Genomic DNA, 288,358 nt, shown 5'->3' on the forward strand with positions numbered 1-288,358 from the left:
CAGGACAGTTGCCCTGACAAGGGCTTCCACTTGGTATGAGACACTTAAAGCCTTTAGTTGTCATGAAATCTGTATCTTCAGTGTGTGCTTCAGATGAATCATATAAGTTAAACCTTATCCAGCAAAGTGCCATCTGCAGATAACTTCAGGAAAGCTATAGGAGAGCTGGGTCAGGTGTAGAAGGGTTTCACACTGAGATAGTGGAGTATATTTTCCTCTAAATGTACCTTATAAGCAAGATGGATGGGGCAACGGGGAATGTGCAATGGCTGTTCAATCTTTTTTCCTCTCCGTTTCAAGAAGAGCCAGAAGCTCTAGCTTCCTGTGGTTAAGAGGGGAAGTGGCTGTCCCTTTCCCCTATGGAGGTGATGGGGCCCGAGGAGCGACACTCGGCAGTCGGTTCTACCTCCCCTACCATCATGTTAATGAGGTCAAGTGATGAATTGCAGAGCCAAACTACAGGGGCAAAATGAATGAGGACCAGATTGAAGAGAGCAAAAAGCCAACGGCCAGGACAAGCTGGACTTTTTTGAAAACTAGTGTTAATTCATTAAAATGTCACTTGTTCAGCCTTACCATCAACTCTGAGCAGTTATAAAATTAATTAAAGAAAATAAAACATCTAACCAACAACCTCATTATTTTAGAAACATGCAAACCTAGCAAAAATGCATTAGCAATAGCACTTGACAATTAGAAATCTACAGTGCCTCTGATGCTTTTTGCATTCATTTAGTCGTTTGTTGTGTACAATGTGCGAAAGTGTTGAATAATAAGCGTCCTGTCAGTCAGCCCCAGTCTGTCATATTAAGTAGCTAGTATGATAGTTTTCAACATATTTAGAATGTGCACACATTACATTTGTATTACTAATATTATCTCATTTTTCCATTCTTCTAAATTCTTCCAATGTTTTTGTTGTTGTTGTTTTGTGCACATTATTCAGTTAGGGCCCCCAAAGTTGTGTGCCCAGGGGCCTCATAATGCAGTCTTGTATGCACCAACTAATATGACAGATATCAAAATGGCTAACATCAAGGATATAGATAGAAAATAAGACAATAACTGACAGGAAGACATTATTAGATAAGAAAAGGAAAAGGTATATGAGGTGAAGCAAGACACCCAGAGGCAATTAAATATAATTCCATTGTGGTCTTTATGATCAAAATCTTGTTGTTTTCATTTACAAAGCTGAAGATGAGTCATATTGCATTTTCCTATAGACTGTCAGAAAACCCTCCAAACAATAAATGCTGAATGACACAAAGAAAATATAGTTTTCTCTAGTTGTAAAAATCTAAGACATCAAGGGAAAAATCCTGAGGGCATTTTTTTAAATATATCAACAAAAATGGTGCTGGTATCACTGCATATCCTTCAGGGCCATCAGGACTTAAAATTGCCTCTGCATGCCTTAGGATCAAAACTCGTCCAAGTCTGTGAGCTGACAATTACTGTCAACTAATAAAGCAGTTAGTCTCTGCAAATATATATATATATATATTAAACAGTTTTGGTGAAAAGGATGAGGATGAAAGAGGAAGGGAAGAGATGGTATTTTGTTTGAATAAGAAATAAATGTATGAAATCCAAATTTTATTTATATGTATATATATATATATATATAAATATATATATATATCGCCATTATTTGTTGCGTTGTGACTGGCATGTGTGAAGATATTCAAACCCTGTATATATATATATATATATATATTGTAATGTATGATCAGTTTTGGTTTCATTTTCTCTGTTCTATGTTCCCGTTTTGCCTGGGTTCTTTGTCATCGTTAGATTCCCTGGTTGTTAATTTGATTACGTTCTTCTGGAATTTAGCCCTGTGTTTCCTCAGTTCCTTTGTCTGGTCTCATCAATGTTAAGTTGTTGTGTTCAGTGTTGGGGTAGTTACTCAAAAAAAGTAATTAGTTACTAGTTACTAGTTACTTCTGTAAATTGTAATGAGATTACTTTACTAGTTACTGCATTTGAAAAGTAACTTCACTACTTATTACTTTACTTTCCCATTTCTTAATTTACCCTGTAGATAAGGACAAACATCATAGCCCTATCATCACTTAGCCTGTCCGCATAGTGTTTATAAATGTAGCCTATACAAAATGGCATGTAAAACCATATGAAAGAACAATATCCATTTCTGCACAAAGAAATATGCCTCACTGTAAAATCCACAAACAACTGAATAAAGGACAAATGTCCGCGGTGGTAGAAACATAATCAGGGCTGGACTGGGACAAAAAAATCGGCCCTGGCATTTTGGCCATAATAATAATAGCACACAAATAGACATATATTGTAAAACAAATGCACTGAAAAATAAAGGAAACTTTCACAATTAGTTTTGTACTAATTTCTATACTTGAAATCGATATAAGCACATGATCTTTTATTTTGACGGAAACTGCATCGAGCTTTTATTTTGGCGGAAAACATGGTTTACAAACGCGTCTCATTAAATTTATAGTAAATTACGGTAATCGTCAACTATGCAGATGCATAGACAGTATATAAACTGGACACATGGCGACCCCATTGGATTCAACGGAGGAAAGTGAAGTCAATTAGAAGCACTCACTTCCTGATGGCTGAGCGTACTGCGCAGACTCAAACTGAGCTTGACGACGTAGATGTGACGTGAGCAACCCGTCTGTCTTAGTAGCTGTGCCAAGAGAAATCTGAATCATTCCCTTCCAAAACTTGCAGAGACGGAGAGTGTGAGTAGGAGGTGTCCATGAGATAGGAGCAGGAGAAACTTTTGCTAAGTATTCTGATTAATTACTTTGCCATTTTGCCTCCACATCCCCCCAATTGCGCGTGAGCTTCTCCTCCTGTCCATACGGTAATCTCTCTACTGTGCGACAGAGAGTCGCGTGGGTATGACGCAATCATTAGCCTATTTTTACAAAAACTGCTTCTACGGGGCCATAACGTAAGATACAAGGTAATGGAGCCTTTTATACATTTTTGTGTTTCTTTAGAAATAAATAATGAACAAATGGAGTCTTTAAACGCCTCAGATGTAAAGTTATTCGCTGTCAAAGTGACGCCAAAATGAATGGGAGTCAATGGGATGCTAACAGCAGGTGATGGTCTGCTAGCCAATGGCGGCGCCCCGGGGAAGCTTCAACATAATATGAAACGCTGCCCCCCTGTGCAGATGTGGAAATAATGCGTTACTGGGTAATGGGTTCCTACACTCATGACATAGCCTAGGTGTTTTGAGAGTAACTGTTAGTTCTGCTTACCGCAGGCTCTACACTCTCTCATCTCTGTCCTGATCCTCCTCACTATCCTCATCATCAGCCACGGGAGCTGATGAAGGTCATGCTGCTGCAGAAAACATTTTGACACATTTTACAGCGTCTGCTTGAAGGGCCTGTGTCTATTTTTCACGCTATTTCTCTGCACATTCCTTGCGACAAAAAAACAGAAAAAGAAAAAAAGTATGAGATGTCGGCCCAAAAGGCACGTCAGCCCACTGGGAATCTCACGGTAGTCCCGATGGCCAGTACTTGCTGCCTGGGCATAGAGTGCATTTCACGCGAATATTTTTGTCCTTTCGAGCAATAAACTGAAAGTAATGTGAATATCGCCACTGGCCGAAACCCCCCTGTCTCCGTCTCCATTTCCCGCTCCCCTTCGCACCAGCAGCTACGTCACTCAAATCGATCTCTATGACAACGGTGCAAGCACACACACACACACACACACATACAGGCACGACGCACCACTTAAACAGATCAGAGCTTTACACGCAGGCAAACACGGCTTGGGTAACGCAGGAAAGCGCGTTCCTATGGTTTAGTAAAGTAGTGTAGTTACTGATATTTTTAGTGTAATGCGTTACTTTATTTCGTTACCCAAAAAAGTAATATCATTACTGTAATCCGTTACTTTGTAACTCGTTACCCCCAACACTGGTTGTGTTGTTATTCTCCTGCAATCTCCTGAGTCTTCTGTTGTTGGATTATAATAATAATAACCGTCGTGCGGTTGAGGAGAGATTCCATGATATGATTGTAAAGTGCTTTGGGTGTACAGTAGTACAGATGAAAGCGCTATATAAATGACTCATTCATTCATTCATTCATTCAGTACAGCCTCTGTGACAGACATGAAACATTGATTTGAATCAAAATAATTGTATAACTATCTTAAAGCTTCTGCTAAGAAAAAATTATGTGTATTATTTTAAAGCTTCTGCTAAGAAAAATTGGCCATTTAAAAAAAAAGTCAATTCCTTGCATGTATGTCTATTTATGATGTCATCATCATAATATTACAGTAATATTACCGTTCTCTAAGTCATTTTCACTACAACCGATAAAAACAGCAAACTCAAATATTTCCTTCTTAATAGGTGACACGTCTTCTCTTCTCTGGTGACATGTTTATCAGCACGAGGGTGAGACAACCTCTCACTCACATGACAGTGGAGCAATAACAAATGACAACAATCCAATCAATTCCCATTGGACAAAATTAAATCCCGCCCAGATATACATCACAATAGGGAAGAAAAAACATTCACAACTTCCGTTTCATCTCAACTTTAAGAAGAAAATAGACCTGTCCAAATACCCACACTTGCGGTCTTGGCCACTTGAGAGCGCTTGCACACAACAGGAAGTGTTCCCAATTCTTAAAGACACCAAACCTCAGTGCCATTAAAGAGAGAGTTTACCCAAAAAATTCTGTCATCATTTACTCACCCTTCAAGTTGTACCAAACCTGAATGAATTTCTTACTTCTGTTAAACAACTTGAAGGGTGAGTAAATGATGACAGAATTTTCATTTTTGGGTGAACTATCCCTTTAACACACACTAAACCATTGAATACAGCTTCAGAGTGTATTTTGTACAACATTTGCAACTGCTTTTTATCACTTAAAGGTATAGCGGAGGATTTTTTACTTCCGGGTGGATCACCTATACTATTGGTCCTCCTAATTGTCAATCATTCTGGTGAATCAATCAAACTTATTCAAAAAGTGGAGAGGGCGGGTCTTATCTAAAATTTGGAAAGATCCTCCACTATACCTTTAATTATAAGGACCACAATTACAAAATTGTGTCGCCTGTTACATAGGGACTACTGAACAAACCTTTAGAAGTTTATTTTATTGATTTTTATGGAAAGAATTGAACATCAAAATAAAGTCTGTAAATACTTGCGTTTTTACTACGCTATATAAGTGTCTGCGTGCCATCGGATAATCAAAAGTTCCACACACTTGAACACTTGGACCAAAATGCAGGAACATAAAATACAGTAGGTAGACAAGTGATCAAGTGCAAAGACTTTGGTGTTATCTGATGTATGGCACTACTTTGTTTACATAATCGATCATTGGAGTCACTAGTACTCTTACATATTTCTAGTATTCATAAGATATACAAGAAATTAAAGTTTATGTTGTGATCCTGACACAATAATGTTTTACACAAAGGCACTCTTTATTCAAGAATACCTTAATCTCATAAACAATATTTTCCTCTATAGTGGGAAAAATGTGGTAAGATAGCTTTACACACTAGCCTTAGTGAATAATGTGTGACACTCTGATAAGTTAAGCACTACATGGAAGACTGACAGCCTCTCATTACTCACCTTCCTTTAACCTCGATCTTTTCTTAAAATGCAACGTGATACTGGCAGGCATCAACGAGGATAAGACAAGGTTTCTCATCCAGTGCTTTACAATATACCTAAATAAAACCTTTTCGGTCTCTCAGTCAAGCCAGATCGCTTGAAGGCATGCTGTTTTGTTTAACAAGTAAATCTAATCTTATTGACAAGAATAAATGCTTATCTATAGTTCACAAATAAAAAAATAATATTTTTAGCAGGTTAATGCATTTAGTCGGGAAAACAAGGGAAAAGTTTTGATGACTCATCCTGCATTCCATTATTTTGTCCAATCAAATGCTCTCTAGAATGAGAATGCCCCACCCCCTAATTGTTTTTAATATTGGTAAATGCTCATATGCATCACTTTATCAGAAAAAAGTTAATTAAATTCAGTAGAGGCTATACTCACACTCATTTCAGTTTCTCATTTACTCATGAATGTAGTGTTTATGTGTATATGACTGGTGTCCCATCTCCCCCGAGCTTTTTAATTACAAACAGCAGAACCATAACTATCTCAGTTCAAATGATAGAGATTCACACCTTAATTAGGTTACTTTTTAGGGAATGAAGAACAAACTGCTTTCATAGGTTGCATATTTCCTCATATATTTTTTTGCACATGAGCTGAAGCAACTGAACTCTGCAGTTGTGGTGTTGCATACAGTAAGCAAGATAAGCCCTTATTTACATAATTGCTATTTTGTCATTAGTCATCCCTAAAATAACCAATCGGTGAGCTGAATTTTGAGTGATTTGGTCACAAAAATATTTAACTGGTTTTGCAGAGTCTTGCAGCTTTTGAAATACGGTATAACAAAAAGATCTCTAATAGGATTAGCGTGTTTACATTTATATTCAAATCCCTCTGACAGTGCCTTGTTGAAGCTATATAGACAAAAAAAAAAAACTTCACTCTGGTTGTGGTGAATGCTAATTCATTAACCACACTTTTTTAAAGGATTTTTTTAACCTTTGATGAGTAAAGATGCATTCACAAGAAAGATGACTAAAGTTTTGTCATCTGCCGCTTTAAATGCTCGAGCTCTAAAAAGTAGGATGGATTCTGATTGGCTGCCATTGTTTTATAGTTCTCAAGCCAGAAAAATAATTGTTCTGAAAGTGATTAAAAGATATTGTTTCTCTGTGCTGTTATCGTTATAGTTGTGGTATTGACTCTTTATTCTTTTATATTTAGGACGATTTTTAAAAACATCTTTATGTTTATCTAGTTATCGCCCTTGGTGTGAAAGGGCCTTTGATTGGTGTTTTTATGGACAGTGATGGATGATAATGATAATAGACTGCTGCATAAATCACATGAGTATCTTTTCATAAATAAGGTCTGGTTCAAGATATTCAGATAGCTTCTTGCAGAGTTTTTCCTGAGGAAATTCCAATTTCGAGAAGCACTACCACTCGACAAAAACAATCTGGCCTCTCATGTGCTTTCCTATCAGGTACTATTGGCTGATAGTGATGAAAAGGATCTGTTTGTTTTTTCTTTTGCTATCTGTCTAAGGAAATAAATCAAGTCCTGAGGCCACTTTTAAATTTGATACTGCCATTGCCGTGAGACAGAACTTATTGAGCATTCATAACTGCTGGAATTTTCCAACAATACTAATCTGCAGGAGCTCTACCATTGCTCCTTACTAATCACCAGCTTTAATCTGTTTGTGATTGCAATTTATGGTATGTTATTAAAGTTGGCATAAAACAGAAGTTTTCTTGCCTATTGTGATGTATATCCAAGTGACGTATATCAGAATATCTCAAACAAGAAAAATATGTAGGGTGGGACTTGATTTTGTCCATTGGGAATTGATTGGATTGTTGGATCATTGTGGTTTGCTATTACTGTGATGTCATGTGAGTGACAGGTTGCCCCGCCCTCATGCCAGTAAACATCATCAGATCAAAGAAGAGATGTTCTTACAAGAGAAAGTTGAAATTATTTTGATTAAAGCTTACAAGGGTACATGGATAAAAAAAAAAGAGCATAGATCATTCGTTTATAATAAATACTGAAATATTCCATTGAAGGGAAAAAAAAGTCAATTTCGATTTCATGGTGACTTTAATATTGATTGCTAACTTTTGACATTAAAAACATAAGAATATGTTTTAATAAAGAAACTAAGCTTTAAATATCTCTTCAGGAAAACCCCACATTCAATGTCAACCCTTTTTTCCTTTTTTCTGAGCTTCAGCATATTACTCTGAAGATTAATACGTTCAGTGTCAGAGTTTGCTTCTCAGAGCTGTGTTTTAATGGAGTGGCCCATCATTAGCTCTGTTAAAGCAGCCGCTACTGAGTGAGGGGACTGTTAGGGCAGGGCAGACTGCTTTTTTACTGTCAACATCAATACACTCATAGTTGTCAGACAGCCTATTTGGGTCGAAGGCACACTTTCTAGCACATAATATGTGCCTAAATCCAAATCGTGAAAAACTGTGCAAGCAATTTCTGAGTTCTTAAACTTTTTTTGATCATTGAAAAGGGGCAATTTCTTCTAATAACTCAATTTGTGACTGTGGCTGTCTGTGTATACACAAAAAACCTTTGATTTAGTGCTGACTTTCATGTTCTATAAAGATTAGCTGTCTGCAGTGTACTTCACATTGGCATGCTTAACCCTCTAGTCCTGCTCGTGTCAAAAATGGCTGGGTTTTTGTTCGTTTTTTTTCAATGAAATTAATGTAGTCTACTATAATGTTTTTGAATTTTGTTTTTCATTCATTTTTTAGGTTATTTTACTAAATTATATTTACTGAATAATTATAATCCATTTATTACCCTGTAGACCTTAGACTTAAACTAGCGTAAATCTTGAATGCTTTGGAGCACTTTAGAGTTTGGTCTCTGTTTAAAGAAGACACTTAGCAGATTATAGCTAAAATGAAAAAAACGTTTTAAAAAAGTGAAACTTAAAAAAATTGTTATAGAAGTTTCAGTTTATTACTATGAAAAGTTGTTGTATGAATAAATTTTGTATGAAATATATATTTTCCAGAATATAATTTACTCTAAAACTGCGAGAAAATCAAAGGAATAAATCTAAACAAATTGTGCTCCAAATTTGAGGTTGATATCTCAAGAAATGAGCTTTCGGTAAGATTTTGTTTTGGCTCAGTACTAAGTTTTCAATTTGATGAAATTCATCTTCCATTCATTTCCAATGGAGTCATTTTTGACCACGAACAATACAAGTGTGACATGTTTTTGCCATGTTTTGTGCCATTCCGATGAAGTAAAAAAATCTAAAAAACCAAAACGTAAAATTTTCCAGTAAAAAAATGACCGAACAGCAGCAGAGGGTTAAGGCAGACTTTAACATATTTACAGGATAAAAATCACTTCAGATGCTTGTAACTTTGAAGACGAATTTAATCAGATGCTTGTAAGATGCTTGTAAATTTGAAGACAAGTTTAATCAAATACAGCAATGAAAAAATTGCTGTCTTGTCTGTGTGTAATGGCACTTTCCGGTAGCCTACTTTCTGGTATGAAATGGAAAGAGGTTGCCAAAATATTGTGAAGACCATGCACGCAACAATTTTAGGCAACAAAAATGAGTTTGGCATTCATTGCATATTGCTTTCTTTATAATGGGAGCAGCAAGAATAATAGGATTTACCTGTATGCTATCTATTAATGAAATAAGAGTTGTTCTTACCTATTGGAAAATAGATTTATTGTCATGCTTTTTATAAAACTGTTGGGTTCAGACAAAATTAGATAGATAGATAGATAGATAGATAGATAGATAGATAGATAGATAGATAGATAGATAGATAGATAGATAGATAGATAGATAGATAGATAGATAGATAGATAGATAGATAGTCTCTTTTAAGGTATCTTTTATCAGCAGTAAATATGTGTAATGTAGTCTTTTATTCTTTTCAAAGATCATTTGATGAAGACGATTCATTATTCCACACACATTACTCTACGAACCATTGTCACGTGAATAAACTCATGTAAACATAATTGCTTAACACTGCGCACAATTTATTCAAAGCAGCGCGAGTGATTCCACCATATTTACATCGCGTCAAGTTTATTGATGAATGAAGTTAACATTTTTAAAGCCAGATAAACAGAGTGATTTTTCCTGGAAGAAACTGACAGGCTCACACGAGCCACGTATAAACCCTCGAATGAATTTACAGTGTCTGCATGCTTCGCTACTTCACTCCAAATGTCCGCAGGCTGCAGATGCTCTTCGCCAATCCAGCACTGCAGGTGCAGTTAATACTGAAGATGCTGATAGTAGTTCTGGCTAGTCCTTTTCTTTGCTTGTTTCTTTTCCTCATACAGGTTTTTTCTGCCTATCCCTCTAAATTTTTTTTGCTCTAGTGGTGCCGTGTGAGGTGTTGGATTCATTGGATCCCGCAGTCTGACCGGCTTTGCGGTGCTTCTTTAAGAGAATCATCTACATTATCTTTAGTGGATAGCCTATGACGAACAGTTCCGTGTGCTGCCGCATCATGTTGACATAACTCTGTTGAAGAACTGAAAATAATGAATGGCCGGAGAGGAGCGATGATACGAATTAACTCTTTGATGTGAAGGGAAGCTGGAACGGGATTGTGTACTGCATTTAGGCTACTGCTGAGGAAACACTGGAATGAGGCTCTAAACACGTTTCTTGCCGCTGCGAGTTTGCTTGTTGAAGTTGGCTTTGCTCAACAATGGAAAAATGAATTGGAATGGATACTCTGATAAATGTTCCTTAGAGATGGAAGGAAGATTTTCCAGCCTTTTATGAATCTTTTCGTGGTGACTCTGGAAAGGTGGAGCGATCAGGAAAAGCTAATGACGGACCTATTAATCCATCAAAAGCACCAGAGGGGTTTGGAAACGTTTGGATGGAAATGTTTACATCTTTTTCTGTTTTTATACGAAACTACTAATGCATAGTTGTGGATCTCTGCTGGAATCTCCATTGTCATTATTAATATAGTGAAATGAATTCAGGGCTTTTGACAATATGCTGTGATTTTATTTTTATTTTTTATTTTTTGGGGGAAATATCCATCTTTTCTTCTTAAAGTATTCCGATCTAAATGGAATTAGTTGAGAAAGCCCTTTGTGAAAGGAATAGACATGGTACATGGGAACAGGTTCCTTCACGGTGAGTCTAGCTGCCAGTTAACTTCACTCTTCCCTCTCTTTCATTTTACGCATGCGGTCTACTTGAATTTACCGGTGTGTCCTTTATTCCTTTAGGAACTTTGTGTGTGATTGTCAACTGATTAAAATCATTTAATGTGTTTAGAGTTAAATTAAGCGATACAACTGCATATGCACCATGACATTAGCCTATATCATATTCTCCCAGTTACATGTTGTTCCCTGCTGGGAAATCCAGCTTAAGATGGTAGTTGGTTTCTAGCTGGTTTAAGATGATCATTAGCTGGTGCAAGCTGGTTATTAGCTGGTTCTTGCTGGTGATTTGCTGGTCCATAAGCTGGTGAACCATTTTGGACCAGCAAACATACCATCTTTAAGTGGTCATACCAGCTTAAAGTTGTTAGGCTGGTTTTTACTTGGTTCTTATCATCTAGCTTGCCCAAGATGATCATTAATGGTCTAAGCTAGTTGTTAGCTATAGTTGAAGTTTGAAGAACATCTAGGAAAAAAACTAAGCGGCTACTCGCTGGACATACTATGTTAATGTGTACCTTTAATCAGTAGATAGTCAACTAGCCAGCTAACATATTCCAAAACAATTAGCTTAAGCTGAAGTTTAAAAAAATATTTCCCCAAATTTACAGTACATCCATAGCAAGTTAATTAATCTGGAAAATGAATGGAAAATAAAGACCTAAATAAATACATAAATAAATGTAATTCTTTATTTTGCGTTTATTTTGTATTGTGTTAAACACTAATAGAAATAAGTGTAACTTTTAACTTTTTCAAGGTATAGACCAAATTCCTTAGGGATAAGGTTTCAGATCCCTGATTTTCAACCATTCCTTGAAGTATTTCTGTTTTGTGATTTAGTGCAGTAGGAACAACATCCTTCAGTCCAGCTGCATGTTCATAATGAGTCCACGTGATTCTATGCTGTTTTGATCTTAAATCTTTTGTCACAGTTGTTGCAGGTCTTCTCATGCTTGGGTTGTCTGGGGCAACAAAGAAGGAAGCAGGTAATGATGTTTTGTCACAGAATACCCACCCACTTTCTATCTCCATGTTTCCTGGCAATCTCTGACATTTGACTGCTTTCTCTCAGTGAAAAACAATTCAGGAGTGCAGCCGGCAGGGCAGTGTGGAACCTGGGTGAAAGAACCAGAGGGAGGCCTCTTCACCTCACCCAATTACCCAAACAAATATCCCCCAGAGCGAGAATGCATCTACATCATTGAAGGTATAAAAAAAAAAAAATACTTGTTCAAATAGTAAATGCAGCTCACAAGCAAATCTTTCATGTGACACTGGGATGGAGGGGGTTGTTTTAAACTGTTCAGGAGTGCAGTTGCACTCACAGTGAAGGATGCAGGAGCAATCAGTTGATTGTTAATCCAATGCAGCACCATGATACTAATAAACAGAACACTAGTGTTTCATTTGCATTTATAACAGAAGGATCTATAGATCAACAATCTCTCAATATCTGAAAGCCAGTTTGATTATCGCAATTAGATTTCAGTAAAAAATTTCTTTCAGTCACATCTGTTGGACTGCTGCAGTGCTGCTGCGAGCTGATAATCAAATTGAACTAAGAAGCTAGTAGCAATTGTCTTGCAATCTGATGGTTTATACATGATGATCTTTTACTGTCATAATAAGATTACAAATGTTATGAGATATTATTAGTAAATACCACTGTTAAACCCATGTGGTCTTCAATCTTTAGTGCTAATTTCTTTCGATTAAGTGTGATGTTATTGTGCTTTTTCTACCAGTAGCAATGTGGTTGCAGTCCATGTACCTTTGATCTCAGAAACGTCCTTTGTATACTAATAATGGCAGACATACCCAACCCAATCTCATTAGAAAACGTAATTATTCAACGAGGTTGCTATTTCTTTTGAATTTGTATGATGTCATTCGTACGTAAGTGAACAGTTTTTAGAAAGAATGCAAGCATGAAGGTCCACCCCTAAACCATAACCTAACCATCAGTGGGGCATAAGCAGATTGTACATAAAAAAGGTATGAATGAGATTATACAAAATACGAATTAGCCACCAATTTGCCAAAACATAAAATAGTTATGTATTGCCATGACAGTATGTTTTACATATGACATCAGCCATCATAAATTACAGCTGTCAGTCTTCATGATTTCTTTTCACTCTTTGCAGCTCCCCCGAGACAATGCATTGATCTTTTCTTTGATGAAAAGTATTCAATAGAGCCTTCATGGGAATGTAAATTTGACCATATTGAAGTCCGGGACGGGCCCTTTGGCTTTTCTCCAATAATTGGACGCTACTGTGGGCAGCAGAACCCTCCATACATCAGATCGAGCAGCCGCTACCTATGGATAAAATTTGTTGCGGATGGTGAATTGGAAGCCATGGGATTTTCTGCGAGCTACAATTTCACAGCAGGTAGGCCTACGTTCTGTTTTATGCTCCTTTATGCAGTGTCAGTAATGTTTACGATTGTGAAAGACTTATTACACCAGTGAGTTTTTGGCATTCTTTGATGGTCTTTAAGAGTTCTGGAACCGGTTTTGAGTGACCTCAGTACCCTCGGGTTATTGTTATCCTCTGCATGTCGACTTGAATTCCTGATGCAATCAGTAACTATACTGTACTCTTCAAAATCCAAGCCTCTGATTCATATAGCAATAATTGTGGGTCCATGTTGGTTCTGTCAATGATCCTAATCTGCAGTTGAGCTTATTAGTCATTCTATTGCAATAAAGAACAGCATGTTCTAATTAATCTAAAACCATTTTAACTTGTTTACCTTGATCAGCTCTTAGTACCACAATGAATGCTGACAATCCTTCAGATGCTCAAGATTGCCAATAAGATGCTAAGTGGTAACAACTACATCATTACGCATATAATTGATTTCACGCTCTCTCAAAATAATCCTTTGAAAATATGTAGCAGATTGCAAAATGGTTGATTTTTATCAGACATCTCATTCTCAGTGTGTTAAAATTCACTGCTTTCTGATCATTTGCTTTGATTTAAAATTGAAGCTCTAAAGTGAGTCTGAACTGCACGTAATACTGTACCTGAGTTCAAGTGAGAGATGTTTGCGTAAATGGTGTGCAAATTGAACAGTGATAGATATTGTGTGGAGAATGCTAAAAGCAATATTTGAATAAAGCTGCAACTAAAGTTGTAAATGCGGAAGAATTTCACAGAGCGGTCGAGCTTTAAAGGGCCTTGCTGATGAATTACACAGCTGTACTAGAGAAAGTAGCACACAATTGAAGGCAGCACTGATTTAGAGTCGTATCTGAGAAATGAGTTTTGAGCTGAGAATTTTTCCATCCTATTGTTAGTCAAGAGGAAATTCTTTCACCAAGTTTGGAGAAACTGTTCAGCATGAATGGATTCAGACTCTCGCTTCGCAACTTGCCAGGGAAGAAACACAGCTTCCTCTAGTCTTGATAAGGAATATCAGTGGCATATAATTTACATAATTAAGGAGATAAAAGTCCCTGAATTCACTTCCCTTGATGTTCCCCCAAAAAAAGTGGAGAGCGCATCTGCTCTGCTGCAGCCAATGGTAACACATGCTAATGCAGAAGGTACAACAGATGAATGAAAAGCAGAGAATGAGGAAGGATAGAAATCGCATGTATTCATCTTCCTTGGTGTTTTTCACATTTTATCGCTATAGAAAGAAACATTACTGTATTTAGCTCAAAATTTATGCTTCTTATCACAAAACGGCCACTCAAAGATGTGCCAATCTGCAGTGTGAAAGAGGGGGAGCTTAATCTAGTGTATTTTCGTCATACTGGGGCTCTGGCAACAAAACTTCTGAAATTCTCTGCATCAGACCTCATTAAGACTGCACTTGCTTGATTCATATCAAATCAGTTTAAGTGCAGCTGACTTACAGATCGATCTGATCTCCAGACTTTTCTCCTTACTGTAGTAGAGCTATGTGATCAACTTGAAATGAAATCAGTTTAAAAGTGTGATTCGAAACTGTGAATCATTGTTTAAAGTTGTCATGAAATCAAAATTGACCCTCTTTACTTTGTTTGAGCACATTACTAGTCATGTGGTGAACAATTAATCCGTGCAAGTTAATACACAGAAAAATGTTTGTTGTGGTAATCTTTAATCAAAATATAAAAATATGATTCCGCTCTAGAATGGCGTTCCTTCTTTTGGATATGTCAGTTGAAAACGCTTAACCCCTCCCCTCCAACCATCAGTCTGAAATGAGCGAGGGATGGAGAGGAGGTGCGCTAAAGTAAAATCCCGCCCTCTATTCAATGTTCTGTTTCACTTGGAAATATGTCACAACACTGAAGTAAAGTCGGTTGCAACTTCCGGTTCATGGGGACTTTAAAAATTACTGGAATACTTAAATGTATTCATGCAGACAAAAACACTGTACTAAACAAGACTAAATACTCTTCCTGGTATCATATATTATTCAGTGCAGAACCTTTAGTGCGACCAGTGAAGTCCTGAGCTAATGATTTTATGAGTTGGTTCTTTTGAATAAAAAAAAATACAGCACGACCAATGAAGTCCAGTTCAGAATTATTTTAATGACTCTTATGAGCTGGTTAATAGATTAAAATAGTGAATCGGTTCCATAAAATGGATCCAAAACAAACATTCTGATTCTCAAAAGAATGACACTTTTGAGCCAATTTTTTTTAGTGAATCAAAAAAATTAAAGGTTGATCAATGTATTCTAACTGATCTGACTCACTTACTGAACAGCAAAACATAAATTTTGACTCCATGAACCAAGAACTAATACTATGCTATGTTGTTCTTAAAGGGGATAGATGAAAATTCAGTCGTTATATTTACTCACCCTGGTGTTGTTTTAATGCCATATTTTTCTTTATTTTTCAGACCACAAAAAGAGACATTTAAAAAAAAAAAAATGTCCTGCTCATGCTCATCCATATAATGGCAGTGAATAGGAACCAGATTCAAGCTTTAAAGAAAAGTTGCAAAATATCACAGACTGACACACAAGCGCACCATTTCGAGAAATCAAGAGAAACAAGAGAAAAAACATGGGTCACGAAACATGGGTCCTAAAAACATTATGCACATACTTTCTTCTTTGATGTAAAGATCTCTTTTTTGTTACAGTTGTCGTAACAGCAAAGCGAATTCTTGCAGTCACATAAGTCAGCTGTCATTTCAACGGTCATCTAACAAGAGTTTTGTGCACTGTTTTGATTAATCTTAATTTCTGTAAATGGTGTGCTTGTGTGCATTTCCTGGGAGAACTGGAGTGAACTGCTGCGCTAATACGGTCTCATGAACACACAGTCATGAGCTGTGCACAGCTGAACAAAGGTTGAGTTTCCCTAAATAATAATATATATATATATATATATATTTTATTTTTTTACCAAACCCATACACTCAGAATTCTTGGAAATACAGTTATATGGAATCATTCTGATCCGTTTGCATCTTTTTCTTCAAAGCTTGAAGCTAGTCCTTATTCACTGCCATTTTATGGATGATTGTGAGCAGGACATTTATTTTTTTTATCCTTTTGTGGTCTGTAAAAGAAAGTATTTGAGTAAATAATGACTCAATTTTTATTTTTGGGTAAACTATCCCATTAAAGGGATAGTTCACCAAAAAATGAAAATTAGCCCATGATTTACTCACCCTGAAGCCATCCCAGGTGTATATGACATTCTTCTTTCAGACGAATACAATCGGAGTTATATTAAAACATGTCCTGGCTCAAGCTTGATAATGGGAGTGAATTGCTGTATGACTTTGGAAGTCCATTAAAGCGCACCTGTGTGCTATTCACTTTCACTCAGTTGCTAAAATATGTTACTTTGCACACTCTTCATATCACAGTCCTGCAAAGAGGACAGAAAATTCACTCATATTTGCTGTCCTGCGGCAAAACATGAGAGCAGTTGCATTTTAGACCAAACATATAATGGTGAGTGAGTGCGACCTGGACACATCAGTGAATGGTGAGATATTTTGCTAAATAAAATGATCCTGCCAGAAGAATTGCTTGATACAGTAACTTGATTATGTTTTGTTCTGTCTGTTTAATCTCAGTGAGCTTTTATGAGGGTTTGCGCATGCACTGTACGGTGAATTTAGCGTTTTCTGACTTTCAGTGTGGATGACAAACTGATGAAAGCGCTTGAAAACGCTAGTGTGGACGGAGAGAGCGTTTTAAAACGAAAACTCTGTTTTCAAATCTATCTGGATTAATGTAGACATAGCCAACACTATCTCACGACCAATTCGTACGAATTCGTACAAATGATAAAAAGGTGGCTAATTCGTACGACCTCACTCGTACGAATTTGTACGATTTGTCTAAACCCACGTGATGGGTAGGTTTAGGGGCGGGGTCAGGGGTAGGTCAATTGTAAAATATGTACAATTTAGCAAAAATCGTACTAATTCGTACGAGTGAAGTCGTATGAATTCGTACGAATTAGCCACCTCGTAGAATTTGTACGTTTTGCCTTGAGATCAGGTTGACATAGCATAGGATTAATGTTTCCAATTCTAAGAATTCACCAATTTAATTCAAATAATTGCAAACCTAAATTCCGCATGATTTCCATCCCTAATAAAAAATTGGTTATACTCGGATTGAAAGCAATTAATTCCAAATTGTCACTCTAAAATAATAAGGTAAAATGATTCGTTAGAAGGTGTGGGAATGCTGTAGACTGATGTAAATCTTGAACCTGGGCAACAATCATCCAGTTGTAGGTTAAGATATTCGAACATCACATGGCTTTAATGCTTGAGTTTCCCAATTTGGTTATAAATTAATTAAAGGTGTTTTCACTCAAGGTTAGTTTCATCTGAAATTGCAGATGCATGGCATAATCCATTGCTGGATGATTTCCAAAGTAGTCATTTAAATAGTAGAATGATGTGCACACTGTGTGTAATTACTTCCTGATATCGTGTGAAAATAAAAATGGTTGTGTGCAGTCACTCACAGCATTCAGATGCAATTATTATGCAGACAGTGTATGAGTTCATTCCAGTTGTCAGATCTTGCTGTCTGTAGACAGACTGTGCATTGTGATGTCACTTCCTCTCGTAACCCTACTATACATCTAACTGGATTAAGCAGTACATGCAGGACACTTTGTGGTTGTTGTCATTTGTCTCTTACCTTCCCTTTGTCCACCTGTCCTTCTCTCCGTCTCTTCTTCTCACTATCTAGAAAACTCACACGCTCATTCTCCTGAGTCTCACTTCCTTGTCTCCTGGGCTTGACTGACCTTATTACCCCTCCTCTTTTCTAAGAGATAAAGCTGTGTTACCAGACAAGATCTGGCTGTGTTAAATAACAGGGAAAGCTGCTTCCCTCATGTGTCTTTCCCCAGGCCACTGGCTGTTTGAAGCCTTTGTCCCTGCTGTAAACAGACGCAGCAGTAAGAAAAGCAAGATTGACTAAAAAAGCATTTCAGGGACCGCTTTTTTGATCCAGTGGCCATTTAATAACCTTGTTTGGGAAAGCCTCATGTGGCCTTTTCCTCTTTTCATTTTCAATAGCTTTGTCGAATACACGGAAAGTGGAAGTTGAATGCAGGAGCTGAGAGCGGTCCCTTAGATCCAAATGTCGAAACACAGTCAGGACCAATTAGGAAATATAGCTCTGTGCCTTCTGATGTTTTGTGTTGTATGTTTTTTGCTGTCACATAATAAGGTAACCTGCCAGGTAAAACGATGGATACTGAAGGCATAGTTCACCCTAAAATGAAAATTCTCTCATTAACTCACTCTCATTGTCATCCAAACGTGTGCTTTTTTAGATTTTGAGAAACACAAAATTTTATATTATATTATATATTATATTATCATTTTATATATATTATTGTATACAATATAATGAAAGTCAGTGGGGTCTGAGGAAAGAAAGTCATAACATTGTTGCTATTGTTAACTAAGACTATTAAAATAATTTTGTTAATCGGAATATCTGAAATAAAATAGAATATAAATATTAGATGAAAAATTTGATCTTAAGTCATAAAAGTACTAAACTAGTACAAAAATAAATGAAAGCTAAATATATATATATATACATATATATATATATATATCTTCAAAATATCTTCTTTCGTTTGGGTGTGGGAGACTAGTCAACTACTGTAAATGATGCTGCTAGTCGACATTGGACCTACTTACTTGTCCTGCAATGCCTATAGATTCAGTCAATTTTAATAAATGTGTCTATATTGGTTAACATTGATTAAGTGATGCTTAAGTTTAATGTACAATGATCATAATGCAAGGCAAGTACATTGCATATATAAATACATTGTGTATATTTTTTAGTGACATTCAGTATGAGATTTGACTGTTTGATTCATAGATCAAGTAGGCTATTTCGAATGAATGGCATATACAGATTTCTTGACTGTCCTTTGGGGATTTCTTGGACTAATCAACTTAGTCAGTTACAAATTTCTGTTCAAAAATTTATGAAATTAGCAATGGTGTACATATTTGGAACATCACGAAGATGAGTAAGTTTTGGTTGAGCTATCCCTTTAAATGGGTCATTTATATGGGTTTATGAATATAACAAGTTGGTTTATAATACCTGGAAAAAGTCTTTGGTTTGGAATGGAAGGGGTGCGACACCAGAAAGCTGTTTTTGTTCAGGGCTTTATTCAAATTGAATGTAAACATTGTTTACTAAACAACCCCAGATTGATGGGGATTTGGCCTTCTGTAGATATGCATTATCAGTGTATAAAATCCAGGATTTGACACAAATTATGATTGCAGATCCCGGTCATCATTATCGCCTCTGCTCTAATAAGACCCGATTGCCCTGCTGCTGGAGCGGCTTGAATTTCACTGCACTGAGGCGTTGCATGAGCCCTGAAGTCATAAACAGCTCATTTTAACTTTTTATCCGTATTTATTTCTTTTCTTTTCACAAAAGTTGGCATGTTGCAATATACATTTAGTACTGTGTAAGCTATTCAACAGTGTATAGTGGTGGTGGTCTGCTACTTTTCCTGCAGGTTATATTGATACTGATAAACCAGTAGGTGGTGACTAGTGACTGTCTTAATAAAATAATCACGTAATCATTGATTCAAATGATTTGTTCAAATCACTGATTCTGTTAGCTGCAGGTGCCATCATGTACCAACTGATGGCAGCCTAGTCCCTCACTGTTTCCATAGACTCCCGGGCTTATTCCTGGACTTCATTTCCCAGAACCCACTGCTCATTATTAATTTATCTGTTTCAGCTGTGTCTTGTTTCATTTGATCATCACCCTGTCTATTTAAATGCCTTTTGCCTTCATTCAGTATGAAGTCTTGTTTGTTTGATTGTTTGTTTTGGTTCACACTGTCTGTTAGCAATTTGAGCAGTTCCTGGTTTCTTTATATTTTCCAGAGTTTGGGATTTCTTGTTCGTCTGCCTCAGTGGATTTTATTTGTGTTCGGTTTTACATCATTACAGTCATTACATGTGCTTGACCCTCTGCCTGGTATGGACTATGACCTTGGATTATATTTGTTAAAGGCACACTATGCAGTTTCCATTTTTCTCAAACAGCGACCCCTAGAGTCACTGTGGAGTACTTTTATTTAAAGTTACTGTCGTAAAAACCACTCACGCAGAGCAGTCTCTGCACTCTTCTGACCGCGCTTTCTTCGTTTTCTTCGTCGACTCTGCCATGATTCACGTCTGAAATGCGTGCTAGTGTCTTCCATAGAGGCTGCTTCATATGCTGTTGATGTATGTGACGTCATGCCGTAAAGCAAGTCGTGATTCTCGTGAGATTTGTCGGGGTGCCACCTCTCAAACTTGCATTGCTGGTTTTGCCAGCGGCGTCCCCTCCGCTTTGCTATCGGGATGATTCGCCCTACTACGAGTTTGTTTACCATCAAAATGATTTTGAAGCTGTTATATTAAGGTACAAATCTTGCATAGTGTGACTTTAATAAACTGCGTTTGGATTCTCACTCTCTCTGCTGAATGCTGCACCACAACCAAATCATTACAGATTCATTCAAGAATAAAGCAAGCATGAGTATTTATTTGTGGGTTGATTCATTCACTCAGCCAAAGGGTTCAAAACACAGATTCATTCAGAAAATATAAACAATACTGTTGTCTGTTGCTCTGAGATGCTGCAATGTGCCTAAAATAAAGTAAGTTACTCAATATTAACTTCTTGTTTATTGAACTGTGTATAAAAGGAATATCACACTCGCAGCCACGCTATTGTTTCATTTCATTTTGTTGACATATTACATTGAACTTTTAACAAGAATCAGATAAAAATAAATTTTTCATAACCTTAGCATTTGTGTCTTTCTGTCTGTATTTGAGTCACTCAAATATGATTTGCATTCACTACACTCATAACTGCATACTTCTTGGTAATAACAAATAATATTCAACTCTCTTTGCACACGTAGAGGATGTAGAAAAAACAGAAATAACTAATCCCAAGTCCAATAATTCTGATTAGGCCGTGATATAGTGGAGATATTAAATCTTCTAATTTGTGGACTCGAAATCGTATCGAATTTAAATCATTCTAACGACATCTGAGATTAGAAAAGGGAGCTGGATATATGACTCCTCTGTGCACAAGGACTATATTATTGAGGCGTGATGGATTCAAACCGAAAAAATTGAAAATTGAACTCAGGGAATGAATTTGGGGACATTCAGGTGGCCACATTTCACCATCTACTTTATTTTATCAGGCCCGATAAAGTGTAGGGATGGAGAACTCCTCTGTGCAATCGACATTTCAGGCTCTGGAAGGTTGAATAGATTTACTGAAGTCCTTGACATAGCAAAATTCCATCTCGAGGCACAATAATCAGTCATTATTATTTCAGGATGGTTCACATCCTCCCCTCAATTAAAGTTGAGTGTAAGTAATGGTAATTAGCCGAGAGACTTAACAAATGAAGGCAGAGTAACAAATTAATGTAGATTTTGCATTACTGGTAGTAGCTGGAGGAAGGTAAACAAAGTATCAGTTCTAATTTTGATTGCACAACTTTTATAGCATGCCTCTTTTGCTCGAGTCAAAGGACAATTTAATGTAAATTCTCAAAAATGTCCCAGAATTGCAGAAAATGTACACGAGTCAAATGCTTTTCCCTCATTGCGTGGGACATGTGAATCGTGCAATTTAATATGGCAGCATTTATTACCCATTAGGTTGTCTTGGAAGCTTGGGGTGGAAAATTGCATGCTTTGTGTTTCGCTTCAGATGTTACAACGAGGAGAAAACTGAAAGAGGCACACGTAATGCTGCTCCCTTCAGAAAATGGATTCTGTTCTGGGTGGTTGAGTATAAGGAGTAAAAAACATGGGTTTCCGCTGTGAAAGAACCTATAGTCAGCACAGCATAAATTTCATTTGAGGAGTGCAAACACAGTGAAGAATCTGAATGAGAAAATCTTGTATATGAAATCATGTATCTTTGAAAACATCACCCTGAACAATAGAAAGCAATTTGGCTGTGCTTTGATGATCTTCGCCTGCTCATGTGTGCATTTTAATATCTATACATTTATTATAAAGTACTTGGATACTGCTTTTATATGATGAGTGTGTTTTTAAGTTCAGAATTAAAATCAATTTGAATATTTTGGGTGGTCGTATAGTCTAAAATATCAGGGTGTTCTAATATCAGTATCACTAATATCACTAGAACAATTGTTCTAATATCATAATGAAGAAAACAAATATTAAAATAAAGTTATTGAAGTGCATTTAGCATGATATTTTATTTCATAGCAAAAAATATTTTAACAAAAATGTTTCACTGCTTATTAATATTTAAAAAAACAAACAAATCAGACCCTCATCGATTTGTGTAAAGGTAATTAAGTCTCAATAAATATTGCATAAATATCTCATAGTTTTAACTTTTTATGGCAAGGTGAGGTCAGTTCAGGTCGAAAATTCCTGTGGCAAGACTCCCCAAAAATGGACATATAATAATTAAGAATACTTAATAATTCATGAAATTCATGTTTTAAAATTACTTTTGTAACTTAAAAAAATATAAAGTTATGTCACAAAACTCTAGTTGGCGGAGGCTGATAGGTCCTTAACTCAATCGTCTTTCAATCACATAATTCTCTATAGGGCACAGCCGATTGGTCCCTGCTGTATCAGTAGCCAATGAGCTCACTGTTCAATCTTTAAATACTCGGTCAGCACTTTCAGAAACCCTCCACCTTCCCCAACTCCACCTGATCTGCAATGGGTAATTAATGCACACTATATTGTCTTACATATCTATTACCATGCCAAACACTGTGACACTGAGGGCCCTATTTTAACGATCTAAGCGCATGGTCTAAAGCGCACGGCGCAAGTTCACTTAGGGCGTGTCTGAATCCACTTTTGCTAGTTTAACGACGGGAAAAATGGTCGGCGCGCCCGGCACATGGTTTAAAAGAGTTGTCCCTATTCACTTAATGGTGTGTTTTGGGTGTAACGTGCAATAAACCAATCAGAGTCTCATCTCCCATTCCCTTTAAAAGCCAGCTTGCACCATGGCGGATTGCTATTTACATGGCGGAATTTGCAAGCAGAAAGACTGAACGCTTCTCCAGAGAGGAAACGGATCTGCTCGTGCGTGAGGTTAAAGCGCGCAAGCAGACCATCTACGGGACAAGCCGGATTTCACCATATCTTTATGTACACAATATTAATCTTTTACATTGTAATCCTTTTATTTTTAATATTTGGCATGTTTGTGTGCTGCTGTCCGTCCCTGTGTGTGTGTAAAAAGCGGGCTTTGTGCACCCACCTAATAGGCGCATATTACTAATGCACCCTTTAAATAAAAAAATAAAAAAATAATGCGCCATTGACTTTAGACCAGGTTTCAGTTGGTCAATGGCGCAGTCTATTTTAGTTGCCTCAAAATAGCAACGCTCCAACAATGCGCCTGAACAGTCAGAACAACACGCCCATGGGCGAACAGATGGGCGCAAATGCATTTGCTATTAAAACAACGCAAAACTGCATCAGGCTGAAACTAGCAAAAATCCTTTACTTCGTCAAGTAAATTCATGACCAATAAAATGAGACGAGATCTCTCTCTCTCTCTCTCTCTCTGTCTCTAGCTCCTCCTGTCACTCACTCTCTCACCATCTGACTGCAAGCACAGTTAGTCCACATATTGATTTTGGGGGTAATTGGCTTTGGTAGAGAGAGAGAGAGAGAGAGAGAGAGAGAAAGAGATAGAGAGAGAGAGAGAGAGAGAGAGAGAGAGAGAGAGAGAGAGAGAGAGAGAGAGAGAGAGAGAGAGAGAGAAAAAAAACAGGTCAGGAAAGGGAGATAAAAATGTTGGCGGCTAAATAACGTTGTACTATTGGTTTCTTTGAGTTTTGGTTGGTGGCTGCGATAAACACAGTAGATCTCCCTTAAGTGAAAGGTAGAGTTCGATAAGCCTGTGCACATTCTGTGCTTGCAAACGAGGCCAGTGCTTCTGGAGCGACCTCTGTACTGCAGCTAGTGTGTAATGTAACACAGTCCATTGAGCTCTACAGAGCACAAACACATTATTTCCACATTAGCCTATATTATGTTATGTTTAAAAATCCACATTGAACATAAAACCTGACAAAATTACTGTTATTCATGATACAATTTATGAAGACAAGCATTTTCTAAATTGCAAAAAAAAAAAAAAAAAAAAAGTACTGCTCTTTAAAACCAATTCAATGCTTCATTAACCAGTCTAGAATGCACCTGGCTCCCCGTTACTGAAACGATGCAAACAGCCAAATTAGTCTGGAGGAGACAAACAACAAGAGCAGGAGCCCCACGTTCTTTTCCACCTTGTCCGTGTGTGCTTGTGCCAAACAGCTCAGTCTGATAGCATTACTTTAGCAAATTAGATCTGCTCCAGGCATCTCCACATTCGACTGTGTGGCATATTTGGATATTTCATGACAAGACAGGATGAGGATTTTGAATAGCCCCAAGATAAACAAGAAAAAACTGTTTTCTTTCCTATGTTGACATATTTCATACAGGAAGTTGAGATGGGGCATTTTAAAGGCTTGTTCCTTTGATAGTCACCATGAAATAAAAATTGACAGTTCTTATTTTTTATGGAATATTGCTGTTTTGTTATAAATGATTTATCTGTGTATACTGTATATATTGTGCCCTCTTAATTTTTTATCAAAATAACTTCCCCTCCCTGTTGCAATGACATCTCTTCCCTGATGATGTGTTTACTTGCGTGAAGACGGGACAACCTGTCACTCACATGAGATCACAGTAATAGCAAACCACAACCATCCCACCATCCAATCAATTCCCAGTGGACAAAACCAAGACCCGTCCTACATTTTCTTTCTCATTCAAAAAGCCGGTTTACTCAAATATATATCACAGAAGGGGAAAAGACCATCGCAACTTCCATTTCATGCAGACTTAATAATAAATAAATAATACAAAAATAAAATGTGATATTAGCAGCATTTGATTGGACTAAGATTTTACAAGTACACAAGTACAGGATGACATCATTAATCATTTTCATTTCATTTCATTCATTTTCATTTTATTTATTTATAAAGCACAAATAAACACAACAGATGTTGACCACTGTGCTGTACAAGTTAATAAATATAAAACAAAACCACACACAATACATTAATAACAGACAATAAAACACTATAGTTAGGGTTTAGCGAGATCAAAATTATGAGTGATATGCAAGAGTAAATAGATAAGACTGTAGTTTAGATTTAAATTCATAAACAGACGTAGCAGACCTCACAGATAAGGGAAGACTGTTCCACATCCTAGGACCGGCCACTGAAAAAGCACGATCGCCTCGCAACTTCAGTCTTGATCTTGGATACGACAGTATAATGCTGTCTGAGGATCGCAAGCATCTTGTTGACTTTTTCACATTTATAAGATCTGACAAATAGGATGGTGCCAGACCAATCAAAGCCTTAAAAACTAACAACAAAATTTTAAATTCAACTCTATAACACACTGGCAACCAATTTAAAAATGATAGTATCGGAGTAATGTGTTCTCGTCTACGAACCCCAGTTAAAAACCTGGCAGCGGCGTTTTGGACCATCTGAAGCCGTGACATGGAGGATTTGGGTAATCCCATATACAGAGAATTACAATAGTCCAAACGAGATAAAACAAAAACATATGTGACAGTTTTAAGATCGTTAAAAGATAAAAAGGTTTTGACTTTGGACAGCAGTTTAATATGGAAAAAACAAGACTTTACCACAGAATTTTTATGTTGGTCAAACTTGAGAGATGAATCAAAAAGAACTCCTAAATTTTTCACAGTGGGTTTGATATAAGAGTTTAAATAATCATAATCAGTATTCGGGTTTGCTTTCCCCACAGAGGGGCCAAAAACAATTACTTCAGTCTTACTCTCATTTAAGTGCAAGAAATTCAAAGACATCCAAGATCGTACATCAGTTAAACAGGCAAGCAAAGTTTCTAGGCCTTGCTTGTCATTATGTTTCAAAGGGAGATAGATTTGGGTGTCGTCTGCATAAAAATGAAAGGACACTCCATGCTTCTTAAGAATTGAGCCTAGTGGTAACATATATAGTGAAAATAAAATGGGAGCCAGAATAGAGCCTTGAGGAACACCACAGGCAACTCGTGCTACAGATGATACAGCGCGACCAATACCCACTGAAAAGGTTCTATTACTAAGATAAGATCTGAACCAGCTAAGGGCAGTTCCTTGAATGCCCACACACTTTTCAAGACGCGTTAAAAGAATTTCATGATCAACTGTATCAAATGCTGCGCTCAAATCTAATAGCACCAAGATTGCTGAGTTCCCGGAATCAACAAATAATAAAATATCGTTTAAAACTCTTAGAAGTGCTGACTCAGTACTATGTTTTTTCCTAAATCCAGATTGGAATTTTTCTGCAATATTGTTTGTTTCTAGAAAGCTCTGCAATTGCACAGATACAGCATTCTCTAAGATTTTTGCCATGAAAGGTATTTTTTGGTCTGTTTTCTCAGAAGAGGAAGATTGAAATGAATATATAGTTTTATCAACTTTTAGGAGTACAGTAGTATATATCTATATTATATATAATAATAAAGTAAAAAAAAAAAAAAGTGACTGATCAAACACTCAATTATTTGTTAAATTGAATTAATAATCTCACAGACAAATAATCAAGATAAAACTGAAGGAATTTAGAGAGAGTTCACTTTCACCTCATTCCTATTGAAATGTAAATGTAAATGAAAATGTAACCTAATTGGTATCATGCTTCATATTAAAATGATCCTCGTTTAATTCTCTTCCCATAGGTGTATATCACCTCCACATAATGTACATTATATGATTGTTATGTTAACTCTGTCCCCGCCAACATTTTTGATCATTTTCACAAAAGTTTAATGGCCAAAAAGTTTTTGTTTAGCAAAAAGCTGAGAAAATCACGTTTTTGTCAAAGATTACTTCTGGATGGGATTCAGATCAATGATTAAAACATAGATGGGGTAGATCGAGTCCATCAACACCCCCAAAGCTTGCACAGTCCTATAGCTCGTCCTGGGTTGACATTTCCTTCAGTAACATAAGGCAGTTTTGATTTATATGCTGTTTAATGATGATGATTGTGTTAATTTACATGCATATGCTTGCTAATGCATATTGCATTAGAGTATAAAGGGACACAAAATTGCCAGTCTACTCAGCTTCCAAACAAAGGAACTTTTCCCACCTGAAATGACACCCTTTCCATTGGTCAAGCCAAACTCGAGAGGTGTGAACTCTGTGTATGTAAAAAGGGCATTATCTCAGTGAACCCCTCTCTTCTTGTTGCTGTTCATGCGGAAAAGACTGGAGACATCCAGTCCGACCGTGAAGCAGCGGGACCTCACTTTGCCCTAGAGCGCAGCTGACACAGCTGAAGGGCCTCAAAGTTACAACCAGCCATGTTTTAACTTTCCACCCAGTAGAGAGGAATCTCCCAACCACAACCGAGTCAAACCAATGCTGCCTTTATGCGCTATCGGAATTATTGTATTTACCACTGGAAAGCTCTGTGATAATTTCGACAAGCAACTTCCAGAGCTGGGCGTGCTATAAACTTTAAACATAGTGGAGGGGTGAATGATTGCTGCTGTGATGTGATATATCTAACTGCAGAATCACATGCCACAGCAGTCTAAGGAAAACGTACTTGACGGTCAAGTAACCCGCCCCAACCACTAACCCTACCCTTAACTATAACTATAAGCTCAACCTTAACGAATGCGAACCCCACCCAACCACTAAACCTACCCTTAATAATGCTAAAAGCTCCCCCCAACAACGATGTGAGACTGCTGGCTTGGCGCTGTTCTCCTCAATCTGCTGATTCTGCAGTTCTGCAGTTGGTTATTATTGGCTGTGGCTGGTATTCTTTATTAGTTTATTTTTTCCAGAACAGCTACATCGCCTTGTCTTATTGTTAAAATAGTGCATATTTACATCTGAAGCATATTGTATGTTTTATATATAGGCTAGTGAAAATAGTGTGTATTTGACCCAAATTCTAGAATCATCAGCAAGCCGACTATCTAGATGGCACAGGGAAAGTGGTTGTCAATGAATGGGATGCTAAATATCATTTTGGTTTTAATTAAGATTTTCCCAATAAATAGACAAGAATAAACCTAGTGTCCTCCACTATTCCTGTTCTTTCCGATAACAAAGCACTTAGATGCGACAAGCTCGTAATCACGGCTTTATAAGTGGGAAGTTGTGAAATTTCCAATAGCAGGTGAAGGCAGCATATTATCACTGACGTTCGTAATTCTTCAATCAATCCGGAAGAATCTGATCGCAACTTCACCACCATTGAACTATTGAACCATCAAGACTTTTTACCTGAGACTGCATGTGGACGCTCGTTCAATACATTTTCTGACAGTTGATAGACGATTAATACTGAGTGTTCGCTGGATGAACAGGTTCAATGATTGTAATATTAATTCCGTTACATCAAGTTAAAAACTGATCCAAATATTTTTAAATAATTATAACACGTTATACTTATAGTTATAATTATAGTATAACATTAACAAGTTATACTAATTAATTATACATATTTCCCTTTTGAGCTAATTTGCTGCACACACACACACACAAACACACATAAACGTTCTGACAGAATGTTGATTTTTTTCAGCGTACTGTTACTTTGCAAGGATTTTGCCAAATCCAAAGCTGCAGAAATTATGAGTACATATTTCTTTCCTATCTTTGTTCTGCTGTTTGCTCCATTTACTGTCTCTCCTTCTCTTTTTCTGTCTTTTTTTATGGTGTTGTACTTTCAGGCCCAGCAGCTGGAAAGCCCATGCTCAATTTAACCACATACAACATTCATCTCTTTACCCGTCCATTCATAATGGCTTGCCTACAGTGTGCTTTATTATTATTCCCTTGCTAATCCTTACACCCATTTAACCGTAAAGAGGAACTTATACTGCGTGGCCGTGAGTACAGGAGGTTAATGGGATATCCCAGAACATGCTGTAGGAACGCTCTAGCATGTTAGAAGGTGAAGGATTTAGGTGAGATTTACAGTGTTGCCTCTGACCCACATAGTTCGATCAAAATCTCTAAAATTGCTGTATATAATTCTTATTCTGCCATCATGGCTTTGTCAGTGGCATGGTGAAAGCAAGTTCAAAGAGCTTTCAAAAGACCGTTCGCAAAGACCCGCCCCCTTTAGTTACTGTTGCTATGTCCGACAATTAAGCCACGCCACACCATGTTCCCATGCAGTGAAAAATACATTGTGAGCAAAGAGGACACTGACAACGCGCTGAAAGACTGGACAGAGCAGGTTACTTTTGATATGAATTCAAATTTGGCCATTTATTAAAGAAATTGAAACAATAAATACCATTTAATTGGCTCTAATGTCTCATGACAGGTCTCTGTAGCGCCTCAGTTAAAGCTGCTTGTGAACCGATCATCTCTTCCTTCTAGTTAATTTATAGCATCAAATAAACATGAATGAACATCAGAGGGAATGTTGTTTCAACCGCGGAAAGACATCAGTACACATCGTTTTTCAAGTTCAAATCCACCAACTTTAATCTACTATCTCTCCTGACTGCTTTGTCGGACAAAAATGGCGGATTCAGGGGATGGCGGATTATGATTGGTCAGATCGCCTGTCAATCAAACTCCCTGCAAAGGGTGAATTGGTTGGTAATTGACCCTTCGCTAAGCCACGCCCGAAAACCGCCACAGGCCAATTGTGGCTTAGCAACCGTAACTAGGCGCGGGAGGTCTGGCAAGCTTTCGAGCGAGAGGGAAACATGCTGCGTTGTGCGTATGGATTGTGCAAATCTGATACCCGGTATCCTAAAATTTTGGACGGGGTGGTGGATTTTGTTCCCTTCCCGAAACCTAAAACCCAAGGGGAGAAATGCCGGGCGTCATCTTCATTTATAGCGTTTTTAACAATGTTGATTGTTCCAAAGCAGCTTTACATTGATAATAGGAAATTAAAAGTAAAGTGTTTTGGCTTTATAGCAGCTCTAGAATAAAGTTATTGTCCAGCTCGTGGATCAAGCAGTGTGATTAAAGGCAAGACGGAGGCTCACTGACATTTAACGGTACCAAAAAATATATTTCAGCATTTTGTTAATCGACGGCGGCCAAACTAGTAAAGTTACCCCAATCCGATCGCGACTCTCCCGGTGTTAGTTCTAGTAAAAGTAAAAGGTAGTTAGTAAAAGGAGGGAACATCAGGGGGCTTGCCGGAGATCTCCAAGGAAAAGTTTGGTATGCAAACTTAATCAGTTCATAACAGCAGTCACTATGTGACCCACGACGTGTGAGCAGTAACGTTAGCCTGGCGCACTACAAATATAAGCGGGAGAATGTTATCATTGCAAAGTGGTCAGGCTAATGTCTTGTGTTTATTCCACGATACATATGGATAAGATGTTTGATTTATAAATATTAGAATATTTTCACATTTCACTTACCCTGCTGTGCATGCACATAGCTGTTCCTCAATTTGTGTGTTTCCCATTTGAATGGTCAGCGTATGAGGCGGCTGCTGCTTGCGCTGAGACCTAACGTTATAGACTTTAGCTTCAATTTTGATGAAATTATTCTCTAATCGTTTGCATATTATGTCGTGGATATAGCCCTCGAATGCATACTGCAGTCTTGTTCTCTCAAATGTTCACCTGTCCGCTAAAAATTACTAATTATCTCCTTAGGAATGTCTGAAACCAGTGCATACATACTGTAATAGACGTGCCAGGCGCAAAAGCTTGACAAGCGTAGCAACAGTAACTAAGGAGGGCGGGGCTTAGAGAAGGGTCAATTGGTTTAAATTTTTTATTTTTATTTTTCACACTTACTTGACAGATACGTGATACCATGGATAATTGATTACAAAATGGCTAAGTGATAGGCAAAATAATTTATTGATTTTGGTGCAAGTTAAAAACAAACAAAAAAGTTATTTAATTATTTTCGTCTGCATTCGTCAGTAAGTCTTGTAATTAATATAAGTAAAGTAAAAAAAAGTAGCATACACTCCCCTTCAAAGGTTTGGAGTTTTTTTTTAAAAAAATTATACTTTTATTCAGCAAGGATGCATTAAGTTGATCAAAAGTAGCAGTAAAGACATTTATAATGATACAACAGATTTCTACTTCAAAAAAATGTTGTTCTTTTTAAATTTCTACTCATCATAAACTCCTGGAAAAATATCACAGTTTCCACAAAAATATTTAGCAGCAAAACTGTTTGAGAAATGTTTCTTGGGCAGTAAATCAGCATATTAGAATGATTTCTGAAGGATCATGTGACTCGAGTAATGGCTGCTAAAAAAAAAAAATCAGCTTAACCATCACATGAATAAATTACATTTTAAAATATATATTAACATATAAAAGTTATTTTATATTGTAATAATATTTAAAAATACTACAGTTTGTACTGTATTTTTTTATCAAATAAATCCAGCCTTTGTGAGCATAAGAGATTTCTTTCAAAAACATTAACAGATATCTAAGTCTCTTAAATTGCATTTTTAATGTTTTTCATGTATTAAAAGTTAGGACAAAAATCTGTGTTATTGGTCCACCTACTGTATACACTAATATATGTTAGATATCTCCGTCGAGCTTCAAGATCAAATGATCAGATTTTTGTTTAAGGCAGTTTATCGCTTTCTGTCAGATTTTTATAGCGCAGTGTCACAGGGTTGAAAATGCCATTCGCTTTTTTTATCAAAGCTCTCTCTTTTCAGCATTCATGAGGCCAAGTTCCCCATGAATGTCTGGACTCGTCCGCATCTCATTCATAGGCATGATGGCACTCGGCCCGGTGAGGTCAGGGCCCCACTAAATATTATCCCACGCGACCTGCTCTCCCCTTCAGCTATGAGGAACAGTCAGCTTTTAGCATTTTATCGGGCTCTAAGGCTTCCAACTAAAGGTTGACATCTTTTGATACTCTTATGTGCTACGCAAGGTGCGCCAACAAGTATTGAATCCACTGCAGCACTTTTTACTGCTGCTTACTTTATTAATTGATCTTACAGCACCTTTTGTTCTTGGAGGGGTTTCAGAGTGTGACATTTTCACCATTTTGTGTGGAAGTTTGTGTGTTTGATTAAGGCTAGCAGCATTTGTTTACGCAAGCACAAATTGTTAGTTATGCGGCCATTTACCGATTTCTCCTTGGCCGCTGACGGTTAAGCGTGCAAGTCCAGAAAGTCAATTATACGAAGCTTTCCCAGTGGGAATATTAACTTCCTAGAGCGGAACATCGTGGCTGCAGATCATGTGAGCTCATCGTCTCTGGCACACAAACACTAAACAAGCCACTGAACAATATGGCTCCACTGACTTTTTATTTTCTGTTTGCCAAGCTCAATTAATCACACCAGTCGCATGGAAATCCTCCTCTCCTCTCTTATTATATCCAGTCTCTGAAAATGCAGAGCTGTTCGGAGAGAAAAATGGGGAGATAGGGGTGGGGGGGGGGGGAGAAAGTACCGTGGCTCTGTAGAGGAGAGAAGTGTCTGATAACAGTTCCGTGCTAGTGTGCTTCCCTACGGCCCTGTTCCCTCTGAATATTCATGGGGCTTGGCAAGAAAGCCTGCACCATTTGTAAAAGGACAACTATCTGTTTTCAACTCTGACTGTAAAATGGGCCAGTGTGCCTTTACTGTGATGACAGCTGAATTTTCCAACACAGGCTCATTGAAAAAAATGTACATCTATACTTTACTTTTTTTTTGCAAAACTCAAATCACTGCAGTTTCCAGCTGTAAAACAGCAACCATTTTCATTCCTTTTCACATAAAAGTATGATTACAGGGGCAGATTAAAATACACTAATAATGAACACATTAATAAACACTAATATTAATAAACCAAATTAATGAACATTTACCATGTTATGGTCTCATAACATTTTTACCATAGTGCATAATTTCAAAACGTATACATTTTTATGTTTACATCACATAACCAGCTCCATATATGTGGCTTTCTGTCATAGTAAACTGCACTTGTGATTTGGAGCGCTTGGGTACATGACACACGTGCTGTGACACACGAGTCACGATAAAAGAGCTGAAAGACTTGTAGAAGCTAGCTAAAATGGCATGGTTGCTTCAGAAAATTTGTTTTTATTTGCTTTTTGTTAACAATATCGGGTATGTTTAGGGGTTTAGTATAGGTGGTACGTTATTTTCAAACGTGATTAAGCATTAACCTTTTAGTGCCTCTCACCGGACATTTCAATTCAGAACTGCTGTGATATGAACTAACGTAATAAATTGTTGCCAGATTCACGTTAATCTGTTTCAGATCAAACTGAACGCTTTTAGTGCCACTCACTGCATTTTCGCTTCTAAATTTTGGTTTGAAAGCGTCACGAAATGTGCAGAAATGTATGCACAGGTACTTTTTTACAATGAGCCTAGGTTGCAATTTTCAGAAGTCATTACTCCAGTCTTCAGTGTCACATGATCCTTCAGTACGTATTTTTGTAACATTGTAAATGATAGCATGTTTGATTCTCATTCAGCTTTAAATCATTATAATTAGACACAATTAATAATAAGCAGATTAGCAAAACTGGAGGTCAATAAATAATAATAAATCCAATAATTTAACTTTATAAATGTGACGGAAGTAAATGTTTCACTGAGAAAAGAAATGCAACCCATTGGTTTATTTTATCCAGAATTGATTGGTTCCTGAAAAATGCCTATGGAATGTCAGACTGGAGCCAGACTGAATGGCTACTTTTACATGCAACCAAATAATCCATTAGTAATTGGATTGACGGCTCAATCGGACTGAAAAGCCTTCATGTGAACACTTTAGTTGAGCCGATCGAGCTCGATCTGAATGACATTTGGATTGAAAGGGGTGGTTTATTCCTTTTCTAATGAGAGGACATGTAAACACTTGATCAGATTGAAAACTGAAGCTGGAAAGGACTGCGCATGTGCAATGACGTAGAAATGGCGTAATTACATATGATGGATATGAGGACCCGAAATAGATGAAAAGTCTGCTCTTTAAAACAAAGAAAAGAAGCAATGTAGGAGAATAGTATGCACAAACAGTGGGAAACTCTGTATATTTGTGCAGTGTGCACATGTCAAAAAATCATAATAAACGCGCACATCAACCCAATCACTTTATTTAGCATTCATGTAAACACTACATTCAGATTCATCAATTGGAATGAATTCATTCCGATTTAAACAAAAGGTGTGCATGTGAACATAGCCAGTGAGTTTGCTAAAACAATGTCAAAGTAAATGAGTTTGTTAAAACTATGTCAAAGTAGCTATTTGGCTAACAGCCCACACAAGTGACATCAGCCGAAAAGAAAAGTTGTTTCAAAAGGAAGAGCAATTCATTACTTTTGAAAACCAAACAATAATTTTCTTTGGATGCACTGATGAATCATTCACAACAAGACCAGTGCATTAAGAAAGTAAATAGGATTAAATGTCATGCTGTATATATACATTTTGAAAACAGATGCTTTAGTTTCTTGTAGGTATCACACTGATGGTAGTTTGCATGTTTTAGGAAACAAGCTAACACATTGGGGGCTTTCTTCAGATTCTTATTTTACAAGACATGTAAGGCTGTTTCAAAATTCAGTCAACGTCAATCTGGTTGTGGACTTGCTCTAGGGAGCAGGATTGAATTGTTCACATGAACAGTTTGACTGGGGGCGCAGCCAGAAACACCGAGCAAGCTCCTACCCTGTCATCTGAGAAAGAGAGAGAGGACTGTGCAGTGGATTTAAGTTCAGGCTTGGTAAACCCGCGGCTAGCCCTTAGATACATAGCCTCTAGCGTACCGCTGAACTGAGGAATAGACCTGCTGTTCCAACTGAACCTCCCAGCATGCATCAAACGACTGCTGGTTCGATATGTATTATTATGAGGCACGTTTTTCGGAGTTTGCATGAGCATGTGGGCTCTTTATGCCATTGTATTTTTTGTTGCATTTGGAGAAGCTGATTTGTGCGTCATGAACCATAAATGGACATATTGATATAAAATGCAGGATGACTAATTTACAGTTTTTCTGAATTGCTTAAACACATTTCTTGAAACCATCACTTACTTTTTCAAAACCTTAAACATAAAACCAAATTTTGAAACCACATTCAGAGAACCTCTGACTCTTCTGGTAAAAACAAACAATTGCCTCAAAACCACTTTATCTGTGCTCAAAATCAAACAATGCTTTCAGATTTCATATTCATATTTTAGACACTACAGATCATTCATTAGACACTACATCAAAAAAATGGAGAACACAGAACCCAAAGCATGCAGTCACAGAAAAAAAGTATATTGTAACAAAGAAACCAAATTTTGCAGTTACGTAAAAAAAAATGACAACTTACATTACAGTTTTTGCCTATTGCTTACACACTTTTTACAGAATTTGGCTCATTATGTCAAAACTCTACACACAAGCCAATCAGATATAGCACTTGGAGATTAACAACTCACATCTATGCTAAAATGAAACACTGCAATCAAAACTTAACACTTCTTTCTAAAAATGAAATTCTTGCAACAAAACCATACACACAAGCACCATTTGAATTACTCTTTCATATCACCAGCAACACACTGATGGGCTTTATATAAAACACTGCAGTCTTTGTGTTTCTATTTTTATTGCTTATGGATCCCGCCTTCTGTTCGGATATGGCCACAACACCTCGTCAACATCACAGGCGATATCCTCGCGGGCTAGGCATCGGGGAAAATAACGCCTTGTGTGCCGAATCCACCCTTGGATTGATCCCACCTCAATGTCTCCACATGCCTCTTCCATTGCTTGCAGAAGAGTCATGCGGGCATGTGGTTGCCGATCATATACTTTCTACCGCCACGCTGAAAAGAATTCCTCAATTGCATTTAGAAAGGGTCTGTAAGGGGGCAGGTATAAAAGTGTGAAATGGTTATGGTTGTTGAACCAATCTCGGACCAGAGCAGCCCGGTGGAAACTAACATTATCCCAGATGACAACAAACCTGGGCTGCTCTGGACTGTCCTGCACAACTGCATGTAGTGCATCTACAAATGCAATGATCTCTCCTGATTTGTAGGAACTGGCATGGTGATGCAGGACTCTTTGGACACTAATTGCAGCACACAAGGTGATATTTCCCCCACGCTGCCCTGGAACATTTACAACAGCCCTTTGTCTAACTACGTTACGGCCCCGACGCCTGGTTTTGGCCAGATTGAAGCCTGCCTCATCCACGTAGATGAACTCATGTGGCAGTTCGGCGGCATCAAAATCCAGAACTGTCTGTAACAGAAAATATTGAATAGTGTTCCTGAAAACACATACAGTAACTACAATGTCTATATTTTCACACATTTTCACACAGGTGGCAGCATAAACCCTCATTCCCACATCACAATATATAGTATGTAAAGAAAAGTGACACATACCTGCACATAATCATGGAGCAGATCCTTGACCCTGACACTGTTCCTCTCCACCCTGTACAGCTGCTTCATTCTGAAGTTATGTTTCTGTAGGATGCGACTTAGTGTAGAAATGCTGACCCTGTTGATATTGTTGAATACATTTCTATTTGCAATTATGCATTGTAGCAACTCACAAAGTCGGATTGCATTATTTTCTCGCACCATTTCAATGATGGCAAGCTCTTGTTGTTGAGTGAAGAGCCGTTCCCTTGCCACCACAAGATATCATTGGTTAGGTTCTTTTTCACATACTGTACTTTCAAACTGTACACAGTACTGTAACATCACAATGGTATTCCTTTACATATACTTCACAGCACTACCCATTTTTGTATAGTACAGTTAGAACAGTAATACTGTAATATGATACAGAATCATGTGACACATACAGTAGGTACAGTCTGGAATAGAAACTTGAAGATATACCTGTTCTCCAGTCGGAATTAGGGCTGTAACTTTACGTTCGAAAATCGATTGCACAATCGTTCAGACCAACCAACACAAGTTTCGAAAACGAAAATAGGGAATCGATTTTAACAGCCTTCTCTCGGAGCGCGTCCAGCTCGTCACGATACGCCCGCAGCGAACGTGCGTCACACAGCAACTGCAGGCTCTGACAAACACGCATAACAGTAAATTATACAACAGTATTCAGACAGACTCATGCAAACAGATACAGATTTGGGCTACGGTCTACAATCGCCTACGCAGGCGAAATTTGTCTGACATTTCTAATCGTAAACACAGCCATGTTGAAGCCTGCAGTAATGTTTTTCATTGATGTTATGGCAGTCCACTCTGCTTATTTTTTTTCGAGAATGTTGCACTCCTGTTTGTCATTGTGCACGAAACTGCACGCCAACAAATCATCCGAAATATTGCTGACTTGTGCGCGTCTCAAGCACCCTCTTTATGTTCGTTCTAATGCCTGTTAGTTGTCCGTGGATTTGCCTGTATTTGGCATTTAAAATGGAAACATCTTTAGATTGTACAATCGATTCAATGAACAATTATGTCTCAAAAATCGAACAGGATTTTTTCACAAAAGTGACAGCCCTAGTCGGAATGTCCTTATTATCAGTGCTACTGTGTAGCGACTGAGGTTAGGGTGGACTCTTTGGCCAGCCTCCCTCATGGACAGGCCATGATTTATCACATGGTCCACCAGAGTAGCCCTGATGTCATCTGATACACGTCTCTGCACTGGTCCTCGTCTTTGTCCTCGTCCGACTCCTCTCTCTCTTTCTCCTCCTCTTACTCTGACTCTCATTCCCTCCATGCTTGCAAAGTTCTCAAAATGGCTTACCTGAGGCCTATTTGTAGTGCTAAGGCTCAGACCGATTGGTGTTCTGTTTTCTGTGCAAGTGTTTTCAGGTGTGTATGTAAGTGCCTACAATTGCCAGATGAGTTTTGCATTTTGAACAGAGTGTTTTCCCAATGATAACAAGTGATTTCGTTTTTGAACAAAGTGTCTAATGTAAGAAAACGTGTGTAGTGTTTCGCAATAAGTGTGTTACAGAATTGCAAACAAAGTGCAAAGTTGACAATGTGTTTAATCTATGTGTGGCAACTTCAACTAGTGGTACACTACAAGGTTTAGTCAATTCTTCTTAACCTGCATGTTAGCATGGATAAACAGACCACAGAATATGGTGGGCTGCTACAAAGTTATCGACTACGCCACCCCGGGGCCTATTTCCAGGGAACCGCCCTTAACATAAGAGCAAGGCTCACAGGTTTGTTGCGGCTGAGTCAGGTATCAGACATGGGTCGAGTACAAAAATAGAAAACTTTTATTCTCAATAAGGATATCCAATTTTATTTAACATACCAAAAAAAACACAGACAAGTCAAAGACATCAAATTCTCACACACAGACGTTATCACTTCAGAATTGGGTACTGGCACTCCTTGACAGAAAGGACACAGCAATCATACGTGCACACTCACACCATGGCACGACACACCTCACTGCGAGCACAGCATTCAGGCAAAGAACCCACCACCACAACACAGGGACCGCTTATCCTCTGCAGCTGGCCGCCCCCAATTCTGAAGGAAAATACAGAATAACAAAAAAAAAACACACGCTAAACCAATTAAAACACAGTAACAGGGCTATATGTGTCTTACAACAGTATTAAAAGTTCACAATGTCAGTTCGGCCCATCTGATCGAGGTCAGGTAACGACAAATTTCTTGACTGATGGAAAAATTAAAAAAACAATCAAGTTTACAAAAAAAGAAACACATAAAAGAATAGAATCACTATAATCACAAAAAAAAAAAAAAAAAAAAAATATATATATATATATATATATATATATATATATACAAAAACAAAATACACAAAAGACAACAAAAGCCTGCAAACCTACTGGTGACAGTTAAGTGGCTGATCTTCTGTTGCACGCTGCTTAAAGCTTAATTCAAGTTTATTACTCACAACACATTTATACTCGATGGTGCAGGCACCACGCCACAGGCCCCAAATCAACGGTCCAGCTGATCCTGCATGTTAAACACTGCAAATGCAAACAGTTAGGAAGGGAGCAGGCACCGTACACCTACACACAAGCGAAAACAAACGAGTTCATAACGCTTGTCTGCCGGTCTAATCCAGCAGCGAATCGTACTATCCAGTCTCCCACAACTCGCAGGAACAGGATCACAGTCACAGTAAAACGGTCCGATGACATATGGCGAAAATAAAGTGAAGCATACAGCTAAACAGGCATCCAGACAGAAGTTTAGAGACGAACCAAAGCCCACTGTAATGTCCCTTGCACGTTGGCCCACACCCTAAACATAAAATACAGCACACACATAAGATATGAATTTAACCAACCAGGCTACTAACAATCATATGGTTATAAGCCCAGTCAAAACATACCTGTAATGCGTCTCACATGGCACCGAAACTGTTGCGTATTAAAGGTCCCGTATTATGCCCCTTTTCACAAGATGTAAAATAAGTCTCTGATGTCCCCAGAGTGTGTATGTGAAGTTTCAGCTCAAAATACCCAACAGATCATTTTTTACAGCATGTTTAAATTGTCATTTTTTGGGGCTCAGAAAAACATGCTGTTTTAGTGTGTGCCCTTTAAATGCAAATAAGCTGCTGCTGGACGACCCAGGGGGTGGAGCTTCATGAGCTCGCGCTCAGTCTCTCAGGACAATTTCATCTCACGGAATGATGATAATATCAGAAACTCTCAGTAACGGTGTTCATTTCGAGTCGGACAATAATGCCTACAGAGTCAGAGTGCTGTATAGAGATGGAACAGGTATAGTTTAGTAGTTTAATTACGGTTATTATAACGTATTTGTCATCTGCTTGTATGTATCCATTATTAATAGCCTACAAGTCTGCTGTTTCGGACCAGGTCCGAATGTTGATCAAACATATACTGATGAGTTTAATAAAGTTTATTGTACATCACACAAAAGATGAAGCGTCAGTTTTACTTCAGAAAATCACCGTAAGAGCTGAGTAAACACAGTAAGTTATAAGAAATGCCAAGTAGATAAACGAATTTCGGTAGAGTTGAGGAAGCATTTCTGTGGGCGGAGGTTAGTCAAAAAACTGTTCTACTCACGTCATTAAAGAAGGAAGTAGAGGGATGTAGTCCAAACGGGCCGTTCGATGTAGGCGACTTCTGTTAAATAAAATATCTCGCTTGGCATTGAACTTTGAGCTTTATAATTTTACAGATATTATTTATACTCTAACAACAACATTACACACTAACTAAAGTTTGAAACATGGGATCACGAAGAACGGGACCTTTAAACGCATATCCATTGGAACGGATAGAATTGAAGGCATCCCGTAAAGCTCCTCAGTCCACCTTTTGACAACAACAGACTCATGAAACCTTGCACGACAAACCAACAAATGAACAGACCACGATACGATCACGGCCAACAGCTCTTACCTCGTGGACATTCACACGTGCCGTCAGCAGCACGGTGACTCGCTCTCTGATAAATCGAAGACGCACACACACATAGCGTCACTATGGCCACTTTTATATACCACCTAATGAGCACAATTAAAAACACCCCCTTTCTTAAGGGATTACGTCAGAGGTAGACAGTACTGCTACAGTCTACCCCCCCGTTTATCATCGTCGTCCCGACGGTGAAACATCTACAGGGTAGTACCCCACAAGACCTTAATTTCACGGCCTAAACAAAGCCATGACGGCATTAGCCCCACATGCCGGAGAGTCCAGCTCCCCCAACACCGCCAGGCCCTACAGTTCACAAAAAATGCACATTAAAATGCAGATCTTTACCAATTCATACTTTGACAGTGAAATAAGTCTCTAACGCTGTAGGACTGGAATATCTGTCGGGGGGGATTTCATGAGAGAGAAGGTTGGTACCACAGGCCCCCTTAGTGTGTCGAGAATACACTTTGGTACTCCCAAAGGAGAGCCCCAACCTACTCCTATTCCTCACCTGATAACCCCCCTAGATCAACCGACTCGATCTGCTCTGACACTGACGCGGCGGAAAACGTCACAGGAGGCTACCCAAGCGGTCACTGACGGGACTTCCGTCAGTCCAATGGGTAGACCCACCAAATATACTCCCCTCAATTTTCTTATGACTATAGTGGGGTAAAACTCAACATCGACGATGCCGACATTAACTATGGGCACCAGAACTGTACCCAATCCAAAAAGGCTCAAATAACACTGTTTTGCCCGCAGTCGAGAACGAACGCGCTGTGGTCGCAAATTTCCAAAGTGCCGTCCTAAAATGTGACTAAATGCTCTTACCTTCACATTACTGCCGCACTCCGGTGGACATAAGGAAACTAAGCAGGATGTCAACTCGTCACCATTAAAAACCTGGGAACCACATGCATTCTCTACCGAAGAATTAGGGCCGGACAAAGGGACAACAAGAGGACATGGCGGAGGGTGAGGGGGACAACGTTCCTGGTCACGCTCTCGTACAAAATGGCCCCATTGACACCTTCTCCAGATCAATTGAGTTATACAAGACGCATGATCATGATCAGGTATTTTGGTTACAGGCCATAGTTTGGGGTGGGCAGATCTATCTGCTGTTGCGGCTAACACCGCAACTCTCGCAGCTCACTTAGTTCGGACACTTGACACCCCCCCTCTCCCTAGTATGGTTACACTGTGTTTAAGGTATGCTACAAGAAGTTTAGGTATTGAGGCTTTGGTCTAAGCATTCGGTTTTAGTGTGTAAGCAATGGGCAAAAACTGTAGCATGGTGAATAAATTGTATACTGTATGCACTGCAAGTGTAGTATTGTACCGAATATTGTGTAGTATTGAATGTCTGTATACTTGCACTTGCATACTGTGAAAATACAGTGACCCAACTGCAAAAGCCAAAAAAGGTTACAGTAAAAAACTCTAAATGAAAAGTATGTTGAAGTACATTTAGAAGAGTTGTGCAATTGCAGAATCAAGGTCAGTGAGAGAGATTGATTCTACTTCTGCATCATGTCATCATGTTGGGTCCGGCCGGAGGACTGTCCACATCACAGGCAATGTCATCTCTGCAGGCGAAGGGAAAAACCCTAAAGCCAGATCCAGCCTTGTTAAGATTCTCCACACCTGCTCTTCCTCGTCCTCGTCCTCTTCCTCCTTGTTCGCCACCTCTTCCACATGCTCTTCCTCCTCTCCCTCATATATTGCTTCCATCCATTGTTGGTATCAACGTTCAGTGCAACATTTTGAGTCAATTTTGGGATTCTGAACTGACTTGTGTTATGTACACTTGGTTTGACCATAATCAGAAATAAGTGTGAACAATTTTGAATCGGTGTGTATAAACGATGACAACTGAGTTGTAGTTGTGTTTAACTTTTGCCTGCCTGTGTTTAGCATTTTGAAACTTAATTGTATTACAGTGCGAAATGTGTTTTAGTGAGTGAAAATGTGTTTAGAGTTTTGAAAAAAGAGTGCATGAGATTCGCAAACGATGTTTTAACTACCTGAACTTGTTTAATGTTTTACAGGAAGAGTGATTAATTCGACTAATTGGTTTTGGCTATTGAGAATTTGGTTCAGAGAATGGGGTTTAGTGTTTTAGCATTTCAGAAAAACTGTAATGGTAATGAAGTCTTTTCGGTTTTGTGCAGGTAAAAGATCCTTTACTACCAGCATAGATTTTCCAGCTGACATCATTACGGCGTATAAGTGATGTCGTTTGCTCTCTCGGCGGATGTTGATTGCTTTGTGCATCAATCTTTCTTGAGCCCACGCCCCTTTTGATTGATTACACACTGGAGGGGAGAATGTGATTGGATCGAGCTCTTCAACCCACAATGAGTAATTCTATAATGTGATCTCATTAGTATTCATAGGCATATATGTGAAGTGTGGCTTTAGCACACGTACACCGATGTCAACATATGGACGACTTCTAAAACATATCCTTAGCTTGTATAGTAAACAAGCTTGTATTCGTTTGTATTGTTGTATAGTAAACTATACTAGATATTTTTGTATTTTTTATTTACTATTGTAGTATTTATTAATATTTTGAATTAGCTTCTATTTTTATACTTTCAGTTTTCAATTTTTATGTGCTTTCTTAATATTTCTATTTAGCTTTACTTTTTGGTTTTTGTCATTTTAGTACTTAAACTTATTTAATTTCAGTTACTGCAGTTGCCAAGGCCACATTTCAAATTTTCTATTAAGTTTAAGTTTTTCATCTGATTTATTAGTTTATTTATTTTTATTAGTTTATTTCAGATTTATTTCAATAAAAATAATAAAAAAACATTTCTAATAGTTCTATTTCGTAATACCAAGATTGCTTAGACTTGAGATGTCTATAATTTTTTTGAGTATTCAATTAATGATTCTTTTAGTATATTTAAGCGAAAATTATTTAGAAAACATGGAAATTCCATTGGCAAAATGATTAGATTGTTTCAAAAATAAATACATAATAAGTATTCTTACAAAAAGATTACGTCTTACATGACGTCACCGTTTTCACAAATTTGCATTTTCGATATGATGAGACACTCACGGAGGGTCGTAAGTACACAATTTCACACGAAAAGCATCCCGCTCAGTCTAAAATATAAACACTTATAACGGGCTTAACATAGTAATTCGGGATAATTCAGGATTGATGGTGTATTGACTCATTATTTAAATTGTGTTATTTTATACAAAAAAAAAAAAGTTACGTAGTGCAGCTTTAACTACTGTATATATTAAACAATAATGGTAACAAAATAAAAATGTGGACACGTATCATTTATTAGTATTTATAAAATACTACTTTTATAAAAATAATATTTTTAGGTACTCATCATCATATATGAACAACCATGTTAGTAACTACACTGATTTAAGTCTCAAATTCAGACTTCATAAAATAACTGACTCAGAATCATTCTATGAGAATCAGATTGCGCTAGTGGCATTTATGGTTTTCATTCACTCCACAGATATGAGTGATTTGTTCAAAAAATGCACTGTATGCTTTTGATTCACTAAAAAGAACTGACTTAAAGGAGCATTGCGTAGGTTCTGAAATTTCTAACGGTTACTGACACCAGTGGCCGTTAGAGGAACTTCAGCCAGTCTCATGCTCGTTCTCGGTGCGCACACGCTCGTACGAGCACGACCACATCAACCTGGGTTGCCGCAGCAACCACTGACGGCTCATCGAGATTCACCAGCATAATGTTTGAGGTAAGAAAACACCATTTGAAAACACTACCGATTGCCGCTGCTTACTAATAATGGCTGCCGTGCCGTACAGATGTAAGCCCAAGTAGACGAGAACGCGCATGACGTCACATTTTGTGAATTATCGCGCCGATTCGGGCCCGACTCCTCCACACACAATTGAGCCTACAGGCTGATAGAGGCAACCGTGGTGGACAGTCAAGGTGTCATTCTTTTTATTACATCATGGTTGGCTCATACATGTACAAATGAAAACTCTATCTTAAAGATTTTTTTAAGTAAAAACCTACACATAGCCCCTTTAAACATTTCAGACTTTTTTAGAGCCATTAATTCAGAAAGTTTTGGCCAATCTGTTTTGTACATCTCTAAAGTTGTTCATGCGTAAAAGTGTTTCCATGTTTTATGCTGTCTATAGTAGTGTTGCACGGTGTACCGATACTTCAAAAGTATCGCGATACTCGGAAATTAAAAACGTCACGATACCTAAATTTATCAGTATCGATACTTAAAAAAAAAAAAAAACGCCTCCCTATGGACGTCTGTGTTTTTTTCCTGACGCACACAGCAAAGAACCTGCCGCTGTCAGTGCCATGTGACAAAACACTACAGCAAGATGGTTGCATGTGCAAGCACAAGTGGTCCACGACTCGTAGAAAAAGATGACGCGAGGAGTGACATATGGAAGTACGTTGCCTACCTTGCTCTGTATCGATTAGTATCGATACTTCTAAGAATGACCGCGTTCCAGATTTGTAAGGCCGGCGACACACTGGCTGCGTGTCGTGTCCGTTTTTATTTCGGCTCCCATGTTAACTGCCTGCGTGACACACGCGTCTGGGCGCAGCTCGAGACGCGCGGAAACGCGTGCATGGTAGAAATATAACCGACGCCTATTTTTCACGCGACACGCACGCGTGTTGGAAGCGTTTCCAGGCTAAATAGAATAGGAAAAGACGTTTCTATGTCATTTTGACACAAATACATATTAATGAATGACATTTTGATGTTTGAAAGTTTTGACATAAATACAATAAATGTAATTTAAAAAAATATGATCGATTTTCAAATATTGCACCTCTCAATACAGAACGAATTATTCTGTAGCCTATTTTGCCGTCAACACTGCCGACGTTGTCTTTGCTGCTATATATTTATGTTTAACATGAAGTATAGGCCTTCCACAACTCTCTCCCCACATGTCAAATATATCACCAATGAGGCTTATCATATGTTACCAATATTAAACATTGTTTAATATAATCGCTGTTCATATTTTTATTCAAAGTTCAGAATCAAGATAAAGCTCTTATGTTTCTTATGATAAATAAGATAATGCTGCTAAATTTATAAAATATTTCATATTTTGTTCAAATGTTTAATATATCTGCTGTTCACATGTTCATTTATTAGTGTGTTATATGATTAGATTGTTGTCCCGGTTTTAAAATAAAGCACAGCAATGATATTTGAGAGTGTTTCTCCCTTTTCAGGAAAAGTATCGAAAAAGTATCGAAATCGCAATACTTGACTTGGTATCGGTATCGAAACAATAATTTTGGTATCGTGACAACACTAGTCTATAGGTGAATATTATGCATTTCAGTGTCTATCTAAACATGCAAAAAATGTGTGCACTTTTAAGTATAAATATCTATGGTATGAATCTAAATGAAATCACACTGAGCACTATGTGTTACGTCAGAAACGAGGACACAATATGCAAGTAAAAAGCTCTTTATTAATAATCAGTAATGATGATGATGATGAATAATCCGGGTGATACAGGCGGTGGCGCAGGGACTTCGATGGTCAGACACGGAGTGATGGATGAAGTGCAGCGTGCTCTGATGAGTGATGACGGGATCCAGACAACACAGAGACTTCATGCAACGAACTGACAAAGGAGATGAGAAAGTGGTGAGCATTTATAGGAGATGAGATGAGTGGCAGCTGGTGATGATGAGTGATTGCAGCTGGATACTGATCAACAGTAACGATCCGGACACACCCACTCACACACATGTAAACAACAAAGCACGAGACTAGAGAGAGACATTGGATCTATGAACTGGGGGCGTTACCCCTTCTAAGGCCTTCTTGACCTTCGATTCGACCTCCCATACGAGTGTGGAGATGAATAGAGTCTCCGGTAAAATGCACTCGGGAGTAGACGGGCGTTCGGAACGATAAAAAATGTGCGATAAAGAATCGGGTTTGATGTTTTTAGAACCCGGGCGGTACGAGAGAGTAAAATCAAAACGATTTTTTGGACAAAAAGTGTCCACCGAGCCTGCCTGGAGTTCAATCTTTTAGCAGTCCGAATGTATTCTAAGTTCTTGTGATCGGTCCAAACGATAAAAGGTACCCCCGACCCTTCTAACCAGTGCCGCCACTCTTCCAATGCTAACTTGACTGCCAACAACTCTCTGTTCCCAATGTCATAATTGCGTTCGGCAGGAGATAGACGATGAGACAAAAACGCGCAAGGATGCATCTTGTCGTCTGAGAGAGAGCGCTGGCATAACACTGCTCCTACCCCCACCTCTGACGCATCGACCTCCACCACGAACTGACGTGATGGATCAGGGGTTGTCAGAATGGGGGCTGAAACGAAGCAACCCTTCAGTTTGGCAAACGCAGCCTCGGCTGCGTCTGACCACCTGAACGTCGTTCTGGGGGAGGTCAAGGCGGTCAGAGGTGCGGCTAGTTGGCTGAAGTTGCGAATAAAACGCCGGTAGAATTTGGCGAACCCCAGAAATCTCAGTAGGGCCTTACGAGACTCTGGACTTGGCCACTCTACCACAGCCTTGATCTTCTCAGGATCCATGCGCATACCCTCAACCGACACGATGTACCCTAGGAATGGAACAGACTGTGCATGAAAATCGCATTTCTCCGCCTTGACAAAAAGCCCATTCTCTAGCAGCCTCTGAAGCACTCGGACGTGCTGCACGTGTTCCTGGAGAGAAGAAGAAAAAAATCAGTATGTCGTCCAGGTAGACATAAATGAACTGATCTATCATATCTCGCAGCACGTCATTGACGAGTGCCTGGAAGACCGCTGGACTGTTGGAAAGCCCGAAAGGCATAACCAAGTATTCAAAGTGTCCCCTGGGGGTGTTAAACGCGGTCTTCCACTCATCCCCCTCCCTGATGCGGACCAAATGATAAGCATTACGTAAATCCAATTTTGTGAAGATGGATGCTCCCTGCAACCTCTCGAAGGCTGAAGACATCAACGGCAAAGGATAAGTATTCTTTACTGTGATGTTGTTCAACCCCCGGTAGTCAATACAAGGTCGCAGAGATCCGTCCTTCTTCCCCACAAAAAAGAACCCCGCCCCCGCTGGAGAAGAGGAAGGGCGGATGAACCCCGTTGCTAGAGAATCAGAAATATATTTCTCCATAGCCTCCCTCTCTGGTGTCGAGAGTGAATATAACTTGCCCTTGGGCGGAGCCGTACCTGGTAATAAGTCTATGGCACAGTCATAGGGACGATGCGGAGGGAGAGAAGCAGCCCGAGACTTACTGAACACCTCCTTCAGGTCCAGGTACTCCGCGAGCACGTTAGACAGATCCACTGCCTCCTCCTGCAACACAGGGACAGAAACAGACGGACAGGCAGACAATAGACAAGACTTATGACACTGATTACTCCACGAAGACACAGACTTGAGCTGCCAGTCCACTTTAGGGTTGTGACGGGTGAGCCAAGGGTGACCAAGGACAATGGGTGCAAGGGGAGTGTCCAGGATATAGAAAGAGATGATCTCGGTGTGATTGCCTGATGTGATGAGGGTGATGTCTTCTGTGGCAAAAGTGATGGTGGGAAGTTCTTGTCCATTAAGTGCATGTACAGCAATCTGATGTGTGAGGGGTTTGAGGGGAATCTTGAATTGACGTGCGAATGAGTGATCCATGAAATTACCTTCTGCCCCGGAGTCCAAGAGTGCTTGACAGTCGTGAGTGAGTGTTGACCATCTCAGTCTTACCGGAAGGAGGGTAGATGTTGATGAGGTCTTCTCGGCGGAGATCCCACCCGATAGTAGCCTCATACTTACTATCGGGCTTGGCCTTTTACCGGACAGTTGTAAGCATAGTGTCCGGCTCCTCCACAGTATAGGCAAAGGCCCTGGGACCTCCGCCTTTCCCTCTCCTCCCGGGAAAGCCGAGCTTGACCCACCTGCATGGGCTCGTGATCATCGACGGGGCTGACCACGTCCCCGCCTCCAAATCGTGGCCCCTCGGCACCTGCCAGAGGGCGTCTACTCGTGGCGTGACCTCCAACTCGGGATAGTCAAGCATCAACCCTGAGGGCTTAAAGCGATGAGTTCATTAAGAGATTGAGGCAGGTCCAAAGCATAGATCTCTCTCTGGACGCGGTCAGCCAGCCCATGCAGGAACATGTCCCACTGCGCCTCCTCGTTCCATTTGCTCTCCGCTGCTAGGGTCCGGAACTCGATCGAAAAGTCCGACACTGATCTCTCTCCTTGACGTAAATCAGCCAGCAATCTTGCAGCTTCTCTTCCGCCGACCGCCCGGTCGAAAACTCTTTTCATCTCAGCGGAGAGCTCCTGGAACGAGGCGCAGCACGGATCCTCATTCTCCCACACCGCCGTTCCCCATAACGCCGCTTTCCCAGTCAGGAGGGTGAGTACGAAGGCGACCTTGGATCGCTCGGTCTGGAAAGTCTTGGGTTGGAGAGAAAAATGCATGGAACACCGGGTTAGAAAAGCTCTGCAAAATTTTGGATCACCTGAATAGGGCTCTGGGGCTGGTAGGCGTGGCTCCGACTGGGATGGGCTCTCCGATGGTGTGGGGGGAACGGCCGGTGTGGGCGGCGCAGTGGGAGCTTGTAGCTGTTGGATCTGCCGGGTGAGCTCGGACACCTGCGCCACTAACGCCTGAACAGCGCGACCAGTATCGTTTAAATTCTTCTCTTGAATGTCCAGACGAGCCATACTGTTACTCAAACAGTCCTCCATGGTCGGCGCTGATGTACTTGCTGTATCCATCCTTGGTCAGATCGTTCTGTTACGTCAGAAACGAGGACACAATATGCAAGTAAAAAGCTCTTTATTAATAATCAGTAATGATGATGATGATGAATAATCCGGGTGATACAGGCGGTGGCGCAGGGACTTCGATGGTCAGACACGGAGTGATGGATGAAGTGCAGCGTGCTCTGATGAGTGATGACGGGATCCAGACATGAAACGTAATCCAACAAGACGCGAAACCGGAACACAGGAACTCAAGACGGGACACGAGGCACGGGAACAGGATCAGACAACACAGAGACTTCATGCAACAATCTGACAAAGGAGATGAGAAAGTGGTGAGCATTTATAGGAGATGAGATGAGTGGCAGCTGGTGATGATGAGTGATTGCAGCTGGATACTGATCAACAGTAACGATCCGGACACACCCACTCACACACTCACACACATGTAAACAACAAAGCACGAGACTAGAGAGAGACATTGGATCTATGAACCGTGACAGTATGACCCTCTCTATTTAAAAATAACATATTTTAATCCTTCTGTTCTTTCAGCTTTCAGCTTACTGTTTTGTTCATTCATTTTTCTCCTGGAATTAAAAAAAAAGCTGAGCTTTACACATTTACTCTGTAAAATGACCCACCTGCTTGGAGGCTAATTGCATTAGAAATATAAGCGGTATTATGTGGCTATCATTTATGATATGGCTGAAAATAGAACCACTAGGTGACTATTAGTACTAATTATGATACATTTGCAATCTTTCTGTATAAGTGAACACTGTGTTCTAGCATGGCTGGCTCTCAGATGGATGGTGCTATATTCTTATTTACTTTAAAAAATCTGTTAATTGCAGTTAAAGACTGATTTTATGTGAAGCTTTAAAAATATATCGTGTGATAGAATAAAGATTGTTTGTGACTGATGACTTTGTTCTTCTTTTAAGCATCTTTGTCATCTCAAGGAGTTAAATGTGCTGAAAAACAACCGCTCAAGCAGAAGACGACATTCATCTGAATGTCTCCCAAGGATGTGCTGATCAAATTAAAGATTGTAAACCATAAAGAACTGGAACTCCCTTGTCACAGTCTCACTGCAGCAGGGTTTATTCTGGAAACATTACCATGTATGAGCCCATATGAATTTATTCATAAACACTAATGGTTCTTGTTTGGGTTGTTTTATATGGTGTAGGACCAACAGTGCATTGTGAGTATACAGTTGCAGAAGAAAGTCTGTGAATCTTTTGGATTAACTACACTACTGTTTAAAAGGTTTTTTAAGGAAATTAATACTTTCATTCAACAAAGATGCATTTAATTGATCAGAAGTGACTGTAAAGACATAAATGTATCAAGGTTTCCACAAAAATAATAAGCATCACAACTGTTTATAATAATATGAATCTGCATATTAGAATGATTTCTGAAAGATCATGTGAACATTATGCATGCTGAAAATTCAGCTTTGCCATCAAAGGAATAGATTACATTTCAAAAAATATTAAAACAGTTATTTTTAATTGTTATATTACAGTTTCACTATACTTGATCCAATAAATACATTATTGAGAGCAAAAGTATGGAAGCTTGTTTCTGCCACAGAATATAACATTTTAAAAGATAATTGCGACTTTATATCTCACAATTGTGAGTTTACATCTCGCAATTCTAAAAAAATAAAGTCAGAATTTCATGAATTTAAAGTCACAATTGAGTGTTATAAAGTCATCATTGTGAGATTTAAACTCGCAATTCTGACTTTATAAAACGCAATTGCGAGTTTATATCTATGAGATCTTTTCTCAGAACTGTGAGATTTAAACTCGCAATTGCGAGTTATAAAGTCCAATTCTAAGGGAAAAAAAAGACTGACTTTTTTCCTCAGAATTGCGAGTTTATATCTCACAATTCTGACTTTATAACACACAATTGCAACTTTATATCATGCAATTCTGACTTTATAATTTGGGTAAATGTGTAAGCTAGATTTATGCCTGTTTTTTCACATCTTCATGGACACAACAATGATTTTGTGTGTTAATATTTTTCCTTGTAATAATGTAGCCTATGATTTGCAAAAATGAGAACTGCTGCTTCTGTGTAAATGAGAGAATCAAAGTGTATGCGCGTTGTGCACACGCTACATTATGGCCAAGCATGCGCCCTATAACACAATTGCGACTTTATATCAAACAATTCTTAACTCGCAATTGTGACTTAATAACATGCAATTCTGAGAAAAAAAGTCAGAATTGTGAGATAAAAAACTCGCAATTACCTTTTTTTATTTTTTATTCTGTGGCGGAAACAAGCTTCCATACAAACTTTTTGTCCACGCCAAAAATTTGAATTGTAGTTTGCATAATAAATACATTCTGGGCCCTATCTTGCACCAAGCGCAATTGACTTTGTACACCGACGCATGTATCATTCCTATTTTGCACCCGCGCACAGTAGACTTTTCCCTCCACAGACGCACGTCGGTAAGTTAGGAAATGAACTTGCGCTCCCGGGGACGGTTCAGCGCAAAGAGGAGGCGTGTTCCAGCGCAAACGTTCCCTGGTGCTATTTTGCAGGTTTAGAAAACAATTCCGCCACTGACCAGGAAAACCTAGTCTAAAGTCAGTGGCGCGTTGCGCATGTTATTCATATGCTATTTTAAGGGCGCATGCTTGGCCATAATCAATGTAGCGTGTGCACAACGCTCATACACTTTGCTTATCTTAATATCTACACACAGACGTAGCAGTTCTCATTTTTATAAAACCATACATTATTACGAGGAAAAATATTAACACACGAGGGAAATCATTGTTGTGTCCATGAAGATGTGAAAAAATAGGCATAAATCTAGCTTTTACCCAAATTATTATACGCCTGTTTAACCGAAGCTAATTTGGGTGGGTTTCTCCCATTCCCAATGTCACTTCTCTCTCTTTTACGGCCCTGACGAGAACATCGGTCTCCTCGGCTGTGAACCGTTCCTGGCGCACGCCTGGCAAATCCGCCGTTACAATAGCAATCCGCCATGGAACAAGCGTGCCTGCTCTTAAAGGGAATGTGAGATGACGCTCTGATTGGTTTATTTCACGTTACACCCCAAACCACACCTATGAGTAATGAAGCTACTTCAGACCAACCCATTTTAGATTTGCGTCGGGCGCAAGAGTCATTTATCCCGCCGGTATAATAGCAACAGCGCCCAAGACCCGCCCACAAAGTTACTTGCGTTTCGCGCTTGATACTTGCGTTTCAGATCGTTAAAATAGGGCCCTCTGTATTAAAGCGTAACTCTCGCCAAAATGCAACCTAGGGTCTTTTTGTTAATCTACCCAAGGTGAACTTTCGTTTAAAAGCATAATTAGAATGGAAACGCCACTTTTAAATTTTGACCGTTTTCGGTCAAATTGCCTTTTGAATGGGAGTGCATGGGGAACTTCTATGATAGCATCAAAAATCGTTAGGTTTTAAAAAGCATAATATTTTTAAAAGGCTAAGAAGGCTCGACACAACATGAAACTTTACTCAAAGTATCACCAGGGGTGAACTCGAGCATGAACTCGAGCATTGAGAACATTGTTTGTGTACACAAAGTTTACTAAAAAGAAAGATTTTGAACAACTCACTGTAGGTGTTGTTTCCGTCCGCCGGCATTTTGACAGTCAAAAATAGTCGATCTCCGAATGTGAATGAACTGACTCTGAATTTTAGTATTGCTTCTCATATGAGAATCCTTTTTCAAATACAAGGTCAATATTGATTTTCACTAACGACAAAACAACAATTTATCCGTGAATTTATATGGAACTAAGCTTCAGGAGCTTTCCATCTTTACTCTCCTCTCTATTACGTTGCATTCGGAGATCGACTATTTTTGACTGTCAAAATGCCGGCAAACACAGCTACAGTGAGTTGTTCAAAATCTTTATTTTTAGTTAACTCTGTGTACACAAGCAATGTTCTCAATGTTGTGTCGAGCCTTCTTAGTGTTTTAAAATTAGCGCTTTTTGATGCTATCATAGAAGTGCCCCAATCACTCCCATTCAAAAGGCAATTTGACCGAAAATGAAAATACGGTCAAACTTAAAAGTGGTGTTTCCATTCTAATTATGCTTTTAAACGAAAGTGTGCCTTGGGTAGATTAACAAAAAGACCCTAGGTTGCATTTTGGCGAGAGTTACGCTTTAAATTTGATCCTAAGTCACAAACAAACATATGTTCATGTCTTTACATGTTATGTAGACATTCATAGTCATTAATTCTATTTAATAACTGCTTGACCATCCTGTGGCAGCAATAACCTCCACTAAACATTTCTTGTAATTATGATTTTTATGACATTTAAGCAGAAGGACATTTAAGCAGAATCCAAAGGATTTACGTGCTTTATACTGCAGTTTTTCCTAAGGAACTCATAAAATCAGAATATGAGGTTTGACCCAAACATTTAACCCAACTAATTACACTGTGCAGAATCATTACCTATTTTCAATCTTTGAAGACAGGGGTCTATTGATTGTCCTGGCACATGCCTGGGTGAGTTTCTAAGCTGTAATTATTAGCCATTCTTTAGCTTCTTTATGATTTCATTACAGGCATGAGAAACTCTTTTTGATCTCTTTCCGTATATCTTTTAATCCCAGCCAATGCACTGATTACTGCTTCCTTAGTAACACGTGCCTCTCAGACAAAAAGCCAATATTAGAAAATTAAAACATGATTTGAAAGGGATGTTGTTATCGCTCCTTCCCAGAGACGCTTTAATGTAGTTCAATTGATGCATCACATTTTCCATTAACTTTTGCTCCTGAGGTTGGTTATAAATACTCTTTTTCATTTAGATAGAACAAAAGTCTGAGTAAGTTGTGCTTTATATGTTGCTGGGTCATCCCTAGGTTTTGTGACAAATATTCATTCATCCACTCACTCATTCCTTTTTATCAATGGAAATCCAGTCCATAAACTTTGAAGAAATGTTCCTCCTCTTTACTGGATTTTGCCTTTGCAGGACAGTTCTCTCCTCTTTCCTGTTTGCCAAAGCCAGTTATAGAGTCACATAAGGAGGCGGGGGTCGTGTTGTATGACCAGCATGGCTTGACGCAGTCCCTCTGATCTGAACAGTGCTGGCTTAATTTAGTGTGCAAACAATACCGTGTTTCCCTTTGAGGTAGCATGAGTGGAGACTGACACTAATGGAGCATATCAAAGTCACCCTGAATACTCAAACGGTCTGGGCTAGTTAATGTGCACATCAAAGGCCAGTCAGTGTGCTGTCAGTTGGTCTGGGCGCACATCACAGATATTCGTGGGATAGGCAGAATTGATGTAATTGGACTCCAACTTTAGAGTTGGTGAGTATTGTGCTTGAAAGGTTAATGATGTATGCAGAAGGTGTCTGCATCGTCACTCTTATACAGAATGAGTTAAAAAGCAGGATACACCCAGCACAGTGAAATGCAGAGTGACCCAAAAGGAATCATAATGATAATGATATAAATAATTATATATTAAAAAAATTTGAGTAAAGTATGAATTTGTTGTATAATATAAATTAGTATACGTCACATTTATTATTATTTATGCTATTATTATTATTATAAAATAATAATAAATTAAATTATACATTCAATTTAATACATTGTATCATTATTAATATTTTATACGTTATACATTTAAATTATGGTGTTATAATTTACATTTATAAATGTATTATTATTATTATTATTATTATAACACAACAAAAAAGGCCCAGTAGTTAATGTTAGAGAATGCATTAACTTACATTAACTAACAATGAGCAATACATTTATTACAGTAGGCTATTTATTATTTTATTTTTTTATATTAGTTAATAAAAATACAACTGTTCATTGTTCATGTTAGCTCAGGTCCATTTAATAATATTAACGCAACTTTTGATTTTATTAATATATTATTAAATGTTCAAATTAACTTAAATTAAACTTAAATTAACTTTAATGAACTAAATTTAATAAATGCTTGTTGTAAATGGAACCTTATTGTAAACTGTTACGTTGTAATACCCATGTCGTTATACACATCTGTGTCCTCATAAAACAAATATACAAGAACATACACACATGTTGGGTTTTCATCTTTTGTGGGGACATTCCATAGACATGATTTTATACTGTACAAACTGTATATTATATCCCCTAACCATAATCCTACCCATCACAGAAAACTTTCTGCATTTTTATATTTTCAAAGATCATGATAAGCTGTTTTCCTATAAATATATACAAATGTACTGGTATTATTATCCTTGTGGGGACAAAACATATACCAGGTACACACACACACACACACTGCTGCTATGATGATAAGCTGTGACTTCGAACCTCATACTGTTTACAGACTCTATATAGTGTCTGCCAGCTTATCATGTGGTTGTATGGTGCATGTGTGCAAATACAGAGGTAAATGTTTAAGTGTTGACACTGAGGTGTTTACATATAAACAAAGGTAGAAAGTGCACAATATAAGGTTGAGAAATAACAATGTGTTCAATACAATGTGACAAGCATATTTAATAGAACGGAGGACAACAGAATTACTTTTATTATTACTTTAATTTGTTCGTGTTTATTGCATGAAGATGAATTAGTTCAAAGTTCCTTAAAATGACAACATTAATGTCATTAAAAAGAGGGAAAGCTTTTAATTTTAGATCTAGAAATCTCTTTTTATGACCAAATTATAACAAAATATTTAATTAGCAGTTGTTTTTATCAGTGCTTAGTATTTTGTGACCTAATTTAACTCTTTTAATAAATATATTAAAAAGCATCTCATTCTTTTTATTGCAAATCCCTGTGGTGGAGAATAATTAGCAAATTAGACATTGCAATGCTTGATTTTGCTTGCACTTAACTAAATAAGCTCACAAATACACACCATAGGGGTGAACATAGGCTTTTTGGCATATAAATAAAATAAATACCTTAATACATTATTTTATTGCATATATATTGTGTGTGTTTGTTTGTTTTGTTTTGTTGAAGTACAGTTTTCTGGATGGTAAAATATTATATCATTATATATGAATTATATCAGTAGCACACACCTCATTCTCATTCTCTCTCTTCCTGTCACTCTCTTCATTAGAGGCACTGGTATTGATCCCAGCACCCGCTATTTGTCGTTCTTCAGTAGATTTCGTGTTTCTCCACTCATCCTTTCTCCCTGCATGGCTTTTCGTGTGGTAGCTGAATCTGTCCATGTCCTTCTTTATCACCTCGCTGTCTCTCTACTTCTCTCTTCGTTCCCTTCTTTCTGTCTTCATGACATGTCTCACTTCACCCACGGATTCTCAGTCTCACTCTCCTTAGCAATTATCACACAGGCATGTGAGACCGGTACCTGGGTCACACTGGTTAATGCTGAGGTGATACATGAACAAATGCAGTGGAATCGATAACTGGAAAAGGGGTAAAATTGGTGGGAACTGCTATGCTGGTATTGAGGGAATGTTAAGTGGTGTCTGAAATGAGCTGAGGGATCATTTACACAGAGGACACCTTGTTAAATCCTGAAATGAAGCTGCTCGGATGGTTTTACCTAATCTCATCAGCGGCTCCAATGGAGGGTAGATAAAGCGCAAAATCCAGAACAACTGATGAGATTTTAACTTGATGTTTATTGATGTGGACCAATCAGTGTAAAACATACCACTCTGAGTATAAAGTTCTGGTGGAGATTTTTTTGGAAATATTTGGACTGTCTAGGGATTGTTGAGAAAGAGCATGTAAAACTGAGTACTAGGGATCATTATTTTTTAATGATAATTGCTTTTTGATACCTAATGAAAACTTGGAAGTGGCTAAAGACGAGAATTTTGCTGTATTTCAGTGGAATGAGGTCATTTTATGACATGTAATTAGTTTTTATTGGCCCATATAATCTGCAATCGAATGTCTTTACTTTTTATCTTGCTGAATACACTCTAAAAAAAATATCATAGGTTAAAAACAACCCAATTTGAGTCACTTTGGCAACCTAGTGCTGGGTCAAAAAGTTATGTTTTTAACATTACTATACTACTGGGTTAAAATTAACCCAAAATGGGTTGTAAATTACAGGTTAGAGTTATCATCAAAAAGTGAAAATTTGGCCAAAATTGGTAAAAATAATAACAACATGGACATGTGAATGAGAAAAAGTGCAGACAAGAATGGCAAATCAACAGTTATACAGGTTAATTAAAGCTGTAGTCTACGATGTTGAAAATCGGTTGGGAAGTTTTAAAAAACTCATCCCGCCCCTCCACACACACCCCCCTCCCCTCTGTGCTACCTGATCCCTCCCACCGGGAAACGACCTGAACAACGTCACTCAGTCAAGCTGTGATCACCGGTAGTAAACATCGGCGCATCTTGTTCAAATTCCGATCGGCTCGAACAGAAACCCGCTAGGCCTACTGAAATATATTCAAGCACTTCAAGAAATATAATTACTTTGACCCGTGATAGGCGATGCTAAACGGCTAACATTCCAATGCCGACCGGCAGCATAAGCATGTTGTCAGACTGATAAAAAGCTATTTATGTAACACCTCACACCATAAAAGTATAAATAAATGCTTACCTGCTCAACAAAAAGTCAGCCGTGTCAGCGTCGGTTTTTTCGGTTTGTTTTTTCTCCATTGCTGAGCTGATGCTACTTTGCTAGCTACCATAGACTGTCAGCTGCTTACCCGCGAAATTTCATGTCGCAGGAGGGGGGCGGGGCGGGGTGGGGTGCGGTGGGGTGGAGACGCGAGCGTCAAGTGGAGCGGGGGATTGGATGAGAGCAGTTGACCAATGTAAGCTGTCCGACCGGACAGCTTACATTGGTCAACTTCTCTGCAGCTGTACATCCAATAGAGTGAATGGATTTTTTTCGTTCTTTTTTCTCTTCATATTGTTAGGATTGTACTGTAGAACCATAACCAGCATCTAAACGAGGTTATTAATAATGAACAATCTTTGAAATCGTAGACCATAGATTTAAATGGCTTTTTAAGTTGAATTGAACATTGTTTGTTAAATGTCGAATAACTTGCGTTTCAGACCTAATTTGACCAGTTATTTATTTTTTTCAATTGCCAGAATGTCAGGCTTTGAGTGCCGCCAAAGAACACTCAGACTGAAAGCCTCAGCCTGTAATAAACACTGAAAGACGGGAATAAACTGTGTGCTAATGAATCGGCATGCAGGATTTTACCTTCTACGTTTAAAGCATTTTTAATCATTCCTCATAAACGCCATCCCCATTCACCAGTCACTTGCGTGAGTGATTTGGTTGTGAGAGAAAACACTCCAGTTTTAAAAGAACACGCTTCTCATTGTAGTCAGTTATAAAGTTCTCTTTCCTATCCACTTCGATTAGTTCTCTACTATTTTCCACACATCCGCGAACACGGATAGGCAAAGTGGTTTCGGCACTCAGTGAACCGTTGCATCTTGCCAAACTTTGACCCAACTTGGGTCAAATCAACCCAACTTCTTTACCCAACAGTCTCAACCCAGCATTTGGGTTGAAAAAATAACCCTGTGTTTTTAGAGTGTAGCTTATATTCACTGACGTCATTTAGCATATTTCATTTAGCTGGATTTTTATTTAAAGTGTAAAAACTGACAATCAATTTTAATAGCTAAATCTCTCAACATTTGCCAGTTTTCCTCCTTTAAGTTTAATTGTTGAAAGTAAAATTTGCCAAGAACAATAGACTTTCCAGTTCAGCTTGTTTTGTCATATTCTTTTTAGAATATTTGGCATCAGCTTTGAATAAAACTGAAGAAAATAAATCAGGAACTGAATAAAACAGGTTGTTAAATGATGAGCTGATCAACAATGATTAATGCGAGAGTAAGTTTGGCAGGCAGATGCGAATGATTGCAACATTTCTAAAATACACAAATAAAATATATACATGTATTATTTTTTAACATAAATATAATGGTTACTCTAGCAAAAGATGATCAGCTCAGTCAAAACTATAAACAGTAACATTGTTTTCAGAAATGATTTAAACATCAATATCAATCACACATTGATTTGCTATTTTTTGGCATAATGCAGCCATTCCTGCTAAAGGGCTGAAATTAAGTTGTGACATGTTTAATTTAATAACCTCATCTCTGCATCTGTCATGTTTTGTAGGTCAGTGGATTATGACATGTTCCTTGAGGTTCACTTATATTGTTAAGGTAGCCAAATGCCTCGTCACCTTATTAACGACGTACATGCATGGATGAACAAGATTCCCACTGTCCCTTCCTGCTACATGTATCTAGAGAAACCACAGCCAAGGGAACGAGCTTAGCAGAATCCGCAGGGAAAGAACCTGTTGAGCTTGATTCTATAGTCTGGCACTGTGAAGAGACATGAGGGGTGTAGAATAATACACCCACTGCTGGGGAAATACCACTACTCTTATCGTTTCCTCACTTACCCGGCGGGCTCTCGCTTCTGGAGTCAATCGCGAGTGGGCCGGTCACCCGGTCCTCCACGCGACCTGCCCCAGGAACAGTGCCAGGTGAGGAGTTTGACTGGGGTGGTACACCTGTCAAACGGTTACGCAAGTGTCCTAAGGCGAGCTCAGGGAGGACAGAAACAGCCCACGGAGCAGAAGGGCAAAAGCTCGCTAGATCTTGATTTTCAGTATGAGTACGGACCGTGAAAGCAGGGTCTCACGATCCTTCTGGCTTTGTGGGTTTTAATAACGTTTTTTCTGAACGTTTCTCTTGCTTTTCAGTAAGAGTCCACATTTATGATTGGCTAACATCATAGCGAGTGGGTTTCTATAGTTTCCTAAGCTATTGCACATGAGTAAGTGTTTTGAAAGCAGTATCCATATAAAACCGTCATGTACAGACAAAGCATTATAAAATCATTTTCTTACGGTCTGTAATGCAGCTGCTGTCAGATCCAGCCCAGACAGCAACATAGTGGAACACGTGGATTCCATCTGGGCCGGATCTGGGCCGACACTATTTTGCTTACTGGGAGTACAGTTGGATGCTTCATCTTTCAACAAAAGTTTATTTGCAAACTCTCCATTACACTGTGTCTTGTTTACAATTCAAAATGCTCAGAACAAACATATAATTCTCTGACGCCATCCAGACAGCCATCCATTTGTTTTCGATGCTGGGATCCTTCTGAAGTCTATACAAAGATGCAAACGAGCTGTTTAAATTGGACAAAGCATACGTTATTTCAGTCTTCAATTTGTCCTGTCGACAGACTTAAGCACGTGTAGCATCTGTGTATACTGTATTCAGTGTAGACAGCGTCAGTGATTCTAATGAATTCTATTTGCTTTTGACGCGACACGACACACATCCAGTGTAGGCAAATGTCAGCCGTTAAGTGGCTGAAATCCCACAATATCAAAATGTTAAAGGGGTGGTTGAATATGATTTAACTTTTTTAACTTTAGTTAGTGTGTAATATTGCTGTTGGAGCATAAACAACATCTGCAAAGTTCCAACGCTCAAAGTTCAAAGCAAAGGGAGATATTTTCTTTTAAAAAGAAATAACTTTTTAAGGACTACAACAAACGGCTGGTAGGGACTACACGACATTCCTCCCGGCTTAGTGACATCACTAACCCTAAAATTTACATAAACCCCCGGAACACGATTTATAGATTATCATGACAGAATATGCTAATCAATGACTAGAAGATAACTACACATCAGCTACATAAATTCGTCAACTAACCATTCAGAAATGTCCTGTTGCATTCTACATGTTGTCACTTCTTCTTGAGTCTCTCCATCACTGGCTCCGTTGACATCATCTGACTCCAGTTTGAACATTAAAGGCTAAAAGTTTTTGAAATTTTCAGTGCATATCTGTGTGAGGTAATAGCTCCGCCCTCTGTGCCAGGAGCAGCAGCTCATTTGCATTTAAAGGGACAGACACAAAACGAGGCGTTTTTGCTCACCCTCAAAAAGTGACAACTTTAACATGCTATATAAAAATATCTGTGGGGTATTTTGAGCTGAAACTTCACATACACACTCTGGGGACATCAAAGACTTATTTTACATCTTGTGAAAAGGGCATTATACCACCCCTTTAAATAAATGCTTTGTTTATAATGAGGAGGATGTTTTAAGATATGAAACTTGCAAAATGTATTATTGGAACAAAGACCTCTTATATGTCAAAACATCAAGGCAAATTTAATTTCTCATGTCATGCTCTCTTTAATGTAATTACAGCAAATTAATTGTGACTAGAATTTAAGTCTTTGAATAGTGTTTATGTTTTTGCTCTGCATATTTTGCAAACTGTTTCATAAAGTAGTGAAAAGGTGAATTGTTATGCAGTATAAGTATATATTATAATAATAGTTTTGTATGTCAGGTGCCTCCGATGGCAAATGTATGCAGTATGTGGAGGTATCCCATTTGTTTATTTTTGGGAATAGTGCCGCGCTTACAAACATAAACACTGGGCTCAAAGAGGCGGAGCTGGCTGTCAGGATACACACAGGAAACTGACAGGTATTTACAGAATGTGTACTAATAACATCATCATGTCTGTCTGCTGCAGAATGGGGTGTAGCAGTACTTAACTTCAAAAGCTAGGGGACTTATCTAGGAATTGTTCCAACAGACCGTTTTTCAAAGCCAGGAGAGCTGACAGGCTCGGAGAGAATATCCAACACTGCCTGCCTGTGTGTGTGCACGTGGTTTGGCGTAAAATACACACACACACCTGCTGTGTGCGAGGCCTCTGAGATTATTAACAAAAGTCAGCAGCTTTAAGAAAATGTGGCAGTAATGTATTGAATGCACACAAATTTTAAGCATTTTGTATAAACATTAAAAGAGAGACCTAAAATCTTGTCATTTCCTCATCCTCGTGTCATTCCAAACCCATGGAAGCTTGTTTCTGCCATGAAATAAAAGATAAAAAAATGTAATTGTGACTTTTTATCTCACAATTATGACTTTTTTCTCGCTATTGGGAGTTTATATCTCACAATTCTGAAAAATAAAGTCCAAAACAGCTAGACACAACCTCGCAATTGCGAATTATAAAGTCTGAATTGCGAGATATAAACGCAATTGTAAGAAGAAAAAAAAGGCTTTCAGAATTGTGAGATTAAACGTTGCAATTATCTTTTTTTATTCCGTGGCGTAAACAAGATTCCATACAAGCCTGTCTATCACAAAAGCCAAAATTTTGAGTATTATACTGGTCGCTCTTTTCCAAACTTTGTATGCCAAAGTGAAGTCACATGATAGCTTTGTGTGAGGAACAGACCTAAAATTAAGTCATGAGAAGCAAATCAATATCTGATTTTGAAAAATCTTTCTTTTGAGTCAGATCTTTGCAATGAATCAGTTGATCCAGTTCACAAAACCGGTCTAAATGATTAGGTTGTGAATGACTGATTTGCTCACTGGAGTGTTGGATTATCACTGAATGACTTGAATATTAGTCTGTTTCTGCTGTCTAGTGGTTGCCATGGCTGATATATCGGCTGATTTTTGGCTTTTTTTGTTTTTGTTTTAATTATCGACATTAGCAAGGGCCGGCCCAGGCTCTGTTGGTGCCATAGGTGAGATTTTAGAGAGCACCCCAACAAGCCTTTATTCTTTTTTCTGCTCATCCTCTTTGCACCTCTTCCTGCCTTGTGCACCTGATAATTTTCTTTTTTCACTTCTTGTTTTTATTCTCTCCAAAGGATAAGTTGCCAAGTAACACCAGCTGTGTGTTAGTTACTTGAGTTACACAGGGCTTTTATGTGTTTTTGGCAGAATTGAAAGAACTGATTCACCTGTCCTGCTCTTGAGGTCTAGATGGTCTAACAGAAAAACTTAAACTTGAACATTTGGAGTTGCAATTACCATTGACATGCAGCAAACTATGAGGCAGATATTGAGGTTTTAACATGGGAGAGAAGGCAGATCTCATTCACACTGTAAATGTCACATAGCTTTCGGATTATCCCCACTGCACATATCAGATTTAGCACGATTGATTAATCAGATTTGCTCAGAATATATTAAATAGGTCTATTTTTTTTCTGTCACAGGGTCCTTGTTGTTTGTGTTGTGATGGAAATGCAGTGTGTGTATGACTCGGTGATGTGTCATCCATTCACTGAAGAGCAACTCTTCTGTTCTCAGCACTCAAGCACTGTAAAACAATTGGACAATGCACGAGTGCATTAAACTAACATATGCCAATGTTTGGAAAATCATTAATGTGAGCCTTTAGTCATTCAGAGAGAGCCATAAACTCCCACATGCAAACTCTCACTATTCACTTTTAACTCAGCACTTATAGACAAAACACTATAGCAGACACTCTCTTCTGTTATATCTTACACTCCATACACACACACACACACACAGACACACACACACATACATACATACATACATACACATACACATACACTAACTAACTAAATGTTTATATCAACTTAAAGGGATAGTTCACCCAAAAGTGAAAATTCTGTCATCATTGACTCACCCTCATGTCATTCCAAACCCATAAGACAAAACACTAATTAAGATATTTTTATTTAAACCTGAGAGGTTTCTGTCCCTCCATTGAAAGTCCAGGTAACAAAAATGTCTTGTGAAGAGATACGATCGCTTATACAGTATGATGACCAGATTTAATTTTAGGCTTTTATTCACATTTAAACACATACATAGAGCGCATCACATATGGTAAACACAGAAGCTCATGTGTGTGTAACGTGCTAAAACCAACCACGTTTCAGCTTCTGTTTCCCTATGTATACGTGTCAATCATTGTTTAGATGTAAATAAAAGCCTGCATTAAATCTGTTCACAATAAGGCGATTGTCTCTTCACCAGACTTGAATTAAACCACTTGATTCATATGGATTAGTTTTAGGATGCCTTTAAGACCTTTTTGGTTCTTCTAAATTTTGGTTACCTTGACTTTCAATGGAGGGACAGAAACCTCTCAGGTTTCATTAAAAATATCTTAATTTGTGTTTTGAAGATTAACCAAAGTCTTATGGCTTTGGAACAAGTGTGAGTAAATGATGACAGAATAAAAAATTTTGGGTGAACTAACCCTTTAAGCATATGAGAGTAGGCTAACATTTAGCTTTTTCCAATAACAAGCTATTTTTAGCATTAAAAGTGATTCATTTTAGAGAATCAAGACTTTTTAGACTTTTCAGTAAATCAATCAGATTTTACTGTTTTGTGAAATAATTTGTTTAAAATGTATGATATTCATATGCTTAGTATATTAGAAAATGTTATGCATTCCTATAATGGGAAAGCTGAATTTTCAAGCAGCCATTACTCCCGTCTTCAGTGTCACCCAAACTTGTATATGGTGCATATAGTCACTTTATGTTTCACAGCTTTATGTTCTTTTTCTAAACTACAAATTACTAATAAAATACTTTCCCCACAAGAGGAACTCCGCTGTAGTTTAAATTATGAGTAGCTCAGGTCTTGGCAAGCTACCATTTCAAAGCAGGTTCTCCAACACTTCACACAACCAACCCACACCACCATCGTACGACCACATACACACATACCACCCTCCCAGACACTCTCAAGTGGCACCTTGGAATGAGGGACTGGGGAACATATGCTCCCCTGCTGATAAACAAGGTGCTCCCTAGTTGGCTGCAATCTGAGGCAGATTGGACTCCAGTTAAAAGAGCATGCTGGCATGTAAATGAACCAGAGGGGGAGGCCATGATCTGTGGCATCCTCCCTACTGGCACTCGGTAATGAGGCAGCAGTAGTGACAGGACAAACCCTGCAGAGTGACTATACCACATACAAGTGCCCATCACAAACCCGTATGGTTATGTCCCGTGCCCACTCCACAGCTGAGGTCAACTCAATGTCATTATGCGCTGGATTTAACTAGTTAAATAAATTAAATGTTTCTAAACATTGGATAATGCCTGCTGAAATGTAATTCGTAAGGAATAATCCACAAACTGCATTCAAATTGTGTGATGCACACCTAGACGTGTATTATCCCGCTTATACTGTACCATGGTTACTGAAACACTGACAATTTAAAGCTGTCATTGATGTTTACCGTATAAAATGTGTAATGTGTATAATGTGTATAATATTCGTCAGTTAAAGGGATACTCCACTTTTTTTGGAAATAGGCTCATTTTACAACTCCCCCAGAGTTAAACAGTTGAGTCTTACCATTTTCGAATCCATTCAGCCGAACTCCGGGTCTGGTGGTACCACTTTTAGCATAGCTTAGCATAGATCATTGATTCGGACAAGACCATTAGCATCTCTCTCAAAAAAATGACCAAAGAGTTTCGATATTTTTCTTATTTAAAACTTGATTCTTCTGTAGTTACGTCGTGTACTAAGACCGACGGGAAATGTAAAGTTCCGATTTTCTAGGCCGATATGGCTAGGAACCACTCTCATTCCTGCGTAATAATCAAGAAACTTTGCTGCCGTACCATGAGTGCAGCAGGCGTAATGATATGACGCAGCACCTGAAAATAGTCCCCAGCTCAGTAACTTCCAACGTGACCGGGACTAAGTTTGTGTAGTTTCAGCCGGCAAGCAGGTTGTCAGGTTGGTTATGTTGACGGAAGTTAGCCTATTTTCAGGCGCTGCGTCATATCATTACGCCTGCTGCACCCATGGTACGGCAGCAAAGTTTCTTGATTATTATGCAGGGATGGGAGTATAGTTCCTAGCCATATCAGCCTAGAAAATCTAAACTTTACATTTCCCGTCGGTCTTAGTACACGATGTAACTACAGAAGAGTCAAGTTTTAAATAGGAAAAATATCGAAACTCTTTGGTCATTTTTTTGAGAGAGATGCTAATGGTCCTGTCCGATTCAATGATCTATGCTAAGCTATGCTAAAAGTGGTACCGCCAGACCCGGAGATCGGCTGAATAAATTCGAAAACGGTAAAACTCAACTGTTTAACTCTGGGGGAGTTGGAAAATGAGCCTATTTCCAAAAAAAGTGGAGTATCCCTTTAAGGCTCATTAGATCTAGCACTCTGCCTGATTTAAATCAGACACAAATATTTATTTGAATTTATTTTAATGAATTATTAAGAGAGAGAGATGTGCATGTAAATTACTTGCGTCTGTGCAGCGTCTCGCTCTAATAACAGTGAATATGTGAGTTTAATTACTTCAAAAACAATGATGTTACCCCCTCGTTGCTGAGTAATATAATTAAGTGATTTATTAATAAGTTATAATGAAGCTAATTTATTAATAAATGTCATGGCGCAGCGTTGATATGTGTGTACGCAGCGCAATCTCCCATTTCTCTGTGTGTGTGAGTGAGTGAGTGTGTGTGTGTATGGGAGATTCAATGAAGGCAGCAAATTATTATAGAGCGGTCATTAAACTGACTATGTGCATCACACGTTTTGGACGCACACTTTACAGCCAATCAGAATAGAGTACTCAGACAAATCATGGTATAAACAAGAATACATAATTATTTATATTAAGTGATCAAACATTTTTATTTTACTTTTGTTATTTTAAAATATGTACTCAATGACACTTTTTAAGTCATAAGTTATTATATTGATTCCCCTAAGCCATTAGCTGAAAGTATCATGTTTCTTATAATTAAAGAAGCATTTTATGTTGTAAAACATGCATTAATTATAAGATTTCTTCTGAGAGTGGTTCTATTAAATGTTAACGAATGAGAACCCTGCTAGACTGCTATGTCCAGCACTGTAAATTGAATAAATTTTCTTTATAACAAAATGGGTTTTGATGTTTTAATCAGTGTTAAGATGTAGCAGCACTGCATAGATAATTGCAAAGGAACTTCCCCGATTACTTTAATCTCTCCAGCCTACATCCATTGTGATCTGGAATTAGGTGAACACCAGAGGCAGGAACTGAAGGATTTGTGTTGCAGCCAGAGGAATGGGTGCGATCACGCACTGTACTGTGCCTTGAAGGTCCTCTATATAGCTGGACTTAATCTAGCATGTGGATCAATAAATGCATACTAAGAGGTGTGTAGCACTGTTCTACAGCATATAAACATATAATATAATATATATAATATTATATATAATATATTTGCATGCCGAGATTATTTTAAAGAAAAGATAAGATTATAGATATAAGATTATAATCGTTTTAAACTTTTCTATTATTTCTTATTACTTTTCACTAATTTGTGCTTGATTAACACTGATGTTTTACTTGCTAAGAAAATATTAAACGTATTAAATGTGTGAAAATCTAGGATCAATTCTGCATTAAACTTTTTTCTAAGAATATAGACAAGCATATTTTAGATTAATTTGCTTATTTATTTAGTTTAATTTAGTTTTAGTTATTTAGTTATGATGGAAATGAGCCAGCCCAACGCACTAATTTCTTCTACAAAAAGTGAAAATATTTATATATATATTAATTTATGTAAGCTATTAAAATGTAATAATTTATGGAAAATAGAGCATGTGGTATTTTGTTTATTAAAGTAAAATTAAATCTTTCCTTATTTGTTTCATCTTTTTTTTTAAACAACAGTTTTGAATTAGAAATGCCAATGTAAATGATTGTGTTTTTGTTATTTTGCTTTTTATTTTTGTCAAAATCAGATTTTTATCATGTATTTCAGATGTGCCAGTGGTTGGCATGTGTCGTTGACGCTAATGAGACAATGTGAGTCGGCTTTTCTCAGTCATGTTCCCTTTTCTCTGTCTCTGACAGCTCCAAAACCAACCCCCTATAACTGGGTACACTGCAGGATTTTCAAAGTCGTCGGATAACTGTTCTTCTTGCACTACACGACTGTCTGGGGTGCTGTCGTATGCACATTACACATCAGATCAGCGAAAGGGCACATGACACAACATTTCAATAGGAAGAATCGCCAACAGCTCTGTCTGGTCTACAAACTATGTTTCACACCAAACACACATGAGAAGTGATACAGGAAATAACGTGTGAGACAGGAGTTTTTGCTTGAGACCAGATTTCTGCTTGTTAAAATGATGCACACAAGAAGCTTGTAATCCAAGTTGTCTGTGTGCCGATTTGCAGTGAAAAAAAGAAGAATATGAAGGAGATAATGGTTGCTTGTAGAAGCGTTGCTTGCTGATCGATGTTCTGTTGCAGGTCTATGACTCCTCCCCCTGTCTATGACTCCTCCCCCTAAACGTTCCCTTACCCTGTATCATGAGCTCTTATTGGCTGTAGGTCATCATTGCCGATGTAATTTCCAGTCAACATACATTTCACAATGCATGATATTTCCATGTCCAGATATTCAGCATGCTAAATATTTCACGGGCATCTGCGACAAATAAGCACTTCTCTCAGACTGCGTCTTTGATCACTCACGTGAACGAGTACCATTTGCCTCCAATTTTGGGCTTTTGTCTGCGATTTCCACAAAACGGCGAGTTAAAATTGGGGCTAAATCGTGCAGTGTGTACCCGGCGTAAGAGCCACTGAATGACTTTTTACTCATGAGTCAAAGAGACTTTACTTACAGTCCTGTTTCATCTGTAAAAGGTTTATTTTCCAATTAATCAAAGTTCAAAGTTTTTACCACTTGACCATATATCATTAATAGGGTGTTGTATCTGATCACCCTGATATATGCCGTCTTAATTATGATTTGGCAAAAAAAAAAAAAGTATTTCTGTTTTATTCCCCTAAGTTCAGTGCAAAGCTTCAATGCGTTCATACTGTATAATCAAAGCTGTCAACATTATTATTTTTTTTTCTTATGGTCAGGGATTGTTAAATGCAGGGACATGACCTTTTATTTTAGTTTAGTTTAGTTTAGTTTAGTTTAGTTTAGTTTAGTTTAGTTTAGTAATCATGCAACGCAATTATCAAAAGTACAAAAAAAATGGAGGGTTTTGAAAGTTCCATTTAAAGTCCCCATGAACCGGAAGTATCAACTGATTTTACTTCAGTGCTGTGATGTATTTCCAAGTGAAACAGAACACTGAATAGAGGGCGGGATTTTACTTTAGCGCACCTCCTCTCCATCCCTCGCTCATTGTAGACTGACGATTGAGAGTGGTTAAGCGTTTTCAACCCAAGCCGTCAAACTGACGTCATCGGGAAAGAAACGCCATTCCAGACCGGAAGCAGCTTTTCAGATTTTGATTAAAGATTACCACGACAAACAATTTTTTTCTGTGTATTAACAGATTAATTGTTCACCCTAAGACCAGTAATGTGTGCTAACAAAGTAAATAGGGCAAATTTTGATTTCATGAGGACTTTAGGACTCACTTGGCTCACATGTGAGTGAGTGATAAGGGAAAGGAAGAGAGGGAGAGGAGGACAGAAGAGGGGAGGAAGTGATGTGATTGCAACACACTGCTCCCCAAGGTCGCCTATAATGGATGACTGCCCACTCAAGCCTCTTACTCTGCATTCAATCAGACCACCAATCAATTATGAGCATAGCACAAATGCCTGCTTGGCCTTTATCACAATACAGTCAGAGCTGCAGCACCTCTGCTCCAGGGAAGAGAATCAGCGCACGGCTTGAGTTACTGTTGTCTTTGACTCTCTGATGCTTCCTGATTTGGGCTTTTTTTTTACGAGAGCATCTGCTTCAGGAACAGTTTGAACTTTGGATGGTAGCTGTGTGGCTTTATGGAGGGCTGCTTGATTGCTTTTACATGTGCCAAATGTTTGTGCAAGCCAGACTACATTTCCATCGCTTTTATACCTCTTTCCGTCTGAAAAAGAGCAGCTTTGAGTCGGTTAATTTAAAGGTCCACTTCCAGTTTTTTTCCAAATGACTTCAATCCGGAAACATCAACTGGAACTGGAACGTGACTTTTCTTTGGACTAAACAACCCGAACACAAAGGGGGACCTCCTCATTTCCACACGCCACTGATCTTGACATATGGGGGCTGTGGTTCCCAACAGGGACGCGGGTTCAAGTCCCAATCCGACTCCCCCTCTCTCCTCAGTGATTGCATTTCACTCTCAACTATACGATTTAAAAAAAGGGCAAAATTCTTTGCTTTAAAAGATATTTGTGCTTTCCAAGTTCAAGTGCTCTTGTCGGTTTGAGATTATAGGGCTCTTTTCTTTTCTTTTCTAATAAAATCCTGTGCTTGATTCTTAGGCTCTATAGGGTTTAAATGGAAGTCTTTTATAATACTAAAAGATGGAATTATCTCCTAAGGGTGTATTGGATTTATGTTATTTGCAGTATGGTTGTGATTCAGGATTTTAAACGCTTTTTGACTGGCCATTGTGCAACACAACTCAACACAAACCCTGCTTTAGTGCAATTAGCTGTGAAACCAATACAAAAAATCACACTTCATTTGGTGAATTCATGTGACAACTATCATACTTTAAAAAAAGTAATCGGTTCCACTTTATATTAAGTGGCTTTAAGTACTATGTACTTACATAGAAAAATAAGTAGAATGTACTTATTGTGTTCTTGTTGTATTGTAAAACACTTTTGCTGCTTTTGAGGTGTGATACGGGTAAGGTTAGGGACAGGTGTGGTGGTATGGGTAGGTTTAAGGGTGGGTTAATGTGTAAGGGAAGGGTCAACAGTGTAATTATAAATGTAATTACATAAATTAACTACAGCTGTAATTACATGCAGGTATTTTTTAAATATAAGTACAATGTAAAAACATGTATGTACACAATAAGTCCATTGTATCAAATTATTAATTTCCATGTTAGTATATAGTAGTTAAAACCACTTAATATAAAGTGGGACCAAGTAATCTAATTATATAACTTGCATCACTTGTAATTTAATTAATTTAAAATTACTAAGTCATTAAATCGTTTAAATATCTGATTGGACTATTACCTCATTTCATTCTGTGGTAAAGCTGCAGATGCAATAAAACTGCAGAACTACAGAAATGTGAAGCTTTTTGTCACGTTACACAATTTTACTGGTATTCAAACAAAATGAGCACAACCGTGTAGGATGAGACTAACAGCTATTATTTACGCATTCCCTGAGGAAATCCACTGAAATTATTTCCTTCGCTTCTGCTTCTAATGTGTCAGGCTCTCAAAATGAGCTATTGTTCTGTCTTCTTTAATGATAAGATGATAAGAGGAGACGGCTCTGAGAAATGTGACGTGAGTGAGATGGATATCTTGTTGATTTCACCACCTCACTCTCCTTGGCTTTGTTCACATTGCACAGAAATCCAATTAATTTTTCACATCTTTATTACCGACTGTCATTTTGTAAGTTCTGTAATCAGATTTGTTTGTTTAAGCAGCGTTGTCGATATCCGGTATACAATATCTACATAGGTTGCTATAGTGATGGCTGAAGCATCGTCATCTCCCCTGCAGTGCTAAACTCATAAGGAGCATCAGCAACACGAACATCTGAGGGATTACTGTATTTACACAGTCACATATGCTGTGCCTGAAACTGTTTGCTTGTTCGGTGCTTAGTAAATTCCACAGGTGAGCGTCAATGATTGAATTCAACCACTGCTGCAGACATTATTGCTTATATATAGGTTACATATACAGGTTAGCAACAGAAAACACTTCCAATCTCATTACAAAAATCTGATTTTACTCATATTTCAAAACATACATGGATGTGATTTCATGTATGGTGTTTTTTTTTCTGTTCAGACTACATTTTGTTCTACTAAACCATTTCTCGTGCATTTTTTTTTTTGTCCATGTAGAAATCCACATTTTAAAGAGAACATTTTTATGTTCTTATGTGTTCTTTCTGTCAGTTATTACTATATTATTATTTTTTATAATATATTATAACTTTTATGTGATTTAATATATATATATATATACTCACCATTTTATTAGGTACTCCTGTTCGATTGCTCGTTAAAACGTCTAATCAGCCAATCACATCGCAGAAACTCAATGCATTTAGGCATGTAGACATGGTCAAGACGATTTGCTAAGTTCAAACTGAGCATCAGAATGGGGAAGAAAGGTGTTTTAAGTGACTTTGAACGTAACATGGTTGTTGGTGCCAAGACGGACTGGTCTGAGTATTTCAGAAACTCTTGATCTGCTGGGATTTTCACACACAACCATCTCTAGGGTTTACAAAGAATGGTCAGAAAATTCTTCACTGGATATTTTCTCAGAAAAGAGAAAATATCCAGTGAGCGGCAGTTCTGTGTGCAAAAAATGCCTTGTTGATACCAGAGGTCAGAGGAGAATGGCCAGACTTGTTCGAGCTAGAATTCAAATAACCACTTGTTACAACCGAGGTCTGCCGAAGAACATCTCTGAACTCGTTGAATCTTGAAGCAGAGATGAGCTACAGCAGCAGAAGACACACCGGGTGCCGCTCCTGTCAGCTAAGATCAGGAAATTGAGGCTACAATTCACACAGGCTCAACAAAATTGGACAAATAAGATTGCTAAAACGTTGCCTTTTCTGATGAGTCTCGATTTCTGCTGCAACATTCAGATGCTAGGGTCAGAATTTGGCGTAAACAACATGAAAGCATGGATCCATCCTGCCTTGTATCAACGGTTCAGGTTGGTGCTGGTATTTTCTTGGCACACTTTGGGCCCTTTAGTACCAAGTGAGCATAGTTTAAACCACCGTGTGTCTATCTTCTGATGGCTACTTCCAGCAGGATAACAAACTAAAATCATCTCAAACCGGTTTCTTGAATATGACAATGATGTGCAGCCGACCAATCTGCAGCAACTGCGTGATGCTATCATATCAATATGGACCAAAATCCCTAAAGAATGTTTACAGCACCTTGTTGAATCTATGCCACAAAGAATTAAGGCAGCTCTGAAGGCAAAAGGGGATCCAACCCGGTACTAGCCAGGTGTAAGGTAGACCAGATCTAATTATTATAGTCAAAACCTTGTGGTATAAGTATGCCAAACTTCCAGTTGTATGCCAAAGAGACTTCTTGAAACAGAAACGTCTTCCCTAAATAAAATAGATCAAATTAATAAAACAGTGGGCAGAGTTTTTCATAGTGTATCCAGATTGCGATTGACTTATCCTCTGTGCACTGGCTCCTCCGTGCTGAGCCACGAATCCTGCTCTGGACGTCAAAGTTTATTGATAAATCTGTCTGCAGTCCACATGTGGGAATGTGGGAAAGCCGCTCTTTTGATCTGAATCAAACTTTTCAGAAGTGAAGACCTGCACCAGGCCTGTGCATTGAACTTTTGATCAACACTGTCTAGAAAAACTGTGAGAAACTGTGAGCTCCTCTTCTCTCTCTAAATAGTGAATTATCTTTTTCATCACGTTCCTATTCGGTAAGTTACTGCCCAGGGATCATACTCTTTTGTCTGAATGATATATTGACTTTTTAGCAGTGCCTGTTAAGTTCAGCATTAAGGGAGATTCAAGGATTAGGATTTTTCAAAAGAGAAGATCATTTACTCATGTCATGTCTCATGTTTTATTTTCCATGCATTTACAGTGGATGCAGCATCAAAAGAACACAAAAGAGTCATTAAAAACAGCACAACTTCTGCGTATTCTTTAAAGTTATATGATTGCTTTGAATGAGAAACCATCAAAAATGTATATAAAGATTCCTTAAAAAACTTGATGAAAAAAAAACAATTTAAACATGATTGTTTTGATAATTGAAATGAAGTTAAACTGAAATAAATAAAAATTAAAATATTAGATGGAAAAATAAAATAAAATAAGTTTAAGTACTTAAGGTACTAAAATTGCTAAAACTAATACTGAAAAAGAAAATAAACCTAAATAGAAATATAAAAAAAGAACATAATCTTTTGCTAATTCAAAAGATTAAATAATACTCTAAAAGTATATGAATAATACTAAAATAACACTGCTGCTACTGAATCGAGTTAGTGAATTGGATCAAGAACCAAGCATTTGATTTGAGAACAAATCATTCAGCAACTAAACCTAAACCAAACCCTAATCCTAACCCTAGAAGTACATGCAGTAAATTATTATTACTCAGTACTTAAATTAAATGTTTAATTACATTGAAAACCTTAAAATAATGTGTAACCTGATTCTTTTACCAATTGGTTTAGGATACATCTCTAATGAACTCTCATGAATGTGTCAATGAGGGTCACAAAGCTATCGTATGGCTTCAGAACACTTGGAATATACCACCAAGAATCATACAGTCCATTTTTTATATATTTTTATGGTGCTTTTGCATCCTTTATGGAGCTGGAAAGCTTCAGTCCCTTCTTTGCAATTGCAGAGAAAAGGGCAACATTCTTCTGCATGCTTGGAAATGTCTTTTGTGTTGCATGGAAGATAGAAAGTCATATGCGTTCGGAATGAAATGAGGGTGAGTAATAAAAAAACCAACATTTATTTTTAATGCATGTGTTTGTGTTTGTGTTCGTATGCAGGAGTATTTTGCAATGACAATTTATGAGGAGGTTCATGAGAGGTTTTATTAAAGCGCTGTGATATTCCTTCCATTATTTAATGATGAGCAGCATGACACCACCTGGTCACGGTCCATTACTCCAGTTATTGAGCTTCATCAAATTGTTTGAAAAGAAAAACATAAGCTGACATTCTGTTCAGAGATGGGTGAGAGTAGCGTGTAATTGTGTTTTAAAGCAAATAGATTGAAAACATAAGCCTGCTTCTATAAATAGTTTTTATAGTGCAGCACTTTATTTATTTTGACAGTAGGTTTAGTGAAGCATAATTGGGCTTTTTGTGTTTTAACTTGACAGTGTCTAAAAAGACGCCTTAAGATTACTGCTTTTATATAGATTCAACATTGCCAGCGGTTGACGTCAAGAGTGTATCTTTATCATTCTGGGATGGTGATATTTGTGTTTAATTGAGGCAGGCCTATTTTTATAGGTTAATGCATCCAGTGAAATAAGTATCTGCATGTCTAGCACACCGTGTACAAATTAAAGACAGCAATTCATTTATTGATCTTATCTGGAACTGTTCGCTGCACATTTACCCACACCATTCTGCGAACTCAGTTCTGATGCATTGACTCGCTAAATTGGTAAGATTAAATGTTTTAATTAGAGTTGGAGAGTGGGCAGGGAGGAAGAGGGAATGATGCACTTAATTGTCTGTTATAAGTATTTTTGGCCACTATAGAAAGACAACAGAAAGCTGGTTTGTCTAATTCGTTGGAGCTGAAGCTGAAGCTGAAGCTGATTTCAATAATGCCACTTCATGGCATTTAAATAAAGGAAGTTTGAGTGGCAAAGAGCTCTTTTCACTGTTTTCCCAATGATTCATAACCATGAATAGCGTAATCTCTCCCCGCTGAATCCGCCAGCAGTGCTTCTCACCAGCTTCTCACCATCAGTACCTTTTTGCTTTGTTTTACAGAGAAATATCATAACGTTCTTGAAAGATGAATGTACTTGCAAAGAAAAACTGAAAAAGACATTAAGGCTTGTTTTCAGAGAATGTTTATTAAAAAATATATATATTTTTCTACCCTATTTTTCTATCCTGTTGACCAATTTCCATAGATGATAACTTAACTGTAATGTAAAATTGATGTATTATAACCTATATGATGTAAAGAAATGAAATATATACATATATTAACAAGAGAAAAAAATATTCACACACACACACACAAAGAGAGAGAGAGAGAGAGAGAGAGAGAGAGAGAGAGAGAGACATGTTGTGTTTTCATGTTTAATGGGGACTTTCCATAGACATAATGATTTTTATACTGTACAAATTGTATATTATATCCCATTACACTAACCCTACCCCTAAACTTACCCAATTTTTTTTAAACTTCTGCATTTTTACATTTTCAATGTAATTTGGGATATTGACATCTTTCTGGAGACATTTTGTCCCCCTAATTTAGGGTTTAGCAAGACCACACACACACACACACATATATATATATATAAATATTCTGAAAAACTATATGATATATCATATAGTTTTTCAGAATATTTATATATAGTTGATTTCTGCTGTTCATCATTATTTTTGTACTTTAGTTATTTATGATCTACATTGTGGTGTTTTATATTTTTATTGATAATATTTAAATTTAAGTTTTAGTTTTAAATTTTAATTTTAGTTTATACATTTAGTTTAAATCTATACGTTTAAATGCCATTTAATGCAGTCACCCTAATAGAGATTCTCAGCTGACTGTATAGATTTTTATACATAACACAAAACAATCTCTGTGCTGAGAGAGCTTGTCACCTTTTGGTGGTCTAAGGAATCTTTCTGACCATTTTGACGATTTCCGAGAACGTGTGGCTTCATGCAGCTCGTCTATGCAGGAATCCATGAACCGATGTAACCCGCTCGGCAGCACAGCGGAGTTAAGTAAGTCATGCGGTGTCCTCTCTGAAGACAAACACACGCTCTGAGAGAAAGCCTTCTGTTTACCAGAGCCAAGCGCGGCAGTCTTCCAGAGCAGATTAAAACCTCTTGCACAAACACTCAATTAATCAAGTCCGTTTTAAATTCCACACATCAATCCGCAAAAGAGAGTCCGTCGGACATTAGCACAGAAGTTACGGTGCTAAGGGATTCTGGTACTTTAATATCAACAAACTCTTACTAAAAGACGTCAGCAGCTCCCGTAAAGCTGAATCTTTATACTCCCTTTCAACTTTTCAAACAAAAGCATTTGGGATTCATTTTTAAGGATTAGAGGTGTTAAGCCTGTCTGTTCTGCATTTGAAGTGTGTTCATTTGTTTGTTGTTGCTGTCAGATGAGCTCTGTATCAATAGAATGCAAATATCTAGATGAATGCATCAACTGCGTGTTGCCATATTTGAAGTGAGCGAATCAGCGAAAATGAAAACCCTCTGTGGAGTACAAAGTCTCGAAATGGAATCTGATGTTCTAATTACCTCTTTTCGGAATCAAATTTGAGATTTGTCTCTGTCCCAGACCTCTACTATTACTAGAATGAAAGAGCTCTACTGTATCGTGCTGATTTATTAAATGAATAGCTCAATGTGAGCAGTGTTTATAGCAGCTATTGGAAAGCATTTATTTAAACAAAATGTCAGCATGTGTACAACTGCCTCGTCAGAGTTTCATTCCGAGCAATGTGAAAGGTGGACGGCATCGATCGGTATAAGACACAATATGTGTCCTCAGCTACACTCCAGGAAATAGGAATGCCAAACTGTGGCCCCTCCAGCACTTTCCTGCTAAATTAACAGCTTGATCAATGACAGGGAGGACACCTATTCTCTTCTGATGAGGAGTCACTCTGTCGAAAGCAATAAAGCTGAGCCCCAGTGAGATGTGGAATAAAATGAGCCGAGAACGCTCCAGCTTCTGCTGCATGCGGTTTTAATGCAGTGAAAGACACTTGTTATGGTTCTTGTGAATGTAGCAGTGCGGTTTTGGTGTAATTTAGTAGCTATGTGGATTTGGAAGTTGCTGTCTTAAAGGTGTCCTATTATGATTTTGTCGAATCGATTAAACGCATCTAACATAAAAAGTTTTTGTTTACATAATAAATGTGTGTGTATATATTATTATATTTATATATTATAAATACATGTATGTCTGTATGTGTATATACTGTAGATACACATATATTTATACATACTGTATATGTGTGGATATGTAATATACACAGACACACACATAAAATATATATAAATATACTCATATGTATACACACACATACACTCACCTAAAGGATTATTAGGAACACCTGTTCAATTTCTCATTAATGCAATTATCTAATCAACCAATCACATGGCAGTTGCTTCAATGCATTTAGGGGTGTGGTCCTGGTCAAGACAATCTCCTGAACTCCAAACTGAATGTCAGAATGGGAAAGAAAGATGATTTAAGCAGTTTTGAGCATGGCATGGTTGTTGGTGTCAGACGGGCTGGTCTGAGTATTTCACAATCTGCTCAGTTACTGGAATTTTCACGCACAACCATTTCTAGGGTTTACAAAGAATGGTGTGAAAAGGGAAAAACATCCAGTATGCGGCAGTCCTGTGGGCGAAAATGCCTTGTTGATGCTAGAGGTCAGAGGAGAATGGGCCGACTGATTCAAGCTGATAGAAGAGCAACTTTGACTGAAATAACCACTCGTTACAACCGAGGTATGCAGCAAAGCATTTGTGAAGCCACAACACGCACAACCTTGAGGCGGATGGGCTACAACAGCAGAAGACCCCACCGGGTACCACTCATCTCCACTACAAATAGGAAAAAGAGGCTACAATTTGCACAAGCTCACCAAAATTGGACAGTTGAAGACTGGAAAAATGTTGCCTGGTCTGATGAGTCTCGATTTCTGTTGAGACATTCAGATGGTAGAGTCAGAATTTGGCGTAAACAGAATGAGAACATGGATCCATCATGCCTTGTTACCACTGTGCAGGCTGGTGGTGGTGGTGTAATGGTGTGGGGGATGTTTTCTTGGCACACTTTAGGCCCCTTAGTGCCAATTGGGCATCGTTTAAATGCCACGGCCTACCTAAGCATTGTTTCTGACCATGTCCATCCCTTTATGACCACCATGTACCCATCCTCTGATGGCTACTTCCAGCAGGATAATGCACCATGTCACAAAGCTCAAATCATTTCAAATTGGTTTCTTGAACATGACAATGAGTTCACTGTACTAAAATGGCCCCCACAGTCACCAGATCTCAACCCAATAGAGCATCTTTGGGATGTGGTGGAACGGGAGCTTCGTGCCCTGGATGTGCATCCCACAAATCTCCATCAACTGCAAGATGCTATCCTATCAATATGGGCCAACATTTCTAAAGAATGCTTTCAGCACCTTGTTGAATCAATGCCACGTAGAATTAAGGCAGTTCTGAAGGCGAAAGGGGGTCAAACACAGTATTAGTATGGTGTTCCTAATAATCCTTTAGGTGAGTGTATATTATGTAAACAAAAACATTTATGTTAGATGTGATTAATTGCGATTAATCGATTGGACACAACTACTTTTTTACATTTTCAACTTTATTTAGAGTAATGTTGCTGTTTGAGTTGTGTTGGTAGTGTTGAAACTCAAGATTATGGTAAGGGCAATTACATTTCTGAATCACGCTAGAAGTGGTTGACCAATCACAACACACTTGTCGAGCCGACCAATCAGAGCATGCTTTTCAGAAGGAGGGGCTTCATAGAGAACTAAACAGGGGTGTGTTTCCCGAACAACGACATAACTCGCTGCTTAACTACCATTTTATGATGCATCGTTGAAGAAATCAACTAGCTAGTCACGACTGTTTCCCGAAACCGTATTGTCGCAAATAGGTCGTTCAACCACGTTGGTTTATGACGTCACGCACGTGGTGGAGTAATAACTTATTTTAATGAATCTGTTTGAGATTTAACGAATTAACGCTAGGTGTTTTGCTATAAATTACAGACATGGCATCTGAGGACTATTTGTCATTTTTCTCAGTTATTTTGCTTTATTTCCAGATTCAATCATAGGCTCGTTCTTGCATAGTAGAGCACGTTCGCACATGCGCAAAACGGTGCTTTAAATCTCTTGACAAACTAAAAGACGTAAATGACATTTGTATGTATTCTAAATAAAAGACACAGGTTGTACTGAATGTCAGCTTGTTTTTTTGCTCAAGATAAGGATTTATTAAGTCCACATGTCATGCAAACTAGAAACTATGCTTCTAACCACAGGTCGAGAGCTGTCGTTCCAAGTACACAACTTTGCGATGCTGTTTGCGAATGTTCGTTAGAACGATGGTTTCGGGAAACACTGACTCGTTGAAATATGCTGATAACGATGGAACTTGCGAACATAGTTGGCTAACGATGCTTTTGGGAAACACACCCTAGAGCGATACTGACAGACTGGGAAGAGAGGTGCTGCAATGATCCAAAATATGTGAAAAGTATTGTGTATGTGTATTGTGTAAGTATGTGTTTTGAACATTTAGACATGAAAACCTAGTAGACCCCAAAAACAAAATCAAGACTTTGAAAAAGTGCATATAGGTCCCCCTTTAGTTTAAACATGTGATCTTACTTTAGTTGAAAGCATGATTGACTTTGGTAGAAGACGAGCAGGAAATATATCACACAATCCAAACTGCAATTCTTTGCTAAAGACAGTCTGGTAGAGCTTGGTACAGCTTTTACATTATGATGAACCCTGAAGTAAATATCATCTCTAATGACTGTTTAGAACTGTTTTGCATCATTACACTTTGTCTCTCTATCTCTCTCTTTCTCTCTCTCTCTCTAGCAAAGTGGATTATTTTTCCTAATGTGCTTCATATACTGTCTGATACTAAATCACACTAACCTTTTTTTCCACATGCATTAGTAATACTTTGCACAGTATGCAAATTTTGCAGTATGTAAAGCTAAAATCTGCAGTATTAAGACACAAGGTAGAATGTGCACTCAACCTGACCTTTGACATCTCCTCATTATTTGATCAAACTGCTCCTTGATCAAGTTTATAGGATAAAATTGAATTAAAAATGCAAAATGGCCCATTTGCTACTAAATGAAATGTTTATTATTGCATACTGTTTCACTTACTATTTATACACATTATCGTTTAAAGTTTGGAGTTGGTAAGATTTGTAATGTTTTTGAAAGTCTCTTATGCTCATCAAGGCTACTTTTTTTTATTAAAACAGTAATATCGTCAAATATTAGTACAATTTAAAAGAACTGTTTATATATATATATATATATATATATATATATATATTAAAATGTAATTTATTACTGTGATGGCAAAGATGAATTTCAGAGGCAGTGTCACATGATCCTTCAGAAATCCTTCTAATATACTGATTACTAATATACTGATCAAAAAACATTTCTTATGATACATTTATTTTCAGGATTTCAGGATTAATAGAAAGTTGATAAGAACAGCATTTATTTGAAATATAAATATTATGTAACACTAAATACATGTCTTTGCTGTCACTTTTAATCAATTTAATGCCTCCTTGCAGTGTAAGAGTAATAATAATAAAAAAACTTTTGAATGGTAGTGTACTGCATATATAGCATATTTTATTATAGGCATAAATAATGGAATATAGTAATCAAAATACAATATATACAGTGCAGTTTGCATTACATTTTGTACATTTTTGGCTATGTTTGGAATGGAATATATCACCTTATGTTTTTTAAAAATAGTAAATGTAACATTAGGCAACTATTCCTTTGTTGTCACATGACCTCATGATCATTGCATATGAGTTATCATTCCATCATCTTAATGAAATTTTATATACACTTTTTATTTTATTCTGACTTTAAAAAAAATTACTTTTGGCAGTCCGATCAAATAATGAATCGGTGCAGACCTTCTCTCACGGCCCTCGGCCTCGTCCTGCTCGCCACACTGGGAAATGGAAATGGAAGGCAATTTCAATGCGGAATGTGTTCTTGCATGCATTGTACTCTGTTGTACAATGCATATTTTGGCAATTGTTGTAGATTGCCAGGGCATGCTGAAAATGTCCATGCTATGCACAGTATACATGCTATAAACTGCAGGAAGAATGAGAATAATATGCCAGCATGCATGTGTGTGTGTGTGTGTGTGTGTGAGAGAGAGAGAGAGAGAGAGAGAGAGAGAGAGAGAGAGAGAGAGAGAGAGAGAGAGAGAGAGACGCATGTGTTTATGTGTGCATGCTTACATTTATGTGGCAGGTTGCAGCATTTGCCATCAGGCAACACTGATAAGGCAGAGGAGCCCGAGTCTGGCAGAGCCAAGAGGATGTGGTACCGCCTCCAGCTGTGGATTGGCTGATTAATTGGATTCTTTCATTAGTTCGATCTACCAATTTGGAAGATACTTTGGACTTTGGAAGATATTAATCAGTTGCTTATTTAAATGCCACCTGGAAAAAGCAGAATGGGAAATGGGGTCTTTTCAGTAGCTACTCCACAATTGGATAATCTGGATAGGTTTATAACCGCTATTATGAGCACACTGAAATTAAAAGCAATTTATACACTCTTGTACGTGTCCTTTTGGGTACGAGCTGGTGTTTGAATGTCTGCCAATTATCCAACGGCTGTTTCTTTAAAGACAGCAAGATGCTGCGCTGATGCACTCTAGAATTCTTTTTTCGAAGGAATTGAAGTCAAACACAAGTTAGCAATGCACATGTCTTGACATTATGTTGACTGAGCATTACGCATGTGTATTCTTACGAGACTTCCTCACACAGTTTACGGATATCTCGGCAGGCACAATTTTCAAGGCTGAAGAAATATAAATCTCCTTTAGGTTGTTATGGGTAAATACTGTAATCTTCAAAAGATTATAGTCTAAGCCATGGGTTTACAAAACCAAGGCTGCACACAAGCACTGGGGGAATCTGGAAGTTTTCTGGTGTAATCTGGAAGTATGCATACACATACAGTATACACACGCACACACACACACACACACACACACACTCCCATTGATGACAGACGAGGCAAGAAATGCTATATAATAGTGTTTCCTCTTAGCCAGATTATGCCTTCTTAGGATACGGAGGACGTTGTTTACAGAGGTCATGGTTTCAGTGTTGGAGGATTTACAGCTTCCATATTGTCCTCTCACAGTGCTTTATAACTGTGAAAAAAATCTGCGGATTTATGTTGGGTGTGAGAATTCCCTAGTAAATCAGGACAATGTGTGTGAGTGTGTGTGCTCATGGGTAAAAGTTCAAGTGTAGCATTTTGGGATATTTTTCCTCTGCATTTATGTTTTATAAAGTAAATTCAAGTAGTTGTTTTTCATTTACAGTTTTGATAAACCATTCCTATCATTCCATTATCTGATGCATTTGGTATCATAAATCCTTCTGAAAGCACCTGAACACTGATAACTTTCTCTTTTTTGCTCTGATGTTGGTTAGTTCCCTTTCGTAGCGGAAATTCGAAACTGCATCTGGTATTGACGCTATGGGGAATTGGTCTGGTATTGACTGCCTATAATCATTGGTAGACGGCAGTCCATGATGTCACACATGGAGCACCCGTGAGTGTAAAGGAGCACCTGAGTTACACAGCATCAACTTTTTATCTTCAGGAGTCGCTTGTTTGTATGTGCATGTAAGATAAGTGTCTGTTGGAGCTTTCGTCTCTCGAGGGAGCTGGATGAGCTCATTACATTTTTGTGGTAAGAACTTGAAGGAGAAAAATTTAGAGTTTGCATGGAGCACGTTTAGCTCCCGAGGGAGTTGAAGGCACTCATGGCTATAAATTTGAAGTTAGAGGCTCTGTTATTTCTTGATTCTCTCTAGAAGGATAATAATCTTGCCGTCTACCAATGATTATTGGCTTTTTAGACGTGCCTCAACGTTTCCCCATAGCGTCAATACTAGATGCAGTGTCTCTTTCCCCTTCTCATGGAACCAGGGTTACAGTCGTAACCTGTGATGTTTTGTTTATTTCCAAAAATCTTTCTATAGCAGAGATCAATGATAAGCGGTGCATGGACCAGAATCATTGATCATAAATGAATGCAGTTGTAAACAGTTTCCTTCTCTGTAGGGGAAACCGAGCATCTGATGCAACATACCTTTAAAATAAGTCATATACCTAAATATGATTCACAGTGTATTTATATAGGAATCCTAATTGCAGGTTATGGTGAATCAGTTCAATGTGTCTGCCGCTTGTTGAGTGACAGAGTGTACAGCAGATTGAGTCTGCTGACTGTCATGACAATGACAAGTGTAGAGGAAAGTTTTTGTATAGCCTCTGCACATTGTAGTGAAATGTGTTTGGAGTCATATACTGCACTGTGCTTGGTGTATATAAAGAAATGAATACTCTATATTCAGACATCAATACTCTTATTCAGCCAGAATGAATTAAATTCATCAGTAAAGACATTTGTAATGTTACAAAAGATTTTTATTTCAAATACATGTTTTATATTGAACTTTCTATTCATCAAAGAATCCTGAAAAAATTAAAGTTTTCCACAAAAATATGTAGCAGCACAACTGTTTTCAACATTGATGATAAGGGTAAGAAATGTTTTTTGAGCACAGAATGACAGGAATAAATTACATATAATATATAATAAGTAGCAAACATATTTGTAACAACATAATTTGTAACAGTATTTAACAATATGACAAATTTTCCTGTATTGCTGATCAAATAAATGCAGCCTTGGTGAACATACGAGACTTTGAAAAATATTTAACAAATCTTGCCGACCTTTTTCAATAATGTGTTTAGCTATGAAATGTATATTAGCAATTATAAAACAGTTAGTTCCAATCCTTGATTCTGATTGGTCAATAGCTGTGCTTTATTCACGATAAAACACGGCTATGACCACTTCACCCAATGGTTCTATGTATCACTACAACACCCCTAGCAACCACTCTTAGCAACTTAAACACATGTGTGATCTCATTGATATTGTTCATTTAATTTAAGCTATACATGAATATCAGTCACGTGACCTCTTACGTCATCCGCTCTTTTTCCAGTTGACTGCCGCCATCTTGAGTACCTACCGAGTACTGTCTATGGTACCGACAAGCATTAACTAGCTAGCTTGCTACTATTTACAGCTTCGTACGGATACAGTAAATGGCTACGAAAGACAACATTTCGCACCTCGACTGCCATGAAAAGAAACGCTACTTTCAAAAAATCATATCGTTAGGGTGTGATCCCTAACTTTACGCGATACCTGGCTGATACGTAACGTTACTTACAGTCTCTGTCCGCTGCTACCGAACTACCAATCCTGGCATTCAATGATATTATATGTTGATCCGACTATTTTAAGTGTGTATTTAAATGGTCCAGGGGCAGAACTTTTGCCAAGCGTGTCAGAGGTTCTGGGTTCTAATCCGCACTCGTATAGGTTTTTTTTTTTCTCATCAAAACTGTGAATTTGTGTTCAGTTTGTTTTGTAATTTCACCAGAACGAATAGAGAGTCTCTCCACATTGAAGCGCGCGTCAGAGTGACAGTAAGTTATCCGTGCCACTGATCGCAACGGCAACGAGCACTTTGATCACTTGATTTCAGAAACAACACATTTCAGCGCTAGATCGCCTCTTATTTAACAAACGAACGAAATGAATGCTCTGCTAGTTAACTGGAGATGTTTTGTTTATTTGTATTGGTACATTCGTGCCGCGAGCTGTTTCAAAAGTGGTGGGGATATGTCCCACTCGCCCCACCCGCAAATTACGGCGTCTTTTTTCGCCTGTAAAAGTATATTTTGGGGTCTCCTTTTTTGTTGTTGCACCCCACCGCACAACATATTGAAGATATAGCTATTTAGTTCCTTTGCGACTGACGTGAATCAGGTACCCAAAATGGCGGCAGACAAGTTTTAGAAGTGAGTGACGTCAGTGAGGAGACTTTAGTGACATCATCTGATATTCATCTATAGTGGAGTATTGTGAGAGATCGAGAAAGCGAGTGTAAAGTTACCTGCATTCACAGTAGACATTGCATTTTCCTTCAGGTCAGTCCTTTTATTCATGATAAAATAATCCGTTTGAATGTCCGCTGCAATATCTTGTCCTTTTAACAGTTCCCTTTCAAGGCGGTCACTTCAACATTACGTCAAAGACGTATATGGGAACTCCCTTCCTCCTCATTTTCACTGAAATCTTATAGGCTAACGCCAGCTGGAGACAGCTGGCCAATTGACGCGAAACATGCAAATGCTGACCGGTCCGCGGGCAGTATAAATAGCATGGGCGCGACAATTACGTCAGAATCTCTTTCTTCACGCTAGAAGTCTTATCTGAAGTCATCGTGGAAGTTGCAATAGAGGTTACTCACCATGTTTCCTCCCCGCATCCGATGGCTGCTAACTTACATGCCAGATATGTGCGGGTCCTATCGACTCGCTCTACCCTAACAAGTTCAACCGAGGCCGCACTCACGGACGACGGGCATGTGCCGGACAGTGCGCGGCCTCAGGGGAATAAACCCGGGCATCCGCGGGGATGAGGCCCACTGCCGCCAGCAGGCTGCTGGTGGGCCCTCTCCCGCCCTAGGACGAGTACGCTGCCCGTCGCCACTCCGGTCCTCTTCGCGGGCTCGCTAGAAGGACTCGACGCGATAGCCCCTGTTGATAGGAATACTTCAGCCCGGTATCTCAGCCAGGCTACTTCAAGAAGACTCCGTCTTCCACGGCGTCCTTTGGTAGTCGTGCGCAAGACGCGCGTCTAGAGAGACGAGGCAAAGGCCATGGCTCCGTGTCTAAAAGGGAAAAAAAGTACGGATGCTATAGATCTCTAGCAGAGAGGTCTCTAGCCGCCTCGCTCTGACAATGGAAGTGCACAGCCGCAATCCGGTGAGTGTTGTTGCGCAGTCGTTACCGCTTATGCTGTTGACGCTGGGCCTACGTAACATTACATTTTGATGTGCTTACAGCTGATGTTGCCCTGTATCCTTCAGTGCAACTGGCCATGCTGATTTAACTACATATTCACAGTCGTTGTCGCTACGCCACTGACGCTGTGTTTATGTTCACACTGCTCACTGTTATGTGCTATGATTTGTGCCGTTATATTGCCCTGTATCCTTCAGTGCAACTGGCCATTCAACTACGTATTCACAGTTGTTGTCGCTACGCCACTGACGCTGTGTTTATGTACTCACTGCACACTATATGTGCTATGATTTGTGCCGTTATATTTTGCCCTGTATCCTTCAGTGCAAATGGCTATTCTGATTACAACATTCACAGTTGTTGTGCTGCCACTGACGCTGTGTTTATGTACACTGATATGTGTGTGTTATGCTTATGCCGCGATATTGCCCTGTATCCTTCAGTGCAATTGGCTATTCTGATTACTACGAAGACACAGTTGTTGTGTGATGCAACTGACTCTGTGTTACCTACACGCGTCACACTGTTGTGTTAGGATTTATGCCACTATATATTGCCCTGTATTTTTCAGCGCAAATGGCTATTCTGATTGCTACACAGCACGTAATACCACGTATTCAGTTGTTGCGCGATGCATCTGACGCTGTGTTTAAGTACACACTACACACTGATATGTGTTATGAATTTGCCGTATATTGCCCTGTATCCATCAGTGCAATGGCGATTCTGACCACTACGTATTCACAGTTGTTGCGCGATGCAACTGACGCTGTGTTTATGTGTACACTACACACTATATGTGCTATGAATTTTGCCGTTGTATATTGCCCTGTATCCTTCAGTGCAATGGCTATTCTGATTACTACACAGTACTTATTCACAGTTGTGGCGCGATACAACTGACGCTGTATTTACGTACACATTACACACTGATATGTGTTATGAATTTGCCGTATGTTGCCCTGTATCCTTCAGTGCAATGGCTATTCTGATTACTACACAGTACGTATTCACAGTTGTTGCGTGATGCAACTGACGCTGTGTTATGTACACACCGCACTCTGTTACGTGTAATGATTTATGCCATTATATATTGCCCTGTATCATTCAGTGCAATGGCTATTCTGATTACTACTCAGTACGTATTCACAGTTGTTGCGCGATGCAACTACGCTGTGTTTACGTACACACTACACACTGATATGTGTTACGAATTTTGCCGTTGTATATTGCCCTGTATCCTTCAGTGCAAATGGCTATTCTGACTACTACGTATTCACAGTTGTTGCGCGATGCAACTGACGCTGTGTTGTACACACCGCACTCTATGTGTAATGATTTATGCCATTAGCCTATATATTGCCCTGTATCATTCAGTGCAATGGCTATTCTGATTATTACACAGTGCGTATTCAGTTGTTGCGCGATGCGACTGACGCGGTGTTTACGTACACACTACACACTCATATGTGTTATGATTTTTGCCGTGATATATTGCCCTGTATCCTAAAGTGCATATGGCTATTCTGATTACTACGTATTCACAGTTGCTGTGCGACGCAACTGACGCTGTGTACACACTACGCACTGATATGTGTTACAATTATGCCGTTATATATTGCCCTGTTCCTTCAGTGCAACTGGCTACTCTGATTACTGTGTATTCACAGTTGTTGTGGGCTGCCACTGACGCTGTGTTATGTACATTGATATGTGTCTATGATTTATGCCGTTATATATTGCCCTGTATCCTCAGTGCAATCGGCTATTCTGATTAACGACGTCGATGTCGCTATGCCTCTGACGCTGTGCTTGTACAGCATCAATGTAACTATGCTATCACGTTGCCCTGTATCCTTCAGTGCAACTAGCTATCCTATCTAACTGTGCATAGTCACAGTCGTCGCCACGGCGACTTGCGCTGCATCTGTGTACACACTGAAGCGTTATGCTGTTATGTTGCCCTCAACGTAACTGACCATTGTGTTTGAACTGCGCTTGTTCATGCAGTTCGGTCGCTTCGATGACTAGCGCTGCATTATACACACAGATGTTCTAAATGTGCACACTGATGTGTTATGCTGTTATGTTGCCCTCTATCCTTCAGTGCAACAACCAGCTGTCCTATCTAACTATGCATATTCACAGTTCTGTCGCTACGGCGACTACACTGCACTTATGTACGTACAAGGACGTGTTTTTGCTATTTTGTTGCCCTGTTCCTTCAGTGCAAAACTAGCTATCTTAATCTAACCGTGCATATTCACAGTTTCTGGATATATGTACGTGCACGGATGTGTTAGGCTGTAATGCTGCCCTGTTTCCTTCAGTGCAGCTAGCCATCCTGATCTAACTGTGCATCTCAGCTATGGTGACTTACGCTGCGTTATGTACATACATGGATGCACTATTCTTACGCACTTGTGTTATGCTGTCATGTTGCCCTGTATCTAGTGCAACTAGCTATCCCAGTCGAACTGTGCATATTCACAGTCTCTGTCGATACGGCGACCTGCGCTGCATTATTGCACATGGATGTGTTCATGCTGCGGTGTTGCCCCGTATCCTTCAGTGCCTATACTGAGCTACTGCGTATAGTTGGCGCTACAGCGACCGATGCTGTTACGTACATGTGCTACGCTGTTATGTTGCCCCGTTTCCTTCACTGCAACTGGCTTTTCTGTACTAACTCGTATACTCACAGTTCTAGCTACGGCTACGACTGTGTTTGTGTACTTCTGAGGTGCTATGCTATTATGGGGCTATTATCTAACTGCGTATATTCACAGTTGTTGTCGCTACGGCCACTGGCACTGTGTTTATGTACATTCAGTTATGTGTTAAATTGCACTTCTGTACATCGGCTATAGAACATCGGACTATGTTCTACAAGGGAGTGTCAGTTTCCTCGTGACCCCCTTGCTGGCCTATCATCCCCGGTTCACGGACCTGAGAGAGTTATGGGGCCCCCCCCATGACAATCCCCCTCAGTAAGGTCCTGCTTCTACAGGCGATCGGCACGATTGGCACCCCAGCCCCAAGCTGTGGAACCTTCTTGTGTGTCCGCTGTTGGGTCCTTCGTTTGAGCAAGACACTTCACACTAATAAGTGCTGAGAGATCTCCTTGAGAAGGACCTTTCCACCTGTTCTCGCCCCAGCGAAGCACTTGGAGACCTACGCTCATTCTATTGAATGATGTTACATTGTCTCGGACCTAGTGACTGCAGCGTCACTCTCCGTCCGATACCAAACTGCGTTCCGAAGACGCTTACACCGTTCAGAGCACAGATTTATCCTTGCCCGCCTTCTGCTGAAGCTGTCAGCCTCACATGATGCTGATGCTCAGAGTGCTGTTAGCCTTGTAAGGGCTTTGCGGATGTACGTGGACCACCAGGCAGCAGTCTGACTAGCTGTTTGTGTGCTTGGTGGATGGTACTAGGGACTGAGACTTTCTCACTGAATTCGACGCTTTTCATGTGATTTAATGCCTATGGGATATAGGTATGCTGGCTGTCTTCTCAGAACACGTTCGCCAGGGGTTCAAGTTTTATGCACTGCCTATAGCGTCGTGGGTTCGGTGAGTTTTATTAATGTACTCATGAACTGTTTCCACCAGCTGTGCAGTAGTCTGCATTATGCAGAGTTACCATTGCTGCTAACTCTGTGTTATGACTATAATGTTACATAGCTGTTTCCGCATTACACAGTAGTTTTCAATTTCTGTTAACTCTGTGTATGGCTATAAGGTTATGCAGCTGTCACCGCTATTGCCGTCGACACTGTGTTAACTCTTGTGCTTGAGTGCTTATGGTGTTGTGCTGCCCTCCAGTGCAGCCTTCGCTTCATTGCATTGGATATGCAACTTGGTAGGTCGGAACAGACGTTTCTTGGTCTAGTTTCGCCATCAGTTCGAGTGCTCCTAGCGGCGCTGCTGGCTTAGAACTGTTGTCTCTCGTGGGAGTGTAGCTTGACCCCGTTTAGGGCTTATCTTCACTGCTCTCACGGCGGGATTCTATACAGTTCCCATATACGTCTTTGACGTAATGTTGAAGTGACCGCCTTGAAAGGGAACGTCTCCGGTTACTATCGTAACCTCGGTTCCCTGAGAGGCGGGAACGAGACATTACGTCAGCCGCCGTGCTCGCCGTTTGATCAGCTGTGCTAGCGTTCAGTCTTGATTCTGACGTAATTGTCGCGCCCATGCTATTTATACTGCCCGCGGACCGGTCAGCATTTGCATGTTTCGCGTCAATTGGCCAGCTGTCTCCAGCTGGCGTTAGCCTATAAGATTTCAGTGAAAATGAGGAGGAAGGGAGTTCCCATATACGTCTTTGACGTAATGTCTCGTTCCCGCCTCTCAGGGAACCGAGGTTACGATAGTAACCAGAGACGTTAACCGTTAAGGGGTTTTCCCGTGCCTATAGAGCTCCGGACGTCACGTGACCTATTCTGTTTACACAGCCATTTTGGCAGTAAAGAGGCCGTACGAAACGAGCGTGAACGGATGACGGCAGCATGAGTTTTAAGGCAACAACAGAGTTCACTGCGCACTTTAATTAAAAAGATATAGACCTGTACATAGCAAAACTTAATAGATTAAACATAACAGATCCCTGTAATGCCCCCGGGGTGCTTTTCATGTGTATTAATAAAGGAAGTAACTTATAACGTTAGCTTTCCTGAACTGCAGTATCCTGATATAACGTTATATAACTAACGTTACTTCATTAACTTTCCCTCGTCCTATTCCGGAGACTCTTTAAAGGCCTACAAAAGCCTGGAGGGTACAAATGGATGCAATCAAACTTTATCAATATTCAATTTTGGAGTATACCAGCTTAAACCTGCTCTGTCGTCATTGGAAAGGCAAGTCAACTGTGTTGTTATCGACGCTAGCTGTCCTTGTTTGTTGGTAGCAAGGACAGCAATATCACTGTGAGAACAGTAGACTCAGTATGAAATCTTAATCCTTTAATCCCAATTTTTTCCCAGACATGAAAATATCCGAATGATGTGTCATTAGTTGCCCATTGAAATATTATGTTTTTTTAAATGTTTATGGACAGTGTGTGAAAATTTGTCTTCATGTCCAATCTTAAACCGGTGGGATAATGTATCGTATATATATATATAAACTGATATTAGTTTACACATTAGCACCGGTCACAATTGTGACTGAACATAAAACACATTTTTTCACACACTTTCCATAAGCATTTAAAATGCTTTTAAATGCTTTCCTCCACCTGTTCTGGAATCCAGGCACACAGCAGCTGTCCACCATGTTGAAATAGTAATTGTTTTGAATTATTATTCGACCCGACCGCTATCGATAACGCAAAAGCCGCTCTGGCGCTCTCCTGGTTGACTGCCAAAATGGCGGAGTTTAGATTGCATGACGTCAGCCTCCGGAGCTCTATAACGTAGTCATCTGTCAGTTGCGTCTTCCTTCTCCGTGAAAACAAGTTTGAGTCTTTGCCGCCATCTATTGGCGAAATAATGTATGTAACTTCTGTTGCTGTTTACGGTCAGGGACTATTTTTTCCAGCGGAAGGAATGCTTTTAGTGACTCCGCTTTGCGTCGTGCCTAACAACGCCCTTCAGCCGTTACTTATTCACGATACAGCACAGCCTCTCGTACCTTATTGCTTACATATATTAGCATACTTCAAAGAGTGGTATTTCTGATCTCATCATGATATTGTCAGTCTTAACATTCGGGCGTGCGTTTCCCAAAAGCATTGTTAGTCAACTATGGTCGCAAGGTCAGTCGTTTTCAACATAGTTCAATGAGTTGGTGTTTCCTGAAACCATAGTTCCAACGAAAATTCACAAACAGCCTTGCAAAGTTGTGTGGTTGGAATGACAGCCCTCAACCTGTGGTTAGAATTATAGCTTCTTGTTTGTATGACACGTTTTGCAGGACATGCACACATGCTTTAGTACACAAGAAGGAGTCTATGATTGAATCTGGAAATAAAGCAAAATAATTGAGAAAAATGAGAATTAGTCCTCAGATGCCATGTCTGTGATTTATAGCAAAAGATCTTGGAACTCAAATGGATTAATTAAAAGAAGTTATTACTCCACCACCTGCGTGACATCATTAACCAACATAATCGAAAGACTAATTTTATGACAATACTGCTTCGGGAAACAGTTGATTTCTTCAAATGATGCATCGTACTATAGTTAACCAGTGAGTTACGTCGTTGTACGGGAAATGCACCCCATTTGTCATGTTGTCATTTTGGAAATAAAATAATTGTTACTTTTCCCTTTTTTATATATTTTCATTATTTATTTAAATTATTTTAATTTGTGTGCGCACACACACGTTGGGTTTCCATGTTATATGGGGACTTTCCATAGACATAATGATTTTTATACTGTACAAAGTGTATATTCTATCCCCTAACCCTACCTCTAAAAACAACCCTTACAGAAAACTTTCTGCATTTTTACATTTTCAAGAAAACATCATTCTGTATGATTTATAAGCTGTTTTCCTTATAGGGATTAAAAAATGTCCCCAGATGGTCAAAGATTTCTGCTGTTAGCCTACTTTCTTTGGGGACATTTTTTTCATTTCATAGCCATGCAATATATTTTATTATAGTTATTTTGAGACAATTGATTGTTCAGACCTTTGCTGTGAAATAATATTTAATAATAAATCTAGAAATGGCGCTGTTTTTGTATTGTGCTTTTGTTACCCAAGTCTTTTCATTTTTTAAAGGCGGTATCTGAGATAACAAATACAATCAGACACCTACCTGCTATGAAGATGTTGAAGTGGTAACGTTGAATTACCACGCAAAAGAAAGCCTATATCCTTTTTACATATTCATTGTAATTTCATATCTCCTATCTCAGATTTAGAGATATGAGTGTCTTTTCCTTCACTCTTCTTGATGATAGATGCCTTTAGATAACCTTTAGAGGAATCCTGTATATTACACGTGACTATGGCTGAAGACTGATCCCATGGGGTCTGCTGGACCTTGTGGGTTAAGTGATGCCACATCCAAATCATAAATCAGTCCAGCAACCAGCTCTCTTGACCTGAAGGTCATTGTTTCATTAACTTCCTGCCACTCTGAATTTTCCATCCATATCTACCCCCACAAATACAGAAGTTGTTGCTTCAGCGATGGTCCTACCTACACACACACACACACACACACACACATTTACTTTATTGCTTATGCCTTATTGATTCTTGAAGTGGTAATATTCTAACTGATCTACTACAGTGTTTATAAATCTTGGCTGTTTGGAAGCAGCCACATTCTCTCTCATGTTGATTGACAGCCCATTGCCCCTGGTTTACCCTCAAATAGGCGTCAGATCTCTGGCAAAGGGAATTGAACGGACAGAAGGGTGTTTTCAACTTTACAGCAGCCCATCCACAGGGAAGAGCAGCTTTCCCTTCGGCTCACGCCGCTTACGCTGTGGGTGGGTAAACAGTGTCGGTGCTGCTCTTTCACGAGATGATCAGATAAAGAATAAGGAGGATGACAGACAAGTACAATCAGATAACACCCCTACACTCAAGCAGCCTTTCTTTACTCCCTCGCTAAAAGAAAGGATCCACATCTTCTGTGGAAAACGAAATAAAGGGTGGCAGCTACCTTTGATTACACTGTGAGCAGGAGAGTAACAGTCAGTTTCTACAACAAAACAAGGGTGTGGTTTATTTCCGCAGTGTTGTTCTAACTGATCGCTGTGTTGTTACAGGGAAAATGTTTCAGAGGATTTGTCTAGGAATGCTTAGAAAGAGTGGCTAGTTTAAGTCTGAAGACACTGGCCTTCTACTGTAGCATTAGTCCAACTTGTTCATTTTGAATGGTATGAGGCTTGTGGAAGCGCACACTTGTCATATGTTGCAGGTGATACATAATTTGACAAAAATAAGATTTCTTAAAATGTCAATCAAAACAAAAAAACAAAAAATCCATTAAGTCTAATGAAAAAAATCTAATCACTACTGGAGAATAAATATGTGGTTATTAGGTGTCTTTACCTTCTATGTACTTAAAATTTATTTTTATTTTTTTAATTGTTAGTGCAATGTGCATATTGTGTTCATGTATTGCTGAACACTTTTGCTGCTATTGAGATGGGATACGGGGGACAGGTTTGGTGTTGTGATTAGGTTTACGGGTGGATTACGGGAAAGGGAAGGGTCAACAGTGTAATTATGGATGTAATTATAGATATTGATTACAGCTGTAATTACATGCAGGTTTTTAAACAATATAATTACAATGTAAAACATATATGTACACAGTAAGTGTATTGTATCAAATTATTAACTTAAATAAACTTAATGTATAGACTGTAGAAGTTAAAGGCAACTTTATCCAGTATGCATGCCTAATTCTAAGTCTTCGCTTGCATTTAAAAAAAAAAAGAAAAGAAAATTAACTCTTTCCCAGCAAGCGGTTTTTATTTGTTTGTTTTTTGGGTTTTTTACGTTGCCAGTCACCGCCAGCATTTTTGACCATTTTCAAAACAATTTCATGGCCCCCGTTTTTTTTTAATTTTTTTTTATGAATATCTAAACATGCAATATATCAAAAGAAAGAACAGAACCTCTACTTTTAGACAGAATATATATATTTTTTTTTTCTAGCTTAATACATTATTTTTTTATAAACACTTGAATGTGGGTAGGTTTCATAAAAAAAAACAATAAAAAAAATTAAAAAAACATGAGAAACACAGGTCCATCAACACTTGACCAAAAAGCTGACTTTCAACTTTGTAGGTTTGATACACTCATGTGTAAAACACATTTTGTTTTTGTTAAATGTTGATATGCTTAATATTAATTATCATATGCCATTTTAGAGTAAAATTAAATGGAATGAATATGACATGACAAAATATTAAATAAATTTGAAGGATGTTGGAAGACAAACTAAACAATGACTAAAAAACTGTGCAAAAATGAACATTGTTTATAGGAGTGGATTGAATACTGTTTATATGAAGTAGTCAATCTCTTTTCCAGTTTTTGCTAAAGATAGTAAATAACACCTGTAACCATAGTTACAGTGACTAGGGTATACTCTATGATCATAAAATCACATAACAACAGAAAGTCTTATCTTAATTACCGAAATGCTATTTAATGAGCGACTACAAAGAAGGCCAGAGTTCATCCATCCAATCTGAATTAACCAACAGTGGCTTCAAACTGTTAATTTTATTTTGAATAAGTACTGTATAGAGAAGCAACATAACTGTATAGAGGGTAACATTATCGATCAAAAAACTATCCCTTTAAGGCAGTCATTTCGGTTATAGAATTGACTCCCTGTGTATTTTGCATGTGTGAATATGTATATACTGTACACTGATTGAGAGCAATAAGTCAAGTTTTGAATGTAAGTGGCAGAACCCAGTTCCAGTTTCAACACTGTTCTGTTCTTTAATCTGCCATTTTATCTTATTTCTGCCAATTAATCTCTTTTGATATGGCGATTCTCTCTCACACACACTCGCTCTTTCTTCCAATACCCTATTTCTGTAATGTAATCTTTCTTATTATTTCTTTTCTCCTCAAGGCCTGATCTGAATCCTCAGTGTAGATGTTGAGCAACATGTGTAATGTGTGAAATGTTAAACAAAGATGGGTTGCACAGAACCTTCATGAAAAATTTGCTTGTTAACTACCTTGACCCCAAATTAATAAAGACAATGTGGGCAACACTGGCACACAAAGATTAGCCAATCACAACAGAGATCAAGGTGGTAATGCAACTAAATTAGAACTGTTTTTGCTGTAAGAAACCTTGACTTACATTATAAGTGGACTTGTAATAAAAAAGAAAAAAAGAAAGTGTAGCTTAAATGTCTTGCTGCATATCCTACAGTCTCATATTGCCAGGAACCACATGTCCGTGTTCCAAAATAGGAGTGAATATGTCATAATAGTGATGGGTGTCCTCTGCGATCACACACAGTGACCTACATAAGTGCTCACAGGAGGGTGAAATGAGAATGAGAGAAATAAATCAGGATTTTCACCAGATCAATCCACAAATCAATCAGTCTCTCATATAAAGATAACTGAGGTACAATCCAATCCTCTCTTAATGGGTGCAGACTTTTCTGTGCGTTTGTATGTGTATATGTATTGATACTTTGCAGTCACGTGACTACCACGGATACCTGGCGGGCAACAAACGGGTATTTTCAACGTTGAGTCCTGTAGTTCCAGGACTTTCTAGTAGCTATCAAGTCTGTTAGCGAGCTACCTGCATAACTATAGACTAGGATTAACTCCAAGGTAGCTAAATTGTGTAAAGCAGACAAGTTTTTTTAAGATAATCGAGCAGTAATAATTCCTCCGTAAATAATCTAGCTCTACTGTTGGGTCATCTCTGGTTCTCATTGAAAATCATAGATATCGCAAACCTCAAAACAACCTATCACACACTTCTGTTATTGTTAGCAAAAGACGACAGCTGTTACTGTGCGTTCACACCGCCACCGGCGAGAGCGTCAGTGCCCGGAAATCATTCATTTTCAATGAACGGTGTGAACGTACAGTTAGTCTAGTTTAGACTCCTAACACAAACAGCTGACTCGCCGAACCAGCTGGTGAATACTGGTGGTGTTGATTGACAAAACTACAGTAACTTAAAGACACGATTAATTACATGATCATACACCCATTGTATTCAAACAAATGTTGAAATTACCTTTGATGGTAATGCACAGACGTGTGTATACTGTGAAGGTTGCTTATCTCATCTGCGGTTAGTGCATCCAATTGCACAACAACTATCTGGCATGTCGTTTACACCTCAAAACACCAACTTTTGTATAGTAAAACTGGCGACCCTTGATTAGTTTACTGGGTTTCGTTGATGGAGAACGACGTTCTTGCCTGCCAGCCAGTACTTATGACGTCACGTGCAAAGTATCAATACATGTGTGTCTTTTCTAAGAGAAGTCATCTTCAATGAGATTCGCTTCTGTAAATGCCATCGTCTCTGTCCATGTATGAATATCAGAGTGAACGGTGGGATCACAGAGCGAAATATCACCCATACTAAATATAAGCCGATCTAATCACAGAGGGGTGAGAGTAATTAAACTGCCCACCTATTAGTTCTGCATAGCAAAATGCCGCTTCTGATAGACTATGCTCATTTATGTTAGGATAAAGAGTAGGGCTGTATTGATCTAAACATTTCCCTTTGTCTTTACATTGTTTCTACAATGTTCATGAAGGTTACTTTGTCACGTTTGAATTATTATTTTTTTAGCTCCAGCCTATTATTATGAAACAAATTCTACCCTTAATTGCACTTAAAAACAAAACTAACAGTGATTGGTTGCTTTACATGTCAATTGGATGGTTTAAGTGGGCGGTTCTTGATCAGAATAAGATGCAGTGAAGACCACTTTTTTAAAAACGGTTGGCTATATGAGACTATATTGTTGGATATACAATAATGTCTTGCACATTAGACATTCTGCTCTTAACCACTATTGTTAGACTGAGTGTGATATTTGCAATAAATGTGGTTCTTCAGAGACTTGAATAGGCTTTACTTTTTTAAATTAACTTTTTTAAATTGAAAACAAAGAAATTCAACTAAGAGAAGAATTGAGTCCACTAGGAACTGAGGAGATTTCACTGAATGCACGGTTACATAATGATGCTCCACAGCAGGTTAAAGTCTAAATTGTTCTTTAACGTTTAATGTTATTTAAGAACAACAGGTTGGATCAATACAATTTAGATTATGGCTTTCCATTATTATTTGTTTAGACTGAAGTATTTTTTTTTTAAAGTGGTGCAGGGAGAACGTATTTTTTCAGGCCAACCCGAAAGCTTACATCACCCTGGTTCTCTCAAGAAAAACTCAATAGGATTTTCCAATTAAGATTCGTGCACGTTTTGTTAATCAAGATCATATTCACAAATAAACTGAATTTTGAAGCCTAAATACAGTCACCATATGTAAAAGCTATAAGTTAGGCTATAAACAAACTATACCACAGATGCATGTCTTAAACATCACCATGATTAAGCTTCCAACAACTCTTTCAATCTTTATTTAATATCTACAAATTGGAAAGTTTGAGTTAGAATAGTTTGCAAGAGTGTGAGTTAGTGTTGTTGTATTCAAGACCGGTCTTGGTCTTGAGAGCATTATTGATCACATGGAAACCCAGACACATATTCAGACACACTCTCACCCAAGTGTTGGGGACATTTAGTTTTCAAAAGCATATAAATGCCAATTGAAAAAGAAATGTTAGTTATGATTAATTTAAATTCCTTCACATTTGTATAAAACTTGAGCTTCCGTTAACCACTAACTTTGTTTCAGGTATTTAACCAAAAACCAAAAACACTGTTTTCTCTATAGGTGGTTTCAAAGCCCCTCCATTACAGACAGATTGCCAAACATGTCTAAATTTTTTCACAAGCCTATAGAGCAGTGAAATGAAAAATATACTGGAAGATATTGCAAAATGAGCGGTCTAATCTCTGTTTATTGAATGCTTCCTTCCTGTTCATTCCACTTTCCTTCCTGTTCAAACTGCAACTCTGCATCATTTTTGAAACGTCAACTGCGAGATTTCAAAAACTATTAAACAGTTCACATATCTTATTGATCAATCTCAACGTACACATTGATTGTACATTAAATGGTTCAGTTGATATATATAACCCAGCACAATATTTATCAGTCATCTGAATTATATTTTATATCCTATTTTCTTGCTTCTTCTTTTTTTCAGATCCTGACTTTAAAGACGTAGGAGTCCCCAAACCTCTTCCCTGTGGGTATTATTCATTCATTTATAAGCACCCTACATATGAATATGTCTATGGATTTTCATTTTCCGTAATCTGTCTTCTTACGTCTCCTCCACTACAGTTTGTGAGTTTGAGATGGGAGGACCTGAAGGCATCATTGAATCGCAGCAGATCACCAAAGACGGCAAAGCCTTGCAGACAGAGGCAGTGGACTGCAAGTGGTACATCCGTGCCCCTCCTCGTTCCAAGGTCAGTCCCCCGCAGTCAGGCCCTGTCCAAACTTACCCTGCTCTCGTCTAATAACTCTCCAGTTGTTTCCCTGTTGTCGTTGTGTTACCCAGCCTGCCACATTTCTGACACATGACACCTTGTATCTGCCTCAAGCTGTGCAGTAACCGCCTAGCACTTCAACATTTGGATCCCTGTTTTGCAGTCGTTTGCATTATGCGGCCATTGTGAAAACATCTCGGGGCGGATTTGTATGCGGTTAGGTGGAATTCTTTTGAGGATACAAATGTGGCAGTTCTTGGGCGCATGACATACAGCAGAATGAGCTCTCGCAGGGCTGCCGTTGTTTTGTTTCTATGGCAGATAAGAATCAAAGGAAAACTGTTCATGTGGAAAAAGTCAGGTAGTCCAGTTTATTTGGGGGCAGATTTGGTTTTATAATTGGGGCACTGTTGTCAGTGGGGCAGTTTACAGCTGCCCTTGTCTCACTACGCTCTTTATTGGCATCCATAGAACCTTTCCATTGCACAAAACCTTCTTTATTTTTTAAATGATCTTTACAATACAAAAAATGGTTCTTTTAAGAACTGTTCACTGAATGGCATCACTGTGAAAACCATTTTGGAACCATTATTTTTAAGGGTATCAAAATACTCATTGATGCTTTAGTTTAGCCTGTCTGTTTCCATTTTTATGTTACAGTAACAGTGCGAAAGATTGGACTGCTCTTTTTTCCCCTTTTATTATGTTGTTTTCTTATCCAAATGGGTAAAAAATAAATGCTTCCTTATTAGGATAATTTATTACTGGATTAATGTATTGTGATTGGTTAATTGCATAATTCTGCAGTCTCATATTCTTTTAGATAAAAAAAAAAAAATTTGAGAAATCTTTTATAATATTCCAAACTGCACAATTGACCATTGTCCCAGTTAACCAATCAAAAGTTTGGGATTTAAAGGTCTCTTATGCTCACCAATGCTGCATTTATTTGATAAAAAATCAATATTAAATAAAATAAATAAAAGTAGCAATATTGTGAATATTATTACAATTTAAAAGAACTGTTTTCTAAATGTTTTAATATTTACATTTTTTCAACAGCCATTACTCTAGTCTTCAGTGTCACTTGATCCTTCAGAAATCATTCTAATTTACTGTTCAATAAGCATTTCTAATTATTATCAGTGTTCCTATTATTATAAGCAGTTGTGTGGTGTGTTCTGCTTAATATTCTTGTCACTTTTGATCAATTTAACCTGTCCTTGCTGAATTAAAATATACATTTATTTAAAAATGTACAGTATATATATGCCCTGCATATTAAGCGGGAAAAGGAGAAAGTATATTATCATCAATAAAACTAAACACACTTCAGCTGGAACAGAAGGGTTTGCCCTGAGTCGTCAAGTTACCAGTGAAACTGATCAGTAGCATATGACTAAACACAATAAATTGTCTCCATTTCCTGTATATCTTTAGATAGCGGTGTTGACTGGAGAGCAAAATGTGTATTTTGCCATGGCTCGGTGATAATATTTGTGTTTAACATGATTTATTGTTTCAGAAATTGATTTTTGTGGATCTGATGTCCTTCCAGAGGCACAAATCAAAAGCATATGCCCTTGTCCGTTTCACACAGATATTCAAGCATTTTTATCATCCACCAGCACTGCTCAAGGGAGACTACAAATTTCAGCGCTATTACTCATTATTGTATTTGTATGAATCTGTACACAATGCTTATTATGAAGACTTTGCCTTTTTTCTCCAGTTACTTCACAGAGTGTTGATAAACCAGTATTTATTCAGCAGACTGTGAGAAGAGGTAGTATAATGTTAGGTTTTTTCATCAAAAATTCCTGGGAAAAAAAAATCCAGAAAAAAAAATCCAGCAGCAAAACTGTTTTCAAAATTGATAATAATAAGAAATGTTTCTTGAGCAGCAAATCAGCATATTAGAATGATTTCTGAAGGATCATGTGACACTGAAGACTGGAGTAATGATGCTGAAAATACAACTTTCCATCACAGTAATAAATTATATTTTATAATATATTAAAATAGTAAACAGTTATTTTAAATAAAAACAATTTGATCAAATAAATGCAGTTTTTGGTGTGTGTGTGTGTGTGTGTGTGTGTGTGTGTGTGTGTGTGTGTGTGTGTGTGTGTGTGTGTGTGTGTGTGTGTGTGTGTGTGTGTAAAAAACGTCTTTTCAAAACATTAAAAATCTTCCCAACCCCAAACTGTTAAATGGTATGGTTTATGTTTGTATAATATATAAATATTTTATGTATTTTTGCAAAAAAAAAATTCAGGTAAAATGTATTTTTAATGTATTATATAAATGATTAATTCATGGCTATTGACATTGACATTTCACATGACATTTCACAACCCTGTCATACAAAATTCAAATGATCTGATATTTTTAAAAACAAATTGACCTTGACACGCAGTCAAGGGGTCAGTATTTTTCAAATGTTTATAACATTTCAGCAAAACTTCTTATTGTATGCCTTTTACCTAAAAACAAACTGACTTGCCTTAAAAGGACTTTTGTCCTCCTGTTCCTAACGTCTCTCGAAATGTGCATATAACTTCACGTCATCTCCATACAAGTTGTCCATTTCATTGGAATCATTTTCTGTGTTTGTCTGCCTCTGAAATCTCTCAGGAATGATTGTTTGGAACACAGATGGCAGCCAGGGAAAGCGTTGTGTCTTCCTCTAGACACCAGCTACTGTTCCTCAAATGACTATCCTCCCCACATCTCTCGCAGGCTTTCATATATCTCATCCAATTAAGTCCACAACTGTTAAACCTCCCAGACATGTACTGTACATCTCATCTTTTAGTTTCTTATTTGATTTACTGACTGATAGGAAAAGAAAAAGGGGTGGGGTGTATTACATCATCATGTGTTCGCAGCAATTCATCCACACATGCATTTCTGGGCTGCAGCCGGTCCTCTGATTGTCCTCTCCGCTCCGGTGGGAACGTCAGCAGATGCAGACTAATAAGTCAGCGTAGAGGGGGATGTGAACAGCACCTCAAACACATTCACATGCCCTGAAGAAACTGCAGTCCCCAACTGGCCAGAGGTTGGTGTCTCGATGTCAGGCAGCCCTGGCTAAAAAATTTTTCCAGAGGAGCGATAGGAGAACAAAGCTGAGTTATTGAGATACAATTATTCTACTGGGTAATTAGACTGTAGGCTACTCAAGCATTCAAGCCTGCTTCTGTGTCTGGAGAGGGCTTGTTTCAGATGGAGGGGGTGCAGGAGGTTTTAATTCATATAGTCTTTTTTTTATTGATTCACAGATCATTTTTATAGATTTACTTTTTAAAGGCTACAGCTTTGCGTTTTCTCAAGAAATGTGAGTGGTGTGTTCTCATGCAATACTCACAATACAATGTTGAAGCTGACCAGACACCATTACCAGTATATATATATATATGTGTGTATATATATATATATATATATTAGGGGTGTAACGGTACGCAAAAATCACGGTTCGGTACGTACCTCGGTTTTAAAGTCACAGTTCGGTTTATTTTCGGTACAGTAAGGGAAAGAAATGCAAACATTAAACTGCAGGTTGTTTATTACTATAAACTTTTTTTAATACTTTACTTTAAACACTTTTTAATAAAATATAATAAAATATATATAAAATAAAAAAAAAAGAATAAGAAATAAAATACTGCTGCAAAGTTCTCCACTAAATAAACTACTATACTCTCAGTCTCAAACCAATATCACATAATAAAATATAATGAAAAATATAAATAAATAACTATGATTACAGTGTAGCATTACCAATCCCAGCTTGTAGGCCTGCTCATATTTAAAAATTAAGGCTGGGAATCGATTAAAAAAAATGAACTAATTAATTGCACAATTTGCTGTAATTAATTGCATTTCCTCCAAGCTTGTAATCATCAATAATTAAACTTAGAATCACCTAATTAAATGAAACACCGGGAAAAAAAGGAACAGAAAATAGCCCTATATTAAAATTATATTAAACATAGATATATCAATGTATTATTATTTTTCAATAATCAATCAACATAATCAATTTAAGATTTTTTTTTTTTTTTTTTTACTAATTATCAAAATAAAATATAGCCCTACAAAGCTATTATTACCAGAGCATGTGATCAGAACAGGTCATTTTACCATTGTTGCCCAGCATGACTATACCAGCTCAGCAAACAGAAGTCTACTACTGAGAAATTTCACCTTATTTGAGCGGACTTATTTCGCGCGGAACGGAGAGTGCGGCCCTGTCCCAAATGGCGCACTTCATGCAGACTTTCGGTCTCGTGGACTTGAATTGCGCGTGCTCGCTGAGTCTACGAGTCCGTAGGCCATCCCATTCAGCATTTTACCGCTCTGAAGTGTGCTCAGCAGCGCCCCCTTTGTACCCTTGAAGCGGTCTTCCGCGAAGCCCGCATAGAAGCAGGCTTCACGCACTTTAACTACCCAGGAATCCTTGCGAAAGGCCAATCAGACAACAAATGGGAGGAGATTTCACTCACGGATAATTGTTGACATGGCTGAGAAGAAAATATTACGGTTTTTATGACCTAAATGTACATTTTACCAGTTGTTACCTACAGTTTATACAAACATTATGGTCATCGACCAGTGGTTGATGTCTCAAACATAATAATAGCGCGTTTAATAATACGGTCGCATTATGATTCATTAAATAAATAGAACCGAATGTCAGGGCTTTACTGAGTCATATGTAAACATAGTATGAATATTGAAACCTGTAAATTGAAAAATTATGTTTAAATTATGTTTTAAAATTGTAATCTTAGTTCAAATGGAACATTATGTAGCCTATTATTATGTACAACTGTATACATCATTTAAATAAGCATGATATATCTATTGTTTAATGCCCAGGTGATATGCACAATATAAAAATATAGAACTGTAAAATTAGGATGTGTAGTTGACATGCAGATAAGACGTCGGAGCGCAAAAATGTGATTTCTCCTGTCCAACAACAACCAGGCCGTTATTTCCGGCGTGCCGATCGAGTCTGTCCCAAAAATACCTCTCAATGCGCCCTCGTGGACTCGCGCCAAGGGCCCTATAGGTCTGCACTACATGACGTCACCAAAGTGTGGACTCTGAGGAAGTCCACAAGTCCGGAGTGTGCCATTTGGGACAGGGCCTGCGGCGGCGCACACGGAGCGGAAAAGCCCCACTCATGAAAGCTGCGCGAGAATGAGACCCGATCGCCATATTTTCGGTCTATGGGTCTGCATTGGCCATGATGATAGCTAGCGAGAGGCTGGGCTAAAGCGTGCCGTGTATGTTGTTGTACAGTGCGCAGTGTGTGAATTTTTTTTTTTTTTTTTTGGCCTGCAGTCGATTTCATTGGTTTAGGTTACAGTGACGACGGGGGGTAATACCAGAGAATGTCTAATAAGGCGAGAAGTTTCACTCTCAGTACACTTCCGGCTTTTGAACTGGTTGCAGTTCCACTCTGATTCCATATGAGGGCGCTCACAGGACGAGTGCAGAATGAATGGAGGTCTATGGCGCTATACACATCAAAATCCACTTTTCTCAGGATATAATTTTTTGTCTAGTAATTTGAATGTTGTATTCGAAAGGAGATGCAAAGAAATTACACAATACTGGGTGTTAGATTTTTTAGAGTCACTTATTTGCTTTAAAAAGTCTTTTAAAGTGTCAATGACGTCATACACATCGTACGACCAGAGATACTGCTTTACGGCAATCCTTCAGTCACTATGGTGCTTTCGCGCTCTGCACTTTCTTTTCACTGGAGGCATCGACAACACAGCTGACACACGTGCTAGAAGAGTTTTTGTTTTGTTTGTTTCTGGTCCCGCTTCGGATGCCACGATGCCATCAAGCAGCATCTCTGGTCGTAATCAGTCCTTCACTGACCAATCAGCGTTCATTAGCAGAATGCTAGCGTGTTATGGGCAACAACAACTCAACCTGTAAGAAATCAAAAGGACTCAAGTACTCGTTCATTCAACTTTCGACCTATAACCCATGTTGAACTTGCAAAACCTACAATCAAATCTGAGATTTCTCAATGGCAATCAGGTGAAAGAGACAAATTTAGCCGTCTAGCCCCATAGACTCCCATTCATTCTGCACTCATGGTATATTTGAGCGGGGGTATATATATATACCGGGGGCAAATATATATTTGGGGGGTATATATGCTGTATATATACAGTCAAACCAAAATGTATTCAGACACCTTCAATATTTCTCACATTGTCACAGTTTATTTGCTATAGTTTAGAAAATGGTAATAAAATATGACAAGAACTCAGAGTTATAAAATCAGTTGATGTTTCACTGGTTTTGGCCATCTAGTTTTGACCGTTAGGGGGCTGTTTACATGACACCATTTTCAACTAGAAACGTAAAACTTTTTATGCGTTTTGGCCGTTTGTTTACACGACAACGGCGTTTTGGGTGCCTGGAAATGCAAAGTTTTGAAAACGGGTTTCAAAGTGCAAGTTTTTGAAAACGGTCTCCGTGTAAACAACAAAAACGCGAACCTCTGAAGACGATGACGTCATGCACATGCGTATTACGTGTTCAGTCTATTGTAGGTCATCGACCTCCGTGAAGTTGGCACCCCATAAAACGAAATCATTTCCAAAACTATGCCATTCGTTTGTGCTGCGTTTGTGCTGATTTGTGCCGCAAAAACCAACGTTTGTGCTGGTTTCGTGTTTGAGATATTGAACATTATTTTTTGGGTTGCGTGACGTCACTCTCCACCCCATGTCCTTCAAATCGCTCCAAACCGGTGTCATTCGTTTGTGCTCGGTTTGTGCTGGTTTGTGCCGTTAAAACAAACACTGTATCTGTTTTCCTTTCGCAGATATAACAAATTTAATTCGGGAGCTGTGACGTCACTCTCCACCCCACCTCATCTAAATCGCTCCAAACCGGTGTCGTTCGTTTGTGCTCGATTTGTGCTTGTTTGTGCCGTTAAAACAAACACTGTATCTGTTTTCCTTTCGCAGATATAACAAATTTAATTCGGGAGCTGTGACGTCACTCTCCACCCCACCTCATCTAAATCGCTCCAAACCGGTGTCGTTCGTTTGTGCTCGATTTGTGCTGGTTTGTGCCGTTAAAACAAACACTGTATCTGTTTTCCTTTCGCAGATATAACAAATTTAATTCGGGAGCTGTGACGTCACTCTCCACCCCACCTCATCTAAATCGCTCCAAACCGGTGTCGGTCGTTTGTGCTCGATTTGTGCTGGTTTGTGCCGTTGAAAGAAACAGTGCAACTACGATCCCCTCTTAAACATAAAAAAATAAACTTTTTAAGTACAGTTACATAACTGTCCACCCCATATGGTCCAAATCGTTTCAAAACTGTGCCGCTCGTTTGTGCTCGATTTGTGCCGGTTTGTGCCGTTACGATGAACATTGTATCTTTTTCCCCTCCTTAGAAATAACACATTGGATTCGGGACAGTGACGTCACTCTCCACCCCATGCCGTCCAAATCGCCCCAAACCGGTGCTTTTTGTTTGTGCTCGATTTGTGCTGTTTTGTGCCGTAGAAAGAACCATCATAAATTATTCCATTCTTTAGACATCACAAAATCTTTGGAGGAGTAGTAACGTCACGCAAGCAAGCCGCGCTCTCCATCCATCTCGTCTACAAACCTGTCCGGTTCGTTTGTGCTTGCACAGGGCCGCAGCTGTCAGCGTTCTTCTTTAGATATGGGAATGTTTTATTTTAGATTTATTTTATTTTGTGCTATTGACATTTGGTCTTTATATAATCACCAATGCACTACGATATGTAATGTATAGGCTACTGTCACTACTCTGGCTGTAAGCTACGTGTGACTGATGCTTAATTTTGTATTAAAATAAATTAAAATAACCAATAAAAAAAAATTATTTAAAAAATTGTGTAGTGTCTTAAGTTTTCTGAATTAGGCCTACTTTTGACAGCTTACAGTGCCTGTTTGTGCTGTAAAAAGTTTCGTTTGTGCTGCTTCGGTTTTTTAGACATTAAAATCTATTATAATCTTTTATGCTGCATCGGGTTTTAAAATATTAATCACTGAATGTTTGGTCGATTCAAAACGAAAGATTTCGGTTTTTTAGACATTAAAATTATATTTTTAGGTCATTCTGAGGTCACTCAGGTTTCACGGTTTCCACAAACAAAAACATAAATAAAAAAAACAAGCAATGTGTATTAAACATTGATAAAATATAAGAGCCTTTCTTAACTGAGCAGTGAGCACCAATAATAATTGAGCACAAAATCAACATCTTACGATTTCTAAAGAATAATGTGACATTGAAAACTGGAGTAATGATACAGAAAATTCAGCTTTGACATTACAGAAATAAATGTCTTTCGTTTTGAATCGACCAAACATTCAGTGATTAATATTTTAAAACCCGATGCAGCATAAAAGATTATAATAGATTTTAATGTCTAAAAAACCGAAGCAGCACAAACGAAACTTTTTACAGCACAAACAGGCACTGTAAGCTGTCAAAAGTAGGCCTAATTCAGAAAACTTAAGACACTACACAATTTTTTAAATAATTTTTTTTTATTGGTTATTTTAATTTATTTTAATACAAAATTAAGCATCAGTCACACGTAGCTTACAGCCAGAGTAGTGACAGTAGCCTATACATTACATATCGTAGTGCATTGGTGATTATATAAAGACCAAATGTCAATAGCACAAAATAAAATAAATCTAAAATAAAACATTCCCATATCTAAAGAAGAACGCTGACAGCTGCGGCCCTGTGCAAGCACAAACGAACCGGACAGGTTTGTAGACGAGATGGATGGAGAGCGCGGCTTGCTTGCGTGACGTTACTACTCCTCCAAAGATTTTGTGATGTCTAAAGAATGGAATAATTTATGATGGTTCTTTCTACGGCACAAAACAGCACAAATCGAGCACAAACAAAAAGCACCGGTTTGGGGCGATTTGGACGGCATGGGGTGGAGAGTGACGTCACTGTCCCGAATCCAATGTGTTATTTCTAAGGAGGGGAAAAAGATACAATGTTCATCGTAACGGCACAAACCGGCACAAATCGAGCACAAACGAGCGGCACAGTTTTGAAACGATTTGGACCATATGGGGTGGACAGTTATGTAACTGTACTTAAAAAGTTTATTTTTTTATGTTTAAGAGGGGATCGTAGTTGCACTGTTTCTTTCAACGGCACAAACCAGCACAAATCGAGCACAAACGAACGACACCGGTTTGGAGCGATTTAGATGAGGTGGGGTGGAGAGTGACGTCACAGCTCCCGAATTAAATTTGTTATATCTGCGAAAGGAAAACAGATACAGTGTTTGTTTTAACGGCACAAACAAGCACAAATCGAGCACAAACGAACGACACCGGTTTGGAGCGATTTAGATGAGGTGGGGTGGAGAGTGACGTCACAGCTCCCGAATTAAATTTGTTATATCTGCGAAAGGAAAACAGATACAGTGTTTGTTTTAACGGCACAAACCAGCACAAACCGAGCACAAACGAATGACACCGGTTTGGAGCGATTTGAAGGACATGGGGTGGAGAGTGACGTCACGCAACCCAAAAAATAATGTTCAATATCTCAAACACGAAACCAGCACAAACGTTGGTTTTTGCGGCACAAATCAGCACAAACGCAGCACAAACGAATGGCATAGTTTTGGAAATGATTTCGTTTTATGGGGTGCCTGCATCTAATGGCCTGGCAGCAGAATACAGCGTTTTTAGTCTTTTCCGCGGATCCGTGTGAATGGGGATCATTTTGACAATTGGGTCGTCTGTACGCGGAAAAACTCAAAGGAAAAACTTCTCCGTTTTAAGCATATCATTGTCATGTAAATGTACTCTTAGACTGTCTCACAAATGAATTAGGTTGAATAGCTGTCAGCTGTTAAATTTAAGTGCACAATTAGATAATATCAATTTAGGTCAACCAATTACCAAGCAATGCGTAATTTTGTTCAGTCTGTGGTGTTAAAAGGTCGCATTAGCAATTTAAGAAAAAACACTTAAGCAAAACATGGCCAGGTCAAAGTGTCTGAATAAGTTTTGGTCCCACATTTTTATACATTTTACTGGTAGTCCACTGTATGAAGAATCTTTGGGTATAATATGTCACAGTTTACTTTATTTTGCTATCCTCGCTTACATAAATTAACTATAGTGTCCTGCACCCACTAGTAAAAAAATATCAAAAATTATATCTGGTGTCTGATTAAATGTTGTTTTGACTGTATATATTGGTCATAAATTGATCATTGTGTTTGTTTGTTTGTTTTTTTGTCATAAAGAAACCATATGTCTGATCACTTAAAAGCACACTTTTCCTCGTTCAGCACAAGTACACATTATTCAGTTAGTAGCACAGATGGTGTCGGATGAGTTTTGTGTCAAACGTTTGGGGTTGAAAAGATAAAAATTAAAAGCAAGCACCACTAATTAGGGTGCAATGATAAGACTACTGTGACTGATCTGAGGACCGCCCAAATCTTTTGATTAAATATTTGCTTTTATCACATTATACATTCCTCTACCTTAGGGTTTATAAGGCACTGCTAGTGATTGGCTATTCAGTAGTCAGTGGATGCACTTTCAGCATCAGTGTCTGGATTTTTCTTTCAGCTGCCCTAAGGTTGTTAGATTATTAGGAGAGTAATATCCAGTCAGGTTCCCTAATGCTTCATTTACTGATCTAGGCAACTTTCTGAAATCAATTCAGTCTTATTTCTGTCTCACACATTGATGATATTCCTCCTAGTGAATTGTGACTAAAAAGTGCTAACAAGCTGGTACATATGGTAGTGAGTCTCCTTTCATCTTCATGTGATTCTCTGAGGATATTGGAAACCCTCATTCTTTATGTTTCATTTGTCCAGATGTGAGTGAGTGGGGTTTATGTACAGTATGGCTATAAGTGACGCCCCCATGCTTTTTTGCTGATGATGAGAGATTGTACACACCGCAGCATTCCAGAAAGACTACGGTGTCACTAGTTCATTACTTATATTGTAGCTGTGAGCATATTGTGGGTGGCAAGGACAAACCAACCAATGTCACTGGCATGACACATCGATATATAGTCCCCCTATAAAAGTGTAAAATGTGTTGAATGAAATGCTATAACAGTGAGAAGATTTACTGAGCTGTTGAGTAACACATGAGCTTTTACCCGGTGCATGAACTGGGGTGCTTCATTTACTTGTCATAATGGAACACCAAGTGCTCATTAAATGTAAAATCACCTCGCTTTATAGTGCAAACTCCACCTGCTGAAAGGAGAACATTCTGTACTAATATTTGGACGGCTTGATTCTACTTGATGTTACTTGGATTGGTGAGGGTTATTCTAGCAGTGTATTTGGAATAGTACTGTATACCTAAAATTAAAACTCTGTCATTTACTCTCCCTCATGTTGTTCCAAAACTGTTTGACTGACTTTCTGTGAAACACAAAGAGAAATTTTGAAGAATGTTGTGCTCTCTTTTTTCGATGCAATTACAATGAATGGGAATGAGAGATTTAAAGCTACAAAAAGGATGCAAAACCATCATAAAAGTATCAGAAAAGTTAGCCGTTTGGATCTTCTGAAGACATATGATAGCCCTGTATGGAAGAGACAGAAATTTAACCCCATTTTTTACTGATAGACTTTTCCTTCAGTGACCTGTTAACCATTGTGACCAAATCAGTGAGTTGAGAACAGAATCCAATTGATTTGTGAATGATTCATTCAGACTGGTTTTGTGAACAGTCAACTGATTCACTGAGAAGATCTAAATAAAAGAATGATTAAAAAAAATGTCTACAACTTGATGGATTCTATCTACTATCATGAACTGTGGTCACACAAAGTTATTGTATACCTTAATGTCAGGATGTAACGGAAGTAGCGACTGATCTTTTCTTTCGTACTGTAACACACATCCAAGTGAAAGATTATTAAAAAAGAAAAAAAAAAATGTTTTTTTACAACATATGTTTTTACGTTGCTTAAACTCATCAAAATATGTTATATATGCAATGTTATACAAGATTCAACTCAATTTATTAAGTCACTTTAATGTAATTTAAGTTGAAATAACTTAAACATCCAAGTTGATTGTACTTAAAATTTAAGGCAGCAACTTTTATTTTTTACAGTGCATCGGTTGTTGATTTGGATGAATGCAGATCTGAATGTGAGCTTGCAGTCAATTGTAAGAAAGGGACGGGGTTTAAGTGGACTAGATGATTGGATGATATTTTGATAAAAAATAATAATATTTTTAAATGTTAAACATATGCATGGGTAAATCATTCACAATTAGATCAATAATATGCATTTAGAAAACAGATATGATCATTTTCTATTTCATGCTGTCTTGTAGTAATAGTAGTAATAGCATTGGAAAATGACACAAATCATATGAAACACTTTTATGAAACTATTTTGGATATTCATCAAAAATTCACCTTTTATGTTCCACTGAAGAAAGAAAATCAAATGCAGGTTTGGAAAGACATGAGGGTGAGTAAATGATGACAGAATTTTCTAATATTTCAAACAGTGAAAATGGGAGTCTGGTTGAGGAGAGGTGTGAAGTAAGCTTGATTAGGGTCAGATTGGGCGAGAGGAGAACAGATGGTTCGTTCTAACACCTCCCTGGTTTTTAGAGAGCCCAAAGGAGCTGGCATGAGTGGATGTGCAGGTTATTGCCGTTCTTCGAGAGCTCATCATTGCAACTTTTTGAAACCTCTCAATTTTGTGTTCAAGTTGAATTTCAAACGTAACCTTCTGTGTTCTCGTTTTTGATCTGTGCAATCATCATCAATCTGAGGCTTTTCTGACCACAGAGATCTGTTGTTAAAGCAAACACAGTTTACCAGGTGATCGAGATTGATATGACATCTGGGATGGATGTGTTGAAACTGCCGAAATAAAAAGATTATTTCGACAGAAGTGTCCATTTCCTGTGTGGAAATCCCAGTGTGTTAGAAGTAATAGATTTCCAATGGGTGTAAGTCTGTGTTTTTGCTCTGTTCCCCTCTCTCTTAGATCTACTTGCGTTTCCTAGACTACGAGATGCAGAACTCCAATGAGTGTAAACGTAATTTTGTGGCGGTGTACGACGGCAGCAGCTCGGTGGAAGACTTGAGGAATAAGTTTTGCAGCACGGTGGCCAACGACGTCATGCTGGTGACCGCGCTGGGAGTGGTTCGCATGTGGGCCGACGAGGGCAGCCGAAAGAGCCGCTTCCGTATCCTCTTCACTACCTTCCAAGAGCGTAAGCCTTACACACACACACATTCACTGCACTTACAGCTCTCCATTCCAACCCTCGTGTGTGTTTACTGTATTTATTATTTAGGCCTACACTGAATGAATCTTCAAAAGTTTGGAGCCTGTAAAAGAAAATATGTTTTTGAAAGTCTTTATGCAAAACTTTGGTATAACAGTAATATTGTTAAATATGCTGATTTGGTGCTCAAGAAATGTTTCTTATTACTGTCAGCATTGATAACAGTTGTGCTGCTTAATATTTTTGAAAACCATGATACATTTTTTTCAGGATTCTTTGATGAATAGAAAGTTCAAAAGAAAATCGGTAACACTTTACAATAAGATTCATTAGTTAACATTAGTTCATGTATTAACTAACAAGAACTAACAATGAGCAGAACATTTGTTACTGTATTAGTTAATCTTTGTTAATGTTCATAAATAAAAAAATACAGCTGTACATTGTTTGTACATGTTAGTTCACAGTGCATTAACTAATGTTAACAAATACAACCTTTGATTTTAATAATGTATTAGTAAACGTTGAAATTAATATTAACTAAGATTAATAAATGCTGTAGAAGTATTGTTCATTCTTAGTTCATGTTAACTAAGGTATTTAACTAATGTTAACTAATTAACCTTATTGTAAAGTGTTACCAGAAAATCATTTATTTTAAATCTTTTGTAACTTAATAAATGTCTTTACTGTCACTATTGAGCCAATTAATGCATCCTTTCTAAATAACATAAATAAAGATAAAAAATCTTACTGACTCCAAACTTTTAAATAGTATGTTTTGTATTTTATGCAGTGTAACATAATTTCCACAGCTAAATTCACAGAACTGAAATGTAGCACAAATCTCATTGTCACAATGAAAATCATCAAATTAAACATACAAAAAGGCAATAGAACACTCTATAATTTGCACAGACTGGTCAACTTTAATGCTCTGCCATGACGCTTTAAGCTTGACGTCGACTAGTCACTGATCATGGCCTATAGAGGGCGCAACAGGATAAGAAATCTTTAAAGTCCACTTTTATGCTCTGTTTCCAACAGTTAACCCTTAAAGGGGTGGTTGATTATGATTTCACTTTTCTAACTTTAGTTAGTGTGTAATATTGCTGTTGGAGTATAAACAACATCTGCAAAGTTACAATGCTCAAAGTTCAAAGCAAAGGGAGACATTTTCTTTTAAAGAAATTGCTTTTTAAGGACTACAACAAACGGCTGGTAGGGACTACATGACATTCCTCCCGGGTTAGTGACATCACAAACCCTAAAATTTACATAAACCCCGCCCCGGAACACTATTTATAGATTATGATGATAGAATATGCTAATCAATGACTAGAAGATAACTACACATAAGCTACATAAATTCATCAACTAACCATTCAGAAATGTTGCCTACATGTTGTCACTTCTTGAGTCTCTCCATCATTGTCTGACTCCGGTTTGAACATAAAAGGCTAAAAGTTTTTGAAATTTTCAGTGTATGCCTGTGTGAGGTAAAAGGACACAAACAAGCAGAAATCTGTGAGGAATACAATGACCCAATGACAAAATAACTAATAAAAGTAAGCTGTTTTTTAGGAGCAATAACTTTGTGGGCAGCGCTGTGTCATAGTTGTGCACAAGGCGACCCGTGTTCGAGTCTCAGCTCGAAGTTCAGGCTTATTTGTTCATTAATGACATCATCAGTGACTAGTCGGCGTAGAATCTGAAGTCGTTCAACCCCTAATATTCTGTATATATATACTGTATATTCCCTTTGGTTTTGGGTTGAAATAAGACCTTAACATTTCTTGACAATTTTCATGAAACCCATCTCGCCTCACAGCAAGTATGGGTTTTACACCCTTGTGTACATGTTTGTAAAAAATTTGACAAGCACTGACATATAATACTTCTGTATTTATTCCCTGTTTTATGAACACACACTTAGCAAAAATGCTGTCCCACTCTCATTTTCACCAGCACATTCATACCTGACAGAACGCTAAACCGAGCAGGACTTGGGAAATGAAAATAGCTCATCCATGTGTCCAAGAAACACGGGCCATTTATTTTAGCTGGTCATCATGTCCTGCCAGAGATTTGAGCCACAAACACACAATAAATCTCTCATAACCCTGCTGAACATACCAGCAAACTGGTTTATACTGATGTTTATACTGGTGCTGGTATACTTTTTGCTGGTTAGAAGGTGGTGGACCCCCACAGCCATGTTGTTCATCAACAAAAATTGTAGGCTAGTTTAAAGGGATAGTTCACCTAAAAATCAAAATTCTGTAATAATTTACTCGCCATCATGTCATTCCAAACCGGTAAGACTGTCTTTCTTCAGCAGAACACAAAAGAAGATATTTTGAAGAATGTTGGTAACCAAACCATTTTGGTTACCATTGACTTCTGTTGTAAGCACAAAGAACGCTTCTCAAATTATCTTCTTTTATGTTCCACAGAAGAAAGAAATTCACACAGGTTTTGGAATTACATGATGGTAAGTAAATGATGACAGAGTTTGTATCTATCCCTTTAACTCACACAGACAGTCTTTTCTAATAAAGCAAGGACACAAGGTGTAATACATTCTCGTCCGAAATGAGGCACATAAACTATTTGATATTTAAATTGTACATTACATTGCATTACACTGTAGCCCTGTAAAAACAGTTGCATACCTTCCCATGCTGAATATAATGATCACTTCCCCTGTTCCCTCTGCTAAGTAGCCTTTATAAAACCACGGGCTACATGGGAGACCACAGATGCATAAAATAACAGGATTATTCATTTAAGGGATAAGCTGTTCCTGCTGGGACAGAGCGTTTTATAGGAAACATGGGTTCTGCGGTGGTGCCCCGCCACCCGGGCGTCTTTGAATCGGTGGTCCTGCGCAGTTACAGTCACATCTCTCCGGGTGGCAGCGCTAGCAGCTTCAGAAACTATAAAGCGTAATGGGGGAGGAGAGAGAGAGAGAAAAGAAGGTACTTGAAGGATGGGTCCTCTAAAAGAGGATGAAGTATTGTGGGACAGAAGAGGAGCGATAAAGATTGAGTATCTGGCTATGAGAGGAAGTGCTGAGAGAGAGAAAGTGAATATAGGGTGATAAAATGTGAGTTTAATGTTTAGCTGGTAGCACACTCATCATTGTTGCACATTGCCGGCATCAAACGGCTTTCTTTGTAATGGTCTCAACACCGTTCCTGTGACGTCCCATCGCCATTTGTCTTGTCCCAGTGGTCCCTAAAAACGACCCCAGCCTAAGCATGCTGTGCCGATGCTGATGGGTAAAAGATTAAAAGGAAATGATGCCAACATCCTCATTGTGCACAGAAAAAGCAGTGTATATATACTGTAGCAGTATAATTTATATATAAGTATATATATATAAACAAATGCTAAATAGAATAAAATTATTAAATTTTTTGTAACTTTCCCAGCACTAAAAATACATAATATACTGCTTTTCATTTTGTAGTGTATTTCATATTGTACTGCTATTCCCATAGTTCAGTTTTTTTTTTTTGTACTCATAATGCACTAGGATTTAGAGGTCAACTGATGTGCATTCACTGACACTCTACCCATAATTCAATGCACAGAGGAATGTAAAGCCCCAAACAAGCCACAATTATACATATTGGTTAAGGCAGTTAGGGCTATGGGGTGCTGGGATTCCACAAAAAAATTAGTAAAATAAATACATTTTATATATAATTTATTGTATATAAATTATATACTCAATATATATATATATATATATATATATATATATATATATTTATATTTATATTGTGTGTGTGTGTGTGTGTGTGTGTGTGTGTGTGTGTGTGTGTGTAAAAAATAAATAAATAAAAAACATATATATAGTGCTGTCAAATTAATTATTTGATTAATCATGATTAATTGCATCTAACATAACATTTTGTATATATATATATATATATATATATATATATATATATATATATATATATATATATATATGATAATTTTAATCTATTTACAACATTTGTTTTTAACAGTAAGAACAATAACTTTTCAGATTTTATTAAAATATTTATTTTAATAAAATACAATAAATATCTTTACATGCATTCAAATAAATATATATATATATGTGTGTGTGTGTGTGTGTGTGTGTGTGTGTGTGTGTGTGTGTTTTCTTTTTACTATCACAATATTTCTTTGTCACGCAATATAAAAGTTCCTTTTAAAATATATAGCCTTCTTTATATTTTAGCAAAGTTGTTCCTTGCAAGGCGATCGTCTTATTTGAGGGTCCTTCCTTGGCATCAACAAGTTTAAAAACCCCTGGCGCTGAAAATAGTAAATGAGCAATTCCAGACAGCAGCATATAGCAGCACAGCTTCCACTCCTTCTGATTGATTGCGGGGCTTTAATGGACATTTCTGTGCGTTTAAAGAGAGAGGCGGATATCCTGAAGCATGCGGGAGAAGAATGGTTGAGGGAATGAGTCTGTGGTTTTGGTTCTGAGGCCCTTGAGGGTGCAGAAAACACATAGTGCTCTTTCTGAGATAGAAAGATGCAGCTGTGCGTCTGCGTCAGTCTTGGTGAATGGCGATAGGTGGATTTGTGTAGGAGCCCAGTGTCTTTTGTGCAGCCCTATCCAGTGAATGAACACAGGATGTGCGGTTGCCCGGGTAACACCCCTGCATAACTTGCCCAGGCACTTACTTATGCACTCGCTTTCTCCCTCTGGTTTGCTATCCTCAGCAGCTGAACGGGGGAAACCACCATCCACTGAAAATAGTCTTGCCCGGCATACCTTTAAATAAGTGAAACTGTATGTGTTTGCTCTACTACAGAAGCAAAGTATGTTTTTAGATGAGTGACTGAGTGGTTTCAACTTTTTTTACAACCAGATTCTTGCATATATGACTAATTCAACATATTTGAGAGCCTTTCAATCTGATAACACACTGAATGAATGAAAAATGATGTTGGATTCACTCAGAAATTGCTAGAAAATTTCACAAGTAATTAAGAAACGACAAGTAACATTGAATTGAACATGACATATTGAAGTTGCAAGACGGAAAAAGTATTTTGCTTCTAAAACATACTTCAGTAATCTTTGTTTTATTTAGAACTTCAATATATATCGTTCAATATATATATATATATATATATATATTGTGCAGGACCTTTATTTTTAAGCAAGTCAAGGCCTGTCCGCATTGTTATTTTGTAAGATTGTGTAATTCATGCACTGGTTTATGTGTAAACAGCCACTTTACATTAATGTTTCATTTGTTAACATACAGTACATTAGTTAACATGAACTACCAATGAACAAACGCCTATCATTTATCGCACTGTGAACTAACATGAACAAACAATGAAGAATTGTATTTTTTATGATCTATAACATTAACATATTAATAAATGCTTTAAAAATATATTGCTAAATTATGGTTCATTTTAGCCAATGCATTAACTGATCTTAACAATTGAGATCGCATTGTAAAGTATTATCACTTTTATTGTAAGGTCTCTGGAAAATAATTTCTATGGAGGTTGAAGCGCCTTTTAAAGGGATAGTTTACCCAAAAATTTAATTTCTGTCATCATTTACTCACCCTCAAGTTGTTCCAAACCTGTATGAATTTCTTTCTGCTGAACACAAGATATTTTAAAGAATATGGGTAGCCAAACAGTGGATGGGACCCCATTGACTTCCACAGGGATTTTCTCATGGAAGTCAATGGGGTCCCATCCAAGAAAGGAAGTCCAGTCTCTTTCAGTGCCTTATTTAGGAGAAATACAGGGCTGCAGCGCCACCTTGTGGTGGGAAGTGGAACTGTATCAGAGGCAAGAGTCGTGAGGAGGACACTTCTGGAATGATGAGTCATCCTAATTTACCTTGTTATTTCTCACCTGGGAACAGGTCGAGAATACTGTCATTAATAAATCCTCAAGGTACATTCAGTCAACCTTGAAGCTGCTATTTTAAGTTTTTTTTTTTGTACGAACTAGGTGATCTATGTCCTGCAAAATGTTAAGTGAGGCATGTGGGAACTGGCCTCACATTGGTGGGCGTGTTGCACGCGAGGTGATTGAGACCGAAGCCCCGCCCCTTCTGCAAGTCACCTTGGCTTTAATTGAGCCTTCAGATAGTGATGTTGTAAATGTTATGAGAGGTTGTCTTCATGCGTACTTACTCATTTATCATTTTATAATTTCAGCTGAGACGTTCATTCTTTTTTTCAGCTCAAATGGAGACTGCTTGAACACTCTCCCTATATTTTTCACACAAATAATGGATTCATCTCCTTTGATCTTGAATGATATTAGTGCTTTTGGAAATATTAAAGTACTTGCAGTTTGTGTCTGCATTAGTTATCATCACCACATCTTGGCAAGTAGAAACATGTGAAATTATTGAATACATTTTTATCTATAATAGGCCTAATTTAAATAGAATTTCATTCACTGTATATGCATATATCGACTCTTTCTTGAGGTAAAACCAGAATAATATTAATAGAAATATTACAAAATATCTGTGCATGCTTCTACAGACATGGACTTGTTTCCATGCATATTTGAAGAGCTGTATTAAAATTCATGCATAGCAGAAGGCAACAGAATTTGATTTGGTTGGTTTGAGTAATGGGTTTCTAAATTTGAACTGTATTGATGCACAGACACAGTCAGATAGACATCCAGTGTGATTTGTGAGATAAGATTATAGACAGCGTCTTATTAGCAGGAAGAAATGACGTGTAATATGACATTAGCATTATCCATTTTTCCCTCTCATCAGCTCCCTGTGAGGCAGATACTTTCTTTTGCCACAGTAACATGTGTATCAACAACACGCTGGTGTGCAACGGAGTCCAGAACTGCGTCTACCCTTGGGACGAGAACCACTGCAAAGGTAAATTGTACTTTTTTTAAAATATCCTCTCAAATCTTGAGTGGTTTACGAGTCGCCCTCGTTTTTCTCTAAATGATGATCAATACTTGAGGAGAAGAATTGTCTTAAAATTTGTCCCCTTTTTGTTCATGTTATATAGCTAGTCAATCAAATATATCTTCACGAACCCACAGCTGTTAAAAAAATACCTTGTTATAAAGCCTTCAAAATTCGGCACTAGGGTTCATTGATTGATTTTGCACTGTAATGCTGCTGCTGGGAAAAATGAGCAGGCCACTAGAAATTCATTTGTATATGTGAATGACTGTGGCTCTGGCTGGATTTGAATAAGTGCAGTTAGGCTATATCGTGCTTATATTTCACATAAGCTGTCCAAGCTAAATTAACTGAAAGTTGATAAAATGCTGCTGGGATCCTCCATAGAGAATTGTTTTTGCTCAGCTTGTTTTCCACAGTACTAGAGAAATATTGGAGAAATTGTTTTAAAAAAGACCTAAAACTTTGACATTTTGTCTAAAACATCTTTGACATCATACACAATTTATCAGTTATTACCAATTAAATGTAGTATTTAATTGATGTAATACTCAAGTTAGTTGGATAATTTTCATATTGGGGGTCCACTGAAGTTTTTTTTTAAAAAACTTTACAAAGTGTATTTTTTAGGGTTCTCCTTGTTATCTTCAGATATTAAAGGTGAACTAAGTAACTTTTTTACCTTAACTGAACAGCTTCGGAGTCACTGGAATGGTTATATTACTTATTTCGGGTTGAATGGTGGTCGTTTCGCACCCCCCTGGTGCCCATGAGCGGAAAATTCGCACTTGCAACTTTGAGCCGGCGGGCCGCCGGCCGCCGCGTCAGGAAGTATCGCGTGATATCAGGTCTCGCGATGTAACGAATTGCTTTACGGCCAAAAGAAATCTGCTAAAATGCTGTCATTATTGCGCTCCCTCACGCTGTTCGAACCCGAATGAAGAAGACGTTTTAAAGAATGTCCCATCTGCTTTGATGTCGTTGATCTACTAGCCTCTGGTGTCTGAGAATCGCCAACGAGTTTTTACAACAGTGTTGTCAAATATCTATTCCGAAGCTGTAGGGGGAGCTCTAGAAAGAAACCTGCAAGCAAAAAGCGAGAATACAGCGAAGAAATCCCGAAATTACTGAGCCCTGCTTTAATTAAATGTGTTTAACACATTTCTTTAACACATTTACTAAAGTTTTTTTGCTTTCTAAATTCAATTGTAAATCATGATATTAATCGCAATTATTGTATTTAGCCTTAGTTTTAAACAGTAATAAAAAGAAAAGTTAAAAATAATACAAAATAAAATATTACAAAATAGTTACTTTTTTGTTTTATGTTATTTATTAAATATAATGTAATTTAAATCAACTTTGTAATACAATGCTTATTATTTTCCCCAGACCAAGATGAATAGTAAAAACAAAAAGTATTGAAAGAAAAAGTAAAAAAGTAAACAAAAAATAAATATAAAAAAAAAAAATAATATTAAAATTGTATATATACAAAGACCATGCAGATAATATTGAAATAATTTATTTTGGTTTTGGTACAATGACATTATAAAAGACAAATTATTTCATTTTGAAAAATATCATAATGCCTTAGTTTGGGGGTTGTCTGCACATCTGAATGCAAATGCTTCTCTCCTCTGAACCAAAGCCAGCGCAGATGTTATACGCTCACTGTGCTACATAAATGTCAACGCTCTCCCATTATAATGATTTACTACTTCTGTGTGCTGTTTGTAATCTCTTTGATACAACTGTTTCAACAGAAGGTAACCCACGGTGACATTGCATGCCTGCAGTAATCATTTATTATGCTTCTTGTTGTGTTTTGCAGAAAAGAGGAAAGCCAACATCCTGGACAACCTCAATAACACCAACGGCACCATCATTGGCGTGACGTGCTGCATCGTACTGATCCTTCTTGTCATATCTGTGATCGTTCAAATCAAGCAGCCACGGAAGAAGTACATCCTGAGGCGGGAGGACTTTGACCCCACCATGTTCCAAGAGGTGTTCCAGGAGCCACCGCATTATGAACTGTGCACTCTCCGCAGCGCGGCGGCCACATCCGCGGACCTGGCCGAGCTGGCCGAGGACTTTGAGAGCTACCACAAGCTGCGGAGCGCCTCCTCGCGCTGTGTCCACGAGCATCACTGCGGTTCCACGCAGTTGTCCAGCAACAAGGGCAGCCGCACCAACCTGAGCGCCCGCGAGGCGGCGGCGGCCATCCTGACGGACCTCCCACCACAACCCATGCGGCCGCTTCCTCCCCAAACCAACCGCAGGAACATTCTGGTAATGAGACACACCTACTCACAAGATGCCGCAGATGCCTGTGACCTAGATGATGACCTGGAGGAAGTGCCCACCACTAGCCACAGGCTGTCCAGACACGAGAAAGCAGTGCAGCGGTCAGTATCCATTGATTTTTGATGATACAAATTCATCATAATGCACATTTTGGAAGGATTTACTCCCACTTTCATTTTTATTCCTCTTTAGCTCCTCTAATCAGCTTCTCATTGTTTGTTTGATTTAGCTATCTTATCTTTTTCTTTTTTGTTTGTTTTTTTGTTTGTTTTTTGCTTTGATATTCTCTTTTTTGTCACTGAGACAGCATCACAGTCAGAGCTGAGTTTGTAAAAGCTGTAGAAATGCAGAAGATGCATTAAGTAAATGCCTGCAGTAAGACTGACACTTCTAAATTTTAATGTTCAGCTAAAGACATGCTATATTAAGATGGAACTGAGAAATAAACAACCTTTTTTGGGTCCGTTTTCAGGGAGAATATATGTGAAATTATCCAAAAGGGTTTCTGTTTTAACAAGCTTCCCTGTCGCAGTGGAACTGCGTCATGGAGTTGATGCTATGGGAACGCTCCTCGTGAGCCGGTGTCTGAAGCACATGTGTTACAGAACGATTTTGATTGGATAGCGCAGCCAGGTGACGTCACAGGTGCGCTGGCAGAGTATACAAGGGCGTCTAGATAGAATGTCATCAGCTTCTTTGTCTCCTAGCTCTTCAGCTCTCAGGCCAGATCCGGAAGCCCACTCGGCGGCTTCTTCCGATCTGACGGAGAGCATGCTATTGGCCTGATCTAGTTCTGAGGAACTAGATGTAATGGGAGTTGAGGCAGATGTTTTGAGTGAGTCTGTTTCCTCCCTCACCCCCACACACGAGGAGCTGGTCGACGTAATGACCTGACCCGAAGGCTGAATGAACGATTCTTTGGGGTCATAAGCATCCCGCTCCAGTAAGCCTTCATTTCCTCCCCAATCTCCACACTGAGGTAGCGAGATCGTGGGGGAAACCGTTTTCGGCTCGTAATGAACAGTTATGCCAACGTTAAGGGGCTCGATGAACATGGATTGGGATGCCCCAGGTTGAGGAGTCGCTTGTGAGCTATCTTGTCCCCGTGCGGGAGCCTTGCCATCGAAGCCATGATAAAGCCATTCCCATATATGGATGGGCAGGACAGTAAGGAGAATTCCACTTCTGCGTCACTCCTTCATTTGACGCCCCTCCAGTTTATACCTGGAGGTTATAAGTGGGGACATAGCAGGGGACTATGTTAGGATGTTTTCGGTTCACAAGGAGTATTGGGACAGAGTATACAAGTAGACTCTGTTGTTTGATGGAACTGTAGGAATACGCTCCACTCTCTCAGTGGCTACTCCGGTAGGAGAGGTAATATTCGGACGACTTTCAGTCAACTAGTTCTCTTATTCTTACTAGTTCACGCAGCAAAAGAATACTGTTGTCTGTCCTGTATTTGAGTCCTTAATACGGTTACGTTCACACAGAGTTCAGTTATTTAGTTATTAGAGTGACAACTGCATTCTATAACAGAACTCACCTGTAAATTTTCAGGATTTACAACATGTTCTCGGAAAACCTGCGCTGTATGAATGCAGCCAGACTGGACAACTAGTCGTCTGTCACGTCATACAGTGTGAGAGAGCCGCTCTGGAATACAGACAGTATTCCAGACGCTATTGTAAGTTGCTGTAAGAGGTTGGGCAGTCACGCCCCCTCTGATGATCGATGATAGAGAGCAAGGGGGTGAAGTTGGATGTGATGCTCCATCCTGATGCTCTTTCACTAGATCTCCCTGAAGAACATTGGCATGTTTCTTGTGTAGAGCAGGAAGTTGAGATAATGGTGTTCTCTCCTGAGGCCTCTACTGGTCTTTTGGAATGGATACTTAATAATTCTTCTCTGGGAGGAGATGGTCCCTCTGGAACTATGGCTGAGGGTCCAGGTTGCAGTTCTCTAGTCTGCCCCTCCTCTTTGGTTGCAGACGCAGTAAGGCTGCGATCTACCTAGTCAGTTCTACCCCGGCATAGATCATATAATATGGGTGATATTGAGCTGCGGATATTGCCTCAGGCTGTAAGTTCTGGGTCACTAGGTGCGCTAAATGGCAATCGTTGGCTACGGCTTAGTTTGCTGATGATTTAACTGCACAGTGAGCAGGCATTTGGGCAGTATGGTATAGTGGGTATTCCGTTCCTATAGTGTGAACTCCATTACGCAGTGTAGAGTTCCACTTTGGAAGGGAATGTCTCAGGTTACGACTGTAACCATGGTTCCCTGAGAAGGGGAATGAGACACTGCGTGGTGTTGCCATACTTTCGGTATGCCTGTATGGCTTCCTTCAGAAAAATGAGGTTGATAAAGTTTTTTCTTGGCACCTATATATACTCAGCTGGCATGCCTGTGACGTCACCTGACTCAAAATTGCTACGTAACACACACATGCATCAGACTCCGGCTCACGAGAAGTGTTACCATAACATCAACTTAATTGCGCAGTGTCTCGTTGTGGTTATAGTTGTAAACTGAGACTTTATGTAGACTATTGTTCAGAAGTTTGGGGCCAGTAATATATATATTTTTAAAAGTTTTTCAGCAAGGATTCTTTCATTTGATCAAAAGTGACAGTAAAGACATTGTAATGTTATTTCTATTTCAAATATATGCTGTTCTTTATATTTAACAAAGAATCCTGAAATTAAATGTATCACATTTCCACATAATTATTAAGCAGCACAACTGTTTTCAACATTGATCATAATAAAAAATGTTTCTTGAGCACCAAATTAGCTTATTAGAATGATTTTTGAAGGATCATGTGACACTGAAGACTGGAGTAATGATGCTGAAAATTCAGTTTTGCCATCACAGGAATAAATTAAATTTTAAAATATATTAAAATAGAAAAATACTATTATATATTATAAGTATAAGTAATATTTTTATTTTTTTTATATTTTTGATCAAATGCAAAATTGCCTTGGTGAGCATAAGACACTTCTTTCAAAAACAATAAAAAAAATATATTTCCGACCCCAAACTTTTGAACAGTAGTGTGTATTCTTGACTTAATGAACATGACAGGGTTTATGAAACAATTTTAAGAACTAGACCCCAAACAAATGAAATGTGCATTATAATTCCTTATGCAAAAAATATCATTAAACATACAAGCAATGATATTCCAGGTTCTGCCTCATTGGGTCTCTAAACAAACATGAATCTGAGTACAACACAACTAGGGTGTAACAGACAATCTGAAGGTAAGACTCTTTAAACACACTCAATTTTATGTATTTAAATGTTTGTCTAGTCAGTGTCTATGAGTCAGTGTCGTGTTTTTTTGTGGGTTTTTTTCTTTCTTGTACTATTTATTTTGTGTTTTGTCATAACCCTTCATCATTTCCATTGAGATAGGACATATGACCATCTTGCTTATTGATGAGGTCCTTTTATATGTTGCTTGTCATGTTTTCTTTCTTTTATTTGTTTTGGCAAATTCAAGTACTCCTGACAAGGTGTCAAAAAGTATGGGTCAGCTGAAGCACATCACTTTGTTGAGAGTCATCCATGATTGTCTTGCATACACTTTGAGCCATTATTCAACCCCACTGAGAGGAAATTGCAGTTTGTGAACAAAAATAGAAAAAAATACTTTAAAGAAAATTAAAAACAAACAAAAACCTGCCATTATTTACTCACCCTTACTTTTTTCAAGTGAAACACACAAAGGTGAGTTTAAAAATAATAATAATATGCTGGTTTGGCAAATAATGTATAATTTACCAGTATTAATTTAGTATAAATTATATACTATTATCGGGTAATACTTTACAAGTTTGTTAACTATATTAGTTAACATGAACTAAGAACAACATGAATTTTGCATGTGCAAAAACACGTGAAACATACTTTGCACTTGGAAAACATGTGGTAGATGCACTGTGAACTAACACGAATATGATTTTTTTTTAACTAACATTAACATAGATTAATAAATGCTGTAAAAATAAATTGCTCATTCGTATTGCATTAACTAATGTTAACAAATTAGACTTAAAGTTTTACCTATTATAGTATATTTATTATTTTGAATTAGCTTTTATTTTACATTTTTGTTTTCATTTAAATTTTTAGTTTAAGTTCTAATAATTTTGTTGTGGTTTTGTTTTATAATAATTATAATATTTTTTTATTATTATTTTTAAATATTTCTATATAGCTTTAATTATTATTTAAGTTATTTAATTTTAGTACTAAAAAAATTATTTACAGTAGCCTATGTTTGTTGGTGTCAGCAAGCGGTTGAAACAAACACAGAAAATAAAGGATGAATCTATTTGCAAGCAGTTCTATAATCAAATCAGACTCAAAATTACACTTCTTCAGGATATCAGGAAACAAGAAATCAGATTTATGCCAATACATTTTTTAAGTAAAAAAAAAAAAAAAAAAAACTCACCTTTTTGTATTACACAGAAGAAAGGAAGTTTGAAACAACATGAGGGTGGGGAAATATCCATTTAAAAAAATGTCTTTAATTTATGATAGCTTTAAATTAAAGAAACACACATTTGTGTACACTTTCAAAACACTATTTTACCAATAAATGCATTTTACTTATAATGTGATATACTTTGATGTGTTAAATACATTAAGTTTTTGACAAAAAGCAGCATTTCTTCATATTAATGGTGATTTTGTTGTTTGTGCTTTGCAAATGATTGTGTGTGTGTCGTACTGTGTAATGTGCAATGCTGTGTTTTTCTCATCTTCCATCATGCATTGTCTCCATCGTGTAGACTTCTTGAAAATAGTGCAATCCTGGATCAGTACGAACGGGCTTCAATGAAATATGAAAATGTGGACCGGAGATATACACCAGCATGATAATAACATGGACATTTTAAAGACAAATTTATCAAAACAACCTGCAGATGTAAAGGAGGACATGGATTCAGTAACAAAGGAAGTGACTGTGTTGAAATCGCTTTAACATGTAGCTCCTAATTTACTCGCATAAGCGTTTTTTTTTTTTTTTTTAAGGTTACTTATTTAGGATTGCAGAACATTACATGAAAGTTTGTTCATTTACATGAATAAATGTGAATCAGTGCTTTCAGGACTGTTGTAGTGCATGCATTTTATTGTCATGTTTTGCCACCAAACGTCTTTATATTTGTTAAAATGCTTTTAAGACATTGGGTATTTGTGACTTTTAGCAAACACTTTCTATCCACATAATTGTCTGAAAGACACTTTAATGTTAAGATTTGCATGCATATTTCCTTTATCATTTTTAAGAGAGTGACTGTGCATTTAGGTACAGCATCAAACCCAAGACTAATTTATTGTTGATAGGTTTAATTACAAAATATATATATTAAAGCAAATGGAATGACACTATACCCTTCCCCTCCCCTATAGTTTACTGCTATACTTACTAACTGCATGCTAAAATCATCAGAGTTATAAGATCTAAAGTATGATTCAATATGGGATCTTTCATTTACATAAATACTTTTTTTTTACTACTGTAAACATTTTCAGTTGCTGATGTTTAGGAGAAATGAAGGATGACAGTAAGTTAACATTTGCTACATTTTAGTAGCACACAAACTTTGTATGTTAACTGTGTTCAAACTTTTGTAGATGCCGAATCATCAATACAAAGCTCTGTCAAAGAACAATAAACTATTATTATAAATAATGACATTAGTAATTATAAATCTTAAGTTTATTTATCATACTTTTGTTTATGTGATCCATTAACCTGCAGTGAATATCAGATGTGAGATGAAAAGAGCATTATAAAACCCCAAGACCTCAAAACATCTCATTCTCTCTCTCTCTCTCTCTCTCTCTCTCTCTCTCTCTCTCTCTCTCTCTCTCTCTCTCTCTCTCTCTCTCTCTCTCACACACACACACTATGGTAAATGTCCCTGATTTTATTTTTAGTCATCACACTAATTAAAATGAATTGTCAGTGTTTCTGTATGTCTGTTCATTGTCATTACATGTTTGTTGTAGAATTTAAACTATATAAAGGAAAAAAAAAATGCTATTGAGGAATGAATGAATTTACATTATGGATGAATTTCCACTTTCTTATATGTAGACAAAATGTCATCTGAAGTGGAAGGCACAAAGGTTTGTTTTAACTTTTTACTTCTATAAGTTATATACTTTCGTGTTTATTTGTTTTAAATGGCATTTTATGTGTGGCATAAATATAACTTTTTACATTGTGTACAAATGAATAGGCTTGCAGCCTCACTATAATGCACTTTAAATGCAACATGACAAATTAATATTTCAGTTAATGGATTTGACTTTTTAGGATGCATTGAATTGATCAAAAGTGACAGTAAAGAAATTTATGTTACAAAATATTTCTATTTCAAATAAACTGTTTAAGCTTTCTATCAATCAAAAAAATCAACAAAAAATATTAAGCAACTGTTTTCAACATTAATAATAAGAAGAAATATAACATATTAGAATGGTCATGTGACACTGAAGACTGGAGTGATGATGCTGAAAATACAGCCTGCCATCACATGAATAAATTAAATTTTAAACAATATTAAAAAAGTGTTCTTTTAAATTGTGATTACTGTTTTTATTGTATTTTTGATCAAATAAATGCAGCCTTGGTGAGCATGAGATACTTTTTTCAAAAATACTGAAAAATATTACCGACCCCAATCAACGGTGGTGTATATGTTACCGGCAAAGTGTGAAATCCCGGTATTGTATAGAATGCCTGCAATGTATAGAATTCCTGATGTTTTTTGCAAAAAATACATCACCTAATTCTATACATTCTATAGAATGCCGGATTACACACTTTGCCGGTAACATATATATTCTTTTAAACATGAATGTTAATGATCTGAAGTTTAATAGTATGTTCATTTCTTTACAGGCTATCACATCATATCCTTTACTGACATCTTGTGGAAGCAGCCTCTAAGAACTTGAAGGGGTGCAACATAGTGACAAGTTTGCTTTTTTGTCATTTTTTTAGAATTTGATGGGGAATATCGTGACGACTTGTGTTCTAAAGCTGATACTGTGAAGCTCTAGGGGACTAACAACTATTTTTCAGACACTGGACTGAAACAGAATCCACAAACTGATGTACATTTTTCATTCAGTGGAATATGAATCAGACATGTTTTTGTTTCCTCTGATTTGATGATTGTAATGTTCAGATTATTTTTCAATACAAACTGTAATGTCCTGAGTATAGGTGCATAACCTTTTTACTTTGCAGAAAGCATAGGTCAAGACCTTTAAAATATTGCCAAACCATATTAAGATACTTGAACCGACTGATAAACAGGTAGTTTGTAATCCTCCAGGATTATCAGGAGTGATTTTACTGTGACTATTGCCTAGTTAGATGTATCTGACTAGCATCTCAGATGTTTAAACACAAGACTTGTTCTCTTAATGTTCAACATTAAGGTCAGTTATGGTCATGTCTATGCATACAGTAAAATATACTAAGTGTGCCGAGCAAGATTTTCAAAGAATTGGTATCAAGTTGCTTACTGATAAGAAATGTCCGAATATTTCCCTTACGATTTGAGAAACAGAAACCTATTAATTTGACACAACGCATTTAGTTAATATGTTTGATTGATGCTGGACAGATTGTTTTAAATAAAGTGAAACAAAAGTGTTGTTTTGGACAAACATTGCATGGAACTTTATTATGAATGACTGAATTATGTATGACTGAATCAACTATTAGTTGATTTTATATAAAAGGTTTTTAGAAGAGAGGTTTGAGCCATGTGTTAAATAGTTGTGATGTATACACTGATTACAAATAAGAAAACAAATATGAACATGAATAAACTATTTAATTTATTCACTTTAATTTACCCCCAAAATAAATGAAATGTTCATCATTATTAAAGCTTTGCCATTGAGACAAATAATGTTTCATAAACTTTATAATGTTGCCCTAGTTGTATTTCAGTATTTCCAATATACTTTAGAAACTTTCAGATGTTCAGATTATATTGTAAAACCTGAATAAAACTGGGTCTAGTCTTGTTTTTGTATTTAAAAAAAGATATGAAATAACAAATGGTGAATTGAGGGTTTTTGGGACATACGGTCAAATGGGACAGTATACAGTTTATTTTCTCACCTAATGAGTGAAAATAAAAACTCTTTTGCTGAACCAGCTGTGAGACCACATCAAAATTGGATGCCCTCATTAGTGTGACATCATGTATGTGGGCGGGGCATACATCAAACAGGAAGTTGACCCTGAAAATGACATAAGCTTTTGCTTGTTTTCATAATAAGGTCTTTTTTTTTTTTACTTAATTACACTTTTCAAGGACTTCAAGCCTTCTTACCTCAATAAGCCTTACATGCAAATTTATAAACATTGAGAAATTAAGTTGAACAGAAATTAACTCTTATGACAAACAGAAAAAGGAAATCTTTCATATGAAATTATATCAAAGTACGAACTAACTTGTGTAATAAATATGCTTACACTAGACTAAATCAATGAGTGCAACCAAATGTTACCAAATGTTTTTTTTGGTTCAGTTTACATAAAATGTCACGCATCCTTTCATTATAATATAAACTGTTCAAATGGATAGGCAACATCTTCAGTATTACAGAAATGTATGGTCTGTTGGGCTCATGTTTTTAATCTATGGCAAACCTTACACAAGGTGGAAATTCAAAAACTGTCCCAGCCTTAAAGGGATAGTTCACCCAAAAATGAAAATTCTGTCATCATTTAGGCTATCAGCCTCAAGTTGTTCCAAACCTGTATGAATTTCTTTCTTCTGTTTTGATATTTTGAAGAATGTTGGTAAACAGTTTCTGGTGCCAATTGACTTCCATGGTATTTTTATACCATGTATGGAAGTCAATAGGGACCAGAAACGGTTTGGTTACCATTACCAATGTTCTTCAAAATATATCATTTATGTTCAACAGAATAAAGAAATGCATACAGGTTTAGAAAAACTTGAGGGTGAATAAATGATGACAGAATTTTCATTTTTGGGTGAACAATCCCATGGATCCCATGGACAGGATTCGGTTAGAAGAACTACAAACACGAGTAAAAAGTGTTAAAAAACTACAGACATGGAGGACGCGCGAGTCCGGCGGTTATTATGTAGAGAGGTTGAGATAAAGGGGTTTGAGTGATTAATTATCAGTATCTAACCTGACGAAAATTGATTTATTCAGTGTTGTCTACATTATATTGCATCTGCAGCAGCATTGTGAACTTTTGTAAAGATACGTTTAGCCATTAACTTTTAAATGCATCATTATATTCAAATTGAAAACACATTAGGAGAGTAACGTTATCCGCATGAAAGATCCACGACTGACAGATGAACGTGCAACTACATTTCTCTCCGAAACGGTAGGAAATTAAATTAGACTGAATGGAGGATTGTAACTGTGACAAGATGATTGATAGGGCAGTTTACGGTGACAGGATGCACGCGACAGATCTGTCCGTTAAGACGAAGTAGGCTAGTATGTCCCAAAGCTTGCCTACTCTTTTGCTACACACTCAAAAGTATGTACTTTTTCTTCACAAAAAGAGTACATACTTTTAGGGCGTAGTATAAGTAGGGGAATTGGGAATTACGACATGGCGTGAACATGTCCAGTGATGAAATTGTCCGACGCCTCTTCACGTGAATTGGTACTTTTATTTTGAAAATTAAGACAGAAAGCGTGAAGCCAAGGACTAATGCCATCTAGTTCTACTTCAATAAACGATCAGGAGACGTGTGAAAGTCATCATTAAAACATGTTAAAGTGATGCACGGTGTATCTTTTAGATTAACTGCTTAGACCGGTCATTTATACTATCAGGAATTATGATGTATTCTTTCTTCAGAATCGGAAGGACGACAAGATGTGTGCAGCACATATTAAAACGTGTGCATGCCAGACTACCACAACAGATATCAGCTTTACAGACACAAACGAATCTATGTTCTGGGTTAAACTGGACATTTTACCACACTCGCTCGCTTCATACAGGAGTTCGGTTTTGTAGTAGAAACGATGGACAGAAGGACACTGACAAGGTGTCAGTTTCCAGAAGTTCATACACACCTCCAAGCTCGTCTGCTGCACAGAAAGGTATACGTGCATTACAGAGAATTACCGTATTAACCATCTTTTCTGTCAATATATATGGTTAGAAATTGATATTGCCAACCAGTCACTAGAAAAAGTAGGTTAAAATGAAGCAAAGATTCTCAAAACAAAGCTAGTTTTTAAAGAGATCCCAGCTATATAAATCTACTACAGTAAATATGATATTTTGGCAGGAAGTGGTTGATTTTTTAAAGGGATTTAGTGTCATGATTTATTATAGCTAGTTAGTAAGCGCATGTCTGATTCTATGTGTCTTTCCCCAACAGTTAAACAAGCCGGCAAAGATTTCACTTATTTGATTGTGGTGCTCATTGGACTCGGTGTAACAGGTGACATGTTTGATTTGATACAAACCAGGGCTGGATTGTGGACCATCATTGTACCATACACACACACACACACACACACTCCTGGCCAAAAATAATGTACCAAGCCAAAAATGGCGAAAAATTTTGTGGTCTTAATAGTGGTCAGGAAATTAGCAAGAATTGTACAAAATCTGTAGATCAAGTAACTTAGCACAGAATAGCCTTCCCCGTTAACTTGCATACAGGTTTTTACAGGAAAAAGAGTCAGTGTTGTTCCACTCAATGTGAGACCAAATATTCATTATAGGGGTCAAATCTGGGCTCTGACTCTAACTTTTCATTTGTGGGAAGCAAGACATTCTGCAATATACACCAAAGCATTAAATTACTTTTCACAGTAAAGTAGCTCACCAATACGAGCAGCTAAAAAGGCTCCCGACACAATGACTCCTCTTCCTCAATGCTCTACTGTGGTAGAGATGCATTTATTATTATATTTCTCACCAGATTTTCGAAGACACCGCTCTGGAGCATCATTATGCAACTTCATTCTGTCTTTGATGTTTTACTGAGACAATAATGGCTTTTTAAGTAGTGCATTTGCTTAAATTTAGCAAATTTCCTGACCAATTATTTGTGGTGAAGACAATTAAAAGTGGAGTGTTTAGCCACTTTGGGCTTGGCACTTTTCTTTTTCTTTTTTTGCCCAGGTGTGTGTGTGTACACTATATATCATTTTAAGTTTTGTAAATGTAAGTTTTTAATCTAATATTTATATTTAATTTAGCTTTATTTCAATTACCAAAAACCTTTTTTAAATGTTTTAGTTAACAATAATAACACTGATCCAAAGACGTGTGCCCATGATCCGGCTCTCTCAAACATCTAGTTAATGATGCCATTGTTATCAAAGATCAATTAAAGATCCCATGCTCAGACATTTCCATGCATGTTTATATGTTCAACAGTATAATAAATGATCTGATTGTCATCCTTATTAGGTGGACTGCTGTATGTGGTCTTTCAAGAGCTGTTTTCCTCTTCAAGTCCAAGCAAAATTTATGGAAAAGCTTTTGAGAAGTGCAGAACTCACCCAGAGGTCAGCAAATGGTGATTAATTTGTAATGAGCAACGGAGATAAACAAACCAACTATGTTAAACGTGTGAATAAACTGGGTATTTGCTGTATGTGAAGGTAATCGGAGCTTTTGGGGAGCCTATCAAAGGCTTTGGAGAGACCAGTCGGCGTGGCAGAAGGCAACAAGTCAGGTACATTTTTTTATCTAAATAAATAAAAACTTTTGTTACACCTCACACATGCTTTTAAGATTTTTCTTTAGTCATGTAGAGTACATGAAGGATGGAATCAAGTACATGCGGCTGAAATTTTACGTTGAGGGATCTGAACCAGGATTACGGGGAACTGTTCATTCAGAATCAAAGGAGGTACAATACATCTCAATGAAAAAAAAACAACAATTGTTTTAGTTTTGTGCAAAAATAGTGTTGACAAATAAATAACAAACTGCTTCTTCTGTCTGACAGAATCCTAAGACTGGAAAGTATGAATTCCGGTATATTTTTGTAGAGATCGACACGTATCCCAAGAGGACAGTCGTCATTGAAGACAACAGATTCAATGAGTTTTAAGTGTTAAACACATGTTAGGAATTTCAATGGTAGACATTAATTTAAAAGCTCTGAATGGAAACTGAAGAACCTGAATTTATGTCGCTACTCGGATTAATCAAGCTTGGATTTGGCATGCTTGAATTTGGTTGTGTTGAGCATCACAAGATAATTTAGACTAGTGGAAGTGGAAGAGCTAGATATTTGGAGAGGACAGTGCTTGTACTGAAACATCTTATATTTTGTACAAGGATATGCATGATTGTTTTATATAATACGTGGTTTGAAATAAAGATAAATGATTAACGTAGAAAAGCAGTTTTTAATTAATGTAACTTGAATACAGGTTAATAAAGCAATTTGATACCTTTATTGCAAATGGTCTGTTATTCTTCCTTTGCCTGAAGCATTTAAAATATAAATTAATCTTATTCAGATTTCTTAAATTTTCTGAAATGTATAAAGGTTTTTTGTTGTCATTGTTTTATAGAACAGAGGAATAAATACCAACAAAAATATGTAACCAACAAATAACTTCAAATAAAGTCAAATGTGTTTTTTTATGTCCAATTTTTATATTGCAGTAGATCTCTGATGGACCAGTGAGAAAATATTCAAGAACGTCATTCAGTAACTTATTGTGCCCGGTAGATGGCGCTTTAGTACTTTTTTTTTTTTTTTTTACCGTTCATTTCACAATCTTCCGGTACAAAACAGAGCTGGAGAAAAATATATAATATTACATATAAATAATATATATATATATATATATATATATATATATATATATGAATGGTTCAAAATTAGTAAATAGTGCTTTGGTCCTTAGTAACATTTCGACTATTTAAATTACATGTGACAATTATTGTCTATTATTATTATTATTATTATTATTATTATTATTATTTACAATAAAAACGTAAAATAAACTTTAAGGGACTTTTAATTTGACGTTCTTCTGCCATGAATCCACGGAAGTACGGACGCCTTTCGAGACAACACAAGAACTACAACAAAACCCCCTTCGTTTGCTCATGGAAAAAACACAGCGCTCAACATTTCTCGGAAGCCCTTGAGTGTCTGTAGTATTAGCATTTACCAACACACACACACACAGAGAGAGAGGAGCCACACTTGGCCTACAGGCTGCTAGTGAACCCGAGCTCTTTGGGAAAAAAAACATACACCTAGGTGACCGTGTTTGTGTTTTATAAAGGTAAATTAATTTAACTAACGTTATATTAGCCCGTTAGCAAAGAGACTTCCTCTTGTGTGAGTGTCTATGAAGAGCAGATGCTTCGCTAGCTGTCTAAAGCTGGATTATAACGCTACTTATAACACGTTTACAAGGTGAGCTTATTTTCTTGATGAAAAGTTGTATTAAAGTCATATAACTAAAATGGGCTGTAATAAATCCCAATGAATGCACCTAAGTGGTGCGCGTGCTCTGTAATGTTTGTTTGTTTGTTTGTTTATGTAACTGACTGTTAAATGGGCGAACTAAGCTTGTGAGTTTATTTTCAGTTTTCTGTTTATGTAACAAAAACCCAACCTTGTGTGTTACACAATATATTAAAAATAAACTCTCTTTTAAATGATTCTAGAGTGACTTTAAGAATCTGAGCTGCTTTAAACATGACATGAGGAATGTCGAAATGACATTTTCCTATGCAGACTCTGCCAATAACTCTTATTGGTTCTTATTTCAGTTTGACAGCTTGGAAGCTGATTATGGTAATTGATACCAACTGGTGAGAAGCATGGAGCTGTACTGGTACATGTAAGTTTTATGAAGACTGTTAATGTGATTACAGTTGTATTGTCTGTTTTTTTTTGTTTTAACATTGCATCATCTTTGATTTTATTATATATTCTATTTCTGGTTTATTTACGTGTTGTAATAATAACAGTTATTATCAGTTATTATGAGTATGTCTTTGAGACTTTAAACTTGTTCTTAATCTTGTTTTAGAGTCGTCATAATATTTATTATGATTAAGATCTTCTTCTACATCTGCTGGTATCGCTCAAGGCAAAGACAGCTCGCTGCGTACCTCAGCAATCCCCGAAACGCTCAGATCGTCATTGTGGGAGGACGTGCGTACCTGCACCAGGTCTGTGAGAGACAAAATGTGAGTAAAACTTCAAACTTCAGCTCAATCAGATAATTTTTCTTTTTTTAAAGGTGTGGCCAAAGTGGCTGTGCGTCAGCCGCTGCTGATATAATCGCTTTTTGGAAGTATGACAAAGTTAAGCTTCCTGTGTAGTACTGTGTGGGTCTCCTGGATTCAGTGTACATTCAGCAAAACAATAAGACAGACTCAAAGATTTGACTAGTAGGTAAATGACAGAGCGACTGATAAGCTGATAAGCAGACAAAACTTTTCCCCTTTGATTAAGCACTTGTAAGGGGAAGAGGAATGTTGTGATTAAGCACTAAAAATGTATTTAAATCCATCACTGTTCAGCCAGTCTACATTATTTATTTATTCATTATTTATTATTTCTGTTTTACAATCATTCACAATCATTATCACAGAAGTGCTGGAATAAAAGTTTATAGTTTGGATATAAACACTGATGTAGGGCTGTATTGATTCCTTGGTTAAATTAGAGTACTCGATTTTAAAATATCCTCGATTGCAATTTACTCGTGTCAAGTAACCCACAAAATACTGGAAGTGGCGCATTCCACGGACGAGAATCTATGAACCGCATTATTAGACCATTTTCTAAGGCTGCATGATGTATTAAAACCATATAAAAACCATACTATAGCATAGTGCATATTGCATATGATGTGAGTTTGGGTTGCTTATAACATTCATCTGGAATGCAATGTGCGCCATTTCATCAAATTTATAAGGTAAATTATTTATAAACCTATGCAAATGAGAATACAGCAATTTGTTTCTAAATATGCGAACTGTTCATCGCGATTTCAAAAATAAAAGTTTAAACCCTCGCTTTGAGTTTGCATGTTTTGATGTCCACATATTCTTGTTCAATAAATAATAGTGGCAGTAGCATTTATATTATAAAGAATTGGCCAAATATTAAAGATAAAGTAAACATTTGAATTAAATATCATTTGGCCAATATTAAACAAAGATTTAATCTGCTATCAAGTGTAACAACACCATTTATTGCAAGCATTTGTTATAATACATAATGCACATAAGATGATTATTTATATTATGTATTTTAACAGTGTTATTCTATAAAACAATATTATTACTTGCTTTTGATGCTTTATTTGAACCAAATATTATTTCCTCATTGTTTTTATGTATGTATTTTAAGTCATTTTAAAGGTTTAGGTCTTTGCTTAGGTCTATTTTTATTACCACAAAAAAAATTCCGATTACTCGATTAATTGTCGAAATAATCGACCGATTACTCGATTACCAAAATAATCGTTAGTGACAGCCCTACACTGATACTGATGTCTATGGTAGCAATCAAAATAGAGTAAATCACCCTTTGAAAGTAACTTGACACTTCAAATAAAGATTGTATCAATTACAACATTATTTGCCATTGAATCATTCATTCAAGAGATTCGTTCAAAAACACTGATTTATCCAGTGATGAGACCATTGAAGTCTATGAGCGAGTCATTGAATCATTCACTCAGACTAACTAAAAAGTATATAATTAATTAATATTTTTAAATAGACTGCAGCAATTAACATTTTGTCAGAACCTCTAGTAAATTACATGTTATTTTGTTTAGTTGTCTATTTGGATGTGTGGGATAATTGCAATCTCTATTTTAAACTAAAAAAATTTATTCTCATTTTATCTAGAATCGTGCAGCTCTAAATATATATATATATATATATATATATATATATATATATATATATATATATATATATATATATATATATATATGCATGTACTTTTTTTAAAAAGACATTAATAAATGTATTAAAAAAAAGATGCATTAAATTGATCAAAAGTGATCAAAAACACCAAATCAGTATATTAGAATGAATTAGGGATGCACTGAAATGAAATTTCAGGGCCGAAACCGAAAATTCTGGATGTCATTGGCCGAAAACCGAAACCAAAAATGTTTTTTTTAAATAATTATGAATTTCTTATTTTAAAATTAGTTTTTTTGTATAATTGTATTATTCGATTTTTCCATGGTGCAAAAAAGTTTTTACTTGCTTGATATTGCTCTTCTTCAATGTAGAAATGAATCCAAAAAATCTAAAAATTATCCAACTAATTTTGTTATATATTTTATATATATATATGACAGTATATATATATATGATGTATTATATATTATATATATATGCGTGATTCCAAATTTTCCATGTTGCCACAACAAGCAGCAAAGTTTAAACACCCCTTTTATAATGGAGATTGACAGATGAATAGGCGGCCATTCACTGTTGTCCGGGATACATCAGGACAGATTAGCTTTTACACTATGAATGTTGTTTATACACTTGTAATCGGATCACCCAAACAGATCCTAAAAGGCATGTTAGTCTGTAGGGGAATCTTTAATATATCTGATCACAGGAAATTTTAATCTTCTCTAAGGTTTCAGTTTGCTTGGTTTAATACTGAATTTGAGTGCGGATTCTAATGTGGTGCACATTTTCAGTGTGACACGTTCTGTCTGTCATTTATCTACAGGGAAGGATTTGGTGAACTTCCACTTTTACTGTTTCACAACACAATTTTTGACCTTGGTGCTTTGCATTTTTTTGACTCATGATGTAAAACGTTTCAGTCTCTAAACTCAAAGCTGCAGCAAGGATCTGTCAAACCAAACCGAGGGCAGGAGTGTCAGGTCTCGTGTCTGTGTTATTCGCACAGGCCACTAAATGTGTGAGCTCTTCTGTTCAGAAGAGTAGTTTCTCTTGCTGGTGAACTTGTCAAAACTAACCAGTGCCTGTGAAAAAAAATCAGAAGAAGCAGACTTGATGGAACAAGAACAGGACCCAGAGCTAAGGGCCATGACAGCTCTGACAAAACTTTTTAGGAATGTTATTGGGTTTTTTTTTTATTGGGGGGGGGGGGGGGGGGGGGGGGCAGTTTGACTAAAGCAGATTCATTTGTACAGTCAAGTTATGGTATCTGTGACTATTATAAATGAGATTTCTTTAAAAGAGTCTGATGTGTAGAATGTGATCTCTGTAGCTCTAAACTGTGTTGAAGCTGTAACGCTGCATTTTAAATTCAGAAAAAGCCCTTTGTTTCTAAATGAAAGCGTCTTATGTTCAGAAAAGCATCTGGAAGCAATTTGTAGCACAAGTATTGAAGACCGTTTCAAGAGCTTTGCCATTCAAATAAGGTTGCTATTTTAATATTTGACTGGATATTTTGGATTAAAAAAAGTACATTTATTAGTCCATCATACCATTGCAAGATGATTTTTTATAGGATATATGTCTATAAAAAAGTTCTAGATTATCTTAGAATTTCACAGCAGTTGTTTTCTCTTTCTTCTAACAGAAGTTGTTTTCTCTTTCTTTAGATGTAGAGAGAACAATATATAGGTCTATTTTTAGAAACCCAAGCTGCATGTAGCTCTCCACACAGGAAATGCCCTTAATTTGACAACAAGCGGTTCAGATAGATGATCAGCTTTTAGCCTGCTTACACATTCACATGTAGTTGTTTTTGTTCTTCTTACAGTGGTTTTAAAATGCAGTTTGCCCTTATGAGGTCATTTGTTACGCCATGTATCACATAATGGTAACTTGTTTAATACTTAACAAACCGCTTCGATGAGCAATAGTGTAATCAAGAAGGGAAATACCAGACTATTAAGATCCAACCTAAAAGATGACCTTTTATTTAAGCAAAAAATTTTATGTGAACTATGAAACTGCATATGACATAAAAAAAGAAGTGTCTCATATCCTTACTGAAACTGGGATATCATTGTGTTTATCAGCCAAACTGAGACCACAAGGTCTTGTAGGTTATAAGCACATACATAGGCCTGGGCAAGGGATTGTAGGATTCCACCATTTAACAGCAAGCATCCACTTGATCTTGTTTCACTGCCACATGTATTTAAAGGCGTCTTTAAGATGCTTCTTGTGTGTAATATGTCTGATTCCCGTCTGATTGCGTGTGTTTAACTCGCACTGCTGCTCTGCTCCACAGACATCAATCTGGCCTAGTTGGTACGGAGTTCAGGACGACGGCTCGGTGGGCGAACCCTCCGCCTCTCTTCCACCTTCATCCTCACTGTCTCAACTGGACATGCCTCCTCCATATGAGGCAGTGTCTGGAGGTAAGACTGACTCACTGTGCGACTACACCCCAGTCTGCACTGGGACAGAAATCATTTATTCCAAATACATCAAAATAAATACATAAAAAATAAAGAGGAAATATATACATTCTTTTTTTATATATATGGATTTTGTCGCAGGATAAGCCTTAAAGTGCCCCTATTATGCTATTTTAAAGGTTCCTAATTTTGTTTTGGAGGTTTCCAACACCAGGTTTAAATGCATCAAAAGTAAAAAAACAAAACACTTTTTTTATAATTTTCTCATAATATACATTGCACATCACCTCATTTCTCAAAGAGACTAAAACCGGTCCGTGCGGAGATTCAGTCTTTCTAAACCTTCCTTTCCATGAGCATACTCTGCTCTGATTGGTCAGATGGCCCAGTCTGTTGTGATTGGTCTATTTACCCATTACCAAATCTGAATTTCAGCTCCAGAGGCTTCCTCACCACTTGTATTGACAGTAATACGAACAGTGATGTTGGCGTAGTTATCATATCAATTCCAGTGCAAATCCTCATCCTTTTGAAATGCATGCAAAGTGGATTCTCAGTGCCGAAATATCGACAACACTTCCAGTCTCAGCTTCAACTGCTGTGTTTGAGGGCTGGTCAAAAGTAGACTTTGAGACTGGAATTGTTGACGACTTGTTTCGGCAGTTCAGAATAAATATTTTCTCTTGTTTTGCACTTTGCAGACATTTTACATTCACAAAAGCTATATTATACACACTGCATGAAAGGTAATATTCGGGAACTAAAATGAAACCATTCATTAAACCATTTGAATCTGTTATACAGTCATGGATTTTTTTGGTCAATGGAGTGTTGCAAAAAAGTTAACCATAAACAATGGAATAGGGACTTGTCTGCTAATCATTTTCTAGTTGCACATTTGTGTTTGGAGGATGGATTTCGCCTTATTTTTGGCTCTCTGTGTATACGCCAAATCCCGATATTGTTGCAGCGTTCATGTAGACTGTGCTGCACTTAAAATCATCTCTGAAAGTGCTTTTCCAAGCGATCACTCACAGCGCAGCTGGAATGTAAATGATTAAATGTTTGTTGAACTATGAGCTCTTGCACTGACGTTCTCTTGTGTGTCACAGTTTAGGTTCATCCCTAAAAACATCTCTGCATGAGTAGCTTTATGCAGTAATGGTCGATATGTTTACAAGAAAACCAGCAAGAATACATATATGGTATGGTGAGGACTGAGGAGACTGTCAAGCCTCAAGGGTTAGACGAACGCTAAATACTTGACATGTCTTTTCACCCTAATATGAGAAACAGCATTTCAGTCACATTACATCTCTCCAGGGAAAGTCTCGTGCTTTCACCCATTCTGCTTTATGCTTTGTAAATGGTTAACAGGGACAATTTTATGACAAGAGGGAGCAACAGTTGGAGAGTGGGCCTGCAGGCATCAGCCATCCCAAATTAGACCAATGCTTCATAATTGGCAGGTTTTCTAACTGACACGCTGTCGCTGAGAAGGACATTTATGAACACCAGCTGCCAGATATTGACATTAAGACATGGAAAAGGTTGAAATGAATTTGGCAATCAAAGCTTTGTGCGTAGTGTTTACTTAAGTTTAGTTTCTGTGCTGAGACCGATTGTTCATTCAGCAGCAGAGAAGGAAATCTTCTGGTGCTTGTGTGGATTGGCAGCAAACGACAGATTCTGGCTCACAGCTCCAGTCGTCTGTATCGTTCCATTTCCATCATTTCCATTTGTGCTCTCATTATCTAACAATGTCTAATGAGTTTATAAACATTGGATTTCAGCAAGTAGATCTATAGGTGTCTAGAAGACCCCCAAGAAAGAACATGAGGTTGAAGATGCAACACACGCATGCACCGCGTTTCCTTTGACCCAGAAGAGTAAAAATTATTTCTTCAGGGCAGGATGTGGTTTTTGTCAAACTTCAGTGACACATCATTCAGCGTTTCCACCGTTTCTTGATATTTGAGTGAAGTGGTGATGGAAACCCCCCCCTTTTTCCAAGTGCTTTGTGTGTAGTTTGTGCCACCTGTTCCGTGGACATATTTGGCAATATTTGCTTTTGTTTGCTATTAAAAAAAAACAAATAGGGCATTGATGGTTTGCAGTGGCCTTGCAGCATGAAACAGGAAATAGTGGGGGGGGGTTTAGGGTTTTTTTTTTTTAGAATGACCTTGCTATTTTGCATGCATATTACATTGAGTCATTGGAAGGTTTAGTTGTGCAGAAAGTTGCTGAGAGTCACTAGTGTTATTCTAGTCTTATTACTGTTATTATTCTCTTTTTTATATAATGTATTTATATTTTTAGTGATCAATAAAAGTTAAGTTGTTTTGATATTATTATTTTTTTACTTTTTATTTACACTTAGTATAAAATTGCTAACATTACTATGTCATTTTACTGTAAAATGCTGATATAATTGTTATATTGCCATATAATTGCCACATCATTTATGGTTGAAAAACAGTAAAATGGCATTCCCAAAAGTTCTTACATGACACATCACATATGATTTATTTCAATAGTTTTGTTTCTTCTCATTTTTGTGTTAAATGTTCTGTTATTTAGTTAATGTTTATTAGATTATTTTAGTGTCATGTTTTGCTCTGCTGATGTTTTGTGTGTGTGACCCTGTGCAATGTCTAATGTACAAATATTGTCCATGTTTTATTGATTCATCATGTGGCTTTCTATTTTACCACCTGTATTATTACGCTGTTTATCAATACATTTTAAGGTAATATGCAGATGTTGGTACTTCAATTACATTGGTATATTAACATTACATCACTTAATGAAATATTACGGTTTATAAATCGTAAAATACACAGGCACCGATTCCATAATACCAGAATCATTGTCATACATTTTTTTTACAGTGAATATCTGGCAACCACAGCTGCCATTTATTTTACTGTAAATATAACAGGATTTATTTTACAATGAGAAAACATTTTTGTGTTATCAGTGATGTTTTTTCTTTGTTTTCTTTGCCATTTTAAACCTTTTGCATGATCGTTGTGCTCTCTCGTCTTTGTTTTGTGCAGCAAATGACCTGAAGCCTCCACCGTACAGCGAGTGCGCTCAACACGACGATACTGATGCATCCCTGAGCATCACCATCCCGGACGCCAGCGATTCCAGTGTAATTAGCGATGCCCCACCCCCTTACACGCCCAGCATCACCTCTGCAGCCAATCAGCAAGTAGACAACCACAGCCAATCACAACCTGAGGGAATGTCAAGTTAGACTTCTCTCAATATAGAAATACAACAAGGGCTTAGCAACCGCTTTAGCCCCTCTAGGTCTCGTTTTTCCATCTGGACTTATTTTCTTTTTAAGCAAACTATACAAAGATTTCACATTGGCGGTGGATCTTGCTCGTTCTCTTATGACATGAGAGAATTAGTATCGGGCACACAATAGGCGGTGTAAAGAATGAGACTGGCCTGATGCCATCTTCTGGCAGAGTCGAGCACTTCTCTGCCCACGCTGGTGTACCGGTGCTTTCAGTTCACCCATGCCTTATGCTCATTTCCTCCAGCAAAATCCCAGCGCACAACCATACGGCAAACACGGCCATTTCACTATTTTTTAAATGATTACTTTCGCCGTCATTTATTTGCAGCAGTGTTGAAGACTAACACTATGATCACGTGTGGCTGCGTGTTTGAGGAACTGTAAATAGGCTAGTGGTTTAACTGATGCCAAGCACATTCTGCTTAGACAATGTCGTTGACACATTTCTTTCTTTCTTTCTTTATTTTTAAAGTCCCAAAGGGATAGGTTAAAGGTGTAGTTCACGCAAAAATGATTATTCTGTCATTTGCTCACCATCATGTCGTTCCAAACCTGTATGACTCCACGCCAGTGGTATCCGAAACTATTATCATTATTCAAAATGTCTTCTTTTATGTTCTACTGAAGAAAGTCATACAGCGTATGGTGAAATGATGACAGAATTAAATTTTTTGACTGAACTATCTCTTTAAAGTATAGAGGTCTAGCCTCTGGTTATTTATAACCTCAGTTTATATGTGATGACAATTAAAAAAAAAAAACACACAAAAAACATTTGCCCTCTGAAGCACTTTTAATGTTTTGTAATTGCCTTAATTCCGTCTGTTAGTAAGTGTCCAATATTCCTGAATCAACCAGAGCCGGTGTGGATAATGTGGATAATGGTTATGACTCGTGTAAATGTGCGAAGTCCTACTCTGTGTTGTATCGCTTATCAGGTTAAATGTAACACACTGATGCATTTGAGATCACAGTGCCCTTATTAACAATTTCTGCTAACCGAAATAGAACTTCCGTGTGTGAGTGTGTGTGTGTAAGGCATATGTTAACTGTGTGATGAATTCAAACAGAACTTCCTTGTGAAAATGTTTATGTGCTTTGGTGAGCGCATGAAGTCATCGCTGTGCAATTGTCAATATATCAGGTTCACATTATGGGATCAATGTTTTGTTTTTTTTTGTATTTAAAAAAAAAAAAAAGTCCACATGAAAGGATGTGATTTAAGTGTGCTTTTAGAAAATGTGTGTATAGTTCTGTCCCCCTTCTCCCATGAACACCCGGTCCTTCACTATGTAATTTCATTTACTCATAATTTGATTTAAAATGCTAATCCTGCAACATGTATTATCTCATTTAAACTGAAGTACTGTATATGCTATTTTTGTATTTATGGAAAAACCCTTTGAATCTCTTTCAAAAAATAAAGATCACTGAAATGTCATGTTTGAAAACAGCTCATTTCTCAAAACAAACTCGATGGACAAGTTTCATACTTTTTGATCAGTGACATCAGTGATATGTGGCATTAATCTCACAGCTTCATAAATACTGTAAAAACTTACTTTGGCCACTACATTCTGACACCACAAGGGGGCAGTAGTACACTATTCTTCAGTCTCATCTGTTCTCACAGAAGTTTTCTACATCTTTATGATAACTTGCCGTTCAGATTTTCATTTTTAACAGCTGGCTATGTATTCCATATTTCCATATTCGTAACCCTGCAGAGCCAGTGCCCTCTGTTCCTTGCTTCCTACTCTTTTGTGTGGGACGATCGAATCTCAGTCAAATCAGTGAGGTGGGCGGCTCCTGGCATTTTGTACAACTTTAACTTATAACTGAAGAATGCAGCTTTGCATAATGTTTTGAACTATTTGTACAACAAAAGATCTTTCACCACATCAAATGGAATCAAACACTTAAAGAGGATGTTGGAAATTCAATGTATGTTTACTTTTTTGACATGTTAGCTGTAGATTTGGCCTGTCCCGACAATTATTACTTTGACCTATATTTCAAATGAGTTGAATCAGATCCCACAAACTTGTAATTATATTATATTACTTTTTAAAATACTCGTAATCAGACTACAGTTACTTTTTTATTGATTACATGTTATTCTCACAATGGCTGTAAATTATTAATAGTTAATTTATTCTCCCTAGGCTACTATTACTTTATCTTTTAAATGTTCCTTTCTAAAAAAGGAAAAAAAAAAGACCTGCTTGTATACGTTCAGAAGGTCTTCCAGGTTTGTGGAATTGCACACACAGAAATCATTTCAGTGTTTTCTAAACATTGCATATCTAATCATTGCAATGCCAAAAACATTAATAATTATTTGAATTATCAGTGAGTCGTTTAACCATGTATTACTGTCTTTGGAAGGCTTGTCTTTCAAACACATTAAAGCTACACTGTGTAGGATTTACTCCCATCTAGCGGTGAAATTGTATATGACTACCAACTGAATATTACTTTCTAGCCCCTCCCATTCCGAGGCGTTTTAAGTCCTACGGTGGCTGTCAGTGATGCGCGGGTCAATGTATAAACAACCCGCACCCGACCGACGTTTTCAATTAACCCGCCCGCAACTCGGACCGCAAAAAAAGAAGAGAAAATATTGTACCCGACCCGCTTCCTGACCCGCATTTTTTAAAAGTAGTATATGCTCATCGTAGCGTCATTGGGAAAAAAATTTAGGCTATATAGGCTATTCTAATTTTGTCAAGAATTATAAAAAATCGTCAATAAGCTCATAATTTGTACTAAAATAGTCTAAATGTTTAGTTTTAAAAACAATTTTAAAAAGCTGATGTTTCTGCGCAAGTTCAGCAGACAGTGAGGTTCGGGTTTGTTCCGATCAGAGCTCGTGAGCGGAGAGCGCAATTCTGAATATTCCGCTCCGCTTACTCATTCCGTAGGGTCGCTCGCTCAACCCAGAATGGCCTGCTGGTTCGAAAATATGTGGAATAAGGGCTGGCTCCGACTATTTTTATTTTTTTTCTAGTTGACTAGTAGTTGTTCATTTAAGCCATTCGTGGACAAATCGCCCCTTTATATTAATTTAATTACTTAAATAGGCTATAGCCTACAGGATAATACGCGTGACCGCACGCATAAAGCTTGCCACAAAGAACCGGTTAAAGTAATGATTATGAATGTGTCTAAATTGTGTCTAATAGCAGGGAGACATTTAATTGTTTAGTAATAAACTGGTGTTTTCTGTGTCGTTGCAAAGATGAAGTTGACGATGCGGACTCGCCATGAACGCCAGAGAGAAATGCACATTTCATATGGATTAGCCTACATAATCAGAGAGTAGCCTAGCCTATTTATTTTGGTTTGAATATTTTCGTTTAAAAGTAGACATTTCAAGCTTTCTGTAATATATAGCCTATATTTCTCAAAATTGTGAGGCACAAGCAATGCAAGTGATCGTGCCGGCGCCTTATTACATTGTCTGCTATATATTTGCTTATTATTCATTAAATACGGGCAATTGATTGATAAAACATTGATCAAAATTAAGATACAATTTATACAAAACGAAAATCTTTTAAAAAGAGTTTTCTATAAAACAAAACTTAATGAAGTCGTCAAAATCATGTTTTACCAAAAACAGCGCCGTTGCTAGGAGGGCGCCAGCGCCTCTGCCTTTCAGCGCCTCTGCCTTTCAGCGCCTCTGCCTTGCGAGTGGATGATAGCCCTGAAGACGCAGCAATGATATACCTTTAGTGGTAGTATACCTTTAGTTAAGTTATACCTTAAGAGTCTTCGTAGCGCGCTAAGAGACAATGTTATCGCAAAATGCAGCCCCGGTATGATGCGTAGGCTATGATGCGTAATGGAGATTCCAAAGCGCTCTTTTTTGGTCAGAACCACGGAGAGCGATCGCGGATAGGTCCGTCCTATGCACCGAAACTTTTAACAATGACACAAAATATTTAAAGAGCATCAAGCTATTAAAATCTATATTATGTATACGCACAGATAATATAACAGTAGGCTATATTAGTCAATATTTTTTTATTAGGTTAAGCAGTGATTGGATAACGTTTTTTTTAATTATTATTTAACGTTTTTTTTTTTTTTTTTTTTAACGTTTTTAATTTAAGGCCCACCCACAATTGGTCTGGCCCATCCAAAACTGGAATCCTGGTGCCATGCCTGGTTGGTCGTGCCAGTTTTGTGGCTATCAAATGTGTAAATAGCATCGCAAGAAGTACACATGACAAAGCCAGCACTTTGGTCATCATCTTTCATTATTTCGGCAAATATCTCCCACACTTTGCTCTTTCTATTTGTGTATTTGCGGAGCTTCCACTCCCCAGTCTTCACCTTTTCTCTTGCCGCCTCCATCTCTACCTGCAGACTGAGCTCGTGCGTCATCGTAGGCTACTTCTTGCCAGTTATTCAGCCAATAAAGTGTAGGCCTATGTATTTCATAGAAAATTGTGTCTAGTACTATATAAATTACAAAGGTTTAATTGGCATCTTTATTTCAAACGACCCGACCGACCGCGACCCGAATATCATTAAAAATATTTTTGGATGACTCGTAACCGCGGGTGACCGCAGGCACCCGCTCATTTTGGATCAACCCGCGCATCACTGGTGGTCGTATTATTTCTAAATAATCCCAATATTAGAGTAATCTCCCCCTCGCATTGTGTAAAAGCGAAATGCGAAAGGCAAAGCTTGAATTTCCAGGTATGTCCCTCTTTGTCTAATGTATTTTCAAGATGGATGTGCAACATGGCTTCCGCCATTCGAGCGACTCGCTCGTATGTATTCTAAATGGAAGATTATACATTTACGAGAATACTTAATTAGTTGGTTGAAGTGATTAACTGTTACTCATTAATGAGAACGTATAATTTTGAAAGAACAAAGCGTTTTTGCTAAAAATCAACTTAAAATAGTACACAGTGTAAAACGCCACCTAAAATTAGTTTCTGCAATAAGATTGACACATTTGGAAGTTTTTATTGACAGGAGAAGGTATATACTGATGTTTACTGTGTGTAGAATTTTCCAAACTTGTCGGAACATGAACTTTTAATCCAACCCAAGGCCCAAGCCGATCTAAGAAAGCAGCGGGTGTTAAAAAAAAATACGCCATTATTTAACCACAGGGTGTCAGTGTTCGTCTAAAGAGTGACCGCGACGCTGAAGTGTGTGAGAACAGATGAATAACATCGGTACGAACCACGAACATTTATTTATTTGGATTAATGTTCGATATGTACTAACTACAACGCGGAAGTAATTGTGCAAGTAACATTAGTCCATTCAAATCATTTTATATTTACATGCAGGTATTCTCCAACTTTTTGTTAGCTGAACCTCTTTGACCTAATCTATTTACTTGAAGTAGCCTAGCCTACCCCCTGAGATATTAAGTTAAACGTACAGTATGGGATTTTTTCTCCACTAGGGGTCGCTAACCTATTTACAATAACAAAGGCGTAGTTTGATGACGCAACATTTGCTAAGAATTATGGATCTTGTCGTCAACGTCAAGCCGACCGATCTAATAATGTTTATGGATGACTGAATACATCGATGTTTTTGTCATGACTATGATATGAAGCAGTTCGGGATTGCTAAGAGACAGCTATCAGCTCCAAACCGCTCCAAACGCGACGCGAGTCCCGCGGATATAAAAGGAATTTCATTTCATTCTACCGAACTACACGCAGAATCACTACTCACAGGTCAGTTTATTAGACAAATTAAACTTGTGAGGTAACGCAGCGCTGTTTCACTTGGTCTAACATTACACTAGCACACTAAACTGCATTTGAATGTGTTGAAATGTAACTTATGTGTTAGTTTGTCTGTATGAGACTAACGTTAGCAGTAACGTTAAGCTAGATCAACATTAGAATAACATACAGATCATATTCTGACATTTTATCATTGTTGAACTATATAACATTGATTAGTTTTATGTAAATGTGCTCACCTGTTTAATAAAGTACATGTAGGAGCGGTCGAAGTCTCGGACGTGGAGCTCTCGTTTGTATACTGTCTATGGGAGCTCTCGGCATCTCGAAAACACCGCGCTGATATTGATTCTCGTTTTAGTTCTCCTTTTTTATCCAAAGTCTGCTTGCCATGGTCCATAATGTTTGAACGAAACAACAACAGCGTGCAGATAGACATTGCGAACAGTGGTCCACGTCTGTCGTCTTGGTTACTATCAGAGGGCTCTGGTTCATAGCTCTGGTTACCATGGCAGCACGAGCGGAAACCAGGGACAACGCGGATATGACGCCATTGACTGCGACATAACGGAAATAAAGACACGGTCCGTGTCTTCGAATTAAAATATTAATTTCTCTGGATTTAGAAGTTAATTGGAACTGTCGGGATAATGTAAATACACAACTTTAAAAAATATATAACATAGATATAGTGATTTTTTATATTTTTAAAGCAAAAAAAATAAATACATATTGTGCCTTTAATAAGTTAGGTCAATAATACAATTAAGTCAATAATTATAAATGATAAAATTAAGTTCACATTTTTCTGATGTCGGTTAATGGTCACACGCAGGTAAATAAATAAAATATTTAAAAGTTTCATTATGTTTTTATTTTAAAGGGGTCATGAGATTAATTTTTAATGTCTTTGAGGTTCACATATAATGTTAATAATGTTAGTAATGTATAATTTAACTTTATATATATATTTTTCATTTGATTTTGATCAATAGAAAATACAATAAATATAAATATATATATATATATATATATATATATATATATATATATATATATATATATATATATATATATTTCTTGTTTCTTAACTTGGTTTGGAATAATGTTGTGTTTTTGGGGATGGAAACTCATTTCTAAAGTATAGAAAACCTCTTTCAGGTTATTGTAGTGGTCAGTTAAACCAGCACCAGAACACTTTCAAGCACAGGTAAGACTTGTTAAATGTTTCGTCTTGTTGTTTTTAGTGTTCATAACAAGCAGGACTTCATTTAAAGCAAACAGGTTACTTTAATTCTCCACTGCACTGTTTTTTGACACACCAGGTGAACTATGATTTCAGTGTTTAATGAGCAGTGTTTGTACCCATTCTCTTCCACAGCTCATAGTAGGAACATATAAGCTGCACCGCAGGCAGAAGCACTCAAGGAGAAATAAGTGACGTTGCTTTTGGCCACCTTGCAGGAACACTGGAGGAGTTGCTGCGAGCACCTGCGGCCATCATCAGTGTTAGTCATGTGGATCTGGTGTGAGAAACAAATGAACACACACACACACACACATATCAGACATCAGAAATGAGTCAGCGAACGGAGACTAGAGCGGAGGAAGCTTCCTCACATTTTCTCTGACTCATCTGTGTTGCTTCTGATTCTGTCAAATCTCCATTTATTTCCTCTAGAGGCACGAAGGCTGACCTATTCTCTCCCTTTTCCTCATCTTGGTCGCTAGTGTGTGCTTATCAAGTATTCATTAGGATTATCGGATGAGCAGAAAATGTCGCGTCAGAATTATTCTTATCCGGACAGTTTTTATGAGGGTATGAACCAGATTTAAACTCTCCCAAACTGCAGCGTCTGTCGCAGCTTGTGTTTAATTGCTACTTTGACTTTAGCAGTAGGAGGATTAATATACAAAAAGCTTTTGCAACAATTATACCATTATATCACAAGTTAAAGAACAGGTTTTACAAAGTGATGAGAATTAGATTAGAATTTTATTCCAATGTTATTCCAAATAAGATTTATTAAAGATATAGTTCAACCAAAAATTAAAATTCTGTAATCTTTTACTCCCCATCATGTCATTCCAAACCAGTATGACTTTTTCTTCTGTGAAACATAAAGGAAAATACTTTGAATTTTGTTAAATTTTTTTACTAAGTCCACATCTTTAAGGTTATTAATATAACGTAACATAATATGATATAATATCAATGCTTTTATTCAGTAAATAGATTTTTTTAGATACAAATGATACAAATTCATTTTAGATACAAATTCAGTAAATAGATTATTTTTATTTTTATTTTTTTACTTTTTATTCATCAAATCAGAATCCTCACTTTTCATCAGAATGTCTCGGTTTTCACAAAATGTATATGCAGCACAATTATTTGCAACATTGATAATAATGAGAAATGTTTCTTGAGCACCAAATCAGCATATTAGATGATTTCTGAAGGATCATGTGACACTGAAGACTGGGGTGATGATGCTGAAAATTCAGCTTTGCCATCACAGGAATAAATTACATTTATTCACAATATATTAAAATAGAAAACCGTTATTTTAAATAGTATAAAAAAATAGCTGTATTTTACTTTTAAAAAATACATTAATAAATTCTTACTGACCCCAAGACTTTAAACTTTTGAATGGTAGTGTAATTATATATGTAATATTTTATATTTATATATTATTACTGGCAGGAGGACGATTAAACTCACTTTTAGTAAACACAGAGGGGAAACAAATAGCGATGTGTCGTTCGCGAACGAGCCGCCGATTCTTTGCACCGAACGAGAAGAGCCAAATCTTTATTTGGGGCGGGACTTTATTTGGATGGGCACACCATGCGGCCAATCACATAGGAGGACAGACTAGGATCATACCATTATGTGAAAAGGAAGGGGGACACACTCCGAAGATTGCGAGTGTAGTGGTACAGGCCAGGTACACAGAGCAACGGGGGTGCCAGATTTAAATGCTAATGTTAAAAGCTAAAGACTTTTGCCTTTATTTAGACTATTTGATTTGTTTGCTGTGGTTCTGTGTTCAATTGTTGAATTAAAGTTTTATTAAAATGTTAAATAATAGTAACTGTGTATTTTTGTAACGAAAAAATGCATAAAAAATAAGGCTATTGTGAAAACACTAAATAAAAAATTGCTTACTAACAACTATCATTCACAATTGCTAAATTGGGCTAAAATAGAATTTTGGCCATTTGGGAGCCGTAAGAGACGGCTCTTCTAAGGGAGCCAAGCCAAAAGAGACGAATCTTTGAAAAGAGCCGGACTTCCCATCACTAGAAACAAAGCACTACACGCTATAACACGGTTAACACCATACGAGGAGCTTAAATACACAAGGGAATCTTGTCAACGGAACAGGGAACAGGTGTGAACTAATTAGAAACCATGGAAACTAACTAGTGGCAGGAAAATGAGAACAAATGAAACTGGAACTAGAACTAAACCAAACCAAAACACAATGAAATCAACTTATATGTGACAGTTACATGTAAAATAACCACTTCATTTGTATTTTTTTAAATATTAATTTTTTTGCTTTAGTTTGGCTTATGATACAACAAAAAATCTTTTTGACTGTTGATGTTTCTAATGGACAATGTACAACTCCCTTTTTCCTCTTACTGATAACCTCGTAAATATGTTATATTATAATTTTGTGAACAGATTGCACAGTCTTTAACGAGATGTCCCTGAAATCATTCAGATGGGTGAAGATGCTGAACTGTCAGATTTTGAGAACAGTGGCTCATGAGTGGCAGGACGTGGCTGTGTGTTCTAGTTGGCCAATTAAGGCAGCACATCCATCCTCATAAATGTGTAGACTACTGTTAGTAGCAGTTACACTTATGAGTGCAGGAAGTAGCAGTGTCGTGTTTTAGAGAGGCGCATCAGTCAGGCTGTTTTAGTTGTGACAGAGACTCGTTCAGTTATATGGCTGTACTGCTGTCATTTTAACTTGTGGGAAAGATCACAGGGAAAGAAAGGGAAAAGAAAGAAAGATCACAATAATGTGTAACAAATGGACTCTTTTCACAGACACGTTGAAAAGTCACCATGAAATCAAAATTGACGATTCTTATTTTTATTGCAGTATTTATTATAAATTATTATTATTTCATGTCAAATTTAAGGAATCCAGCAAAATGTTTTTTTTTTGTACACCACTATACTTTTGCTTTCTTTTGCTTGGGGCAAATAGGAACGCAAAAATTATATTTGTTGTCATTTACGTTCAATAGGCTATTGACGTTTATACACAAATATGACGATTTCCACTTCTGAAAAACCCTGGAAATGTGAAAAGGGTTCCAGCGGTTTGGAAAATGGATGAATGGATGATTCACCTGCTGGTGCCATCATCTGGCGAGATGCGGGAATTCATTCGGCACAACCCTCACAGTGCATTATGGGTATTCTTTGACCGTTGAGTGTACATCAGTTGTACACTCATTATTGCAGTGCATTGTGGGATTGAATGTTTGCACTCTATAACGTCCACTATGGTTTCGGACAGCACTACTGTCCCCTTAGGGCTGTCCCCTTCAATTGTGCCCTATTTTAGGGTATAGGGGGTGATTTCAGACACAGCCAAAGTCAGTTTGTAGTTTTCTTGTTGATTGTTCTCTGATTGTTCCCAGGTATGTCTTGTTCGCTAATGATGCCTTGTGTATTTAAACACATGTTTGTGTTCATTGTCAGGTCTTGTCGACCCATCGCTGGTGTTCTCAGCTCTGTTCTTTGGTTTTCTGATGTTTTTCGAGATTATTTTGTACCTTTGTCTTGGTTTATTAAACACACTGCATTTGGATCCAGCTCTCATTCCTTCAGAGTTCACCAACATTGCACAAAGTAATTAGCATGCAAAGGAAAGGTTGCTTTGTCTTGATGATTTGAATTTTTTGTGTGAGGACAAAGGTTTTAATACACTCTCTGTACTTTTTAATTATGTTTCATTTCAAGCAAGATGTACTGTGTACAGGCGCTGCCTGCTGAATGGAGCAGTGCGGTTGAGAGAGCGCAGATGATTTTCAGGATCAATATTTTGCTCAAAATGACTTTGGTGCTATCTTATGTTTTAAGCTGACATACAGTGTCACGTACTGTGGGCGATTTCTCTGTTGATAACTAAATAACTTTTAGATGAGGTTGCTTATCGGATGACAGGTATGAAAACTGGCCGCACTGCAGCTTTTCACTCAGATGACAAGCTTTGAGCCAGAGATCCTCCAAAACTGCTGGCTCACTGTCCTAAACGTCCTGCCAGCCAGGTTTACTTCATAAATACTGACATGATTAATCTTGTCCTTTTGTAAAAAAAAAAAAAAAAAATTATGCATTTAAAACAGAACAACAAAGTCACTCAAGGTCAGGGGCACCTAAAGTATTAAACAGACAACAGTGTGAAGGCAAAATGAGCCGGCCGCAAAAGTGATTTATTGTTGTGTTGAGTCAATATGTTTACATAAATTAATAGGGAGGGTTTTCACAAATGGAAAATTGTCATTCCAGCAAGTGGATTTCTAACTTATGGCAAAGACTTGTGGTGATATCATACTCTTTTAAATTGACTTTCCTAATGAGTTGCAGCACTGAGACACTAATAAATAATTCTTTATCTCTAAAAGTCAAAAACATAAAAGCCAAACCACAAATGCAATGCAGATCCTATTTAAGAGTTGAATATAGTCACTCAACAAGCTTGACTATTGAATGCATATGGAACATCTTTATAATACGTTTCAAATGTATTTGTGTGTGTGTACTGACTCTTTATTATTTTTTTTATTTTTTTTTGTCTCAACAATGACTGCTAAATCCATATGCAACTTTATAAATAATAAATTCATAAGTAAATTTAGTTAGTTAGTTATAGGTTTGTTTTAATTTGCCAGTTTTCTTTTTGTTAAAACAAAAACAAACAAAATGAATCTTTAGGAATAACAATTGAAACAATGAAAAATATTGAAATATTTTACATTTTAAATCATTTGTTTGTTTGATTGTATGATTTATTTGTATATTTTTCGCCGTTATTGGGAAGACAATCGTAAGCTCTAACCCGACAGGCGCTCTTATCAGCTGATTTGTTCGTGTAAACATTTAAAAGCTGCTTGGCGCTGGAGCTCATAACTTGGTGTGCATGTATGTGCGTGTCTGTCATTGTGTCTGTGAATGCGTGCCATGTTAATCCGTTGTCTGGCTCGTCAACAAGCCTCAGATAATCAGTGGCCCCCAGTTTCTTGTTACCGCCGGAAAATCCTTTGTTCCACCACATTAATTGAACAAGATTTCCATTTTAATTGAATTTCAATACCCATCTGCGTGTACTTAAAGTTGCCAGGTGTGAGATGTTAAAAGCTCATTCTCTGATTCTGGCAGAGGTTATGTGCAGTCAGACAGACTCCCATTAGCCATATTGAGAAGAAATGTTATGGCCAGAACTGTTGCTCTGGAGAATTCTGCTTCACCCTCCAGGCTATATAGGGTCTGCTCCATTGCGGAAACCATCTGTGATATAGGGTGTTATCACAGTTCATTTACACACAGTCTCTTTGTACGACTTCTGATCGAGGCTGAGCTATTAGAAGTGTTTGATCTGCACCTTGGCAGCAGTGCTGATGAGAGAAAGCTAAAATGATACTGTGCTTCACACGATTACCTATAACGCTTGACGGCACTTATTTGTTGTCGGAATTATAACTTCCCCAGTTCTACGTGGGAATATGTACACGAAAAAAATAAAAAATAATAATAGGTATGAAAATGAACTATATAATATTGAGTGTCCAGTAGCCTATATTGAATATTTGGACTTAAAGTCCCCCTTTACTCAATAATTGTATCCCTTAAAACTCATCTTTGACCAAAATTACATATTTCCTGTAACCATGCCTTAAAATATAGCTTGAATGTAACTCTAAACCCTTGTTTCATTTAGTATACGAAGATCCGTGAATATGCAAATTAGCCCCGCCTCCACTCAATCACATGTGCTCAGAGTACCTGATCTACTCGCTTAAAGGAACACGCCGACTTTTTGGGACTTTAGCTTATTCACTGTATCCCCCAGAGTTAGATAAGTCCATATACTCTTTTCATCTCCATGCGTGCCAACTCTGTCTGACGCACCCACCGCTAGCCTAGCTTAGCACAAAGACTGGAGGTAAACGGCTCCAGCTAGCATACTGCTCCCAATAAGTGACAAAATAACGCCAACATTTTCCTATTTACAAGTTGTGGTTTGTATAACAAAATATGCAAAGCACTGCTACTTGGGCGGAGTGATTTGCGATCACCTGAGAAGCCCCGTGGTGAGGAGCAGAGAGTTCGCTCAGAGTTGGAGTAAATCACTCTGCAGAAGTAGCAGTGCTTCGCCTTCTGAGAATATAGTTCCCAGTATGTATACGGTTAGAAGATGGCTGTGTCTCATGTGACCTTGTTATTTGTACACGCTGTGAGTGTGACTATACAAACCACAACTTGTAAATAGGAAAATGTTGGCGTTATTTGGTCACTTACTGGGAGCAGTATGCTAGCTGGAGCCATTTACCTCCAGTCTTTGTGCTAAGCTAGGCTAGCAGTGGGTGCGTCAGACAGAGTTAGGGCACGCATGGAGATGAAAAGGGTATGAATGGACTTATCTAACTCTGGGGGATACAGTGAATAAGCTAAAGTCCCAAAAAGTTGGCGTGTTTCTTTAACTTTACTGTAGTAAATGCTGCACAATGCCAGTGGAAATACTGGTTTAATCCATCCATATATGTTTGAACCAGAAACTGATTCAGAAGAAGTGGAATAGTGAATTATACAGGCTCGTCTACAAGTCGATGTATCAGAATGGTAATGCGTTTTATGTATCGCTCTCTACAATGTCGGACACAAAAACTAAACACTAATTTATTTGATTAGCCTTTTGCTTGACTACGTTATAAAACCGCTAATAATGTGTTGCTAATGTTACACAAAACCATGTTCCCGTTCGCCGTCTCAGAGTCAGACAGCTGCCTTCTAAATCAGCATTCTTACATATGCTTTGAACAACTCAGAACGTCAGTGGAGAAAGACATGTAGTTCATCATAACATCGTAATATGCATCATATACATAATTCACCCACTATTTTGCTAAATGTATCCGATTTTTCATATCAACAGAAAAATATACCTGAGATAACCTGGCTTCTCTGGAGACTCCCCTGATTCGCAGCATAGTTAATGATATGCTAAAGCCCGCCTATAGAGAACAAGGTGACATAGAGAAACAAGGGTGTTTTCAAACGGCATTTTTGAGACTTTGGTTCACTGCATTTTTAAGGAGAAAATACTCAGCAATGGTGTACTTACACACATGGTTGATGCACATGATTTGTCTTAAAGCATAAAAACACCACATAGACATAAAGAACATTAAAAACTTGATTTTCACCACATGGGGTCTTTAAGCACATCAAATCTCATATAATTCTGAAAAATAAAATGCGTTTCACCACTGTTCCAATGAAGATGTTTATCATCTAAATATGGTGAATAATCTAATTAGCATTTTATTTGCTAAAATAACAGTAATACTAAAATATTTAGTAGTTTTGACCTTTTTTTTTTTACACTAATCTAATTAGTCTGTTTTTTTACATTTGTAGTTAAGTTACACAAGTTGTAATAAATAGTACTGGTGTACAGCAAATATTTGATATATAATTATTTTCTAAAGAAGTTTATTATTGTTATTGTAATATATAGAATTAGGTTGCTGTGGAATGTAAAATATAGACACAGTAGGATCAAATGCTGCTCATTGAATCCAAACATAAACAGAAGAATATTTCACGCTTCATGGCAATATAAAGCAAACAATTGGAAGATGCTTTCTTGTTTGGTTGACAGGTGCCCATGCTGGGTTCTCATAATGCAAGAGATAAACATTAGTAATTTTTCCTTGCATTGTGTCTGATTATTGATGGGTTAGGGCAGAGGAAATTTGTGCTGGCTGGTCTAGCAATCGCTCTCAGTGGTCAGCAGCTACCATTTTCTCTCTCTCTTTCAGTATCTCACACTTTCTCCCTCCTACAGCTTTCATTTAGCAACAGAGAGGTTCTGTGTGATTTTACTCCTTAAATTGGCATGTAATGAAATTTGTGCATGATATATATTAATAATATACATACATACAGACGTTAACTGGAATTTTTTGCACAAAGGAACACAATTTAGTTCTGTGCCATAACCATTATTTTTCCAGATGACTACTTCACCTAATATCCATTGTGACTGTCAGGTTCTTTAATGTCATAAGGCTTCAAATGAATGATCTATGAAAACGAGAATGCGAAAATCAGCCCTGCATAAAAACAAAAGAGATTCTTGCTTGTTGTCATTTTGAAAGATGCTGTTTTTGCTCTAGAAGCTATTGTGGCATGGCTGATAGAAATTAATTAAGTGATAATGTGGCTGTGTTCATTAAACAGCATTCAGAGAACGAGTGCGAAATGTGTGTGAGAAGGAAAGAAAAATGGACGCCGGAGATTACGCAGCAGTTTAATTAAAATTCCTGATGGAGTTACACATTAGAAACGCTCCTGAGAAACAAGTCAAGTGTGACTAGCAACTGCGTCTTTGATAGCCAAGATTCACTTCACTTATATATCATAGGATCGAAGTTAAGTTTTGTCCCAAAATGTTTTACTTCATTTCGTTCTTTCTGAGGTAGCCATTATACCTCACAAACAGACTCCATTACAATGCTCTAACAAACCGTAGAGAAAACCAAACAAAAGCGGAAAAACTTTGACTTTTTCTTCTTTGAAAATCATTTTGTGGAACAGATTCTTCAATTGGATGAAAAGGCAACATTATGACTCTTATCTCTCTCACTGGACTGAGACAATATGATTTGTTCTATTACAAACTAAATTCAATTCCATGCTTCACAGCTGACAGGCCACAGGATAGAATGACGGTGTTGACACAAATCCGCCGATCCTAGATATCATGATTTGGGAAAACCTGTTCTTTCTTCTGAAACGGATCAATGCACTTGCAGTGCTAGACGTGTACATTATTGGGATCAATCTGTTGTTTTTCATTTGGATTAGTTGAATGTTTCTTGGCTAAAATACATCAATTATACTCATTTCAGTCTTTGATATTTTACATTATGATCAACATCAGCATGATTGCCAGTGCGTTATTGCTTTTATTCAGCGGCTCGATAAACGTTAATCTTAAGTTACTTACATTTTAGACACAACAGTTACATTACCTGTTTTTGCTCTGCCAATGATAATAGTTCCAAAAAAATCAATGCATGATCACAGTAATTGTGTTTCATTCCTGGTTTTTAAACGAATCGGTTCAAACTCAATAAAAAAAAGTCTTGTCACCATCTAGGGCCATGCCGATGTAACCTACAAAAAGAGTCAATGAAAATCCACACCATATTAGAAATCAAAATGTACCCTAGGTGCTATTCATAGAACACATTTTTGGCATTTTAAAATTGCGAGATGCAGGGCAGTCGAACGAAAAACGCAATTTTCTGTGAATGTGTGAGACTTCCAATTCATTAGCCGCTATCCACCTTATTTTTCACTCAAGAGCAGGCGCCGCCATTTTTGAAATATAAGGTGTTAGATTTCCGGTAAGTCACTTCCGCTAATCGTAGTTGTATTGTGAACCCATAGTTTTGTGTCAACTGTGTAGTTTTGACTGGCTAGCTAACTTTTAATATGGACTGCAGGCAGATTGGCATCCTTTGCACAGTTAGGGTGTGCCATAATAGCTGGTTCAAGCGTAAAAAATACCTGCAAGATATTTGTTTTGACCATAATCCACGCACCAGAACTGTAGATGTGTGGCACCCTATGATCTACACAATGCTAGAAGCTCGTCGGCTTTGGTTAAAATCATTATTGTAATGTGTGAACACGCTGGCAATGCGAGTTGCTTGTTATTTTTATGTTTTAGTCAAATAGTTAACGTCTACTCCGAGACACAACACAAAATAATTGAAAATGTTCTCATAAGATGTCAGGCCACTTCTTCATTTCATCCCCCCACTGTGTTATACACCGCGGGTGTGATAAATATCACGGTGTCTAATAGTGTTTTGTGTGTGCTCCCACAACATGGCTTCTTACCTACCGGCTAGCCAAACGGAAGTCTAACACATTAGAAGGAAGTACGTCATCGTATTTACTTCCACGTTGCAAAATATTGTGGATAGAGTGCAGCAGTGCCTGCACATTTTTCAGCAGCGTTGGTATCCCATAGGGATATAGCAAATGTGTTTGTTAAAGCATTATAAGCCATGAACCAAACCAGCCAGCTACGAGGTGAATCATAACATTACAAATTTTGATTTGAAGCCAAAAAATATTTGAAAATCAGACAAAAATACAAAGATACAAGACTGTGTACTTAACGGATTTAGTGAGGGAAAGAACTACAATTCCATGAAGCATTGCAAACAGCATAATCGAATTAAAACTGATACAGTTTTGCCTCTCTCTAACAGTATGTGGCTGCATGATGACCGAGATAATCAGAGCAAACAGCCCTTTAAGGCGAGACACTACAGGTGAATAGGGTAAAATTTTAAAATGATAGATATCATCATGAAACTTCCTCAGTTGATTACTTACACAAGTATATAAAAAAAATGTATTACAAGTTTTTGAAATTTGTATGTTTAATAATGCAAATTAGGCATTATCTCATTAAATATGAGCGATTTTGCATATATTTTCGGTAGATAGATCTGAACATATGATAAAGCCAGGTGCAAAATTCTTTTTTCATTTTGTTTGCACACAAGATGAAGAAAAAAAAAAAAATTCAGAGGGATTTCAGGATATATGCTTTCATTGCCTAGGAAATCAAAATATACTGTCCATAGCCTTAAAAAATCGATTTACGCCATATTTTTTTTATTAAAATGTCACATAAATCAGGCCAGGAATGATTTATTAACAAATCCCTCTGAAAATATCTTCAGAATACTGCTAAGTGTGTAACTGGGAAGTTTGGTGTACATAGGTGCTACATAGGCTGAGATGTTTGTATTGGAGAATGACAAAAAACTAATTTTGAGAAAACGGCATTTAAAGATTTAAATAGCTCTAAATGAGATTTCGTCATTAGCAAAATCTCAAAACTGACCACTGCATGAAAAATCGATGTTTTTGCCTGCCGTGTCTCGCCTTAATAAATAAATGCCACAGGAAAACTCTGGGAACAGGCATCACAACCACGTAACATGAACAATCTAGGACAAAGAACTAAGGAAAACTCAGGGCTTAAATAGACAGGTGATGATTAACGTAACTGAGGAACATGTGTGAATTCAATGAATTACCATGGAAACAAACTAGCAAAGGGAACATGGGCAAAACAGGGACAGATACAGAAAAAACGAAACCAAAACAGAACTACACGTGACATTACACCCCCCTTCGGGAAGGTGCGTCCTCGCTCCATAACAGTCCCAACTGAGGAGGAAGGGCTTTGGAGAAGGACGCAGAGCATGCAGAGGATAAGGGAACCAGGGATGATGACAGAGTAAACAGGATTGAAATCCAGAGTCAAGCCAGGACGATAGTCGAGTGAAGTCGAGGGAGGAAGGAGCCATGGTGGAGATTTCCTTGATGACAGATGGAGAAGGAGCCGGTGAAGAGGGAGCCCAAAGTGTGGACGGAGAGCAGGTGGACCAGTACTACACCGCAGGCCTCGGAGGCTGCAACGGAGCTGTAGCGACGACCCCCCGAGGTGGAAGCAGGGTACTGGAGGGCTGAGGTGGAGCCGGAGGGAGGGCAGAGACAGACAGAGCCATAGGAGTGGAGAGATGGAGAGCAGCTGACGGCTTGCAAGTCCATGGCGCAGACAAAGCGACATCCGACTGATGTGGAGCAGGAGGGTCGAGGGAGCCAAGTGGAGCCGTAAGGCCGATGGTCCAAGGCGGTCCAAGGTGGTCCTTGGCCGATGAGCCAAGGCGGAGGAATCAGGGCAACGGAACGAGGTGGAGTGACGAGAACAACGGCTAGAGGAGGAGTCGGGAATCCCCTTGACAGGGCGGAGCTGGAGACTGGAGGACCCAAGACAGATCCACAGAGAGAGAAGCCGAGGGACTGAAGGGAACCAGCGGAGGCAGGGCTGAGGAACTGGCTGATTTTGAGTGAGGAGGCGGGAAGGGAAGGTTGGAAAGGAATTTTGGGAACAGAGGAGACTCTGAGCTGGGCTGGACCAGCAGGGGCACAGGAGACTTCATGCTGGGCGGGACCAACGTGGATGGGAGAAAGAGGGAAATATCCAAATTCTCAAAATATCCAGCTGAAAACAGCTTACCCTCAGCGGTGGCAATGTGGGCGGGGTCTTCCTCCATTCCTTCGTACTCTACGAGGACTCCAACAATTACGGAGGATGTTGCCGGCTCACAAACCTGGTCAGACATCTTGTGCGGCCCAGGCTATGGGGCAATGTATGACTCCGTCCTTGTAGGCTCCGACTCGTTCACTGCAGCAGGTGCAAATCCTCCATCTGCGGTGGGCTCTGGTATCTTATCCGTACATTGGGATGGTGGCTGGCTGTTCTCTGGGTGCGGAGCTGGTGATAGTGATGCCAGTGTGCTGAAGCACCCAGCCCAAATACTCCAACAGGCTCCTCCGTTCAGGGTGGAGGAGAAGACCATCTTTTCAGCTGGTAAGTCCATTTTTAAACCTTACTCGTTTAGACCATGGAAACAAACTAGCAAAAGGGAACACAGGCAAAACAGTAACAGAACTCAGAGAAAACGAAGCCAAAAAAGAACTGCACGTGACTTTCTCTGATTGGTGGAATTTTCTGTAAAGCATCATGGGTAATATAGTTCTGGACCATGGATTCCACTGTTAAACACGATTATTTTAAAAATAAGTTAAAATACTGTGGACTGACAGCTTTAACAGAAGCAAATACCATTGATTAACAACCTCGTAGCTCACATTTGGGCTGTCTTTAAAGGTTGGGCATTTTGACACAATTATGCATATATTTTTGACCATTCAAGAGCAACAAGCCGTGAAAAAGAACTGAATATGGGAGCACATGCTGTCTGAGAGAGACGGCTTTCTTTGCACGTGCTTCAGGTGTGTTTCTCTCAGTCAGTGCGGGCACCGCATTGAGATCTTTTAGCATTAAAACATTTAAACATTACACGTTTAATGTGTTTAACATTAAACAGGACCGATTATGCCCTTTTACAAGATGTAATATAAGTCTTAGGTGTCCCCAGAATGTGTCTGAAGTTTCAGCTCAAAATACCCCACAGATCATTTATCATACCATGTTGTAATGCCAATTTTTGAGTGGAGCAAAAACATGCTGTTTTCGTGCATGTATCTTTAAATGCAAATGAGCTGCTGCTCCCCACCCCCTATCCAGTCTTATTCTTCTGCCTTTGCAGTTTGTACCTCGGATACTCTTTGATTACCATTATCTTTTAAGATTAACTTTTTTAACATTATGAACGTCCAGTTTTTTATCTGCTAGGCGGATATATTTACATACCGCGATATAAACTATAGAAAAATCTCTAACGATAGACATTTTAAATCTTCGCCACGATATACTGCCCAGCCCCAGGAAATGGTAAAACTATTTGCACTTCAAACCTGTGCCATGTGTTTATAATTACAACAACACTAAAATAATATGACCAAAAAAAAAAAAAAAACTTTTGCAATATCAAGCAGCCTTACGAGCGGTTTTGTACAGCTAAAAATTACTGGAAGCGGATGACACACATTTTAAAAAGATGGGTACAGATGCGTTTTTTAAAACATGCCACACAGCAAAAGATGCAAGACGTGAGCGCAACAGCTGTCAAATACATGCATTTACTGCATGTTTACATGCAGCTCAGTTGAATGCAATAATGTGTTCTTTGAGAATGGACACTTAAATAGAATTGTTTTAATTTAAATAATTTATCTTCATAATAATTGTTTGTTGATGTCAACAAGAGCAAAACCTACAACTCCCCTCCAACTGGTGTCATTCTAGAATCTAGTACGTAACACCTATTTTTCACATCCGATCAATGATGGATAAAATTAAGTCTTCTCCTTTTACCCTTATTGAATATGTCAGATTAGCTCAGTAAAATGGTTTGTGAACACATTTCCAGCTGACTTTAAAGCACCTGCCTTTATTGTTCAACCTATAAAAGTGTCCTTTCTGCCGACTCGTGTGATTTTACTGGGATGTCACAAACCCATATCTGTGTGCTTTATCACTGCTCTTTTGCTCTCACTGCATTGCATGAAATTAAAATCAATGCTGATACTGGCTCGCCATCTTCCACACAATCCAATTTCTAGAAAGTAAGTAGACCATGTAAGTAATTATAATGATATTTCTGGTCTAACAAAGGGTTGTATATCATGATCTTTTTCATTTGTACATCTTGTTAAAATTAAAAGGTCTTCATTTAAAAAAAAAAAAAAAAAATTGACTATTTTGCAGTTGTCCATGCAGTAATCCTTAATCCTTTCATATGTTATTATGTTAACATAATAACATATGAAAAGAGGGTGTTTAATGCATATTATTGTCATGTATTGTATAAGAGAAATGTTAGTTTTTCAATGTACCCAAATAATGATGTGCTGTAAATATTATGACAAGCTTTGAAAATGTGAGGCAGACACAGAGAGAAGATTAGTAGTTGCAACAACCCGCCCTCTTGTCTCAAAGTTTGTGTTTGTTTGTTTTTTCTTAGTGAACAACTTGGTAGCAAACTAAACTTCTTCCCACCCTGCCTGCACTTTTGCCTGACCTCTGCCGTTCACCGTGAGTAATTAAAATTAATTAACTTGTCTGGTATGTGCCTGAAACCAATTACCCCAATGTAAACTTGCTTGTCAACAAACTGTTTTCATGTGAGTGTTTTTGGGCAGCTTGTTAAGATGCAATGGCCTCTTCTGTGGGAGTGAGAGATGATGGATGTTTACCTGCACTGAGGTGGGCGAATCATGATTTGAAGCCGCAACTTAATTGCAACATTTCGATTAGCGAACACCACGACAACATGATCAAACGCACTGTAATAATAATAATTAATGTGCTGGTTTAGGAAGGAGTCACTGAGGGCATCTGGAAATAAGTTCTATGGTAAGTTAAATAACAAATCTTTAGCTAATGTTTTTTTACAGTTTATCATCTGTTGACTTAAATTCCAATAAGTTTTGTTGTTCCAAAAAATGTGTTCTTTTTGTATGTATTTTGTGTAACCCCATATGGCAAAAAAATTATTTTCAAAAATATTTGAAATCATAATCAAAATATACAAAAATATATTTGGTAAAATATATTTACATAAATATATTTTCTACCAATAAAAATGTTGCCAGTTTTGTGTATATTTTACGAAATATATTTTTTTAAATAGGCCTATTAAAAGTTTTTTTAAATATATATTTGCCCTCCATATATACCAAGAAACCAAGAAAATACATTTAAAGAAAAACTTTATTTGTAGTCTATAATACATTTTAATAAAAATCAGCAATGAACATACTTAATGTTCCAACCAGTAAATAAATAAATAAAGCACCCTTGCCACAAATTGTTCAATAATAGTTTGATGAACATGAAAAATAGTTGCCTAGCTAGGTAGGCAGTTTTAAATTTATGGCTGATCAGTGTATTTTAGAATGTAATTTTAAATGGTGGATACAAAATATAGTTTTGGTCTCCATAGTAGGCTATTCCATCCAATAAATAAATGCAGGCTACTGTTAGATTGCATATTTATTTTCTTTCCCCTGAAATACATTTTGCAATATATTTTGGTATATGAAGGTTGAAGTGAAATATATTTTCAATTTCAAAAATATATTTCATTGAGCTTCACTGTGTACAACATATATTTATCATATTTTTCAAATATATTTTGGCCAGAATTTTTTTGCAGTATGTTACAAGATGACTTTGTAAAGCACTTTCTATGAACATGGTAAAATATTCTGTCTTTTTTTTCTAAAGTGATAGAGACCATTTTTGGCTTAATAATTAAATTCTGTTACCCAAGTTATAGTAAAAAAAAATTTTTTTTTTTCATTCATTTATACTATAAGTGTAACGATGCAGTTGAAACAGGATCTACGTGCAGTAGTCTTTTAAAAACTAGGGAACAGGACTCAGGAACAGAACAACCAACATACAACATCAAGAACTCACCAAGACTGAACAAGACACAGGGTTTAAATACACGGGCAAACAAGCTTAGGATAACAAGGGGGCGTGGCTAATTAGAACTACCTGGGAAGACTAATAAACAAGAAAAACTACAAAGGACTACAAAACATCGCACAAGACAGGAAATGACAAAAAGTCCACACAAGACAAGGGGAACACAAGACAGGAATTATGACAGAGCCCCCCCACCACTTAAGCGGATTCCAGACGCTCCTCAGGAAACAGTCCAGGAGGGTGGTGGAGTGGAGGCGGTCTTGGGGGAGGGATGGAGGGCCAGGCCCGTGCAGGGGAATGGGAACAGGACCTGGCAATTGCGGACCTGGGCCGTGGAGCGTGGGCGGCGCCGGCTGTGCAGGCGGCCCTTTGGGCGGCCATGGTGGAGCGGCCTCCATGGCCCCATCAAGGGACCCATTGCCCCCCTGGAACAGGGCTGGAACAGACACCGGCTCATGTGTCCGCATCCCACACACACCACATGGCTGTGGCCATAATGGCCAGTGTTGCAGTCACTGAGGGCTCAGGCTTAGCGGCAGCCATATCTACTGAGGGCTCAGGCAGTGTGGCGATGGCCATTTTTGCCGAGGGCTCAGTTTCAGGCGTGGCGTGAACAGCCTCTGGCTGGGTAGGACTGATGTGAAGCTCGGCAGGACTGACGTGAAGAAACTCAGGCTGAGGGGATATTGTAGGCTTGTGGAGCTTCTCCTTCGTAAAGCCCACAGTAAAGGATGAACCGCTCAACAAAAGGGCCATGTCAATATATTGAATTAGCCTCCATTGATGGGTGTTGTCAGGCATGAGGTAGTCAAGATTGTCCTTAAGCCCATATAGCGAAACATGTCTTTCAAAACCTCATCATTAAAATCCACCCCATGACAAAGCCCACAAAACTCCTCTACATAATCTTCGATCGGACGGTCACCCTGGCTGAGGCGGAAAAGACAAATTGCTGGATCCATGTTGTGGTGAGTTCTTCTGTAATGATGCGGTTGAAACATAGGAAGAAGCAGGATCCACGTACAGTAGTCTTTTAAAATAAACTCAGAACTTGACAAATACAGACTCAGACTAGAGAACAGAACAAACAACATCAAGAACTCACCAAGACTGAACAAGACACAGGGTTTAAATACACGGGCAAACAAGCTTAGGATAACAAGGGGGCGTGGCTAATCAAAAACACCAAATAAACAAGAAAAACTACAAAGGACTACAAAACATGGCACAGGACAGGAAATAACAAAAAGTCCACACAAGACAAGGGGAACACAAGACAGGAATTATGACAATAAGATTTTCAATAACAGCACATGTGGTCCCAAACGAACCAAGTTCCTACTGAGTGACAGATTATTTTAGGCTAAATTTTCTTCTTTTTTCTAAGAAGAATTTTCTATCTTCTTTTTTAATTGTCATATGTTTTGGCATCCTTCAAATTTCATCTGTTTTTAACTAAATTACTTGGACAATTTAAACACTTAGATATGTGCCAAGTCTGGTAAAAGGGTTGCAAAAAATGTCAAATCTCATATAAAACACAAAATACTTGTGTAATACCCTATTTGTGGAAAGTTCCATACAGAATATACAAATCTGAGTTGTTATTATCTTAAATTGCTTAGTGCACGAGCGGATGACCTGTAATTCCTATAATGGCAAGCTTTAGTCTATTTGGGTTTGAGGTGAAAAGGTTGTGACTGTGGGCTGTGGAATTTTAACCTCCGCTGAAAGGCCTCAGTGTATCATGGAGGGCAGGGAAGTTCCCCTGAAACATGAGATCTCCACATCTCCCTGCTCTCCCCATGAGGAAAAAAAGCATCTGATGTGAGTGAAAATTCACTTAATGTAATATATTGGTTCTGTCTTCTACAGTGTTCCTTTATGGAAAGCATTTGTTTTATGGGCCTCATGTTGAGCTAAAATAATGTGATTTAATCACTGTTAATATCCCTGGAAATTTTGAGCCTCGGCTTTATTTCAGTGTGAACTGATTTTTAATACTTGTATAGCCACTTAAAAAGCTCATTTTCATTGTGTGCCCCTAAATTGGTTTTAAAGCTGAAGGTGAACTTGACTCGATATCGCTCAGATTACTAACTTCCCCAGTCATACTCTTGGAATAAGAAGGTTCTAATGCTATCCATCTTGTCTGAAACTGGCTGAACAGTGACAAATACAGTCTGCAAGTGGCTAAACTTAAAAAAAGAAAAGTGCTGACATACAGATCCCCAAGCATATTTCATTACATCTTTTCGTCCATTTTTATTCTCTGAGCATCAGTCCACAAAACCCACTCTAGAAACCTCCTTCATACAGGGGTCAATAGTTCCAACACAGCCGGCCCAAGCGAGAGAAAAGCGAGGGACTTTTCACTGCGCCCCAGCGAGCTGCGTGCAGGTACGCAGAGGTGAATAATGCCTGATGGACTTACGGGGCAGCTTGACATCCTCCTTCATGGTACCCTGAGTGGCCCCTGGGGGACCCCTGTCAGTTGTGATGGAATCACTGCTGAGGTAGTTGTTTAGCTCAATGCTTCCCTTTTATTTTAATGCTCCCAGTAGGGGCCAAACTTGGCAAACGGTTGTTTGGTGATGGATGGAGGTTGTGTAGCACAAGGCTGGTTGACAAGGTCCTGTTGGAAAAGTGGTGACCGGTTTGGGCAATGAAGCTTTATGCTGCATGTCCGGACAAATACACTGTTAAAAAATATATATATTTTTAAAGTATTGGAGTACGTTTTGCAAGAAAATACAACACAATGTCATGGTAATTCTTCGCTATTTTACGTTTTGGTGAACTGGTGGCTAATTTGTGTGGATAAGGATTATCTCATTTGTACATTTTTGTACAAACTGTTTACGCCCCAATGGTTGCTATGTTTAGAGGTGGACGTTTTTGTACGATTCACATTGAATGAATGAATACGAAATTGCCACTTTGTAACATACACCCTTATAATATAGAATATAAGGTTATATATAGAAGCTTAAAGGGTTCTGTCAGGTGCTACATATATAGAACATTTTGGGATTCCCATCATGGGATCATTTTGGATTTAGTTCTCTAAATCTTTACTTATTTTGATTACGTTTTATCAATTAAACAGCTCATAAACATGCGTTATCAATAGAAAATACTGAAATAACCTGTTAAAGATAAAAGGATTAAAGGGTTAGTTCACCCAAAAATGAAAATTCTGTCAGTAATTACTCACCCTCATGTTGTTCCAACCCCGCAAGACTTTCGTTCATCTTCGGAACACAAGTTAAGATATTTTTGATGAAATCTGAGAGCTGGCTCACTCCTTCATAGGCTGCTGGGTAATTGATATCTGACATTCCAGAAAAGTTAGTAAAGACATTGTTAAAATTGTCCAAGTGACTACAGTGACTTAACCTTAAGTTTATCAAGCGACGAGAATTCAAAAATACAACACAAAAATAACAACTTTATTTAACTATTAATTTTCTCTTGTGTGGGCCAAGACGCATGCGCGAGAACTGAGAAGATGACGCAGATGGGTCTCGATGTAGTGTAGATGGGTCTCTATATAGAACTTTTTGGGGGTTCTATACCCATACTTTCTGTTTTTCTACTTCAAAATTTCACGTTTAATTCAGTGTGTTACTTGCCTTTTCTTTGTAATTGTTTGTGAAATTTACTAGCAATTTCTGAATGAAAACTGTTTCTACTACAAACTTGTTTCAATGTAGTCGATAATCTCGCCGTCCTGCCAAAACATTTTCAAAAACCCACATAAGAGTCAGGTGAAGGGGTCTTAACTTTAGCAGACAGTTGCCTGGCAACTTAATCATTAGACTGTCTTCAAAGCTTTCATCAGGAGTCTGGAATTATGTATTGTTAAACACAGTTGTCAAGCGATACAAGACGCTTTTTGATTTGTGAGTCCTCAGAAGCCTCTATATCCTTTTTATGGACGCAATAATAGCAGATGATCGCACTTCGCTTCAGGCTGGCAAATATTTGATTGCTTTTTGGCAATGTTTTCTGGCTAATGAACACAGCAAATAAGATTGTCTCAGGATTAAGGTTTTGGTCCACATCTAAACTTGATAACGGCTTTAATCTCCTTGTGTTCCAAGAACACTGTGCATTATCCAACCGTAAATGTTATTGCCACTCATTTTGAACTTCTCACAGACACAGTATGTCATCCATGGAATTTAATACTCTGCTTTCATGTAGGCAATTGCATATAATATTTGCACAGTCGTTCATTCTTTTTTCCCCTCCTTTCCTGGCTATCTATTACAAGTAGGGCATTATATCCAAGTCATTATGCTTTCCGATACTAAAAAACAGGATTTTTCCCCAAAAAGCATTGCACCCTAGCGAGTACAATTAAATCTTTTAATCTGAATAGCTGTAAATAACTCTTGATTTCCTTTTTCACTGTGCTGAAATTTATTGGAATATTTTAATGTGGTATATTAACAAAACATCCATTGTAGACTAATGCAAGTGAAAAATGATGCATTCATAGTGTAAAAATAAGTCCACAGCTAAAACGAGAACAAGAGGAATGGAATAGAATAGAGAGCCTAAGTCCCTCCCCTACGCTTCCGGCTCATGGGACCTTATTTCGGAAAAAATATGTATGGTAGCCAACTTATCTTTTTATTCCGTCTGAACTGTGCCCTGAATTACACATATGATGTTTGTCAATTTAAAAGATAATTATGAAAGTCGCAGTTTGTCATAAAACAGAAGAGTAACATTTGGTTTTATGTGAAAATCGCTCAATGAACTACATCTCTCGTCTTGCACTATGTACGTCACCGTTGCTCATATGTGTGCAGTCTGGTACAAAACACTCAGGCATTATAATGTAAGACTATAGAAAAAATGACAGACGTTAGCTTCAGTAAAGTTAGCTTCATTCATTGAGAGAAAAGGTATGACGTCACATGTGCGCCTTTTGGGTTTGTAGTCTTTGTAATTACGTATTTTCACAGTCTTATACCTCAACAGTTTTACATCAAACTGCGACTTTCTTGACTTTAAAATGTATCTTTTAAATTGACAAACATCATAAGTGTCATTCAGGGCACAATTCAAACGAGATCAAAATATTTGTTGTCTCTCGCCATTGACTACCATACAATATTTTTCCGAAATAAGGTCCCATGGTGGTTCACCGGAAGGGGAGGGACTTAGGGACTATTGCTGAAATCAGTTTTTTTTTAACTGATTGACAGCCAATCCGCCATTTTTCTTTTATTACCAAGAACAGTGTAAGTTGAGAAAGGCTGCATCGGAAATCGCATTTATGCGAAAAACAGTACGTGACAAAAGAAGTAGGCTTATGTCCGAATTCACTGTAGCCCTACTCATAAAAGAGTTGCAAAAAGTACCAGGATGACCTACTTCTATGGGGTGAGATTCTGAAGTGTGCATATGATGGACACTCTTCTGTCCCATGAGGCCACGGGAGTGGAATTGAAAGGCAGTGAAGCGAAACAACTGACGCTGATAGGTCACGTGAAGATGAGAGCATGTCCAGTGTAGTAGCCTACGTCCAGTTTACATTCATAATAACATACTTTTTCAATTAATTACTTACTCAAAATAATTAAGGCTACCTACTCAAGAGAGTATGTGATTTCGGACGGAATTTTATAGTCTTTTCTTCCTTATGGTGACGAGTATCCGATTAAATGGCTTCTTGAACAAGTAAAAAAAAAAAATGGATGTAGGCTTATTCTTTTGTATGTTCCCGTTCTCTGCAAAAATAATAATAATAGGTAGAAGGTATTAAAGATTATGAGGGCACAAAAGTTAGGGTTTAAAAAATGAAACGCATGGATAAATCATGTATTACAAATATTACAATATTCCATAAAAAAAAAAAGAATTGTCAATTTGCATGTAGGCTGGCTGTTTATTTAGGCTATTTGATGAGGAGTATGATCATGGTTCGAATTACGTGGGAGCCAGTGGGAGCTGAGCTCCCATAGAGAGAGGATGAGCTCCCATGAAAGCAGTAAAATCATACACCTGTGGGTGTCTCTAAAAATCATCAGCACCATTATTTTAAATTACAAATAAAGCACTTTTTCCTCCAGACTACTGTAGCGTGACTTAAAAGATAGGACAAGATGCCAAACACATGGATCTCGGATCGTCATCACACTTCTTCGCTTTCTGCCAGGACTTTTATTGACTTTTCTCAACTCACAGAAGTGACGTCAACGTCCGATCTAGCAGTAGCATAACCCATCAGGCAAGTGTTATTTCATAGGCTATCTGGTCATATTGCTGTTGGTTATGTTTAACGTGATGATTACATGCTGCGCGAATAGAGTATACGATTATTATAAATATACGTACTGTAGGCTAATAATAATTGTGCCTATAATAATTCTCCCATGCATTTCATATGCCCCCCTTAAGACTGAGGTCTGGCGATGGCACTGCACACACCGCGCCTGCTCATAGGCTACTTTTTAAAAAAAAATTAAAGAGACCCCCACAAAGATGAAATCATAATTCGAACCCTGAGTATGATAGATAGGCTAGCCTACAGTCAACGGTCATTATAACGAAAAAAAAGAACACTCATTTATGAAATTACACTATTTTATGGGCAGTAATGTAAAGTGTGACCTCTGGTGGTATCAGAATAAGAACTTTGCAAAGCAGTCCTAAACTTTTCAGGGTGATCAAAAAATGTAAATAAAATAAATAGTTATTATTAGGGCTTCCACTCCACTCTCTGTAAATTAAAATGATGTTCTTCTGCAAGAGAACTGTTGCGCAAAATAGAACACCCCCATTATCATCAATGAAGCTGTCCACGCGCTCTCTTGCAGCGCAGACAGGCTCGTCGGTTCAGTTGGACGCTCTGGTCTTGTTCGCGTCGCGTCGCGTCGCTCGCAGTGTAGACACGTCTCATTCTGTCGCTCTCTGACCGGAGCGCTTCACACAAACTGCCCAGTGAGTTTAGACTCGCGGCTCTGCTACACGTCTTTCCCCGCTCCGCTCTCTGTCGTCTGAGAAAGTAGTGGAAGTCATTTGTTATTATTGCGTTCGTTTGAGGATCAGTTCATATAGAAAGCTGCGCTCATACGGACTATTCCCCCGTTGCGGACTGTAGAGATATTGGGATTACACGTCACATTTCACAGAACTCACTGACTCTTTGCTTCTTCTCACCTTCATGATAAGGAGGAATATTGTGACACTTATTTTGGTAAGTAACCCATATGCTTTTCTCCATGCGCGACTCAGGTGTTCAAATAACCAACGAAGCGATATGTAAAGCTTATTTGCAGTCGCCTATACAAATACTGTATCTGTCGTTCTCTTGTAATGCTTATACAAGAACAAGTGTTTCTTAAGAATTAATTCAGATCAATAGCTATAATATTTCACATGCAAAAAAAATATTTAGCCTAGCCTATATTTATTTTTCACTCACACACACATTAATAAGGAAAACATTTGTCGAAATCATAACGTATGCTTTCATGTGCGTTTATTGTGGAACTTTTGCTGGTGAAATCATATTTACCGCGTGGTGGTGCTGCCTCAGAGTAGTTTAGTCTGACAGAGATCAAGCTGTTGACGGCAATAAAACATCTCACGTCTTAATTCAGTATCCTGCATAAACTGCATGAATATGATTGTTAGCAGAGACCGTATAGGCTATATAGAAAATGACTTTGTCTACACCTTGTTATTGGCAGTTTCTTCAGTGTCTGTTTTTTTTTTTATTTTATTTTTTTACTTGTCTTAATTAATTTTACTTTATTTTTGTGTATTTTTTTAAATTATTATTATTTCTGTCAATATTATTTTCCTCAACTGAGAGGACCTAACTTCTCTACAATAAATATACTTCACTTAAAACATTATTATGACTATTTCATTAAATAAACTTTTTATATGAACTTAAAGAAGCATATTTTCAATACATAAACAACCAGCATAGAAATAATCTAAAACAAGCTGTCGATTGTAACTCAGGCTATATGTGATCTCATGTATGTGTATTATAGCAAAGCTGTTTGCAATTTTGCACAATTAACTTTGATGATTTATATTCTTAATAGTTTAAGAGAAGAAGCCGATTTTCACTTACTGGTGGATTTTTTGTTATTATTGAGACTGTGGTGATGATTTAAGACAAATGAAGACATTTTCAGAATGATAAAGACTCTTGTGGCTTTTTTAATTTTTATTAATGACTGGCAAAGATTAATGACTGCTACGTTTGATTGTCTCCTGATATTTAAAGGACAATCAATCATGAAACGTCTGTGTTCCAGTTTACCTGATGTCCCACTCTATTTTAACAGCCACATTGAAACATGACTGTTCAAGTTCATTCATTTTACCAGTTATATATACTACATATAACCTCTCTATATTTGATTTTCCAGCATTGTGACCTTTATCGCTATTATCATCAAACATCTCATTTCATCCAATAGAGAATGTGTCAGGTCATTAGGCATAATAGTATCAACTTTGGACATTCCCTCAAACGGTCAATTATTGTCAAATGTGATCTTTTTTAATCACTCTTTGAAAGTAAAATTTATCATAAAATGGAAGTGATCGTTTGAAGTACTTTGCGAGCAAATGTGTTTGCTTAATGACTCTGAACACGTTCAGCGTTTCTGAAATTAGTGGTTCACGTGGCTTTCCTGTTCCATTGATCTCTCCAGACTGTATCATTATGTATTTTACCCATGCTGAATATATGATGCATTCAAGCGCTGGAAGATGTCCAAGTTCCCTTCAGTGTTTCTTTACTTGTTCAAAGGTTGTTGCACTTCAGTATAGGATACTTTTTTTTAAGACTAATCTCTATATAGTGCATGTGTGTAGTGTTTCACCACCAGCAGGCTTCTGGAAAAACGTGACCCTAGTCCAGATGGTTAAATTACTTCTAGATCATAGCAGTGCAAGTCTTTTGAGTTCATTCACCTGCAAAGGCACGGTCGTTAAGGTCCCGTAGGACAAAGAGGCTCGGGAATGTAAAGCAAAAAAAAAGTGCTGAATTCTGAAAGAGTATGATAAGGTACCTTTGGGCAATGAGAGCAGTTCGAATTTCAGTGCAGATTCAACACGGAATTTCTGGACGTGTAAAAACAGTCCTAAAAAAAGCCTCCGTGTCATTGATTTGACCTAAACTCTAAACTCTTTAGCACTGTTATTGTCCTAAAGCGATAATTTAGTCAACATGAGATCATTGAGTTTATGGTTAACATCGATACAGATTTGCAAATGTCAGCCATTATGCCGTACACTGTTACATTGAAAGTACCTTTATTATAGAACGCCCTGTGGACGCTTTAGTAATATGAAGACTGACTTTATTCCTATTTGTAACCCAAGTTATTAGTCTGCCAGTGGCCTGCATGTGTTACCAAGGCATCCGCTATTGTAAAGTTGTTAGTATGCCGTCACTAGCACCTCCACCTCTTGACAACCCTGAGAGACTGTTGTTCCACTCACCTCCCCTGTTTTTATTAACATAATCAGCAGCAAACACAATACCAAAAGGGATCTTAAAGGGATAGTTCATCCACAACCTCTGTATGACTTTCATTCATTTGGAATAATGGAAGTATGTTTTTGAAAGAAATATATTATGCTCACCAAGGCTGCATACATCTGATCAAATATACAGTGTCACATGATCCTTAAGAATTCATTCTAATATTAAATAGCAAAAGCTGTTTTCAACTTTGATAATAAGAACCATCATTAATGTATAATGTTTGAGCATATTAGAATGACGTCTGAAGGATCATGTGACAGACAAGTTAAGACTGGAGTAATGGCTGCTGAGAAATCAACTTTGCCATCACAGTTGTAAATTTGATATAGAAAGCAGTTAAATTGTAATAATATTTTTATATCTTTTACTCTATTTTTGAACAAGTAAATGCATCTTTGGTGATCATAAGAGACTTTTTTACAAAAGCATTAAAAATCTTAATTATTATTCCAAACCTCTGACCAGTAGTGTGTGTGTGTATGTATATATATATATATATAGGGTTCAGAGTTGTTTTGGACCCCATTTACTTTCATTGTTTGTGCAAAATAGCTTCCTTTGTGTACCCATTTTTGGGTGAATTGTTTTTTTAAATAAGATAATTCCATTCATCATAGTCCCTCCCACACTTTTCATTTCACTTCCAGCCAGTGAATTTTTCCATTGTTTACAAGCGATTTTGTCCGTCGTCTATATTTAGCTCTCGGCTCGCCACATCTCCATTCAGGGCTGGTGCTCCGGTAGTGATCACAGAACAGTCTTGGCTGTCTTGAGAGAAGAATTCAACTATGGCTGCCACTTTATTACCCTTGTAGAGTAAGTCAGGCTTGAAGAAACAGCTGGTCTGAAGAACAGACAGGTCAGGGCTAATGAGGCGCCAACTTATTCAGTCGGTAAGACGCTGAAGGGTTGCTGTGGATACGTGCAACTCAACCTTGATGGCAGATCAGACAACAATGGAGGAGAGAGTGTAACATGAGGCATAATTGTCTCCTGTAAAAGTTTATTGAGGTTGCCCCATCTACTGAAGTAGATTAGATAACTATGTTGTATGAAAACATGAGCTCTTATATCAGGACAGGGCGAGCTGAGGTTGGTCTGGTGTGGTTGCAATTCTTTGTAATTATCACTGATTGTATTTTGACTGTGATTCATATTCTTGCTCTTGATGTTGGTGATTATTCTAATTGCTGTTGTCTGGTTTCCACACACATTATTTGCTGTCTCCTTCAGGCTGTAGAAGGAATTCATTATTCGTAATTCTTTCAATTCTTTTTTTAGAAATGGGCAATTGAGAATAAGATGTGATCAAGATATGGGCATTATTGTAAAATCACCATGAAATCAAAATGAACAATAATTTTTTAATGGAATATTGCGGTATTTATTGTGATGCATGCACAACATTATTAATCTTTAACCAAAATAACTTCCCCTCCCTCCTGCAATGACATCTCTTCTCAAGACAAGTTTTTTCTCAAAAGTTATGAACAAACATTCTTGCTTGTTGATTCAAAGATATCTGGTCTTTAATAACGTTCTCAAAACGTTAGCACAAAAACGTTATTTATACTTCGTTCATTGACAGTTTTGTTTCTGAAACGGGACATTCATCTAATGGTTTTTAAATGTTACTTGTTTCAGAGTGTTCAGAGAACATTAAAAAGTAGCATTCCCGTGATGTTTGATGAATGATAAAACGGAATGTTCTCTTAATGTTAACATAACCAAGAAAACGTTTTTTATAACATTTAAAAAATTGGACATTTAAATGTTCAGAAATAACTTATGAAACGTTGGTACACTGTAAAAGAGGCTGCCTTACATTTTTAAGTACAATCAACTTGGATGTTTAAGTCATTCCAACTTAAATGACATTAAACTGACAAAAAAAATTAACTCATATTCTCAAGTTGAAAATAGCTTAACTTATTTTGATGAGTTAAAGCAATGTAAAAACATATGTTGTCATAACATATTGATCGTATAAATTTTTTACAGTGTAAAACATTCCTAGAACATATTTTTGTCAGCTGAATAGGGAAGAAAAGGCTATCGCAAACAAAAGTTTCATGCAGACTTATAAATAAGTCTATATACCTATAAATTAGCAGCTTCAAAGTTTGATTCAGAGTTGTTCATAATAGGGGCCTACAAGTCTAAAACAAATAGAGATTTGTGCTGCATTTTTTTATTTATTTTTTGTGAACGTATAAGAGAGACTCTTTTATCACACTAGAATAGTTGATTCGATCTGCAGCGCTGCCAGATTGGAGCAGGACTAGAGTAATATGCACTGCTTTGAACTTCCTCTGTTCTGCAGGTGGATGCCAATGCTTTCAGGATGATTTTTGAGTTTTACAAAGAAAGAAAGCTGTTTGAATGTGTTTTGAGTGAAAGAGAGAGCTCTCTGCTTTGATGGAAACAGATATGCCCACATATCAGTGCAGATTAGCGCCATCTCTCCACACTGGCTGATGTGTTTACGTAGTCCTAAAACCACAAAACCTCATTACCCTTCTTTCACTGTCATTTTAAACCGTGGTCCTTATATTTAGCCCTGACTCACTGAATGTAAAACTTCACATTGACAAATCCCCTCGGTCTCTGTGTTTCCGTTCTGTGCTTGTATGAAAGACTTTTGTGCATTTAAATGAGGGCAGCGCTTCAGCAGCTCTAATAGAGGTCCAGTTTATAATCCCGCCAGACCTCGGGTGTTATTTTTAGGAAAGACTTGGAGAGCATCCTGTTTATGTTTGAAACTCTGGACCTTGTGTTCTTTGAGAATAAAGGATGAGTGCTAGATCAGGAGTTCTTTTTTTTCTTTCCTTCAGCTTACCGTAGCTTATTAATGTGATGCCATTCCACCGGCGGTTGCTCTTCAGGCTGAATCATGAGTTGTCAGTCTTCTGAAAATGATTTCCCATGGTTTCTAGGCCCGGTTTAACAGACTCGTAATTTTTATGCGGATGAGTGACGTTACAAAATGAGTGAAAGGGTTGTTTGAGTGATTCTGAGTTTATGGGGACACCAAACTGCCTTGAAGATTCCTAAAGACCCTTTAATCAAATCGCTGAGATGTAAACGAGGATGGTTGACATTTGTTGTAAAAATGAATGGATTTTTTTTTTGTGGTCCATTTATGTGGAGCTTTTAGGACCTCGTTCTTGATGTCTAAATGTATATCTTTTGAATTATGGCATAATAAATTTAATGGAGCATAAATGAATAGCCAGTGAACTTGACTGATGGTTGATCTTTTCTCATAAAAACACTAGTCTCAGTTTTTAAGAGCTAATGACAACAGAAATACAATTAAATCATAGGTGTTAATTGCTGCTGTGTTAATTTTAATGGTGTTAATAAACAGCGATTAACCGATATCCGGCAGGCTAATTAAATTACTCAGAATTATTTAGATATATTTGCCTTTTGTTTTGTGGTCAGCCAAATCTACTGATATATTTACATTTATTTTGAGTAGATAAATTATTTACATTTATTTATTCAAGTTATTTTACTGGTATCGATTGTATGTATGCATGATGCATTGATGCAATATATATACATAATATATATTTTTTTATACAATATCATATATTATGTATAAAATATAGCCTATATAATGTAATATATATATATATATATATATATATATATATATATATATATATATTACATTATTTAAAATGATAATGTATAAAATATATATAATGTATAATATATATATAATATACACTCACTGAAAAAACTTGTATTCGACCACTAATAAAAATGACATGAATGAAAACTTTTACCAACTTAAATCGTCCATTTTCAGGACTTTCCGCTGGGCTCTCCATATGGTCTGTTTTGCAGAAAAGCTTCCGCCTCTTTTGTAATGCAGTGTAAGTGTGTCTGATGGATTCTAACAGCATTGTGACCATAGACTGTGTGGGGAGAGCGATGCAGATAGCGAGAGAGCACTTAATATGTATTTAGGGCTTTTTCCAGATAGAGCTGTAGGCTCCCGCCTCCCCTGCTGCTCTGAAAGCTTGTGTCAGGCTGCGAACAGCATCCATCTCTGTCTGGGGTCCTGGAATTGTGGCAGAGCAGATAGAGAGAGTGTAGATTGATTACTGAAGCCGGGGGTTTGCTTCAGGGTGAAGGAGGTCTGCGTCCAAAAAGAGGCTTTAATGAGTCGCTGTGGAAGGTGGTCTGCGCGGTTCTGCTCCACAGCTTTTGTTTTAACACTACGTGATTCTCTCACCTTCTGTTTCTGCGGACCGTAGAGTGAGACACGGGTGCTTATGGTTTTGTGTCAGTTCTGCTTTCTGCACAGATAGTTTGACAGTGTTATGTGAAAACTGTGAATGAATCGTTTGCATACAAGCTCAGACTTGCTCATGTGATATCAAGTTTGTTACTCGGTTTCTTAATTATGTACTTAGCCTATAATATTACCGTCTTCATTTGAAATGTTCTTCTGTACTTGATTTTTATGCAGTTTTATGCATTTTACACATTGTCTTTCCTGATATTGATTCTTATACCTGTTCAGTTTTTTTTTTCATTCAGTTTAGAAAGAAACGCACACTTCTATCTACAAACTTGTTTATTATTAAAAAGAAGAAAAAAATTAGATCAAATACTTTAGATAAAAAATGAATAAAATGGTAACTATATGCTACTGTACAAACCACAATAAAAATTAGCAGTATTTCCTATTTAATTTTCATCTTTTTAAAAATTCATGTTTTCTCTAAATCATTTAGTTGAAACATAAGTGAACATAAGTGCCATCTAAATTCAAACTCACAATTGCACATTATGTCAGAAATATAAAGCAAGATTTTATGCCATTTTTGTACTTTTTGGAGCAGTTAGTTTAGTATTATTTAGTACTATTATATTATACTATTATTCATATTTTTAATTGAATTTATTAGTTTTTTAAACATTTCTATTTCTTTAAAGGGGTCATATAATAAAGTTATTATGATTCTTTGGGGTCTAAATGAAAAGTTTGTAATACACTTTAATTAAAAATTCTCATTAGTATTGTAAGAAAACACTAATTTTACCTGGTCAAAAACAGCTCTGTTTTCAGCACGCCATTTAAGGCCCTGTTTACACGAGTGAAAACGTAAAAATATTTTATCAGATGTGCCTTTCGTTTAGACGGCGACGGCGTTTTCGGAGCTTAAAAACGCAAAAAAGTGAAACCACCCTCCAGAGTGGAAATCTTAAAAACGCTCCACCGTCGCGTTTCCGTCTAAATGGTAAAAACGCAAAAGTTTGCTAGACAGTGAAGGCACCGATCAGTGATTCACATTGCCACCTAGCCGCCTGGAGTGCATACTACATTGAATTTCACACACTTTTGCGTCACCATATGCACGCAGATTTCCTCCCGATAACGCTCGTCTAAACGCAGAATAAAAAGTGATCACTTTTGCGTTTTCTCTTCAGATCGTTTCCGTGTAAACGTAGCCTAAGTGCATGTGTCTTTAAATGATAATGAGCTTTGCTCACCCCGCCCCTCTGTTCTGTGCGTACACCGTTTGTAATAACACAATAACCATAACGCGTTGTTCATTATAAACTTGGGATTATGAATTATATTGAGAACGTTGTACATAGAAAACATGCCGTAATGTACCCTGAGTGTAAACCTTAGCCGCATTCATCGTGAAGTGTGCAAGCGATTTGCAAAGATTAATATAAAGGTTAATAAAACGTTACACTCACTTCTTCTGGAGGTGCAGCAGGAAAACGAATAGTTGGTACTGATCCTTTTTTCAGGAGCAGCTTCTTAACAAAACCAGCTTTATACTGACCCTCCTTTATAAAGCAGTCTGGTGAGAAATGATTCACGCAAACATGAAAGCATTGACGTTGATCGTGGGGAATATTCCCTTTGTAAACAAAACTCAGCCACTGCGTCTTCAGCGGTTCGGATTTAGGAACATCAAAATGACTGCTGTGTTCGTTACACCCAAGAACAGAACACCACAATCGCTTAGACGCCATTCTGCTCCAGCGTATCAGCAATGGCAGACTATGACAGCTCGCTCAGGGTGGGTCTGTGTTGAAACGCTGCTGTCAATTAACAATCGTGGGAGGGGCGTCCGACCATGTGACGTCACGCGGTCAGACGGCTCGATTTGAGACGGGGGAAAACGTATAAGGAGATTAAAAAAAGACCACTAGATGGATTTTTATCATTATATGATGGTTGTATACAGGCACTGCCAACACACATTTCAGTACAATCAACTTGTAAAAGTGCATGTACCATTATATGACCCCTTTAAGTTAAAGTTAAGAAAAGGCAAGTAGGATGATGCAAGCCGGACTTAAACTTGTATCCTCAAGGCTCAGCGTGTGGAAATACGTGCGCTAACCTTGGCTTTAACTCTGGTCTATGTGCTTTTGAAGCCAAAGGATGACTCAAACTCTGCATTTTGCTTTCTTGACATCTGATATTTGTGATGTGTCTGCACTGTTCATCTGCGCTATCCAAATCTGAGGAAGCGTCAGGGGACTTGACATCATCCCTGACAGGTGAGAATCCGCAGGCTCAAAAGATGCAGTGAAGTCAGACGGGATGTGACAGAAGAAAGAGAAAAAACAACTGCTCTCCTCTACTTCATATACAACATCCAACAGAGAGAATTTGACAGCTATGAGGAGGATTTTAAATATGCCTTTAATCTGATAGTGTATTGCAAACGTAAAAGCTGTAGTTGTGTTTTGAAAGCCATTTTGAAAGGATGTACTGTAAATATGTGCAGATATTAACAAACAAAGCCACAAGGTCACCGTAGAAGTGTGGGCAACTGGGCATGCAGAAAAATCCCTGCCGTATCAATGAACAGCTTGATTTTATGGAAACCGAGCTCTTGCTAATCAATACAAAACCTCCTAAGTCCTGCTTAAAGCATCGAGCGGCTCCCTGAGAAGACGTCCTGCACGGCTCTCCAGCGACTGATGGGACCGTGCAACGCAATTTAAATGTGTCGACTGGCTCCTCTAAGATGGATGGTTGTTCATGCAGACTATATGAAGGGATCAATAGGAGATTTGCTCTTACTTGAGGCATGTGTCATTTATTTATATTTAAAGTCTTCAAATGGTTTTCCAGTGATCTCTTTCCAGATATATGTCTGATGGAGGCGCCTCCGAATGAGTTAAGAAGGGGAGTGGGAGACAGACAAACAGTTCTCAGCGTGAGGAGGGTTGGTGTGAATCCCCCTCTAGCAGACACTGACAGTTCCTCCCTGCTGAGAGGAGCCACTGAAACTACACCAATCAGAGAACAGCACGCGTCTACAAATAAGACAATATTTTTGGCAAGCATGTTTATTTGGGATCTATCTATCCATCTACCCGTCTATCTATCTATCTATCTGTCTGTGTCTGTCTGTCATCTATCTATATCCTCATCCCAGATGATCTCTCCCAGATGAAGCTCTTTTCCATCTTACATCCCACTTAGAATTTCATCTTCCTTTCTTTACTTATGGCAGGTATATATATATATATATATATATATTTAATGACCCGTTAATACAGTATTGATCAATATTTTAGCTATATTTTAAAGTGTTTCTCCACCTGTTTTTCGCATAATTTATTTATACCTCTCTACACCTGTTTTTCGTTTACCTCAATCAGGCTTAATGATGCACCAAAGTGATACTTAAATGCTAATTGGTTTGAAAGGTTACTCTGATAATGATGGTTATTTATGCGGAAGTAAGCACATTTTATTTCTTCTCCCTTTCAACTTTTTCAAACCCATTTTTTTCCGAGAAACAAATGCTGTAACTCCATTTCCATGTCCAGTATGATTGCTCAGTTTAAGGAATCAGAGGAGGCTGTGAGCCTGTGGCATTTAGGAAGTGATTTCACTCACTGACCTCAACGTACACATTACAGAACAATTCAAATACATGATAAGCATATAGTAACAACTACATCAATACCACTATTCCCATTCTTTCTTTCTTCCCATCCGTCCATCCATCCATCCAGAGTTGACCTCTTAATCGTAGTTTCTTGTTAAATGGACTTAAAAAGATCATGCTCTTGAGCACAGTAAACAAGCTAACATTCGGTAAATTATATATCTTTCATTCTATTTAAATATATATACATTTTAATCAATATATTTTAGCGTATATTTTCAACAATCAGCACCATTTTTGAAGAGTGCGGGTATGCTCAAGGGAACTCTGTCTGGAGAATGACATCAAATAAAGCAAATTGACATGGAACAAAAACAGTGGGATAGACAGTAGGTGCCATGTTCGTTAGCAGCATCTCAGAGATCTCATATAGAGTAATTAGCAGAAGTTATTACTCCTACACTTACCTTAATGCCATTAACATTAGTCCTATATTTTTGAACCAAAGTGCTATGGGAAACAAAGCACTGTTTGACACAGTCTAAACATATGTCCATAGTTACATAGTTTAACGGCCAGTGTTTGATTGCGTCAAATGGATGAAACTTACTTGACGTAATCCGTCTGACATTGTAAACGTTTACCTGTGGGACGCCAGTCAAGTGTGGTGACAGTTCAAATGTGCTATTTAATTTGTATTCACTTTAGATAAATGTCACTAGAGGAGGGCTAGTTAGCTGCAAATAACCCAAGACCTGTCAACCTCAAGTACCTGCCATGAAACAATCGGCATGCTGTTACTTCCTCTGTCCTTCTTTCATTCATGTCTTTGTTTCGAGGTGTTCCACCCTCTACGCTTTTCAAAAGAGACAAATTCTGCTTGGAAGAGAATACTGAGTTAAGAATAAAAAGAACAGAAGTCACCTGTTGTGCTTCAAACGTCTATTAAGTCCTCTTGCCTGCATGAATATAATATCAACAGGCGTCTTTTCTGGGAATAGTGTTGAATAAGATTGAATGAATCAAGGCGAGCTCTGAACCCTGCAGTGCTCTAACACACTTTCCCTCCCGGTACACAACAAACATCTGTTTTGTGATGAATAAAGCAACATTTTATAAACGCACATTTCAGACTCCACACCCTTCCTTTCCAGCCAGCACACACATACCGGCAACTCATGGTAGCTAAATGGTTTTTAGATGTTAAGCTGACAGAGATGACAGTGCCTTTGAGCAATTATTCAGAGTTATAAAAAGACACTCTTGTTCCTTGAAACTCGCTCGTTTCTCATTGACCCTGCTGAGATCGGCACTCTCGCACTCCCCCATTTCACCTGCTGACCTTTTGACAGGCCTCACAGCAGTTTTCATCCATTCATTCTCTTCTGACAGCACATAAACCGTGAGCTCAACCCTGCCATCCCTGAAAGCTGCCCTTCAAACAGCATGACCCAGACTCATTTAATAGTCAGAAATAAGTTTTGTTCCAAAGCCTAGCCTTGCTTGTCACTTATATAGTATGTACTGCTTATGCAAAGTGCATGAGAGGCTGGAGTCTGGACTTGTAGCATACAGTATACTGGGTTAAATAAGACATAATACCATTTAAAAGTTTTAATCAAGGAGAATAATACTTTTATTCAGCGAGAATGCATTAAATTCATCAAAAGTGACAGTAAAGACGTTGAAATAAATGCTGTTCTTTTATGTTCTTTTTATACTAGTCATCAAATAATCCTGAAAATATGTGTCATGGTTTCCACAAAAAATACTAAGCATCACAGTTTTCAACATTTATTCAACAAGAACAAATAATAAGAAATGTTTCTTGAGCAGCAAATCAGCATTTAAGTATGATTTCTGAAGGATCATGTGACACTGAAGACTGGAGTAAACTCAGCTTTGCCATCACAGAAATAAATTACATTTTAAAATATATTCAAACAGAAAAGTTATTTTAAATTGTAACGATATTTCAAACTATATTTTTGATAAAATCAATGCAGCCTGGTAAACTTAGGAGATTTTTTTCTTTAAAACTTTAAAAAAAGGTCTTACTGAGCCCAAACTTTTGAATGGTAGTGTATAAGGAGATTCCCCACTTCTATGTAAAGCGCTTTGAGTGCAGAGAAAAGCGCTATATAAATATAACAAATTATTATAAAAATTTCATGTACATAAATTAAAAACTAACATCAAAACCATTGCAGAAACTAACAAAAAGTAAATGTAAAGTGATGTTTGTAAAGTGATGTGATGTAAAGATGAGTTTACATTTTTTAAAATGTAAAGTTAAAAAAATGCATTGCTTTGCAGTCACACTGGAATAATTATTCATTCTTCTATTTTTAGACACCAGACACTTGTTAGCAGTGCCACCTAACCGAGTCCATACGGACCATTCGGCATCGGAAAATTTCATGTTAATTGAAGAGGGATAATGAGGATTATGCATATTAGGATTTCTCTCTCATGCTTATAAGGGATCAATGTTCTTTGGAAACAATTAGTGGAACATATAGGTTCAATTCACCATGACTTCTCACCACACACATTTTTATCTACCATGCAAGATGTGGGAAGGGAAAGAGAGACGGTGATCAATGGTCAGGAGAGGTGAGAGAAAGGACTTGAAGGCATGTTCAACGGTAGTCCTGAATGATTTAGGAATCGGAGGTGTTTGGAATAATTTTGTGTTGGTCTGACTGGCCCACCTGGAGGCCACATGTGCTCTCTTGGAGCAGACTGGAAAAGCTACAGTCATCATTAAAGTGAAGGGTGAGGGGGCTCATTAAAACAGTATTTATGAGCTGCGATATTTTATCGCCACCATACGATTTCATAGTGCTCTGTAAGGGCATGTTCTGCAGAGAGAAGTATAACTTATTGTTGTGCTTCCTGAGACGCCCATCGTTGAAAAAGAGAAGTTGGGGTGTGAGGCTGTACTGCTTCCAATGCACTCGAGAACGCAAAGTTCTCCATCTTGTTAGCACCTGTTTCTGTTGGTGTTTGTTTATGAACTGTTCAGGGAATGAACTCGGTTGCACTTAAATTTAAATGGTGACAGGTTATGTGCTCGCTGTGCAAGGTTTATGAATGTTCTGCCTCAGTGTTGTTTATCTGACTGGATGACTATAAAACTGTTGAGATTTTTTTTTGGCATGTTTTTGTAAAAAGTATACTCAAAGTTTAAAAGAGTACATCTATTAAGATAACTAAATTAGATTAAAATGTATTTTTAATAGTTAACATTTTCTTTCATTTAAAAAAAATAATACATATGTGTATATAAGTTATTCAATATGTGTGTGTATATATATGTTAACATTCAAGTTATTAATGTATTAATGCTGTGTGTGTGTGTATATATATATATATATATATACATACATACAATAAAATACTAATTGAATTATATTGAAATAATTAAATATACATATTTAATATATCTTAAAATGGAAACATTTACTGTTCATGTCTTTGTGGCAAGAATTTTTGTGACAAGTTTTGTTTCATTTTTGTGACATGCTCCAGAAAAAAGTTCACGGAGACCAAGACGGCAGAAAGCACGCCCTGTTTGTTATCTTTATTTTGCAAAAGCACAATGTTTTGTTTTGATTGTAAGTGGACACGTTCGTTCGTTGACCCCAGAGGGTTAAATTGTTAATATTTCACAATATTGCTGTTTTTACTCTGTTTAAAAAAAAATGCATCCTTGATTAGCATTAGAAAATTCTTTTTAAAAACATTTAAAAATTCGTATCGACTTTTAATCGGTAGTGTACATTGTTAAATTGCACTGAACTATTTTCTATTAACACTTTTCAGTATTAAATGGATTTTATGTTTATTCATAAAATTGCCCTTGCCTTGTCCATCTTTGATAGATTTATAATGAATGGGATTCTTTTTTCAGCTAAGACTACACACAATCTAAGAGTCTGACTAAAGAAACGAGGTATCTTGGGAAGTATAAAATAATCAGAATCTTTAAATAATTTATTCATTTAATTTAAAATGTAATAAATTAATATCAGTAATAAAATAAATAAATAATTAATTAAGTTATTCAATGATTCAGCTGTCTGACACAGTTTGTGTAGTTCTTGCTTGTCCAGCTGCACCCACTCGCTTGTCCTTCACTTCCCAAAGGCCTGTTTTCTTTCTTGATACTTTAGGGAAAATAAGGGTCCACTGGTGTGGTGGGCTATTTGCGGTGAGTCCAGGTGCTGCTCACCCCCGTCTGTCTGGGTGAGAGGGGAGAGGAAGTTGTGGTGACTCTGTAGAAGGTGAATTCATGCAGAAGCTTGTGGTGAAATCTGCCCTTGCAGTTTAGCAGATGGTGAGGGTTAGGAACTGGGCTGGCATTACTTCGGGATCTTTCAGAAAAAAGAAAAAAAATCAGGGAGTTTGACTTTTCTTTCTCTCAGTACATTTTTGCTGAATAAAATGATCAGACCCATTTAGATTTTTCTTGACATGCCTAAATCTCGCGTGACCCAATGGTAACATCCAATAATACAGAGCCATTATAAAGAGATTGTTGTCCACATGCAAGAATATTTTTAGTTAAGAAACTGTATCACTACTGTTTAAAAGTTTCAAACGTTTTTGAGTCTCTTATACTCACTGCATTTGATCATAAGTATTGTAAAAACTGTAATATTGTAAAATATTATTACAATTTAAAATGACATTTTAAATTTGATTTATTTCTGTGATGGCAAAGCTGAATTTTCAGCATCATTACTCTAATTTATCTATTAAGAAATTATTATAATATGCTGATTTGGTGCAAAATCCACTCTACCATGTATGTGAAACAAAAATGGGAAAAGGAAGACAATATAAGTATAACAGAAGAAGAATGGGTAACTGTGTAAAAAACAGATGAGTACAACAAATTCGGATTCAAGGAGGGAATTTACTTGGAAAAATACAATAAGGTTTTTCATAAACCCCAAACTAAAATATTTGCAAACTGGGATTTAAAAGGCTGGTGAATGCTGGAGAAAATTTGAAAATGTAATGGCTGACCCTTTTGGGACTGTAAAATGATTCATACTAGCAGGATCTGAACAGAGAGATAAATGCAATAATGGGATTGAACCTTGAGAGTAACATTAAAACAGTGTACTTGAGTATTTCTCCTTCAAAAATAGCAAAAAATGACATATACCTTTTTAATAAATCACTAACAACTAGTAAGAAGGCCATTACCAGAAAATGGCTTAAGGAAGATCCCTCTGTATATGAATGGCAAGAAATTGTAAATGATGTGTACAATATGGAAACTCTGATCTTTTCATTAAGACAACAAATTAATAGAATTGCATCCTATTGGTGGAAATGGTTGAAAATATTACGTCGGTTACCATATCTGGCTTTTAACCCATGGACTGTGTTGGATGTGTAACTCTTAACATTACTTATTTGATCGAATCATGTGATCATGAATGTAATACCTATAAGTTATATTCGGTGACCAGTGAATGCCTCTGTATGTGCTTGAGTATACACGTGTACATGTGTACACAATAATATGTGTTTCTTGTGTAAGGATGAGGATGTACATATGTATTGTAAGTATTTAGTTTGGAAAAAGGGACAAAATCATTTCTTTTTCCACAATATTTGGTGGAAACCATGATGTGCAATATTCGAAAATAGAAAGTTCAAAAGAACAGCATTTATTTGAAATATACTTTTTTGTGTTATTTTGATCCATTTAACGCATCCTTGCTGAATTTATTTTCTTTAAAACAAATCTTGATCTCAAACTTTTGAACAGTAGTGTATGTGTTATATAATATACTGGATAGTCTGTATCACATGTGTGAATGTTGATTTATTAATTAACATGCACAGCAAAAAACAAAAACAATATTGGCCATACAATGAATGTCATTGGGGTCCTATGTTGTTTTGGGTCCCACTGACTTTCAGTGTATGGGCAAAACACTGGAAACATTCTTTAAAATATCTTCTTTAGTGTTTCACAGAGGAAAGCAAGACATATTTGGAATGACATGAGTGTGAGTAATAGTGGCAGAAAAAGGGCTACATTTCCCACTGTCCGTCTCCATGAGCGATATACACTCCAAGGATCACGTGGGTCCCCAAGATCTGTTGACCGCCACTGCATGTACTATATCGATACGCCAGTGAGTGCTTTGTTTAAACACTGTTATTCCACACAAAAGTGCACTTAGTACAGCTTGGTTAGTTCTCTACAGTTCAGAAGGTGACCCAATGTAACCTGTCTTGAGTGCAATAACACAGCTGCTCAAACCAAACCAAGCTCTCATCTGGTACTTAAGTGAGTGCTGTTGGCCCAGTGCATGGCTCTCGCTGCTTACAAACACATATGAAGAGTGATGTTCTCAGCGGAACCCTAGACATCTGCTACGGGTAGGAAACTGCTCACAGATGGACCGCCCTGTTTGTCTGGGTAGTAGGGTTGACATCAAACAAATACTAGGAGCACAGCAAACCAGTTGAAAGGTCAGCATGTAAGATCAGGGCCTTGTAATGATGATGTTGAGAATGTTAATGCCAATCTGAATGTCAGATAGCTATTTACATCATGAATCACTGTATGATTATACTTGTTCTCATATTATGTTGCAAAATAAGATGTTTTAGTAGAAATTAAGACTCTAGCATTTTGTTTTGCTTGTTAATTTAAATGCTCACTTTTAACACCTAGTCTAAAACCGTCCATAACTCGTTATGCACATTTTGAAGGTGTAGAAACAATAAGCGACCACTGCTGGCTGCATAATTGGCCAGAATTTCTGCTCAAACATTTTAACGAGCAAAATATTCTGTAGATTCTTAATGAGCCAGACAAGAACCTATTCTGAGGGTTTTGCACAGATTATGTGGTCTTTTGTAATTCACCTGACACTGTCTGAAATGTAGAGATGTAGAAAGTACATAGTTTTGAGCTTGTGGTAAGACAGTATGGGTAATACCATCTTTGATCTTTGTCACCTTACTGTCTGCGTTTGCATATCATAGGTTGATTTCCCTAAAAAAAAGTGGTCTGTTTAGATTTGGTTTGGTCTGGTTTGTTTCGCATCATAACCACAAAGCAACACTGGCTCAACCGATGGTGTGAGTTTGAGGCGGAGCCGTCTGTTTATCCAACCAATGGCAGTGGAGTCTTTGGGAAGAATTTTTTTTGTCTGTTTCATTTAGTGATGCTAATAATGGCCTTTAGAGCACACTATGTCACTTAACTTTTAGGTTCATACTCTTAAAAACGTTCCTCACATTCTTTGCTAAAAATCAAAAGAAAACTCATACTCCTAATAATAGCTCAAAAAGCTTGTATTGACATAATTCCATAATGATGATTTTTGGACACTCTAATTCTGCTCACATACTACATGGCATAGTATATGAAGGATGCAGCCACAGCAAAACTGTGCTTAGAATAGCAATAAAACTCCAATCTCTACTTATATTATGTCTCAGAACGCCTTGTGGATCGTTTGAGCTCATCCCTGGATTTGACTGCTTGATTTGACTGGTTCTAATTAGCCTGCCGATACGCCATATTTCAATTACTCTAACGAGGCCTGCAGGATACGTCCCCTGTTAAAGTTTATTGTTTAAACTTCATTGTCTAATGTCGTGCAATTGTCAGACCAGCGAGTGAGAGGAAGAAAGAGAGAGGCTTGTGATTGCATTCTCATGCAAGTATGGCTAGCAAAACATCGGCAAATCGTTTAACAATACTCAGTTTATTCACATATCCTTCTCTTTTCTCGGTATAATTAGCTGTTAGAACCTAAAGAGCTGTGAATAATGTTGCAGACAATGTATTATTTTGCAATAATAATCTCCTACTGTACTGATCATTTTAATGTTCTTTATATATTATAATATGTTTTTTATTTTTTGTCAGCTTTATCATTTTCATTCTTATTACAGTTGTATTTTTTCCAGTAATCTGTAGTCATAGTTACCTATTCCTGATTTCTGTGTGTATTTGTTTATTCTTCATGATCGTTTGCAGATGTTGCCTTTGCAGCCAGTTTGCAAGTTCAACTTTGAGATCTTGAAATGAATCAGTCAAACAGGAAGTGATGCAACAAGTGCCAGCTAATTTGAAAATTTAAATAACATCTCTTATAATTTCTTCTCTGGTGAGTTTTCAACAACTCCTTAAAGGTGCTCTCTAAGCGATGTTGGGTGACATCACTTCTTGTTGACGTTCGAAGTATTGTCAAACAAAACGGAGGCTAGCTCGACCCTCCCTCCTCCTCATCCCCCCCCCCTTCCGTGCTTCCTGAAACAGTCATGAATGAGTCGTAGGCTTTTCCGATGTAAATTTGTGACTTTGCGCATTCCTTCTCCTTTTCCCTATTCTTTGCTATTTGTTCATCAGAATGTCATCTCTTTGGTCGTGTGTCGTCCATATCAAAATTCAAGAGAATATAATTCTAACGTTAGTCGTTGTTGTTGGCTAGGACATCTCTCATCTATCTAACTTCCCTCTTCATGCTTCTCTCTCCTCCACTCCCCACACCCCCTTCATGTGCACGCGCACTAACACACACCCCCAAATCATTCTTGTCGGTTATGTTATGTTTCATGGTCCAGGCTGGGCCAGTTTGTTGTTGTTGCCGTTTGTGGAGCCTGGGCTGTCTACAGAGACCGCATTTTTTACAGTGTGTTCAGGGGACAGGCAGCTAGCGGATAGTGAGGAGATGTTTGCTGTATGTGACAAAAAATGTTTCGGCCTAAAAAACGAGTGACATCACTTAGAGCATTTTTAATGTGGGTATAAAAAAAATGGCATCACTCTAAATAAGCGTATACTGCAGTTTCCCTTGTCAAAGTCCATATAAATTCAAGGGAAAGCAGTGCTGCTTTTTTTCTGAGCAGAACTCTTGGTCTCTTGTTGTCCTTTTTATATATTTAAAAAATATTATTGCAATGTAAAATAACTGTGCTCTGTTGAATATATTTTAAAATGTAATTTATCCCTGTGATGGCAAAGCTGAATTTTCAGCATCATTACTGGAGTCTTCAGTGTCACAGGAATCATTCTAATATGCTGATTTGCTGCAAGAAACATTTCTTCTTATTATCAATGTTGAAAACAGTAACTTTTGACCAATTTAATCCATCCTTGCCAAATAAATGTGTTAATCTTACTCACCCCAAACTTTTGAACAGCAGTGAATAACATATATATATATATATATATATATATATATATATATATGTTTAATGTTTATCTCATTATAATGGAGTCTTTGGAGAATTCAATGCATGTTTTGATGTTTGAAAGTGAATCCATGGGGACAGTGTCTCATAATGCAATTATTCAGTCTTATTAATACCTTAATTGGTTTAGATCTACATTAAAATTCATGTTGTTTTAATAATGTGCTGCATTTCAATGTGGCATACACCATCAGACTTTATTTTCCTTCTCTCTAAGATGTTAATAAGCTTATTAGGCGATGTTTTTAAAGGCAAAAGCTTTTCATCAGAGGAGAAATATCTCTCTCATACACGCATTTCTCCTGACTTTGCTCCACATTTCGTGTCTCTAGAGACAATGGAATACAGGTCATTAGGTATTAGGCTTATCTACATACAGTAAACAAAAGTTCATCATACAAGTCTACTAATGTCCAGAAAACATGCCTTTTGGTGAGTTTACTCACCCTCATGTTGCTCCAAACCTTTATGACTTTCTTTTCAGGAACACAAAAGAAGATTTTTTGAAGACTGTTAGACATGTTTGTGTCCCTACAAAGACAGTCAGTTAGGTTCCAGAGCATTTGGACCCTATTAATGTTCAATGTATGGACAATAAAAAAAAAACTGTGAAATGTTCTTTAAAAAATCTTCATTTACACTCCGGTGAATAAAAGGTTTTACAAGTTTGGAATGACATGAGGGTGAGTAAATGATGACAGAAATTTCATATTTGGTTTAACTATCCCTTAAAGCTATCACTGTTTCCCCTCGCCCTCCTCCTATTTTCAGTTGTTATTGTGTTGATGTCTGTCTCCATATAGGTGTTAAAATATGATCAGAAAATTGCTTGGAGGATGACAAAAGTGTGTACTTTGTGCTGACAGCACTGTGAGTGTCTGGCTGATCTAGACAGGACGTGGAGTCACCAGAGGAACCGTCCGTCTATAATCCACCCAACTCAAAACTCAGCGCTAGCTCGGCTATGCCTGCAGCTGTGCGGCATGTTCGATCCTGTCAAGACGCCACGTCATTCATAGCTGGTCTGCATCACTTTGTCTACCTTCTTTTTTCTCTCTCATTCTCTCATTAACGCCGTCTTATAGTTAACTTGTGCGACATTGTGTCTGCTTGCATCTCCTTCGTCTTTTTATGGGACAAATTACAACCCACACATGTGATTAATTGGTTCCACTGGAGCCGAGTAATTATTTACATTCTCACCCTCTGCATATCTGAAGACTCCATAAAAAAAACTAAAAACATCTTGACGATCAAGAGTCAGCCTTTTCCCGTATGCGTACCAACTGTGGCACCAGTATCTTTTCACTAAAGTTGTTTTGGAGTTTAATTATACAGCAGATGAAGTAGTTCTCTTGTTATTATCTTCGTGCCATGACAGCATGTACTTCTGACCTGATTTGTATGTGCCCAAATGCACATTATTGTGTGATTACTATGTCGTTGTCCCACACTTGGCGATCAGTTGAAGATGGGAAGTTAAAGTTAATCTCTACCATTCACTACCATTCAAAAGTTTGGGCTCAGTAAAAAAAAAATTCAAATAATGAATACAAAGTTCTGTCATGAAACTCTAGATGTCTTACTTGCTCACAGCAGCGTGTCGTGTATGTATTGGCAGTAGCAAGTCCCGTACTTGCTCTGCAGCAGCAGCAACAGCAGTGTAATTGATCATTAGTGATAATGTTGTAATGTTAAAAAAAGATCGAATTAATGCTGTTCTTTTGCTATTTTGCTAATTACATTATTATGGGTGGTCCAGACCAATTTGATATAACATGACAAATTACAGTACAACCAACTTGGGGACAACAACTATCCATCCAATCCAATGAGCACAAAAAGAACAAAAAATCTTTTCATTGCAGTTATCAATTTGAATTTTGAATTAGCTAATACCCCATTTTTTGAGATCCACCTAAATGTCAACCCAGAATAAACATTTGGTGAACCGCCTTTATAGGTCACTCATGAGTGTGAACCCTATTTATTCATGAAGGCGAACGGGTTCAATTGCTGAAGGGCTTCAATACTACAATGGCGACATGCAGCTGCGGATAGTGATAGTGTAATTTGCTGCAGGTTTCACCCAGCTCTTAGAGGCCAAGCGTGTAATTAAACCTCTAAAAATGTCAAATGTTCAGAGCGACAGGCATTATGGGCCTTATCGCTGCACCTCCAGGGGTGTGTGTTTGTGTTCTGTATGCATGTGGTATATGACGGGTTAATTTGAACCGCATGCCTTTCAGGGGGAGTTTTGTGACACCTTAAGCACATACATAGCATTTGGCATCAACAACAGGGCACCTGAAATGTCAGTCAATCTGTGTGTTTCAGTGCGTGATTTAAACAGATTTGTACAACTTAGGAAAACATTCGATTTTTCTTGTCATCTCTTTTGAGAGCTTGTGAAGGTTTATGTCTTAAAAAAGGCTCCTGTGATGTGGGGGAGGCTCACTGCCTGTGTCACGCTCTGGCATTTAAATGTCTCCCAAAACCAAAGCTTTGTAGAGCATGTGGAAAATATTTGTATACTGTCAACTAAAAGTGGTTCACGTTATGAGTTAGAAGAATCAATAAGGCTTTAAGATAAAACAGCCTAGTTGTAGACTTAATTTCAAATGCAGTGTTTCATTTAAATATCAGCTTGGTTTCTCTTACAATTCTTCAAGAGCAATAAATGAGCATAAATTAGACAATTGAGATAGCTGAGCAAAGTTTTTGAAATTTTTGATACTTCTGAAACTCATTTGACAATTAAGGTTATTTTTCTTAAAAGAAAAGAGGGCCCAAGCAAATGTCTCAATTTGCTCTCAAATAAATTGTATTGCTATCTGGGAGAAACAACTGAGATATGAAAAATGTTGAGAAAGAATTCACATAACTTCACATAATGTATGTTTTAGGGCTGCCAAAGTTAAATAATCTTATCTCAATTTTTAAAGCAAATTTGATGTTGTTTATTACATTTCATTCTGCTTTAAGGAAATTATCTTATACTCAAAATGCTCATAATGAGAACAAATGCATGTTTTTAGTTGATTGTGACTTTTTTGATGATATTGGGCCTTTTTTCAGCAATGTCTGCTGTCAGCTCACAGACTTTTGCAGTGAGAGCTTTGTGTTGCTTCGGCACCAGCGCACGTTTTTTTTTTTGGGGGGGGGGGGGGGGTTGGGGGGTTGGGGGTTTGGGGGGGGGGGGTTCAGCAGCACAGGATGGTGACTTTATCTGACAGTGATAGTTTCATGAGGAGATAAACGTACAGTAAGAAGAGATAGTAGTGCACCCTGGGAACCTGATCTTGGCTTATGTGCAGATATTTCTCTTGAAAGCTTCATATGTCGAATGTACTGATGAATTATCTTTTAATCATAGGGGATATAGAGTGAGATATAGAGATATCTGATAACAAAAACAGATTATAGAGAGTGTTGTCTGCAGCATCACATATAAAGTGTAACTTTGCCAATTTACAACCTGCTTTGTATTGTTACAGCGTTGATATTAAATGTACATGAACAATGTTTACTTTTTCTCTGTGTTACCTGGAATGATAAATTCTCATTTATTGTCAGCCAACATCTGTTGGACGATGCAAAATAATATTGCCAGCTTTCTGGCAGCTGACTGCTTCAGGGCCCATGGACAGTCGAATCGACTGAAGGTTATTAACAAAACAGTTATTGTAAGAGAAGGTTCATCACTGAAAACTGTATTGTACTTCGTCTACTCTTTAAACAGCATAATGGTAAAAATATGACAGCAACAGCCTTCCTACCGGCAGTCCGGCATGCGACACCATTTTGCTTCGGGAGATTGGGCAGAAAGTGCTCCCCATTCCTTTTCTTCCTACTTAAAGGAACACTCCACTTTTTTGGAAATAGGCCCATTTTCCAACTCCCCTAGAGTTAAAAAGTTGAGTTTTACCGTTTTCAAATCCATTCAGCCAATCTCCGGGTCTGGTGGTAGCACTTTTAGCATTGATGCTTAGCATAGATCATTGAATCTGATTAGACCGTTAGCATCTCTCTCAAAAAATCTCTCGCTCATTCCTGCGTAATAATCAAGGAACTTTGCTGCCGTACCATGGGTGCAGCAGACGCAATGATATTACACAGTGCCTGAAAATAGTCCCCAGCTAGGTAACTTCCAACGTCATATCATTACGCCTGCTACACCCATGGTACGGCAGCAAAGTTTCTTGATTATTACGCAGGAATGAGAGTACAGTTCCTAGCCATATCGGCCTAGAAAATCGCAACTTTTCATTTTCCGTCGGTCTTAGTACACAATGTAACTACAGAAGAGTCAAGAAAAATATCGAAACTCTTTGGTCATTTTTTTTGAGAGAGATGCTAACGGTCTAATCAGATTCAATGATCTATGCTAAGCTATGCTAAAAGTCCTACCGCCAGACCCGGAGATCGGTCGAATGGATTCGAAAACGGTAAAACTCAACTCTTTAACTCTGGGGGAGTTTGAAAATGAGCCTATTTCCGAAAAAAGTGGAGTATTCCTTTAAAGTTTGCTAAGAGGGATATCCTTCTCAAGCAAAGCAGTAAGGGTGAATTCAGGTAAATTGGGACCCACTGAGAGGAGCAGATTGGTAGTGGCCTTGAACGGCAGCATGCCCAGTATATTATGGGTGTTGAAGTTTTCCTTCCTGTTTGGCGAAAGGGAAGACAACAGCCCTTTTTCTCTGTTTTGTCTAGTCAGGTAGCACCAATTTCTTTTTTTCTACCACATATTCAACCAAGTTTAATTGAAAGCCCATTTTGTGACTCAAACGACTCTGAAATAGCCCTATAGTTCTGCACTTGTGATCTGGTTAAAAGTCTACCATAACCTAGATTTGTTGTTTCAAGGCAAAGGTTAAATGCATCTTAACAAATACCTTTTGTTTCAATGTTTATGAGCCTCAGGCTCTTCTTCGTGCCTTTGAAAATGCTTCTGTATGGGTGTCTCAATGACTTTGTGATAACAGGCTGGCTCAGGGACCGTTACTCTTGAAGAGAGCCACATAACTACAGAGCCTCAGTTTGCTTTCAGCATCAGGAAAGCTTTGTCTCTTATATATCCAAGGATAGTCAGTGCTAGTTCCATCAGAGGCCATGTAGAGAAACAGACAGTTAAAAATAAAGGCTGTATACCTTGGGAGAGTTAGGGTGTGACGGGCTGAAATTGCTGGGTATGCTGTCCCAGATTTAAATCTAACTTTGTATGTGGCCAGCCAGCCCAAAACTACTCTTTAACAGCTCCAAAGCTATTGCACTGAACATAACCCTCAATATGTCAGTCTTTAAGTAGTATTGTTTTCGTAACTAGCCTGCAATTGTGGCTGCCTACCACCAACAAGTTGAATCCAGCTCCAACCAAGCCCTCCATCAATTTTGCCCAGTTGTTGGCTGTCAATGTGTGGGAGAAAGGACAGGGTTTTTGTGTGTGTGTTACTTATTTTCTTTTTCTTTTTTCGCTTAATATTGATTTGAACAGATCAGCGTTTAAGATTTTAAGATAAGCGGCTTGCTGTTGTCCGATAGTTGACAGATGTTGTGTGCTCAGATGTGCAATCTGTTAAAATGGTGTTGGTTTAACAGATTGAGAGCGCACTGGACCCAAAAGCAGTATCAGATTTGAGATGGAAATGGTTCTGTCTGACTGAGAAAAATATCAGTTGAGGATAAAGAGGTTGCTAAAGCGGAAAATTCCATTCTCGCTTTGAAAAGCAGTAAATGTTTACCGACTGACATGCATGCGTTGCACCTGGGAAACTGCAGCGATAGTTATTTGCTCAACCAGCTATCACTTTGATACATTTTTTTTAATGCTCAGCTTTGCCTCTTGTTGCCTCTTTGTTTGTACAGATTCCAGGAGAAAATTTTCAAGATTTTAGAAAATAAATTACTTGGACTTTTTTTTCTTTTTTTTTAAATAACAAATTGGCTGGCTGTGCAGCTTATTGTATGCTATTAAATGGCCATTATATAGGCCATTATATATTTCTTTACATGTTGCTGTGATTAAATTATCTGTGTGTATTTGGATGGAACCGAATGTGGACAGCACTGCATCAAAATTAAATGAAAAGCCCAGTTTTTAGATGTAACTCTATTCTATTTATAGATTCCATATAGCAAACACGCATTGTATAAATAATAATATTATTTCATCTTTTTTATTACAACCTTTATCTAAAATAAAATAAAAACTTAGGAAATATAAGCTAAATATAAAGATAGCACTCTAATTTCAATTTTATTTTGCAGGTGACACATGGTGTTCACATGGTTTTAACATGAAATTACTCTTATTGGTCATCTTAGTATCCTTATATTGTTTTTGTTTTTTTGTATATTTATATTTTAGTTTCCATAGTTACTCATTAGTTACTCACCTGTTCTTAGTACTGTTGATTACTCTGTCTGTGTATTTAAACCCTTAAGCCTTATTCGGACGGGATTAACTTTACAAGGGTAGATGGAATAATACAATTTTACCACAGGACGTCTGTAATATTAATGGCCAGTTCGCACGGGATAAGATATCTAAGTAAAACAAGCAGAAGTGGGAGGAGTAACTCGATTTGCGCATCGCCGTCAACCTCCTGTCATCATGTGCGTATTACGTTGCTTCCTGATATCACGTGCGCAAACACATAACCTATATTTATATATATAAAACAGTTATGTCCGGTCGAACGATGTATTAATTAACTTCTGATTGGATTGTGTTGGTAAAAGGCACTTACCTAATGCTAAAAGATGTTTCGTGCCTCTAACAGGTGCTTTCGATCTTCTTTCTGATCTGAATGGTATGTGGAAAACACTTGAGTTTTGCCACAGACTTGTCCCAGCGTCTAGAACGCAACTGAATACTTTTTCAAGCGTCTCCATACTTGGAAAAAACACGGAAAACTACTTTTAAACAGGAAATGACTAAATATTTACATACATATTTACAGCGGGTCTATTCGCATTAGTATTAGTATTACCTGAGGTAATTTTTCCGGACCTTTTTACTAAAGGTAAAAGTTGCCCATAATGATTTTTGTCTGACATTACTGACATACTGACATTGTCCGTAATGATTACTGAGATGACACATTCGGACGGGACTAAAATCACAGAGAAGCTCTGGTAATTATTATTTTACCCCACCTCTCCATGTTAAACTAGTCCCGTCCGAATAGGGCTTTAGTTTCCTCTGTTCATTATTCCATGTCATCTTAATATTATGTGATTGTGCTATTATGTTTCCTTTGTGATCTCCTGCGTGTAACCATTTGGATTTATCATTGAAGACTCTTTGTGTTGATATTCTTTATCGCCATGCATTTACTACAGCCACAGATTGTGACAACCAGAGAGGGTCTTAGTTATTTTTTATACATTTATTATGGAAGAATTCCATTGATTCATGTAATTGAAATATATTTAAAAGCAATACAATATTTAAGTATAAATACATATACTTATTGGGGCCCTTAGTAGCCAGGAAGCAGGATTTTCCTTTTCCTTTATGTTGTTCACTATATGTTCACTTTTGGTTCACATAATCAGTGCGATAAAAATGCTATTTCGTTGTTTTAATTGTTGGTCAGAGACCCTCTTCCTTCCTAAATAGTCAGTTTATGACCAGAATGGGCTATAATCTGGATCAGTATGCTAGTCAAAAGTCAAAAGTCTGGCTACAGTGTAGAGCATTCACAATGACCAGCTGAGAGTAACTCGTCAAATCACCTGTCTGGATTTCACAGCTCATTAATGTACAATTCCTATTACTTAGGCAACCCTTGCGATCATGCCAGTTCTGACACTGATGGTCAATTAGGATATTTCTCAATATGGAGAAGGCTATTTCAGACAGCACGACTGAGCCTTTTTCAATCCTCAAGAGCTCGTATGAAAATGCCCTTTTATTTATTCTTTGTATTGATGCCCGGAGGCAGCCTGAACCAGATGACCTGCGCTTTGCCTTTTCTGGACCAGATGCTGCTAATGCCTCCTCAATCCAGTTTCCTCAGGGGTGTTGGTAGAAATATCCATTTTAGTGGAGACGTCAGAGTGAAAAACAGAGACGAGAAAGATTGAAATTGATCTACAGAGGAAATAAATCTGTCTGTGACTGTCTGTGCTGGTTTGTGTTTCCTTGTTGTCAATCTATAGTGTAGGAAACCTCTATTTCCTGTCTTGTCCCATTATTGGCTTCTCTCAGGGGAAAATCTGTTGTTTTACAGCGTATGTGTCTTGTCTGCTTTGAATATAGCCACGTTTCCACCGAAATTACCCGGAACAATTTGTCCTAGTTTCCACCGCGGTCTAAAGTACCGTGAAGATTAGTCAAATTAGTCCGGCGACGTAGGATTTCATCCTCAGAATTTAAGCTTAATAAAGCCTGAATCTCGTCATCGGTCCATTGTCGTATTTTTTAAACTCCATTGTCGATTCGAATAGCAAACAACTGTTACTGCACGCACCGCAACAGATTTTAAAATGCGTGGAGTCAACCAATCAAAATAGGGTCAGCCTACTCAACCAATCAGCATGTTCAGCGCCCAAGTCCCGCCCCTGAATGTTCCTGAACTTTGAAAAAAGTACTACCTCGCAAGCAGGGACTTTCAGAGGGGGAAATATTTACCCGGAACTACCTTTAGACCCTGGTTCCTGCGGTGGAAACACACAGAGTACCACCCCAAAGTCCCTAGTTCCTGGGGAAAGTTCCTGAGGTGGAAATGCAGCTTATGCAATATGTGTGTCTTCTTCCACAAGTGGGTTTGAACACAGTTAACACGCATCTGTGCAAACATGGAGAAAACACTACGTGGATGTATAGTGAAGACCACATACTTAGGTCTGCCGCACAGTATGTTCATTTAAAGTGTATAATTTTGAGCTCTCGCTCGTGGCTATGAATGATAGCTGTGTCAGTCATCGACCTAGCGTGTATAGAGTCTATTGAATGAATTTATTGACACCCAGAGTTTAAGATTTTTATTTGGTTGGCCTTCAACCTGGTTTGAAATCTATTATTTCATTTTTCTTTTTGATTATGGCTATTCTGCCATAAAGAGAAAAAATTAAAATAGTCATCAATTACTCATCTTCATGTCCTTCTAAACCTGTAAAACTTTCCAAACTATTGCAAATTTTGAAAAGAATGAAAAAAATTTAAATATTTTTTGCCTACTCTTTTTATGAGTACTGTGAATTCGGACATACTTCTTTTATCACATAGTGTTTTTCGCCTACTATATAGTAGGGGGAGTATGTGATATTGGATGCAGCCTCAGAGACATCCAATTCATGTATGAATCATTCTTTTGAGTCAGATATTTTCAATTATCTCTTTTCACTGATTCAATGATCTGGTTCCTTCAGTCAACAATGGTGATGAAAATGAGTCTATTATTATATAAATGCTATCATATGGCTCACTCATATTCATAATCATGTGGATCACTTTTCAGGTTACTTTTATGGTGGTTTTGCATATGTTTTGAAGCTTAAAAGCTCTAGTCCTCAAACAAGAACACTATTTAAAATGTTTCTTTTGTCCACTGGAAGGAATGATATAAGGGTGAATAAAATGAAGACAGAGTTTTCATTAGTTGGGTGAGCTAACCCTTTTATCCATCTTTTCTATTCGGTTCAAGGTGGAACCAGAATTCATTTTATTGCGGAAGATAGTCCAGTGATTCAGCACTGAATGTTGCAGACTGTAATATGTAGAGGATCCGTAGGTTTCTATAGGAATAATTAGATCATACTGACCACTGTGCTCTCCCATTACTTCTCTTGAATTAGAGTTAAGCTCATTTTAGCAGGAAGCCTCTCAGACCGCAGTGTGGATGTGTGAGAGAGAACACAGCCTGTAGCGCTGGTGAAATGTTTCATCACTGTCATATACGTTGTTATTTCCTGCATGACAGACAATGGACCACAACAGGAACATGTCATAAAGTCATGTGCAGCTATGATTAAAGGAAATTCAGTGCTTGTGTCCTGTCAATGACACCCTCACTAACAACCAGCCATTATGTTGTCCTGTTGGTAATTGGTAAAGTTTGCAGGTACCATTTTTCTGCTTTTTATTCAAGGAAAGTAGAGAGAGAGCAGGAAATTTTGGACATGGAATCAGGCAATCTTGCCAGCCGGATTCGAACTTACAGTGTCCGTTTGAGCACCATAACTCAATGTGTCAGGAAGCAGACTGTATGTACGCTGACTGGTAGGCCATATCTGATCTTTTCAAGTTGTTTCTTAGGATGTGTTAACACTTGGCAGGTTTGGTTTGATTAAAACGATAGTGTGGTTCATTTGTATAAGTGTAAACACTGCCATCCAAACCTTGGTGCTCACCAAAACAAGCGGACCAAAATTTCACAAGGTCTCGGTCTGCTTTCAGACAAACTCTGATGCGGTTCAATGGAATTATATATGCAACATGGACCAAAGACATCTAAACAAACTAAAAACAGGATGTGGTGACCCTAAAAAATACAGAATGCTCAAGCATACCTGGTTCATCCCGTCATATGAGCTATGTTGCCAAATACAATTAGGTAAAGGTGTCGGAACCACTTTCTTCTTGCAGAAGATCTTCGCTTGCATGTGCAATGGAGGAATTCCTGGCACTCTTTTGAATCCTTTACACATTTTCTTAGCTCTTCATGAGTTCTTAGCTGGTAAAAATACCATCATATGTGCTCACATACAACGACTGCATTTATTCCAGCACACAGCATTGTTTTGAATGTTCGGTAAGTTCCGTCTCAAAATATACATCATAAAAGCTGTCCAATCAGGTTGTGACCTTTTGATACCTTTTATTCTGTATCTTTAGGTTCAGTGTTAGAAATGACAGTGTGAATGCTAAGCGAACGAGGACTACATTTATCATTTTCTTTTTTGGTCAGGACCAAAAGAACATAACAAACTAAAAGAGTGAACACAATCTCTAAAAGCAAATTAGCTTGCATAAAACACTTCTAATGGATGTTTGCACTTTTCACAAATCAACCGCTGAGTTAGTCAGTTAGTCACTAATGTAATTCGTATCTTTTCTTTGCTTTGCTTTTTTTTTTTTTTCTTATATGAGGGGGTGGGATAGTGTTTAAGCACTGCAATGAGCTACAATATGAAATGTTATCCAAAAACGTATTTTTTTCCCATCAGTAACGTTCAAAAGAAATGATAGGTTTTGTAAATATTTACACAGGAAACATTTACCATTCACAGAAAGAAAGAAATATGTTTGAATCCAATTTCTAATGTACTGTATTTTGCAAAAAATGTGTGTGTGTGTGTGTGTGTGTGTGTGTGTGTGTGTGTGTGTGTGTGTGTGTGTGTGTGTGTGTGTGTGTGTGTGTGTGTGCGCGTGTGTGCGTGTGTGTGTGTATATGATTGATTTTCTATCAAATCGTACTGGGAATTGTTCATAAGAGAACATCAGAAATAAGGTCTGTCCAGTAGAAAGCGGTGGCTCCACTCTGTCCAGCATCTACTAACAGGAAACTCTGTGTGCATTCAATAAGACAAGAGGATGTAAAACCCTGTTTCCACGCTCTAGAGACATGAGTCTCCAGACCCATCAACAAGCCATTCAGATCTGCAGTGTGTCAGTTACTGAGTCCCTGTGGCCTTGCTGATGAGAGCAACTTTGGTCTAATCGAGTTTTGTATTGCCCTTCGCACAGACTGACTCAATTTCATCTGTACTGTCATAGTGTAGAGAGGCTATATGAAAGGAAAGATGGAGGGATTTTTGATTGACAGGTCATTGCACTGCAGTGGTATAAGTCCTTGGCTTTGGCGTGATGCTGCAAAGTCCATCCAACAGACCTGCAATCAGATTCTACAAAACAGGGACTCCCACTTTATTATGAGTCAATACATTATTTTATTTTATTTTATTTTATTTTATTAGTAATTATTACAGTAATTAGAGTGATTTAAAGGAATAGTTCACTCAAAAACGGAAAATTATGTCATAACATTCTTATCATCATGTCCTTCCAAAACAATAAAAATGTCAAAAACATTCACCAAAATTACTTAAACTTTAACTGAAATGAAATTAAAATGGAAAAATATTAATAAAAAAGATATTTCACAGATACTAAAACAATACTGGTACAGTTTAACTGTCCATGATTCACTTTAAAGGGATAGTTCACCCAAAAATGATCATCATCCTGGTGTTGTTTTAATGCAATATGCCATTCTCTCTGTTTCTGACCACAAAAAAAAGAAAGAAAGAAAATTTAAAAAAATGTGTCCCTCTCGGTCTCGTCCATATAATGGCAGTAAATAGTGACCAGCATCAATCTTTTAAAAAAAGACTTGTGCCATATATTCCAAGCATACAGGGGTTTGGTATAAAAAATCAATAATAATAATACATTTAATGTATTATTTAAAGAAAATCCTGACCTTGGCCCTTGGTTTCTTGTGCATGACTGCGTGTTCATGAGACTATTAGCGCCACAGTTCACTCTGACTCGTCCAGAAAAAGCACATTGAGAAAACTTTTGAAAAAGTTGTGAGAAATCAAGATCAATAAAAACATGATAGGAAATACAACATCTAGAAATCCAAAAAATAGTATCCATATACTTTCTTTTCTGAGTTGAACATCTCTGGACCAGAACACAGGTTGATACTCATCAACGTGCAGTCATGCACAAAAGACCAATTTAATTTAATTAACAGGATTTTAATTTTTCGGTTTGTTTTTCACCAAACCGTGTCGCATGGGACCATTCTGTAATTCTTTTGCATCTTGTTTTAAAAGCTTGATGCTGGTTGCTGCCATTAAAGTATATAGACGAGCGAGAGAAGACATTTTTTTTAAATTATTTCTGCAGTCTAAAAAAGAAAGAAGGGCATACACCAGGGTGAGTAAATGATAGCTTAATTTAAATTTTTGGGTGAACTATATCCCTATAATATACATATATTTTTACACTTAGCTAGTTGTAAGAATTTATTTATTTTTTTAATGAAAAGAAAAGAAGGATTAATAATGGCATGATTAATAGAATGTGCTTTATGGGCAAATATCAGATCACTGCCTGAGTTCTTGCTCTTCAGCCCATGAGTCTGAAAACAATCTATAATCGTACTATGGGCCCTATTTTAACGATCTGAAACGCAAGTGTCAAAGCGCAAGTAACTTTGTGGGCGGGTCTCGGCGCTGTTGCTATTTTCCCGGCGGGATAAATGGCTCTTGCGCCCGGCGCATATCTAAAAGGGGTTGGTCTGAAGTAGCTTCATTATTCATAGGTGTGGTTTGGGCGTAACGTGAAATAAACCAATCAGAGCGTCATCTCACATTCCCTTTAAGAGCAGACACGCTTTTTCCTTGGCGTATTGCTATTATAACGGCGGATTTGCCAGGCGCGCGCCAGGAGCGGTTCACAGCCGAGGAGAGCAACGCTCTCGTCACGGCCGTAAAAGAGAGAGAAGTGACATTGGGGATGGAGAAACACACCAAAATTAAACAGGCATATAATAATGTGGGTAAATGTGTAAGCTAGATGTATGCTTTTATAATAAATTGTCTATCTATCTATCTATCTATCTATCTATCTATCTATCTATCTATCTATCGTTTGTAATAATATGATTTGCAAAAATGAAAACTGCTGCTTCTGTGTAGATTAGAGAATCAAAGTGTATGCGCGTTGTGCACGCTATACATTATGGTCAAGCATGCGCCCTTAAAATAGCATAATGAACAACGCGCGACGCGCCACTGACTTTAGACTAGGTTTTTTCTGGCCAGTGGCGCAATTGTTTTATGGAACAGTAAAATAGCACCAGGGATTGTTTGCGCCGGGACACGCCTCCTTTTTTGCGCTGAACCGCCCAGGGAGCGCAAGTTCATTCCCTAGTTTAGCGACGTGCTTTTGTGGAGGGAAAAGCGCGCTTTGCGCGGGTGCAAAATAGGAATGAAACATGCGTCGGTGTACAAAGTCAATTGCGCTGGGTGCAAGATAGGGCCCTATAAGTTTCTCAGGAGTACAAAACTACATTGAGTTTTGTGTCTGTATGTGAGCAGTGTGATGGCCCCTGTGGAGTGTGTTTACTATGTTCACTGATAGTGTAGACCACTTCAGAGGAGCTAGAGTGCACCTCCCTGTGCTGATTCGTGGAAGTGAGGTCAAAGGTCAAAGATGAGAGTGCAGGAGGTTGGGGAGATGAATGTAATGACCCCAACAGCTGCATTTTCTTTATCTGGCTACACTCTGTGCCTGACGCTCTTTTGCTACAGTATGTCATGTTGTTATTCTCAGTATATAGAATAACAGTATGTACATACTGAGCTTTATATGATGAGGGCCAATTTATATAATAATATTTGCTTTCCTTTTATCACTTAAGTCATTTTTTTAGTATGATTGGTGGGAAAAAAACAATACATTTTATAGGCTATAAAATGGCATCAAGTATTCCAAGAACCCATGTAATGCAAATTACATGGGTTCTTGGAATACTTTATGCTATTTTTGCATAATGACCGCTAAACTGTATCATTTATTGATAAGTAATGGTATTAATATTTATGTTATGTTTTTAAATTTTATGTATCTGCTCAAATTTTAAATATTTAGAAGCAATTATCAGTGATTAACTTCCAAAATAATATACAGTCGGATTTATCCATAAGAAGGCAAGACAACATTTTAACATTAGCGCACATATTTTAACCATGGTTTATAGATTAGTGTTTGAGAATATCCTTGTTTCATGCTATGGAAATCTAACAGTTAAGCAGAAGAACAAACTTTCACATGTAATTATCCATGCAAATACGATCACTGTGCATAAACAACATACACTCCAGGACTTATTTTCTCATTTTATGGTAAAAACAATGACAATTGTGATATTTAAAGATTATACCCATCCCCTTCAATCTTTTGAAATCCTCCCATCTGGACATAGACTCAAAATTCTTATTGTTAAATCGTTTATAAAAAATCATTTGTTCAAATAGCATGACTGGAATAATATACAGTAATAGCAAAGTCATTATTATCAGGTCCTGACTCTGAATAATGATCTGTTATATAAGGCTTTTTTTAAATGACTTATTAATGAAGGTTATGAAAGTTATTTTACCAGCAAAATCAATCAAACCATATCAGACTCCTTCAATCTTTCTCTCATTTGCTCTGCAGATTCCCGTGGCAGATGCCCAGCACCCTATGCCCCTGCCCCAGCAGTACTGAGCAGAGTCCCTTGGACCCCCATGGCTCCCCCCGTGGAGGGAACGCCCCTGGCCCGCTGCCTAGTCCTGCTGCACAGCCTGCTGCTGCTGTTGCCCAGAGGAGTGCCCTGCCGGGGGGCCACACGGGCCCCAGAGTCCCCCTGCCACAGAGCTGAACACCCACTCATCTCTCACACAGGTCAGCATTTCTATCCCACACCACAGCATTATAGCAAGTTACAGGATAGCTCTGTTCTTGATTTGGCATGTTAATTAATGGTGCTTGCTGAGATATGCACCACAATTACTATCTGCTTGTTAAGCTGTGTGTGACGTATCAAATACCTTTTCCGGGTCCAGGAAATTGCTCCGTTTCAAGTAAAAATACCATCTCAACAGCTGTTTATGAGCATTTTGCATTCATATCACACCTTTAAACTAAGCATTTAAAAACTCACAGTGTACAATACAGTCTCTTGGCTTCTGAACACCGATATTTTAATGATTCTGAAAAGATGAATCACTGTCTAACCAAATGAGATTGTGGTATGGAGATAAAGGTTAGGATCATGATTTTTCGGTAGTAGTACAGCACACTGCGAGTGTATATTAGCACCATTTGTTGTTTGCTTTTGGGATCTGATAGAGCGATTGGACTCGAAAATGGTGATATGAGGCATTACAACAGGCTTAACTACATAAACTATATTGACAGCACTAATATATATACAGTGAGGAAAATAAGTATTTGAACACCCTGCTATTTTGCAAGTTCTCCCACTTAGAAATCATGGAGGGGTCTGAAATTGTCATCGTAGGTGCATGTCCACTGTGAGAGACATAATCTAAAAAAAAAAATCCAGAAATCACAATATATGATTTTTTAACTATTTATTTGTATGATACAGCTGCAAATAAGTATTTGAACACCTGAGAAAATCAATGTTAATATTTGGTACAGTAGCCTTTGTTTGCAATTACAGAGGTCAAACGTTTCCTGTAGTTTTTCACCAGGTTTGCACACACTGCAGGAGGGATTTTGGCCAACTCCTCCACACAGATCTTCTCTAGATCAGTCAGGTTTCTGGGCTGTTGCTGAGAAACACAGAGTTTGAGCTCCCTCCAAAGATTCTCTATTGGGTTTAGGTCTGGAGACTGGCTAGGCCACGCCAGAACCTTGATATGCTTCTTACAGAGCCACTCCTTGGTTATCCTGGCTGTGTGCTTCAAGTCATTGTCATGTTGGAAGACCCAGCCTCGACCCATCTTCAATGCTCTAATTGAGGGAAGGAGGTTGTTCCCCAAAATCTCACAATACATGGCCCCGGTCATCCTCTCCTTAATACAGTGCAGTCGCCCTGTCCCATGTACAGAAAAACACCCCCAAAGCATGATGCTACCTCCCCCATGCTTCACAGTAGGGATGGTGTTCTTGGGATGGTACTCATCATTCTTCTTCCTCCAAACACGTTTAGTGGAATTATGACCAAAAAGTTCTATTTTGGTCTCATCTGACCACATGACTTTCTCCCATGACTCCTCTGGATCATCCAAATGGTCATTGGCAAACTTAAGACGGGCCTTGACATGTGCTGGTTTAAGCAGGGGAACCTTCCGTGCCATGCATGATTTCAAACCATGACGTCTTAGTGTATTACCAACAGTAACCTTGGAAACGGTGGTCCCAGCTCTTTTCAGGTCGTTGACCAGCTCCTCCCGTGTAGTTCTGGGCTGATTTCTCACCTTTCTTAGGATCATTGAGACCCCACGAGGTGAGATCTTGCATGGAATCATTTTCTAATGATTGCTCCAACAGTGGACCTTTTTTCACCAAGCTGCTTGGCAATTTCCCCGTAGCCCTTTCCAGCCTTGTGGAGGTGTACAATTTTGTCTCTGGTGTCTTTGGACAGCTCTTTGGTCTTGGCCATGTTAGTAGTTGGATTCTTACTGATTGTATGGGGTGGACAGGTGTCTTTATGCAGCTAACGACCTCAAACAGGTGCATCTAATTTAGGATAATAAATGGAGTGGAGGTGGACATTTTAAAGGCAGACTAACAGGTCTTTGAGGGTCAGAATTCTAGCTGATAGACAGGTGTTCAAATACTTATTTGCAGCTGTATCATACAAATAAATAGTTAAAAAATCATATATTGTGATTTCTGGATTTTTTTTTTTAGATTATGTCTCTCACAGTGGACATGCACCTACGATGACAATTTCAGACCCCTCCATGATTTCCAAGTGGGAGAACTTGCAAAATAGCAGGGTGTTCAAATACTTATTTTCCTCACTGTATATATATATATATATATTGCAATTAATCACAATTAAAAACACTTGTTTCACCTAATACCTAATAATTTCACAGTTAATCTCCAAATTAATGTAGAGACAACATAAAGACAGTATATTTTAAATACTTGTTTAATGGCATATTTTTGTGAATGAAGCCAGTATCACTGATACTAATACAGCTATGATTTCTCATGAAAATGATTTTCCCCCCAGTTTTAAACATTAATTATAGTCATTCAATATTACAGTGTAACTGAAAGCTGTACATTTTTTAACATTTATGAGACTTTCAAAAAAATGAACAACTTTTAATTTAAGTGAACTTCAAACATTCCTCACATAAACCCATAATAAATGTATTTTTTAACTGTGCCCTGCAAAATATACGGAAATGATCAAGTTATCAAACAGTCTTCACTGCATAAATTATAAATTATATATATATATATATATATATATATATATATATATATTTAAAGATTTTTATAAATATATACCATGTATTAATGTTGACAGCCCTAATATATACTGTATATATATATATAAATCTTTAATCTTGCTTTTTGCCACATTTTCACATTATTATATATACTTTCACATTGAATAGTAGTTCATCTTTCACTTTTATGCAGATGTAAAATCCTTGACATACTGTATATCCCAAAAGAATATAGAGTGTATGTATGTATATGTATGTACAAGCATTATTCAACTTAAAAACTGGCCATTATAATAGGAATAAATATATTATAATGCTGGCGTCTCCGGCATGGGAGTCCAGGGGAGTGAAGTTTACATGCACAGCTCTTACTAGCTTGCCTCCGTTACATTTGTAAATAATCCTTGAGACATGCTTTCTGACTACAGCACTAAATCCATTTTCCCTAAACTGTGTTTTGGGCCAAATCATAGAACTCTAATTGCATTGACAAACTCAGTCACCTTCCCTCCAGCTTAAATTACAGGACTCCCTTCTGGGAGAGCAGGTATTATAATCAATGTAAATTTAGCAGGTGGATTTCAGTAAATAATTGTGTAGCTGAATGTCAAAACCAAAGGGGGTCTATTGGGGCTAATGGAGTGGAAAGGCAAGGTCAATGTTTTAACGTAGTGATCATCAGCTCTGACTGTAAGTGAACTTGAGAACGAAGCTATCGGTAAGCATGAGCTAGTGAGTATATCACAAACTGGTAGCTAATTAACCCATTGTTTTTTAAGATGTGTCCGTATGCCAGGTCACCATCTGTGTTACAGAATGAGTGTGAGTTTCAATGTCTAACACCCTTCTCACACACACAAACGCTAAAACACGAACCTTTTAATTAGCACCCCATTCATAAAATATGCACAGTGAATGCAGTGGTAATGGCGTTTATACCCAGCAGTGACAGGGAGGTCTGTCACACACACAAACACACACACACACACAGTTCATTCCAAATCCATAATGGTCCATTGGCACCGTTTTGAAAATGCAATTCCTATGGTAGCTCAAATAATCTCCGTTCTCCCTGTTTGACTGAGTTTTTGATACAAAGCTTTCAGATCACTGAACGAGCCCCAGTCTACACATTTAACAGCCACCCTGCTGCAAAACCAAATACCTGCACGCCAGCTTTCACAAACAAAACCCCTTCTTCATAAAAACATTTATTCAAAGAGCACTGGGATCTGCGGGCATGGTTTTCTCTTATGTGTTTGTTGAACTTCTCCACCAAGAGTGCTAAAATAAGCCTTGAACTCCTTATGCCCTTTATGGCCTCAGCTCTCATCTGGAGTTCAGATATGCTGTGTTTTCTGTACAAGCTCTTGTATGTAGTTATTAATCCAGTAGTTGTATGTAGTTATTAATTGTATTTAACAACAACTACAAGTACACTAAATTTTTAAGTATACTAAATATATATGTGTGTGTGTGTGTATATATATAGTATACTTTAAAATATTTTATGTGTATATTTGAAGAGTTCAGATGCAAAAGTGCCATCTGAAATTTTCTTCTAGAATGATCATTTTTATCAAGCTCGTATATTTAAGTTCAGTAAACAGTAAATGAAAATGACCTATTCATTGTCATTTAAGTGAAATTACTGAACTTAAATATAAATACATAATTTATTTATTTATTAATTAAAATAAATAAAAAATGAGTAAATCTGAATGTTAATCATTTTAAGTATTTTATTTAATTATATATTTTTTAAAGTACAAAATCTTATATAATTTATTTTATTGTATTTGTATTTTGAATAAGAGTTCTTGTTTTTATTACTTTAGAATATTTCATTTATTTATGTTAATAAAAAATATGACATAAATGCATACTTTTAAATATGTTCATTAAAATTGAAATAAATATTGTATTTAATTGTATTTATTTAATGTTCACTTTTTGTTTACTTTTCTACATTTCATTTCTGATCCATAGGTAGTTTGTTTACTAATCATTTATATCTGAAACTTGCCATCGTACTGCAAATTCTGCTGGCTTTTATGATCTTCATTTGTATTTCGCTCAGGATAACAGTGTCTGATTAACTGTAAATTTGAGTCAGATAAATGCCCAATATCAAATGTTATCTCAATATTGCCTTGACAAACTAGAATTCAACAGATAAAAAGGACATTGATTACTGAAGTTTTTCACACCTAAAATTGATACTTGCCTTAGTAAATACCTTCTGTTTTTTTAAAACTGTGTGCTTTGTGAAATAGTTTCCCCTGTAATTATAGTCGAACACACAGGTGGTTCTGTGCTTATCTTGACAAAGGCTTTATAGAGAAGAGTGATTGATGGGCCTGTTTTTTTTTTGTTTTTTTAATCAAAACCTTTCAGACTTTGTCAGGCCACCCAGTAGAGTGAATTGAACACTGAAAGAGACATTTTGCTCTCTCCTTTAATTTGCCTTTTTGAATCAAGCCTGCAGTCTGCATTTATAGAGGAGAGCAGCCTATTTGGGAAAAAAAAAAAATCAATAAAAAGGGTTGAGTCACAGAGATGTGTGTGTCGATCCAGACCAGAAGAGAGACACTGGGAGCATGAGTCTGTGTTTTCCTAAATGGAACACCTCTGTTCTCTTCTCCAGAGTGGTGCGGTGACACGTTTCTCCGTGGACTGCATAATCCTTGTCCGTTTAGGATCAAAAAGTGGGAAGGACACCACGGACAGCTTTCCGCCCTGCAGACTATAAAGAGTATAAATATACGTCCTCTCAGCTATGCCTGAACTCCAGCAGAGCTCCAATGTTAGATCTCTGTATAAAGGCACACTGGTTGACTAAAACAAAATGTTCATATCTGCGCCATGAAGCCGTAGTGCTCTGCTCATGAGTGCCGGTTTGTACAATAATGTTCTGGACAGATGTTGCACATTCATAGTGAGTCAGGTTTGCATTTTGTTTAGACTTCAGAGAGTGTTTTCTTTTTCTTTCTGGGAATACAATGACAGGTTTAAGAAGCAGATGGTTCCCCACAGGTACAGTACATAACTTATGATCAGTAGGAGTTTTGTCTGCACAGGCTTGCCGGAGCTTTTGCTGCATGACTTGGTGCAGAAACAAACACTTTTATGTTCGAATTTATCTTATTTTTGTAAGTTGAACAGTTTTTAAAGTTTCAGTTAAGATGAATTATGCTATTGATTTATATATGTGACCCTGGACCACAAAACCAGTCACATTGATAATTTTTTTTTTAAATTGAGATTTATACATCATCTGAAAGCTGAATAAATAAGCTTTCCATTCATGTATGGTTTAGTATAGGACAATATTTGGCCGAGATACAGCTATTTGAAAATCTGGAATCTGAGGGTGCAAAAAAAACGAAACATTGAGAAAAATCGCCTTTAAAGTTATCCGTTTATGTTCGCGATTGTGCTGCATTCACTCACAAAAATAAATGTTTTATATATTTATGGTAGGACATTTACAAAATATCTTCATGGAACATGATCTTTACTTAATATCGTAATGATTTTTGGCATAAAAGAAAAATCGATAATTTTGACCCATACAATGTATTGTTGGCTATTTTACATTCATATCTACCATGCTGATGTCTACACTGAAAAACAAATTGGTGTCGAAACAATTTTTTCTCAGAAATTGCTAGTAAATTTCATATTTCAAATTCAATTACATAGAGAAGGAAAGTAACACATTAAATTAAAGAATGAACATGAAATCATAATGAACAATATTTTTACAGCATTTATAAATCTCGTTTCATGTTATTCTTTGCATATACTAATATATATTTTCAACATTTTAAGTTATATAAGCTTTAGCTTTGGTTAATGTGAAGGTATATGAATTAACAATGAACAAAATAATATTTATAAATGAACATCAACCTAGATTAACAAATGCTTTACAGAATGCTGTAGTTTGTAAGTTTGATGCCTAAATCATAAACTAATGTTGACAAATTCAAGCTTATTGTAAAGTATTTCCAGTTTTTGTAATTTAACACACAAAAAAAAATTCACATTTGTAAGTCAGTTTTAACAAAAGCATCTGCTAAATGAATAAATGTTAATTAAGTCATTTTTTTTAGCTCATTAAGTGTCAACATTTGGTAACAATACACACTCTTTGTAAAGTGGTTTTAGTCTCATTGTAGTTACAAGTTTGTCTTGAAATCCTCCCTGTGTAATTTTGGTTAGATAACTTGTTTAAGAGCCACTTTGTGCCAGAAGACCCCAACATTTACACAGCTGCGGCTTGTCAGATGTTCCTTCTTAAAGAATCTTTGAAATGAGCAAACATATTAATGTCTATTAAAAGAAACAGTCCTTGACGGTTCAAGAAAACAGAAGTTTAAGAGAAAAGTTTTGACAGCCGGGGTCTTGAAGGCTTTAAATTGCTTCCATGCTGAGGATGATTTTTGGAAACTGCCTACATTGTTTTACATCTTCATGCTATTTTTATTTGACATTCATTGCTAAAGTGGCTCTGACTCTTGAGTTAAAGGTTTTTGCAAGACGATTCGAGTTTTACACATTTCGATAGTACGTAGTAATCTGTTATTTTAACGAATTTGTCATGAATTGACGCCTTTAACATATAACCAAGTATACTGTATATGCTGAAGGACACAAAGATATAACGAACATGAACGTCCACCATTAGCCGACATGAGTGGACTACACCTAGGTTTTAAGCTTTTAAATTACCCAGGAGCCTTAAAAGAATTAATTTACATTCTCAACGTATGAAACTGCTTCTCAGAAACACTGGAAAACCACATTGAGCGTCTCCACATTCACTTGGGCTATGGAGTTAGGGCTATCCCATAGAGACATGCAAGATTTATGGAGGAACATCGTGGTAACTGATGCTGTGGATCTTTGGGGAATTCTGCCTTCCTTTTGTAAGCTTGAGACACTCTTCTTCAGAAGAAAAACAACCCCATAAGAGTTAGAGGAAGCTTTGTTCTTCATTAAAGCTGTTTAACTGATTATTGAATTAAAATTGAAATAGATTCTTTTAATTCATTTACTAGACTTTTCAATTATTCAGTATGGTTTGCAAAGCACAAAGAATAATAAAGTTAATAAAATTAATACTGTCTTTCTATAATATCTTCTGTTTTGAAGGAAGGCTCTTATGCTCAACAAGGCTGCATTTTGTTTGATCAAAAATAAATAGTAATACTGAAATATTATTAAAATTTTAAATAACTGTTTTCTGTTTGAATTTATTTCAAAATGTAATTTATTCAAATGATGGCAAAGCTGAATTTTCAGCATCATTACTCCAGTCTTCAGTGTCACATGATCCTTCAGTAATCATTATAATATGCTGATTTGCTGCTCTAGAAACAGGCTGGTTAAAGTAGACTTTGTGTGTAGGCAGCCAATGAAGACCATAGACTGGAATTATGCAAATGTATTACATTAAGTGTAACAGGAAGTGAGGAATTGCTGACGATTCATTTTGGCAGAATGTTTCAGAAGAGATTATTTAATTTAACTTTATCTGTCATGAAAAAAAAACGTTGCAGACCTTTTTACATTCACAAACAGCTATATTACACACTGCATGAAAGGTAATATTTGAAAATAATAGGGGCACTTTAATGTGAAACTACACCTCAGAGGTGGGGGAAAAAGGCAATGACCAGTAGCACAACTTAACAGATTATAGCATTACTGGAACAGCTAACCCAGCAGCTATCCCATTACACAGAGGTAGGTAGGCAAAAAAGATGTTAGACAGGCCAAGATTGAGGCTTTCATGCTGGGGCCAGAGGTTAATATGAAAGGCGCCACAGCAGAAGCATTTGCTATGCATACCATACACCCGCACACAAACAAACATGAATGCACTCTCGTGTCCACGAACTGAATGGGAAGTAATACAAAATATTCAACGGTATCTGTCTTTGTCTGTTCGTGATGTGCGCTAATATGTGTCCTCTCTTGTTCTGCAGAAATCGAGCCTTGGATCCATCGGTTCAGATCTGAGGGCACCGTCGATTATTCACAGCTGACTTTTGACCCAGGCCAGAACGAACTAATCGTGGGCGCAAGGTAATGGCACCTTCTTCCATCACCGTTATGAAATTTAATTAGGACTCAGTCCATGTGTCTCAGTATACGAATGAGTGTGTTTTTTCGATGTCAGAGGTTCTGACAATGTGTCTGCAAAGCCGTACATTCATATTTTACTATATTTTCAGCAACACTAAATTGACACATACTGCGAAAATGTCACGATTGCCAGGTTTCCCATGATTAGCCCAATACTGACAAATAATATGAGTCTTCACAAAGCCACACAATGAAACTGCAAGACTTTTGTGGCAGACAAAGAACAGCATAGACCCTCCTCGCTGACAGATACTTTCATAAAAATTGCACCACGGATGTGAGAATAGGATAGGATTTCCTATGTCCAGCTCTAATTAATGAGTGTGATGATTTCCACATAGACTTTCACACTGTCCTGCCATACATCTTCAGCCAAATTAATCTCATATTCCCGATCTGTCAGCAGCCTGGATGGTCTCCAAGCAATTATTTTGTGACAACCGCAGAAACGGTTTGATATGAGGCACTGTAACAGTTCATTCACCCACAGGGCCGAGAGCGGTGGAATAATTACATTTTCTCTGAGAAGCAAGGATTACCGGTCACTTCACTAGTGATTCATTGTATCTTGAACAGATTGGGGCTTTTTTTCTTAAAAGTAACGAGATGGAAAGTGTTAGTTAGCTCACAGAACCTGCTCATAAGTGCAACACATCATTATCAAGTCTGACTCGGCTAGAGTTGGAAGTAACGCGGTTGGGTTTTTTGTTTCTCTCTAAACATCAAAATGTCTTGCTGGTGTTACAAAGAAGTACAGATCAGTGCTAATGGCTCAACTGAAAAAAACTCTTTTGACCTGTTGTACAGTAGATGTCTTTTATTTTGGTTGGGGTTTAGAGACAGCAAAGCCCCTCAAACAAGAAGGATACTAACAACTAGAGCTGAAGGAATCCAGTACTCTTTAAGTGATCTTTAGGTTCAGGTTGGTACCTAGAGATGCACAATAAATCTGCAGTCATATCAATGTCAGCCGATAGATGTTACTTTTTAATATTACTAATAAGTAAAAGAGACAAGTATATTCAAGACAAGAAATTATAGACAAATTACCATGGGATGCATTATTTCTCATTTGGTAAACAAATTCATGTCCCAGTTACTTACTGAAGGCCTACACTATCAAAAAATTATTTTAAATTTTGAGTTTAAATCTCATCAAGTTCGTGTTTTTAAGCATTTTTACATTTATTCCAAAATAATAACTCAAGGCAGTTACAATTTAAACAATATGTGAACTGATGTTCAGCTGTTCTTTTTAAAAGTCAACTCATTTTTAGATCATCAATCATCAGGCACGGTAAATTCTGTCACAGACACTGAGATGTTCCTTTTATTTCACCTAGCAGGTTGTGATTACTCACTAAAAAAACCTGTTTTCAGGCCATTTCAAGTTTAATTTTGACGTGTCAAAGTGGTGATATGTAAGTGGTTGATTTGTTTACTTAATTTTTAATTAGTCTTCCCAATAAGAAGTCATTTGTTCATTCAGATTTGCGATGCGGAAGACGCATGAAAACAAGAGGCGGGATTTATCACATTAACTAATCCTAGCCAACCATATCCAATCATAGTGCAATGGAAGCATTGTTTTATTTTTGTTCTATGGATTATTGTTTCATCCAATTTTTTGAGGAGATGTTAGACAGATGTTCACTGCCTCCTCTGAGGAAATGCCCCTGACACACACACACACACACACACTCAGGAGATACTTTGGATAAAGGAATAAAAAAACAACAGCCACATAATACAAAGAAGACACAGAACAATGAACAGACAGAACTCAGGGTTTAAATACACAGACTGGATTATCAGGAACACAGGCAAAACGGTAACAGGGAAAACTAAATACATCGGTTATCACCCTTAAAAAATACATTAGAAACTGGTGATGAGATCAGTGTAATGACAGTTATTTCTAGCAATTTGTGGAGGTGACAATCACAGTAAACAACACTGTTTACGCAGATCGCCCATCTTTCTGCGGTTAATGTCCTTCACTATGGATAGGATGAGTCAGGCACTGTGGATCAATATAGTTCAAATTGAGATGTGAAGAGGAAAACTAAAGTCTTGTCTTGGTTGAACTCCATGATGTTTTCAGCTCGACTGGTTGTCCCTGGAGCAGATGGGTTTTCAGTGCTCAAGGCCTCAGAAACACACACACAGTCTGGCCTAATGGAGTGTGTGAAGGTTCTCCTGCTGAGCTGCTGCTTCATCAAGGTCACTGAACAACAGGGTTCTCGTGAAGATACTCAGCAGTTCAAGGAACATTTCTGCCAATTACCAACAACAGACTGAGCAGACCTGTCAAAGCATAGACACTTAGAATGTGGAATATTGAGTCATGCCTCAAAATTTTCAAAACAAAATTTCTATTAACCAAACAGATTGTAGAGATAAGGTTAAAGTTAGGGGCATTTTCCTCATAATAGGGGTATCTTATGGTTATTGATACATAATTTTTGAAGAGGGATATTGTTCTAGGACCAACAAAGAATAACGATTCAAAGGATGTTGACCTACTTGGCTAGATCACATTGTGCCTGATGCCCAATAGAACGGCATTCAAATTCAACAACAAAAAGAAATAGTAATTAATAATCTACAATGAGCACAGTATGATCAGAATACCTCTATATTGATAGTGTAGTTGCATGGTCATTACAGAAAAAATAGCAACTGGTCTGTGAAAAGGAGCCACTGATAATGAGAAACTCAAAAAGGCTTTAACGGTAATGCAGTGAAACACGATCAATAGACATGTCGATTCAGTAAATGGACCTTAATCACAGCAACCTGATTTATCATGTACTCTCTTATACAATAAGACAGGCTCCGCTTTCAGGTTATGTACCATATTGTTTGAACAAATGTGTTTGTGCTTCCGTCGTTCACAGATGAATGCAAAATCATGTTGGACGGATTTGTAGTTCCACATACAATATAATATTACAGTTTAGATTAGAGTTGGCAGAACACTATATTGCTACACCAGATTGTATACTCAATCCAAGATGTTTGGAGGAACAAATTGTGTTGTTTTTTTTCTGCCCAGAATTAAAATGCAGGCAGCATTTACAATCATCTGCTGCTCCAAACAAGCATCTTACCCTTAGGGAAGGTCCAGCATCGGCTCATTAAAGTGACAGTAGGCTGCACATTTCGCATAAGAGGTTTTTGATTCTAACACAAGGTTAGCCTTCATCCAGGAATGCGGATCATATGAAAAATCAAACTTGAACCGTTACGCCAAGTTCATTTGAAAGTGGATGTGTATATGGAGCAAATTAATGTGATTTATTCAGCAATTAATTTGGCAATTTAGTTCTGAATCCTCTGTTTTATTTATAGACTTGTTTATCTCTGAAAAAGCTTGAATCATTCCTCTCACAACATTGGCCAATTGCTATTACACAAGGATTCACTCTAAATTTTGCAACCCATAAAAATCTCTATTTATAACCGCAATGCCCTCCCACCCTCTGAAACAACTTGTGTTCTGATTTGAGAGGAAATTCATACCTTTTTTTGTCTTTTCTTTCAGAAATCATCTCTTCAGGCTGCATTTAGAGGATCTTTCATTGATTCAGGTGGGTGAAAAAGTGCATGTCTGTGTCTTTTCTGTCTTTCTTTTCTGGAATTGCTCAGACAGCTCAAACACCCAGGATGAGACTAACAGGTGTTGCTGCCGCCATGTGTACATGAATGAATGAATGAATGAGGCATTTTATATAGTGCTTGCATATGTACTAGTGTACACCCAAGAGTCAGGGTCTCTCCTCAGCCACCACCAGTGCGCTCACCACACACCTATAGGCTATAGGTGGAGAGGAGAGAGAGTGATAGAGCCAATTCAAAGGGGACTATTAGGAGGCCATGACTGGCAAGGGCCAATGGAGGGAATTTGGCCAGGACACCGGGGTTTAGGGGTGTAACGATACATCAATATGGATCGATGCATCGATATAACGTCTAACGATACGATGCATCGATTCCACACGTAAAATATCGATATACACCTTTATTTTGACACTCTCCACATTCTCACGTAACATCCTTCCGCCAAAGCTCACATTTTCGTTTACTCACCAACCATACTGTCTGCCGGTGTGTCTTTATAACGTTAATCTCCTCATCTGAATAGACGCCTGACAAGACTGACTGAACCCTAAACAAGTTTTTTCACAAAAGCCGGTATTGTCCGCCGTTTAAGGCATCGCGAGTTCATGTTTTACAGCAGAAACAGACAAGCAGTCGCACCCTTGTTGGTGAACACAACACGATAAGTCCGTTTTAGCGACTCAGCATGCAGTATTCAGGTCAGATGTCACTTTGAAAAGACGCACTGGCTAAGAGGAGTTTCGTCAAAGCTGACTAAAAGTGATCGAGGATGGATAATTTCAGTGAGCTTGATGAACCCGTGATATCTTCTTCAGGGCGTAAAAGGAAAATAAAATCTGAAAGATTTTCACGGAACCTTACTAAAGCAGCTCATTTAGTGGTGAGGGAAAAGCTCACAGTATTGCATGTTTTCATGATTTATGAAAATGAACAAGAACGGAGTACTTGCAAATGACCTCTTCTGTTGTAAATGTCCCAATTGGGAGAGGGTGTGCAATTTTCAAAGAGTTTAATTAAACGTTCATGTTTTTGGTTGCATTTGTGAGTTAATAAAAACGTAACTGGTTGTGTGAACATAATATCTAAATATCGATTAATCGATCGATATAGCCCTGAATCGAATCGAATCGCAGAATTTTTTGAGGTATCGGCAAATATCATATTGCTGGCTGAGAGAATCGATATCGTATCATATCGTGATGAACTGTCCGATTTACACCCCTACCGGGGTTACACCCCTACTCTTTACGAGAAGTGCCATGGGATTTTTAATGACTATAGAGAGTCAGGACCTCGGTTTAACGTCTCATCCGAAGGACGGTGCTCTTTGACACTATAGTGTCCCTATCACTATACTGGGGCATTAGGACCCACACAGACCACAGGGTGAGCGCCCCCTGCTGGCCACACTAACGCCTCTTCCAGCAGCATCCTAGTTTTACTAGGAGGTCTCCCATCCAGGTATGACCCAGGCTCAGCCCTGCTTAGCTTCAGTGAGCAACCAGTGATGGGCTACTGGGTGATATGGCTGCTGGCTACATGCCAATTACACTGGCTTCATAAGCTCAGAGAGAAATATTTTGCCAATTTAAAAGTTCTCAGTTCGGCACAATGCAGACGTAACAGGTTTTTGTGCCCTGTGGGCTGGCGCTGTCTGTTACAACCATATGTAAACTTGCCCTGGGCTCCATTTTGCATTTGTGTTGTTTGAAACCTAATAACAGCACTTATTTGGATGACCACATGTTGGTTTGTGCTAAATGAAATTTTTTTTTAATGCAGGCACACAATCATGTTCTTAGAGTCTCTGATACTAGCATCGTATTGCATTGATAATGATGTTCACTGATAAATATGATGAGGCTGATTAGGATTAGGGAGTCTTAAGGGATGTTCACACTGACTGCGATCAATTGCTCGATGTTGTTGCATCTCCGTGCTTTACGAGGTGGCGGATCTCTCTCTCATATAGAAAAAGGCACTTATTATTTCTTTAAATGCACACTATGGGATTTTTTGCCACTAGAGGTCGTTTATTCAAAACAAAGGCGTAGCTTGATGACGCCTTGATTTCGAGGAAACATGGGAGTTGTTGTCTTCATCTCTACAGCCGGTGGAGAATACAACGAGACTCGGGGAGAAATCATTTTCATGGTAATGAATGGTAATGTATTAAAGATTTATTAACGCTACGAAAGCCGTTGGAGCAGAACGAGGCTGCTGGAGCGATTGCTAATGAGAGACAAGCACGACACACGGCTCGAGAGCAGTGGAGCTTTTATTATGCCGTAGACGTTTCTTCCGCTTCTTCTGGTATGAGGGATAACGCAGTGCTGTTTTATCATATTAGATACATCTGAGTGTGTTGAAAGTTGTTATAATGCTACTCTGTGCGTTCACTCGGCGTGGTAAATATGGTACTCACGGTAAATCAAGAAAACGAGATTTAAACAATAAGACTTATTGTGTTGGGCTGTATAACAATGATTAGTTTTCTGTTGATGAATGTATCCAAACAGTTGCTCACCTGTCTAATAAAACATATAATATATTAAAGCGTCTTTGGTGTTTCCATGGTTTCTACAAAATAAAGCCGGAAATCGAGGGTAACGCGGGTATGATGTCACTGATAGGCGACTTTCGGACACGGTCCGTGTCCTGGTTAAAACTGCTTATTTCTCTGGATTTAAACATTCTTAGAAACATTTGGGATAACACAGATCAACAAAATATATAACACTGATCTAGTGGTTTTTGAATATTTTGATCCAAAGATCTTACATAGTGTGCCTTTAAAAAAGCAATGAAGCATTTTTGTCAGATTATCATGTTTATTTATTTATGATAATATATTTGTCCAATAAATCAAAGTCATGTGGTGCAACCAATATAAGGGGAAGAACATAACAAGAAATGTTAGAATATTCTAATATTTTTAATAATTTTTATAACATATTTTATATATTAGACTCTAGCATCCCCGTAACCAGAGAACAAAAGCAGACAAGTTAGACCTTTTTATGACAAGACACTTAAGAATTAAAACATGATATTTCTTTAAAAAAAACTTTTTACCTTAAAAATGTTTAGAAATGATTATGAAAATGAATCACTTTGTCGCTTGTCACTTGGAAACGCTGCTCATCTTCAGACTCTGGCCTCTCCAGTTGGACCTGAAAGAAGACCTGCATATCTTCCAAATTAGAACTTATTCCCCTACCAAAATTTCAAACATAATTACCCAAGAGTAACCACTGTCCTGTGATAGCTAAAGCAACAGGCAAGTTACTCTCTATTGTATTGAACATCTTATAACCCTGTAAATAACCATCCAAACATTGACATGTTTGTAAATTTATTTGAAGCCTTTCCCAGTGTGAAGAAGTGGACTCTTTTGAGGCCTCCGAAATAGCCAAACATTGGCTGTTTAACAACTTCAACATCATGGGGGCTCCTTAAAAAGGCTAACCTCCTGGGGAAAAGAGCAAACAGACCAGACTCAACTTCTGAGATGCCTTTTGTTCTGACCTGCTCACAGGGAACCAGCATCACAAAGATGTGCCCTGCCATTCCTCTCCAGCCAATCCTTTTCTCCTTAATAGAATTCCTTCACTTGCCTCACAGCATGGAGCCTTGTGTGTAGCATGGAGCCTTTTTCTTTTTGGTCTTTTAATGCCCTTTGTCACTGCTTCAGCTGCCTTTGCTGAAGGTTTCTCTGAAAAGAGAAATGCTCTGATGTGATGTTTTGATGAGAGGTTCCCAATTTAGCTTGACCCAAAGCCCAATTTAGCTTGACCCAAAGCCCAATTCCATTGCGGTAAGCAAGTACTTGTAGGTTGTTTGTGTTTTTAAGTATTCATGACTTTGATGTGAGGCATTCATGACTTTTGTGAGGTTTTGGTTGAATATGGTTTATTTAGAACCTGTCATATTTATTTTCCCCTTATATTGTGCAACAACTTTCAAGGAAAACTGGTGATATCACAGGCGATGGGATAATATGAATGATGCCGGCAATATGGTGCAATGAGTGAGAAGTCCTGAGACCTGAGAAGGAAATGACCTAGAAAGTACTGCTTTTATCCTTCATTGATCTCACAGAATAGAGCTTTCAGTATCAATGATGCATCAGCAATAGGAAAAATAAACCCGCTGAGTGACCCATCATGTGTCTGCAACACCTCTGCTAGTGTTTAAGAGCACAGGTCTGTGAAGCATTAAAAGCCTTTTAATGGCCGGATAAATGGGGCAGCGCTGTAGTAGATGTATATCGTGAAAGTATATAATCATTATATGTACATGGGCAGGGCACATTTTATTTCATGGGCCATTGTACAAAATGGGTGTCATTTGTGGCCCTCCTGCATATGCAAAGACTTCGAAATTCAATAGCTGATAAATTATTTTATGTATCATACATAGTACTTCTATCTATCTATCTATCTGTCTGTCTGTCTGTCTGTCTGTCTGTCTGTCTGTCTGTCTGTCTGTCTGTCCGTCCGTCCGTCCGTCCGTCCGTCCGTCCGTCTGTCCGTCCGTTCATCCATCTTCTGTCTGTCTGTCTATCTATCTATCTATCTATCTGTCTGTCCGTCCGTCCGTCCATCCATCTTCTGTCTGTCTGTCTGTCTGTCTATCTATCTATCTATCTATCTATCTATCTATCTATCTGTCTGTCTGTCTGTCTGTCTGTCTGTCTGTCTGTCTGTCTGTCTATCTATCTTTCTTTCTATCTATCATCTATCTGTCTGTCTATCTATCTGTCTGTCTATCTATCTATCTGTCTATCTGTCTGTCTATCTATCTATCTATCTATCTATCTATCTATCTGTCTGTCTGTCTGTCTGTCTGTCTGTCTGTCTGTCTGTCTATCTATCATATATCTGTCTGTCTGTCTGTCTGTCTGTCTGTCTATCTATCTATCTATCTATCTATCTATCTATCTATCTATCTATCTGTCTATCTGTCTGTCTGTCTGTCTGTCTGTCTGTCTATCTATCTATCTATCTATCTATCTATCTATGATCCGTCTGTCTGTCTGTCTGTCTATCTGTCTGTCTATCTATCTGTCTGTCTGTCTGTCTGTCTGTCTGTCTGTCTGTCTGTCTATCTATCTATCTATCTATCTATCATCTATCTGTCTGTCTGTCTGTCTGTCTGTCTGTCTGTCTATCTATCTAGCTATCATCTATCTGTCTGTCTGTCTGTCTGTCTGTCTATCTATCTATCTATCCGTCCGTCTGTCTGTCTGTCTATTTGTCTGTCTGTCTAAACATAATATTATACTGTAACAAATTTAAAGGCTCAGGGAAGGAGGAGGCAGGAACGGCAAACAATGAACGGCACTTTAATAATGTAATAAACATAAACAACAAAACAAAAGTAAAGCGACAGCCCCTCACAGGCGAAAACAAACAACAACATAATAGTCCTGGCCTGGTCCTCTCTCGTCTTCCACTGTCGTCACTCCTCCGTGTATCCTTCCGGAGCTCCACCATGGGTCTCGAGACCGGTGTGACGCGCAGGTGACTCTCATTCACACTCGCCCCACTGGCCTCGCTCCCTGCCCATTGCTCTCGATACCCTCCCTGCTTGCCACATATACATTATATCCCAACATATATTAAAATTATACACAGTGCATGTGCTGTTTTTATGCAGTGGTAACAGATGGAGCTGTTCTATGTATGGGTGGCTGTAGATTGAACTGTTTTTTAGGTATAAAGGTTACCGTCTAACAATTCAAAATGAAGTTTGGCATCATAATTTACCATGACTTCAGTTTCCTGCAGGTCCCCTTGCAATAATGAAAAGCAGATCAGAGTTTGAAAGAGACCTCTTTGGAAGGTGGGGGAGGTCAGATATACTTTAATGAGAAGTGAATGTCTCTAAAAATGAGTTTAAATTTATTAGAAATCTTTATAATACAAAAAAGAAAGAGGTCCCAAAGTGATTGGCATAGTGAAATAAAGAGTGGTGGAAACTGTCAATGCAAAGGCACATGCTCATATGTTGAGATACTGAGTTACAGGTCTGATGCTGACTGGTCCAGATGATGTCCCCTAATGCTTGTATTCTGTATATCATTTTTGTTCTGTCAGGCTGTTGTCCACAAGAGAGATGAGGAAACCAGGTTGTCAGATGTGATTTCACAATGTAAACCTGCCTGTTGATAGACAAACTTCAGATGGACTAATGTCCATTTATAGATATATATAAATACAAATTTAAAAACAGCTGATATCCTAGTAAAATGCATGCTAATAAGCAACTAGTTGTGAAAATTGGACCCTAAACTAAAGTGTTAAAAAATTAACAAATACTGTAACAAATGGTTATGGTTAGTTCATGTTAGTTAACATACAACTAATGTTAAGAAATGAAACCTTATAGTAAAGTGTTACCCATTTTTTATTTTTTTCACTAAAAAAGTGACTATAGCATTGTACACTCTAAAAAATGCTGGGTTGTTTTAACCCAATGTTGGGTCAAATATGGACTAACCCAACGTTGGGTTAAAAATGCAATTTAAAAATGGACAAACCTAGCCGTTGTGTTACATTTTTAATGTAACCAATGCAATTTGTCCATTTTTAAATTGCATTTTTGTCCATTTTTGATTTTGTCCAAAATGCAATTTGTCCATTTTTAAATTGCATATTTTAACCCAACGTTGGGTTAGTCCATATTTGACCCAACATTGGGTTAAAACAACCCAGCATTTTTTAGAGTGTATACAGTAATTACAAAAGATATGCATTGTATTGCTTATTTGGGGTTCTATACCGGACACATCAGCAGCCTCAGAGAGACACTCACTTTGTATTATGGCTGAAAATGTTCAAAGAATATTTCCTTAAATGCACATTGCTTATTTATTTTTGTATACATAAAAATACTGACCCCTGAAACAGTGTTAATGTAAAACATTATATTAGTTGTAATGATATTCAATGGCAAGGACACATAAACACTGGGCTCTTGGAAATTTAGATTTTTATATGGAGTCAATAGGGTTCTGAAACCCAGATGGACTGAACAATACAGCTGCTCTCTCATTTGTCAAACGACAGAGGTGCTCGAAGAAGAGCAGATCTATTGTTCGCTCCTTATGGTCTCAGTCTACTCAGAGTCCACCTTGCTCAGCCGATTTTCCTCTGTCAAGTCGGCTCTCCCTTGAGCATTTTGCATATTGTACAGTAGCAGCACTCCTAGGGCCACTGATTAATTTCCTGAATAAATGCATTGTAGTCAGTTCATTGTATTTCAAGCTTGACAAATGAACACCAGAGTCTGTTTCCCCAGTACGCCTTTATTCAGGCGAATTGCGAGAGTAAATTGAAATCAGTTGTTAATATGCAACAGAGAAATTGCCGTCTTTATTACTGATACATATGGATAAGTTTAACACTGTGTCATTAAATAACTGAACTATTTTATTCTTAGTGAACTGGATGAGCTCTAGCTGCTCAGGGGAATGTTTCCCAAAAGCATTGTTAGCCAGCTAAGGTTGCATGTTCTGTCGTTACCAACATAGTTCAGCGATTTGGAATTTCCCGAAACCATAGTTCCACTGTTGTCCAGCTGGGGTTAGAAGCATATTTCTTGTTAATGTTGAATTGATCATGCTCTTGGGCACAATAAGCAAGATAACATTCAGTAGATTATATTAGTGATAATCGCTTTTGAAACAGGCTTTATGAAGCTTCAAACCCCTTGCAATTAATTTGTTTCAAACCAGTTACTGGAGCGCGTATCAAACTGCCAAAGTCACATAATTTCAGTAGGCTTTGTTATGCCATAACTGTTTCGAAAAGTTTTGAAATCTCAATGGTTCTCTGCTAGGGGCGATAATCTCTGAACCCATTAACCAGTGTCTTTATGGTTTTTTAAAAGTTTAAAAGGAAAGGAAGGGTTTTAGTTAATAGTCTATTATTGACGTAAATGATGACAGAATTTTACACAATGTATACATGACAATGATATGCTTAAAACTGAGAAGTTTTTCCGTTGAGTTGTCCGCGTAGAGACAACACCATTGTCGAAATGATCCCCCTTCACACGTATCTGCAAAAAAGACTAAAAACGCTGTATTCTGCTGTCAGGCCATTAGATGGCGATGAAACACTATAGATTCAATACGTAACACGCATGTGCATGACGTCATTGTTTTCAGAGATTCACGTTTTTTTTTGTTTACATGGAGACACATTGAAACACGTTTTCAAAGTTTGCATTTTCAGGCAGCCAAAATGGCCAAAACATTTTTTTAATGTTTTTAGTTGAAAACGGTGTCGTGTAAATAGCCCCTTAGTTGTTTCTCTTCTGTTACTTCTGTTAATTTGTTCTAGTTTCTTGCCACTAATTGGTTGTCATGGACATTCATTTAACAAGCACACCTGTCTGTATTCAGTTCATTCTTTCTGTGTATTTAAGTTCCTCCCTGCATTCAGTTCTTCTTCCGGTACTGTTCGTGTGTTTGTGCTTGCATGCTGTCTCGCATCATTGTGGATTACCTGAGTTTACTTTGTGTTAATAAAGACACTTCAATTTTAATCTTCTTCATCATCTTTGGACTCAACGTGACATCCACTACCTACGTGTGATTTCGTTAATGACAGTCATTGGGCCCTATCTTGCACCCAGTGCAATTGACTTTGTACACCGACGCATGTATCATTCCTATTTTGCACACGATGCACAGCGGACTTTTCCATCCACAGACGCACGCCAGTAAATTAGGGAATGAACTTGCGCTCCCGGGGGCGGTTCAGCGAAAAGAGGAGGCATGTTCCGGCGCAAACGTTCCCTGGTGCTATTTTGCAGTTCCAGAAAACAATTCCACCACAGACCAGGAAAAACCTAGTGTAAAGTCAGTGGCGCGTTTTCAGTGGCGTGTTCAGATGCTATTTTAAGGGCGCATACTTGGCCATAATGTAGCGTGTGCACAACGCGCATACACTTTGCTTCTCTCATCTACACACAGACACAGTAGTTGCCATTTTTGCAAACCATACATAATTACAAGGAAAAATATTCCACATGAGGGAAATCATTGTGGTGTCCATGAAGATGTGAAAAAATAGGCATAAATCTAGCTTACACATTTACCAAAATTATTATACGCCTGTTTAACCGAAGCTAATTTGGTTTCTCCCATCCCCATACAATGTCACTTCTCTGTCTTTTATGGCCCTGACGAGAACGTCGGCCTCCTCGGCTGTGGACCGCTCCTGGCGTGTGCCTGGCAAAGCCGCCGTTATAATAGCAATCCGCCATGGAACAAGCACGCCTGCTCTTAAAGGGAATGTGAGATGATGCTCTGATTGGTTTATTTCGCGTTACACCCAAACCACACCTATGAGTAATGTAGCTACTTCAGACCAACCCATTTTAGCTTTGCGTCGGGCGCAAGAGTCATTTATCCCGCCGGTATAATAGCAACAACGCCCGAGATCCGCCCACAAAGTTACTTGCGTTTCGCGTTTGATACTTGCGTTTCAGATCGTTAAAATAGGGCCCATTATGTTGGTGAATCAACGTGGTTCAAACAACATTATGGTTGTTATGCGGCAAGTTACATCATTGTAGGGGAAACGCATCCCAGGATAGTCTGGTTTACCTTTGGCAGGCTCAAAGGAAATGAGGACAGACACTGTGAGGTGGCTTCTTATCTGAGTGGCTTGTTGACCGATTGCCTCAGGTTAGACCTGCATGCCCTCTGCACCACAGCTAGCCTGCTGTGTCACTTTAGTACACATGCACTCATAGCCCTGTGCTGTTCACTTACTCTCTATTTAACGCAGTAGTATAGCTCCTCAGCCCATGGCAGCTGTCTCGTTTGAAACGTACCAACCTGGACCTGCCATTTACATTCACTCCCGCAGCAAATATGGTAATCATTGTGATTTAAACCGGTGTTTAGCAGTTTGCTCCAAGGGGATATGCCCACGAGCACAATTCAACTCTCCGCTGTACTTACACACATGCACCAGTGAGTTTGGTTCAGCAGAAATAGAGCCATTACCGTGATCGATGATTTTATCACGTCAGCTGGTTGCGTGGTTTTGTTCAGCCGTGACTGTGGATCTTTTGTTCATTTTTATCTTGTTAATATTTTATTCAGTGGCACCGGAATGGTGAACTCATGAATATTAAATAGCACAAACTGATGTTGCAAGTTAATATTCCTAGATTAAGTCCGATTATTTGATTTATATACACAAATTAAACCATCACATTGGTACTATTCATAAAGTAATCTCCTATGCAAATGTACTTGAATTGTACAGCATTGAAAAACAATATCAAGCAGGGTTTGTTTTTTTTTGTTTTTTGAGCAGATGTTTTTTATTCCATTTTTTTAAACATTTCATTAGGAGATTTTAAAACTGGAAGGTCAACAATTTACATAAGATCATTGTAGGAAATAAATAAATAAATACATGTTTGCTCAGATGTTTTTAAATGCCTTTTAAATATTATTTAATTCTGAGAAGTCAACCCGGAAATGTCATTTAAAATCAATATAGACAGACAGATAGAAAGAAATAACGAAATAACGAAAGGCAGAAAGAAAGAAAGAAAGAAAGAAAGAAAGAAAGAAAGAAAGAAAGAAAGAAAGAAAGAAAAAAAGAAAATTTGCACTTTTGGTGCCATGGATTCCCGTGAAAATTTCCAGTGGGTTTTTAGAATAGCGTTTAATGAGTAAAATAGTGTTTGTGATTAAAATTATGCAGTGAATTGCATAAATTGCACACTTTCATACCTCAAACGTGAAGTTTTGAAACTATTGAGTGCTTCAAAGTTTCAAACAAGTTGCCACATAAGGGATTTGTTAGTAAGTTAAAGCGCACAGCTGATTTCAATACACATTTGAAGGTAGACTCATAGTTTTGCATAATTAGACTTATCAGAGATTATTATCTGCCTGATTTCACATTTTTAAAAAAGTAGGAATTCATGAAAAGTGTTGTTAACAGCATTTAGCTGTGATATTGACTTTGGCACGTTATATCATTAACTTGCCTTTTATAAGCAATATAATGGCAATTTAAAAGAGACAGATTGTCAGTCATGTATTTCATTAACCTCTCTTACTCACCGTCACTATAACAATTACATGCACTGATCAACAGAACACTTGTGCTAATTTCTGAGGGCGGCTGTTTCAATTGCTTCCAGTTACTCAGCCATTTCAATTCATGAAATAATGAACCAATGAGCTCCCCTTCAGCACTCTATGTACTGTAACTCCATCAGATGTTTGATTAACAAGGGACTAGGCTTGGACTGTGGTCTTATATGCCAATTACAGTCTGATAATGGCTATTTAGCAACATACTTCAGTAAATGCTGCTGGGATCTTTTTCCATTTACATATATAATGAGTGGAGATGTATTGGGTTTTGGCAAAAGATCACTTTTGGCTAGAATTTCTGTAATAGAGGAGGTTTCAATCTCATTTAGGCCATAGTTGCAGGGCAGGATGAGATCACCTTAAATTTCCACACTTCAGTTCACTGTAATTATGAAAATGCACACTTAATCCAATTGAGGAAGATGCAATACTTTGGCATCTGTTGACTGTCGCCTCATGAGCCACTTTACCAATTGTTGAAATGAGCAGAATTCGTTGAATACTCAAAGCGTGCCTGTGGTTGCATTCTTCAACTCAGATAATACAAGCATGCACAACAGAAATGCCTGCAATCATTTATGCATGCCTTGTTTTGTTTTGGCAATGTAAATTCCAGGCAGAACTCTGAGAGAGCCGTGTGGTGGGCGACTCAACCCACACATTGCTGACTGGCTCTCTTTGGCCCACCTGTTCCTGACAATGACCGCTCAGTTATAGGGTCTGCACCCAACCATCTGGAACAATGGTGCAAGTCTACCAAGCAGAAGCGGTGAAACTGTAAAGACATTAAATAGTGCTTAAATAACTGCAGATGTTGTCTGTGTTGCGCTGTTTATGGTGACAGTTATGTTGTGTAATCGTCTGTATAACCTCTATAAAGAAAACAACTGTTGAAAACAAAAACTGAATTTATAGACATTGTATTCTACACCATGTTTCTTCTTTTACTTGTTCCATTCATTGTGGTGCTAAATACCAGTTAAATTCAAAGTTAGTTCAAATATTTCTTCTCTTTCAACGAAAATAATTCCAAAAGAAGCCAAAAAATCAAGTAAGACACAAAATGGATCAGAATATGTGAGTGGAGCAGGGCGACAGCAATTTCCCTTCTGCTCACAGCGTTCTGTAATAACTCCGGTCAAGCTCCAATCCATGTTTTTCATTTCCTTAAACCCACAGGATATATGCAGGTCATATTATCAAAGTCCCTTTAAGGCAAGTCATTTCTCTCTGTGGCCTTCTTTGAAACTCCTCTTGGGCAGCTTTTTTAGTCATGCAAGTGCAGCTCCTATCTCTTCGAATGGTGAACCATCAGATTCTCCAAAGCTGTTCAATACGCATACAATTAAATTTCATATTTAAAAATCACCAATGAGATCTGACAACAACTGTCTCATAAATTTTGCTTGTAAATGCTCAAATCATGACAAAAAAAATGCTTTTTTTGGGCTGGACCAGTCAATGCGCATGTGCAGTCATAAGCGTCCATCTCAGAAAACTGATTGTTTATGCAATAAACAATTCATGCTTTTATATCTTCCCATTTAGACTGCTGTAACTCACTCTACCAGGGTATTAATAAGTGAATTTTAGCTCGGCTGAAAGTCCAGAATGCTGACGCTAGACTCTTGACCCGCACACGAAATTATGAACATAATACTCCCATTCTTGCCTCGTTGAATTGGCTGCCTGTAAGATACAGAATCTAGTTCAAAATTCTGGTCTTGGTATTTAAGTCCATCAATAACCTTACATGGAGACCTTATCTTGCAGACCTCCTCGTAAGTCATCTTAAATCACTTAAATCCAGTGATCTTGCACTCCTATCCATCTAAACACAAGGGTGATCGTGCATTTGTGAAGTTAAAAGTGTACCTATTCTCTTTGGCATTTTAAAAATGGTCTTATGATTGTATACTTGCTTTAAATTTGATTATTACTATGTTGATGCTTTATTTTTTGTGTCTACTTTGTAAAGCACTTTGGTCAATTTAAATTGTATTTATACAGTGCTATATAACTAAAGAAACAGAAACAGATTGTTTCTACAGCAAACTGAGCTTTTAAAGGCAGCTACAGTGACACACTGATTTTACCAATTGGTGATTGGCTCTTTTATTTAGAAGGCGGAACTTATTCTGCTATATTGTACATTGCACTTTCTCCCATTCATAGTAATATGAGTGCACCTTCTTTGTATATCAATTTTATATAGATAGATAGATTTTGTCGCTTTTGTTAATTGTTGCTAAAAAAAATTACCAAATAATTCAGACTCATGGAACATCTGAGATCCCTAACAAACATTTCAACCTAATATTACAGAACTGCTTCTAGCGTTTCTCTCTTTTGATTCTTATGTCATCTATCATTTATAGCCTGAATCACTGAATCAGTCAGTCAAATGATTCGTTCAACAACACTGAATCATTCAGGAAGTAAACACAGTGTGTTGTTCTGAGACACTGTGGCTTTTTATGGAACTATTTTAGTTAGCAGGGCAAAAACTACAATGTCACTGACAATATTGTGTCTAAAATGTAAGTTACTTATTTATTGAATTGTTATAATAAAACGATCACAGTCGATTGTGCGGCCTCATCACACACTCTCAGAAAAAAATAGGTATAGGCTGTCACTGGGGCAGTACACTTTCAAAATTTACCCCCAAAGGGTGCAAATTAGCACCTTAAAGGTGAATATTAGTAGCTAATTACAGATTAGTGTACAGATTAGTACCTAAATGGTACATATTAGTACTTTTTGAAAGGGGACTGCCCCACTGACATTTTTTAAGAGTGCAGTCACCTAGTCACAGTCATGCTTAAATTTAATTAAGAAAAACATTCTTGCTTTTGTGATGTTGCTTAAACAGATTGTAAGAAATAGGAAATCATATTATTAATTTCAGAAGATATCACAAATGATTGTCAAAATACTGACAAAATGCGTTGATTTAGATAGATGTGATAGATTGTTGACAATTACTGTTGACAAGACACATTTTAAAAGACACAAAAATAATCAGTTATAGATGCCTGTTGACATGAAACTGGAGCATATTTTACTGAAAAAAACTAATTTATTCTGTGTTGGTGTCTATCTGCCTCTTCCCAATTATTCAGCTTTGAAAAATCCATCCATCCATTCTCCAAACCACTTTTTCCTTGAAAAATGTATTGTGTAAAAAAAAAAAATTTGTTAATTGCCAAGTTCATGTTGGTTAATGGTTACGTTCAGCATTATTACATCATTAAATAGCTCTACTGATGAATGATGCTAACTAACGAATGACATTTTTCAGACTATCCTGGACATTCATAATGCAATTTTCCAAAGCGTAATTTAACCTAATTTGTCAAGTTAATGGTTTAGTAATTACATTTAATTCACGTTTTATACCATTTTTGCTGAGCTAAACGCAACACCTCGAGTGGGCGACTACTACCTCTTAGCAATTTGTGCTGGCACACACAAAAACTGCTTTAAGACATCTTAATGCTGTCCTCGCACTCTGAAACATTCTGCTGATGTGCAGTTTGTTTGTATGAGTGACTTTCCTCAAAATAGCTGGTTTCTAGCCTGGGATATAAGAATGAAGTCTGTTCCTGTTCCTTCTGTGACTAAAGCCTACAAAGGTTCATAAAATGCACATTTCTTTAAAAAAAAAAAAAAAAAAAATAGTGTTGTGCCTCAGTGCCACTCCCTAGCTATAATTATGGCATATGACAATACATTTTGAAGCATGAAAGGCTATAGTATTCTTTCCTCAGCAAATGCCAGCGTTTTTTCTGCTTCTTCCTATCATTCTGCTGCTGTTATGTCAGGCAGAAAGTGCTATATCAGTTGCTAATGGTTATTTTGACACATTAAATCATCTTTCATGTCACCCTGGATGTGAAGGAGCTTCCCCGTGTCCCCGTCCCTCAGCCTTTTTCTCTGCTTTGCGGTGGAGATTTGGCATGAATGGGGCCCACAGGGAAACTCATTCAGCAGCATGACTGAGCGAGACAACAGATTTTCAGTCCTGCATTTGCACATTCACACCCTGCCTTTTCCTAAGTGTCATTCGTAAGATTCCTCATTGGCCAGAGGGAATGAAAACCTGAATTTTTTCACCACTGTATTAAAAACCCTGTAACACCTTTGGTGTTGCTGGTCAAAAATGACTGGCCTACAAGAAAATAGCTTATAAATCTCTTCTTATGCTATATTATCACCAAATATTGGATTCAATCTTTTTGTCAACTTGTTTTCTTTGAATTAGGACAGGTTTTGTATTTATTTTTGAAACTGACTGATTGTAAGTCTCATTGACCTGAGCTTATATTTGTCAAAAATGACCATCCATTGAAAATGAATGGGGGAGTACGAAAATGTTTAGCGCAAAGATAAAGGCCTCTAACAAAAAGAGTGAATCCAATATTGGTGATAATATAGCATATCGGGAGATTTATAAGCTGTTTTTTTTTTTTTTTTGTAGGCCAGTCATTTTTGAATGGGAACACCACAAGTGTGATTTTGTTTAATTTGTACAAAATAAAAGCATTTCAAAACAAACTTCCTGGTTAAACATTAAAGCATATTAATAGCGTGATAAACAGTGCAATTATTTTTCCATATGTCCACTATAGGACACTTCCCTCTTGTTCATTGCCATTCACACATGGACTACATTTCCCAGAACTCACTGCCCGGACTCATCATCCCTGATTGCTGTCAGCTGTGTCTCATTAGCTCACCCTATATAAGCCTGGTCAATTCAGTCATTCATTGCTAAGTCTTGTAAGTGTCTGCACTGCATTTCTGAGCATTCTTCTAGTTTCCTGTGTCTTGGTTTTTGATTCTCTGCCTGTTCCCTTGGACTTCTCTTCTTTGCCTCTGCCCTGGACTCTGTTATTGTTTGGACTGTTTGCCTGTGTTTTGACCTTTGCCTGTTTTTTTTGGATTACCCTTTTATTGAATACTGCATTTGGATCCTCAACCCATGTGTTTCGGAGCAGTTTGGACAGTATCATTATATTCAATTCATGTATTCGGTCTTAAAGTGAAAGCAGCCTAATATACCTGCAACTGTCTGTGTCATTAATGTTAATCAAACAACAGAAAACAAAGAGAAAGTCATTCACAGATCTTCACTGAATACCTTTTGTAGCTTTAACAAGAATTCATCTCTTTAATTTACAGAGTGAAGAATTTGCAGTGTTATTTTAAATTTGATTATTTAGTTTCGGTACCTGAATACTTCAGTTAGAAATAGCTGAAACCCTTAAAACACTGTGTATTTACAGTGCTATGCATAAGTTTAGACACCCATGCTAAAGTTGACTAAAAAGAGGAATAAAAAATCATCTTTTGGAAATTGAACTTAATGCCTTAATTAAAAAAATTAGGACATTTTTTGTGTTTTTCCTTAAAATACAGGGTGCAGAGATTGGCATGGTTTTATTTCAGTTAGCCTAATAGCTGGTTTGATTTGCATTGAGAGATGATCTTATGGAAAGTACTCCATGCCAGTCTATAGGTATGGTGAAGGCTATGTGATGATGTGGGGCTATTTTAATTCCAAAGGCCAAGGGAACTTTATCAGGATGCATAGTATCCTGGATCCATGAAGTAACTGGCCTTTAAAAATAAAAATCTGCCTGCCTCTATGGGAATTTAACATAGGGTTGTCCATACTTATGCACCCTGTATTTTAAGGAAGAACATTTATTTATTTACGATACATTATTCATTCACAAAGAAAATTGGTGTCCTTAAAGGTTGGATTTTTCCTATTTTTTTTAATTAAGGCATTAAGTTCAATTTCCAAAAGATGATTTTTTATTCCTCTTTTTAGTCAACTTTAGCATGGGTGTCTAAACTTATGCATATTGCATAGCACTGTAATTTGTAATGTTAATGTTTGAACTTTATATTGGTTAGGCTAGTAGTTTTTGCTATGGTAGCTATCGACATATCGGAATTCAAGAATTGTGAATTTTCACGTGTCTAAAATGTTGGTGATAATAAGCATGTCATTAATAATGTCAAAAACAACGAAATCAATAACTGTTTTATTTATTTGTTTGTTGTTTGATTGATTGGTTGGTTGACAGGGCCAGTAGAAATAATCCTTAGGGTTGAACCCTGCTGTTTCCAAAGGGATTGAGTGCACTATGTCCTGTTCAGCCTCGGGCCAGTGTGACATACAAATCCCTTCACATAAAGCCATGATCGAAGGCTCTCCAGACAGAGTAACATCTCAGCCAGCAGCCACAGGGTTTCTGCTTTGCTCTAGATCACTTCAAAATGAGGTTACTGTCTAGCCGGAGTCGTGCCACCTTGGGGAATGATAATTTCTTATTAATTTTTCAGTTCTGAAAAGCATAAAAATGGTTGCTGCGCCTCTGTAAGGGATTCCTTAATTGTTTTTTGATAGTTAGCAGCCTGCTTTCACTTGGCAAGCTTAAAGTCTCACACGTCTCGTTCCGAGCCAGAGATCACATGGTCAATAAATGCGAGGAGCTCATTTGATATTAAAATCCATTTGGAGGCAGTTTCAGACACCAAGCTTGGCATTATCCAGCAGTTCAGTGCCAGCGGTGAAATGTGAATGCAGCCATAGTCTGCGGACACTGTCATTGTCTCCGGGACCCTCATCTCTCAGTGAAGGACGGCACACACGCTTCCTCTGAAAAGCCTGTTGTTTTCCCAGAATGCCAGGGAGCTGAATACAAGTGATTATCATCCAAGATCTGCCTGCTTTCTATAGCCAAGTTCATTTATCCTCCCAGTGACAATCGATAATACCTAGCTAAACACAGAGATTCGATTTAAAAAAAAGAGTTTATTTTACACTATATTCCGAAGCTCAGTAAATTCAAGGATTATTTTAGGCATAATTCAATAGTCTGATGTAGCAGATCTGTTTTGTCTTTTATTAATGATGAACACACACCACTTCCCAATGTTTACAGGAAAACATATCATTTCTCTAATGTTCTTCTTCGTGTGTGTCTGCTTACAGGAGGCAGAATGGCATTGCGATGAGTTTACCAAAGGAGCCTGTTTCAGTCGGGGCAAATCAGAGGTTAGTATCTGTGTAAACTCCCCAAATATTTCACATTTTGGTTGAATACAATGTGTTAATTATGAAAGGAATTTTTAGGGGGATCAATTTGTTTTAGGTAATTTTGGAAGCAAAGAAATAATAAATTAAATAAAATAATTAAAGAAAATAATACTTTTATACAGCAAAGATGCATTAAATGAATCATTAAAGATATTTATGATGTTATAAATGATTTCTGTTTTAAATAAATGCTGTTCTTTTAATTAATGTTCTATTAATCAAATATTAAGTGGCACAACTGTTAAACTGATAATAATATTACTGTTTTTACTGTATTTTAATCAAATAAATGCAGCCTTGGTGAGCATAAGAGACTTTGACATAAAATAAACATAAAATAAAAAAACAATAGTGTATAATTGAAATTTGAATTTAAGGAAGTAGAATTCAAATAATTTGAAATTCAAAGAAATTAAAATAACCATAATTAGAAAAAGGAAAGACAACCCTTAAATTATATAACCTGTTTATGTTTTGTTGATATATAGTCCAATACTGATCCTTACAGAAACCTCTCAAGCAGCATCCTGTTGCTATAGTAACCTCCTCAGGCAATGCGATTTGGCACCACATGGAAATATGAGCTAACTAACTAGAAATCTGACCTTTGTGGTTGCTGAAACGTAATATATTTCAGACCTTTTGTTTTGACTTACTTTGGTAGGGGAGCTGGAAGTGAATTCAAACCTCCAAACCCCAATGTAATTCTCAGCCAGAATGAAGGTTGTTTTAAATGTTAACTGTACTTAAGAAAGTAATCGCCCTCCTAAAATAGCAAACCCATTATTTATGACACTACTCTTGCTCAGGCATTCCCATGTCTCTTCCACTTTGCTATTAAGTCATTTCCATGGCACTATACAACACTGACTCCCTTGTGTTTTGAAGGCTGACTGAATCAGATCAGATTTGTGCTACAAAATGTTTCTTAAATCTCCTTAATATTTCACTTTCTCCAGCTCTGTCAAACATGAGACGGAGGGGTCCCCCTTTGCTTTATAGTATGATACACTGAGTTAAGCCATTCTAGGTCATATGGGAGCTGTATAGGGACTGTGTTGGAGACATCCTTCCAGTCTGGGCTGAACCCCAAGGTGTATTTCTAGTGGCCCTGTGCGGTTTCAGCCTGTGCAAACGGCCCCACCAGTGTTTTTTTAATTCGCTCGTAAAAAGTGTGCTGAGGCCCATAATAAGATGGATTACACTGACCAACATTAGATTGTAATTCAGAATTCCAGGAGGTGGCTGTCGTAACTTGCTTGCAATTGTGAAGCCTTTCCATATTATCTGCACATGTGGTAGTTCAAAATATCTTTGAAGTATTAGGTCATCACCCAAAAAAATTACATTTGTTTCCAAAAAAGTCATTCCAGACTTGTATGGCTTTCTTTCTTCCGTGGGACACAAAAGGTGGCATTTTGAACAATATGCTGGTTGCTCTTTTCCATGCAGTTACATGGAAGACTTTCAAGCTTTAAAAAGTACACAAAAGTACCGTAAAAGTGCTGTACTCCAGATGATTTTGTCATATGATAGCTTTGTGTGACGAGCAGACCAAAATTCACTAATCTTCCCCTCCAGTGAGCTGTTAACCATTATGACCAGATCGTTGAACTTGATAACCCTGTATCATTCAGACCAGTTCTGTGAACTGAATCAACTGATTCATTCAAAAGTTCTAAATCTTTTTCTTTTTTTTCTTTTTTTTACAAATCAGGCATCACTGCTTCCCTCGTGAACTCTTTTTGAACTTCTCTTGTGATTTCACAAAGCTATGTATGGACAGAAAATTTGAATTGTAGCATGTGATTTTTATTGACCATTTTTAAGAAAGTCATCTGACTTTTGGAATAATGTGAGGGTGAGTTTTCTAATCCATTTAAGACTACAGCACTTTTTGATTATTTTACACATCACAAAGCAATATGAAATGTTTTTGTTTTGTTTTTTTCAACACAAATTTAATTTTAATTGAATTCTATGTGAAATGTCTTTTTCAACCACTGCATCTGGTTTCTTTGAGTCTGTTGCTTCAAGAACCAAGGAAAGTGTTTGATGGAGTGAATGCTGTTCTGTCGACTTCATTTTGTTTATAATGCAAACAACAGCCACTATATTACGCTGTGGAGTGTAGCCATCTGTCACGGGTTTTCATAAACATGTCACATTGTGATGTGCTAGGCATATTTAATCTCTGTTTATTTACACATACAGCAAAGCACTGCCCCCAGCCAAATTGCATTAGCAAATGTAAATCATCCTTTTCTTTTCAAGACTCCGCTTAGTGCAGGGAAATGAACGGTTTCACGAGTTAACAGCCATTCTGATGAGGAAATAAAGTTGACCCCCTCAAGCACTGCCTTGGAACACCTTTAAATCAACAGAGAGAGAGAGAGAGAGACGGGGTGACAGGGTTTCAAGTACTTGAGACAAATGTGATTTACTGGCTCAAAAAGCCTTGTAAAAACACACTGAACTGAAGCAGTATAGTTCAAGAAGTCCTGCAGCTGGTGTAATATGGAAAAATATATAATACAAATGTAACATAGCTTCTGTACTGTATGGGCTTCGCATTTCTGGAAGTTTGCCCTTTAAAGTCCCCCTGTAGTCAATACATTTATCCCTTAAAACTCATCTTTGATCACCAAAATTGCATATTTAAACTTGAAAAAAATTACTCATGCCTTAAAATAGCTTGAATGTAACTACACCCTTGCCTCATTTAGTATATGCGGTTCTACTGATATGCAAATTAGCCCTGCCTCCACTCACTCACACTAGCTCAGAGATCCACTCGTTGACGACGTGATTGGTTACAACTTACAAGGTAGTTTGTGACGTCAGAGACACCCGCGATTTCAAACCGCGTTTTTGAGACTGTCTTTAGTTCATTGCCGTTTTAAGGAGAAAATACTCAGCAATGGTGTTGACTGATGAATTTGTACATTGTTTGTCTTAAAGCATATTAAAAACACCACATAGACATATTAACCACATTAAAAGCTTGATTTTCACCACTGGGGGACTTTAAGGAAGGCAGTTCACTCAGCGGCCATCTTGGAAACAACGCAGGCAGCTATTTTTGACATAGCTGATATACACTGCGTAAATAAACACTAGCTAATTAAAGGTGCAGTGTGTGATTTTTAGCGGCATCTAGTGGTGAGATTTGCGAATTGCAAACAGTCAGTCACTCAAGGCAAATCCTTCAAATTGCAAACTCGAATGAGAAGCTACGGTGGCCGACGTAGGATCGGAAGATGTCGTCGTCTCAGTCAGCAGAGAGTAGCAAGTCAAGCAATGAGGTTTCTTTATATTATATTTTATATTAAATTATATTTACTTAATTATTCAGTAAAACCACATGTTATTGCACATGTTGTTATTCACTGACTTTACCATAGCCTGTTTCCATGCTAGTTAGTATAAGATAAGAGCTATGGATAAGAGCATCAAAGCAGCTAGGTAAGGGGAAATAGCTAACGTTACAATGTCCGAGGCGTCATTCAGACAGCATGTTTTTCTCCACGTTTGCAGAGTCAGGGACAACCTGAGTAATCTGCTGCGTCTTTTTCTGCTGCTTCTCATTCAAGTTAGTGACGAAACGCGCTCTGTAGTGCTGTTTGTTCGCTGTCGGATATGGTAAAAACATGACGTCACGATATGTCGACCTTCATAGAAGGGGGTGCCCGCGGTTATGTAGATATAAATGACTCATTCTAAGGTAATAAAAACATAACGGTTCATTAAGTAAGGTCTTTATACACCACTGAAAACATAGTTATGGATCTTATATTGCATTTCTGTCAATAGATCCTCAGAAATATCACACATTGCACCTTTAATACTTTTATTCAACAAGTATGCAATAAATTGGTCAAAAGTACAAGTAAACACATTTAAATTGTTGACAACGATTTCTATTTGAAATAAATTCTGTTTCTTTGAAGTGTGCGGGATTTCCTTTTGTTTTTTCAACATTGATAATAAGAAATGTTTCTTGAGCAGCAAATCAGCATATTACAATGATTTCTGAAGGGTCATGTGACACTGGAGACTGGAGTAATGATGCTGAAAATTCACCTTTGCTGTCACAGTAATAAATTAATTTGTTACATTTATTAAAATAGAAACGCATATATTTTAAATGGTTATAATATTAAACAATGGTAGTGTTGCTTCTACTTATTTCAGTGGAGAAAGACAGAAATATTCAAAATATTTGTCAAGATTACATTTTGAAATAATGCAGAATAATGGTCTTATATTTTTTGCTTCATTCAATAATTTCACTCATATAAATATAAATATAATATAAAATATTATATTAAATCAATATAAATATTTTTTGGCAAAATTTTGCATTTGTGATGCTAATAGTCATCAAGGTCAATTTGAAACAACTCAATTAGCAATTAATTAATGCTTAAAATCTGTATTTTTCAGAATGATCCAAAAAGCTTTAGAATAAACAAACTCTGTCAAAAAGCTGATTAGCTCTTTTAAAAGAAAGGCGGGATTTCTATTTGTAGTGTGTTATGATGAGTTGACTTGGTGTAAATTTGTATTTATTTATTTCTTTCTTGCAAAATTTTGTATTTGTGGTGTTAATTAGATGAGACACTAAAACGCCTAAACATATCTTCCCTTATGTCTTTTCACAGGAGGAGTGCCAGAATTACATCCGTGTTCTGCTCGTCAACGGTGACAGGCTGTTTACTTGCGGAACAAATGCGTTCACTCCTATTTGCACCAATCGCACGGTAATGTAAATGCAACAATGCATTCAAAATTATGCAGAGGCTTCCTGACCTATTACACATACTTTGTCCCAGCTTTCTCTCCCCCATTGACCTCTTTTGACATTTTCATCGCCGCGTGGGCAGTGTAGCATAGCATGTGGTATTTCAACCAAAGCCTGTGGTTTATTTCAGAGTTTTCTTCATGCTTCATCTCAATAGAAGCTTTCTTGAGATCTTGACAAAAACAACAAATAAGGCCTGTTTTTCTGATAAGGTGGGAACTTGTAGTCCTGTGTCCTTTGTGGAAAGTTCACACTTGTTATGCAGGTATCGTGCAAGCATTTGCACTTTATCTTTGATAAAAAAAAATCCAACGCATGGGTTGCAGAATAGTTGCTGTAAGTGCCACTCAATGCAGCTGATTGAAAGATAAGCATCTCCGCCAAGCACATTTACTGACATCCCCCATTATTCCTCCTCACATCTCCTAGTTTTCATTCATGCATGTAAGTCTCTCGTGCTCGAACCCCTGAATTTGAATGACTCGATTATTTGTCTATCCTTTCCTCAAACCTGATAATGATGATGACAGTCGATTCGCGTACGATGGCAATCATCTCCTCGGTGGCTCTTTGAAGGATGGCGGGAATTATTGACTCAAAGCTAAATCACCCCAGGGATTTACCATCATGAGTACCTCGTGCCAGCAGGAAAGGACTTAGCGCAGCCAGGAAGGCACGAGTGAAAAGTCTCCATCGTGTCCTTGTAACGCCGCCAGTGAAGCTGCATCTTTAAACAAGCGGCTATCGAGACTGTAGTGCCGCTCGGTGTATAGCGCAAAACACAGCTGCCGGTGTCTTGAAGAGGAGTCTTTCAACCCTCTCCATTAATGTGCATTATAGGTAGCGTGTCCATATCTACGAAGGCTTCCGAATGTCATTTGTCAGAAGGTGTTCCATCAATAAACGCCTTTCATCTTTCTTCGCGCCCAAGAAAAGGCGCATCCGTTCAGGCATTGGCTCGGGCAGAAAGTATCTCCCTGGCACCGGCGCTTCAAAAAGACTGCCTCGCCTTGCCAAACATGCAAATTTGCCTGACTTTATTGCCAGCTAAATGGGCTCGGGGGTCCTGAAGGAAGCCGAGACACTTCCAGCCATTCGCGGAGGTTTTCTTCGAGCCAACATCAAGGATAATCCCTCTTTACATTGATTACACAGGGCAAGTGTTGCGGCCGTCAGCTGCATGTAAGATAAAAGCATTCAAGAGAGGCCACACAGGATCTAATCCGCCTTCAGGACAGACCATGCACAATGCAGTATGTCAGATTTCCTGCTACAAAAATAAGCAAGTCACTGAAGACATGACATTTCGAGCTGCATAGATAAATTCACTGCAGCTTTAGATGCATTGCTCAATCCCAAAACCATTCACTTGTCATTTTTCTGGTAACAGATACCAGATGCATGTAGGTAGGAGCGTCATTATAACAGACGCTTTAATTGGATTTTTCAAATGTGTTTTTGATGCTAAATGGTTTTAATAGCATTACTGTACACATTTAAAAAAATGTTTTTGATGAACAGCATTTGCCTGCTTTCAAAGTAACCAAACTGACTGCTCAAATTCTTTCCCTTGTGAAAAACAGAAGCAGTCCTTTAAATCAGTGTTTTTGACTTCAAGGCCCCCCCATTGTCCACAACGCTATTCCAAGGCCCTATGATTTTTCAAGTCTAACATGATTTACTGAATTTTTTAGAACTTGCAAAAATGTATATTCATTATAAAAAGTGCCCATGATGTTTTAAAATTTTGAGAAATTACAGTATTAAAATGAGGCTTCCTCGTATATATATCAAGGTTTTCCAAGAAGCGGCAATCCTGGTTTTTCAAAGACATTTACATTTACATTTATGCATTTTGCAGACACTTTTATCCAAAGCTACTTACGTTCCATTCCAGGTACACATTTTATCAGTTCTTGCTTTACCTAGGAATTGAACCCATGACCTTGGTGTTGCTAGCGCCATGCTATACAGTTTGAGCTATAGGAAGACAAAAAACAGTGAATTAAAATAAAAAAGGTCTTGTTTTGTAGTTGTTTTGGCTTTTTAGAAAATCGATTTAAAGCCTTCTTTGAGGTTGAGTCCAGTTGAAAACCACTGCTTTAAACCGATGTGTTTCGCTAATGGCTTCTCTAGTGGTTTAGGTGGAGTGACTTTCTGGGTGTCTCCGTTAGCCTGCATGAAGGGACAGAAATCGGTTTAAAAAAAACATGGACCAGCACGAAAAGTCAAACCCACTTCCTGTGGTGGCATATCCCTTGTGCTTATTGTATACAAATGGAAATTACCTCCCTGTCATGGTAGCTTCCCTTTGCTGGCTAAATGTCACGCTAAGCAAGAATCAAGACTTTGCCGTACTGCACATAAGGACAGAACGGGTGTGTTGCGAACGATTAGCATTTAGCCATTGCAGTCGCCACTAGGCATGACAACCAAGTAATGAGATAAACATTATTGCCGTCTCACAAAACAGCACATGACACGTCTGGAAGTAGGCCGAGCGTTTCCACAGTAATAGATGATTCGAACGGTGAAATCATTTTCACTGCCACATCAGCTCCTCGCATATACAAAATTAGAACATCTTCGAGATTTACGCCATACAAACGTTTGGACATATTTTCTCTGCTCAAACAAACTAATACTGTGGGAAATATAATTATAGGTCTGGCTAGATTTTTATTCTATATTTACTAGCATTTCAGGTATAAGAATTGCAGTCTTTCTGAATTCAATCTCTTTGTTTCTCTGCACAGCTGACTAACCTGACCGAGGTTCATGACCAAATCAGTGGAATGGCACGGTGCCCCTATAATCCTCTGCATAATTCCACCGCCCTCATCACTTCCAGCGGGGAGCTCTATGCCGCCACTGCTATGGACTTTTCTGGCAGAGACCCGGCAATTTACCGCAGCCTGGGTGGACTCCCTCCTCTGCGTACTGCTCAATACAACTCTAAATGGCTCAATGGTAGGCCTGAGCTATTGGATGAAAAATGTTTCATTGAATTATGTAATTGTAATTGACATTACAAGAAAAAAAACAATAGCAATCAAGTGACTAATTGTGGTTAAAGGTTTTGGGAAAATGGAATTTCATGAAAATTTGCTTCTCTAAAGGGATAGTTCACTTAAAAATGAAAGTTCTGTCATCATTTACTCACCCTCATGTAGTTTCAAACCTGTACGGCTTTCTTATTGTAACACAAATGGAGATTTAGGCAGAATTACACTTTAATAGTATGGAAAAAAGATGTAATGATATAGGGGGAGTAAATGATGACAGGTTTTTTTATTATTATTAATTTGGAGTGAGCTGTTGCTTTAAGTACCACATCTTTTTTTAAGAACCCTGGTTCTTTCATTTCAAATCAAGCTCGACAGTAATTCAGTTCTTTCAGTAACTTCATCAGTCATTTGAGCTAGATAAATTAGGCTTATGCCGTCAGGAATGAGTTGTGCAACATGCCATCATCCTCAAATCCCATGAACACTACACAAAAATTAATTCAATTTTAGTGTTTTTAGTCAACGGCTGATGTCCTTCCGGCTTCTGGAGCAAAACCAGTTGAAAAACACTTTTTTGTGCAGGAATATTTGCTTTTGCGGCAAAAATTTGGGTGAATCATTTTCTCACCCTCATTTGATTCCAAACCTGTGGAACACAAAAGAAGATATTTTAAAGAGTATTGGTAACAAAACTACGGTGGCCGAGAGAGCTCAACGCGCTGCAACTGAAGAAAACACATGCAAATAGAAAAAACACCTGCAAATTAAGAAAACATCTTCATCAGTTTCACAACACATGTGTGCTCCAAATACTCACAACACAACCAAATACAGAAACGCTCTGCAAAAGTTCACAACACAACCAAATATAGAAACGCGCTGCAAATAAGACAGAACACAACGGAAATGTTTCCGGGGAACCCAATAAGTGACGGACGGACGGCTGGGACGTGCTTATTGCTCGTGAGCTTTACCTATGCCCTACTCTCTTAAAAGGGCAGACGGCAGAGCCCTTGAATTGGGCACTTTGGAGGGAGCGGGGCACTTGTGTGCCATTATGTTGATGAAGGGAGCAACGAAAGACAACGTAATTTCCTCATTATTTTCACCTGGGATGTTCCCGTGACAACGCAGCGCGTGTCCATCAGCTGAATAGCTGTTCTTACCAGAAATATAGTATTATTGCTATTAACATAACTGTTGCAAATAAATATACATTTTATACAACACAGTTTTTAAAATATGCGTTATATCTGTGTGTGAGTGTCTCAACTTTAAAACTTACCGTCTCATATTTGGACCTATAGCTGCATTCTAACATTTCTTATGAAACTTATTTTAACATAACATGACAAAATGTGTACAATGTAACTGATGTATAGATTAATGTCTTTCCCTCATGTTCTTTTTCTCTCTTTTTTTATTTATTTATTTATTTTAGTCTTCAGCTCATTGTTCTTTTTAGTATTCTTATGACATTGAACATATTGTAAATACATTTTGTATATTGTATACAAAGTTGTATGTCATAAACGTGTCATCTCTGTATGTTTTGCAAAAAAAAATTAATAATAATAAAAGTAGACAGCTGTAAGCACGTCCCAGCCGGGTCCGTCACTTATTGGGTTCCCCGGAAACATTTCCGTTGTGTTCTGTCCTATTTGCTGCGCGTTTCTGTATTTGTTTGTGTTGTGAACTTTTGCAGCGCATTTCTGTATTTGTTTGTGTTGTGAACTTTTGCAGCGCGTTTCTGTATTTGGTTGTGTTGTGAGTATTTGGAGCACACATGTGTTGTGAAACTGATGAAGATGTTGTCTTAATTTGCAGGTGTTTTTCTGTTTGCATGTGTTTTCTTCAGTTGCAGCGCGTTGAGCTCTCTCGGCCACCGTACAAAACAGTTTTAGTCACCATTGACTTCCATTGTATGGACAAAAAACACAGTTTGAGAAATCTTCATATTTTGTGGACTTTTTTACTGTAGAGCTTGTTCTTTTCTCAAAACCTTTTCATCAACGTCCAAATTGAAAAAAAATTGCCTGAGCTGATGAGGTTAAAAATGACTTTTTTCCAATTGATTTTTTCCTCCTTCATGTTGTGCAAATGTGCTAAGCTTCTCACCACAAAAGAAAATGAATTCCCTGTCAATCACCACCACCTACTCACTTTGATTCTTACAAAGTTGGCCATGACAGTTGCTCTTTTTGCTTTTGAGAAGCTTGTGCTTTCATGTGTTTTGAATGGGGAACGATAATTAAACGAGTGAGCACGCTTTGATCGTTTCTCACCGTAACCTTTCTCTTCTCCCATGACAAATGAGTTTGTCCATTACCTAAGCATAAGATTAATAAACGCATCTCGATGGGCCAGCGGTTCTGCTCCATGTGCAATCCGTTATTAATCACTGTCATCCTGTCCCCCGTCAGAGCCCAACTTCGTTTCCTCTTATGACATCGGCAACTTCACCTACTTCTTCTTCCGTGAGAACGCTGTGGAGCATGACTGCGGCAGGACGGTGTTCTCTCGCGCCGCCCGCGTCTGCAAGAACGACATCGGGGGCCGTTTCCTGCTGGAGGACACCTGGACCACCTTTATGAAGGCCAGGCTGAATTGCTCAAGGCCGGGCGAGATTCCGTTCAACTACAATGAACTGCAGGGAACCTTTTTCCTGCCCGAGCTTGAGCTCCTCTATGGGATTTTCACCACTAATGTGTGAGTAAAGCACTGTTTGATCACAACACATGTTTTAAGATATCTGTTGTTATGTTCAAAGGTTTCAAACCACAGAAGTCAGCTTATGACCCATTATTTTCAGCAGGACTTCAATTTTGTGATGTGCATTGTCAGCAAAAGGTTAATAATTGCCTGTGTGTGTGCGTGCGTGTGTGTGTGAGGTAAAAGGGGTCACTATGATTTTAACTATTTGCTATTTTTTCTTTCATTTTTTGCTTACCTGCTGTTATCTCTCTGGTAGTGTGAGATCTGTATCACAGTCAGCCGTGGACAGATCCATTTTTCACAATATGATCCACTATGCTTTAATGATTGTCTGTGGAAAAAGTGTTGCATATAATTGTGTGTGTGTGTTTGTGTGCTGACTGCCAACTTCTGACTCTGTTCTCAGCAACAGCATTGCCGCATCAGCAGTGTGCGCCTTCAATTTAAGCGCTATTACCCAAGTGTTCAGTGGGCCTTTCAAGTACCAGGAGAACTCACGCTCCGCTTGGCTGCCTTACCCCAATCCCAACCCTGACTTCCAGGTAAGCATCCAGCAAATGACAGCCACTTTTACGGGCAGTATGTATTCGCTCCATCTGCTTTAAAAGTTAAGTGGCACTTTCCACAAACAGGGTACAGAATAGGGCCTGAAACTCTCAAATGGTCAATGAAAGAAGGTGCTTAACCTTCAGAGAATGTTGATTATCATCCTCATCAAAGAGTTTTATTTTCTATTAATTAGATTAGTTCAACCCTGTTAACAAAATTAGGAAGCTTGATTTGTGTGATTTTTACCTAATAGTAAACATGATTATTTGTTCTATTAAATTAAAAAAACTCCCAGTTTACATTTGATAAGCATTTAGACAGTGTTTTTAAAAAGGTTTACCAACATCTAGGCTTAATTTAGGAGTTTTAATATTGAAAAGGAAATGCTGATAGTTGTGTATAAATCACTCATTGAATCTGTGCTCACTTTTAACATTGTATCCTGGTTTAACAATTTCTGTTAAATGCAAAAGCTGACTCTTAAGGATTATAAACATGGCTGGTAAAACTGTTGGTGAGAAACAAGTACCTCTGTGCAATCTTTACACTGTGGCAGTAAAAAGGAAAGCCTCCATTATTGTGACAGATTCTTCCGATCCCTTGCATTGTTCATTTCAGGTACTTCCATCTGGTAGATGGTATAAAGTACCTTTGGTGAAAAAGGCCAAGTTTAAGAAGACCTTTATTCCAGCTGCCATTGTTATTTTAAATAGGATCTTAAGATTAATTTTATAGGGGTTTTTTTTTATAAGAGTGGTGCGGGTTTAATGTGATTTTTATCTTAAATTGTTGTTGTGTGGTTGTTTCGGTTTTGTTGAGCCTTTATCTAAAGACAATTTTAGGCTGATTTTTTATCAGTTTTCACAAAAATATTAAGCAACACAACTGTTTTCAACATTGATAATGATAAGAAATGTTTCTTGAGCAGCAAATCAGCATATTAGAATGATTTCTGAAGAATCATGTGACGCTGAAGACTGGAGTGATGATGCTGAAAATACAGCTTTGAAATCACAGGAATAAATTACGTTAACACAGTTGTTTTAAATTGTACTAATATTCCACAAAAATATTTTTTGATAATTTTGTAGCCTTGGTGAGCATAAGAGACTTCTTTCAAAAACATTACAAAAAATCTTACCAACCCCAAACTTGTGACCAGTAGTTTAGCTTGGGACCAAATGCTGGTTTGTGATTTTCAAATTGGCTTAATATTACATTTTTGGTCATTAAAATTAGTTCATAATATTATTTTTTTTACATGATTTAAAAAAGGTGATTTTACATGTGTTAAATATGGCTTTAACAGATTATGTTAAATTATGGCGTATGATTTTAATTGTTTAGTACAATTGAGGACTTCTCATAATATTTTGGGTGGATGCTTTATATTTTAAAAACTACCTACATTTCATTCTAGGTTAATACTAATAAAAAATGTGGGATTTGTTTCTCTACTGCCAAATAGAAGTATATTTGTGAAGAGTGCCAGGTCTCTCTCTGTTGGCAACACTGCAGCAGTAAACAACCAAAAGAATAATTTACTTTCTCACCTCAAATACCACCTATGCGCGCCCAATTAAAACGAGGTGGTGACTGATGTTTTGGGTTTTATTGCCTCGTGTTTTCACCTGATTATTCTCAGAAAGTAAAAAAAATAAATGTGAGGTGAATTTTTATTTATTCCGAACAGTCCAATTATCCAAAGCCCACAAACAGCCGAATCTGATGTTATCGATGATAGCGAAGAGGAGACAGTTCGTGTCACGGTTCCTCAAGTCTCTCTAACAGTCATTCGTTTGCCTCCATTTCCATGTCTTTGTAATGCTCAAGGATTTATTAATAAAGTTGCCAGCTTATAACATTTTTGGCAGAACAATTGCAACGGTAAGAATTAATAAAGCCTGTATTCATCTCATGTGGAGTATTGCCAACTTCACCATGACTGAGACTGAAGTGCATTTAGTTTTAAGACTCTCTTCAGAAATCTAAAGTCATGGTCAGTGATCAGCATGGAGGAATGTATCCACGTCTGAAGTATTAACCTTAAATTGATCAGCATGGAGGAATGTATCCACGTCTGAAGTATTAACCTTAAATTGCGGGTAATTGCTTGATTAGTTAGAGGGTTAATCTAGGACAGTTAAATGTGTTTTAAATCAGCGTGAGATCCATGACCAGGCCCAGATGGAGACTTTTTATTTACGTCTCCTATGCTGAATTTGGGTGAAATTCTCCGGAATGAATTTAAACACTGTAAATTGTTTGGAAACCTGTATGATTACATGCTTCACCTCTAATAACAAACACACAATGGGCCAGATGCTCTGAATGACGTGTTCAAATTTCCTCAAGTCTTCAGAGCTTTCTGTGGAATTGGGTGCAGATTCTATGTGGGCCTTGTAATGACCCCATTAAAATGACTTGACTACCATATCTAAACCATTTAAAAACTGTCTGATCAGCATGGACTTCTTTTTTGGATCAGCTGAATCAGACTTTCTCGTCTAGCTTATTGAAGCCGATATCTGTGACATGATAATTAAGTTTTTGAAGTCCACGTAGGAAGAAAAAAGTATTTTACTTTATTCTTTTCCCCTTTGAACCACAAGGATTCATGATCTACAGGAGTTCCACTTCATCTAGCTTGCTGTGACATCTTCATCAAGCATTTGTCTATGTTGTTGAGGCCAGATTTACGAGCTTCAGATTTATGGCTTCCAGCGTTGATGGAAAATAGCTTGCTGTATATTCTGTTCCTGAAAGACCAACATGCACCCCATTTGAGTAGAATTACGTCTGCGTTGATCTCCAGCTGATTGATGTTGATTATATGTGATCCGGGAGAGAGTGCAGGTTTTGTGAGGCCAGCTAATTTGTTTCTTCAAAAAATATCTTATTCAGGGTGGAACAGTAATTTAGGGGAAACAACTGCACTTTTCTAAATCCTTTCCTATATGAAATTATCATGATTTCATACAACAAGCAACTGCAATCTGTGCTTGTTATTTGGGTTCTTCAGATCAACAGCTTCAAGTGAATTTTGTGAATTCGTATTTCCCAGCAGACTGTTAATCCTATTTTTTCTCATCATCGGTATCTCCCTGTTTGTATCTCTCTGGTTCTTTCTCAGTGTGGCACTATAGATTACGGCTCCTATGTGAACTTAACGGAGAGGAATTTGCAGGACGCCCAGAAGTTCATTCTGATGCATGAAGTGGTGCAGCCTGTCGTTCCTGTGCCGTACTTTATGGAGGACAATGTGCGCTTCTCCCATGTGGCCGTGGATGTAGTGCAGGGCAAAGACATGCTCTACCACATCATCTACCTAGCAACAGGTATAGTACCAAATCATGTCTGCATTGAAAGAAAGAGTAGGTCTGTAAGTAGTATTTACATATAAATGTAATATAGTCTAAAATAAGGACCGCATTAGATATACCTTACTGATGAAGGTTAATGGAGTTGCAGCATAAGATGCTCTACTAATAGTATGCTACTTGCTGCAGAATTGCTAATGCAGTCCATTAGTTGTGGCTAATAGGAACAAATTTGGAATAAATGTTTTGCAAACATGGGAGAGTTATTTTCTGAGTGATTCAATTAGTATAGAAGCTTGTTTCCCGCAAATTCAAAAATAAAAGAGATAACTTTTAAGGTAATGTTAAAAAATAAAGTCACAATTGTGAGGAAGTGATGATGGCAAAGCTGAAATTTCAGTAGCCATAATATATATATATATATAATGGCTACAAAAATTTCAGCTATATATATATATATATATATATAGATAATCATGATTATCAAACATAAAAGTTTTTGTTTACATATATGTGTGTATATACATTATTATGTGTGTGTGTGCGTGCGTGCGTGCGTGCGTGCATGCGTGTATATACTTTTACACGCATATATTTATACATGTATATATATATATGTGTGTGTATATGTATATATATAGACACACACACATATATATATATCAGTATATACACCTGTGTGTGTGTCTATATATGTATACAGTATATATATATAGAATGGCCGCTGAAATTTGCAGTGTTGATCAGCGTAAGGGACTTTCAAAACCATTTTAAAAATCTTACCAACCACAAACGTTTGAAAACATATAGATAAGTCTGTTATTCCATTCACAAATAAGAATATGAATAGTGGATAGTTAAAAGAACAGATCTAAGCCAAGAATAAAAATCTGAAATGAACATTAAAGCTTGTAATAAGAAAGTAGTCAGAAAATCCCAGGTGGCCGACTTCTCATTAAACCCAGCTTATTAGAATGTTACTTTTACCATAAAAACTTTGTCGAGTGAAGACTTCTGCATTGCCATAAGGAAGTCATAGGGGAAAACTGACTCTAATAATTGCCGGTCCACTTGAATCAATGGTCTTTGAAGCAAGCAACAGTTGGTCACCAGGCTGAATAAAGGCATTCGACACATAGCAGTGATGAAACATCAAAGGCAGCATGTACTTACATAAGGAAAAAATGTTCTGTAAGCGGTCATTTGCTATCCAGATGCACACCAGAGCCTGGAAAGCTCCAAGCATGTCTGCTCTGGCCTGTGCAAGCTGCTGAAAAACACTGAACAGCTAGTTACCTGTCAACAGAAATGAAATTACTGGGAGACACTTGTTGTTAAAGAACTGTGTAAAATAAACACTTGTTAAAGGGAAGGACACACTTGTTAAATTGTACAACATAAACGCACAGGACAGTCAGGGTTTAAAAGCTGTTTGGTAATTGGGCAAGCAGCGCGACTTTGATTTTATTTCTGGAATACACCAACTGTTTTCGAATATTGGCAGGAGTCAAAGCCTCATGCTGATTCAACAGCATTCACATTGTCTGTCTACTCTGACAATGAAGGAATAAAGGAATGGTATTAGAAAAAAAGAAAGAAAAGAAAACATTCACCCCAAAAAATGTCATTGCCAAAATGTCATTTCATTTCAAACCTGTATGACTTTATTCCTTTGTGGAACAAAAAAAAAGGAAATATTTAATGGCCATTTAATGTTTAACAGCAAACATTTTGCGAGGGAACGCAAAGTTTCTCAGGGGAACATATAATATTATATTATATTATATTATATTATATTGTATTATATTATATTATATTATATTATATTATATTATATTATATTATATTATATTATATTATATTATTATATTATTATATTATAATAAAAAAAGTCCTATCTCATATTTTTTTCGATCACCATGTCGCTTTTTAGGGGCTCCTTACATGCCACATATTCCAAGTCGTCTAGAACTCAAAAACGTTTGTGAACGTTCAAAAGAACGATTCAATGACAAATTGCTAACAAATGACAAACATCGCTACTTCTCTCTTGAACACACCTAAGGTTGATTAGATTTTCAGTCAATAATGACTATCATTTTGGAATGTGCTTTTGTCACTTTATTAGTTTAGTCTTTTTTAAATATTTCTATTCAGCTTTAATCTATATTTATACATATTAGCACATAGTATAACATTAGTACAACTTCAACTTAACCTTATTTATATCAGTTAGTTGTCAAAGCAACATTTCTAATTTTCATATAAGTTAAGTTTTTCATGTTGTATTTGTATTTTGTTTTATTTCAGCTTTATTTGATTTTTTTATGTCTATTTAATGCTATATATATATATATATATATATATATATATATATATATATATATATATATATATATACAGTGCAATGCATAAGTGAATACACCCATGCTAAAGTTGACTAAAAGGAGGAATAAAAAATCATATTTTGGAAATTGAACTTAATGCCTTAATTTAAAAAATTAGGAAAAATCCAACCTTTAAGGACACCAATTTTCTTTGTGAATGAATAATGTATCGTAAAAAAATAAATGTTCTTCCTTAAAATACATGGTGCATAAGTGAGTACACCCCTATGTTAAATTCCCATAGAGGCAGGCAGATTTTTATTTTTAAGTATTTTTTTTTTTTTTTTTTTAGGATACTATGCATTCTGATAAAGTTCCCTTGGCCTTTGGAATTAAAATAGCCCCACATCATCACATAGCCTTCACCATACCTAGAGATTGGCATGATTTTATTTCAGTTAGCCTAAAAGCTAGTTTGATTTGCATTGAGAGATGATCTTATGGAAAGTACCCCATGCCAATCTCTAGGTATGGTGAAGGCTATGTGATGATGTGGGGCTATTTTAATTCCAAAGGCCAAGGGAACTTTATCAGAATGCATAGTATCCTAAAAAAAAAAAAAAAAAAATACTTAAAAATAAAAATCTGCCTGCCTCTATGGGAATTTAACATAGGGGTGTACTCACTTATGCACCATGTATTTTAAGGAAGAACATTTATTTATTTACGATACATTATTCATTCACAAAGAAAATTGGTGTCCTTAAAGGTTGGATTTTTCCTAATTTTTTAAATTAAGGCATTAAATTCAATTTCCAAAATATGATTTTTTATTCCTCTTTTTAGTCAACTTTAGCATGGGTGTATTCACTTATGCATTGCACTGTACATACATATATATATATATATACATATATATATACATATATATATATATATATACATATATATATATATATATATATATATATATATATATATATATATATATATATATACATACATACATACATACATACATACATACATATATATATACATATATATATAACACCACTGGTCTGTTTCTCACATAAACCTTTCAAATGATTTCAAAAGTCTTGGAATATTGCGCACACACATTGTATGGATCACTTTTTTGATATGTAAATGGAGTTTCTTGCCAGCTTCAATAATGTAGTTGTTTGGAAAATGGCATCCGCCACAATTCTTCAAAATCTCTCTTTTTGTGTTCCGTGAAAGAAAGTCATACACATTTGGAACAAAATGAGGATTAGTAGATGATGACAGAGTTTTAATTTCTGGGTGAATTCATTATTTAAAGCTTCAGTCTCTCGCAAATCTCTCACGGACTTCAGGATAAAGACGTGCTCTCAAGATCAAAGTATTTCAGAGGTACTGTAATAGAAATCCTCTGGTATGGCAACTACTCCTTTATGTGCCATGTTTATAGTGTTAGCCTAAATTCAGTTCATGCCAGACAATAATAGCTTGAAGTGTGAGGAACGTAGCTGGAATTTTCACAGTTGAGTGAAATGAAATAGAGCACTGAAGTCTGTTTTGACAAGGGCAGGGACCTAATCAGAGGCTCTTTTAGTATCTAAAAGTTTGACTTCTATAAAATATCTGACAAACAGCGTTGGCGTGAACAGAAGAATAGCAAAAACTACTCCAAGGATAAAATAGATATTATATAGCTTATTGAACCAAATCAGGTCACTTTTTGTGACATTATGAGACCAATGAATGTCCTCTGTGGCACACATGCTCCAGAGAGGGATTCAGCCGATAATTCTGTTCTCCTTTTGATTGCACAAAAGCCACCCTTTGGAGAAGATAATGAATCTTCTCTGGAGAGTAGTCCGCCCTGTTTGCCTTTTTCGGATCCAAATAGCGCATCCATATTTAAGTTGACAGCCCAGGTGGCAGACTAGCACTTTATAGAATTTTCATGTGATTGAAGAGATCTGAGGTCATTATCCACTCCTGCTTCTCTGACATCATTTCCTTCCAATCTCACCAGGTCATCAGATATGCCCCACTTGATCACCTAAACTCTTTTTCTCTCTCTTACCTTCTCCCTTAAAGTCTAACACACTTGTTCTCGAATTCCTCTTTCTAGATTACGGCACCATTAAGAAGGTCCTCTCCCCGCTGAACCAGACCATGGGCAGCTGTTTGCTGGATGAGATTGAGCTTTTCCCTCAGAAGAAGAGGCAGCCAATCCGCAGCCTGCTTATTCTTCACAGCCGCAGTGAGCTATTTGTTGGAGTCAGAGAACAGGTCATCAAAATCCCCCTGATGCGCTGCAACTTCCACAAATCTAGAGAGTAAGTACTGCAACTTGTCGGCAGACAGATGTGCAGCATCTCAAGGTAGAAATTCATAACTACTTTCTTAAAGAAAACAGCTCACCCAAAATGAAAATGTCTATGTCTTTCAAAAAACGACTTTTTATCTTTGGAACGAAAAAGGAGTTGTTTCTTGCATGTACAAGTGAATGGTGACTAGTGCTGCCCAGCTCATTTTTCATATGAATTTAGATGACTTGGAGTATAGTCAACAAGTCATATGGAATATTAGGATGGTTTTTTGTCCTTTTTGGAGCTTGACCGATCCTACTTCCACTTTGATTAGATTATACCCTTTCATCAAAAAAACATATTAACTTTCTGCACCAGACACAACTTTTCTTTTCTGTGCACTTTACCATGTGGACGTTAAAGAAAAGTATGTATCCTATTTTTTCACAATCCAATCTATTCACAAAAAGTAAAACCAAGTCCCAGCTTACTTTGTAGCTGACTATTTTGTTACACCGCTGAATGTTTTATTGGTAATTATTTTCAATAAGATTCTATTTGTTAGCTTTAGTTAATGCATTAGTAATCTTGAACTAACAACAGACAATTTTTTCAGCATTTAATAATTTAGGTTGATGCCTTAATGATATGTAATTACACTAATGTTTTAATTGTTAATTCATGTTCGTTCATAACTAACGCTAATTTATGAAATTAATCTAAATTAATAAATGCCGTAAAAGTATTTTTCATTGTTAAACTCATTAAAACAATGCATTAAACGTAATACCTAATGCATTAAACCTAAACTGAACTTCATTGTTATGCGTTATCTGTTTGTTTCCCTTGCAAATGGCACATTTTATGTCAGAAGTTAAATGCAGATGCCATTTCACGAAGGCTTTTAATAATAACAACATTTTGATTCCTGGCAAGATAAATCATACTACTAATCTTACCAGGGCGTACATGCCTGCAATTTAATTTTTCATTGCACCAGAATAAACGTAATGTCACTAAGATCGTCTGCCAGAGGGCAACAAAGAACAATCACCATGTTTGACATTGTGCCTCCAGGCCTTCATATCAAGAGCACTTCTCTAATCTTTGCTCATAAGGGGAGATGGCAGCCTGTTCATCATCTCTCTTCATTTGCATTCCAATGAAAAGCGCTGAGTTATGTGAATATGAGCTGAATTTTGCCTGATGCGCTTTTTCTATCCTGTTAAGCGGTTTAAAGATTGGGAAAGATCAATTACTCACACCTCTATGCTTTCTGACACAAAAGCGGAGAGCTTATGCAAACTTTTATTTTATTTTTTATAAACGGACACATGCCACAGCTTTTAAAAATGACTGGTTTACTCTGCTGATATTTACATTCCTGTGTCACTGTACTTCAAACTTTCCGTAACTGAATGCTTGGCTATATCTGTCTGTCTGCTCTGATTATGTGTATGATAGTCCTCAGTGAGTTTGAAAAGCTATTTGGTGTGTCTCAGGGCCGTTCTCTGTTTCTGATGAAAGTCATCAAGGCTCAAGGGAAATATTGCCAGATTAAGTTATGCCAATGCAAGCTATATTTATAATAAGAAGCATGTGTGCACTTAAAGGTGTTTAACTATTTAAAAGGCTCATATCGTGTGGTTTTATCATTCCATAAATTTCCCTGAGGTCCACTTATAAAATTATTCAAGTTTTTGTTCCACTTAGTGTCATAATGTAGATTACAGCAGTGTTTCAGCCCTGTTCCTGGAGGCACACCAACACTACATATTTTCAAACTCTTCCTAATCGAACGGACCTGATTTGACTCATCAGCACATCAGTAGAGACTCCAAGACCTGAAATAGATAGGTCAGATAAGGGAGACATCCAAAATTGTGCAGTGTCTGTGTGCCTCCAGGAACATGAGGAAATACTTTCCAGGACCATCCTTTCTCTGCCTTTTAGAGGTCAACAGGCTGTTTTTTGATGCTGTGCCTTTAAGATTTAAAGTCCCCCTGTAGTCAATAATTTGATCCCTTAAAACTTGTCTTTGATCTCCAAAATGACGTATTTAAACGTTTTTCCTGTTTCTTTCTGCCTTAAAATAGCTTGAGTGAAACTCTACACCATGAATATGCTAATTATCCCCGCCTCCAGTCACGCCAGCTCAGAGAGGTACTGAGGTAAACACTGCACAATGCAGTGGTGTTGACTTATGAATTTGCACATGGTTTGTCTTAAAGCACATTAAAAACACCACATAGACATATAAACAACATTAAAAACTTGATTATCACCACAGGGGGACTTTAACACCCTTTTTTTTTTGCATGTGAGAAACAAGTCATGTACTCCTGCTTACTCATGGGCTGCGTACGAAATCGGTTACTCTCTTGAGTAGGTACTAGGTACTTGTTTTGAACAAGTAATTACTTTGTGACTGCTAAAAAAGTTTGTTCTATATACTATGATTGTGTGTAATATGAATGTAATCTGGACGTACAGTACTACATTCGCCATGTTTACATTACCAACCGTGACCTACTAGAGTCAGTTGTTTCACTTTCACAAATGGCCTCATGGGATAGTCAAGAGTCCATCGAATGCACACTTCAGAATCTCGCTGGAAGTAATAGGTCATTCGGTTACTTTTTGCCTACTCTTTTATAAATACTGTGAATTTCAGCACAACTTTGGTGGCCTTTTACAGTTAATTAATAATAATAAGAAAAATTATTATTGTATTTTATTTTATTTTTGCTGGTGTTTAATATATCATACTTGCTCCTTGTTTCACCTCTACTGTCTTCAAGTTTCAGATGTCTGAAAGGATTCCATAAGCCGTTCTTCCAGTTTAGTGTCAATAGATGGTGTTTTTTTGACTGGGAAGGAAATTTTCAGTGTTGAAACATACAGTATGCTTTCATAAAGGAAAATTGGATTCCTCGTTATATGACCTCCTCACTTCTGCTCTTCTTTTGTCTTCTTTCAGTTGATTAATGTTGCCATGAACTTTTATATCACTGTGAGCATCTGCTCTTTCTCTCTCTCCGTCAGTGCCTGCGTGGGGGCCAGGGATCCATACTGCGGCTGGGATCTGGTGCTTAAGAAATGCACCACCCTGGAAGAGAGCGTCAGCATGAGCCAATGGGAGCAGAGCATCACACGGTGTCCTGTGAGTATCCAGAATCCTTCAATCATTCACGCAGTGCCTCGGCTCTCAAAAGCCAAATGTTTTTTTTTTCATATCAAGACTCTTGATGCTGATCCAGTCTGTCGGTGAAGAACAGTGACAAATGTGGCTGCTTCAACCGTAACGTCTGTCTTGCAAGATCAACTTTTTTTCTCTCATAACTGCAGACACCCTTAGAGGAGTTTTATAACAATGTTGAGGAAACATTGCAGGTGCTGAGACAATGCAGATCTGATTTTGCTGCTTTTGCAGGAAAACGAACTTTTTATCCCTATGTACTCAAAAATAAAATTTAAGGCCAACTGCGCATGTGCGCAAGGAAACAAAGCGAAGCACAAATTGCTGTCAGCCATGGTTCTTTTGAGTGGCGTTCTCTGGTAACTTGGCTTTATATTCCCACACTCCTTTGTGCTGACATGTGCCCCTGCCTGAGGCCTCCCAGCCTGTAGATCACTCCCAGAATGCTTTGTCCAATCCATCAGGTCTCTCCCATTTACAGTGGCTCTGAAAATATTTGGACAATTATTCTTCACGTGGTTTCATGTTCTAAAGTTTACATGCAGCCTTCTATGAGATACCACAGCTCTGAAAACACGATCCACACACACACATCTGTAGACACGCATATTATATACTATATCAGGCATTTTTTTCTCACAGGGTCTTTAGGTAAGAGACCTTGTAGCTGTAGCTGAGAAATGACATTTTGTGTAATAGCAAGTTGCCTCCCACACTGCCTGGAGAAAGCAGCATGGAATTGTTGAACACGCACAGGGAAGTGCAAAAGTGTGGGAGGCTTCGCTCTCAGAGTCACTAGAATGCAAGATTTAGCATTGATTTACTTTCACACATGTTGTTTAAACATATTGGTTACACATTTTGAGGTCCAGATTTCCTTTGTTAGTCAAAAATGTGCCCCAAAAAGGTTAAGCCATTATGTTCATGTGGAAGATGCAGGTTTGAATCTTGCCTGCAAAATATTGGAGAATTACATGATACCAATTTTTAGTGTCATTTTATTTACCAATAAAATTGACTTATACAGTACACAAAATGACTATAATAAACCTTTTTTGTTTCATTTCGTTTAGTTTCATTTCGTTTTTGGTTGGACTGTAACTGCCCTAATATCGTGTTATAAAAGTAAAAAAAAAAAAAATGAAATTCTGGTTATTAAAAAAGGCTGAAAAATGTTTTATTTTAAAGGCTAAAACTATAGGCGTTTGATGCCGTTTTGTTTTAAAATGTTAATCTTGTGTCAAAGTTAGTAAGTTTCTAAAAGATATCAGATAATTCAACCATCTGTTGACTTAGCCAGATTAGTTCAGGTTGTCAAATGTGATATTCAATATGAAATTTGATAGATACTATTCACGATTCAAAAAGATAAAATGACTGTGTATGATTGCATAATGATGCCATTGTCCTTTGACCTATAATTTTTTGACCTATCAAAAAACAACCACCATAAAAACCATTTACTTAGGTGTCAAATGAAATTCAACCATGAGAAACAACTGTTTTTGTGCTTGTATCACTCACACTTATAGGGCATCCCACTCATCTAGTCCTTTTGGAGACTATATAGCAAGGAATCTTGTATATTTGTCCACAGGGTGTGATTGTGTCCAGGTGTCTGAGGTTGAGTGAAAGGTCTAAAATGACTTCAGTAGTAGAGCACATTAAGTCTAGATGGAGATATACTTCATTCACAAAGCCCATCTGGAGGCTGACACAGTATGGAAATAAACAAAGAACCACATTTGTTTTCTCTGGAAAAAAAAAAAATGTCAACTCACTGTATCATCCCCGTCTTAAAATTGGCAGAAACCCCATCTATATTTAAAGGAAAAACGAGGCCTTTGAAAATGAGATTTGTTTTTACTTTTCCACCGCATTGGAAATGTGACTCTCTTATGCGTTCGGTACACAAAGAGCACAGACAATTTCTCTCCACACAGAGGTTCATTTATTCTTCTCTATTCATAATGAAACGACAATCTTTTCCACAGAACTCATCGTGTCTTATGCGTTAGACAACATTACCTTCTCCTTTTGTTCACAAAATATGTTGTCCTGTATCTGATACCTCAGATGTTAATAACCAGAGTGCAATAACAAAATTACATTAGCTATTCATTACTGCATTCTCATATAATGCCTCAAATGAAAATATTTGCTTATTGTAAAGTGTGTTCATTTTTCAAACGGGAGTCTGTGATATTTTCAGCTCTCACAAATCTAATATGCTGAAAGCTACAGTATATTTTAGTTTGGATTTATCTAATAACTGGGAAATGTGACCTTATCTGCACATTCTGCTGTAATAATTTATTTTCATTCAGATTTTGTTTACTTGTTTCTGTGCCCATTTACTATTTATGTGCTTGCTTTCTTGTGTGTGTTATGTATGTGTGTGTGTATGTGTCTAGGTGAGGAATGTGACCGTGGATGGTCGTTTTGGAGTCTGGTCGGGATGGAAAGCTTGTAGTCATAGCGATGGCGGCAGTGTTGGTTCATGCCAGTGTCGGACTCGAGCATGTGACAGCCCGAGCCCTCAGTGTGGAGGGCAGCCGTGCCAAGGAATCAGTGTTGAGGTGGCAAACTGCTCCAGGTATACAACGTCCTACAAATGTACATACAAAAGCACAAACAGGAAGTTACACTTTAAGCATAACAGATAGCTTGATTATGGAAGCTTGTTTCCTCTTCAAAGTAAAAAAAAATAACAGGATATTTACAACATTATTTTGTGGTAATTGCAATTTTATGTCACAATATAACTTTATATCTTATAGATTCAACTTTATTTCTCTTCATATGACACTTGCAACCTTATGTCTCACCATTTTTACTTTATTTCGACAATATCTCACAATTATATTTATATCTCATATTTGTTATTTTAAATCTCACAATGTGACTTTTATATCTTGCAATTGCGGATTTAATTCCCTCAATTGCAAGTTTATTGTAATGTGATTTTATATCTCGCAATTGCGACTTGATTTCTTGCAATTGTCAATTTAAATTGGCGATTTCATATGACAATTGCGACTTAACACACTGTGACTATATTTTTTCAATTGTGCCTTGATTTTTATTATAATTGTCATTTTGTTATTTCACATTTCTGATTTTATATCTCTCAATTGCAACTTTATATATCACAACGGGACTTTTTGTCTTGCGATTACGACTTGAATTCTGGTTATTGTTATTGTAAATATTACAGATGTAATTTCATATATCACAATTGTGACTATCACATGATTTCGACTTAATATCTCAAATGTACAATTCATCAAATTACATTTATTGTAGCTATGTGGGTGTTTGGCTATGTATTTCGTCGACTGTACTTATTCAAAGAACCAGTTCTTTATTTACAATTGCATTGCAAACAAGCAGAAAGAGGTGAGTGGAAGTTAAGAGGTTTTACTGACAGTTTGGAGATCCAATGAAGTTATGAGGTTTAGTCAAAAGCTCTTTTTAATACTTTTCATTGGTTAAATATTTGTAAAACCCACTGACAGACGTAAAGGGTGACCAACAGTAAGGATATATAGAAAAAAATTCCAATGACAAAATAAGGAGATACAAGGTTTCTGCCCAACAGTGACGAACTTTGTATCTCATATTTGTTACTTTACCCCCCCGGCTTCACAGACAAGGCTTAAACCTAGTCCCAGACTAAAATTCATATTTGAGCTGTTTTAATTGAAAGCAACTTGTACTGGCATATCTTAAAATATGTCAGTGCCATTGTTTTGTCTTATGATGCACACCAGCATTTTTTTTTCTAAGTCACGTTTATAAAAGCTACTTAAATGTCCTCATTGAACTAAGGCCTTACCCTGGCTTAATCTAAGCTCTGTCTGTGAAACCAGGTCTGCATCTCACAATGTGACTTTTATATCTATTATTTCCCTCAATTGCGAGTTTATTGTAAAGTGATTTTATATATATCGCAATTGTGACTTGATTTATTGTCATTTTCATTTCAAATATGACGTTTTCTCTAAATTGGAAAGTTTATCGCAATGTGATTTTACTTTAACTATTTATTTTATTTGACAATTTCCTGTTTTAGTCCTTACTCTGAAGTGCAAATACCATACCATGAAAGAGCTGTATCTGAGAAACCAAAGTTTTTTTGTTTCCATATCGCAGTGCTTCATTGTAAACAGGCTTAGAATGGTCTTAACTAAGATCCTCAGTTAACAAACTGAAGGTCAGATTGTAGCAGCCAGCTGTGCCAGCGTTTGATTAGTGATTACTGCTGTAACGTATCCATTGTTAGAAACGGGGCATGGACGCCATGGACGGCCTGGGCTCCTTGCAGCACCAGCTGCGGGATCGGATTCCAAGTTCGACAGCGTTCCTGCAGCAATCCCACTCCCCGCCATGGAGGACGCGTTTGTGTGGGCCAGAACCGTGAAGAGAGGTAAAGGAAAAGCAAGATAGCTCATTGCATATGCAGATTCTTTTTTTTTTGTGGAATTTACATTCAAAATCCACTTAGCTCAGAAATGTGAGGGGGCACGTGCCTGTTTGATAGGGCATGACGCTTCTTTTGTTTGTTCCTTTCATTCTCACCTGCTGCGTGGCAGTTGACAATAATGAATGATTATAGGCAGCTCATTTCATTGCTTTTTTATTACTCATCCTATTATGCAAGGTTCATCTGTAGAAAGCTTGTTAGTGCATAACTATCAGCACTCAAACCAAATGTTTGAATGGAGGAGTGAAAGAGGTTCTTCTTTATCTGCCCCATAATTTGCGTGACTGACATCCAATTAAAAATAAACATGCTAAGGCTTGTTAATTACAGGGACTGCGACCACAGACTCCACACACACACTCAAACGCTGTAGGTATGATGCAGCGCCGTCTAATCATGGCAGAATTATGTTTAAACTACGCTGCCTTGAGAATGTGTGAGGTTTCTAAGCAACCGTGCATTGCAGCTGAAAAATTAGACCTGAAGTGGAGGGATGAAGAGAAGACGAAAGAGGCGTCTGTTTAAAACCGTTATGGTCCCTCCATTGGAGGTGCCAACTTCTCCCGACTCGCACTTTTTTCTTCAAACATTTTTATCCCACATTGAAAACATTATTGTGCTAATTCCCTGAAACTCGGCGGATCCTCTGACGGGAAATAAAAACACGAGGAAATGGAAATTATCTCTAATATCTAAGTTGTTTCTCCTAGACAGTGGTTATCAACTGGTTTTGTTTCAGGACCCAAGTGGCGACCAACAATATCAAACAAATTGGTAAACAAAAGTAAACGAAACAGAACAGTTTTGTTTACTTTTGTATGGTAAACCATTTAGTTTGATTCTTAAAATCAATTGAAATTAGTAAGCTTAAAATGAAAAACATTAAAATATTAGAAACATAGCATGAACTGCATAGCCCCAAATATATGCAAAATGATTAACATGACTTAGTTAATCTAATTAGAAATTATTAATTTAAACTAGAATTAGAAATTCAACACTTTTGAAAATGTACAGTTCTTTTTTTCAGCAAGGATATATTAAAATGACCAAAAATGACAGTAAAGATTTTTACTGTTTCACTGTTTTACTGTTTTTTTTTTTTTAACTTTCTATCAATCAAAGATTCCACAAAAAAATATTAAGCAGCACAACTGTTTTTGACATTGATAATTCTAAGAGAAGTTTCTTGATCAGTCAGCATATTAAAAGGATTTCTGAATACCTAAGAATACCTAAGTTATGCATGATTAAAAATAAATAAATAATTTTAATATTCAGCTTTTTTATTTTAGAGAGATTTTGAAAATATGACAAACTGAGCTTGGGTTTGCCAAGATACTAAAGTCTGCAATCTCATTGGAAAAAGTTATGGAATTCACCCAAGCTCATGAAAAAAAAAGAAAAAATCTTGTTTATTTCAAAATGTTCATTTTAGGAGCAACGTCTGAGACAAAGTTGATACCCGTTTGTTTCATTTAAGTGTTTTGACCTGTGAAAGAGCTAGAGCAACTGCTGAACAATAACATTTTCGGGACAGAACATGCATGCCGCTTGCTTTTGAGTCGCCATAGAAACACAGACATGGCCATAAAACACGAAGAAGGCTGCAGATTGGTATTTTTTTCTGCAGGTGAGTGTGAAGCAGAGGATTTTTGCCACTTCTTGCATTTTCCATCTCCTGCCCCCCGCTTACACTCTTTATCCAAGGCGCCGGGGCACTTGATGCCCTTAGGTGTCTGAGCATAAAGGCTGTGAATAATCAGCAGAAAAAGTTCTGGTGCAAGCTTTGAGTTTGGATCCAGACTAGCTAGTCTACAAGCCCTTGCAAGTTTTTCACACCACGCATCCACTTTAATACAACACCTCGGCCGGCCCAACGGTGCATAATGGCTGTGAAAACACATCCGGGGAGCGCGTCAGGCCCTCAGTTTTCATTTAAGGTTGAAGGGAGCTGAATTAATGGCTCAAATGTGCTTTGTCATTCCCTTTAGCAGGACCCTGCTTAGGACCAAAAGAAGAAAGCAACATTCCTGTTTGTTCCATTTGGACTGCTGCAAATTCTCTATAGTTTGGGGTCTTTTATCTGATATTGAAAGAAGTTTGGATTCACTTGTTAGTACTGTGGGGAACTTTTTTCTTTGTGTCCTGCTCAGCCATTGGGCATCTGTTCAGAGTTATTCAGCTCATATGTACAGTCACACTTTATTCCCTGTTCACCGGACTGCTGCCAGATGGCAAAGTCTTCAGCACTCCGCTGTGGCTCGGTCACCATGAGATGTCCTCCATGAGGGTTAGAGAAAGAGAGAGAGAGAGAGTTAAAGTAAAATTAAAGTAATGGTATTAGTTAAAGTAATACTAAAGTCAAATATGCATATTCTATCATCATTCTGACTCTGAAGGGATTCATGCATGAATCAGATATCACTACTTCTCTAATGGATTCCCATGACTTTTGGTAAAATGATCTGAAATGAATAATAAATAAATATAAGTAAAATAATTAAAAAAATATATTTATTTTAATTGTATTCTTTGTACTGGTTGCTAATGCTGGCAAAATTCAGCTTTGCCATCTCAGAAATAAATTACGTTTTAAAATGTTCATTTTTGTCAGTCTCGGGTTATGCAACCTGAGAATTTAGAGATCCCTGACAGTGGCCCGGTCCATAATCCAGCCCTGGTCCAAAGCCATATACTGTATCTATCCCGGCACTGGGTGTCTGTAAATGCAGAACCAGCAACTTTCATCCATTTGTGCTCAGAAACTCTCCAAAACAAGACAGAACGCCTGAAGGCAAAGAACTGTTGTTGCAACACTCCAATACTTTGCTCTGCCTGAAATCCATTTGATAAATGAATGTGTTTTTTACAGGCTCCCTCATTCTTTTCACACACCATCTCAAATGTGCTATTAATTACCACTTTTTTCTTTTTCTCTTGATCGTTTGTTTCTTTCTCCTTTTTTTGTGCCAGAGCAAGGGCAAACTTGTTAAACTTAGCAAATCCGATTTGAATGAACACTATTTGCATATGCAAATTGGCAGTGAGTTTCCTTTGGCTATAAATCTTTCTTATATGAATGTCTCGACTTTTTTATTGCCCGCTACATCATTCACAACAAGTTGCCGTGATCAATCGTTTTCCAATGGGAATGTGTACTCCTTCCTACTTTTAAATGCTTTTTCTTTTTCTTATTTGAATCTGATTATATTGTCTTATTTTCTAATTTGCACAGATCATCAGACATCTTTGTTGAAGAAAGTGGTTGCACTTTTAATGAGGTGCAATCTACAAGCAGCATAATTTACATTGAAAGTGTACAGTGTTTTGTAGTGAAAAGAATGACAATGACTTAATTTAAATACTCCTACAGGGTATTTTTGTTGTATTGAGAGTTTGAGTCTTAAGTAGATCTCTACGCACAGTCTGTCTTTAAGCCATTTGTTCTTTTACAAAGGTACATTGTGGAGATTGGTAGTGATGTACGATTTGCTATGGCTGCCTACTCTGCACATAACCTATCATATACATGCTACTTGTGTGGATGCGGTCAGTTTTGACCGCAAATATAATGTAATTTAATTGGATGTCATGTCTTGACCTTTTATGGCATTTTGCCTGTTAGAAATACATGCTTGGTTTTAATGTTATTTTAAGGTGGGGTAGGTTTAATTTCAATTAAATGAACTGCAAAACTCGTACACGTACCCCCTTTATCACCTCACGTACCCCAGTTTGGGAACCACTGTTAGGGTTGCCGCGATTTTGCCAAGTAAGACATGTTCCTGGATCAACATCTTTAGTCCTAACCCTATCCCTAAACCTAACCCTACCCATAACTTATAACTAAAATCAGAGGGAAATTATAAGTTATTAAGAATGGTGTAGAAGCCCCTAACCCTTGTTGTAAGTCTAAACTTGACATTAACTGTAAACCGGTTCCTCGAATCTGATAGGTTGATTGAAATGTTGTTCCAGGATCAACAAGGATATATATAAGCCTTATATAAGGTTGGCTGGTTTCTGATTTCTGTTTTAACAATGCAATATTTTTATTGTGATTTTCATGAATTTCTTAAAATAATGCACAATGCACAGAACAACATCTGTATTCATTTTTTTCTTTTTTGGAGTCATCACAGGCTCAGGATGTTTGAGGTCCTTTTGTTCTGATTATGACCATATCTTCAAAAGGAAGCTTTTAAAGATCCACTGATTGCAGTGAGACCACTTGAGAGCTCTAATGATTGACTGTGTGTGTCCAATCATCATGCTTTATACCAATTACAACTACCTTTCAATTACAACTACTTGTACAACCCACGTGTCTAGGTTTGCAAGTGGACAGACGGGCCCAGAAAACCTCCTCTCGCTCTGCCTGCAGACCTCATTTAGATAAGACACAGTTCCATCATTGCTCATTACACTAAGGTTAACCTAGGCATTTCCTGCCCTTGGAGACCTACACATCTGCTAGCTAGCCTGTCATTATTGCATGTTTGCAGGTCCTACATAACTTTGCAACTACATATCAACTACTGTCATGCTCATTAATTTACAACTACATATATCAACTAACTCAGAGTATGTTGGCAGATATTAAGCAGTTTGCTATACTATAGTGACTGATAGCTGACATGAAGTTGCTAAGTTACATTTTGGTGGAAAAAAGATAGGAAATTATTATATTGCTATGTTCAAGTCAAGTCAAGTCAAGTATATTTGTATAGCGCTTTTCACAATACAGATTGTATCAAAGCAGCTTCACAGTATTAAATTAAAATAATACAACAAGGTTTGTTTCTAGTGGAATTTATTGATTGATAAAATTAAATTAAATATTCCCAAAATATCCCCAACTGAAATGTTGAAGTGAAACTATTTGTGATCTAATAATTTGCGCATAAGAGGATTCATATTCTATTATCAAGGCCATTGTTTTTATGCATAATCAGAATGGGTGAAAAACTGGAAAACTGAAAAAAAATCTTTATTTGCATGCTGAGATGTTTGTTTTAATCTTTCTTAGATATTGCAACGAGCACCTGCCCTGCCCCCCGCATGTCTACTGGTCAGCATGGTCTCCATGGGAACGCTGCACAGTTCCATGTGGCGGTGGGATCCAGTCGCGACGACGAATGTGCGAGAACGGAAACGAATGTCCTGGATGCAGCATTGTATGTCACATTCATTTTACTACTCAGCTTGTTTATGAGACCTTGAACTGAGCACCTCAGGAAATGGAAAGTGTGTGTTCAGTGCTTATAAATGGGTTCCATTACTACAATATTAGAAGAAGTAAGAGCATAAGCATCATAGACTACCCTATGGTGCGCAGAATATCTTAATCATTTGTATCATATATTTAAATTGCATGGTCAGTATCCCAGACAGCAACATGGTGTCAGCCCAGATCTGGCCCACATCTGGGCCGTGTGGAATCCACGTGTACCAAATGTGGGGCGGATCTGGGCCGACGCTATGTTGCTGTCTGGGGCAAAAAGTGTTTAAAACAGTGCACAAGTTGCACCTATTGCAAGCTTTTTTTTATGGTGGACTACATCTACACCAACACTACTATTCGGAAGTTTGGAGTTAAACATTTTTTGACAGAAATTAATACTTTTATTCAGCAAGGATGCATTAAATTACTTAAAAGTGACAGTAAATACTTTTACATTGTTGATAAAAAATTCAAATAAATGCTGTTCTTTTGAACTTTCAATTCATCTAAAAATCCTAATTAAAAAAGTATCATGGTTTCCACAAACATTTTAAGCAGCTGTTTTCAACATTGATAATAATAAGAAATGTTTCTTAAGCACCAAATCAGCATATTCAAATGTGACACTGAAGACTGGAGTGATGGTGCTGAAAATTCAGCTTTGTCGTCAGAGGAATACATTTTATTTTAAAATATATTAAAACGCAAAACCGTTATTACTGTTACAATATTACTGTATTTTCAATCACATAAATGCAGGCTTAGTGAGCATAAAAGACATAACTTACAAAAATCTTACCATCCCCAAACCTTTGAACGATAGTGCATGCTCTAACAGTCAAGAGCATCTTGCAATCCTAAAATACATATCCTCCTTTGGAAAGCTGGGAGGAACTTGCCGCGTGTGTTAGCCTTGCTAGAGTAAGCTGGGATTTTCCGGGCCATGAGCAAGCTGTGATATTCTTACTCCACTTTTAAACCAGTCACTCACTCGTTGCTAGTTTAGAATAAGTCCAGCTCACATGACCACGGTTCACTTTCCATGCCATTCGTGGAAGTGGTTTGAATGATTTAAGGAATCTGGCACAGCCTTGAATACTTCATTTAAACTGTTTTTAAGGAATAGTAACATCTGTCCAGTTTTACAAATCAAGCCTGTCAACCTTTTTTGATCTTCGCCACTTGATCAATGGCACTATACACAATGGCTTAAGAGAAAGTTCAGACGTTCCTGTGAATCTTAATGGTAAAGCTCTGTCATATTGTGTGCATGTTTAGCCTCAAGGTCAGCTGCCTCAGATCTATCATCATGTAGACGACCAAAAACGCCAACACACCAAAGCATCATAGGAATGCCACAGAGACTGCAAGGGCAGCGACATCATGTTGATGTATATAATTTTGGATGTGTGTGGGTACCAGGGTGGTGCGTTGCCTGATTTGGATTTTTGTGCTATTTTTGTGCCCTGTGAACACGAAGTTACATATCTGTTTTATCTATACATGCTCTAGAGGTAATACTGAGAACAGATGCTTTAAAAAATAAGCTTCATATTATTTTCTTTTACTGATGATTGCCAGACTTTGGCAAGGGCCATACGTGCAAACAGCTGTTAACCGTTTTATGAAAAATTTCGCTTTGAAATACTAGTTGGTGGTTGTTTTGTCAGACACAATAAAAACATGATGTGTCATTCAGCTGGTAATTTTACACAGAGATCGTTTGTCACAGTGGTTGTAACCTCTCTCTAATGATAGTGATAAAGCTCACAAGAATGTTGCCAGATGTCAGAGTAGACAGAAAATTAATAATGAGTACCTGGAAACCCTTAATTGGTTGTCTGTTTGTGAGATCCTTCATATGTTCAGTGTAATTATGCTCTGATAATAAGACTCAGATATTACCATCAGTTTGTCTTAGGGCAAGTGTATTTTCAGAATCAACACAGCTGAAATCTGTGACAGGCTTGAATCTGTGAAGTACACTGTTCAGTGTAAAGATTGACTTTTTTCTCCTCTTTCTTAGTGTTAATTAGGAATGTTTTGTGTAATGGAAAAAAATAAGAAGGTGTCTTATAGCAAAAATATACTCTTCTCAAAGTGTACATAATGTCAGCCAACACATTTCAAGTGTAAACAACACTACTTTTTTTCTTCTGTCCACTTTTAATCCACCAGTTCAAGAGTGTTGCAACTGGGTATCTGCAGTATTCTGATAGACTGCTCATCGCAGATATGTCTTATGTATTTTGCATTATAAATGAATACATACTTAATGTAAGAATCTGTAGGTTTATATTTATATAATAAAAATTATTTTGAATAAGTAATTACTTCATGACCAGTAAAAAGTACGTCCTATATAGTATGATTTGTGTGTAGTATGAATGTAATCTGGACGTACTACATGCGCCATGTTGTCATTATCATGTGACTTACCAGCGGCAGTTACGTCGCTTCACTGCCATTCACAAATCCTCTCCCGTGGCCTCATTGTACCATGGTAACCTTAGTGTTCATCGTATGCACACTTCAGAAGCTCATACGGGTACTTTTTGCCTTCTCTTTATGAGTACTGTGAATTCAGCCATACTTCTTTTTCACTCACTGTTTTTACTATATAATAGGGAAGTATTCGATTTTGGATGCAGCCCTTGTCATTCATCAAGTGCGCCTTTAAGCGTGAAAGATGTTCCAAACAGTTGAAGGAACTGTCACTGTTGCGACCGGGCCAGTGCTGCATGGTCACGAAAGTAAAGGTATATCATTTGCGTGCGTTTTCAAGCCTTGCCAATTTATGCATTCAAGCGAAGGATACGCAAAACTGACGCACAATTTATCTCAAAATGCCCACCTTGGAGAGTATCCTAGTAAACATAGTCGGTTATGGCTTAAAGTGAACATAAACAGTAGAGAAAGACAACGCATGTGTATCAGTATATTGGATCTGTGCATTAGTCTTAAAGTGACAGCAGCCTAATATTCCTGTCTGTTTTTAATGTTAATCAAACCATAAAAGACAAAGAAATCACTCACTGCTCTTCACTGGATAAATCTTTTGTTAACTTTAATAAGGATTAACCTTTATTAAATTTATACAGTGAAGATTATATGCAGTGTTGTTTTTAAATTTGATTACTTTATTCAATTTCTGTACCTTTAAAACTTGAAAAGCACTGATTATTCCATTTGTATCTTTGTTCTATTGTATTTATTTATTTGTGCTATTGCTTGTAGTTTGATTATTTGTTCTTGTTCTCCAAGGCCTCTTTTTGGATGGTTTGTCCAAATAGCATGGTCATTAGCGCAATTATTCTGATGCAGTCAAAATGCACTCAAAAAGTACACACACTGTATAATAGATTGCACAAGCAAAAAAGTTTATTTTTGTTTTTGTCAAGGCCGTTGTGTACCTTGTGTGCGAGTGTTTAGTTCAGGGCCTCAGAAGTTTTATCTCTTATGATCCCATTTGGGCGGTCCTCCGAGAGTTCTTGAGTTTATTAATTTCTTCTGAATATATTTCAAACTACTACATAAAACCATCCACGACCCATAAAATCTCTGCATCCCATTTCTCTACGGTGACTGTGCAGCGTGGGTATTAATTTAACCGACGCTGTGGTCGTAGAGAGACAAGTTTTCTCCAGGGAATTTGAACATTCCCAAATGACAGCATTTTTCATTACACCCCCTGACTGAGTGTATCATGCTCCGTAGTCTTGCCTGACTGATTGTGGGCTTTTCTGTACTAATAATTGAGACTATTTGTCTTGGTGGTCCATTGTGGAACGGCCAGCTGACGTGTCTCAGGTGAACCGCTGGTAATGAATGCAATCACAGACACCTGTAATGGATTGAAGTTTGTTGTTTTCAGAAAAAAACATACCAAAGGCTGCTATCTCTGTGGAGTCGGGGGCATATAGTGTCAAAGTTGGGAGCCGAAGAATGGCCAATTACGTTCCAACACACACATACTTGCTGATACACTGCATTTTTTTTGTGTGGACACAAAGGATTGAGGATTGTGTGTGTGTGTGTGCAAAGTGGATGTAATGATGTTAGAAAGCTCCAGAGAGCGCGGGTGGGATTACTCATTAGTCAGCAAATGCCTAGAGATTGAACAGGGACTGGCAGAGCTTCATACAGGGCATCCCCTAATCCCTGCCTTCGCTACCCATAATGCATTAGTGACGGATGAGAACTGTATGGAATACAGTAATTCTGAGGATGAAAAATATACTTGAGGAGTGCCGAGTCTGAAAAAAGATGGAGAGAGAAGGGGGATAATGAATAGATTGTCGGCGGGAAAAACAAGAATGGAACAATAGAGAATTAGGGGAAGGAAGAGCCCGATAAAGTGAGATGGATGGAGAATTATAGAAATGAAAAACATGAGCAGGATGAGTAATGATGGAGCGGAAAAAAGGAGTGGGAAAGAGAGCAAACAATCCGAGAGGCTGTATTATACACACGTAACATCATTATCAACGAGGAAACATGATTGATTTTGCTCGGTTTAGGTCGTGTCATGTTTTCACATTTCAGACATCACGGGAGGTCCGGTGCACAAGCATCAGGCTGCGTACTTCAGTGTTAAATCACCATTATAATGTGCTGCACATATGTAGGCATTCGCCCAGCTGGTGAGAGCATCGACCTCATTGAATCCAATGTAGCATCAGCACCGCAGGCCGATGTGTTTGAGTGCGTTCTTCTGCATTATCACTTTCACTTAATTCCCTCGAAAAAGAGATTTTTGCGGTCATGCTTTGTAGCGAATGGAATTTTATGAATTTTCTGATGGCTGCTTATAAGGTGTTTCATCGGAAACCAGAAAGTCTATCAACATATTTGTTTTTTCACGGGTTGTCGAGGGAAGGTGTGATATTACTTTTCTAAGTGATCAGACTTTTAAGATCAGACTATTTCCTCGCCGATAATACTGAATTATAATCTATTGTAATCCACATTCTCCAAAAATATACACTTTATAAATATAAAATAGATTTTTTTATATTTTATATACATTTGTATATTTTTATATATCATCATACTTTTATTGCAGACTCAAGGTTCATATGTAAAAAAACAAAAAAACAAACAACAGATAAAACAAAAACAGAACTAAATATATATTTATATTTTTGTATATATAGTCTAATATGTGTGTGTGCGTGGTCCTGGTAAACCCTACACTGTGAGGACCAAATGTCCCCACAAAGATAGGTACCAGTAATTTTTGACCTTGTGGAAAAAATAATAATTTGTCCCCATGAAGAAAACAGCTTATAGCCTAAATCACACAAAATTAAGTTTTTTGAAAATGTAAAAATGCAGAAAGTTTATGGGTTATGTTTTGGGTAGGTTTAGGGGATAGAATATACGGTTTGTGGAAAGTCCCCGTGTGTGTGTGTGTGTGTGTGTGTGTGTGTGTGTGTGTGTGTGTGTGTGTGTGTGTGTGTGTGTCTGTGTGTGTGTGTCTGTGTGTGTGTGTGCATGTTTGTGTGATTGTGTGATTGTGTGCATGCGTTCGTGTGTGTTTGTGTGTTTAGTATATTCTTTCTTTATACTCCTTACTTTATACTTTATTTAAAGACTTGTACTTGTACTATAACTTATTGACCAGACTTAATGTTCTCCTAACAAGCAACAAAAATAGAAGCACCCTAGCAACCACCCAAATTACCCCAGCAACCACATACTGTAGTAACATGCCATATTTTTTCATCATATTTATCTCTCACAGTGATAAAAAACTGAAACTAAAGAAATAGTTTTATAATATTTGAATGGCATGTTTACATAACTATTTAAATGTATCACAGCTTGTAGTTTTAGTTTGTTCATTTGTGGAGGCATCCAGACGTGGATTGTAATTATTGAGTGCCTCGTTTTGCTTTCGTGCTCTGAGAGAGTGCAGTCTACCGTTAACATTTCGCTATGCGTACTCTCACAAATACAACACTAACACCCAACCCTCTTTTGTCTCTGAGAAAACATACTGCAAAAATCTCTGCATGGCAGAACATTTCTAGCTGATGTGTTGATGCTCACTGAGGTAAAAAGCGCAGAGTCAGCTGATTTGATTTCATAATATTTACCATCATTAAATATTAACAAAGAAAGTGTGAAAACAAAAGCAGGTGGTCAGAGCGCACTATAAACTTTTCCATATCTTTAACCTTGTCTATCTGCACTTCATCCATGGGAGAACGGAGGTGAAAAGAGACGAGTGGAGGGAGGGCAGGTGAGACGGACGTCTGAGCGCTTCACATCAGCTCTCCCTCCGTCTGACAGATTGACGGATGAACAAAAAGGACTTTTATCTTATTTTGCCAAGGTCTGGCAGTCATTCAAGGTCTATTAAGCATAAATACATGCTGTGAGAATGGACACAGCTCCCCACTCCACCAAATGAACACATATGATTTACAGGAAATCTATAGCTCCTTGTTTCAGGACGATTTATTAAGGTGTCAGGATATGAATCTGAGTGCCTCAAGTGCTAGACATTGGTATCAGAAGACGCTCTACGTTATCATAAATCGAAGGATTGAAAGCTCACAACTGCTGGTACAGATCAAGGATACAGGCAGTGTAGATGTCATATCAATTATAGAAATGCAATAAAACAATCAGGAATTTAAGAGGTTAGATTTGTCCCCGCCGAACTAGGACGAGACGTTAGAACAGACAGCGCAGCCGAAACTCATTTTAACTGTCCAATGCTAGTAGTGACAACTTTTGTCTTTTTGTCAGTCATTCGAGGTTCCATTCAAATCGAAATGTCATTTTAGCTTGTGTAGGATGTACTCCATTATTTATTCCCTCATATTTCAGTTTTTTTTTCTCCTTGCAGGCCATAAATTAAACTTGAGCAATGACCTTTTCTGCCTGACTTGTTTGCGACTTGCCATGTTCAGCAAAGAGTGCAATGGAAATATTTCATAGGCGCCTGCAAAATGGCAACAAATCACCAAAGCGACATTCTCAGCATAAATGCTACATGCATACACACTATATATATATATATATATATATATATATACACTATATATATATATATATATATATATATATATATATATATATATATATATATATATATATATATATATATACACTATATATATATACACATATATATATATATATATATATATATATATATATATATATATACACATATATATACATATATACTATATATACATAGTATACATTATTTATACTTATATATATATATATAATATTTTTTATTTGATAACGTATGTAGATAGATGTATGTATATAAGTATATATTATCTATACTTCTATACTATAATTATGTATTTTATATAAAATAAAAACATAAAATTATATAATATATATTCATGATTTATAAATACATAAAGTATTAAATACTATTGAAATATGATACACATATAACATATTTGAAAATATATATTTAATTTTAAATACATTATATAATATTTATTTTATACTTTATAAATACATAAAATATGAAATACAGTTGTAATAAATATAGGGGTGTAACGATACCCTCATGTCAACATTCGATACATATAACGATACTGAACTCACGATACGATATTATTGCGATACTCCAAGACATGATAAAAGGTTAAAAAAAAAATTACTGTTGATTAAAATGCTAAATTTGATATTTAATTGTGGGTGTAAATGAATAGGCTTGTACTTGGTGCTGATAACCAATGCACAGGACAACGGTAACACCAGAATAAAAAAAATCATGATTCTGAAGCTGAAAATACAGAATTATTTTAGACGAATATGCATACACTCTTTCACTGACTAGATATATGTAAACTAATGTAGGCCACTTTTTACTGGTAACATAAGACATTTGGCATTATCAGGACCCACAAATATTCCCCCATTGCATTATTATACATTATATTCATCGTTATAGTAGTTTAATGTGGTACTGACACTAAAACTTTTTTCTCACACAGTAATTTTTATTTTGAGTGAACTATCCACGATACATATTGTCATTATCCATGAATCCACAATAAATATTGTTGCATTTTTGTATTGCGATATATTGTGACACGATATATTGTTACACCCCTAATTAAATACAGTTATCTAATATATTTTGTTGTTTTGTACAGGAATTCCAGTCCTGCAATACCCTCCCTTGCCCGGATCTAAAGAAGACCACTCCCTGGACACCATGGACGCCAGTGAACATCTCGGACAATGGCGGTCACTACGAGCAGCGCTTCAGGTACACCTGTAAGGCGAGAGTGCCGGAGCCCAACCTGCTGGAAGTAGGGAGACAGCGGATTGAGATGAGGTACTGCTCCAGCGACGGATCCACTGGATGCTCCACGGACGGTGAGATCTCATTCCGTCTCTCTTCCCTGCGATCCTTCATTTGTCACTCACCCTTTTCCTTTTCTCTGCTCTCATCTTGCTTTTTCTCCCTGTGTCTTTGATGAAGTGAGCCAGCAGTGAATTTGAGGCAAGACACTTGATCTATTTGTCCATCAGCGGAAAGACAACATGATGTGCTCTAGTGCTTCTCTCTTTCTTTCACTCTTTCTCTCTCTTTCTCTCATCTATGTGGGCTCACTACATCAGATATTGGAGTGTCGTCTTACCCAACACAAGTGCTCTTGGCTGCATTGTGCCTCCCAGAGACATGAGGAACATGCTAGTTAAGTCTAGAGAATGTTATTTCTCTCAGTGGTTGGGGGGCTTCTTACATGTACTTTATTTCATTTATTTTCCTCCCAGCATGTGTGCAGCTGCATTGGGTTGCACATCTGTGAACTAGCTGTGGTTTGTAAACAAGCTGTTAACTGACGAGTTATAAGTGGCACAATGGTATATAACGGAAATGCAGTGAAAACCCTGTAACAGTAAATTTTGTTTTGCGAGAGATGTTTATAGACACTCATATTCTACAGTGAAGCTCAGAGATGCCGCACAAAAAACTGATGACTAGAGCTATTTTTTGGTATTTTCCATCTAACTAATTTCCATTTTGTTTTACGAGCGAATGAGCTAAAATGACAAAAGAAAGAACATTCAGAGCCATAAAGAACAACACAGCAACATTTCATTTGCCAATTTGTGGAAGTCTTTTTGTTGCACTTAAATGCAAAAATGAGCATGAGATAATTCTTTACACACACACACACACATACATACATATATAAATGCATACATACATACACAAATGCATAGGTAATGTTTAGGGCTCTAGCACCGTATGATTCATAAGTGCTGCATCAGTATAAAACATAAATATTAAATGCCCAGCAAATCCATGATTAATTTCTGCATTTCAACCATTATTTAGCTTGAAGCACCCAGCTATAACACTGCATGGCCTGTCATGACAGATGTTTCTTCTAAGGGCTTTTGGACAGTTGTTAACTTACTGCATATCGTACAGAGGAGACCTAGTCCCATAATCACCTCCACACTAAAGATGTGTGTTGATGTCAGTGAAGCCACAAGGGAAGATGACTTCTGAAACGAATGGGCTGCCACTTGGCCAAGATTTAGCCTCACGTCTCGGCTGGCCCATATCGATTTGAATCTTTAAGCCCCATGCCTGTGTGAACAGTGTGATAAAGCAGAGCATCTCATTGCGTAAAGCTCATGTGGAAAAATCGAAAGTGGTGGAATGAATGTATGTGGTTACATCAAGGGTTCTAAACTCGTTCACTAATACACAAATTTGTGTATATTATTTCATCATTCATGAATCGTGATTCATCGATAACTTTTGTTCTAAAATGTATTCAAAATGTAAAAAAAGGGCTTCAAAAAATAAAAAAATGGCTTATAAACATGTTGATTAAGGCTGTCGAGCGATTACAATTTTTAATCGAATTCATTACATGATGTGCTGGTAATTAATCGAATTAATCGCAGATTAATCGCACATTCAATTTGGCTGTTTATTGCAGCTCAGAGGTGGCATGAATGCATTTACACTGCAATTACAATTAATAATGCCATGAGATTAATGGATTTTAAATGGGTATTAAAGGGATAGTTCGCCCCAAAAATGAAAATGATGTCATCATTTTCTCACCCTTGTCTCGTTTCACACCTGTATGACTTTCTTAATTCTGTGGAACATACAAGAAGATAATTTGAGAAATGATCTGTTTTTTTTTTTCCGTCTTCTTACAATGGAAGTCAATGGTAAACAACAGTTTGGTTAGCAACATTCTTCAAAATATCTTCTTTTATGTTTCACAAAAGAAAGAAAGTCATACAGGTTTGAAGTGACGGAGACGTACAACAGTTCTGCAGTGGATTTATAGGTCATATTTTCATTGGCAAAATCAGCAAAAACAGACAATATTGTGTCTAAAATATAACACAATATTAACTTCTTATTTATTGATTGCTGTATAAAATCAATATCGCACTAATATTGCACTCATGCTCGAGACAAAAACAGCACTCTTGATACTCAGGTGATTGCTTTATGTTGCATTATTTTTTCTATAAGTAATAATAAAATTAACACCTTCACTCGTCAGCCCTATCTAAGATGAAATTTAAACATATTTCATTTAGTTTATATATATATGTGAAATGTTAACTCTTTTTTTTTTTATTCTAATAGCAATTTTTTAAACAAATAGTGTGTATTATGTTAATTTACATTAATGTTAATGTACATGGACATTCAGCTGTAGATGAACTGAGTTAGCGGGTCTCTGGAAGTCACCTTGGCTTTTTCAAGTAGAAATAATATGTACGTTTCTATTTTGTCAAGACTTTGAGGTCTAAGCCTCTTTCTCTGCTTAATATCAACATTATGAAAGAATTAAGATCAGTAGTATCAGCCCTGGCTGACATTTTCAGATTGGAAATACATTTGATGTCAGTTCTTTATTAGGCCAATTTAAATTGGCTTTGTGCAGATAAGGTTCCTTGATTTCTCTGCCTTTTTTGGAGCAAATTAAAGAAATTATCAGTGTCCGCGGAAGCTGGTCGTTATTTACACACCGGTTCAGGAGCTTTGCTTAGTGATCTGAAGTCAGTTTACTTCATTAGAATGAATAGATTAACCTGAATAAAAATATAATACATTGTCAGATAACAACATCACTTTAACTGACAAACTGTTGGCCGTATTTGTTTAAACCTTGATGGTCATCAGTTCATTTTTCCAGCATTTATAAGTTTGAACGTTCTGTCCTCTGAGATTATTAAAGGTACAGATGGTTGGCGGTCAACTAGTCATCTGACAAATTTCTGCCAGACAGTTTACATATAGTATAAAAAAATCTCTGAAAAATCTTTAAATTTTTAAAATGCCACTGCTACAGCCATACACATCGAGACAGGTAAATGACCATTCAAATGATTTTTTTTTAAGAAGAAGAAGAAGAAATAATACTTTTATTTGACAAGGATGCATTAGATTAACCAAAGGTTCATTAAAGACATTTATAATGTTTCTATTTCATAAAAATCATGTTATTTTGAACCTACAATTTATCAAAGATTCCTGAAGAAAAAGTATCATGATTTCCACAAAAATTGAGCATCACAACTGTTTTTTAACATTGATATTAATATAAAATGTTTTTTTGAGCAGCAAATCAGCATATTAGAATGATTTCTGAAGGATCATGTGACACTGAAGACTGGAGTAATGATTTTACAATATTAATGTTTTTACTATTTTTGATCAACTAAATGCAGTTTTGGTGAGCATAATGGACATTAAAACCCAAACTTTTGAGGGTATCTGTTGTCACGTTCCACAGTTTTTTGAGCATCCCGTCCTGTTTTTAAGATGCTCTGCCCATCTTGAGACCTCTGGGTTTTGCTCTTTTGTGATCAATCAAGCCGTTTTGAAACATAAGAATGTCTAATGTAAAAGCCTAAAAGAATTCTTTACCTTTACAATAGAGCACCATTTTTCTTTTAGAAAGTGCAAGCGTTTAACGCTTAACCTTCAGTACAATAAAAATCAATACATGCACCATTATGTCTATTTGTTTGCTGGAGTAATGGCAGTGGATGGAGTGAAAATGCTGCCTAACAGTCAGGCTACTTATCTTAAAACCTTGAGTTTTTCTGTAGTATAAGCCAGAGGCTGTAACTGATGATGGCCCGGGTTTGTAATTTGGCTATGAGTGATGCCTTCATTTGTCTCTGAAACAATAGCACATAATTTTAGCATGTGACTTTAGCACTCTTTTCTCATCTAAATACCGTGCTGCAAGGACGGCTCTCTCTCTCCATCTCTGTCTATCAGTCTTTTTTCTTTCTTTCCTCCTCTTTTTCTCTGAGAACCACCTGACTTCTCCAAGGCTATTTACTGTCGGTTCCCCACAGATCCGCCATCAGTTAGAATCCCACTCAGTGTGAGATTCTGCAGACCTTAGGATCTCAGCTGGCAAATTTCTCCGTGCTGCATTACACACACATGTCCTTGGATACAAAATAGAAAATCTCACTGTCAGTGATTCTGGTCTCAAACTTTTACAGTCAGGCCCAAAATCTGATAATCTGGGTTTCAAAATTACATATAAAACTGAAGTAAACTTATAGTTTGGGAACTAAAAACATGGAAGATTTTGAAATCGTGTTGGAGATCATCAGGTTTTACACAAACTTGACCAGTTTTTGCATCTCTCGTTGTTAAAGCAAAACAGACACGAGCTAAAGGCATTCTGAAATTAAATTTATAATTTTAAAAATTACACTTTTTAGTAAGTACAAATTAAGAGAATTAATAATAAAAAAAATTGAAATTAGATTAAATGGTTACAATAGTATCATTTATAATTAAATAATTAAAAACTAATATAATTTTCTCCTTAAATGTGGAATTGTTTGAAAAATACTAATTAATATAATTTGTCATTTTAAAAGGATTAAATGATATAACATATTACATTTATATTATACTTCTAAAACTTCCATCACAGGAATACATTTCATTTTAAAATATATTAAAATAGAAAACTGTAATAATATTTTGCAGTATTACTTTTTTATTTTTTATAATATTTTATCAATAAATGCAGTTTTGGTGAAGTCTTCTTTCATTAGCATTAAAAGCATTAAAAAAATCTTAGGCTACCAACCTCAAACTTTTACACATCTTGCACAGTTTTTTTTTTTTTTTCTCCATCTAGTCGTTTTTGAAGATAAGAACGTATTACATAAGATATATATATTTTTTTTAAATTAACAGTGGTCTCAGACTTTTGGCCTGCACTATTTATGACTAACACTGTTCAGTTGACCATTGGTTTCTCAGTTACCTCTTGCGACGCTGGAACGCTGTATATCACGGTAATTATATGTATTTGCATAGCCGTTAACCACCCACCATGCAGACCCATCAGGGATTCGATTCTAATTGCCCACCCCCTAACTTTTAATAAGCGCTGGTGACTGCTAGACAGTTTACGACAGCTCTGGGGAATAGTGTAAAAGCCACACTCCTAATCCACAAGAGCTATTAATTTTCTTGATTGTGCGGGATATAATACCACCCATCTCACTCAGCAGATGTACCACTGATCTCATTGTCTAACACATCACAGAATCTGGGTCGGGAAAGTTCAGAGCGGATACTTTAGCACTGACTATTTAAGAGTATTTAATCGCAATTTGCCTTCTATGCTTTGCATCTTAACAACCAGCAAGCATAGCAAAGTTAAAATCCAATTCCACAATATGACTTTATACTAAAATCAATCTAGTCAGTCATTTCTTGGTTAAAGTCATTGAACGCAGGAAGGTTTGTTTACCTGCGGGTCTAGCATGCACTGACACCTGTGTTCCCCTGCCATTAGCCATCAGAGCCAGGCGCCCCGCTTTGAGGTGTGAGTAGATTATGAAGTAGTCTATTACCTTTGAGAGAGCTGTGCGCTCTGGTGCTGGAGAGATTATAGGTCGACCCATGTAGCGCTACTGCCTGCTCAGAATGGATAAATGGCTGTGGCTCAGAGGGACTGTCACAGTTCAATCTCCCTGAAGGTTAGAGGTACAAACACAGAGGTCACAGTGCAGACAGATACTCTGCAGCAAAAACACTCTGTATGATAAGATAAATGTTCTCTAACACACATGCATGATAATCTCATAGTTGTGAATGGCTTCAATAACCATGAAAGAGAGAATTAATTTTGCTTTCCGAGATAATCTTTTGAAATACAGTTCAGGTGGTATGGATTCAAATGTTTTACATTTGTTGAAATAATGGATTAAAAAGTTAATAAAAATTCTGAAATTGGAAACCCTGTCTGGGTCGAATTCCCATGTCTAATGAGGTGAATGCTAACTGTTTGTTGTGTGTGTTTATTCTTGTTTTAGGAGATTTGTTGCGTTCTGGACGTATCACTGGATTGACAGTAAATGGAGGTTGGTCCGTCTGGGGCCCTTGGAGCCAATGTAGTCGGGACTGCAGCGCAGGTATCCGAAACCGCAAACGCACCTGCTCCAACCCCAAACCCAAATATGGAGGAATCACCTGCCTCGGGACTGCCCAGGAGTTTCAGGAGTGCAATACTACACCATGTCCAGGTTTGTCATATATACACCTCGTATATACACCTTTTCAGTCACCTTTACATCATACACAGCTTCTCCAAGCATTGGAGTTTTCACTGTCAGTTGTCTGAAATAAAATTATATTTATAAATGTCATATATTTGAATTGATAACTATAATTTTTGCTGTACACTACTTTTCAAATGTTTGGGGTCTGTAAGTTTGTTTTTTTGTGTGTGTGTGTTTTTGAAAGAAGTCTCACCAAAAATACAGTAAAACAGCACTGTAAACCCAAATAAGTTGGCAAAACTCCAAAAATGTAAGGCAATCAGTTTCCTCAAATTTTTTAAGTTAAGAAATTCAAAGTTTAAGTAAGCAGAATTGGCAGTTTTTTATTTTTTACTTATACATTTTAATTGTTCTTAACTTGAAATGTTTGAGTACACGAATTCATACATTTAACAAAACTTTCATGTAATCTCAATGTGAACACTTTTATTAGTATAAACTTAGCTAGCTTTAACAAGCTAGTTTGCTAACATACTAATTTGTTAACATGGTAACAATATTATGTTATACAGTAGCACTTGCTGTATGAGTACAGCAATATAAAGGTTTTATTTGCTCTCAAATCAAGCTGCGTGTACCACTTGTCACCATCATGGTAACTATCCTAAAACCAACATTAACATAAATTCTTCTAAATTAGCATAACAAAACAATAATCACTACTAAATCTCCCACTTAACATTAATCTTGCACAAAAAAAAACATTATATTACACTTAATTTTAGCATTTACTCTCCCTTTCGAGTGCCACCGGCAAAACATGCTGGGAAATTAGACATCCCAGCCGTTTCAGTTTGGTTCGTCTAAATTAAAAGAAATAATTTTATAAAACTCAAAACAATGAAACAGTTCAGTTTACTTAAAATATATCAATTCTGTGAACTTGAAAGAAAAAGAAAGTGCTAAATACTCATAAAAGTAAATTTGACTGAACCAATTAGTTTAATTTGAGTTTGTCCTACTCACACCAATTAATTATTTTGAGCGTTAGGGTTTACAGTGAGTAATTTTGTGAAATATTCTTACAATTTAAATACAAGTTTTCTATTTTAAGGTATTTAAAAAAAAAAATGTACTCATGTGATGGCAAAGCCATTACTCCAGTCTTCAATATCACATGATCCTTCAGAAATCATTCTAATAAGTGGATTTCTTCTTATTATCAATGTTGAAAACAGTTGAGCTGCTTAATATTTTTGTGGAAACCTGTGATAATGTTTTTCTGAACAGCATTTATTTGAAATAGAAATCTTTTGAAACATTATGAAAGTCTTTACTGCCACTTTTCTTCAATTTAATGCATCCTTGCTGAATAAAAGTATTAAATTCTTTAAATCTTATGGACCACAAAAATGTTAATGGTGGTGTAATTCTGTCAGCTTTTCTCCAGTTGTATGAAAAAAGTGTGTATGTGAATGTAAAAAAAACGTTTAATCAAAATCAGCTTGTGATTAGTTAATTTTCTTTAGTTGTTAAAATAAGTTCAGAATTAGGACAGAAATGTGTTGTTTGTTTGTGTACTGGTTATATGATAGGGTAGTCAGTTATAACATAGTTCGGCTTAGTAGAAAATCTTCTGAAAGAGGTTAACATCATCTGGCTGAGCACCAGCAAAAGAAAGACACATTCATACTCTAAGTTTACTTTGAAAACCATCAAACAACACAAATATAATAAAGACCTATCCATTCTTTCTTCAAATGTTAATATATTTCATGCACTTTAAAAAATAAAGGTTCTTGATTGGCATCTGGGGTTCCATGTAGAACCTTTATCATTCATGCAATCATTCCATTGCAAAAACATTGTTTATAGTAGAGAAATGTTCTTTAGATTTTTAAAATGTTCTTCACACACACACACTTAAAAAAAAGGTAATTTAAGAAAGAACATGCATTTACTTTTAAGAATGTAGAGACATTAAGTCTGTTTCTGGTGTGCAGGGAATTTCAGACATCTACAAACAATAAAGAAAAGATATAGCTCACTTTCTCGTA

General features: G+C 37.4%; 4 protein-coding genes across 8 annotated transcripts in view; all 4 read left to right on the forward strand.

Moving 5' to 3' along the window:
* Positions 1–10,463: 10,463 nt before the first annotated feature.
* On the forward strand, positions 10,464–130,381 carry neto1l (neuropilin (NRP) and tolloid (TLL)-like 1, like). Of its 3 annotated transcripts, XM_084102936.1 has the most exons (12): positions 10,464–10,798; positions 11,766–11,819; positions 11,906–12,040; positions 12,981–13,229; positions 99,648–99,689; positions 99,788–99,915; positions 113,001–113,229; positions 120,032–120,145; positions 122,016–122,592; positions 125,686–125,760; positions 128,616–128,647; positions 129,426–130,381. In XM_084102936.1, exons 1-10 carry the CDS (start codon positions 10,771–10,773, stop codon positions 125,744–125,746), a joined length of 1,617 nt encoding a protein of 538 aa, XP_083959062.1. In that variant the 5' UTR covers positions 10,464–10,770; the 3' UTR covers positions 125,747–125,760; positions 128,616–128,647; positions 129,426–130,381. The 3 variants fall into 3 exon arrangements, with proteins under 3 accessions (XP_083959062.1, XP_083959064.1, XP_083959063.1); XM_084102938.1 differs by lacking the exon at positions 128,616–128,647 and having other exon boundaries at positions 129,528–130,381; XM_084102937.1 differs by lacking the exons at positions 128,616–128,647; positions 129,426–130,381 and adding an exon at positions 127,300–128,311.
* A 1,845-nt stretch (positions 130,382–132,226) lies between these two features.
* Positions 132,227–134,979, forward strand: timm21 (translocase of inner mitochondrial membrane 21). The gene is made up of 6 exons (XM_084102418.1): positions 132,227–132,652; positions 132,937–132,999; positions 133,980–134,077; positions 134,174–134,247; positions 134,319–134,424; positions 134,524–134,979. The coding sequence occupies exons 1-6, from the start codon at positions 132,385–132,387 to the stop codon at positions 134,626–134,628; spliced, it is 714 nt and encodes a 237-aa protein (XP_083958544.1). The 5' UTR covers positions 132,227–132,384; the 3' UTR covers positions 134,629–134,979.
* Positions 134,980–135,616: 637 nt separating this feature from the next.
* LOC311075707 (uncharacterized protein) lies at positions 135,617–145,632 on the forward strand. The gene is made up of 5 exons (XM_084103263.1): positions 135,617–135,957; positions 136,317–136,387; positions 136,580–136,739; positions 140,749–140,878; positions 143,938–145,632. The coding sequence occupies exons 2-5, from the start codon at positions 136,368–136,370 to the stop codon at positions 144,138–144,140; spliced, it is 513 nt and encodes a 170-aa protein (XP_083959389.1). The 5' UTR covers positions 135,617–135,957; positions 136,317–136,367; the 3' UTR covers positions 144,141–145,632.
* A 20,007-nt stretch (positions 145,633–165,639) lies between these two features.
* The window catches only part of sema5a (sema domain, seven thrombospondin repeats (type 1 and type 1-like), transmembrane domain (TM) and short cytoplasmic domain, (semaphorin) 5A), a 136,981-nt gene continuing 14,262 nt past the window's right edge, over positions 165,640–288,358 (forward strand). Inside the window, exons 1-17 of one of the 3 annotated variants that reach the window (XM_084102954.1) lie at positions 165,640–165,780; positions 209,036–209,263; positions 217,797–217,896; positions 221,504–221,549; positions 239,733–239,795; positions 244,502–244,600; positions 247,398–247,611; positions 250,073–250,358; positions 250,771–250,906; positions 254,047–254,251; positions 258,683–258,890; positions 261,909–262,026; positions 264,477–264,658; positions 266,348–266,491; positions 271,581–271,728; positions 279,914–280,139; positions 286,116–286,325. In XM_084102954.1, coding sequence (XP_083959080.1) covers positions 209,107–209,263; positions 217,797–217,896; positions 221,504–221,549; positions 239,733–239,795; positions 244,502–244,600; positions 247,398–247,611; positions 250,073–250,358; positions 250,771–250,906; positions 254,047–254,251; positions 258,683–258,890; positions 261,909–262,026; positions 264,477–264,658; positions 266,348–266,491; positions 271,581–271,728; positions 279,914–280,139; positions 286,116–286,325 — 2,542 coding nt within the window. In that variant the 5' untranslated portion in view covers positions 165,640–165,780; positions 209,036–209,106. Of the gene's footprint in view, positions 165,781–173,991; positions 174,398–209,035; positions 209,264–217,796; positions 217,897–221,503; positions 221,550–239,732; positions 239,796–244,501; positions 244,601–247,397; positions 247,612–250,072; positions 250,359–250,770; positions 250,907–254,046; positions 254,252–258,682; positions 258,891–261,908; positions 262,027–264,476; positions 264,659–266,347; positions 266,492–271,580; positions 271,729–279,913; positions 280,140–286,115; positions 286,326–288,358 lie in introns of those variants that run through there. The other 2 variants (XM_084102953.1, XR_014604504.1) reach the window with 2 other exon arrangements.

This window comes from Abramis brama, assembly GCF_963993115.1.
Source record: "Abramis brama genome assembly, chromosome: 24".
NCBI lineage: Eukaryota > Metazoa > Chordata > Actinopteri > Cypriniformes > Leuciscidae > Abramis > Abramis brama.

What these genes read in the sequence shown, in the direction of transcription:
- timm21 (XM_084102418.1), top strand. Translation starts at nt 132,385, where the DNA reads ATGATGTATTCTTTCTTCAGAATCGGAAGGACGACAAGATGTGTGCAG. An exon ending in CATTGGACTCGGTGTAACAG is followed by an intron (nt 133,000 to 133,979) that starts GTGACATGTTTG and finishes CATCCTTATTAG; the next exon opens with GTGGACTGCTGTATGTGGTC. An exon ending in AGTGCAGAACTCACCCAGAG is followed by an intron (nt 134,078 to 134,173) that starts GTCAGCAAATGG and finishes CTGTATGTGAAG; the next exon opens with GTAATCGGAGCTTTTGGGGA.
- neto1l (XM_084102936.1), top strand. Translation starts at nt 10,771, where the DNA reads ATGGTACATGGGAACAGGTTCCTTCACG. An exon ending in ATGCATCTACATCATTGAAG is followed by an intron (nt 12,041 to 12,980) that starts GTATAAAAAAAA and finishes CACTCTTTGCAG; the next exon opens with CTCCCCCGAGACAATGCATT. An exon ending in GAGCTACAATTTCACAGCAG is followed by an intron (nt 13,230 to 99,647) that starts GTAGGCCTACGT and finishes TCTTTTTTTCAG; the next exon opens with ATCCTGACTTTAAAGACGTA.
- LOC311075707 (XM_084103263.1), top strand. Translation starts at nt 136,368, where the DNA reads ATGGAGCTGTACTGGTACAT. An exon ending in ATGGAGCTGTACTGGTACAT is followed by an intron (nt 136,388 to 136,579) that starts GTAAGTTTTATG and finishes ATCTTGTTTTAG; the next exon opens with AGTCGTCATAATATTTATTA. An exon ending in ATATGAGGCAGTGTCTGGAG is followed by an intron (nt 140,879 to 143,937) that starts GTAAGACTGACT and finishes TGTTTTGTGCAG; the next exon opens with CAAATGACCTGAAGCCTCCA.